This window comes from Felis catus, chromosome C2, assembly GCF_018350175.1.
Source record: "Felis catus isolate Fca126 chromosome C2, F.catus_Fca126_mat1.0, whole genome shotgun sequence".
NCBI classification, from domain to species: Eukaryota; Metazoa; Chordata; class Mammalia; order Carnivora; family Felidae; genus Felis; species Felis catus.
The window spans coordinates 58,626,813-58,882,016 of record NC_058376.1 but is presented as its reverse complement, the minus strand read 5'-3'; the positions used below and the strand labels follow the sequence as shown (position 1 = coordinate 58,882,016).

Genomic DNA, 255,204 nt, shown 5'->3' with positions numbered 1-255,204 from the left:
ATAAATAAATGTTAAAAAAAAAATGGAATGGAGAAAAGTCTTGAATATTTAGTTGGCCAGCCCAGGTCACCATACTTTCACTAAGCACATCTGTATCTTGCTGTTCTTCTTACTCATTTCTAGGGAAGTCAGGGCAAATCATCCAGAGTGAAGTGGTATAGCTTCATAACAATTCATTAAAAATTTTGTAGTTGCAACCACTTGAGTAGAGCAAAAAGAGATGGGTTCAAACTTTCTGAATTTCCAGAGTACTTGAGTCTAATTATGTCAAAAATAACCTACAACTTTATTCAACAGCATGAGTCTATTAGGCTTCTCAGGTGCTGCTACTGAAGAATGCAGTAGACCTCTTACAAAGTGGACAGCAAAGGTTGGGATCCATTTGCACAAATATGTGAGCTGCTGCACAAATGAATGCGGGGTGTGTGTGTGTGTGTGTGTGTGTGTGTGTGTGTAAGGGAGGATAGATGACTTACAGAAGTGGTAAAAAAAGACAAACTGACAAAACTGACATTCCATTTCAGTTTCCTAAAAAGTTTAAAATACTACAGCAAATGGATCATTAAAGAAAATGTATGAAAGTAATGTATGAAGTTGCGGGGACAGGAGTATGACATCCCATACAATTTTTTATGCCATGAAGATAAAACTGGGACTTTGTGGTGGAGCTTTCCTCATGTAACACTGGCATTAAGATTTTGCCCATTAGATTGAGATTGTGAGTCACTGTTACCTAGCCAGTATGATATGGCTATACCCGAAATTTTGAGCAATCAGTTCCAGGTAGGCTCTTTCAGCCAAGCTGCATTTATGGGCAATTACGTACAAACGATATATTAGAATAACTGTTTGTGGTATTCTTAAATATAGAAACAGGAAGTATGGGGAGGATACATTTAGCTGTCCTTATCAGATAAACACACAATGCTGAACAGTTCCTTCATAATTTTTTTAAAATTTAAACAAAATATGTCTGTGTATTATTGAGGATATTCTTAGCATGTCTTATAGTAAAAATAATGTTGGTAAAGATTTCACTTCTATAAATGATTTATTCTTACATTTGTACCATGCTGCCAAAATTCCAAATCATTGATGTTTTTATTCCTTCTTAATAAAAGCTATCAGAGTTATACATGTATTTCCCCCAACAAGTCTACTCAGTATTATTTACATGGTGTATTTAATTAAGGAAATATGAGAAAAAGAATATGTATATAATTTAATGATTTTTTATGAATTTTTTTGACAATTCAGGAGTATTTATTATTAGTAGATAACAAGTGTTTTATTTCTTTTTTTTAATTTCTTATGCAGATTTTCTTTTCTTTTTATTTTTTTTCAATATATGAAATTTATTGTCAAATTGGTTTCCATACAACACCCAGTGCTCATCCCGAAAGGTGCCCTCCTCAATACCCATCACCCACCCTCCCCTCCCTCCCACCCCCCATCAACCCTCAGTTTGTTCTGTTTTTAAGAGTCTCTTATAAGCTTTGGCTCTCTCCTACTCTAACCTCTTTTTTTTTTTCCTTCCCCTCCCCCATGGGTTTCTGTTAAGTTTCTCAGGATCCACATAAGAGTGAAAACAGATTTTTCATGAATTTTAAGCTTGTTGATCGTTACCTATAAGAAAGTAAAGTTATTAAAATTTATTTAGAATCAATTTGGTATTGGCTTTTGTACTAAAAACATGTGTGGACATGAAGTAGAAAGTGATTCTCAAACTTTATGGTACAAAAAACAGCCCGAAAAGCTTGATAAACTGTAAACTACCAACTGCTAGCACTAAGAAGTTCTAGTTCAGGAGATCCAGAATACGGTTCTACAATTTTCACAATGAAAGGCATCCCAGATAATTTAATGCAGGTTTCCCAGGGTAGAGGCTAGTTTGGTATATGTGGTTTATTTGATCAGTTTTGCCTGCCAATGAAGACTTTCTAGGCCCCAGAATTGATTCTCTGGCCAGATTATCTGCCCTCCTCTCCTCTCCCCTCCTTGCCCCTCCTCTCCCCTCCCCTCCTCTTCTCTTCTTTCCCTCCTCTTCTCTCTGTCTCTCAATTTATTTTAGGTTCAGTAAAGTTGAGTGGAAAGGACAGGGAATTCCCATGTATTCCCTGCCCCTGTGCATGCACAGCCTCCTTCATCATCAACATCTTGAACCAGAGTGGTACATGGTACATCCGTTACAATCAGTGAACAAACATTGACACATCATTATCAACCAAAGTCCATTGTCTACATTAGGATTCATTCTTGGTGTTTTAACTCTATTGGTTTTTACAAATGTATGGTGACATGTATCCTTTATTATAGTAATGTACATAATAGTCTCACTTCCCTAAAAATCTTCTGTCCCCTATCTATTTATCCTTCCCTCCCCCAATCTCCTGACAACCACTGATCCTTTTACTATCTCCACAGTTTTGCTCTTTCCAGAATGTCATACAGCTGGAACCATATGTAATCATTGACTTCTTTCACTTAATAATATGCACTTAAGATTCTTCCATGTCTATTTGTGCATTGATACCACATTTATTTCTATTTTTTATTTTTTAATGTTTATTTATTTTGAGAGAGAGAGAGAGAGAGTAAGAGAGAGAGAGAGAGGGAGAGAGAGAGATCGCACAAGTGGGAGAGGGGCAGAGGGAGAGGGAGAGAGAGAATCCCAAGTGGGCTCTACACTGACAGTAGAGCCAGATGCTGGGCTCAGTCTGAGGAATGATGAGATCATGACCTGAACTGAAATCAGTTGATTAACTGACTGAGCCACCCGGGCGCCCCATTGATAGCTCATTTGTTTTTTTTAGCACTGAATAATATTCTATTGTCTGGAGGTAGCACAGTTTATTTATCCAATCACTTACATTTTGGTTGTTTCCAAAAGTTGACAATTATGAATAAAGCTGCTACAGTCATTACTGTGCAGGTTTTTGCATAGATAGACATCAGTTTTTAACTCATTTGAGCAAATACCATATGATTTCAGGATGGTAAGAGTATGTTTAGTTTTGTAAGAAACTGTCAAAATGCCTTCCAAAGTGGCTGTACCATTCTGCATTCCCACTAGCAATGAAGGAGAGTTCCTATTGCTCTACATCGTCACTGGCATCTGGTGTTATCACTGTTCTGGATTTTATCCATTTTAATAGGTGTGTCATAATATCTCTTTGTCCTAATTTGCAATTTCCTATTAACAACATATGATGTTGATCATCTTTTTATAGTCTTATTTGCTATCCGTGTATCTTCTTGGCAAGGTATCTATTCAAATCTTTTACACATGTTTTAAATTGGGTTGCTTGTCTGCTTATTGTTGAGTTTTAAGAGTTATTTGCATAGTTTGGAGAACAATGTTTTAAGAAATACAGCTTTTGCAACTGTTTTCTCCCAGGTTGTGGATTGTCTTCTCATTCTATTAATGGTCATATCATTTATTTGCTTTTTTAAAATATTTTTTAACTTAAAGAGACATAGCAAGTAAGGGAGAGGGACAGGGGGTAAGAGAGAGAATCTTAAACAGGCGCTATACTCTTCACACAGCCCAACTTGGGGGTGGATCCCCTGACCTGAGTCATGACCAGATCATGACCTGAGCTGAAATAAAGGGTCAAACACTCAACAACTGAGCCACCCAGGCACCCCAGAACATTTATTTGTTAAATTTGTTGCCATATTAGACTCTGGGCTTCTTATGGGTGAGATTAGGTTACATTTCTTTTTAGTTTCTTATTAGTTTCTTTTTAGTTTCCCTGTTTTTCTTTTTAGTTTCTTATTAGTTTCTTTTTAGTTTCCCAGTGTTTGGCACACAGTAGAATTAAATAGTGTTTAAGGAATGGATGATATTGTTTGTGAAGTGAGTCGTCTAATTCCTTGCTACTCAAAGGATGGTCTTCAAGTCGGTAGCATGGACATCCTCTGGGAACTGTTAAAAATGTAGAATTTCAGTCTTCACCTACTAAATAAGAATCTGCATTTTTCACAAGATCACTCAGATGATTTGTGAAGCTTAGCCTTTATGAACCCACATGTCCCCACCAGGAGTCAGGTGTGGCAGGAAGCCAAGTCACATTCATGATAGACTCATTTGGAAAGTTCTATTTTAGGCAGGAACAGGAAGGGCCTCACCACCCAGCCCAGAAAGTAAAAATGGCAAGTGAGAAAGAAAACATTACTACTTTATAGAATGTTTGTGCTAAACTTGAGAAGACAGGAACTGAAAATCCTATGTTAGAAATCAAATTACAAGTTCAAAAGCAGGTTCTGGGGATTGATCTTTAAAATCAAACTCTATTCTGAAGTTAGTCAGGGTAAACGTTCCATGGGAATCGCTTTATCTGCAAACAATCTATGATCACAGACTAGGCACCTAGTTTGTTAGGTTCTGAGGTGACTTGGTTGAGAAAGATTCCATTACTGCTCATCACTGTTTATAGCATAGATGAAGAGATAGAAACCAAACAAAAAATATATTCTAATAGTTGAATTGTTCTCAGCCCTCTGTGTCTACAGGTCCTTGACTGCCTGAAACATAAAGAAGTCAGACTGGGGGAAAAGACTAATATTAATAGGTATGGTAAATTGGTGAGCATGGCTTGGGTCCAAAGACAACATAAGTTTCCTACCAATTCTACCCCTAAATCCTGCTTGACTTTGGGACTTATTTATAGGAAAAGTTAGATCTAAAGAGAGATACCCAACCAGCCAAGTGGGAGATGTCAGTCTGCCTCAAACCTCCCTAAATGCAAATGAATGAGAGTCAGGGATGTGATAACAGCCTCCTTTGCCTTTAATGCAAGGGCTTCTTCCCAAGGTTAATGTGGTTAACAGAGCCAGGAGCTCTGCCCATCTCTCCAGTCAGTGAAATCAATCGTCTTTCCGTGCGGGAAGTCTGCAAGAAGGTAGATCGGTGAAACACCGATTTCAGAAGTTGAGTAAGAATGTGAGGAAAGCAAAAGAATGATTTTTTTTTTTTTAATTTTGGTAAGTACTTAGTGGGTGTTAAATTACTAGAGGAAGTGACAAGATACGAGCCAAATTTTGGTTGTAATTGTCATCTAAATAGCATATAGGTAGTTACAAAGTGCTTTCCTGTATATTATACCAAACAGTTTATGCCAAACAGAGAGCTCTATTGCAACTATTTTCTCTTTATGCTTCTTTACACTTCTTGGTATGTAACTAAAATCCTGATATAGCCATACATTTTATTTTGAGTTTAGACAATATCATTATAAACTTATCCAAGTCTTAAAGCTTAACAATTGATAAATAATTTTTATTTGGGGTTTTTTAAAATAAAAGGAGGGTCAGGACTGGCTAGAATTTCATCCGGTTAGAAACTTTCAACTCTCTCCAGCTACCTTACAATGGCTAAAAACGATAATAACTCCACACCGGATAACGACAGATTGAATTGTTTTTCAGACTTCTGGGAATTTGTGTTTTCTTTGAGTGATACTCTATGTAGAGATTGAATAATATGGGATCTCAATCTCAACTTTTATTTGAGTGATATTAATATTTAGTATGTCTCTCAAGTTAAGAAGTGCAAATTAAATAATATAATGAATCTCTTCCAAGGAAGTAATCCAAGTAGAATTGGATCCATAGTGGAGCTATAGCCCATAGGTTGGCTGCTATATTAAATTGAGTCTTGTGCCCTGGGGATTTCTATGGTCCATAACCAAGCATAATAATCACTAGACAATATTTTACCTCTTATGATTTTTTTAAAAAAAGTTTAATGTTTATTTATTTTTGAGGGCGGGCGGCAGAGAGAGAGGGAGATGCAGAATCCAAAGCAGGCTCCAGGTTCTGAGCAGTGAGCACAGAGCCCAATGCAGGGCTGAAAGTCAGGAACCTTGAGATCATGACCTGAGCTGAAGTTGGACACTTAACTGACTGAGCCACGCAGGCGCCCCACCTCTTATTGTTCATCATAACAGATATATACTATTCATTGAGTGCTTGTCTATGTGTAAAGCATTGTTCTAAGCCTTTTAAGTGTATGGCTTGCTCAATTCATACAATCACCTTATGAAGTAGGTAGCTGTTGTGTTCATTCTACTGATCAGGAAACTGAGGCACATAATGATCAGCTAACATGTCCAATTTTACAGAGCTAATAAGTGGTAGAATCTGAATTATAACCTAGTTATCTGATTCCAGAACCCATGTTCTTACTGCAACATCAGCTTAAGGAGCAATGGAGAAGGATTTGAGCTGTTCTGGACTCATTCTATAATGCCTTAGATCTATCTGCTGAAGCTGACCCAAAAATGTTGGACTAATCCCTGCAATCCATGTATAACACTATGTAACCCAGTGATGCTTTTGGTTCCCAGTTCCCAGTTCTGGGCCATTGAGAGAAGAAAGGAATTGTACCAGGCAAGGACCTGAAATTACACTGGAGAGAATAATACATATGCTGATGTCAAGGACAGATCATAAAATGGCCATCAGGGTAAGTACGTATAGGAGGATACAAAAATGGGCAGGGTATAATGAGGATACTGTAATGAGATTAAGCATGGGGTAGGAGATTATCACAGGGCTCAGCAGCATGAATGCAACTGTATCTGAGCCAATTGCACTTGAATGCAGAAGTCTCTAACATTGGTCTTACTCAAGCCTGATGTCACAGTGTGATGCACTTAAAACTGAAGATAAAGACAAGTATGCAGACCGGTGTGAAACTGAGGGATTAGTGAATCTTAAGGATGCTAGCATCAGTGATGGGAGATATGGGGCTTGGGCAGACTTGACATTTCTCATCACTGCTCCATCTCTCCTCCCCGTGAGAAGTATCAATGTGTTGGAAAAACCAATTAGACAAACAGTGATGAAGCCAAGAGAAAAATAAGGCCCAGAGTCTCAGGAGTAAAATCATTGGACCAAAATTTCGGTGAAGGTAAGTCTCACTGCTCCTGAGTTACAAAAGCACCCTAGTGGTCTTGGGGAAAATCAAGTGTCCCATTTGCTAAAACCCACATATCACAAAATGTCCTAGTTTTAACCTCTTTTAACTGGCAACTCTTTTCAAATTATGCTGACCTCGTGGTATATGATTCTCCAAGTGGCCAGAACAATGTTAAGATTCTTTTGTCTGTAAAATGCACTGCCCTATTCTGCATTACAAGTATCCCCAGTGCCTTACCACATCCCAGAAACATCAGAAAAATGGTATGGGTAGTGGATGTAACATATCTACACATATCCTCACACACACATATACATATACCTATACACAGACATATAAATATATATGCATATGTAATTTTACTTAAAAAATTAAAACAAAAATTAATTTTATCATTTATTAATTTAATTTGTATGGCTACCCCTTGGTGGAAGAAAAGAGCAGTGTGGAATAGTCAAGGATGGAAATGAGACTTTCAGTACATGTATCTTGGTATAGAGTTTTAACTTTGGAATCATGAAAATTAGTTGCATAGTTAAATAATAACAATACATAAAGAAAAAAGTAATCCCCCCAAATTGAAAACAAACTCAACTGGGGCACCTGGATGGCTCAGTCGGTTAAGCATCCAACTCTTGATTTCTGCCCAGGTCATGATCTCATGGTCATGGGATTGATCCCTGCTGTCAGCGCAGAGCCTGCTTGGGATTCTCCCTCTCCCTCTCTCTCTCTCTGCCCCTCCTCCACTCATGTGCGCACATGCTCCCTTTTTCAAAAATAAATGAACTTTAAAAAAATCCCAGAAAATTACTTTTAAAAATAAATAAATAAAACAAACTGAATCAAGCTTAACTGTATCTCAGGTCAATAACCATGTATACAGAATAATTATGTTAAATGACTTTAATCAGTGTTTTAACTATACATCCTGTAGAGATTATATTATAGGAACAAAAAAACCCATATATTTTAATCTGCATTTGGCATTTTTCACAGTTACCCTGATGTTATTATTTTAAAAATAAACATTTTAATAATAAACATTTATTTTAAAAATAAAAATTATTTTAAAAATAAACATTATTTTAAAAATAAAAATAAACATAAACATAATATAGGATAAAGCAAATACATAACTATGTTAATATATTTAGAAATAAAACTTTCCTGTACAACAAAATATAACAAAATAGCAAACTTAAAGATGTTCAGAATCCTGAAATCCAAGTTTCCAGTTGAAAGTCTAAGCATACATTCATGATTTTTTTTTCTCTTAAAAACTGTCTCTATATTTGACTATTGAAACGACATAAGAAATAAGTAGTAAATGTAAAACACATTCGAAATCCTATTTTTAATTTCTTTAAAAGATAATTGTTTAAAGAAAAATAATAATGTAATGTAAATTGTATAGAATATGTAGGAGTAAAATATGAGGTAGTAGCAGCCCAAAGAATGGGAAAGTGGTAAATGGAAGTATAATAATACATCATGATAGAGTGTGATAAGTTAAGGATGCAAATTGAAATCCATACAGCAATCACTCTAATTTTTTTAAAAAAAATTCTAGCTGAAGAACCAATTAAGGAGATACAAATATAGTATAAATACTCAATAGAAATCAGGAAAGAAGGGAAATGGACAGAAAACATATGGGGCAGATAAAAACAAATACTAAGGTTACACACTTAAACCTAACTGTATAAATAATTTTATTAAATATAAATGAACTATGGATTCCAATTAATAGAAACTTTCAAATTGAAAAACAAGACTGTACTATATGCTGTTATATCAGATATACTTTAAGTAAAAATACATAAGCTAAAAGTAAAAGGGTAGAAGAAGATATCACACAAACATCAATCATAATAAAGCTGAAAAGGCTGTATGATTGTTGAATGTACAACTGAAGACAAAGAGTTTGTCAGAGATAAAGGACACTTCACAGTGTCAACCTCTCAAGGAAAAGGACAATACTAAATGTGTTTGAACTTATTAGTAGAGCTTCAAAACACATGAAACAAAACCTGACAGATTTAGGGCAGTAGTTGAAAAATCTGCAACCTTAGATATCAGTTGAGAACCCCTGGAAGAGCCCACAGATCAATGGAATAGAAGAGAAAGCACATAGGTAGAAAATAAATGAAGTCCTTATGCATGAAAATAAAGACTAAGATATCATTGGCCTTTGTGTATCCCTAGCACTAGGAAAGGCATTGTGGGTCTGCTAGGTTGTCAGATTTGGAATATATTTAATAGACATCAGGAGAGCCATTGAATGGTTTGTGAACATGACATTTACTTCAATCTTCTGAGAATTGCTATGGTCTGAATATTTCTGTCCCTCCAAAATCATAAGTTAAAACCCTCACTGCAAAGGTAATATTAATAGGTGGGGCTTTGGGAAAGTGATTAGATCATGAGGATGGAGCCTTCATGAATGAGAGTAATGACTTACAAGAGAGACCTCAGAGAAATCTACAGCCTTTCCCACCATATGAGGATACAATGGGTAGTCCGCACCCTGAAAAAAGTCCTCACCTGACTATGCTGGCACCCTGATCTTTCTTCCAGCTTACAGAACTGTGAGAAATAAATGTTCATTGCTTATAAACCACCCAGTTTGTGGGATTTTGTTATAGCAGCTTGACTACACCAAAACAAGGACATTTCATATAAGATAAAACTCCTAGCCCCATTAAAATGTACATATTCAAAAACAGGAAGTGACAGATGACCCTCTGTCTCAGTAAACCATTTAAACAGGGAAGTGAAAATGATCAGTTAAAAGAGTTGTGTTTTGTAAGCCTGAATAGGAAATAAACTCACTCTGATTGATGTATTTGATTTAGGCGCTCTAGGAGCCTCGCCAGAGCCTTCTACTGGGCTTTCACATTAATATCTATCCGAATATTCAGCTGTGGGATGGTAGAAGAAGGTGGCTTCGTGTATATAAACTGCCATCCATCTGTACCTTTAGTGTTCCTGCTGGGCACATGGGGGAAGGGAATGGTTGGTTTCATCTGAATCTGATAGCTAAATATGTCAGAGTGATGTTTAAGTGAAGGATTGGACTTCAGACAAAACTTAATGTCTGAACTCAAAGGAGGAGTCTCAGAAATTGGTCTTGGTTCCGCCTGATGGAAATGTCTTGGGGTTGCTTTATATCCCAAATTGTTTATATATGGTGAGTGGGTAGGGGGATAAGCTGGAGACCTCAGAGAAGTCAGGCAGAAGAGGTTACCAGGAGGGTCTTTGGCCTACTCCTGGCTTAACAGCTCCAACAACAGCAAAGATTCCTTCTCCATCTTTGTAGATTTCGCACCCAGAATGGGCATAATCTCTACAGCTGTATGCCACCGTAGGGCCATTTGGGGGCCTGAGAGGCAGGAAGACTGTTACGTTGTCCCATGGGTAATGTAACCATCTCTGGGTAATTTATAAGCCTATTAAAAGCATTCAATGCTCTTTTAGTAGTAGTTTTCTCTTCTGTACTATGTCTTCCTGGTTTTTGGATGTCCATTTAGATTTGTTTCTCCGGCAGCTGAAATATTTCTTCCAATATTTTTTTCCAGTAAGGTAAATAAATGGTGTAGTTTTTGATTCCATCTACATCTGAGAGTATATTTCTCTTGCCACATATATAGATGGTAACATGGCATTCTTGGATAACTTCCCCACCCACCCCCCAACCCCAGAATGATGCAGGTACTGTTTTATTTGGTTCTGACATTGAATATTATGGAAACAAAGTCTGTTGTAAATATAATTTTTTTCCATGTTAGGTAACTTGCTTGTCTTTCTTTTTTCTGACTAGACAGTTACAGAGATTATTTTTCTATCCTTGAAATTCTGAATATCAAATAGCATATATCCAAATGTGTGTCTTACTTGATTCGTCTCTACTTCTGAAATCTCAACTAAAGTGTATTTTTCTTCTTGGATCTCTCCTCCATTTTCTTTACCTTTTAGCTAATAATGTTCAGTTCTTTTTCTCTTTCTTTGAGTTATGGATAATTAGTTCCACCTTTTTTTTTTTTAAGAGAAAGGAGAGAGAGAAAGAGAAAGGGAGAGAGAGAATGAGTAGGTGAAGGGCAGTGGGAGAGGGAGAGAATCTTAAACAGGCTCCACAGCCAGTGCTGAGCTCAATTCGGGACTTGATAGTGAGATCAAGAGTTGGATGCTTAACCAACTGAACCACCCAGGTACCCCAGTTCCACTTTTTTTTTTTTACTTCATTGATGTGGCTATCCTGGTCACTGTCTTTGCTTTTTATTTTTTTTATTTTTCTTAAATTTTAAGTTGAACTTTTATAGAAGTAAAACATTCATAAAGGGGAGGAAAGCAAAAATTATAAGTACAAAGATTGTTGAATTTGAATTGAATAAGTTTATGCAATCATCACATTTTCAGAGCAAGAGACAGAACATGGCCAGCACAGCAGAAGCTCCACTAATGCTTTCTCCAAGCCATGCCTCTGCTCTCCAATGAAACTATCCTGACTTCTAACACCATATATTAGTTTTAATGCTTTTGAACTTGACATAAATAGAATCACACAGTATATAAATTTAAGTTTAATGGCAAGAACTGTAAAAGGTCTGAGATTTTACCTTACTTGCAAGCTGACAATTTCATGGGTTCTGGGAGAAGACATGAGATCCTTGGACCAGAGAAAAGGATGTTTTCATTCATGGCACAGCAAACAACATGAGCATCAGCCTATTTGTGTCCATTGCCCTTGCCCCTCAAGTCCCACAAGGATGATGCAGATATGCCCAGATGGATGCCTGCACAAACAGTGGGTTGCAGGACAGGAACTCCAAACTTACGTAACCTGATCTTTTAACTGGTTAGTAAGCATGCCTGCCATTTGCTCTGGAGGCAAACATTATCTCTTTCTTCCAAGGCTGTTCGCTATACAAATATCCTGGAATAAAGGACCTTGAGAAAGAATTAGAAAAATCTACTCCTTTTTATCAAAGCTAGATTATCTCCCATGAAAAAAAAAGCTTTAGAAAGTTTCCTTTTGACAGCTCTGTTGACTGAGAAAAAGTTCAATGCACTAAAAAAATGGTCACAACAAACAAAAATGACTGAAGTGAATTTAAATTCTACTTTTTCCTGAGTGGTCTTTTTGGCTCTGCTGTGCTACACAGCCTGAGACACAGGTCCTAGAGCATCAGAGGGCCCACTGGATTTTCAGGCCCCAGAGGAATAGGAGGATTAAGCTGTGAGGTCTCAGGGACCTGAAGTCACATGTGGTCTGGTTCAGCTTTCAAAGCAGTCAAACCCCAAAACCCCAAACCGCAGCAGGACAATTGCAAGTTTAAAAGTTTGATTTTTATTTTGTAAAAATGTAAAAGGCTCAGTTGGTTGAGCATCAGAGTCTTGATTTTGGCTCAGGTCATGATCCCAGGGTCATGGGATCAAACCCCTTGTCAATCTTCACACTGAGCATGGAGCCTGCTTAAGATTCTCTCTCTCCATCTCCCTTTGCCCCTCTCCCCCACTCATTCTCTAAACAGAAACAAAATTTAGCTGTAGTTACTTAATTGATTCTACAGCTGCTCTTATTGAATTGTGACAGAATTTCATTTTATAAAATACTGTTTTTGAATGTAGTTAATTTAAATATAATCCTCATGAATATGTTTCCTTTTCATTGCATCTGCTAGAATTAACTATTTCTATCTATTATGTTTTGATTGGATTAATATATACTTCAACAAATTTTGATCAGCTTTAAAAATAACACACAAAGAATTTATAAAAACACAAATATCACCACTCCCAAACCTATTACTATTTTTTTTAGTTAATTAATTGCATTCATAGATTAATTTAAGAGAGCTGACATTGTTACAATTTCATTTCTTGTTTTATAGTTTTGATTTAATCTTTGTAATTTTGTTTCTGATATTCTTTGCTATTTAAAATGAGTTCTAGGGGCGCCTGGGTGGCTAAGTCAGTTGAGCGTCTGACTTCAGCTCAGGTCATGATCTCGCAGCTTGTGAGTTCGAGCCCCGCGTCCGGCTCTGTGCTGACAGCTTAGAGCCTGGAGCCTGTTTCAGATTCATCTCCCTCTCTCTCTGTCCCAACCCACTCGCATTCTGTCTCTGTCTCTCTCAAAAATAAATAAACATTAAAAAAATTTTTTTAAATAAATAAAATGGTTTCTAAATTCTAGAAGTAAATTGGCTCTGCTGTGCTACACAGCCTGAGACACAGGTCCTAGAGCATCAGAGGGCCCACTGGATTTTCAGGCCCCAGGGGAATAGGAGGATTAAGCTGTGAGGTCTCAGGGACCTGAAGTCACATGTGGTCTGGTTCAGCTTTCAAAGCAGTCATTTTTTAATTACATAGGATTAAACCTTTAATTATACATATCATTATACCATAAAATCCTCACCATTATGCATATTATCTCCAATGGAATTGTTCACTAACTAAGCATCAAGAAACCAGCAACTCCTTGACCCTTCTCCACAATCCTATAACAAAAAGTGGTATCTGGTTTGTCCTTCAGAAACTTCTCATTTAAAGTTTCCTACTTTTTTCTCTTAACTATGACATAATCCTAGACTAATGACAATCAGCATATGATCACATTTAACTGTAATGGCTTTCATTTGATATGTTTAAACTTAGGGTGGGCAATCGCAGCTATGGCTGTCAAAGGCCTTAACAGTTAAACAGCGGTTGCTAGACTTTAATTAAACTTTTGCTATTAGCAGCATTTGCTGTAAGATATTATTTAATGCCTAGTGAACACAAGAATTTTGTGTATAAATTTTATCCAGTAATACACATGCACACATATCATTATTCTGTTCATATATAATACAAACACATGCAAATACACATGTAATAATAATCTTAGATATAATGTTACACTTACATGTACACATTTACACACGTATACACTCACATACACAAGTTAATACACATATACCCTTATAAATATATATACATGCATATGTAATAATAAACAAGTAGATAATTATAAATTTAATTATTAGTATACTTTAAAAATAAATTTATATTTATAAATGTAAGTACCAACCGGATTTTTCCAGGCTGTCAAATCTTTAAGATAGCATTCACAAATTAAAAACGAAAGTCATAATAAGACATGTTTTCCTGACACTTAAATATTACAATTTACATCCCAAATATGACTATTACTTACTAGCACTTGATAATCTTAGGGAGTTATATAAGTAATATAATACTTCTTTTCCATGACAGTTATTCAAATTTCATCATTAAATTTTTTTTTTCTATTTCGATAGCTTGGACTTTTTTTCCAAAACATTTTTGAATGCATATGTGTTAAGTTTTTTATTTTATCAGTGTTGCCATAGCACTCCTGAAAGCCCTCATAAGAAAGACTTTTCACAATTTAAAAAAATGAGTTATATAGTTTAATCTGAATCTAAGTGCTGAAAATGCTGTTTTATACCCATAAACACAGAGCCTGGTCTTGGCCCTTTTATTAGTAACCTTATGACTTTTCAATGCCCATCACCTTTAAAAATACCTTTGGGTTTACAAAAGATCAGATGGAGCTGGCCTCATACCCTCACTGAAGTGGTTTACCACACCTAGCTCAACCACACCCCCACGGCGTACTGTGGTGGTAAATTCTGGGCTAGACTTTGATAAAGTTAAATTAATATATCAGGTTTACTAATAGTAGGAATATCAAGCAATATATTTACAATGTCTGAATAATGAAAAGACATTAATTATTTCCATCGCTCTCCTAGAGGTTTAATGCTGGTACAAATATATGAATACTCAAGACACTATTTCACCTTCCAATAGTGGATATGACTCAACATTTTTTGAGAGATGGAATTTTGTCATTTATATGTAATAGGAACAACATTTCCAGTTATTCCTTAAATAATTAAAAATAATTAAATTCATATACTACAATTAACATTTACGTATATATGTGAATATATCTGTTATACGTACCATTTTAGACTAGAAGTTGCCATTTAATATTGACATTTTGAGGATTTCATTCACATTAATTTATTGGTAAGATTATATTTGTCTTGTTTAGTAGAGCTATGATGTTGTCATGGTTAATTTTATGTGTCAATTTGACTGGGCCACAGGGCTCTTAGATATTTGGTGAAACATTATTCTGGTTGTTTCTGTGAGGGTGGTTTTGAATGAGGTTAACACTTAGACTGAGTAAAGACTTGTAGACTGAGTAAAGCAGTTTGCCCTCCTCGTGAGGGTGGGCCTCATCCAATCAGTTGAAGGCCTGATTCTCCCTTAGGTAGGAGGGAATTCTTTCTGAAGGCCTTCAGACTGAGACATTGGCTTTTGCCCTCCCTTCAGATTCAAACTGAAATACTGACTCTTCCTGGGTCTCGAAGTTGCCACCTTCATACTAGAACTATGGCTTTGGCTCTCCCATTTCTTAGGCCTTCAGACCCAGACTAGAGCTGACCCATGAGGACTCCTGGATCTATAGTTGACTCTGTGACTTACCAGGCTCTGTACTTATGTGAGCTTATTCCTTACGCTAAATAATAAGTAAATAACATAAATAAATATTAAATCTAGATTATATCTAAATAGATATCTTATACAGATATATAGATATATGTAGTATATATATCTTATAAGATAGTATATATTATATATATTATACATATATGTAATATCCTATTGGTTCTGTTGCTCTGGAGAACCCTGACTAATAGCAAGCTTCCAATTAGTTATTTTCAGTTTAATGTGGAAGAATAAACTTACAAATGGCATCACTACTACTCATGAAATATTAACTTTCATATTAATTATTGTTGTATTATGATATGACAATTAAATGCATATACAGAAAAACCAGTCTGAATATAGACTTGTTGAGAATCTACACATTTATTTCCAACAAAATTTTTCCCGGTAGCTATCACCCTCCAGCCCTTTAACCCAGAGACTGCCTCTTTATTATCACTATCTTGAGTATACTGAATATATGATCTACAAATTGTGCTTGCTCTGCCATTTGTTCTTATAATATTAAGAGCTTGTTCCTCAAAAGACTCAAATGAATAGTGTAGCAATATGCAAATAATACTGACTCATTAGATTATGACTCACTCATTCCTTCATGCCAATGCACCCCCCACACCATTTAAATGAACTTCTCACTAGTTTCATTGTGGCTGTACTGTGACTTTTCATTTACCAGTCCCAAATAATATCTTCACTATTAAATTTAGAGTGCATAGCATTATCTCTATATAACTTTGCTTACCCTAAACAAATATTTAACATCATTGGTTTTAATACCACTCATTTTATTAGCATTTGTAGCTTGAGATTCCAATGTAGGTTTGGCATTCTTAGTAATAGTGTCAAATACATACAGTCTCATATGCCCAATATACTATTCTACTTCAATGTTAATTATTTTTATACCCACACTCATATTACTAACAATAAATGATCTGTCAAAAAACTTAAGTTTTATATTAACTATAATTTATATAGCCTCATAGTTAGCTTAAATAGCCTTTATTTAAAAATTATTTGAAAAAAATAAAAATAAAAATTATTTGAAATAAGTCTCTATTTCTCATAGATTTTAAGTTTTATCTTCAATCTCCTTCTCAATAGTTAATCTAGTCTATTAAAAACTTGAAAACAGGGGCGCCTGGGTGGCTCAGTCGGTTGAGTGTCCGACTTCGGCTCAGGTCATGATCTCACAGTCTGTGGGTTCGAGCCCCATCAGGCTCTGTGCTGACAGCTCAGAGCCTGGAGCCTGTTTCCAATCCTGTGTCTCCCTCTCTCTCTGCCCCTCCCCCAGACTCACTTTGTCTCACTCTGTCTCTCAAAAATAAATATTAAAAAAAAAAAACTTGAAAACAAAAACTTTTATCTCAATGCTATTTACATTACAGATATTTTTCATCATAACCAACATAGCCATAAATTCATTTTATATTAAATTCTTCTAGCAATTTAACTTTATTAGGATTAATTATAATAACATCCATAAAACCAGCTGAAGTTGGCCTCCATTCATGATTTCCTTTCTTCATAGATGATCGAATTCCTGTTAGAGCATTATTCTCAGCTAAGCATAATAGTAAGAGCTTTCCTACTAGTTGGATTTTTACCCTACACTGCAAAACAATGCTATTGTCCAAGCCATGACATCATTCTCACTCCCATAGCAATACAATTTCCTGCTGTCTATGCTTTATCATAAATTGGCATAAAAATTATGACTTTCTCAACCTCCAGGCATTTGGGACTAGTGATAGTACAGTAAGAATTAACCACTGACATTAGCGTTTTTATATATCTGCATTAAAGCACTCTTCATGACTGTTACTCGTATATTCAGGATTCGTTATTCACAACTTAAATTATGAACAAGATATCTCATTAAAAAGAAGACTTTCAGGGGCGCCTGGGTGGCTCGGTCGGTTAAGCATTCGACTTCGGCTCAGGTCATGATCTCACAGTTCCTGAGTTTGAGACCCGCGTCGGGCTCTGTGCTGACAGCTCAGAGCCTGGAGCCTGCTTCACATGCTGTGTCTCCCTCTCTCTCTGCCCCTTCCCTGCTTATACTGTGTCTCTCTCTGTATCAAAAATAAATAAAAACATTAAAAAAAAAAAAGAGGGCTTTCAGATGAGTTACTTACCACGGCATTATTAATTGGAAGTTTAGTGTTAATAAGAACACTATTCCTTGCACATTTGTATTCTAAATATTTAACCTGGAAGCCACAAGCACATATTAACATCTGTCCCCAGTTACTCACTTTAATTGCCATATCTGTTTACCGCATTCTGTTTATAGAGTGGACCCACTCTGTGTAAATAGTCTATTTACACTGGACCCAAAATTTTAAAATTTGGAAATTAAGAAAAAAAATTTCAACACTATTTTCTTCCTTGACAAATCATGCAAGTTAGTAAGTTAAAATTTTAGACTAGATAATTGATTCTAGAAATAACACAAATACTTGGCATTGTTGAAAAGTGAACTGTATGTTCTGTTTCTATTAAAGGAGATCTGGGTAAATCAGGCTAACACACTCCTACTGAGAAGAATTAGAAAAAACTTGGCAAACTATTTAAAAATAACCTTTTTGACAGCATTAGACAAACTGTGCAAGTCAGTCACAATTTCCAATGTTACTTTCATTAGAACCACGCATTACTTTATAAACCAAATCATATAGCAGAAGCATTTTTGCAGTGTTCTTATTCAAAATATTATTCTAACATTGGCCAATCCACACCCACAACCATCTGAGATTACTTAAACATCCCCTGCTTTGAACATTCTTGGTTTCACATTCAGAGCTCCAAAATAGATTCTCTTACCTACTTGGATATCTTCCAATGATTATACACCAACTTTCATACTTAGTGCAAAACAGTTAAAAATTGATCACACAAAAAAAATGGTTTAAGGTATTCAAATAAATCTCAGTTTTAATAAGATCCTCTACATACACATTTGCTACTGAAAATTGAACTAGCACATCAGAGAATTGTTATTACAATTCCAATTTTTGAAAACTGAAAAATCTAGGAGAGAGATCCAACATGATAAAGAAGTAGGGGGATCCGAAGTGCCCTCACCCCTCAAACACACTAGTGTTGAGGCCAAAGGACTTTGAACACCAAGAGTCTGGGCGACAAAGTGACAGAGACACCTCCAGGGACCTACCGGGATGACCTGGCAGGCCATAGGTGTGTGATTGTGAACTGGGAGAGATAAAATGGGTGGTGGAGGAATGGAAGGGAAGGATCCCCTCCTGCGGAAAGATAAAGGGAAGAGAAAGAGAGGTTAGGGGAAGTATAGGACTGTATCTGGACAAGAGAGAAATCACAGACCAGGTTAGAGAAAGATACAATCTCTAACTGCAGGGCTTTCTTCGGACTGGGGCTGGCTGCCCTGTTCCCACACCAGGGGAGGAGGGGAGCCAGCCCTGGGCTTGGTGACTAGTTCAGAGGCACAGTCTGCAATAGGAGAAAACAATCCCCTCCCTGGAGTGCTGTGGGAAGAAGGTATATAACCTTTCAAAGGACAAAGACTGACTGCGCCTGCCAGCCAGAGACAATATATCTGGCAGTGCAGAGTGGCACTTCCCTGAAACTGGTAGCACTTCCTCAAAACTGGGGCACATGGGGCGGGACTCTTTAAGACATCAGGGTTTAATTTTTTTTAAATGTTTATTATTTTTGAGTGAGACAGAGACAGAGAGCAAGCAAGAAAACGGGCAGAGCGAGAGGGAGACACAGAAACAGAGGTAGGCTCCAGGCTCTGGGCTGTCAGCACAGAGCCTAACACAGGGCTCACAAGGGCTCAAACTCACAGACTGGGACCTCATGACCTGAGCTGAAGTAGGCCCCTTAACCGACTGAGCCACCCAGGCAAAGAATAAGCCAAACTTTCCCTTTTCGCAGACAACATGATTCTCCTCATGTAAAACCCAAAAGCCTCCATCAAAAGACTGCTGGAACTGATACATGAATTTAGCATAGTCACAGGGTAAAAAATCAACAGAAATCGGTTGCATTTCTATACACAATAATGAAGCAACAGAAAGAGAAATCAAGAAACTGATCCCATTTACAAATGCATCATAACCATAAAATTTCTAGGAATAAACCTAACCAAAGATGTAAAAGATGTGTATACTGAAAATTTATAGAAAGCTTATGAAGGAAATTGAAGAAGACACAAAGAAATGGAAAAACATTCCATGCTCATGGATTGGAAGAATACATATTGTCAAAATGTCAATACTACCCAAAGCAATCTACACATCCAATGCAATCCCAATCAAAATTGCACTGGCATTTTTCTCAAAGCTAGAACAAACAATCCTAAAATTTGTATGGAACCACAATAGACCCCAAATAGCAATCTTGAAAAAGAAAACCAAAGCAGGAAGCATCACAATCCTGGACTTCAAGCTGTACTACAAAGCTATAATCATCAAGACAGTATGGTACTGGCACAAGAACATTTAGATCAATGGAACCAAATAGAGAATCCAGAAAAGGACCTCCAAATGTATGGCCAACTAATCTTTGACAAAGCAGGAAAGAGTATCCAATGGAAAAAAGTCTCTTCAGCAAAGGTGCTGGGAGAACTGGACAGTGATGTGCAGAAGAATGAAACCAGACCACTTTCTTACACCATTCACAAAAATAAACTCGAAATGGATGAAAGACCTAAATGTGAGATAGGAAGCCATCAATACCCTAGAGTAGAAATCAGGAAACAACATCTTTGACCTCAGCTGCAGCAATTTCTTACTCAACACATCTCCAAAGGCAAGAAAATTAAAGCAAAAATGAACTATTGGACCTCACCAAGATAAAAAGCTTTTGCACTGCAAAGGAAACAATCGACAAAACTAAAAGGCAACTGATGAAATGGGAAAAGATATTTGCAAATGACATACCAGAAAAAGGGTTAGTGTCCAAATCTGTAAAGAACTTACCAAACTCCACACCCAAAAAACGAATAATCCAGTGAAGAAATGGACAGAAGACATGAGTAGACACTTTTCCAAAGAAGACATCCAGATGGCCAATAGACACATGAAAAGATGCTCAATGTCACCCATCATTGGGGAAATACACATCAAAACCACACTGAGAGACCACCTCACACTGGTCAGAGTGGCTAAATGAACAAATGAGGAAACTACAGATGTTGACGAGGATGTGGAGAAATGGGAACGCTCTTGCACTGTTGGTGGGAATGCAAACTGGTGCAGCCACTCTGGAAAACAGTGTGGAGTTTCCTCAAAAAATTACAAATAGAACTACTCCATGACACAGTACTAGCACTACTAGGAATTTATCCAAGGGATACAGGAGTGCTGATTCATAGGGGCACATGTACCCCAATGTTTATAGCAGCACTATCAACAATAGCCAAATTATGGAAAGAGCCTAAAAGTTCATCAACTGATGAATGGGTAACGAAGATGTTGTTTGTATATACAATGGAATACTACTTGGCAATAAGAAAGAATGAAATCTTGCCATTTGCAGCAACATGGATGGAACTGGAAGGTATTATGCTGAGTGAAATAAGTCAGTCAGAGAAAGACAAATATCGTATGTTTTCACTCATATGTGGATCTTGAGAAAATTAACAGAAGACCATGGGGGAAGGGAAGGGGAAAAAAGTTACAAACAGAGAGGGAGGGAGGCAAACCATAGGAGACTCTTAAATACAGACAAAAAACTAAGGGTTGTTGGGGACTGGGGGAGAGGGGAAAATGGGTGATGGGCATTGAGGAAGGCACTTGTTGGGATAAGCACTTGGTGTGGTATGTAAGCAATGAGCTAAGGGAATCTACCCCAAAAACCAAGAGCACACTTTACACACACTGCATGTTAGCCAATTTGGGAATAAATTATATTGTAAAAAAAAAAAAAACAAAAAACAAAAAACAAAAAACGGAAAATCTAGCTTATGCACCTTGCCCTAACCAATCCAGTTACGTAATTACAAATGACACTTGAAAGTACTTAATGAATTTTATTCCCGCATTTTCCCAATTCTGGTCTTTTGGATTCTCAGTGATCATAGTAATGTAAAAAAATACCAAACACTGACAAACCACTTGACTTGAAAATACTGGTAATTAATCACCACACCCACGCATTAGAAACCGAACAGCATAATCACCAAATGAAGCAGATTTCTTCACCATCAAAAACTACCCAAGTTTCTAAATCCTCTAAATCATGCTACAATATGGTTTTAATCTCTTATAATGATTGAATTACTTAAATAAGAAATCTCTAAAATTAAACTTAAAAACACAGTTCTCCAAATAGCTCTGCTTCAGCCATAAAGCATTTGGAAACTCTTCAGTAGCCATAAAGGAATATAACTAAGCAATCCAAGCATTGTACATGAGTATACATGCATAGCTCTTAACTTGAAACAAATCCCCAAATTTATTACCATATCTCATCCAAGTTTATCACTCCTAATTAACACAGGATACCATAAAGCAGGAGTTTGAAGAAAAAAAAACCCTAATAACAAGAATAACATTTAATAAAAATATGAGATAGTCTTGGATTTTAACCATAGCCAATAATATGAAAAACTACGGTTGCTCTTCCAGAGATAATAGTGACTAAAATAGTAACTCTAAGAGCTAACAGTGACCAAAATCTTAAGTTGTCCCTATTCTGAATCATTAACTGTTCTTTAATTGACTCCCATGGTCCATATAAAATTTTAGCTTGATGAAACATAGACTCTCTTCCAGGAGTAGACTTAATATAATAAATCTTACAGGATTCTGCTTAGTTAAGTGTTCTTACAAAAACAATAATAGAATTCTGACAGTGATATCAATAAATATGGCAGAATGAGAGGTTCTTGACACTATTTTTCCCTTCACAAAAACAAACAAAAATAAAATAAAATGAAATCCGCTCCCCCCCAGAAAACCAAATAGCAACTATCCACAGACAAGAATACTTTTGTGAAAATCTCAGAACCTGGAAGTGAGGCTTTTTCTTTCTTTCCTTTCTTTCTTTCCTTTCTTTCTTTCCTTTCTTCTTTTCTTTCTTTCTTTCTTTCTTTCTTTCTTTCTTTCTTTCTTTCTTCCTTCTTTTCTTTCTTTTCTACCTTCTTTTCTTTCTTTTCTATCTTATTTTCTTTCTTTTCTATCTTATTTTCTTTCTTTCTTTCTTTCTTTCTTTCTTTCTTTCTTTCTTTCTTTCTTATTTTCTTTCTTTCTTCTTCTTCTTCTTCTTCTTCTTCTTCTTCTTCTTCTTCTTCTTCTTCTTCTTCTTCCTCTTCTTTTTAATGTCTTGATGGAGGGAGTTGGAATTTGTCTGGTGGAAGTTCAGGTTAAGGGGAAGAATAACCAAAGATGTGAAGCAAGAGAGCTCAGAGAATGTTCACAGTTCATTATTTGCGTTGTTTTGGTGGACAGTTTAGTGTAATAGAAATGCTCATTTTCCTAAATCATTTATTTTCTTTATATATTTTAAAAGAACTCCAAACCCTTAAACCAATGCTGCCTGTTAAAAATGAACTCTTGGGATGGGAAAAACATTGAAATTATACACCAAAAAATTTTCTGACTACTTCCCTTGTGTTACCTGTGCTGTGAGCTTTATCTTGTGACTCATGGATTTGCAATGTCAGATGAGTTGATTTTGCTTTTCCTTGCTATGACCTTAACCTCAGCATTCTTAAAACACAACTCCCCAAATAGTTATTGCAGAGGGGGCAAAAGTACAAAACATTCTGGGGCGCCTTAGTGGCTACGTCAATTAAGCATTCAACTCTTGATTTTGGCTCAGGTAATGATCTCATGGCTTTGTGGGTTCGAGCTCTGCATTGGACCCTGTGCTGACAGTGCAGAGCCTGCTTGGGATTTTCTCTCACCCTGTCTCTCTGCCCTTCCCCCCATTCATCTCTCTCAAAATGAATACACTTAAAAAGCTAAATTTAAACTATCTCCATCTCTTTCAAAATAAATAAACTTAAAAAAAGTATAGAACACTATACTTTCCAACTAATTCAGGGGAGGATGTGATTGATGTGTGAAATACATTGAACCAGGAAAATATAAGAATAGAAAATTTAAGAATAGCCTGGTGAATAAATGCACAAGGCTCAGCATAGGAGAAGTTATACTATGAAATATAAGAGAAGAAAAGGAGCTGAATACTCTAGAGGTTTGTGAAGGATTGGGCAATATGATGATTAATTTCATGTGTCAATTTCTCTAGGCCAAAGTACCAAAATATTTGGTCAAATGTTGTTTTAGAAGTTTCCGTGAAGGTATTTTCTAAATGAGATCAATATTTATATTTTTAAATGTTTATTTACTTTTGAGAGTGAGAGAGAAAGAGAGAAAGAATGAGTGGGGGAGGGGCAGAGAAAGAGAGGGAGAAAAAGAATCCCAAGCAGGCTCTGTGCTGTCAGCAAAGAGCCCCATGTGGGACTTTATCTCGCGAAGTGTGAGATCATGACTTGAGCCAAAATCAAGAGTTGGATGCTTAACTGACAAAGCCACCCAGACACCCCAAGATCAATATTTAAATCAGTAGATTTTGAGCTAAGCACATTGTCCTCCATAATTTGAGGGTGGGCCTCATCCAATCAGTTGAAGGCCTTGATAGAAAAAGACTGACCTTCCCAGAAGAAGGATTCCACTTACCAGATGGCCTTTGGACTAGAACTACAACATCAGCTCCTCCCTGGGTCTCCAGCCTGTCAGCTCCCCCTGTAGATTTTGGACTTGCCAGCCTTCATATGTAAGCTAATTCCTTAAAATCAATCTCTCTCTCTCTCTCTCTCTCTCTCTCTCTCTCTCTCTCTCTCCATATATATATATATATATATATATATATATATATATATGCTTATAATATATAACAATAATATATATATATAATATATAACAAATGTATAGATTGAAGATCAGTTTTCTCATCTTTATAAAGAAATAAAGAAATGCTACCCATGAATTTATTCCAAAATCACATCTCGTGGTGAGCATAGTGTAATGTAAAGAGAAATTGAATCACTATGTTGTACACCCGAAACTAATGTAACATTGTGTGACAACCATACTCAAATAAAAAACATTACACAAAAAAATCACCTCTGATTGGGCACAGGTAATGGTTTTCAAAAGGAATGCCTGCTAAAAATTTCAAATTGTATACAATTTTTTAATGACAAATTTCCTGCCATCAAAATTTTGTAAATTCTGCCCTAACTGGTAAGCTCCCATACTTATCAGTATTCTTACCTCTACTGAATCTGTACGTATCCACATGTCTGAAGGGAACCCCAGTGCAGTCTATTTCATTTCACAAAGCATACTATCAACTTCACTAATGTTACATGTACATCTGTCACTTCATCAACAACATTTCTAAACTGTTTTCTGTTTCCTCTTTAGTACATTTTTAGAGTTTTCAAGTCAATTATCTCAAGTCAAATAGGTGGAATAGGGCATGTGTATTGATGGCATTGTTACCTCTTCCCAATTGCATTTACTGGCAGTTATACAAATTCCCAAACTGTTGGAAGTGTGGACTGCCAATGACTCACAGCTACCTATCCACCTACTTCCTTGGATGATGGTTGTCACCTCTCTGGGAGACTGCCAACTCCCTCACCATAGCCTATAAGCAATCAGTGACTAGTTCATACTAGGTATGATAGATCAACCCCTTATCTCAAAGGGGAACAACTCTGTGGTGCAACTTATGCTCCAGTGCACCCCCACCCCCAAGGAACCAACCCAGACTATTTTGTACCTGAAGTCACATCCTGATTACCTTTCTCTACTTCCCTCTTCTGCTTCACATTCTGTCTTAGAGATTCGTTCTGAAGACTACTCCCTCAATAAAACTTGTCTATAAAAATCCATTTCTGAAGCTCCCCTCCTAGAAAATCTAATCTAATCCAACTAATCTCATAAATGGTGGTTATGTACTTCATTTGTCTTAGAGACATGTAAGCTAGGCAGGGGAGCAAGTGATTAATGTGCTTGGGAAGGAAATGATTAAGCAGTGGGTCTGCAACCCATATTGCTTTACTGGTGAACTCCCAAGAAAGAAAGAAAATAGGCAGGGAAAATCCCCTGATAAACCTGGGAGACCAAGAAGGTGTCCCCAAAGGCCTGAAGGTAAAATTGGGAGGACATGCAGATGCCACAGATGAAGAGAACTAAGACAGGGAATGTTGCCCATTGAAAAAATGTGGCTGGAGAGTTATTTGGTCGTCATCACCTTAACCTGAATATGTAAATGGGATGATATTATACTGAATGAAGCCTGATGTCCTCAACCTTTGCCCAATTAAAAAATTTTTTTTTTCAACGTTTATTTATTTTTGGGACAGAGAGAGACAGAGCATGAATGGGGGAGGGGCAGAGAGAGAGGGAGACACAGAATCGGAAACAGGCTCCAGGCTCTGAGCCATCAGCCCAGAGCCCGACGCGGGGCTCGAACTCACAGACCGCGAGATCGTGACCTGGCTGAAGTCGGACGCTTAACCGACTGCGCCACCCAGGCGCCCAACCTTTGCCCAATTTTAATTGGCCATGCCACATGAGAATCTTTGGAATTATCTTATTCTTCCTTTCTAGTAAATATTCATAAATGCAGAATTCCAGGAAGCATCAAAAAATAACTGCTCTGATGGAAATAATTGAAGTGGGAGTTTTGATTCCTACTAGCTCTCTTAAGAGTCCTGTCTGGCCCCAGTACATAAGGCAGATGTCTCCCAGAGGTTAACAGTAGACTGTGGAGGATGAAAATAAACTGATTTCACTGATAGATTTAGCAATATCCGATATGGTAAAGACTATGTAGAAAAGCTAAAGGAGATTAGGATGCCATTTTAGGTCTTCCTGGTGATTTCTTTTCTGAAACAATTTCTGAGTCCAGTTAACTAATTACATTGGTATTCCCATGGAATGAAACCCAGTATGCATTTACTGTTTGGGCACAGCAAATTTGAATGTGATGACATGATGTCACAATCTAATGAGATGAGATTAGGCCTGATCACCATTAAGAACAAGGGAAAGTACCACACTCCAGACATTCCTGAAAGGATGCTCAGGAGGAGGCTTAAGGGCCTTTGGAATATTATGATAAGAAAATGGGGGCCAATAACTGCTGCTAAAATTCAAGGCCCAGCCCAATCTGGGGATCATGTGCACTGGAAAAACTAGAAACATTCCTCAAACTGTGAGAATTTAATTATTTCTTGGAGATCCTGCCAATAAACAAGTATATCAGAGATCAGGAGGACTGGCTACTCAGGTTTGGGAAGAAGTCATACTCCTCACCTAGAAATCTTGCTGGACTTAATTCCTCCAAAGAAATTTGAATTTCAATGAGTTTTTGAGCAGAAACAAGTGTTAAAAAATGTACAAAGGACAGTGGCACAGGCAGCCTTATTCTGTTCTATGAACCAACTCCTCAGATGACATTAGAAATAAGTACAACCACAACATACACAGGATTGGAGCTTTTGGCAGAAATGCAATACATTACTCAATGGACACCTCTCAAGTTTTGTTCTCAAAAACTGCCCATGTGAAAAACAATTGCTAGCTTGTTTCTTGGCCTTGGTCAAAACTACCCTCACCATAGAAAGGCACCAACTGATTTGGGGCCAGTAATGTGAACCATGTCTTGGGTAATGCCAAAGAGACTGTCCAGGAGGGCACTTGCTGGGATGAGCACTGGGTGTTGTATATAAGCAATGAATCATGGGATCTACCCCCAAAACCAAGAACACACTGTATACACTGTATGTTGGTTAAATTAAAAAAAAAAATCACACACATGCACAAAAAGAACAAGAACAGAAGACTCTCCTAAAGCGGAAGTGATACACTCAAGAGCATGCCAAAGGGAGATGTCCAGGGGTGTCCCACACATATAGGAGCAAGCTGATTTATTGCCTGTAGGGAATTTGATAGAGGTCTCTGAGGACTCCCTAGCCCTATTGCTGTCTGAACCTTATGATTTTTATCCCAGCTGAAGAAAGGCCTGGGGTCGCTGGCTTTGTTCACTGATTGGAGTTCTTGGACTGAGGGTCATGTTGCTGTATGGAAATCAGCAGCATGCTAAAGAGGGTTAGTCTTAAAGGAAGAAGACAACACAAATCTGTACAATGGGCAGAGAGCTGAGGGTTGTCTATTTAACACTGAAAGGGGAGTAAAGCTCCTACCCTCTGGTAGTGGTTTGGATGCTTAGAATCTCTGTAGCTACAGCCAGTGGCCCTGCTATATGGTCAGGCGAATGAGGCCTAGGTGACTGAACAAAAGGAATACCCCTGTATGTGGAACTCAGATTTAGAATCCCCTGTGGAAATTTAGACGAAAAATTAAAGTGAGTCATGTAGCTGCTCATCAAAAACCCCAGTTGCTGGCTCAGAAGGGAATTGGGAGAGCAGGCCACTGTGTTTTAGTCATATCCCTACCTTGAAGCTACCTGGGCAAAATGAATAGGCATGGAGGGGCTCAGGTCATGCATTTTTGGGCTTACAGATGGCACATTCCCTTAGTAACTGCTGACTAATGAAAAAAGGTAAAGAAATGAAAGGTAAAGGTAAAGAAATGAAAGGTAAAGGTAAAGAAACTATACCTTTGTCTACAAGGAACAAATCCTTTGAAACCGGTTGGGTAAGATTGCTTGAAGGCAAAAGTCTGTGCGTAGTTGGCTAGTGGATTGCATTCTACCTTTACTGGTAGTCCCATAGTGGGCTACAAATGGTTTTAACTGGGATTGAGACTGTACTATAATGGGTTTGCTTATCCTGTAACCCAGAAGTACCCTCAGAAAATATAATTCAGGCTCGGAAGAGCAAATTATCCATCAATATGGTTCAGTTGAATATATTTTTCCTGGTACATGTTTTTCTTCTACCAATGTACAGAAATGAACAAAGAAAATTAACATTGCATGGCTCTACCACACTTCTTTTCGCTCTTAGAGCAGTGGTTCCATTACAAACCTGTCATGGCGTCCGAAACCCTGTTTCACAAAAGCTGCTGAAAAAAAGATTCTAAGAGCTGGATTGTTATTCAAATGATTGAATATGACAGGAAGTAAAATGAGGACTCAAGTGGATCTATTTCTGGATCTGGAGATGCAAATGATGGATAGAAAGAATGTAAAGCAGTACCTTATACCTTTCCCATCTCACGGAAGTTTTCCATGCATACCAGGCCTGGATTTAAATTTATATGTTCCCAAGAAAGGTGATATAAATGAATAAGACACAATATAACTTTGACAGTACGTATTCCTGAAGATACTCGTGAGTAGATCATAAGTTCAATTTATGTAACCAAATTTTGCCTAACTATTTCCATCTCCAAGCAGCAGAACTAGTCCTATGTTTCTTTACCTTTCAAATATGACATTAGGAATGGAGGTCAAGAAGTTGGTGACTGAAAGAGCAGACCTAGGCCGCCGACTAGTGACTATGTCCCCGACATGGCGGCAGAAAGAAGTTCCTGCTCAAAGCTCAGACCACACCTCCTCCCCTTGAGTAACTTACGTTTTCTAAGAAAGCAGGCTACCGATTGATGCATTCTTCCGAAGTCTAAGGTGGGAGGAAGGGGAGTGTGAGAGGCATGGAAAGTGTGACTACAAGAGGGAGAGCTTCCCTCAGGTAGGGGCCAGAGGCAGCAGCCCTCAACCCTGTCCAGGCTTAGAATGACCTGGGAGCATTTTACCCCTCTCCAAACCAATTAAATCAGAGTCTCTGGGGATGGTGTTTGGTGCTAGGTATTTATATAGCACAGCAAGACTGACAGCCAATGGTTAATAGGTGACCAGTGAGAAACGTTCTGTATACACCAAGGTCAAACATGTTAGAGATCCCCAGGCACAGTGGTTCTTAAACTTCAGGTGCATCAGAATCTCCTGGAAGACTTGTTCAAACACAGATTGCTGAGCCCCACCCCCAGAGTTTCTGATTCAGTGGATCTGTGACCACCAGGCCCAACATTTGCATTTTTAACAAGTTCCAGGTGACACTGATAATTGCTGATCTGGGCAGCCATTGTTCTATCCTTCCCCAGCCAATCGGCTGAGGCCATGACCCTTCCCCAGCCAATCGGCTAAGGCCATGATCCCTATAAAACCTTTCTGCTTTTGAAACCCACTCTCTCTCTCCAGTATCTCACCACTGCATCGGTGCAGGTAGGGGATTGAGCTCAAGCTAGCTCGAATAAAGGCTCTTTGTTTTTGCATCGGACTCGGCTCCCTGGTGGTCTTTGGGGATCACGAATTCTGGGCATAACAGTGACATAAATCATTACAGACTTCAGTCTCTCTCACAAGAAGACTAACAACTATCCATAGTCCAGAAATTCAATTTCCAAGACATTTCCATTGAGGAAATCCCAGAACCCAGGGTGAGGCTGAAGCATCTTCCCCCACCACAGAGACCCTGAAGGACTGCATTAGAAGGGCAAGAGGATTGGCTATACACTGACCACATCTCCCCTCCTCCAGACCAGCTCTGTGCTGCACCAAGAGGGCCCCTTTGGGCCTACATTTTACCCAGTGGATAAAAGAGATCCCGAGGTGGACATAGAGCTCCCTCAGAGTTGTGGGACACTTCTTGGGAGGCCCACTCAGATCTCGCCTCATGGGGATCACTGGGGGAATCTTCAAGACTTGATCACTGAGGATTAGATAGAGAGAGAGAATGTGGGGCAAGGTTTACAGCAACAGCATTCAGATCTTGGAGAATCACGTTCTTCCTCGCAGCAGTGCCCTGGGAAGAGTTCCCAGCCAGCAGCTCTGCCCAGAGTCAAGCCAGTGGCCACATCTGCTCAGGGAGCTTGGTGGACAGTTCTGCATAATTCTGGTCTCCAGTCAACAAACCATGCAAGCAATGAGCCCATTCTATAGTCCCAACCAGTCAGGGGAGCAAATTTGCAGCCCTGCCCGATTGCTGAGTATAGCCTCTAGGCCCACTTGACCCGAAAGGCTGACCAAGGAATCTGAGCAGCTGTAGAGCTCATCCTACAGGTGTGCTTAAGCAGGGAGCCAGGCCGGCAGTACTGTCCGACTGTTAAATGTAACCTCTGGTCCCACATAACCAGGGAGTTCAATATCTAAAATATATAAGCAACTCATACAACTCAATAGCAAAAAAAAAAAAAAAAAAAAAAATCAGATATTTTTAAAACGACAAAAAACCTGAAAAGACGTTTTACAAAGAAAATATATGAATGACCAGCAGTACACAAAAAGTGCGCAGCATCACTAATCATCAGGGAAATGAAAAACAAAACCACAATGAGATATCCCCTCACATCTATCAGAATTGCTATTACCAAAAGAGAAGACATAACAAGTGCTGGTAAGAATGTGGAGAAAAGGCAACCCTCGTGCACTGTTGGTGGGAATGTAAATTGGTGCAGTCATTTTGGAAAATAGCATGAGGTTCCTCAAAAAATTAAAAGTAGAGCTACCATATGATCCAGAAATTCTACTCCTGAGTATATAGCCAAAGGAACTGAAATCACTATCTTAAAGAGATATCTTCACTGCCTTCCTTGTTCACTGCAGCATTATTTGCAATATCCCGGATATGGAAACAACCTAAGTGTCCACTAATAAATAAATGGATAAAGAAGATGTGGTAGATACACACAATGAAATATTATTTGGCCAAAAAGAAGTAAATCCTGCCATTCATAACAACATGGATGAAACTTGAAAGCATTATGTTGAAGGCATTATGTTAAGTGAAATAAGTCTGACGGAGAAAGACAAATACTGTATGGTCTCACACATATGTGGAATCTAAAAAAATCAAACTCATAGAAATAAAGATCAGATTGATGGTTGCCAGGAGTCAGGGGTTTGAGGAGGGTAGGGAAATGGATGAAGGTAGTCAAATGGTACAAACTTCCGGTTACAAGATGAATAAGTTCCAGAGGAATAATGTGGAATAATATAGCATGGTGACTATAGTTAACAATACTGTAGATTTGAAACTTGTAGGAGAGTATCTAAAAGTTCTCATGCACACACAAAAATTGTAACTATGTGAAGGGGTAAACATATTAACTAACCTTATTGTGGTAATCATTTTGCAATATATGCATATATCAAATCATTACGTTGTACACATTTACCTTACACAATGTTATAGGTCAATTATACCTCAATTAAGCTGAAGGAAAAATTTTAAGTACCCATGACCATTACAGCTGTTCTTAACAGCTATATGGATAAATGGCACATCTGTTGAGCCAAATAATTCAACCACGGAGGGCAGTGTGTGTCAGAAAGGTAATGATTGGAATCAGTGAGAGATCATAAAAGAAGGAAAGGGCACTTGCAAAGGAATCACAGTATTAAAGAAGAGTATAATCATACTATTTCTGTTAGAGCATTTCAGAGCAAGAGAATAATATTCTCAGCTCTCTCTCTGAGCTAGCACTGGCTGGTGTTGGGAGGATTTACTGCATAGATGCCCTTTATTAAAATTGTGAAACTTTCCCGGAAGTCATTCAATTGAATTCCCTATAGCTGGTGACATGAATACACACGATGGCTCTTACTAGGTTCAAGGCAGTTGAGAGAACTCAATCACCGCTTGAGCTGGGATTGCGAAGGAAAAGGGGAGTTGAACTGTGTGTAGATTTACCCCATTAACAGCATCTCTCACTAAGAGTGAGGAGAGGTGGTAAACAGATTTATGTATTTGGAAGGTCATTGTTTCTATAGAGTAGAAGATGGGCAAGATGAGGCAGGGTTCTAGAGCCAGGGAAATCCGTGGGTAGGCTGTTGCAGAGTAGGGGGTGAAGGCTGAGACTGAAAATATGGTGGTAGGCATGGAAGGGGAGGTAATAAGTGAGGGAGAGAATGGAGGAAGACTTGTCAAAACTTGGTTAGAGGGATCAGGAAGAAAGAGAGAGGAATCCCAGGCTCTGTGGAGTGATTATCAGTGCTAATGGAAAAGAAGAATATCAAGGATGATAATTCATTTGGTTATTTGTGCCTACATAATTCCACTTAACTATTTTCCAAATATATGTATTTAATTTTAGAGAGAGAGAGAGAGCAAGTGGAGGAGAGGGGCCAAGGGAAAGGAAGAGGGAGAATCTTGAGCAAGCTCCACACTCAACACAGAGCCCAACTTGAGGCTTGATCCCATGACCCTGGGATCATGACCTGAGGGGAAACCAAGAATCAGATGCTCAACTGACTGAGGCACCCAGACACCCCTCATCCTCTCCTTTTAATGCCGCTTTTATTTTTGGACCATATTGTCCTAAATTGAAGTTAAATGGTCCTGAAATATTATGATAAATGTGACATTGGTTATAATCCCAAATCTTAGAACAGTAGTATCATGGGAATCTATGTGTAGACCTTAGAATTGCAGGACTCATAGTTACTTACAGAATTCCTGTTTTGAGCCCCCCAATTCCCAGAAGAACCCTGTAAGAGCCAAATGAGATAATCATGAGAAAGTCAATTGTAAATGACAAAATGTCATAAAATGCACACTATTATAAGAGTTCATTTTGGACAGACGGATATCCAGTGGGGGAACATTATCTCTGATTCTTATATTTACGAAAATGGAGAATTTTTACTCCACTCCAATCAACAGGGAATGTTCTGTACAAAACACTTCGAATTCTCTACATACCTTCCTACAAGAAAAGGAGTGACATATCGACCTAGTGAATTCATGAGATGAAATTGAATTTTGGATCTGCCTGCTGGTGGAGCAGGCCTGGACTCCGTGGGAAAGATTAACCATGTGAGAGGATCAGTTTAAGTCTGTAGTGACGTACTAAGAAACTCATTGTGGCTGCATATTTAAGCTATATACTCCAATCCAACTTTTGGTTCTAATTTATTATATTTTAATATTTATCAGTCTAGCTATGACTCTAATTGTCTAACTGCCCAAATCAATGGAGAAAGGAAGAGGGTAATCTATGGGTAGCTGTGGGGGGCCGGGCCCCGGTGCCAGGCTGAGACCGGGTCGAGCAACGTTCCCTGTTGACTTAGCCAACCCGGTGGTTCCCCCTCCCATTCCCCCACTTTCAAGGGCATACGAAAGCCTTGTCAAGGCTGAGAAAGTTAAGTCCTGAAGCCTGTGGTCTGCAGGTGTTCGTAGTAATGCTACCTCCCTTTTTCTATCCCGAGTCAGATAGAAACAAACATGGGAACTGTGTTTTGCTAGCAATCTATCAACAAGGTCTTGTGACCCATTCACAAAGTTCACAAGGTATACAGAACTAAATGTTTTGGCTGGCAGTGATCATGTGAAACCTGTTTATTCTTAGAATGACCTGATCCATAAGAGTCTTATATTATAAAAGATTGTGTACAGCAACAATAAAGCTGTCACTTGGGCCATCAGCCCAGGGGACCCTCCTGTTCCCAAACTTTCTCTTCTCTCTTTTTTTCTTGCAGTCCCCTACCCTCAGGACCCTGACCTCGGTGTTTGTCGCACCGGTGGCGACAGGTAGCCCCATGTTCTGACACTACCCATTAAATATCTTTCCAGTGGAGATTTTCAAAACCTTATGCAATCACTCGCTTCAAGTACAAGTATTTTCTTCTTTCTAATGTTTCCCTCTTTTCTAGGAACTTCTATTAACAGAATCCATTCAACACTAAATGTAGAGGAACCTGCCATCATAGATGGAAGTGAGAAATGTTTGAGGAAATAATTAACATTCCAATTATATCTGATAGATTAAACACACAGGAAGAATGCCACTCTGGGTGTTGTAAGCTTCCAGAGGTTAGGCATGTCTTCATAGGAACTCAGGAAGTGGATCATATCTAAGCTCCAAAATACATGAATTTCACATTAATGTATCTTAACCATGTGAAGTTGTCTGCATCCCTTGAGACACTTACACCGTGGTGGAGACACAGGATACTCTTGCCCTTATGAGTTTTTATTCTATGAGAGAACAAAATTTATGGGCATAGGAATACCTTCTCTCATGGCTCCCACTTTCCATTTGGAGAGGCTCCCTTTTCTCTGGGTCCTAAAGCAATCACATTTGGAGAATAGGGTCTATTTTCATAGGAAACAATTTTAAAATCCTAGACTGAGGCACAAGTTGGGGTCAGTGTCAAAGTCTCAAGACTGGATGATAACCCTTGGAGCTACTTTCATTCCTCCTTCACTGTGTTTTGCCTCCTTCTGGTTCAGAGCCCTTCACTGGATTCCCATTTCCTGCAGTCTCCTCTTCTGGGCAGTAGAAGGTACATTATTATAGTTAGGTGTCTGTTCTCCCAAGCTACTGGTGCTAGGTGTTTCTTTTTTCCCCTTAATTTAAATCAAGTAAGTTAACATAAAATGTAATAATGATTTTAGGAGTAGATTTTAATGATCCATCACTTACATGCAACACCCAGTGCTCATCCCAAGTGCCCTCCTTAATGCCCATCACCCATTTAGCCCATCCCCCCACTCACTTCCCCTCCAGCAAACCTCAGTTTGTTCTCTGTATTTAAGAGTCTTTTATGGTTTGCCTCCCTCTCTGTTTTTATCTTATTTTTGCTTCCCTTCCCCTATATTCATCTGTTTTATTTCTTAAATTGCACATATGAGTGAAATCATATAATATTTGTCTTTCACTCACTGACTTATTTCACTTAGCATAATACATTCTGTTTCCACTCATGTTGCAAGTAACAAAATTTCTTTCTTTTTAATCACCGAGGAATATTCTATTGTACATATATACCACATCTTCTTTATCCATTCGTCAGTCAACAGACATTTGGTCTCTTTCCATAATTTGACTATTGTCAATAGTGTTGCTATAAATATTGGAGTGTATGTGCCCCTTTGAATCAGCGTTTTGGTATCTTTTGGATAAATATCTAGTGGTGCAATCGCTGGGTCATAGGGTAGTTCTATTTTTAATTTTGAGGAACCTCCATACTATTTTCCAGAGAGGCTGCACCAGTTTGCATTCCCACCAGCAGTGCTACAGGATTCCCCTTTACCCACATCCTCATCAACATCTGTTGTTGTCTGAGTTAATTTTAGCCATTCTGACAGGTGTGAGATGGTATCTCATTCCGTTTTAATTTGTATTTCCCTGATGATGAGTGATGTTGAGCATCTTTTCATGTATCTGTTAGCCATCTGGGTGTCTTCTTTGGAGAAGTATCTACTCGTGTCTTCTGCTCATTTCTTCACTGGATTATTTGTTTTCTGGGTGTTAAATTTGATAAGTTCTTTATAGATTTTGGATATTAATGCTTTGTCTTACATGTCACTTCTCATTCTCTCAGTTGTCTATTAGTTTTTCTGATTGTTTCCTTCACTGTGCAAAAGGTTTTTATCTTGATGAGATTCCAGTAGTTCATTTTTGCTTTTATTTCCCTTGCCTCCCATGTCAAGTAAGAAGTTGCTGTGGCTGAGGTTGAAGAGGTTGTTGCCTGCTTTCTCCTCTAGTATTTTGACTATTTCCTATCATACATTTATGTCTTTCAGCCATTTTCAGTTTATTTTTGTGTATGGTGTAGAAAAGTGATCCAGTTTCATTCTTCTACATGTTGTTGTCCAACTTTCCCAACACCATTTTCTGAAGAAACTTTCTTTATTCCATTGGATATTCTTTCCTGCTTAGTCAAAGATTAGTTGGACATACATTTGTGGGTCCACTTCTGGGTTCTCTATTCTGTTCCATTGATCTGAGTGTCTATTTTAAATGTGCCAATACCATGCTGTCTTGATGATTACAACTTTGTAGTACAATTTGAAGTCCGGAATTGTGATGCCTCCAGCTTTGTTTTTCTTTTCAACATTACTTTGGCTATTCGGGGTCTTTTGTGGTTCCATAAAAATTTTAGAATTGTTTGTTCTAGCTCTGTGAAGAATGCTGGTGTTATTTTGATCGGGATTTCATTGAATATGTAGATTGCTTTGAGTAGTATTGACATTTTAACAATATTTCTTCTTCCAAACCATGAGCATGGAATGTTTTTCCATTTCTTTCTCCTTCAGTTTCTTTCATAACTTTTCTATAGTTTTCAGTGTATAGATATTTTACCTCCTTGGTTAAGTTTATTCCTAGGTATTTTATGGGTTTTGGTGTAATTGTAAATGGAATCAGTTCCTTGATTTCTCTTTCTGCTGCCTCATTATTGGTGTATAGAAATGCATCTGATTTTTGTATGTTAATTTTATATCCTGCAACTTTGCTTAATTCATGTATTAGTTCTAGCAGTTTTTTGGTGGGGTCTTTGGGTTTTGCACTCAGAGTATCATGCCATCTGCAAAGACTAAAAGTTTGACTTCTTCCTTACTGATTTAGATGCCTTTTATTTCTTTTTGTTGTCTGATTGCTGAGGGCTAGGACTCACAGTCCTATGTTGAATGACAGTGGTGACAGTGGATATCCCTGTCGTGTTCCTGATTATAAAGGGAAAGCTCTCAGTTTTTCCCCATTGAGGATAATAATAGCTGTGGGTCTTTCACATATGGCCTTTATGATCTTGAGGTATGTTCTATCTCTATTTTCTTGAGGGTTTTTATCAAGAAAGGATGCTGTATTTTGTCAAATACTTTTTCAACATCTATTCAGAGGATCATGTGGTTCTTATCCTTTCTTTTATTAATGTGATGTATCACATTGATTGATTTGTGAATATTGAACCAGCTCTGCATCCCGGGAATAAATCCCACTTTATCATGGTGAATAACTCTTTTAGTGTATTGTTGGATCCAGTTTGCTAGTATCTTGTTGAGAATTTTTGCATCTATGTCCATCAGAAAAATTGGTTTGTAGTTCTCCTTTTTATTGGGATCTTTGTTTGGTTTTGGAATCAAGGCAATGCTAACTTTATAGAATAAGTATAGAAGTTTTCCTTTCACTTCTGTTTTTTTGGAACAGAAATATAGGTGTTAATAATAGGTGTTAAGTCTTCTTTAAATGTTTCATAGAAATATAGGTGTTAATAATAGGTGTTAAGTCTTCTTTAAATGTTTCATAGAATTCTCCCAGAAAACCATCTGGCCCTGGACTCTTGTTTCTTGGGAGACTTTTGATTACTGATTCAATTTCTTCCTCTTCTTTTTTTTTAATGTTTAATGTTTTTTAATGTTAATTTATTCTTGAAAGAGAGGAGAGAGACAGAGTGTGAGTGGGGTAGGAACAGAGAAAGAGGGAGACACAGAATCTGAAGCAGGCTCCAGGCTCCGAGCTATCAGCACAGAACCTGACACGGGGCTCAAACTCACGAGCTATGAGATCATGACCTGAGCCAAAGTAGGACACTTAGCCAATTGAGCCACCCACGCACCTCTACTGATTCAATTTCTTCACTGGCTGTGGGTGTGCTCAAAATTTCTATTTCTTCCTGTTTCAGTTTTGGTAGTTTATGTTTATAGCAATTTGTCCATTTCTTCCATATTGCTCAATTTGTTGGCGTATAATATTTGTTGGCTCATAATATTCTCTTATTATTATTTGTATTTCTTCAGTGTTGGTTGTGATCTCTCCTCTTTCATTCATGATTTTATTTATTCTTTTTGATCAATCTGGCTAGGGGTTTATCAATTTTGCTAATTGTTTCAAAGAATCAACTCCTGGCTTCCTTGATCTGTGATCTGTTCTACTGTTTGTTTGTTTGTTTTATCATTGATTTCTGTTCTAATCTTTATTATTTCCCTTCTTCTGCTGGTTTTGGGCTTTATTTGCTGTTCTTTTTCCAGCTCCTTTAGATGTAAGGTTAGGTTGTGTATTTGAGACCTTTCTTCCTTCTTTAGGAAGGCCTGGATTGCTATATACTTCCCTCTGAAGACCAGCTCTGTTGCATCCCAGAGATTTTGGACTGTTGTGCTTTCATTTTCATTGACTTCCATGTACTTTTTAAATTCCTCTTTAATTTCTTGGTAAACTCATTCATTTGTTAGTAGGATGTTCTTTTTTATTTTTTAGTTATTTATTTTCTGGGAGAGAGAGGGAACACAGTGGAGGGGTGGAGAGAGGGAGAGAGAAAATCTCAAGCAGTTTTTGGGCTATCAGTGCAGAGCCTGATGTGGGGCTTAAACTCATAAACCATGAGGTCACGACCTGAGTCGAAATCAAGAGTTGGACACTTAATTGACTGAGCCACCCAGGCATCCCTAATAGGATGTTCTTTAATCTCTGAATATTCGTGGCTTTTCCAATTGTTTTCTTGTGGTTGATTTCAAGTTTCATAGTGTTGTGGTCTGAAAATATGCATGACATGATATTGATCTTTTCTGTACTTGTTGAGGTCTGATTTGTGACCAAGTATATGATCTAATCTGGAGAACGTTCCATATGCACTCTAGAAGAATGTATATTCTGCTGCTTTAGGATGAAGTGTTCTGAATATATCTGTTAAGTCTATCCAGTCCAGTGTGTCATTCAAAGCCATTGTTTCCTTGTTCATTTTCTGCTTAGATGATCTGTTTATTGCTGTAAGTGGGTGTTGAAGTCCCCTAATATTATGGTATTATTATCGATGAGTTTCTTTATGTTTGTGATTAATCGATTTATATATTTGGGTGCTGCCACATCAGGGGCATAAATATTTATAATTGTTAGATTTTCTTGGTGGATAGACTCCTTAATTATGATATAATGCCCTTCTTCATACCTTGTTATAGTCTGTTTTAAAATCTGATTTGTCTGATATAAATATGGCTGTTCCAGCTTCCTTTTGATGTCCATTAGCATGATAGATGGTTCTCCATCTCCTTATTTTTAATCTGTAGGTGTCTTTAGGAAAAGGAGCCAAGATGGCAGAACAGCATGGAAGTTTTTTTTGCGTCTGTGTCCATGAAATGCAGCCAGATCAACACTAAACCATCCTGCACACCTATAGGTGTCATTAGGGTCTAAAATGAGTCTCTTGTAGGTAGCATATAGGTGGGTCTTGTTTTCTTATCCATTCTGATACCCTATGTCTTTTGATTGGAGCATTTAGTCCATTTACATTTAGAATGATTGTTGAAAGATATAAATTTAGTGCTATTGTGTTGTCTGTAGAATTGTTATTTCTGGTGATGTTCACTGTTCCTTTCTTATCTTTGTTGTCTTTGGTCTTCTCGTTTTGTCTTTTTTCCACTTCTCCTTAAAATTTCTTGCAAGGCTGATTTATGGTCAGAAACTCCTTTTGTTTTTGTTTGTCTGGGAAACTCTTTATCTCTCCTTCTATTTTGAATGACAGCATTGCTGGATAAAGAATTCTTGGCTACATATTTTTCTGATTCTGTTGACTATCCTGCCGCTCCTTTCTGGCCTGCCAAGTTTTTGTGGATAGGTCTGCTGTGAACTCGATCTGTCTTCCCTTATAGGCTAAGGACCTTTCTTCCCTTGCTGCTTTCATAATTCTTTCCTTGTCTGTGTATTTTGTGAATTTGACTTTGATATGCCTTGGTGATGGTCAGTTTTTATTGAATCTAATGGGATATCTCTGTGCTTCTTGGATTTTGATATCAGTATCCTACCCCAGATTAGGAAAGTTTTCTGTTACAATTTGCCCACATAAACCTTCTGTCCCTTTTTCTCTCTCTTCATCTTCTGGGACTCCTATGATTCAGATGTTATTCCTTTTTAATAAGTCACTGAGTTCTCTAAGTCTTGTGTCATGACCTTTTGCCTTTGTTTCTCTTTTTTTTTGCTTCATTATTCTCCATAATTTTATCTTCTATGTCGCTGATTCACTGCTTTGTTTTGTCCATCATTGCCATCATGGCATCCATTTGAGATTGCATCTCAGTTATAGAATTTTTAACTTTGGCTTGATTAGACTTTAGTTCTTTTATCTCCACAGAAAAGGATTCTCTAGTGTCTTCTATAGTTTTTCAATCCTGGCTAGTATTTTTATAATTGTACTTTTAAATTCTAGTTCAGACATCTTACTGATATCTGTGTTTATTAAATCCCTGGCCATCACTTCTTCCTGTTCTTTATTTTAGGGTGAATTCTTCTGTCTTGTCATTTTGGAAGAAGGAAAAGAATTAATAAGCAAAAAGTTAAAATTAAAAAATCAGAAACAAAACAAAAAATCAAATAAAGGAAGCTAGATCCCAGGTGTATTTAAGTCTGCTTATTGAAAGAAGCTTGATAGAATAGAGAAAAAAAATAGAAAGGAAAGAAAAAAAAGTTAAGAAAATATTTAAAAATTAAAATAATAAAATAGAATAAAATAAGGAAAATAAAAAAGAATAAACAATCTTACAAAAAAATTAAAAAAAAAAGAATTTACTCTTTGTGTATCCAAGGAAGAGAAAGAAAAGAAAGAAAAAAGAGGACAATTTAAGCAAAAACAGAAGCAAAGGAAATGAACAAATAAACAAACCAGAAACAGAATGAAACCTGAATGAAGTTACATCTAGTTTCCCCTAGAACCCAAACTTTGAATCATACTAAGCAGGTTGGAGGGATTTGTGTTGGTCTTCTGTGAGTGATGTGACTAGAGGGTGCAGTTGGGGGAAGCTTGGTGTAATGGCTCCATTCTCCACTAGGCGGCGCTGCTTAGCTTCCTGGCATGGAAATGTGGGTGTGGGCACATGCACGTGTTTGGTAGAGGTGAAATGGTTTCACCCAGCTCCCTAGTCCTTGTTGCAGGAGCTTTGCACTCTCACCGACCTACAATCAAGCACCCCTCCTTTGTCTCAGGCCTCTGTCAACTCCCCACCTCTACTTTGTCCTTCTCCAAGCTGCCCACTTGCCAGGTGGTGCCTTCCTCCAGAGTTTTATGTCAGAGGGGTTGTGTTTCAAAACCCCACACTTCAGAGACCCCTACAGCTAGGACCTGCTCCAACTCTCTGGGGGAGGGTCTCACTGAGCAGTGGCTAGGTGCCAGCTTGCCCAGAAAATGTTCGTGCAATAGCATAGAGCAGAGGTTCAGAGATTATGGCAAATCACAACACACAGGTGGCATCAGGTTTCACTTCACTCGGGTGTCTTCGTCCCAATACCAGGAAACGTGGCTGCCCTCTGGGGTCCTCTGGGCCCTTTGCCCATGGGCTGCCCTCTGGGGTCCTCTGGGATCCTTGCCCATAGGGAAGCAATATGGCCTCTACCAAATGCTCTTCCACCAGGAGAATTGCTTCTCCCCATGTGGCACACAGACTTCTCAGACCACACTGCTTGCTCCTGGGGATTCTCCCTGTTTCCTCACCAGAGCACCACCAGGAACTATCAAACTGAATCTTCAGACTCTGTGCTCCACTGTGGACCATCTTAACTTGCTATGTGCTTCTTTTTTTTTTTTTTTTTTTAATTTTTTTTTTCAACGTTTATTTATTTTTTGCGACAGAGAGAGACAGAGCATGAACGGGGGAGGGGCAGAGAGAGAAGGAGACACAGAATCGGAAACAGGCTCCAGGCTCTGAGCCATCAGCCCAGAGCCTGACGCGGGGCTCGAACTCACGGACCGCGAGATCGTGACCTGGCTGAAGTCGGACGCTTAACCGACTGCGCCACCCAGGCGCCCCGCTATGTGCTTCTTAAAAGCAGTTTGCATGCCATGTTTGTGTGTCTCTTCATGCCTGCCTGTCAAGTGCTTAATAAAGTGAGTTGAGTAAGTCATGGTGTGATCAGATTCAAAGTTTTGTTAAGCAAGAAAGGTCTATTAAAATCCAGACCGTGAAATGGGGAATAATATCAGGAAAGTCAGGCCCATAATTTTTTTCACAACATTTTGCATTTTCAAATATATAGATACATTAAAACGATTTTAAAGTTAGCACCTAGGTACCCATTACCTAGATTCTGCCCTTAGCATCTTAAAAGATTTTATTCATTTTGGTCACTTTGTTGGGATATAACTCACATAACATAAAATTCACCATTTGAAAGTGTATGATTAAGTGGCTTTTAGTGTGTTCTCCAGGCTTCCTGCTAACACCACATCCATTCTGTGGCCCATGGATCAAGGAGTCATTTTGACTTTCAAGTCTTACTATTTAAGAAATACATTTCATAAGGCTGTTGCTGCCATAAGTGATTCTTCTGATGGATCTGGGGAAAGTAAATTGAAAACCTTCTGGAAAGGATTCACTATTCTAGATACCATTAATAACATTTGTGATTCATGGGAAGAGCCCAAAATATCAACATCCTGTCAGCATGGTAGACCTTCCCCAAACTTTCAGTGTGACAGTGTTCTGGCAGGCTGCAGAAACACTTATAACCAGATAATCAAAAATAAAACCTCTGCTACAAAGAAGAACAAACAACCCAGAATAATGAGATATTTGAGAAAACCAATACATCAGAGAGAAAGCAAGCTCAACGAATGGAAGAACCAACAATGGAGAAACAGTTAATAGAACAAGCTAAATAAATCTTTCAAAAAATAATAAAGCTCAGGAGAGATAAAAAAAAAAAGCTATCACAGTCATAAAAATAACCAATTACAGAGCACAAAAATTAAATATTTGGATGTTGAAATGAAAGCTTCAAGAGATAGTCTGTAAAGTAAAGCACACACAGCTGATGAATACATCCAGATTTTAAATAACCACTTCATAGTAGTCCCCAAGAGTAAGAATAGACCAAATGGAGGAGAGATGATATTTAAACAAATGACAGAGAATATTTAATCTAAACTGAGAAACACATGAGTCCCAAGGTCAAAAATCTTACTGAAAGCCAAAAAAAGAAAACGAAAAGACTAGACTACCTATAGTGTAAGTTTCAGAACACTAAAGATTAGGTAGAAAACCCTTAAAGCTTCCACAAGACAAAAACAACAATTATCTACAAATGAATAAAAATTGACATCAGTCTTCTGATAAATAACAGTGGGAGTGATAAGATCATGAACTATTATCTTCAAAGTTTCAAAAGAAGGCAATTTTGAGCCTAAAATTCCAATCTTAGCCAAATTTTGTAGATAAAATAAAAATATTTTATACATGGAAGAACTGAAAATATTTACCAACAAAACTCTTACCACAAGAATTTCTTGAGGATGAGGGACCTGGGTGGCTCTGTCAGTTGAGTGTCCAACTCTTGATCTCTTGATTTTGGCTTGGGACATTACCCCAGGGTCATTCTGAGTGTGAAGCCTGCTTAAGATTCTCTCTCTCTCTCTCTCTCTCTCTCTCTCTCTCTCTCCCTCCCTCTTTTCCTCTGCCCCTCTCCCCCACTTGCTCTCTTTCTCTCTTTCTCAAAAAAAAAAAATGATATATTTCTTGAGGATGTAAATTAGTGAGAAAAACATCATTGAATTCAATGAACCATTGAATCCATGGAATTCAAGGAGCAATGATAACCAAAGAAATTACTAAAGCTTATTGTAAACATGTATTGATTTGTTAAACAGAAACTTGCATGTAATAAAACATGGAATAAGGATATGGAGAGGCTTTGAAAGTGAGCAGAGAAACTCTTAAATGTACCAATTTTCTTGTCCAGTTGAACAATATAGGCACTCATTAAGCCTAGATTGTTAGAAAAATATGTATTAATTACATGGGACAAAAAAAATCAACCTTTATAGAATAGAATGAGAATACCAAACATTCAAATAAGTCGAGGGAAAAGGGGGAGAAAAAAGGCAGGAAAATGGGAAAAAAAACAACTGAAGTAGACTAAATAAAAAATATGAAATATAAGGTAAGGTAAAGAATAGCTCAATCAAATAAATCAACACATCAAAAACAATTAAGTTCTATTACTCCATTTAGATAGAAAATCCTTTTTTAAACCCAGGTATATATTATTTAATAATATCTATGGTGGAAAAATCAAAACAGCAGTTGTATCTAGGACTTGGAGAGGGCATGAGGGATTTTCTGAGGTGATAGTAATGCTCATATTGTGATAGGCATTTGAGTTAGCCAGATGCATGCATTTTTCAAAACTCAGCAAATTTACCTGTGAGCTTTGTACATTTAATTGCATACAAATTTTACATAAAAAGAAAAAACTCTAAATACTGAAATCTAGTTCATTCCATGCAAATTAAAGTATTTAGCTGGAAGTGCCTAAAACATTAACAGGAGTTTGAAGGAAGTTCATTCCAATCCTCATGGATGACTTTAAGGAGTCCAAGACTTGAGTGGAGGCAGTAACTGCAGATGTGGTGGAAATAGCAGGAGAACTGGAATGAGAAGTGGAATCTGAAGATAGGACTGGATTGTGCAATCGCATAAAACTTTAATGAGAGAAGAGTTATTTATTTCAAATAAGCAAAGAAAATGGTTTCTTGAGATGGAAGCTACTCCTGGTGAAGATGCTATGATGATTATTGAAATGACGACATAGGATTTAGTGCTGTCAAACAGTATCATATGCTCGAGAGAAATCATTCATGAAAGAAAGAGTCAATCAAAATGGCAAATTTCATTGCTGTCTTATTTTAAAATGTTGCCACTACCGCCCCAACCTTCAGCAACTGTCACTGTGATCAGCCAGCAGCCATCAACTTTAAGGCAAGACCCTCCACCAGCAAAAAGAGTATGACTTGCTGAAAGCTCAGATAATGGGCAGCATTTCTTCTTCTTTTTTTTTTTTTAAGTGTATTTTTGAGAGAGAGTGCAAATAGGGGAGGGGCAGAGAGAGAGAGACAGAGGATCCAAAGCGGGTTCTGAGCTGACAACAGCAAGCCTGATGTGGGGTTCAAACTCATTAACCATGAGATTATGACCTGAGGTGAAGTCGGGTGAGATCATGACCTGCGCAAGTTGGGCACTCAACCAAATGAGCCACCCAGGCGCCCCAAGGATTTCTAAGCAATAAATAGTTGGTTAGTTAGTTAGTTAGTTAGTTGTTAGTTTGAGAGAGACAGAGAGAGTGTGAGCAGGAGAGGGGCAAAGAGGAAGGGAGACAGAGAATCCCAAGCAGGCTCTGTGTGGACAGTGCAGAGAGACCTACTCAGGGTTCAAACTCATGAAATCAGGAGATCATGATCTGAGCTGAAGCCAAGAGTCGGACGCTTAACCAACTAAGCCACCCAGGTCCCCTGGCAGTAAAATATTTTTTAACCAAGGTATGTACATTGTATTTTTAAACATAACATTATCTCATATTTGATACACTACAGTATAGTGTAAACATAACTTTTATATGGACTGGGTGGGAAACCAAAAAATTTATTTCAGACACTTTATTGCAATATTTCCTTTATTATGGTGGTCTAGAACTGAAAACACAATATCTCAAGATGTGCATGTGTGTGTGCGTGTGTGTGTATTTAATAATCTTTTTATATATGTAGTTGATCTATAAGACTAATTGAAAACAATTGGAGACAAGTACTTGGTGGAATCTAGGCCATCAGTAGTTATTTTTCATAATAGATGAAGAGGCTGAGAGAGAATTTTGTTTTGGTATACACCACAAGATTGTCAAAGATCAAAAGTGCCCTGTTCTTTGTTGTAGTGATAGTACTTAGCACAGGCTCTGTCAACTCAACAAACCCAGCAAACATTTGTTGCAGGAATGAATCAAGTGAATGAGCGAAGTTCCAAGGAAATTCACACAGGGCTCCTTTTGGGCTGGACCCATATCTCTTTTATCTCGGTATTTCTAGTTTCTACCACAGAAGATTCTCAAAAAGTGGTTGTAGATATGGATTAAATATAATCGAGTGGGTCAGTTATTCTTTTTCATGGAATGTCAGGCTATTTACGAGAGAAGTGCTCTTGTGGCAGCTTCCAAGTTGAATCCAAGTAATTTTCTCTTTCCTGTACAGGTGTCTATCTTTTGTCTTCCCCCCACTCAGACCACACTCATAACACATGGAAACCAATATATCTGTAGTGTCTAGCGGAGGTGCTTCAACGCGTATGTTCTCATTGGATTGTTACAACATGGTTACCATGTGAGACAGGAATCCTGGTCTCCATCTTGCAGTGGAGTAAACAGAAACTCAGAAGGGACTGGCCCAAGAGCATATTCTGCAAAGCGGCAGATGGACATAAGTCTTTGGTGACAAATTGAGTGTACCACTTTTTATAAAAACTAGTCCTTAGAATACCAGTCTGTAGCAGATAGTCAGGAGGAATTTGTTAAAAATTAGAAGCCAAATTTCCTCAACTTTAGAATGAGAGTCAGAGAAAAGGGGAGAAATAAGAAAAATGAAAATGAACAAAATCAAGTGATAGACAGAAGCAATTTTAGATTTATTTTGTTTTGTTTTTATGTAGAAATCTGATTTACATGTTGTTCATGGAATAATGTCTCCAAAACGTTCCTTTGATACTGACTGGAAATTTTTTCTTTTTAATTTATAATTTCCTGTGGAAAATGGTTTTATTACTAGTATATTAACTTATTTACGTCCTTGATTACTAGTCCCAGGTGTCAAGGGAAAATATTACTAAAGGAAGTAAAAATTCTTCTCAGTTCAGTTGAGTTTCCATGACCATCTTTTTTTTTTTTTTTAATTTTTTTTTTCAACGTTTATTTATTTTTCAGACAGAGAGAGACAGAGCATGAACGGGGGAGGGGCAGAGAGAGAGGGAGACACAGAATCAGAAACAGGCTCCAGGCTCTGAGCCATCAGCCCAGAGCCCGACGCGGGGCTCGAACTCACGGGCCGCGAGATCGTGACCTGGCTGATGTCGGACGCTTAACCGACTGCGCCACCCAGGCACCCCGACCATCTTACTTAGTATTTTCCCTCTCTTAGAAATGGTGTACTCACTATGTTGGAGCTACTCCTAGTCTTAACATTGTGTCAGAAGTTGAGGGGTTCAGGGGCGCCTGGGTGGCTCAGTCGGTTAATCGTGGGACTTTGGCTCAGGTCACGATCTCTTGGTCTGTGAGTTCGAGCCCCGGGTCGGGCTCTGTGCTGCCAACTCAGAGCCTGGAGCCTGCTTCAGATTCTGTGTCTCTCTCTCTCTCTGCCCGTCCCTTGCTCATGTTCTGTCTCTCTCTGTCTCAAAGATAAATAAAAACATTTAAAAAAATGTAAAAGAAGAGAAGTCGAGGGGTTCAGAAAGGGTTTGAATGAGACATCACAGTAATTCCTCTCAGATTTGTTTAAATACTCAAAATTTGTATGCAGTCATACTGTGACCTGCTCTGCTCTAATCATACACTGTGCTTAGCCTAGTTGAATGATTCATTCAACTTATGAGCTACTAAGGTACAAATAAAATTTGCTAACACTACCTATTTTATAGTTGTTTCATTTATATTTTTGCTTGTTAATTCAGCAAAAATTGAGTATCTACTCTGTGAAGATATTGTGCATGGAGGGTGGACACAGAAGTGAAAATAGAGGCCCTTCCCTTAAGGATCTTGTAGTCTATGTGGAAAGAGAGTAGGGATGCCAGATTTAGTAAATAAAAATGCAGGACATCCAGTTAAATTTGAATTTCAGATAAGCAACTAAATGTTTAGTATGAATGTTCATGGAGTATTTGGAACAGACTAAAAACTGTTGTTGATCTAAAATTCAAATTTAACTGAGAGTTCTATTTTTATCTGACAACCCTAGAAGAGAGACCTGGACAAAGATAATTATGACACACAAGAGTAAGTGTTAGAACGTGGCTAAGTCCAGAGAGCGATAGAAATATGTGGCTCCCTGTAAATTAGAGGATTTATTTTTAGGTTTTCCCTATGTGCTGGGAGTGAATGCGATCCTTTTCTGCAATTTGACCAGGTCAGTAGATGAATGTCCTGGCAAGAGAGTAGACTCTTAAATAAAAATGATACATTTATAATATAAATATGGGGGGGGGGTTCTGCAACCATATTGAGATTGATTGCATTGCAAAACATCAAAAGCATTTCAGAGCCATTTAAGAAGTGATTTCTTAGGATTAAGCTTGTTACAAATGTCCCCTTACTGTGTTTCTACATGGCAACCGTGGAGAACGGGCATATCTACTATTCTCAGAATCTGATGTTTTCCAGGGGGAGCAAATTGCTGTGGCAGAAATCCTGGGCCTTGACCTTTCAGGGATTGTACTCAGAGAAGGTACATTAAAGCTGGAAGACCAACTGGACTTAAATAGTCCATGACTTTCGTGCTATGGACAAGAGAGCTGAGACCAGCCTGGGTTAAGAGGCACAGTGACCATGAAACAGGTACTTCTGTATCATTTCCTTACTACTTTTTCTTTCCCAGCAGACAATGCATTAATATGGGTAAGCATTATAAAGAGACTCTGACTGACTTTTGCAAAGTAGCAGAAGAAATGGAAAAAAGAGAAAATATAAAGGAGGAGAAGGATGAAAAAGTGACAGTAGGGAAATACACCTATTCTCTTTCAAACATATGAACATTTAAGAAACAAAAATTGGGGGGCACCTTGGTGGTTCAGTTGGTTAAGCGTCCACCTTTGGCTCTGGCCATGATCTCGTGGTTCGTGAATTCAAGGCTCGCATTAGGCTCTGTGCTGACAGCTCGGAGCCTGGAGCCTGCTTTGGATTCTGTGTCTCCCTCTCTCTCTGCCCCTCCGCCACTTGCACTTTGTCTCTCTCTTTCTCAAAACTAAATAAACATTAAAAAAGATTTTATTATGAGGGTTTAGTGAAAAAGGTAACCTTAACTTGTTTTTTATACTGGAGGGTTTGTTAGGGGCATAGGAGACCAGCTCAGGAGCATCTGAAAATCTAAGAAAAAGAATTTAAAATAAGTGTGTTATTCATATTTTAGCCTAATATTTAAAAAAATAGGAATTACTGTCATTGACTCCATGGAAATCTCGTATGGCTTATTTCTGTATTTAATTTACTTTTTTTCTTATTTCCCTCAGATGTAACTGCTTATGATCTGAACTCCAGCACTGCCTTATAATTCAAGAATCCTGGAGATCCATAAGAAATCTGATGCCCTCTGATTCTTGTTCATTGGTAGGTAATTTGGTTTTGTTTCTTCCCCTCTCTCTGGTCTTCTGAACCTCCATGGATATATGTGGGTTTTCATTTCATTTATTGTCCTTGCCATTCAGTGGTACCTTTCAGTGTTCCCTTCATGTGTGGGAATTATCTTCTCTTTATATATACTCTTTACAATTCCCTCCTGTGATGATTTCTGTAAACTTACTATTTAAAAAATTCCTTTTAGTCTATTGTTGGACATCCAGAATCGATTCTCTATTTCTTTCATGTTCCTCATCCCATTTTTTAGATGGATTGTTTTTGTTTGCTTGTTATTAGGTTGTATGAGTTATTTATTTATTTTGGCTATTCAACCCTTATGCAATATGTGGTTTGCAAATATTTTTACCCATTCCGTAGATTGCCTTTTCTTTTTGTCAATTGTTTCTTTTGCTGTACAGAAGCTTTTTGGCTTGATGTAGTCCTACTTGTTGATCTTTGCTTTTGGTGTTATATCCAAAAAAGTAATTGCCAAGACACATGTCAAGGATCTTCTTCCATATTTTTATGTTTTATTTTGGGGAGTTTTATTGTATCAGATCTTATGTTTAAGCCTTTAATCTGTTTCAAGTTAATTTTTGTGAGTTGTGTAAGATAAAAGTCCAATTTTATTTTTCTGTATGTGGTTTTCCAGTTTTCCCTACACCATTTGTTGAAGAGACTAACATTTCTCCTTGAATGTTCTTGGCTTCCTTGTCACATATTAGTTGACCATAGGTGTGGGGGTTTATTTCTGGATTCATTATTCTTTCCATATGTATATGTGGTTGTTTTTAATGCCAGTATCATACTACTTTAATTACTGTGGCTTTGTAGTATAGTTTGAAGTCAGAAAGTATGATGCTTCCTATTTGTTCTTCTTTCTCAGGTTTGCTTTGACTATTTGGAGTCTGTTGTGGTTCCATACAAATATTAGAATTGCTTTTCTATTTCTGTCAAACATTTCAGTGGAATTTTGATAGGGATTACATCTAATCTGTAGATGGCTTTGGGTAGTATGGACATCTCAACAATAATTCTTATGACTCATGAACACAGGCTATACTTCCATTTGTTTATGTCTTCTTCAATTTCTTTCATCAAAGTCTTATAGTGTTCATTGTACAGATCTTTCATTTCCTTTGCTAAAATTTATTTCTAAGTATTTTATTGTTTTTGATGCTATTGTGAATATGGGATTGCTTTTTTCTTCACATTTGTGTTGTTAGTGTATAGAAACACAACTAATTTCTGTATGTTGTTTTTATATTCTGCAACTTTACTGAATTCATTGATTAGTTCCAGGAGTATTTTCGTTGTCCTCAAAATTTTCTATATATAAGATTATATCATCTGCAAATAACAGTTTTATTTCTTTCTTTCTGATTTGGATAGCTTTTATTTATTTGTCTTCCTTAGTTGCTCTGACTAGGACTTCCAGTACTATGTTGAATAAAATGAGAGTAGGCACCCTTTTCCTGTTATTGATCTTAGTGGAAAATTTTTTGATTTCCCCGTTGCGTATGTTAGCTATAGGTTTGTGGTACATGGCATTGACTATTTAAAGTATATTCCTTCTGTACCCAATTTCTTATGGGTTTTCACTATGAAACAATGCTGTATTTTGTCAAATGCTTTTCCTGCATCTATTGAGATGATTATAAGAGTTTTATCTTTCATTCTATTAATGTGATGTGTCACATTTATTGATTTACATATGTTGAATCATCCTTGAATTCCAGGGATAAATCCTATTTAGTCATGGTGTATGATTCTTTAAACATGTTGTTGAACTTGGTTCACTAACAATTTGTTGAGAATTTTTGCATCTATATTAATCAGGAATATTGTGCTATAGTTTTCTTTTTCTGTTATGTCTATATTTGGTTTTGATATCAGGATAATACGGACCCTGTAAAGTGAGTCTGACAACTCACGTTTTTTGGAAGGATTGGCATTAATTCTTCTTTACATGTTTGGTAGAATTTACCAGAGAAGCCATCTGGTTCTAGGCTTTTCTGTATTGGGAGGGTTTTAATGACTGCTTCAATCTCCTTAGTCATTATCCATCTGTCCAGATTTTCCATTTCTTCATTATTCATCTTGGTAGATTTTATGTTTTTAGGACTTTATCCATTTCTTCTAGGTTGTCCAATTTGCTGACATATAATTGTCCACAGTAGTTTCTTATGAACCTATGTATTCTCTAGTATCAGTTGTAATGTCTTTGTTTCATTTCTGGTATTGTTTATTTGAGTCTTCACTCTCTCTCTCTCTTTGTCTAGGTGAGCACTTTTAACTAGTTAATTAATTTTAATTTATTATTAATTATAACATTAAGACTTTTTCAATTATATTTACCATTTAAAAAAACCATCTCTTTTTTTTATTAATCATTTCTATTGTGTACTGCAGTCTTTATTTTTCATTTATTTCCACTCTGATCTTTGTTATTTCATTTTTTGGTTAATTGTCTAGTTTCTTAAAGTGTAAAGTTAGGTTGTTTATTTGAGATCATTCTATTTTTTTAATATATGCATTTATTGCTAGAAATCTTCCTCTCAGAATTGCTTTTGCAGCATCCCATAGGTTTGCGTATTGTGTTTCCAGTTTTATATGTTTCAAGAATATATTTGGCATTATTTCAGTCTTATTAGATTTGCTAAGTTATTTTGTGGCATATCATATGATTCATCCTGGAGGATGTTCCGTGTGCACTTCAGAATAATGTGTATTCTTCTGCTATTAAATAAAATGTTCATAAATATCTGTTGAGTTCATTTGGTGTAATGTATGTTTCAAGTCCATATTTTTTATTTTTTTAATGTTTCTTTGTTTTTGAGAGAGAGAGAGAGACAGAGTGCAAGCAGGAAAGGGGCAGAGAGGGAGGGAGACACAGAATCCTAAGCAGACTCCAGGCTCTGAGCTGTCAGCACAGAGCCCGATGAAGGGCTCAAACCCAGGAGCTGCGACATCATGACCTGAGCCAAAGTCGGATGCTTAACTGACTGAGCTACCCAGGTGCCCCAAGTCCAGATTTTCACTCTAGATGATCTACCCATTGCTGAAAGAGGTTTTGAAATCCCCTACTATTATTGGATTCTTGTCTCTTTCTCCCTTCAGATCTGTTATTATGTGCTTAATATATTTAGGAACTCCAGTGTGTCTATATTTATGTTCATTATGTCTTCTTGATGAATTGACCCCTTTATGATTACAAAACGGCCTTCTTCATCTCTTATTACTGTTTTTGGCTTAAAGGCTATTTTGTTTGATATAATTATAGCTACCCTTACTTTCTTTTGCTTTTCACTTGTCTGAAACACCTTTTTTTGTTTCTTCACTTTGGCCCTTTGTGTATCCTTAAATCTAAAATGAGTTCTTATAGACAACATATCATTGGGTATTGTGTCTTTAATCCATTTAGACGCTCTGTGCCTTTTGATTAGTGAATCAAATCCACTTGTATTTAGAGTAATTATTGACATGTAATGATTTACTAATGCCATCTTGTTGCTTTCGGAATGTTTGGTAGTTCCATTGTTTTTTTCCTTTCTTTCTGCCTACCTTTGTAAATAGGTGATTTTCTGTAGTGGTATGCTTTGTTTATCCTTTAAATTTTTTTTTGTTACTCTAATCTAGATTTTTTTTTTTGTAGTTACCATGAGGTTCATATAAAACAAAGATAAAATAGTCCATTTTTAAGCTTATAGCAACTTAGCTTTTATGGTATGTGAGAGTGCCACCCTTTTACTCCCGTCTTGTTTCTATTTTTTATCTCAGAATTTACCTCTATTTATATTGTGTATTTATTAACAAATTATTAACAGAAACCATAGTCATAGTTATTTTAATACTTTTCCTTTAACTTTTATACTATATAAAGTGGTTAACACACCATTCTACAGTTTTCTAATTCTATTTATCTTTACCAGTGTGTCATATACTTTCACATGTTTTCATATCCTTAGTTAGCATCTTTTCATTTTAGCTTAAAGGTCTTCTTTCAGCATTTCCCACAAGGCGGGTATAGTGGAATGAACTCTCTCAGCTTTTCCTTGCCTGGGAAGCCTTTATTTCTCCTTCATATCTGAATGATAACTTTCCTAGATAAATTATTTTTGATTGGCAATTTTATGATTTCAACACTCTGAATATGTAAGTCTTCTCCCTCTACCCAGCAGAGAGTATCTGTTGAGAAATCTGCTTATAGCTTAATGAGAGTTCCTTTGTAGGTTTTTTCCTCTGGCTGCTTTCAGGATTTTCTCTTTGTCTTTGATTTTTGACAATTTCATTATAATGTGTCATAGAGAAGCTCCTTTTGCACTAAGGTAATAGGGTGATCTAATAAGTACATGAACTTGGATGTTCATGACTTTCCCCAGGTTTGGGAAGTTCTGAGCTTTTATTTCTTTAAATAAACTTTCTGCCTCCTTCTCCCTCTCTGAGTCCTTCTGAAACCCCAATTATTCTAATATTTTATAGAGTCTCATAGACCTCATAGATTTTCTTTGCTCCTTTTCATTCTTTTTTCTTTTTCTTCTTTGATTAGGTCATTTCAAAGTTCTTATCCTCTAGATCATTGATTCTATCTTCCACTTGGTCTACTCTGCTATAGATGCTACTGTGTTTTTCATTTCATTCACTGAATTTTTTAACTCCGGAGTTTTTGTTTGGTTCTTTATGATTTCTATTTCTTTGTTAAATTTCTCATTTTATTTGTGTATTGTTTTCCTTATTTCTTTGAATTGTCATTTTGTATTCCTTGTAGCATGTTGAGTTTCCTCAAAAGAGGAAAAGCTATTTTTAATTATCAGCTAACTCACAAATTTCCATGCTTTTGAGTTCAGGTATTGTAGGAATATTGTTATCTTTGGGGAATAAAGTGTTTTCTTGATTCTTCATGTGTTTTTGCAATTTTGCATTGTTGCTTTCACAATTGAAGTAGCAAACTCCTTCTCAAATCTTAACTGGCTGCCTTCATTTGGGATGTACTATGCATTGGTCCTGTTATATCTGGAGTTTTCTGTGACCTGCTCCACACTCCTCGATTTTTCTCATGACAAAATCTTAAGCTTTTATTTCTTCTACGGTTGTTACAACTCACCAGACTGGCTGCTAAAAACCTCTCTTTTGTTTTCCAGCAGGTGGTGCTACAGTTCCAGTTTGTGGTTCCCCTTGTCCAAAGACTAGTTTGATACTCTGTTTAGTAGAGCTCACTTACCACTACACTTGGGAGTTAGACGAGCTGGTCTCAGAGTGGGGAGAGGTATGGATTTGACACCTGGAGTGTTGGGTTGACTGCAATCTGCTGCGAGGATCTTTGGATGAGGTTCTCCCAAAGACTTGTGAGCAGACTTCCTGCAGAAGTCTTGAGAGCAGTCAGCAGGAACCAAGTCTCTGGATTGCCCTTTGAGAGTCTTCTATGTTTCTTTCCCAATTTTCTCCCTCCCACCAGTCACAGAGGTCCTGCCTCAGTACTGTGGGTGCTTCTGGAGAAAAGTAGGTTTCTCCAATGTCCCACACAACTGAGTAGCCAGGCACCTACTCCGCTATCTTTTTCCCTTATGAAGAAGTCACCCTAGATAGTTCAGCACTATCTTGTGTAGTCTCAGTGGGACGGGTCGCACTGGCAAAGTTTCTCCCAGTCTCTCCAATGTGTCCAAAGTCATATTTTTCTTTCTTTCCAATGTTGTGCTGTATGCTTCATTTGGAAGACTCGATTTCTCCAAACTCTCTCATCCATGGAATTCTAGAAATATTTAAAAGGTAGAACTTATGAGATTTGTTAATAGTTTGGAGAGGGGGACTGAATAAGGAGGCATCAATGATTACACCCAGGGTTTGAATGTTTAAAAAGGAATTCTTTTTATTGAAGATTCTGATAGGGAGGAAGTATTTGGGGGACAAGTATCACTTCAGTTTTAGACATGTTGAATAAGTAAGCATAATACTGGAGAAAAATTATAATGCCAGTATTAAGGAGTTTGTTCCGGTATTTATAAGTTTCAATTTTATTTAAACACTTGATCAGAATTCATAAAAAAACAAAAAAACAAAAAATATAGCGGGGTGCCTGGGTGGCTCAGTCGGTTAAGCGTTCAACTTCGGCTCAGGTCATGATCTCCCGTCTCATGGGTTCCAGTCCCACATTGGACTCTGTGCTGACAGCTCAGAGCCTAGAGCCTGCTTCAGATTCTGTGCCTCTCTCTCTGCCCCTCCCTGCTCACACTCTGTCTGTGTCTCTCTCTCAAAAATAAGTAAACATTAAAAAATTAAACACAAATAGCTAAATATATAAGATACTTCAAATGCCACAATTTATATACCTATTACACAGAATCAAGTAAATTGTGAACTTATAAGTGTTCAATATACCGTATCATTCTAATGGAAATTATTAGTTTTGAAAGGTCTTCCACTTCCCTCAAAGTCAATTCCTTTAGCCCCACAGCATCTTCTGATGTTTGCCTCTGACAGAGCTGATTCCCTTGAGTACCAGTAGTATTGTCTCGTGCTTCACTCCTAGAGCTCTTCTTCGCTCTCGTCTTAAATTGCAGGAATTATACTTACCTTTTTTCTGCACTGTCCTGTTCATAATCTAAAACTTCTCTTTTAGGGGAGTGATTCTCCCATATTAGATAACATCTTAGTCCTTACTCAACCTTTTTTCTTTAGTAGGGGTGTGGTAGGGAGAGCAAAAGAAGACGAGAGGAGTGAGTAATTGGATATTGGAACTGTGTACAAGAGGGCCTGGTAGGGCTTGTAGGGATGTTTGAGATGGGGGCAAGAAGAAGGGAATAGAAGATTTATCTGAAGAAAATCCACCCTCTTCTTTTCTTTAGCCTTCTATTAGTTTTCACTGTATGAAGCTTCCGGAACTTGTTTTGTGTCTTTGGATCACAGTTTCTAAATTAATGTTTCTTTTTTCTGCTTCAGGGGAAATCTGAATCCAATGTCAATGGATGTCTTTCAGTAAATGAACAAAAATAGGTTTTGAGAAATCTCTCAGTAAGAATTCTGGGTCAACATGAGAACTAGAGTGAAACAGGAAAAAGTTACCCTTTATCAATATGAATAACATCGTTATTCATTGGGTTATCCATGAGTCTTTGTAAAATTTTTCTCCTGAGAAGTAATTCAGTGAATTAAATGAACTACACAATCAATGAAGACACAAAGATTGCATAATGCTTCTCAGATACAAAGATAACATCTTAATGTGAGATATGAAGGAAGATTCAAGAAATACTGTCCAAACATGGAGAAAGCACAGTTCAGTGAAAGAGAAACAGATAGCAAAAAAGACAGGAAGACAGAGACAGAATATGATCTTACAGTAATCACATGTATTTTCTAGACACCCTACTTGATACCTAGAGATTGCCCTGGCAGAAGAATGGATTGTGTTCCAAATGTTCATTTGTGTTCTTTTGTTTAGATGTTGGAACAATGTTGATTAGGATAGCAGTGACCTCAACCAGTTCCTCCATGGAAACACTCATGGGAAATGTTGTGCACACTTACCACACAGGTCTACTGTTATACCAGAGTTGGCACATCCTTAGTCTTCCACTTAATAAAGCATATTAAAATACAAATTGATGAAAATGACACAGCTTAGAACACTGGTTCTCAGCAAAGGGTAGATTCATCTTCAGGGTACATTTGTCAATACATGAAAACATTTTTAAAATTTTTTAAAATTTTTCTTTTATGTTTATTTAATTTTGAGAGAGAGAGAGCACAAGTTGGGGAAGGGCAGAGAGAGAGAGGGAAACACAGAATCCAAAGCAGGCTCCAGGCTGTCAGCACAGAGCCCGATGCAGGGCTCAAACCCACAAACCACGAGATCATGACCTGAGCCTAAGTCGGTCGCTTAACCAACTGAGCCATCCAGGTGCCCCTCAATGCCTGAAAACATTTTGATCATCACAACTGCAGGGAGTGGGAGCATTACTGACGTTTAGTGGGAAGGGCCCAAAGATTCTGCTAAACATCCTATGATGCTGAGGACAGCCCTCACAACAAAGAATTATCCATCCTGAAAGGTCAATAGTGTGAGGTTGAGAAACTGTGGCATAGAATATTACCTGGGTATTTGTTAGAGGTGCACATCATCCAGACTTAATGAAACAGAAACCAAGAGAGAGCCACAGCATTTGTGGTTTCAGAAGTCTTCCAGATGATTCTTAGTGATCCACAAGTCTGAGAAGTCTTGGTAGAGAGATAACCTTGAATGGACTATAATTTTTAAATATTGTTTGCCAATTTCACTGCTTTATTATATTCAGTGCTACCACATAATTATTTTTGAAATACTTCACAACTTAAAGGGATCATGATTGAGAATAGTTTCTCAGCTTTACTTTGCAGAGAGGAATGATCCAGCTCATAGCCTCAGTAATAGAAATAAACTGAGAAGGGGCACCTGAGTGGCTCAGTCAGTTAAGCATTCGACTCTTGGTTTCAGCTCAGGTCATGATCTCACAGTTCATGGGTTCGAGCCCCACTTTGGGCTCTGTGCTGACAGCAGGGAACCTGTTTGGAATTCTCTCTCCCTCTCTCTCTGTCCCTTCCCCACTTGCATTCTCTCCATTCTCTCTCTCTCCCTCTCAAATAAAGTTTAAAAAAAGAAAGAAAGAAACTGTAAAAATTGGAAATAAAGAGAAATTTTTCTGATGACTGGATAGCCTGTTAATGAAGCTATGTTTATTGCAAAGCAATCAGTCATACTCAGGTGTAATTAAAGCAATTAATTTGGATTTCTCAATAATGAAAAATACCATGGTAATAAGATTGACTAATCACAATATGTCACATCAACAGCCTGACACAGTGACCTAAATATAATCGGTGATACAGGAAGAATAAAGAATCAATCCAAGGATTCGCCTAGAGGATATTACTGACTTTTATGAGTATATATCAATGTTGACATTGTAAGGTTTTGAGTGAAGATAAAGGAAAACATGGAATCCCTTCCAAAAGAAGTTACAAAACACATGCTACTCAACGTGTGACCTACACATCTGCAGCGTTGCCTTTATTTGGGAGCTGTTAGGAAAGCAGAATCTCAGTTCCCAGTTGTGGACTCATTGAATCATAACCTGTAAGCCCCATATTTTGGTAAGTTCACCAGGTGATTTACAGGCACACTACAGATTGAGAAACCCTGCACTCAAATAACTCAAGAAAAAAATTTGTAGGAAGTAGATCATTTCCTTACAGTTTTTGCTTTTGATATACAATAGAAATGTCTTTATGAGTTCCATTGTTAATAACACTTGAATGCACAAGGAAACTATATTCAGTAAACTTTGTTCTTTGACTTCCTTGGAAAAGAAGCATCCCATTTCTGAAAGACCAAAAAATTTCCCAATGAAGTTTCTACTGTTGCCAACGTTGGGTCATATTTTGTTGCCAGCATCCAGGCACACAATAGAAGGAAGGTCATGTCTGTGACAGTTGACTTTTCTTCCTTTCTTTCATTATTCCTCTCAGCCTTCCATCACCAAGGCATAATTCACTCACTCATTCATTCATTCATTCAACAAACATTTATTAAGTATCAAGTGTGTGCCAGGCTCTGTTCTAAGCTCTGGGGATCCCAGAATTTAAAATATAGCTTGTGTTCATATTTGAGAACATAGTTTCTAACATATAAACTATATAGAGATGAGATAAATGACAGGTTTTCAATTACTTTAAGCGTCAAGTAGATTTGACATGAGAGGAGGCATTAAATAGGTGAAGTGAGTGACAGATCTATTGTCTAATGTTGCTTGATCAGTTTGAGCACATGTTATGAAAATAGTTCCCTTTATATACTTCCTATTTTAGCAGTTCCTTTCCTTTTGTCAATCTTTGAAAAGGATGACAAACAAATGAGCAAGGACAAAGCAATAGGAAAAGGCCCAAGATGAAGGACTTTTCTGTTCGGGCTCCCGCATCAGCGTGCTGGCCCTAGATTAAAGTCACTCTCTTTTCTATCAATTCAGCCAGTGAGTCAGGATGTCTCTCCCCACACTAATGTGACAGAAAATGTAATTTAATTTTGTCATCTATCTGATAGTCTCTCAGGCAGGACATACTGGAAAGGGCACCGTCCTGGCTTTGCTACTAACTAGTTTTGAGACACTGAGTCAGTTCAGTGTCATCTGTGACCCTCCGTTTCCTAATGTATAAATTGACAATAAATGTAATCAAATATATGAAAGCGCTTTAATGTTAAGACACCATTAATCATGTAAGAGAACACTATTGCCTTCCCGGGTCTTACATTATTTCAGAATTAATGCTCACTCCGAGTCACCATGAGGTAATGAGGAAGTGAGCTGCAGTAGATGGAATTCTAAATCCGAGTGGTTCCTTCAAAACATGCTGCATTTGCTTACAATAGCACCCCCCCACACACACACCCAAATTTACTAATCCTGTCTATAATTCCCAATGGCCTTTTACCAAGACTTACAGAGTGGTTCCTGTAAAAACACACTTGCTGCATTTGCTTACAATAGCCTCCACCAAGACCCAGATTTACTAATCCTATCTAGAATTTCCAACAGCCTTTTACCAATCTCTTGAAAAGACTTCCTCATCTGACTTTACCATCAGATAGATGCCTCTAACAGGTGACTGTTACTTATATGTCCAGTTTTGAGATATTGTGACACAGAAAAGGCTATTCACATTCAACCTGTTGAGTTCTCTCATGAAAATTTTCTATTAAGGGGCGCCTGGGTGGCGCAGTCGGTTAAGCGTCTGACTTCAGCCAGGTCACGATCTCGCGGTCCGTGAGTTCGAGCCCCGCGTCGGGCTCTGGGCTGATGGCTCAGAGCCTGGAGCCTGTTTCCGATTCTGTGTCTCCCTCTCTCTCTGCCCCTCCCCCGTTCATGCTCTGTCTCTCTCTGTCCCAAAAATAAATAAACGTTGAAAAAAAAATAAAAAAAAAAAAAAGAAAATTTTCTATTAATATACCAGGTGAGTATGGATGACCAGTCAGGGTAAAGGAGCAAAATTTAAAAGTAGACATTCTCCCTTAAGTAAGCAAAATAAAGCTTCTTTATTTACTGATATTTATTGATTAAAACTTAATGCATATATAATTATGCAAAACAAATTATTATTACAGAGATGTTTAGAAAAGCACATATAAAATGAGACATTCTTCTATCTTTATCACTAAAACTCAAGTTTTATTTGTTTGTTTTCCCTCCCTGAATGAGTCCTCTCAATCTTCTGCTAAGATTTGATTGATTGGCCCTTTAGGAGAGATTGTTCTGAGAATTTACCTCCAGGCTTTGCCCAAATTTATTCTTTGTTTTCCATCACAAAAATATTGTCATACATGACACCGTGATTTCTGTCTCCTCAGCTCCTCTTTCTTCATTCCTGGCTGGTCAGAGCTGCTCAGTGACTGATTCTCATCTGTGCCTAGGCCCTCCCCACTCTTTCGAAAATTCTTCCTCTAAAGAAACTCTTACCTTAATCCCATTTATTCCTTCCAAAGTAACAAATGCAAGACAAGTATAATGAGATGCATAGCAATAACATCCATTTCTAATTAACAAACTGGATTTTAAGTATATATATTTTAAACTTATTTGCACATGTTGGGTTTTCCTCTTATTTTTCATAATAAAACCAAAACAATGTAGTTCAGTATTATATTGTTAATTTCAGAATTTAAAAGTTTAGCTTGCGTTGACAAACTTTATAATTTAGTAAGTTGAACAGCTCTGTCAAAACATGGATTAGAACTTATTTCTAATACCCTAGAACTCATTTACTTTTCTACTACAGTTTCTTTAAAGAAACTCAGGCCTTGTAGATTTCCGGAGAAATTTCAAAGACAAGAACTATTTCTTCTGTGGTGCTTGACAAGAAGAAGGAAATTACTAAGTCAAAGTTCAAGAGTAACAAGTTCACTCAAAGTGGAAAGTTCTAAAAACTTTGTATTTATTCATTCATCCAATAAATAGTAATTGAAAACCACTATCTACAATTTACTGGGCTTCAGCAGTTCAAAATGGGGAAAGTCCCAAATCAACTCAAGCTACATTTTGAGTTGCTCAAACAGTGGCCTTAATCAGTATGATAATGATTATTTTTAATGCTTATTTATTTATTTAATATAATTTATTGTCAAATTGGCTTACATACAACACCCAGTGCTCATCCCAACAAGTGCCCTCCTCAATGCCCATCATCCACCTTCCCCTTTCCCCCACCCCCACCAACCTTCAGTTTGTTCTCTGTATTTAAGAGTCTCTTATGGTTTCCTTCCCTTCCTCCCTGTTAGTAACTTCCTCCCTGTTAGTAATTTTTCCCTCTTTTCTTCCCCCATGGTCTTCTGTTAAGTTTCTCAAAATCCACATATGAGTGAAAACATATGATATCTGTCCTTGTCTGATTGACTTATTTCACTCAGCATAATACCTTCCATTTCCATCCATGTTGCTGCAAATGGCATGTTTCCATTCTTTCTTATTGCCAAGTAGTATTCCATTGTATATATAAACCACATCTTCTTTATCCATTCATCAGTTGATGGGCATTTAGGCTCCTTCCATAATTTGGCTATTGTTGACAGTGCTGCTATAAACATTGGGGCACATGTGCTCCTATGAATCAGAACTCTTGTATCCCTTGGGTAAATTCCTAGTAGTGCTATTGCTGGGTCATAGGGTAGTTCTATTTGTAATTTTTTGAGGAACCTCCACACTGTTTTCCAGAGTGGCTGCACCAGTTTGCATTCCCACCAACGGTGCAAGAGCATTCCTGTTTCTCCGCATCCTCGCCAGCATCAAAAATCCCAAATACAAAATCTAACAGCACACATAAAGGAACTAGAAGCAGAACACAAAGAAACCCCAAACGCAGCAGAAGAAGATAGATAATAAAGATCAGAGCAGAAATGAACAATATAGAATCTGAAAAAAACAGTAGAACAGATCAACGAAATGAAGAGTTGGTTTTCTGAAAAAATAAACAAAATTGATAAACCCCTAGCCAGACTTCTCAAAAGGAAAAGAGAGAGGACCCAAATAGATAAAATCATGAATGAAAATGGATTTATCACAACCAATCCCTCAGAAATATAAGCAAGTATCAGAGAATACTATGAAAAATTACATGCCAACAAACTGGACAACCTAGAAGAAATGGGCAAATTCCTGGACACCTATACACTACCAAAACTCAAACAGGAAGAAATAGAAAATTTGAACAGACCCATAATTAATGAAGAAATGGAATCAGTTATCAAAAATCTCCCAACAAATAAGAGTCCAAGACCAGATGGCTTCCCTGGAGAATTTTACCAGACATTTAAAGCAGAGTTAATACCTATCCTTCTTAAGCTTTTCAAAAAAATAGAAATGGAAGGCAAACTTCCAGACTCATTCTATGAAGCCAGCATTACCTTGATTCCCAAACCAGACAGAGACCCCACAAAAAAGTAGAATTACAGGCCAATATCCCTGATGAACATGGATGCAAAAATTCTCAACAAGATACTAGCAAATCAAATTCAACAGTATAGAAAAATAATTATTCACCATGATCAAGTGAGATTCATTCCTGGACTGCAGAGCTGGTTCAATATTCACAAACCAATCAATGGGATACATCACATAAATAAAACAAAGGATAAGAACCATATGATCCTATCAATAGATGCAGAAAAAGAATTGACAAAATACCAGCATCCTTTCTTAATAAAAGCCCTCAAAAAAGTCAGGAAAGAAGGAACATATTTAAACATCATAAAAGCCATATATGAAAATCCCATAGCTAATATCACCCTCAATAGGGAAAAACTGACAGCTTTCCCCCTGAAATGAGGAACACAACAGGGATGTCCACTCTCACCACTGTTGTTTAACAGAGTGTTGGAAGTCCTAGCTTCAGCAATCAGACAACAAAATGAAATAAAACGTATCCAAATCAGCAAGGAAGAAGTCAAACTTTCCCTCTTCACAGATGACATGATACTATACATGGAAAACCTGCAAGACTCCACCCAAAGACTGTTAGAACTGATACATGAATTCAGCAAAGTCGCAGGGTACAAAATCAATGTACAGAAATTGGCTGCATTTTTATACACCCATAATGAAGCCACAGAAACATAATTAAAAAACTGATCCCATTTACGATTGCACCAAGAGCCATAAAATAGCTAGGAATAAACCTAACCAAGATGTAAAAGATCTATAAGCTGAAAATTATAGAAAGCTTATGAAGGAAATTGAAGAAGACACAAAGAAATGGAAAAAAACATTCCATGCTCATTGATTGGGAGAATAAATATTGTTAAAATGTCAATACTACCAAAAGCAATCTACACATCCAATGCAATCCCAATCAAAATTGCACTGGCATTCTTCTCAAAGCTAGAATAAACAATCCGGGAATTTGTATGGAACCACAACAGACCCCAAATAGCCAAAGTAATATTGAAGAAGAAAACCAAAGTGGGAGGCATCACAATCTAGACTCTAGCCTCTACTACAAAGCTGTAAGCATGAAGACAGTATGGTACTGGCACAAATACAGGCACGTAGACCAATGGAATAGAATAGAGAACCCAGAACTGGACCCACAAGTATATGGTCAACTAATCTTTGACAAAGCAGGAAAGGGAATCCAATGGAAAAGACAGTCTCTTTAGCCAATGGTGCTGGGAGAACTGGACAGCAACAGGCAGAAGAATGAAACCAGACCACTTTCTTACACCATACACAAAAATAAACTCAAAATGGATGACAGACCTAAATGGAAGCCATCAAAACTTTAGAGGAGAAAGCAGGCAACAATCTCTTTGGCCTCAGCTGCAGCAATTTCTTGCTCAACACATCTCCAAAGGAAAGGGAACTAAAAGCAAAAATGAACTCTTGGGACTTCCTCAAGATTAAAAGCTTGCAGAGGAAACTGCAAAGGAAATAACAAAACTAAAAGGCAACTGACAGAATTTGAAAAGATATTTGCAAATGACATATCAGAAAAAGGGTTAGTATCAAAAATCTATAAAGAATTTACCAAACTCGGGGCACCCGGGTGGCGCAGTCGGTTAAGCGTCTGACTTCAGCCAGGTCACGATCTCGCGGTCCGTGAGTTCGAGCACCGCGTCGGGCTCTGGGCTGATGGCTCGGAGCCTGGAGCCTGTTTCCTATTCTGTGTCTCCCTCTCTCTCTGCCCCTCCCCCGTTCATGCTCTGTCTCTCTCTGTTCCAAAAATAAATAAACATTGAAAAAAAAATTTTTTTAAAAGAATTTACCAAACTCAACATCTGTAAAATAAATAATCCAGTGAAGAAATGAGCAGAAGACATGAATAGACACTTTTCCAAGGAAGACATTCAGATGGCCAAGAAACACATGAAAAGATGCTGCTGAACATCACTCATCATCAGGGAAATACAAATAAAAGCTGCACTGAGATACAGCCTCACACTGGTCAGAGTGGCTAAAATGTTTATTTTTGAGAGAGAGAGAGTGGGAGGGAGGTGCAGAGAGAGAGGGAGACACAGAATCCGAAGCAGGCTTCAGGCTCTGAGCTGTCAGCACAAAGCCCAACACAGGGCTCAAACTCATGAACCACGAGATCATGACCTGAGCCGAAGTCAATGCTTAACCGAGATACCCAGTATGATTATTTTTAAAAATCAGTAGCCTACCTTGTATGCATTCTTCAATATTATTATTAGGGGCTAATATGTTGAGTGACAAGAGTGACTAGGTGACCCAAGTTCAATTTTCTCTCCAAAGCAGACTTTTTTCCTCTGTGTAACAAAGTAAGTTTTGATTTGGAAACCAGGGACAAAGTAGGACAAGTTGATTTTTCTTAAATAAAAGAAATATGGTATCTTGCACATCTGAGCTAATAGTTTAAGATTCATCTTACTATATTCTTAATCACACCTAGTAGGATAATCCCTTTAACCCACTTCAAAGAAGGGAACAAGTAAGGTCCTATGTTATTCAAATCAAAACCAGATTAAGGCTTCATACTGACCTGCCCTTCGTGATAATAAGCTTCTCTCCTCCCTTGTAGTCATCTTCTTTATGGTAATCCTAATTGCCCAGAGGGCTTACACATATTCATCATATCCTGTAAGGAAGAGCTTCACCTTGAAACTGGAGTTTGTCAAAACTACCTCCATAAATTCGTTCTGCTGGGTCATGCTTTATGGCCAAAAGTGAAGGCTATTTTCTTTTCTTTTCTTTTCTTTTCTTTTCTTTTCTTTTCTTTTCTTTTCTTTTCTTTTCTCTTTTTCTTTTTCTTTTTCTTTTTCTTTTCTTTCTTTTTTTTTTTTAGTGCTTATTTAAAGAGAGAGAAAGAGACAGAGTGAGAGTGGGGAAAGGGCAGAGAGAGAGAGAGGGAGACACAAAACCCGAAACAGGCTCCAGGCTCTGAGCTGTCAGCACAGAACCCAACGTCGGGTTTGAACTCATGAACTGCAAGATCATGACCTGAGTCAAAGTTGGACACTTAAATGACTGAGCTGCCCAGGTGCCCCTAGTGAAGGCTATTTTCAATGAAATTCTCCCCTCATTGATGTTGCCCCAGCTGCTATGCAATAACCCTGGCCATGTACAGAAGATTCTTTGGGTTGATCTTGTTTTCCTCCTGGCACTGATGCTCCTCTGGGAAATCTTTAAACAAAGCATCTATGACTCTGAAGAACACTGGGCTATTGCTATCACTGGGGCCCTTAAAGCACTTTGTTTCCATTCATTTCCAGTTGTCAGCCCTGATGCCAAGAACTTCTTGAGGGAGAAGAGGATCACTCAACCTTACTGCTCCCACAGAGTCAGACAGTTGCATTCATTGTTTCTTGCCAACCTGTTTGTCCTGTAGTAGTTTCTCAAGGTATACACTGAAAGGAAAAAATAATAATAACTTACTCTTTCCTGGTAGAGTTACATCCAATGATAACTTTTACATGGCAAAATAGGCCTGGGTTTCAAGGAATTTGTTCCTTCAACACACGTGTGAATTAGAAACGTACCAGATTCTGCCTTTCCAGACATCCTCCCACTACGTGTGTATAAAAATTTTGTAGTACCCATTTATATTTGCTGGGCAAGTGTGTCATTGCTTTAGTCTCTCAGCCTAACTACTATCATTGATGGAAGCTTAACTATTCATACCACAGACTCATAAATAAGGTACCATAACCATAAATAGGCATAAACAAGACAACCAGTTGACTTAATAATACATTCCTCAAATTGTAGGGCATGAGCTCATGAGGCACATCTTTGTAAGTGTCAGCTCAGGAAAAAACAAACCTTTAAAATCGCAGTGAGTCATGGACACATTGTTTTCCTATGTAGCCCTGCATCCCTCTTTATAATGGCAACTGCATACTGTCAAGTCAATCTTGCATCACCCAAAACTTCTTTAAACTAAGCATTGTGGATTTGTGAGAGTACAAATGATACCCCAGACTGTGGGTGCAGAAGCAGAGTTTAACATTGTCTGCCATACAAGAAAAATTCATTCTCCTCCTGGCTCCATGATATTCCCATGCCAGTATCTCTTGCTTGGATCCACTAAGGTAATTTTCCTTTTTCAGGTTTTAATGAGCTTGGGAAACAGACAAGGCATGTCAAAAAGTAGAAGAAAGGAAAGGAAAGAAAACAAACACGATGCTCTGCTATGCCTTCTCATTTAACCCTGGAAAACAGTGCAAAGAATTATTCACAGATGAGGACATGTGGCATGAAAAGTTGATACCTATGATTATGTAGTCTGTTGCAAATCTTGAATTTGCAGGAATTTGACTCCACAACCCATCATGCTATTATACTACTGCTAGAAGTCTCTTTTAATACTCATACTTTTTTTTGGATTAAAAATCCAAATTTTATTTTTAACCTGCATCATTTAAATCTCAAATACTTGGGGCACCTGTGTAGCTCAGTAGGTTGACAATCCAGCTTCGGCTCAGGCCATGATCTCGCAGTTCATGGGTTCGAGTTCTACGTCGGGCTCTTGCTGACAACTCAGAGCCTGGAGGCTGCTTTGGCTTCTGTGTCTCTCTCTCTCTGCCCCTCCCCTGCTTGTGGGTGCATTTTCTCTCTTTCAAAAATAAACATTAAAAAAATAATAAAAAATAAATCACAAATACTTGGTATGAACACTATTAAGTACTGAAACATGGCAAGTCATAATACAACCTTAAGTTAGTGGGATCCTTTAGTATTTCAAAGTTCTTCTACATACATTACCCCTTACATTTCTCTCAACAGTATAAGATGAATATTCTTACATCATCTCTTTTTAAAAAATGGAGAAGTCAAGATTTAGAGAGGTGACTGACTTGTGGGACATGGCATGGCAGTGCTTTTGTCAGAATGTGAAGCTGGGTCTTCTGGTTCCAAGTCCAGAATAGCTGCATTACTCTGCTCTGTTCAGAGTGCTTTGTTGAGGAAACATCTGTAGCTTCTTCTTCCTGGGGGCAGAGCATCAGGAGAAGGGCAACAAAGAGTATACATGCTTTCTCAGTTATCTTTGACAGTGGTTTCCTTACACTAACAATTTCAAGAGTTGTCCTCCCTCCGTTTCCTTCCTCCTCTCCACTGAGAGTCTACGGAGTGTTTTATATTCACCGTGGTAGGTATTTCGGCTTTCTCATCCTGGAGATATGCTACCCCTCTCCCCTCACTTGTTATGACCATATGTAATGAGAAGTTCAAACACAACCAGACTGTTTGTACTGTGGATGCAGGAACCTTGCTGCTACCTGGAAAGCCTAACAGCAAAAACCAGTCCTGCTGGCTGCCATCTCTGCCAAGGGGAGAAGGCTCTCTGTTCACTTATCCACTCAAATGGAAGCTCTTCCTTGGCTTGGGTAACATTTCCTCTTAATTACCTTAATTTTCTTGAGACATTATTCATGTCCAAATTCCTTTCCTTGGCAGATAGGGACCTGAGGGCTTTGCTCTTGGCCGAGGTTCTGAAAACTTGCACTGAGTTTGATAATAACATGAAACTTCACAGAGGAATAGATTATAGAGCAAAGGGGAAACTGGAGGCCAGAATCTTAGGGAAAGTGAAGTTGGGAGTCAAGTGGCACAAATATAGAAATTTTTCTAAAGGGCAAAGGGATGAGCCATAGGAGAAAATCAACTCTAAGGCCAAGAGACCAGGACCAAGGTGAAGAGAAAGGCAAGGGCTAGCCTAGAAGTGCCTACAAGGAGCATGAGGAATTTTTTAAAGCACCCGAGATACAAAACCCTTTTTTAGGGGGGTGCCTGGGTGGCACAGTCGGTTAAGCGTCCGACTTCAGCCAGGTCACGATCTCGTGGTCCGGGAGTTCGAGCCCCGCGTCAGGCTCTGGGCTGATGGCTCAGAGCCTGGAGCCTGTTTCGGATTCTGTGTCTCCCTCTCTCTCTGCCCCTCCCCCGTTCGTGCTCTGTCTCTCTGTGTCCCAAAAATAAATTAAAAAACGTGGAAAAAAAAAAAAAAACCCTTTTTTTTGGTCCAAGGGCACCAACTTTGTTCTAATCTCTTTATTCTTCACTTAAAAATATCAATTTCAGGGGCACCTAGGTGGCTTAGTTGGCTGGACATCTGACTCTTGATTTCGGCTCAGGTCATGATCCCAGGGTCATGAGATTGAGCCCCACTTTGGGCTCCACGCTGAGCATGGGACCTGCTTAAGATTATTTCTTTCTCTTGAGGCACCTGGGTGGCTCAGGCAGTTAAGCACCCAACTCGGCTCAGGTCATGATCTCACGGTTCATGAGTTCGAGCCCTGCATCGGGCTCTGTACTGATAGCTCAGAGCCTGGAGCCGGCTAAGGATTCTGTGTCTCCCTCTCTCTGCCCCACCCCCACTTGTGCTCTCTCTCTCAAAAATAAATACACATTAAACTAATTTAAAAAAAAGATTGTTTCTCTCTCCCTCCTTCTACCCCTCTTCCTCCACTCTCGCTCTCTTTCTCTCTATATAATAAAATAAATAAATAAAATTTTAAAAACTCAATTCCAAGTGGGATGGAGGGGAATGAGGTCTCAAGAACCTCAAGTCGAGTTGGATACTCCACTGAGAAACAGCAAATTATCCTGGGCTCAGTCAAAGGGAATTCGAAGACATATAAGCAATCCCAGCAAGATTTATACCTAAAAATATTAATTTTCATGAGTCACGAACTAATATTTCAATGTTACAAGAGCAGGTCCCTAGCTTCCTAGCCATTTTATTTCTACCCAGTGCTTGAGTTGATATTTGACACTGAGCCTAAAACTCCCTATTCTTATTAAATCATTTATTTTAATTTACCTCCCCTGACTTGTATAGGCATCTGAGATTGCAGTTTCCACTCTAGAGGCATAAACAAACTTTATCTCCATTCCTTTCCTTTTTTTTTTTTTCTTTTCTTTTCACTCAGGAATCTCAATTCCAGTGCCTCAAAACTTTAACCAGTCCCAAAGTAGTTCCTCTCCTTCCAAGATTTCTGGGGAGCTTAAACAACTCTACAGACATTAATATGATATAGATCATGTCATGAGGCAGTACATGATTAATTTTCAAATGTGCATCAAAAGCTATAACTTAGGAGAATGAGGTTAGAAATGATTTTTTTTTTTTAAGGAAAAATATACGGAGCTCTTTGCCTTTTGTGACTTGAACAAATCTAAACTTACATTGTCTGGGGACATGAAAATCTATTATGTAACACTTTGCTGATGTAAACAATTTAGTTTGTTATATTTAAGATATGATATGTACTTGTATTATTGAAAAAAAATATGGAGAAAAGGAATCTACGTACTCTCATCTCTTATTTTTTTAGAAGTTAGGAAATAATAGGAACCAAAAGCTTAGAAAAAATCATCTGAATTTTTCTCTTTTTATCCCTAGGTCTTTAGATGTCTAGTGACTGGTCAATGGAAGCATAGAGACTGAACCTGGATAAATTTTGTGGAGGAATCACTTTTGAAGGGTGGGAAAGATTTACATAAGCGGAGCAGAAGTGAAGTGGAGGGACAATTCACCCTAGTCAGAAAAGTGTACATATGAGCACAAACACAGCAATATAAAAGGTTGTAACAGAGACTTTTGAGGCAGAGATGGGCAGAAGTACAAGCTTGAGGTGATAAGGATCTTATTTTCTCCTTAAAAGTACTCCAAACTAGGGGTAGTGGGGTGGCTCAGTTAGTTAAGATCTGACTTTTGATTTCAGCTCAGGTCATTGTCTCTGGGTTCATGAGATCCTACCCCTCATCGGGCTATGTGCTAACAGCACGGAGCGTGCTTAGGATTCTCTCTCTCCTTCTGCCCCTCCCCCACTTGTGTCCCCCCCCCCCCCCGTCAATCAATCAAAATGAACAAATAAACATTCTTTTTAAAAAAGGTACACCAATCTAGCTGAAAACTGAGTGTGATACATTTTTTCTTTTAATAAATTCAGCCAATGAAGACATATTTATCAATTTACTCAACAAGTACTTATAGAGTGCCTTCCCTTATATGACAAATATGCATGTTATATTCTCAACAAAGCCAAGAACAAGGAAGTTATTTACATATAACTGTAATTAGCATATTTTACGAGTTAAAAGTTTGAACACTGACGTGCCCCTGAAAATCCGGGGAAGATGGTTAGCAATTATAACGAGTAAATAGGTATAAGCAAGAACAAGGGGGATCCATTTACCTCGGAGAGGGACGAAGATGCAAGAGTGTTGCCCAGAGGTGGAATTGAAAGAACCCCAAGACTGACAGTATGGGACACAGCATGAGCTATGGGAATCGTCTCAATTCAAATTAAGAACACCATCACAGGATGCTAAGTAAAACACAAGCACCTGCCATATAATAGAAGCTCAATAAATGTTTATTGAATGAATGAGTAAATGACTCAAAGTCGTCTGACAAGTGTCCTTGTTTGGCAGTCAACATAGCGCTTGATGGCACAATAAGCAGGCATCTGCTTCCCACATATAATTTTATTACTTTCAAAGACAATTAAGAAAAAACAAAGCTCCAATAATTTAAAAAAAGAAATAAATATTAAGCTTGCCTGCCTTTGAGTTTAAACAATGTTCGTAATTGACAATGATCTATTTCTTCAAATTTGTGGGGTCACATTACATGCTTATTTTATCATCTTTTATTCCTTATAAATCCTTTTTAAATTTTTTATATTTAAAAAAATTTAATGTTTTTTTTTTTTTTTTATTTTTGAGAGAGAGAGAGAAAAAAAGACTGCAAGCAGAAGAGGGGCAGAGGAAAAGGGAGACACAGAATCTGAGGCAGGCTCCAGGCTCTGAGTTTCAGCACAGAGCCCGACATGGGGCTCAAACTCACGAACCATGAGGCATGACCTGAGCCAAAGTCAGATGCTTAACCGACTGAGCCACACAGGAGTTCCCTTATAAATCTTTTCTTAATAAATTAGTTGAAAATAAGTAAAAATAAGATGAATTAAAAAAAAAAAAAACTCATTGCTTTGTCCCCTGCCAATCTCTAGAGTTAGGGAAAGATTATAGCTGAAGCTGAAATTGAAGGAGAATGAGCCCTCCCTATGCAGAAGGTCTAGGAACATTATGGAATCCATTCTGCTGGCATTCCGGAGGGTTTTACTAATCAGTTCATTTGTCTGTTTTTCTATCCATAACGAAATTTTGTAAAAAGTCTGAACATATGATAAAACACATTTTTTTAAAGAATGCCATGTAAAACCCATGACACTAACTTGACTCTACAGAAGATGTTATGGAGCCACTTTAACCTGGTTTACATCTGCCACTGAATTCAGTACTGAGAAGCACAGGGTCTGCACTAAGGAGATGATCCTTTCTCAATGTTTAAACTATCTATTAGTGAACTGGGTCTGAATTTCCATGTCAAAGTTTTCTGTAGTTTGATCAAAATTTGATCAAGTCAGCTATTGTCCATTAATCTACTGGCATCTTCACCAGGGGCACCCCTGAGAAAGTTCAGCATTGTCTTCCAAGGAAGCGAAAACCACTCCAGACCTCAAGTGTTCCTAATCAATGACAGTATTATTAGAATATCAGGGATGCAGGAGTGGGCTTTTTTCCAAGCCCACTTGGAACCTTAATTGTCTGCACTTATTTAAAATTAGGCATGCAAACTTACTTGACTGTTATTTTCTATTCAAATTTATAACAGCTTAAAAAGTACTTTTAAAAATAGATTTCAGGGGCGCCTGGGTGGCGCAGTCGGTTAAGCGTCCGACTTCAGCCAGGTCATGATCTCGTGGTCCGTGGGTTCGAGCCCCGCGTCAGGCTCTGGGCTGATGGCTCAGAGCCTGGAGCCTGTTTCTGATTCTGTGTCTCCCTCTCTCTCTGCCCCTCCCCCATTCATGCTCTGTCTCTCTCTGTCCCAAAAATAAATGTTGAAAAAAAAAATTTAAAAATAGATTTTACCTAACATGATACTTAATGGTGAAAAGCTAGGATTTTTCTGCTAAGATCAGGAAAACAGCAAGAATGTCCCCCTCTCACCACTCCTTTTCAACATTGTACTAGAAGTGCTAGCTAATGCAATGAGACAAGTAAGGAAACAGAAGGTATGTAGATTGAGAAGGAAGAAATAAAACTGTCTTTGCTCACAGATAACATAATTATGTAGAAAATCAGATATAATTACCAAAAAACTTGACTAAAGAAGTGATTATAACAAGATTACAGTATTCAAGATTAATATATGAAAGTCAATCACTTTTTTATATACCAGCAATGAGCAAGTGAAATTTGCAATTCAAAGCAGAATAAGATTTATGTTATTACCCTCCAAAATAAAATTCTTAGGTATAAATATAACAGAATATATATAAGGTCTATATGAGGAAACCTATAAAACTCTTATGAAAGAAATCAAAAAAGAACTAAATGGGGAGATATCCCATGACCATGGATAGGGAAACTCATTGTCAAGATGTTAATTATTCTCAACTCTATCTATAGATGCAATGCAATTCCAATCAAAATTTCAACAATTTATTTTGTGGGTATCAACAAATGGATTCTAAAGTTTATATTAATTGGCGAAAGACTCAAAATAGCCAACACAATATTGAAGGAGAAGAACAAAGTCAGAAGACCATTTATTTATTTTGACAGAGATAGAGAGGGAGAGAGACATAATGCTTGAATGAGTGTGGGAGGGGTAGAGACAGAGAGAGAATACCAGGCAGGCTCTGCATTGTCAGCACAGAGCCAGACTCAGGCAGGGCTCAATCTCATGAATTGTGAGATCATGACCTGAGTGGAAATCAAGAGTCAGATGCTTAATTGACTGAGACACATAGATGCTCCAAACTAAAGTCTATTAAAAAAAAAAAAAAAAACAACAACTATAAAGTAAAAAGTTTATTAAAAAATAGAATTAAACATTTGCAGAACCTGAAGTGCCTGTAAGAAATCTTCAGTTACCTAAAATAGCTTGAAACCCACCAAATGATACTTTCCTTCATTTTATAACTAATAATAACGTAATAAAAAAATCACAATACATTTATTATATTACAATACATATATAATATATACATATGTTAGCAATGCAGTTAACACCTCTTGAGGAACTTTACTAAATCTTTGCAAAAATTATCTTCTTTGTTCCTCACTGCAACCATATGAGCCAAGTATTGTCTTAGCTCATTTTATGCAGATGTACAGAGAAAATTGATGAATTGCTCGAGGTCACAGAGCAAGTAAATAGAAGAGACAGTGTCAACCCAAAACTCTTGCACCTTGTACTTTTTTTGAAACCATGCCCCATAAGGTTAGTAAGATTGAAAGCTTGTTTAAAGCTTGTTACTCAGAGAACTGTTTCTCCCTAATCAGCTATTATGTTTTTTCAGACCCCACTAACAAATCCACTAGCTGTCTCTGCAAAACCAGGACTCAAGGTCAACTGATAAGGGTTCTAACCTATGAACAAGCAAGACCCTGCTTTCCTTACCTGAGGTAATGAGCCTAAGACTCCATCCAGTTTATACTGGCTCTCAGGACATCCTAAAGCAACCTCCTGATGTCAGGGGCTGAATTTTGCCTCATTCTGATGCTAAGTCTGTACCCCAAAGTTAACACAGGATGTATGTTTTACGTGTTTGTTAAATGTATATTCTCCATCTTTCCTCACGAATAGTCCTAAGTTTCCCTGCCCTCTACATCAATATGTTTGTATTCTCAACCCCTATGATTATAAAAAAACTTGTTCTGTCCCCCTTCAGGGAGGCAGATTTGAGGCTTGTCCTCCCATCTCCTCTCCTTGTTTTGCCTGCCTCTCCAATAAACTCTTTCCTTGCTGCAAACCTGACGTCTCAGTGATTGGCTTTGCTACATACACATAGTGCAGATGTACTTGGGTTTGGTTACACTTTATTTGGTCTCTTATTCCCAGGGGCTGAGCAGGACTTAGAACAGCCAGTATGAAAAAAGACTGAGTACACACAGTCCATCTGTGCCCTTAAGACTTTGCTCTGTTAGTTTTCCAAAAGGCTGCCTAAAGGAGAACAGAGAGCAAATCTAGTGCTGCCCAGAGGTGCCCTTTCTGCTCTGAAGGTGAACAGAAACAGAAAATGCTAAAGAGGCCATTGAAAGAGTGTTCTCGTACTTCCTATTCTCCATTCAGGCACCCACACATGTTCTCTGAGAGGCTATTATGTGAAGATGTTGTTCTGGGCACTGGAAGCATAGGAGTAGACAAGACAGAAAAGGTTCACATTCCGGCAGAGGAAACAGCTAATGTGAACGAAGGCCCTGAGTCGGGAATGCACAGATGCGCGGAAGCTGTCAGCTACCTGTGGTTGATCCCCAGCGAATGTAGGAGAAGGCTCTGTAGAAGAGGTCAGCCAGGAGGAAGAGTCTCTGGTAGCCTGGGAGGGCCAACGGCAGGACAGAAGTCTGGTTTACGTTTTATTCCATTCATGTGTTTCCTCCTGATACACTTTCTGCTTCCTTCCATTTACGCCTATGTGCTGACCTCAGTGCAGATGGAGATCATATGGCTACCGGGCAGTGAGGCCTGAGTGGTGCCATTGCCTGTCAGAAAAGTTTATTAGGTTAAAAAGAGAGAGGAGTGGAAGATACAATTGAGCTCTGTTTCCGGAGCCACAGAGCTGGCACCAGGTTCTGCTGAAGGCGGCACAAACCACAGCCTTGTTTTCCAATTGGCATTGCCCACCACGGCCTCTTCACAGCAGAGAGTTCTGGAATAGGCAGTTAGATTCATTATTACCATACCAAGTATGTCGATGGTGCTTTAGAAGTGGGAAGCACTTTGCAGAACTGTTTTTAGCTGCCCCTTGGATAGTTTTCCAAATAAGGAGTTGTGACATCTGCCTCCCTAGGGATTCCTCTTTGATCCTTTATTTCCAGTAAGACTGAAATTCTGTGTTCCCCTACACATTGTTATTCCTCTCTCCTGGCTAACTTTTCCAGATTCCTTATTTCCAGCCTCAGAGTCACTTTCATCAGAAAGATTTCTCAGATCCGTCCCAGGCTGACATCAGTTGGGCTTTTTTTTTTTTTTTAATCTCATAGAGGCTTTTGTGTACAGAAAACAATGCTTACAGTAGCCTGTGTTATCACTGACATTCAATCGCCTACAGTTATAAATTGAAAAACTTATTTTTTCTGAGCTTTTAAACACAATTGCAGAAGTATAGTAAACTAAGAATTTTTAGTTTGAAATTAAATGCAGTTTGTACTTATTGTTAGGTTAGCTTATACTTTAACAAAATTTGCATAATCCTTTAGATACTATATATAAAACTATCTCATACTTTAAATGTATATAATTCAATAAATGAACGTGTGAATCCGATAATTTGAACGTTCTTACATATTTAAACACATTTTACAGACCTGGTTACTTACATTCTTGTGAATTTGCCAGCTGCAGTCATATTTCATATAATGTATTTCCTCAAGAATCTCAAGCACTTAAGAAAACAGACATACAAACCCCATAAACAAACCTCCATAAGCACATACACAACTTTAATAAAGCTAAATATAAAACTTTCATATTTACATATAATTCTCTTAAGTATTTTAGCTTCTTAAAAGCTAAACTCACCAGAGGCACTAAGGAATCTACTCCTGAAATCATTGTTGCACTATATGGTAACTAATTTGGATATAAATTTTTAAAAATTAAAAAAAAAAGCTAAACTCACCAAAGTAATCTTGAGAAAGAAGAACAAAGCTGGAGCTATCAACAATCCCAGATTTCAAGATATACAAAAAGCTTAGTAATCAAAACAGTATGATACTAGCATAAAAATAGACACATAGATCAATAGAACAGAATGGAAAACCCAGAAATAAACCCATGCTTGTATGTTCAATTAATCCATGACAAAGGAGGAAAGAATATACAATGGGGAAAAGACGTCTTTTTAACAAATGATGTTGGGAAAACTAGACAGTTACATGCAAAAGAATAAAACTGGACTACTTTCTTACACCATACACAAAACTAAATTCAAAATGGATTAAACACCTACATGTGAGACCTGAAACCATAAAACCCCTAAAAGAAAACATAGGCAGTGATCTCTTGGATGTCAGCCTTAGCAACATATTTATCGATATGTTGGCAAGAGAAACAAAGCAAATTAAATTATTGGGACTACACAAAATAAAAAAAAAAAAATCTACATAGCAAAGGAAACCATCAACAACAGAAAGGCAACCTAGTGAATATATATATATACACACATATATAAACTAAACAACTCAACACCAAAAAAAATTTTTTGATTCAAAAATTGGCAGAAGACCTGAACAAACATTTTTCCAAAGACAGATGGCCAACAGACACACAAGAAGGTGCTCAACAAGGCTAATCAGGGAAATGAAGACAAAACCACAGTGAGATATTACCTGACATCGATCGGAATGACTAGTGTCAAAAGGACAAGAAACAACAAGTGTTGAGAGGATGTGGAGAAAAAGAAAATCTTGTGCATTGTTGGTAGGAATGTAAACTTGTACAGCCATTGTGGGTTGGAGATTCTTCAAAAATTATTGGGCATTTACCCAAAAAAGGCAAAAATGCTAATCTGAAAAGATATATATGTACCCCTATGTTAATTGCAGCATTAATTTACAACAGCCACGATATAGAAGCAACCTAAGTGCCCATTGATAGATGAATGGACAAGCAAGTTGTGGTATATATATAATATATATAATATTCTATATAGAGTAAAATATTACTCAGCCACTAAAAAATAATGAGATTTTGCCGCTTGCAACAACATGGAGGCCTAGAGGGTATTACGCTAAGTGAAACAAGTCAGAGAAAGACAAATACCGTATGATGTCACTTATCTGTACAATCTAAAAACCAAAGCAAATGAACCACAAAAAGCAAACAGACTCTTAAACACAGAGAATGAACTGGTGGTTGCCAGAGGGAAAGCAGGTTGGGGGATGGATGAAAGAGATAGAAGACATTAGGAGGTACGAACTTCAGTCATAAAATAAATAAGTCACAGAGATGGCAAAGTACAGCATAGGGAATGTAGTCAGTACTATTGTAATAGAATACTGACAGATGGTGACTACACTTATCACGAGCACTAAGTAATGCACAGACTTGCCAAATCAATATGTTGTACACCTGAAACGTAATACAACATGGTGTGTCAATTATACCTCAAAAAAATAAGTTAAAAATATTTTAAACCTCAAACTCATAAATTTAGTAAATAAAATTACATTAAGTATTGAAAATTGACTGGAAATGTGTATAAATGGATAAACACCCCAAGTATTTCAGTTAAAATAATTTGTTTACTATGTTAGTTTCTCTCAAATGTCTTTAACATAACGAATATACAAAGCAGTAAAATTATCTTTAAAATTGTTATATAAAAATAAATTCATATCAAAAACCCATATCTAGTTTTTCATTATATCTGTGTTTATTATTATTGTTTTTTTTTTTTTTTTTTTGGTACAGTCTCAGGTTTGCAAAATCATTTAATCAACAAAGTAAAAGAAAATCACTATTTCAGACCCAGCACAATAGCTGAGATTATACACTTGGAGTTCTTGGCCAGAGATTTGACACCAATGCTGTGGATTTGAGGTTCTTGGTCATTGCTCAAGGAATTAAAACCTGGATTATATGAACCAGTACAAAGCATACCCCAAGAAGAGTCAGCTCAGGTGTACAGGGTAAGGCCCTTTTCAAGAGTTCTGCTAAGTCAATGGAGAACCCACTGGTATATCAATTTAGTGAATCATACAAGTCCTCGACTTCTTTCCAGTTTCATCCTTACCCAAACTTTTTATCATACCTGCCTGCAACATTTTATTACTCAATTTGGATAGATAAATACTGGAACATATACCCAGATTTCAATCTCTTTACTTCCTGATTGAAATAAATATAGTTGTGCAAGATCGTATATTCCATTGCTTTAGCGATCACCATTATTTCAACTGGGCAAGGCAGCAAGTGAGGATATTAATGGAGTACAGTTCAGTGAAAGCTAAGTATTAGCCTCCTAGGACTGCCATAACAAAGTATCACAAACTGGGCTGCTTATTTGTATCACAGTTCTGAAGGCTCAGAGTCCAAAATCAAGGTGTCAGCAGAGTCATGCTGTCTCTGACACCTTTAGGGAAGGATCCTTCCTTGACTCTTCCTAATTTCTGCTGGTTTCCCGGCCATCTTTGGCATTCAATGACTTGTAGGTGTATCATTCCATCCTCACATGGAATTCTCCCTGTGTTTCTGTATCTATCCACACATGGCATTCTCTTTATAAGAATACCAGTCATTAGATTACAGGCCCATCCTGCTCCGGCATGACCCCCTCTTAACTAATTATACCTGCAATGACTTTATCTCCAAACAAGTTCACATTCTGAGGAACCGGAGGTTAGGATTTCAATATGCCCTTTTTACAAAGAAACAATTCAAACCATAAGCCATGGAATAATCAATATATTGAGGATCCTGGTCACGTTACGCAGAGTTTCTCAACCTTGGCACTATTGACAGCGGGGACTGGATAATGTTTGGCTGCGGAGGGCTGTCTTGTGCATTGTAGAACATTTGGCAGAAATCCTAGCTTCTATCTGGTAAATGTTAATAGCATTTAGCATCCAGCTATGACAACCATACATGTCTTCAAACATTTCCATGTGTCTCCTAGGGTTGGGGTTGAGGGTCAAAATTGCCTTCGGTCCAGAACAACAGGTAGAGACTAAAGAAAACCACAGATAAAGGTTAGCTGGCTTTGGAGTACTTGAGGAAATAAACAGGAAAAATAGGGAGGTTGCCTTACAGCAGTGAAAAGTGTGAAATGAGATCATGAATGAGTAGAAGTTTCTGTGAGAACAACAATTAGAACATGGGCATAGAAGTAAGTGTGTGAGGTAGGGTGAGGACTAGGATTAGGTTAGTGGAGGGGAAGAGGCAAAGGAATTGAAACACCATCTATGCACATATCACCAAAAATTATGACAGAAGTAGTTTTGGAGATGATAGCAGTTAGTCAGGACTAACATTGTCAAGAAATAAAGATGACCTGGGAAGCTGGGTGACTGTAAGAAAGAGGAGGGGATAGTAAATTATTTGAAGATTTGAGATTCAAAGAAGGCTTTTCATGGAGTCAGAAAGGAAAATGGCCTAGAAGTGTCATAGAGGGGCAAAAAAGTGCCTCCTCATGGCATAACTAGGTACAGCCAAACCCCTGCAGGGGCTGCAGGACTCTGTCCTCAGGGGGGCATGGGTTCAGTTATCGCAAAAGACGAATGGAAACATTTAGAAAAAATGTTCAAATAGATAAAGGGAATTAAGAGATACAAACCTGCAGTTATAAAATAGGTAAGTCACGGATGAAAAGTACACCATAAAGAATATAGTCATTAACACTGTGATAACATTATATGGCAACCACACTTAACCATGGTGAGCACTGAGTAATGTATAGAATTGTTGAATCGATATGTTGTGCACCTGAAACTAATATAATATTGTATATAAATTATACTCCAAGCAATAAATCAATGTAAAAAAAAAAGATAGAAAGAAAAAGGTGTGAACACAGGGGAGTTTGCTGATGACTGGCCCTGAATTCCAGGGAATAGAGGTGAAGGATTTCAGGACTTAGGGGTTGGTGGGAGACAGTCAGGAAAGGGGACCACAGTGCCTGGAGGAATGAGCGCTTTCCTGGGCTTCTTGTAGTGACTGCCATAAACAGGGATAAAGACAAGTTAGGTAGTGGTGGCAAAGATCGTGTTCTTGAGAAATGTGGGGCGTGAGGTCCTGTGAGGAGTACATAAATGTTTAGGACTTCCTCTTGATCCCTGAGGATGGATATTCAGCATCATTGCTCACAAGGCTCTGACTGGCAGCTCTCAGGAAAGCTCCTGCTTCTGCTTCTGCAGGGAGTCATTTCCATAGCAAGACAGAGAAAAATGAGCTTGGGCTTTGGAGCCTGCTCACCTGGGTTTGTATCCCAGCTCTGCTACTAAGAAAGAGGAGTGACTTTTGTCTCATTGATCTCAGCCGCCATGTGTTTGTCTGTCTTCATTCGCCCCCAGAAGTTGATCGTGTCCATATAATCACCTGGTCACAGGAGGATCTCAACAAGTTATCTGAAATTTCCTAGGGAGAAGGATAGCTGTGTTGGTCAAAAAATGACAGGCACACTTGGATTTTTAACCAAAAAATTACCAAAATATATGCTAAAAAATATCTGCTGAGTTGTGTGGGTATTAATAACTCAGTCATACTTTAATTCAAGTTTTTCACATTTTCAATTAACACACAAGAAGAAATACATCTAACGCCCTGACCCAGAATTCAGACCCATGAGCATTTAGCCTTATCACATGTGATACATTCTAACAATTTCCTTTTTTGCCCCCACTGTTTCAAAGAGAAACAACTTAAGTCCATTTCATGATCCCAAATGTGAAGCAACTTTAATGTGTTTCACAAACATTTACTGAGCACCTTCTATGTGCCTAGTTCTGATGGCCACTGGAGATGAGAAAAATAAGATGTAAATTTTGTTCCACAGGACAGTGAAGAAAAAATATTAATTCGTATACTAAAAGCTAAAATATAAATCTATAAAAGTGCTCTGGGATCTTAGTCTGGGAAATCTGAGAACATTCTTCAAGAGGAGCAGAGCACTTAAACTGTGTCTTGAAGGGGAAGCAGGATTTGTTTAGACAAAGAAAATATACCGTGAAGACTTATATTCTGTTCCAAATGGTTGTTCCAAATTACAGGGTTTGGGATTACATGAACAGCACTTTACCACTTTTCCCAGTCTTGGAATTGTGGGAGAAATATTTTGTTTATGTGGAATTATCTTGTTGTTGGCTACCTAATTGTAGCCCCACTAGCAATCCTCCAACTGGAAACCCAGGAGACAGTAGACTTGGCCAAAGAAATGACAAATTAAAGAGCATTCTGGAAGTATACTGTAGCATATGCCAGGAGAGGCACACTCTAAGAGGGTGAGACCTAATCTGCCCGCAGGCATCATTCATCATTTTGTGCTAGAGCCTACGGGAAAGTCTGTTCCTCTGCAAATGAGGAAAGCATCAGATGAATCCACTTCAGGTTCATGGTTGCACAGTTATGAAGCTCTGCCAGGTGTTCCCAATCTATTTGCCAGGCATGGTCAACATTGGCTTCTTCCTGCCCTGGAAACTAACCTTCCTGTTTGGATCTAACTGTATTATTTTTAACCCAACCAGGGATTTTAGCCAATGATGTGAATAAAATCTGGGGATTTCTGAGAAGTGATTCCAGAAAACTGTAATCAGAAATATGTAAATCTGAGGGAAACAAAGTGTAAAGGAGTCTGAAGCCCTTCCCTCCTGGCCATTCAACCTCGAAACCACTACTCCAATTTCCAGAGGCCCATGATTTCACAACTTAGCCTCTCACAATCTCGAACAATTCCAATAATTAGAAAGTTCTTTTTTTGTTTTGTTTTGTTTTGTTTCGTTTTAAACTTTCAACTTATTCTGGTTCTGCTTTCTGGATCTCTGTATTATCTTCCTAGGGCCATCGTAACAAATTACCACAAATTTTATGGCTTTAAACAACAGAAACATATTCTTTACCAGTTCTGGAAGATAGAAGTCCAAAATCAAGGTTGTTCACATGGCTTACCCCCTCTGAAGGCTCTATGGGCAATTGGTCATTTGCCTTGTCTAGTTTTTGGTGGCTCCAGGCCTTCCTTGGCTTAATGTCACAGCACTCAAATCTTTTCTTCCATGGTCACATTACTTTTCCTCTGAGGTGTGTCTTATAAAGACACTTTTCATTGGACTTAGGGCATCCTGTGGAAATCCAGGATGATTTCATCTCAATGTCATTATTTTAAATTACATCTGCGCAGACTTATTTTCAGAGAAGATAACATTCTGAGGTTATAGGGATTAAGGTTTATACCTCATTACTCTACAAAAGAGTGAAGTGAACTATTTAATAACACCAAAGACTGAAATGCTAAAACAGTACCATTTTGTAGGGTTGTTGTGCCGGGAAACATAGCAAAGAACTCAAATAGTGTTAGCTCGTTTTATTATCATTATTTTATAGTACTTTGGAATTTTCAATGTGTAACCGGTGACTCACTTGATATAATCCTCATAATCCCATAGTAAGCAGGTATTGTATCAGGAGACCCAAACTTGACAATAGTTGCCTCATATTGCCACCATATTAGTTTAAGGGTAAATTTTTGTTGGCACCTCTTCTTCCCCCAAATGGCTTGAAACAGTTTCAACATGCATATACTTAAAAGGTAGGAAATTGAGAAAATCAGAACCAAGTAAAAGGTAAGCACTCATATCAACCCTAATGGTAAATTTAATTCCATTAACTGAGTCTCATATTTGTCTCTTACAAAAAACATTAACAGTGGCTTTTCTGGATGACGGGATCATGGGTTAATTTTTTTATGTCTCTCTTTTCCTTGTTTTTGCTCCTTGGGTATTTTACAACTTTTCTATCATGGGCATGTAATATTTATTATTTTCATAATTGGAAAGTGACTGCTTAATTGGACTTTGCCTTCTTGATAGTCAAGGTAAAAAGGGGAAATCAGTCATTTAGATAATTAGAATCTGAGAGGAGGTAGTAGGTCAATTCCTTCGGGGAAAGTAACAGTTTCTCTAGTACTGGCTTTTACTCAAAACACTAGGTCATACAATGCCCTCATTTCTCACAAATTCCTGAAAATGCTTCTTGCAGCCTTGTTCAAAAACAGCAGAAGCTGTAAGTGATATTGTAATGGCCTAAGATTATGTGGTCTGAGAAGACATGCCCAGTAAACGAACTATGTGTCCTTAGTCAATTACTCCTAAAGATCGCTGTGAAATGAGCCCATGAGCAAGTACAAAGGCATGATTCCTGGATCTGGTTCATCAGCACTGAGTTTGGAAGTGTGCTCCGAGCTGGCTGCAACAGCTCTGACTATCTGAGGATGATAAATAAAATATGTGTTTAAAGTTTTGTAATAATACTGTATTAGGATTATATTTTCGTTGATAAAGGCCTAGAGTAATGGAATTCAAGGTTATTGACTGAAGAAAGATTTTATTTGGAAGACGCATGAAAAGGAGGCAGGAGATGACTAGATTGTGAACATAGAAGAGAGAATGTTCTCACTTATATGAAAGGCCACCCTCAAGCAGCCAGTTAATCGCAAAATTGGAGCTCAGTTCTTTGTTTTAAAGTTTGGATTAAGAGATTTTCAAACAATACACAAAACTAGAGAGAAGAATGTAACGAACCTCAGTTTCAACACTGACCAACACGCGGCCAATCTTGTTCCCTCTCGTCCATATCCAAGACATCCTGCCATTACATATGTAATCAAAATATAAACTGAATTATAATAAGTGCATTTCTAAATTTTATTTCCCCTTCGTGACATTACTTCGTATTTCACAAGTTGCTTTTAATACACACAGATAGGTTCATTTTCCTCTCATTAAGGGTTAAATTCCTCCAGAAAAAGGATTTTATTGGTGCCTCCCTCTGTAACTATCTCTCAGGACCCAGTGCAGCAGAGCAGCTGGAACAGTACTTGATAAATGCTACCTGCTTTGAGATACGTGCTGATCACCAGAAACGCAACTAGCAGAAGGAAGTATGTAAAATAATAAAAAGAAATGCAATGCCACTTCCTAATAATTGTATGGTCAGAAAGTAATCTATACTTGGAGCACCTGGGTGGCTTAGTCAGTTAAGTGTCCGGCTCTTGATTTTAGCTCAGGTCATGATCTCAAGGTTGTGAGATCCAGCCTTGAGGTAGGCTTTACACAGACAGTGCTGAGCCCCCTTGGGATCCTCTTTCTCTCTCTGCCCCTCCCCCACTCGTGCCCACGCGCTTTCTCTCTCTTTCTCAAAATAAACTTAAAAAAGAGAGAAAGTATTCTACACTTAATTGTTCTAAAAACCTATTATCACGAACTTCGTCCAATGACATCATTACCTCCATCCCTTTCTTCAAAATGCCAAGCCAAGCGCTTGAATGTGAAATCATTCGTTTTCTTTCTATTCATCTTTCACCCCTGTTGAAATGTTCTCTCTGAAACATTTACCTTTTGAAACTTGATGAAAGTGAATGTAAATTCAAGTCTGGCTTGTAAGTGTTCACTTCATAAGTGACTCTTGGTTTTCTTTGTTTGTTTTAACGTTTATTCATTTTGGAGAGACAGAGAGAGACAAAGAATGAGCGAGGGAGGGGCAGAGAGAGAGGGAGACACAGAATCCAAAGCAGGCTCCGGGCTCTGAGTTGTCAGCACAGAGCCCAACACGGGGCTCATGGAACTCATGAATTGTGAGATCATGACCTGAGCCGAAGTCGGACGCTTAGCCGACTGAGCCACTCAGGCTCCCCTCTTTGTTTGTTTTTAACCTGATATATATAAACTTTCCTCTCCCTACCCAAGAATGTGCCACCCTCCCACCATTGTCAAGATCCAAGGCAAAAAATATGTTTGCTGAAAGCAATTCAGACTGTGTCAGCCAAGGGAAAGAATTCTCCAGAATTTAAGTGTAAAATCAGAACTGTGTGTAATATCTATCAAGCCAGATGTTTACCTGTTCACTGTGAGAGAAATTGGAAGTACATCAAAAACCAGTGATAGGAACAGCTTTGAACCACATGCAGAAAGAGGCAGTTCAGGAAAATTTTGGGTTCCAGTAAAGCCCTGACCTCCTGAAGCTATATTTAAACTTAGGCAATGTTTTTTCTTGGCTGAGTCAGTGCCCCTAACCAGCTTCTATCAGGCCGCAGAAGAGTCTTGCCTGAGCTATGTTGGGAATTTCTACTCCCTCTTTCTTTCCTCTCTCCTGATAAAGGAATGAGTCTTAAGAAGTTTCAGTGAGCCACTTGAAATCTCCAGGCCTCAGTTTCCCCATCTCTGAAATCACTTCTAATACTGACTTTTTGTGATTCCTACTCAGTCTTTTGTACAGAGACTCACAGGATGCTGTGTCCCTTTGCATACGGCAGGAAGTTTCAACTCACCGGGAAGCATATGCCAATCAACTCCTGAGATGTTAGGTCTCAAACTGTTGTTATTTTTTATACAAGTTGGTGGCTTCTGATGATACTTTGGCGCTAGAACCTGGCCAAGTCAAAAATATTCAAACACAACTTGACAGGCATGGAGTTCCCTTGGGGACTACGTTCTGCCTTTGTAAATTAAAGCTAGCTTTAAGATGAAGCAGAGAGAAGCATCTTCTCTCCCCAGGCGGTTCCTACCATGTCTAGGTCGCTGTGGAACCGGCTTGGCTTCTCAGAAACCCATGGGGACAAATGGAAAGAGAGAATACAATTCTAGGATCTCTTTTAAGCTATGTGAGTTCTCTGGAACCTTGCAAGTGCTGGCAAGGTCCTTCTGTCACGACACAGTAGCAGATCTGGTGAAGGAACATTAAGTCTAGGGGGGCAATTCAGGGATGTCAATCTGGGCATCCTCTGTAAGTGTTTAGGGGGGCTCTTTGCCATCTCTGATGGAGGGTCCTGGCTGTTAATACCCTGGAGCAAGATGGAAAAACTGTAGTCAGAAAGCCAACACCCCTTCCCTCCTCCACCACCGCCACCTCCTTCTGCTGCTCCCCGTCCCGTTTGTGTGCTTATGCAGTGTGAACCTGGTACCTCTTTTGTGCAGTGGCAGCTGAGGAGACTCCAGTGCTCAGCACGGCCAACAAAAAGCCCAGGAAGTAGCCAAGACTGAGAACAAGAATCATATTCGTTTAAAGGTGGTGGGGCAGGATGGTTCTGTGGTGACATTTAAGATTAAGAGGCCCACAGCACTTAGCCAACTAGTGACAGCCTCTTGGGAATGACAGGTTTGTCAGTGAGGCAGAGCAGACACCGTTCAGATATACTCCGTCTATCGGCTCTAAATCCATTATGCTTGTCCCCAGGCTTTATGGCCGCCAATTTCTAAAAGGCCTTTTCCTGCTGTCTTGGCCAATCATGCTTTCCCATAGGGCAGGAGGGATGTTCCAGTGCAAAGTCGTTTGAACTACTCCTCCCTCCCAAAATATATTAGCATAAAGTTAATTTGTCCAAAAACTATTTGTCGACCACCTGTCTGTACTAGGTGCTAGAAAAGAGCAAGCAAGCAAGCAAGCAGATAAAAATCTCCGCTCCCCATCATGAAGCTTACCATGTAATGGGAGAAGACGGATAATAAATGAAATAAATAAAGCCCAGCATGTGCTAGATGGAGGTGTGTGCAATGGAGACAAATAAAAAGGAGCACGAGATAAAGAGCATTTGTTGGGGAAATCTTCAGATTGTGGCAATCTTCGGAAGAACATTCCAGGCAGAAAAAAAGAGTAAGTGCCAGAGTCCTGTGGCAGAAGCATGCCTGAACAGTGGTGAAATAGTAAGGGGGCTAGTGTAGCTGGCAGGGCATTATCAGGAGAAAGAGGCGTAGATGATTTCAGGGAGTTATCAGGGGGGCCAATCATGGACAGCCTTATAGCCCACGTAAAGACCTTGGCTTCTACTCTAAATAACACCGGAAGTATTTGGACATTTTGTGCAGAATGACATGATTTGTATTGACCCCTGTTTTCAAACAGTTCTGAGAATAGACTGAACAGGGGAGAGAGCAGAGCAAGGAGACTAACAAGAAAGCTACAGCAACAGTCTAGGCGACAGTGGTGGTTTGGGGCCAGGTGGTAGGAGTTGGACTCTGAATGTCTGGGTAGAATAAACAGAATATGCTGATAGAGTGTGGGCTGAATCACGGGGTGAGAGGAGGGGAGAGAGGGCACTGGACAAGAAGCCTGGCCTTCTCAGTTGAGTTTCAGTCCATCTCACATTTACAATGTTACCTGAGGAAAGTCACTGAAAAGCTTGGGGCCTCATTTTTCACCTCTAGAACAATGGCTTTAGCTCCTTCTTGACCACAGGAGTCTCAAGTGTATGTGACGTATGTGCAAAAGCTGACTTTCTTAGAAATGAATCACAGTTCTGTGTGACCTTATGCAAGTTCATTAGCCTGAGGAACTGTGGTGGGGAGGCTGTGGTCAAATCTGAAATATCTTGGGAGCAACTACAAAAACCCAAACCCAAGAGATATTACAGTTGTGAGGAATTAATTTAGGGATGTTTACTTTTAAAAAGTTAAATCTCTTTCTTGGTAGGCTAAGGATAGCCAAAGAAGAAAGTCTGTTCAAGGAAACTGTTGTGTTTTTTTTAACTCATAAGGGGTTTTCTGATTTAATTTTTTTTAATGCGTATTCAGTTTTGAGAGAGCACAAGCGGGGCAAGGGCAGAGAGAGAGGGAGACGCAGAATCTGAAGCAGGTTCCAAGCTGTCAGCACAGAACCCGATGCGGGGCTCGAACTCACAAACCGTGAGATCTTGACCCGAGCCAAAGTCGGATGCTTAACCAACTGAGCCACCCAGGCACCCCTCAAGGAAGCTGTTTTAACCAAAGCTTTATGATCCCTAGTTACTGTATGGATTTTGTACTCTTTGAACCTGTATTTATAAATGTTACCTCGTTGGTGATTAATACATTTTTACATCCTCCCCCAAATTCTCATCTTCAGTTTTAGTTTTATTTTAAACCCAAAAGGCTTCTTTTGCTTTCCCCTATCTCTGACCAGGTTTATCACCACCTTGGAATTTTTCTAAATTTTTACCAACAAGAGAACTATGTGACTGAGTTATTCTAAATGACTCAAGTGCTTACAACTTTCTCAGCATTACTTAAGCATACAAAGCCCAAGCTGCCTCTTTCCAATTCACAAATTCAGAAAAAGCACTCCTAATTGAAACTTTGAGGATAAGTATGGGATGTTGGAGAGCTCCTCCCAGGGGTGATGAGGCAGGAATCAGAGGGCAAGACAGGTGTTCCACATGCATCGGCCTTCTCAGCCGCGTGCTCTGGGCTACCCCTTCCTCCTCCTGTCTTCATTGGCTATGACCTTCCCGGGGTTTTTTCCATCACAGCCTACTAGTCTAAGTCCAAGTCCCTCAATATGCTCCAAGGTAACTGATAAGCCACTTTATAAGCCAACTTAATTGAATTACATGGGTACCTTGCTTTATTTCACTTCACAGATACTGTGTTTTTTACAAATTGACAGTTTGGGGCAACCCTTCCTCACGCAAGTCCATGGGTGTCTTTTTTCCAGAAGCATTTTGTCATTCATGTGTCTGTGTCACATTTTGGTAATTCTTGCAATATTTCAAACATTTTCATTATTATTCTATTTGTTAGGTGATCTGTGATCAGTGAGTATGACTCGATGAAAGCTCAGAGGATGGTTAGCACTTTTTAGCAATAAAGTATTCTTTAACTGAGATATGCGCATTGTTTTTCAGACATAACGTTAATGCACACTTAATAGATTACAGTATAGTGTCAACGTAACTTTTATAGGTACTGGGAAAACAAGAAATTCATCTGAGCCCTTTTTTAATGATATTTGCTTTTTTGCAGAGGTCTGAAACCAAGCCACAATATCTCTGAGGTACTCCTGGATTAGTGACAAAGAAGGATTCGTCCTAGGGTTCTCTGCACTAAGTTATGATGAAATGATGAAATGTTTAGGCACTGTGAAGATACCTGTTTAACAAGGAGTTTCCTTGGGAAAGACTCACAAAATCTTCTCATCAGGTGGTCTCCGTCTTTGTGTATACTTTACAGGATCAGTCTTTAATATTGTCCCTGAGACCATTTCAGGGGGCCCACAAGGTCAAAACTATTGTCACCATCATACAAAAACATCATTTGCCTATTTCACTTTCATTCTCTCAAATGTGCTGTGGAATTTTCCAGAAGCTACACGATGTGTAATGTTGATATCATTCTGATGGCTAATAGAATACATGCTTGTATATTTTTTTCGAATATCTAAGTTTTAATTTCAAATGTGGTAAATATTGGCAAACACTTCTTTTTACCAGAAACTTCTTTGGGGTCCTCAATAATGTTTTTAGGGATGTTCTAAACTTTTGAGAACTGCTGCTTTAGCTATCCTGCCTGATCTGGCAGTTGAGATACAAAGATACAGTAACGCAACAAAACGAGAGGCAGGGTGGTGGCTCCTATTCAATTCAAAACTGTGTAAGCTAATCAGTTTGCAAAGGTTGGTGTCAAAAAGCAACCTCAAAAGAGCACATGCAAGGAAGGGCTCCAAAATTGACCATATCACATCAAATGGACACAGTTACCAAACTGACAGAGCTCCCTCTGGCTAGATCAGGGATGTCTGATTTGTGACTTTGTGACTAATCAGAAATGTTAGTGGCATCTTCTAGTGGGTGAGAGATAGATGGGAGGGGAGGGTTTCACACACAGAGGGAAAGTATAAAGATTATCACTAATGTCTACCACATTCCCCAAAAGAGTATCATGAACCAAATATTTAGCCTTGACACTTTTACTTTTAATCATTCAGTATTTTAATACAAATATATGAAATAATACAGAATTAAATAACATATGAAAGGCTTAAATATACAAATATCCAATTCAACAGTGAAAACAAGTTAAGTTTTAGTCATAGAGTAGAGAGAAGAAAGCAGGCAATACTGAAAAAGTCACTAATTTGGTCTTGTGAGTAATAAGAGTTCAAAATTGTTCCACTAGTTCGAAAAATCTATTTAGGGGTCACGTGGGTGGCTCAGTTGGTTTAGTGTCTGACTCTTGATTTCAGCTTGGGTCATGATCCTAGGGTGGTGGGCATGAAGCCTGCTTGAGTTTCTCTCTCTCTCTATCTCTCTGTCTCTCTCTCTGTCCCATCCCCCCTCAAAATAAATAAATAAAAAGGAAAGGAAAGGAAAGGGAAATATATTTAGACCAAAGGGATCTATAAACCCATACATGCCTTCTCTGCTATTATGAGAAGTTAACTCATGAGAAAAGAAGACAGGAGAGAAAAGCATTTGAATTGACTGACTGTTATTTACAAAACTTCCTAAATGCCTATTCTTATCATATGTTTTCATTACACAAGTTTGAATTCACAACGACTAAAATAGGACTGACATCTTATGAGTCAAATGGGACAGGAAATGCAAACTTTTTTAAATATGCGAGCTGTTGGACTAACAATACTTATTCTTCTTTAAAAATAGATAAGTAAAGTTAAGGTTGCCGATGTTATTTTGCAGTAAATTCAGTCCCACATTCATTGTGGTAAACGTCACAAAAGAACATGAAATATAGCAGTGAAACCAAGGACTTTAGAAAGACCAGCTATTAACAATGCAGTGAAGAAACACATGAAAAAACAGACTCATGGACCTAAGAACAATATGGAAGAAGAGAAGGAACATCAACAGAAAGGTTAAAGGTAGTCTCAGAAAAGTTCTTTGGTCCTCAACACCTTTCTGTATTCTCCTTTCTCTTTTTCATTTCATTATTCATTTTCTTTCCTGGAATTACATCAGTTTTTAGAGCAGAATGGCAAATTATCTGGTCCAACTTCTTAATTTTCTGGATGCAGATGTGGAAGCTCATTGAGATAAAGTGATGAACGTGGGGCTGCCATCAGCCGGAGCCAGAGTCAGTCTCTGAGTTGTGGCTACTGATCCAGAGTCCATTCAACAGGACAACACTGCCCTACTTCACAAAATCAAGTCCTACAACAGACTTGAGAGGTGAAATGACTTCCTTTTGGAACACTCACCAGCACTGGGTCGCTTACACGGCAGAAGGAAATCTCGAAATTCTTAGGTCTTTTACCCCTACCTCTTTTGTTCTTGGAGAATGACCCTTTTCCTCCTGCCTTTCTCATGAATCAGATTCAAGTAGACCAGGACATAATATTCAGGGTTCTGTGTGAGTCTTCTAGGGCTCTAGATAAAAGAAAGAACAAGATATTAACTTCAAACATGTATAATTTCTACACATAGTGGTATGTATTTCTATAAATAACAAAAGGGTCACTAAACACAGAATACTCCTGTGCATATTTAATTGGCAAAGATAAGGACATTTCTTGATCCAATGTGACACAAGGACACTGTGACTCTTTAAAAGGACATAGGTAGGGACTCCTGGGAGGCTCAGTCGGTTAAGTGACTGACTTTGGTTCAGGTCATGATCTTACAGTTCATGCATTTGAGCCTCGTATCGGTCTCTCTGCTGTCAGAATAGAGCCAGCTTCAGATCCTCTGTCCATCTCTCTCTCCATGCCCTTCCCCCACTCTCTCTCAAAAATAAACATTAAAAAAAATGTAATTGCTTAAAAATAAAAGGACAGGTAATTCTAGGAAAAAATGTTCTGCAGAATCACTTAAGACTACAAGTGAAAAAAACATTAAAGAATTCCAAATGATCTGGGGCACCTGGATGGCTCAGTCAGTTAGGCGTCTGACTTCAGCTCAGGTCATGATCTCTCAGTTCGTGAGTTCGAGCCCCATGTTGGGCTCTGTGCTGACAGCTCAGAGCCTGGGGCCTGCTTCGGACTCTCGGTCTCCCTCTCTCTCTGCCCTCCCCCACTCAAGCTCTGTCTCTCTCTCTCTCTCTCTCTCTCTCAAAAATAAATAAACATAGAAAAAAACTTTTTTTTAAAAAATTTTAAATGATCTATGTGTATTTTATTTATAAGACCTTGAGCTTTGCTTCCTGTGGATATTAACTTGCTAGACATTGGGTAGCATTCATGTGTCACAAAAAAGACACATGGAGGGCCTTTCAAGGGCTATCAGATTTCTAGCATATAAACTGAAAGGATGTGGGCCTCCCCTCAAGGCGTGTAGTTAGTCAAGTAAAAGGCCTAGGATTTTATCTTGGTGCCACCTCTCATTCTCTATGTAAATCGTTAAGTATCGTAAGTAACTCTTCACCAGAAACTGCAATGTTTTAAACTTGCCAATATGCCCAGTATCCACTATCTGTGGTAAAAGACGTAAAGCAGCTCAGGCAAGAATGCCCGGGCTTAAGATTCTGTTGGCCAATGACTCTGTAATCAGATCATGCCCTGCCATTTTGAGATGATGGATGGCATCTGCACCCATTGGAGTGTAAACTTTTGTAGAAAAATCAGTTGGAAGGCAAGATTTCTCCCGGCGGTATTGACCTAAGCAGTTCAGTAAAGGTTGCTTAACACTTCTCTCATAAAAAGTGCCACATCTCTTCTGTTTGGAGCTCTGAGGAAACTGGGGTAGGGGTAAGGACCACCCCCACCCCCACAACCACTCTGCATTAGGGAGACATTAGGTACAATTATTACGCAAAGCAAAGATTTGCATTTGTTTTTGGAAACAAATATTTTTTGTATTGCCCTTACAACTAATCACTATTTCACCATCAAAATTATTGAGCACTTCTGGTATTTGACATAGTACTAAGCTTAAAATAAGAGAAAGCGACATGATTCCACTGAGGGCACAGTGTTTTATCAACACCTCCATTGTTATCAATGAAAAGACAGCCCATTTAAAGGTCAGGTTATTATGAAGTGAAGTGAAAGAATTCAAGGTAATTATACAGATAATGTTGGTGAAGGAAAAACCACTTTGTTACAAAATAGCTGGATGATTTGAAGAAAAAGTGAAGTTTGGAATAGGCATTTCCTACGGTTGTGTAAATTTTTTACTGTTTTCCACTTATACTTTGACTCAATCAAACAAAAGAAAACTGCTACTCAAACATTTCAAAAAGTGAGATGATTATCTGTTCAGATCTGCCCCCACGTGAGGTTTTTGTTACTGAGAAGCACGTAATCATTGGTGGGTTGACTAACGAGAAATAAGAGGTTATTTTCAATCCCAAATTTAACTTCATTGTAGTATATGTGGAAGGGAAAAATTTATGACCTCAATTGGGTTTTAATAGAATATTATAGAATAGGGGAAATTTTCCCTAGGAAATTTTATTTTTTTTCACTTTCTATTTCAGTAATAAAGCACTACATTCATGAAAGAAAATAAAAGGGATTTTTTTTAAAACCTATCAATCTATTATTATCTGGTTGTTGTAGTCTCATGGGAAGTAACTGTGATCTGATCCTATCAGGAATGCAACAAAGAGAAACTGCCTCTAACTCACCATACCTTCCTCCAGAGGACACCTTTCCTGGTGAAAAGAACAACATTCTCTCTGGTGTTAAACAGGATCACAAGAAAAATAGATCCTAATTTGTACAAAAATAACATCATCATTACAGATTACCCCTCTATCCTGAAACTGTAAGTTTGCTGTGCTTTTGCGAGCAATGAATAAGTGATTTTGGTCTAAAATAAGCTTTTTTGTTGCGTTTGTTATGGACCTAACAAAGAGTCAAATCCTTACTTAACTAGATTTGTCTTACCACCCAGCAGCTTCTCAGAGATGATTTCTTTGCCCACATTCAACTAGTGCAAGAATTAATTCATCCTTTCTCTCCTCTTTCTTTCTCCATGAACTATGAACACACACACACACACACACACACACACACACACACACATTTAGTTCCCCCTCTTCACTTCCTTATTTCTGAACAGTTGCCATTTTTTCCAGTAACCAGGTCCAGAAATTTGGTGTCATTTTTGACTGATCATCATGTTCCCCTGCCCATCCAAAAGTTTTATGTTTTCAGATGATGGAAAGCAAAGAGAAGAGAAAAGGAAAACCCAAAGCAAGGGTAGGGAAAAAGTAGGAAGCAAATGTAGTAGGACTGTTCACTTTCATCACAAACTGATAATCAAAATTTGTTACTTAAAGAAATTTTAAACGTCAGTATCTCCGATGGTTTTCATCCCTTTCTGCCAACTTTTTGTATAACTTAAGTTTTGGTCCTGAGTGTTTAAGTCTCCAGAATAACAAACACTTGGTTTTACTAGCTATTTCAGTGTATGGGACCTACTAACATTTTTGAAACCCACAAAACAATTCAGCCACCCAAAATATGCCACTTCACATTCAGTGTAATTAACTGAGTTGGCCATATGTCATGAAGATATCATCAGTAAATAGCAATTCTAGTGCTTACAAGATCCTAGAGAGGTGCAAGTGTTTATTTCATAAATGAGAAAAGCCTGGGTACAAAGATAAGCTGACTCCCTTTGCTTCAGGAATTGGAAAAGGCCTTGAACAATTCTTTTTCCCAGAAAACCTAAGAGTTAATGAACAAAGGACAATTATTCTTCAAATGCCCCATTCTAGTGGAATTTACCTTGGGCTTGAATAGATTGCATTGTAAGATTCTTGTCCAACAGGGACTTTTTAAAACAAATTTGAACACTTCATACTTTTTTTCTTCGTACTTCCCAAAAGAATACAGCAGTAACAGCAAGCTAAGACTAAAATAAATGCAACCCAATAGTGCCTTTCAAGTCAGAAGTCCAGGGTATCACAGCTGGAAGAACATTCTGGCAGAGGTCAGGAGACCAAGGCCACGGTTCTCGTCCTAAACCTGTTGTTAACTAGCTGTGTGACCTTAGGAAAAAAGTCAATTTCCCTCTCTGGCTTCAGTTCCTAACTGGAAAAACGAAACGTCTGGATAGAGTCAAACAGCCTTCTGCCTTTGACATTCTGCAGAGCACTAATGAATTCTACGGGCTTATGTTTATATGCAATAAAATTATCTGATATGTAATCCCCTCTCCCCACAGAACACATTCTTTTGACTACTTTTGCAAAGGGATCACTGGCACTGAAGATTTGTTGTTTTTTATAAAATGACATTAATCTGGTGTTTATATAAGGTTTATGCAAAATTAAGTGTTTGAAAAACCTAGCACATGAGAGATAGCTCATGAGACATAAAAGAAAAAGGGGGAAAAGTAGCGCTTCAGTGAAGTTTTTAATAGAAATTTAAAATAACACTCTAAACCAACATTTTCTTCCTTCCCTTACAGTTATCTGAGATGGTGAAAACTCCCATATCAGCCTTTCACCCTCGGAAATCCCCATCAACATGCCATAAACTGCAGCTTTGCATTAACTTTAATAAATTATGCACTGTCTTCAGAAAACAAAAAAATTTAATTCTCTCTTTCTAGCTGACTCCTCTTGTTTTACAGCGTCTCATTTTATAATATCTCACAATGCTTTAGACTCAGCATTTATGAGCTACTGAAATTACAATAAGAAAAGGAGAATTGAAAACATCACTTTCAAAGTCTATCCTTCCATCCATCCAGCCAGCCATCCACCCATCCATTCATCCACTGATTCATTCACTATTTCAATGAACAACTATTGAGCACCTAATAATATACATAAGATGTTGTGATCGATGTTGTAGGGGACAGAGAGAAAATGTGCAGTCTATAAGGACAGAATGACATAATGTAGTTAGAAGATTGCCTACATGTTGCCTATAGTGTTTGAGACATAGTAAGAGTATAACAGAGAAAATACTATTTAATTAGTGAGTATATTGGATAATGTCAGAGTCTATTACATGGAGGAGCTGGCCCTGGGGAGCGCTGTAAAAAGAAAAGAGATTGTCCTTCTCAGTAATAAGTGGAAGAACACAGTGTGGACGCTGAGACTTCTCTCCCTGGTTTTGCCATCAGCTGATTCAACAATGGTTGGATCAACATTTTCCACATTTCCTCTCATCAACCCTTACTCTCAAGTTACAAATAATTAGCCACTAAATGATCTTAGGAAACAAAAAGCAGAAGCATCCAGTTTTAACGTCCAATTGCAAGAAAATGACGCTGACGTGTTCTAAAATACCAGAAACATTCAGGTATTTTGGAAACAGCGAACAAAACACATTGTTGCCACCCCTTATTTACGTCTTCACGCGACCCCCCCCAAATTGCTATTAAAAAGTCATTTGTTTCCTCCTGTGTATTTCTCGTGATCACTCACCTCGGTCTTGGTTCCGACGACGTTTCCAGTACAATAAGATTGAGATTAAGACCAGGAGAATGACCAGGGAAACAATACTTAACAATAGTGGAACTGAAAACCAAAAGCCTATAGATGTTGAGGGGGAAAAAGGAGACACAAAGTCATAAGACGCTGTTGAGGCAAAAAAGGATAGAGAAACAGTTGTGATTAGTTTTTCCTAGAACTGAGCTTAAAATGAAAACTACCCTTAAATATATATCTATTGAAGTTTACATTCATGGCTTTATATTATTTCGATAGCATTTAGTTAATAATAATCTAACCACACGGTTTATGTGGTTGCTATCTCTTAAGACCTTTGAATGTGTGGTTTCATTTAGTCCTCAAAACAGCCCAAGAGTTAGGTATTATTATTATTATCTCACATATACAAACAACAATAGAACAAAAAACTGAGGCTGAGAGAAGTTAAGCAAGCCCAGAATCGGAGTAGTAAGCAGCAGAACCAGGGCTTGGTCAGAGCTTGGTTTGCCTCTAAAGTGCATATTCTTTGCCTTACGGTCCGTGAAAGTCATATATTTATTGAGGGCGCTTTGGAAAATACAGAGTAATAGAAAGAAAAAAAAAATCATGCATCTCATGATTCCGACCCCAGGAGTAACTCATCTCAATGCTTTTACTGTATGTCTTCTAATCTGCATCTTTGTTATTAAAGCTCTTTCCACCTGCCAACAAACAAAGTTCCTCAGCATCACTCTGCAATACAAAGACGGGAGGAAGAGCCTCCTGATTTGGGAGTCTCCAGCATCTTCCCCATACCTCCGTAAAGGGATTGGTTACATCATAATTGAATCGGGCACCTTCAGACAGAGATGTGTCTAAGTTCAACAGTTTCTGTGCTTGACACGTGCTCGAAGCGCGGGAGACTTTTAGTAAGCGTTCGCAGAACAAACATTACAGAAATGATGTTCACACATTATACGTGACATAAGTCGATTTTAGCATTCTTGGGAAAGAAGACCTGTTCCTTTTCAGCTTCTTGTTTTTCAGGGAAATTGACCCTTTGCCTTGGCTGAAAATGAGGATCTCTTCACAAGTATCCAGATCTAACACTGCATATCTTTTGACCAAATTTACCTAAATGTCAACTTTTTGATTCGTCTGTTTTTTACAAGGACCCCAAAAATGACTACAGGAAATTTTGCTTAGAGGCCACCACGCCAATAAGGCATACATAGGAAAAAGCTTTTCCAAGCTCTGTTGCTTAAAATCCTCCCTGAAAAAAAAAACAAAAAAAAAAAAACAAAAAAAAAAAACAAAAAAAACAAAACCCATCAATATCTTTTTAGGAGGCTTATTACAGACAGCCTCATCCAGAGTTGGTGCCTCAGAACCACAGAGAGAAAGAAAACCGTGACTATTCGCAAAGTGTCTTGCCTCTAAAACGGCCACTCCCTTTATTCTCCCACCCAGAACCTTTACTTCTTGTATCCATGAGACCCAGAGATAGCAGTTTAGAGAAAAACACAAGAAAGCAAAAGGGGTTTTGAACAGGAGGCAGTTTGTTTCAAAGGGGTGAGGAAAACACCTTCCGATAGGCCTCTTTCTTAAAACCTCTGTTGCCCCTTTTCCACAGTGTAGATTACCAAAGCCTTTATTGGAGAGGTCACTTCTTCCAGGAAATCTCCTTGATCCCTCCAGATTGAGCTCCCCGCCCTCAATCCTCTCAGGGTGCACCGTAGCTTTCTTATTGAAGCATTTAACACACAGTTTTCTAACTGCCCATTCTGTATTCCCAGTAAACCAGAAGCTTTCTGAGCAAAGGGACTGAGCCTTGCTTACTGTCACATTTCAACAGTCCCAAAGCCTGGCACAGAACAGATACTCAGTAAATGTCAGCAGTGTGGAAAAATAAATGAATGGATGGATCTCAGCAAAAACACTTGATATGTGGGCAACATACCACATTTACCAAAGTAAAATTGGCTTTATTGGCTTCCTCAACCCTGTTTTTCTTTCCCCACTTATGCCATTCTCTCTCCTACTAGCTCCTTTGCTAAGAAACCAACAGGCTCGCAAAACATTCACCACCCTCCAGGTGTGTGACACATCTTTGCCCACCTTCTCTTACCTTTGTCCAAAGTTTGCCTGACGCTGGTCATAGTCCCCAGGTGTAGCACCTGGCAGATTACCTCCTTCCCCACCTGGCTCTTGGGGTCTTTGACCTGGAGGACACTCGTGACAGACGTGGTCCCATTGGGGTGTGAGAGAATCTCAGTACTGTTTTCAATCCCTGACCCAGAGACCTTCCAGGAGATCACAGGGGCTGGGCGGGCATTGGCAGAGCAAGTGATATTTACGTGGTCTTCGAAAAATTTATAGTGAAGGAACACTGTGGGCTGTACTGGGACAAAAAAAAAAAAAAATGATGGTCTGCCATCAGTTAAGCACCACATTCTCCTCAGAGGATGAAGGAAGATCTGTACAGAAAGACACTGGGGGCTCAAGACATAAGATGGCACATCCAACCCAAACTGGGGCATCTCAGTTCTTCCTGTGTCTAATTCTCTGGCCGGCAGGATGGAAACTGGCCTAGTACAACCCTGCAACAAGAAAAATCCTCTCTGTCGTTTCTCTGCAGGGGAATTAGCTGAATGGATAAAGGGCATCTTCTTTCCCATACAGTCCAGAGCTTAATTATTCTGTTCTCTTTTTCCACGGGCAATGTAGCACCTCTGCCTTCTTCTGGGTATCCCTCTCATAGTCTGACAATAGTCACCAATCAGCACTTCCATACAGGTAGCTTGCACTTCTCAGAAATACCAGGGCAGTTTCAGAACAGAGAGCCCATAGAGGGGCTGCTGCTTAAGGATGGCCTTTCTCTGCTTGGAGCTGGCCCAGGGAATGAGATGCATGGAGGAGACTTGGAAAGTCCCTGCTTGGAATATCCATAAAAAATGTAAATTAGAAATTCACATGCCCATAACTAGAAAATCACAGAATGACAGTTGGAAAGACCTTGGAGATCAGCTGAATGGAGTTAAAACAAGTAGTTAATGAGAAAAGGATATTATTTTAGTCCAGCTGTAATCCTGTTCCCTTCCAAAAGTCCCTTGACTGATGAATTCATTGCCATCGTATATTTTTCAATGTGCAGTTTATCTCTGCTGAGCAAATGCAGTTTTGCTTTCCTGTGGTTGCTTCAGAGCCCTCAAGATAATTAAAGGGCAGTAACTAAATGAAAGCCTGGTCTGTCCTTAGAGTTTCAAGAGGTGGGAGGGTGACAGTGGGCTGGAGGAAATGGGGCCAAAGGGCTGTGGCTTTTTCCAAAGCGTACCCAGATACTAATGTCAAGGGGCACTGGGGGAAGACAGATAAAAGTGAGGGAAGATGAGTAGGGTTGACATGGTGAGACTGGGTGGCAAGGTGCTCTGGTATATCCAAGGATGACTTAGATGAAGGCTGTAAGATGTGGCTGGAAAGGGTCAGAATGGAAAAGAATGCGGTTCCCCGGAAGACTCAGGGGAGTGTGGTTTTCAGGCAAAAACTGTTACAAAATATTAAGGGTAAAGTATGGGGGGAAGAAGAAGAAGGAGAAGGAGAAGAAGAAGAAGAAGAAGAAGAAGAAGAAGAAGAAGAAGAAGGAAGAGGAGGAGAAGAAGGAAGAAGGAAGAAGAAGGAAGAGGGAAGAAGGAGGAAGAAGGAGGAGGGGGAGGAGGTGAGGAAGAGGAGGAAGAAGTGGCAGGGGGAGGAGAAGGAGGAGGATGGAGAGAGAAGGGGAACAAGAAAAAGTAACAGAAATGAGAATGACACAAGAAGGAAAAAGATGAAAAGTGATGAGGAAGGGGGAAGGAAGGAAGGAAGGAAGGAAGGAAGGAAGGAAGGAAGGAAGGAAAGAAGGAAGGAAGGAAGAAGGGAAGGAGGAGAGAGAAAAAAAGGAAAGGAAAGAAGGAAGAAAGATTGGAGGCAGGGGGAGAGGAAAAAAGGATACAAAGAGACAGAACAGAAGACATAGAATCAAGAAGAAAATCTGACATAAGATTCTGCAGAGAGGATTCACTATAGGCAAAAATAAGTGAAAGAAATATATATATATATATATATATATATATTATTTTTTTTTTTTTTTTTGGTGTTGCCATATGTCCCTTGCACTCTTGTCTACTGAGCATCCTCTTACCCCAGGTCCAATATTCTTAGTGTGTTCAAACTCTCACTTTAACATTCCTGATAACTATGTCTAAATTTGTCTTTTCCCTTCGAAACCTACCACCAACTGTGCTATGCTCCAAAGTTATGCCTCATTCCCACTTAACTCTTGATCTCAGTTAAGTGTCAGTTAAAAGGAGAGGAATCTTGTCAAACTAACCCTACTGGATTGTAAAAGAATGCTTATTATCCAGTTAAATCTCTAGTTGGCCTCAGGTATGAAAGGCCTTTATGGTACATCCCCTTTCAATCCCGAGAGAACTACATTAAACCAAAATGAGAGGTACCACATAACTGGCTTCAGGTTATCCCAATCTGGCTCTTTCCTTAGATCCAAAAATGTTTATGCTGTTAGGGACTTTACAGATAATCTATTTTATACTTATTGTGTAGATAAATAAACTCTGCTTCAGAGAGTGGACGGGACTCTTCCGGGGTCACATGATTGTTAATGGCAAAGCCAGGTCAGAATCATATCACTACTTAGGAGAACCCCATTATCCTCACCATCGTCCTTAATTTACCCTTGCTGACAACACAATTCCTCAGAGCAAAGATAACTCCAGGCAGAGATTCAATGTGGCCCCACGAACTCTTCCAATAACCATAACTACGTTATGGTAGACATGAGAGGCTAAGTTTCTTCTTATAAACCTTTCTGAGGTTAAGATCCTGAAAAACTAGGCACCACCACCATGTTCCAAACATTCTTGAAAACAACATCTCTAGCCAGAGACAATGTATTATCAGAGATTCTCACCAGAGAGGGTGAGGCAGGCTTTTCCTGAGATCTTCCCGGAACCAAAAGTATTGAAGAGGCACTTGTAACACCCTTCATCCTCCAGGGTGGTATTCCAGAACGTAATGGTTGAGTTCTTGAGTTCCAGCTGGGTGATGTTTATCTTGTCCTTATAGGCAGGCTGGACTACAACCCCATGGTTCTTGCTGAAGGTGACCATGTTTTCTGGGCTTACAGCCTTGATTTTCTGCCATGTCACAATCAAGACTTCCTCGGAATTTTGCAGAGAGCATCTTAAGGAAGCAGGTGTGTTCAGCAGCTCTTCTTCATCTTGGGTCACCACTTTTATCATAGAATCATAAAAGAACATTTATATTTTAAAATTTAATACATACAAGTACACATTTTTCTGATTTAAAAATGCATGTTCAAAGTTAAATATAGAAAACATAGGGGAAAATGCTGGAGGAAGGGGGATAGTGGAGAAGAAGGGGGATCTGGATTTTCCTTGTCCTTCAAACATAGCCTTATTGAGGTCAGAATACTTGGGACACCCAGGAAATAGATCTGCGGAGCGACAGAAGGATCTCCACGGTTGGAAGGAGACAGCCTGGCAGGATTGAGATGCATGGGTGTGTGAGTTGTGGGAGATAAAATAGTGCTGTTATGGAGAAGTGGGAACCCCTTCTGTGAAGAGACAAAAGGGAAACAAAGAGGGGCTGTGAAAGCACAGCAGTGAGTTAGCACAAGAGGAAAACCTCTCTGGACCATGGACTAGGGAGCGAAAAGTACTGAGTGTACTAGTTTGTTTGTGCAGTCTTTGGAGCTGAAACTCTCAGGTTCTGGAAGTGCACGAGTTTCTTTGGAGCAGAGCTGTGGCACGCAATCCCGGGGAGGAGGGAGCTGGTCCCAGAGGGCACAGCATGATGTAGTGATCTTTGGGGCACAATGGAAGAGAACAATCCCCTTCCTGGACTACTTTAGAAAGAGAGTTTATTGCCTCCGCAAGGACAAAAGACCCCACAGGTGTGAGCCAAAGGTCTTTCATCAGCGGGGTGGAAAGGCTCTACTCTGGAGCAGGAGAGCAGATCACTGTCACGCCAGTCCTTTAAGACTCTGGGTTTTGAATCCCAACTGAGTGCCAAGGAGAAGGCACAGGAGAACTGTGGCGCAGGGCAAGCTGACCGCCCTCGCTATTCTGTGAGGACTGCCTGAACAGCGTGGGTTGAAATCCCTAGTTGAGATCCCAATCTGAGACCCCTAGATTGGGAGGACGTCCCTTTTTCCCCCCTAACAACAATGCGGTGGGACTTCAGAGAGCAGCACAGCTGCCCCCAGTGGAGGCCGGACACACTTACACCTAACCCCTCCTCTCCATGCCTAGCAACTGCTTATTTACTGAAACAAGACTGACCCAACACAGCCGGCCTTGCGTCCAGACCAGCACAGCCACCCCCCAAACACACACCAACAGACAACTCTGGGTTTCTTTTTTCATTTTTTTCATCCCTCTTCTTTTTTTCTTTTGCAATCAGGCTCAGACTTTCTGATTTGTTTTTTTGTCATTTCTTATTACATATTTTTTATTTGTTTTTTTAAACCCTTTTCTTTTTCTTTCCTTTCTTTTTCCTTCTGCTTTCCTCACCGCCCCCCCCCCCCAATTTCTTTTTCTTTCACTTTCCTTGGAATCAGCCTTACAGTTTTTGATTTTCTATTTGGTTTTCTCTTCTCCCCTTTCTTTTTTCTCTTTTAATGGGATCCGGCTCCCCTCCCCTTCCTTTCTTCCCCCAGGGTTGCTTCAACAAACAAATCAAAGCACATCTAGTTAAAGGTCCAAACACTCCCCAGTACAAGCAAGGAGGAGCTCTGCGGAGGACTGACCAGTGGCATAAAGCAACCAAAATGCAAGAAGAGAGTACACTCAATGGGGCGCCTGGGTGGCGCAGTCGGTTAAGCGTCCGACTTCAGCCAGGTCACGATCTCGCGGTCCGTGGGTTCGAGCCCCGCGTCAGGCTCTGGGCTGATGGCTCGGAGCCTGGAGCCTGTTTCCGATTCTGTGTCTCCCTCTCTCTCTGCCCCTCCCCCGTTCATGCTCTGTCTCTCTCTGTCCCAAAAATAAATAAACGTTGAAAAAAAAATTTTTTTAATAAAAAAAAATAATAATAATAATGGGGCGCCTGGGTGGCGCAGTCGGTTAAGCGTCCGACTTCAGCCAGGTCACGATCTCACGGTCAGGGAGTTCGAGCCCCACATCAGGCTCTGGGCTGATGGCTCAGAGCCTGGAGCCTGTTTCCGTATCTGTGTCTCCCTCTCTCTCTGCCCCTCCCCCGTTCATGCTGTGTCTCTCTCTGTCCCAAAAATAAATAAATGTTGAAAAAAAAATTAAAAAAAAAAAAAAAAGAGAGTACACTCAACAAAACACCAGAAACACTTCCCAGAGTGCCAGGCCCTCAAGAGTGTATGACCCTATTTTAATATAGCATTACTCTTAGGTATAGGACACATAATATGCTTTTAAAATACACAAAAGACAGAAACTTAGCCAAAATGACAAGATGGAAGAATTCTCTCCAAAGGAAAGATCAAGAAGAAATCACAGCCAGAGACTTGCTCCAAACAGATATAAACAATATAAATATATTCAGAATAACAGTCATAAGCCCAATAGCTGGGCTTGAAAAAAGCATAGAAAACACCAGAGAAACCCTTGCTGTAGAGATCAAAGACCTGAGAACTCGCCGAGATGAATTTTAAAGAATGCTATAGATGAGACACAAAATAAACTAGATATAGTGACAGTGAGGACCGAAGAGGCCGAGGAGAGAATAGGTGAAATAGAAGATAAAATGATGGAATATAATGAAGCAGAAAAAGAGGGAAAGGAAATTACTAGACCATGAGGGGAGAATTAGAGAACTAAGCGATTCTATTAAATGAGATAATACCATATCATTGAGTCCCAGAAGACGAAGAGCAAGAAAAGGGGCAAAGGCTTATTTAAATAAATTATAGCTGAGAACTTCCCTAATCTGGGGAAGGAAACAGGCATCCAAGTCCAAGAGGCACAGAGAACTCCCTTCAAAATCAACAAAAACAGGTCAACATCATGATATATCATAAAGTAACTTGCAAAATACAAAGGCAAAGAAAGAATTCTGAAAGCAGCTAGGGACAAAAGGCCCTTAACCTACGAGGGTAGACACATAAAGTTAGAGGCAGACCTGTCCATTGAAACTTGACAGACCAGAAGAGAATGGCAGGAAATATTCAATGTGCTGAATAAGAAAAATATGCAGTCAAAATCCTTATCCAATGAGGCTGTCATTCAGAATAGAAGGAGAGATAAAGTTTCCCAGGCAAACAAAAACTAAGGAAATTGTGACCACTAAACCAGTCCAGCAAAAATTCTAAGGGGGACTCTCTGAGTAGAAAGCAGCAAAGACTACAAAGGACCAGAGAACATTACCAGAAACACAAAATCTACAGGTAACACATTGGCGCTAAGTTTGCATCTTTCAATAAGCACTCCGAATGTAAATGAATTAAATGTCCTACTATAAAGACACAGAGTATCAGAATGGATTAAAAAAAAAAAAAACAAGATACATCTATATGCTGCCTACAACAGACTCATTTTAGACCTGAGGATACCTGCAGATTGAAAGTGAGGGGATGGAGGGGCGCCTGGGTGTCTCAGTTGAGCATCTGACTTTAGCTCAGGTCATAATCTCACAGTTGTGAGTTTGAGCCCCACATCGGACTTCGTGCTGATAGTGCACAGTTTGCTTCAATTCTCTGTCTCCCTCTCTCTCTGCCTCTCCCTTGCTTGCTCTCTCTCTCAAAAATAAACATTAAAAAAATTAAAAAAAAAAAGAAAGTGAAGAGATGGAGAACCATCTATCATGCTAATGGATATCAAAAGAAAGCCAGAGTACCACACTTATAACAGACCAACTAGATTTTAAAACAAAGACTGTAACAAGACATGAAGAAGGTCATTATATTATATTTAAGGGGTATATCCATCAAGAAGAGCTAACAATTGTAGCACCCAACATAAAAGCACCCAAATATATAAATCAATTAATCACAACCTAAGCAAACTCACTGCTAATACCATAATAGTAGGAGACTTTAGTACTCCATTTACAACAATGGACAGATCATTTAAGCAGAAAATCAACAAGGAAACAAAGGTTCTGAATGACACACTGGGCCAGATGGACTTAACAGATAAATTCAGAATATCTCATCCTAAAGCAGCAGAATACACATTCTTCTAGAGTGCACATGGAACATTCTCCAGAATAGATCACATATTGGGTCACAAATCAGTCCTCATCAGGTACCAAAAGACTGAGATAATATCATGCATATTTTCAGATCACAGTATCAAACTTGAAATCAACCATAAAAGAAAAGGTGGAATGCCCTCAAATACATGGAGGGTAGAGAACATCCTACTAAAGAACGAATGGGATGACCAGAAAATTAAAGACAAAGTTAAAAAATACATGGAAGCAAATTAAAATGAAACACAACAGTCCAAACCTTTTGGGATGCACGAAAAGCAGTCCTAAAAGGAAAATACATTGCAATTCAGGGCTATCTTAAGAAGCAAGAAAGGTAGAAAGGTCCCAAATAAACAACCTAAACTTATACCTATAAGAGCTAGAAAAGGAGCACCAAATAAAGCCCAAAGCTAACAAAAGAAGGGAAATAATAAATCCTACAGCAGAAATAAACAATATAGAATTAAAAAATCCAGTAGATGGGCGCCTGGTGGCTCAGTCGATTAAGTGTCCGGCTTTGGCTCAGGTCATGATCTCGAGGTCTGTGAGTTCCAGCCCTGCATCGGGCTCTGAGCTGACAACTTCAGTGCCTGGAGCCTGCTTCAGATTCTGTGTCTTCCTCTCTTTCTGCTCCTTCCCCGCTTGTGCTCTCTCTCTCTTGCTCTCAAAAATAAATAAAACATAAAAAAAAAAAATACAGTAGAACAGATCAATGACACTAAGAGCTGGTCTTTTGAAAGAATAAACAAAATTGATAAACCCCTAGCAAGACCTCTCAAAAAGAAAAGAGAGAGGACCCACAGAGATAAAATCATGAATGAAAGAGGAACGACCACAACCAACACCACAGAAATACAATTATAAGATAATACTATGAAAATCATATGCCATAAAACTGGACAGTCTGGAAGAAATGGACAAATTCCTAGACACACGCTACCAAAACTGAAACAGGAAGAAATAGAAAATTTGAACAGGCCCATAACCAGTAAAGAAATCAAATCTATAATCAAAAAGCTCCCAACAAACAAGAGTTCTGGGCCAGATAACTTCCCAGGGGAATTCTATTAGACATTTAAAGAAGAGTTAATACCTATTCTCCTCAAACTGTTCTAAAAATACAAATGGAAAGAAAGCTTCCAAACTCATTCTTGGAGCCAGCAAAACCTTGATTCCAAAACAAGACAAAGACAGCACTAAAAAGAATTACAGATCAATATCCTTGATGAACCTGGATGCAAAATTTCTCAAGAGATACTGGTAAATCGAATCCAACAGTACATTAAAATAATTATTTACCATGATCAAGTGGGATTCATTCCTGGGTTGCAAGGCTCGTTCAATATTCACAAATCCATCAATGTGATACACCACATTAATAAAAGAGAGGATAAGATCCCTTCAATAGATGCAGAGAAAGCATTTGACAAAATACAGCATCCTTTCTTGATAAAAACCCTCAAGAAAGTAGGGATAGAAGGATCATACCTTAACATCATAAAAGCCATATATGAAAGGCCCACCACTAATATCATCCTGAATGGGAAAGCACTGAGAGATTTCCCCCTAAGACCAGAAACATGACAGGGATGTTCACTGTCACCACTATTGTTCAACATAGCCCTGGAAGTCCTAGCCTCAGCTATCAGAGAACACAAAGAAATAAAAGGCATCCAAACTGACAAGTTAAAAGTCAAACTTTCACTCTTCATAGATGATATATAAGATACTCTACGTGGAAAACCCAAAAGATTCCACCAAAAAAACTGCTAGAACTGATATATGAATTCAGCAAAGTTGTAGGATATAAAGCCAATGTACAGAAATTGGTTGCATTTCTATACATCAATAATGAAAAAGTAGAAAGAGAAATCAAGGAATTGAGCCCATTTACAATTGCACCAAAAATCATAAGATACCTAGGAATAAATCTAACCTAATAGGAAAAGAACTGTATGCTATAGAAAACTATAGAAAGCTTATGAAAGCAATTGAAAACTATAGAAAGCCTACGAAGGAAATTGAAGCAGACACAAAGAAATGGAAAAACATTCCATGCTCATGGATTGGAATAACAAATATTGTTAAAATGTTGATACTACCCAAAGCACTCTACAACATTCAATGGAATCCTTATCAAAATAACAGCAGTACTCTTCACAGAGCTAGAAGAAACAATCCTAAAATTTGTGTGGAACCAGAAAAGAGCTATAAAACTCAAATTAATTTGGAAAAGAAAACCAGAGGTGAAGGCATCACAATTTCGGACTTTAAGCTGTATTACAAAACTGTAATCATCAAGACAGTATAGTATAGGCAGACACATAGATCGATGGAATAGAATAGAGAACTCAAAATTAACCCACAAATATATGGCCAACTATTTTTTGACAAAGTAGGAAAGATTATCCAATGGCAAAAAGACATCTCTTCAGCAAATGTGCTGGGAAAACTGGACAGCGACACACCGAAGAATGAAACTGGACCATTTTCTTACACCATAGACAAAAATAAATTCAAAATGGATGAAAGACCTAAAGGTGAGACAGGAAACCATCAAAATCCTACAGGAGAAAACAGGCAGCAACCTTTTTGACCTCAGCCACAGCAACTTCTTACTAGACATGACTCTGGAGGCAAAGGAAATAAAAGCAAAACTGAACTATTGGGACCTCATCAAGATAAAAATCTTCTGCACAGTGAAGGAAACTGTCAGCAAAACTAAAAGGCAACCGATGGAATGGGAGAAGATATTTTAAGTGGCATATCAGATAAAGGATTCATATCCAAAATCTATAAAGAACTTACCAAACTCAACACCCCCCCAACAGATAATAATCATAATCATAATCATAATCATAATCATAATCCAGTGAAGAAATGAGAAGAAGACATGAATAGACACTTTTCCAAAGAAGGCATCCAGATGGCTGACACATGAAAAGATGCTCAACATCACTCAACATCAGGGAAATGCAAATCAAAACCACAATGAGATACCACTTCATACCTTTCAGAATGGCTAACATTAACCAGTCAGCAAACAACAGATGTTGGTGAGGATGTGGAGAAAGGAGAACCCTTTTGCACTGTTGGCGGGAATGCAAACTGGTGCAGCCACTCTGGAAAACAGTAGGGAGGTTCCTCAAAAAGTTAAAAACAGAACTACCCTATGATCCAGCAATTGCACTACTAGGCATTTATCCACGGGATACAGGTGTGCTATTTCGAAGGGACACATGCACCCCAATATAGCACTATCTACAATAGCCACTATCTACAGCACTATCTACGATAACCAAATTATAGAAAGAGCAAAAATGTCCATCGACTGATGAATAGATACAGAAGATGTTGTATATATATGCAATGGAATATTACTTGGCAATCAAAATAATGAAATCTTGCCATTTGCAACAATGTGGATGGAACTAGAGTGTATTATGCTAAGTGAAATAAGTCAGTCAGAGAAAGATATCATATGATTTCACTCATGTGGAATTTGAGAAACACAACAGATGAACACAGGGGAAGGGAGGGAAAAATAAGATTAAAACAAAGAGGGAGGCAAACCGTGAGAGACTCGTAAATACAGAGAACAAACTGAGGGTTGCTAGAGGGGAGGGCAGTGGGGGGATGGACTAAATGGTTGATGGCATTAAGGAGGGCACTTTTTGGGGCGAGCACCGGGTGTCATATGTAAGAGATGAATCATTGGGTTCTACTCCTGAAGCCAAGACTACACTGTATGTTAACTCTCCTGAATTTAAATTAAATTGAATTAAATAAATAAATAAATAAATAGTAAGTAAAATTCTTTTGCTAGTGAAAAAAAAGAAAAAATAGAGAAAAATGCAAAGAAAACATTTATGTACATGCCTGAAGCTGTTAGAGAAATATACGTTCCAATACGTATATTCAATCTTTAAGGGTAACAGAGTAGAAAAACAAGAAAGCAAACTCCCACTGAACAAATATTGTGTAAAGAATCCTTGGAAACTGAAAGTAGGTAGAATGAGGTTGAAGTTGAACACTGTCAGATAGAATAGAATGTGTTCTTGCCCAGAGAGGCAGAAGCAGGGAAAGGGCCAATGGACAATTGGCACAGTGATGAGTTTAAGTGAAGATACAGCAGCCCCATACATTCCACACACAGACACCCTGCAAAAGAAGGGGCAGCAACAGTGGCGTCTGCCTCCAGAAAGCAGTGCTGAATACGGGAACGTAAGGTAGAGAAATATTCAGGACAGTGCTTCAGGAGGCTGCATCGTAACAGATGGCTTTGGCAGCCAAATAAGAATCTACACACCCCCACATTTTTTATTTTTTAAAAAAAAATTTTTTTTTCAACGTTTATTTATTTTTGGAACAGAGAGAGACAGAGCATGAATGGGGGAGGGGCAGAGAGAGAGGGAGACACAGATTCGGAAATAGGCTCCAGGCTCTGAGCCATCAGTCCAGAGCCTGACGCGGGGCTCGAACTCACGGACCGCGAGATCGTGACCTGGCTGAAGGCGGACGCTTAACCGACTGCGCCACCCAGGCGCCCCCACACCCCCACATTTTTACTTAATGCAATGCAGAGCATAAGGCATGACAATAACTTCTTCCCCCACAATGCTGGCTACTCATGTTGATATGATAGATGATTCCATAGGAAACTGCAATATAAAAACAAACAGGCACAGGTGTGAGAAAGCTGACACAATGAAAGAAGAAAAATGAACTCTACAAAACCTAAGAACTCCTACCAAACAAATAAAGATATCATAAATCAAGAAACACTTTGACGTGAATAAATGTCATATCTTACGTGTAAAAAGAAGCCAGCATTGTAAATAGTAGAAATTAGAGGTGTAGCAAATGACATCTATAAAATCTTAACTTGGCTCACTTAGCAAAATGGACATTGCTGAAGAGTCAATTAGTTAAGTAGGAAGATCAGATTATGAAATTCTTTCAGAATACAGCACAAAGGGATAAAGATACGGGAAAAATTAAAGAAAAATTCAAAGACCTAGAATGTTTCACCGGTAGTCCATCAAAACTTTAAAAAAAGGGGAAAATAAAGAATAGAAGATAAAAACACTGTAAGGGACATTTCAAAATGACAAAAGGAGCAATCTAAAATAAGATATATTAATTATAAACCTTTATATGCCTAACAACATAAGCGACACATACAAAAGCCAATAGAACTGCAAAGAAAAAATTTTAAACCCACAGAGATAATGGGAGAGTTTCACTTCCATATATTAAAATATATATATAAGGCAAAAAAGTCAAATATAAGGATAGAGAAGGGACACCTGGGTGCTCAGTTGGTTAAGCGTCAGACTCTTGGTTTCAGCTCAGGCCATGATGTCACAGTTTCGTGAGTTCGAGCCCCACATTGGACTCTGTGCTGGCAGTGTGGAGCCTGCTTGGGATTCTCTCTCTCCCTCTCTCTCTGCCCCTCCCCCATTTACTCTCTCTGTCTCTCTTGAATAAAGTTTATATATATATATATATGTATATATATATATATATATATATGGATAGAGACGATTTGAAAACTGAATATTTATATATGAATCATTATATATAAATTATATATGTATATGCATATAGGTATGTATTTATAAACTTTTATCCAAATAGAACACATAGGGGCATCTGGGTAGCTCAGTCAGTTGAGCATCCGACTTCGGCTCAGGTCATGATCTCATGGTTCACAAGTTTGAGCCCCACATCAGGCTTGCTGTGGTCAGTGCAGAGCCTACTTAAGATCCTCTGTCCCCCTCTCTCTTTGCCCCTCCCCCACTTGTGTGCGCTCTGTTTCTCTCTCTCTCTCTCAAAAATAAATATTTAAGAAAAAACAAAGAGAACATACAATCTCTACAAACATTGCCCAAAATTGAACTTGAAAAAGGACGCAAAATGGGGCGCCTGGGTGGTCAGTCGGTTGAGCATCCGACTTCAGCTCAGGTCATGATCTCACGGTTTGCGGGTTTGAGCCCTGCGTCCGGCTCTGTGCCGATGGCTCGGGACCTGGAGCCTGCTTCAGATTCTGTGTCTCCCTCTGTCTCTGCTCCTTCCCTGCTCACACTCTGTTTCTCTCTCAAAAATGAATAAAGATTAAAAATTAAAAAAAAAAGGACACAAAAAAAGCTGGTACTTTATGATCCTGAGCACTGTCCACAATGCAATAAAACAGGAAATTTACATGCTTCTTTTAACTCTAATTACACCAGAAACCATAGGAAGAATAATCAATTACTATGAGTGACAAGGAGAATATAATGTATTGATATCCAAAGAAACTGATAAAGCAGTTTTCAGAGGGAAATATTTAATCCTAATTTCATTAGGAAACAAGAGAATGAAAAATGAATACACACATATATCCAGAATCCCACACCGCCTCCCAAAAATAAAAGCAGTGAGTTAATATAGATGTTATACATATATAGTTTTAGGGAGGCATATTCTTGGTAGATGTAAAAAGTTCTAGAAGCAATACCTGCCGTTGGGATTGGGGTTTTCTGAAAGTTCCTTGAGATTTTGCAGAGCAAAGATTTGAAGAAACTGCTGCTTTTAGAATGGAGAGTAGAAAAGGAATCAAAGCTAGAGTTTTAACTTCTTAGGTGATTTTTCTCTTTTGACTATGGAAGAAATAATTTGGTGAGAACGTTTATGATTCTTTGATGCTTCTATAGAATTCCATTTAGATTCCCCCAGTCAGTTGGTGAAGCCTGTGCTGTGGATGGTGTGAAACCTGCCCTGCCCCCAGCTGTAAAGGCTGTCGTAAAGGCACATCACATAGAAGGTGATAACAGGCCAGCAGCAAAGTGAGGTGTGATTTCCTATGAAACAGAGCAGACAGGTCTGGCCCAATCAGGAAATTCAGCAGATAAGTGGACAGCACAAGCATGTGTTACATAACAGACTGTGAACCTACGGAACCTCAATATTTCGTTCTTTTCCATAGTTTTCTATAAAAAGGGGCAACCCCATTTAAAAAGCTTACTGCTAGAATACCTTCTAAAAAGGGTATATTAATTTATACTCCCCAAGCGTTTCCCTATCTTTACAAACAGGGAATTATGTTTAAATGATATTTAGAAGTTACTCGATTTGATAGGTAAAAAACATCTTAAATTAGGAAGAATTTTTTTTTACGTCTGGTATAATCTATGAAAACAGTTTGTAAGTATCCAATGTCTTTTTCCACTTTGAAAACAAAAATGTGGAAAGCAGAAAGAACCACTCCCATTCCTCCAAGCAAATTACACATTTAAATAATTCACGCAGACAAATGAACTAGCACAGGCCAAACAACAGTGGCCAAATGTTTCCATCCCAGAAATTTTGTTTCCTAGACTCCACACAGGGGAATTGCATAACTTTTTACCTTGGGCCGCCCTGCAGAGCCTCACTGCTGCGAAGAACCAAATCAGTCTGTAGGCAGACAGATGACACAAGAGCCCAACGAACACCTGAAGACAGAAAGCAAAGCAGAGAAATGGGCATTTGGATGTGGACAAAAAGCTCAAGAAGCTTCCATCTCATTGCTACCTCCAGAAATGCTGCAGCTGAAGTTTTAACCACCAGAGAACTTTGGTTCTTTGGATGTAGAACCAGGGACTATAAATGGAAGAAATAAAAGACTGTGCTCAGGATACGGGAAGGGAAAAGCAACCGTGTGGCTCATCCATTATGGCAATCCCTAGCGATTGGAGGCCTTGCTCTCAAAGCCACTACTGTGAACAGCAAGGTCTCAAAGATGTAGGATGGTCAGGGGGAAAAAAAAACTGCCATAAATACATACAGAAAACACAGAGACTGCAAACGTTAGAGAGCATTTACATCCCTAATAATCCACATCTGTTAACATTAAAAATGTAACTCAGGGGTAACCATCTTTCAGAAAGATGTGACTGCCTTGAAGTTTGCTGAAGTATTTTTCCCTGCAAATTCTGCAAATTTTACATGAATCGCACCTTTTGAAAAAACAGTAATGTCCTTTTTTTTTTTTCTTCAATGCTTAAAGTGACCGGGCAGAAACCCCTGGCATTTTACACGGTGATATTTAATGAAATGTTATTCTGGGTATGATTTTACTATAAGATGAGAGGATGGGATGTAGACAGATTAACCTCTCTCTACAGTAGCCCCATAGATCCATTCATTTGGTCTACATGTGTGTTGATTGTAAGGGGTTCAGGCCAGAAATGTAACTTTTCCCTACATTTTTCTATAATAGAGATACATAAGAAATGTGGGTTTCTCTGTATTTTTCTTTAACTAAATTTCATTGTTATTTCACGTTGCCATTCCAACTAGAGGTAGAGACTTCATTGCAGTCAATGTCACATAATCTCTGTCAATTCAGCCCCCTGCCACCCCAGCGCTTCACAACTGTTCCAGTCTCTGGCATTGCATTGCATCTCCATTCCTAGAGGCTCACACAATGCCAAGCCACGGGGCAGGGCTGCTAATCCTCGGTTACAACCATCTCTCCACGGTGGCATTCTCTAAGATGGCCGTGTTCCCCTCAAGACATCATGGTCATAGCAATTAAACAATTAAACCTTGTGCTTATAGTGCCTTCTCTTCTTCTCTTTTGTTCTCCTGATTCCGTGCTCCTGGATTCTCCCTGTGTTCAGCAAAGGGACGTTCTGCGTGTTCTCTGCCTATCCATCTCTTGTCTTACTGCTCACTTACCATGATGGGGAGGCCGGTCTCTTTCCACAGTTGCCCCCAAGAAAGCAAGGCACAGGTGTTTTCTGTTCTTGGATTTCAACACCTCCCTGTAAGTTCTATTTATCATCCTCCCTGAACTCCCCACTCATGGGCACCAGGCACAGGGCCACCTTTTCAGAGCACAAATTTGTGTCTGAATATAGACTTCAGACAGACCCTCTTTGCTCTCGTAGCCTAGAAAACATTTACTTCCGCTAGGGTTGGGAAAACTGGTTCCTCCATCACCCTGCGTTTCTCCCATCTGGAATAACATATGTCGTGGGTTTTTCAGCATATTTAGGCTTTTAAAACTCAAATGCTTAGGCTTTTGCTATATCAACACCTTGGCTTCTGAAACCAAAAAGTCTTCTTTGGCATTCTAATTCCATGGTATTTTTTTAAAAAACCATATGCCCCGGATTGGTTCTCGTAGTGAAAATCTGTGTTTTAGGATAACAGAGAAAACAGATGCACACCAAAACGCAGTGTGTAAGCTGGGAGCCGACAATGTTTTTAAGAAGCAAAACACAATGATTGAGACTAGGGAATTCGGGAGGAAAGCCTTGCTATTAAATATATACATAATTATCCTGGGTGATGAGTTGGGTTAGCACAAACACAGGATGCGTGAGCCAGGACAAATGACTCTACCTCTCCAAGATGTGGGCAAAATAACAGCACCCAACTCTTTTATTAAAAAGACGAAACAAAGTAGTACATGTAAGGATCCCCGAATAGTGAGTGACACAGATAAGCGGTGAATGAATATCGTTATTATTTCATCGGGTTGCTGTAACAACTCAGCATTTAAAATACTTAATACAGCGCCCAAGATACAGTAAATACCAAGACATGTTAGGTAACTAAAAAAATCCACGAATCACATCATATACAGGGAGTACAAATATTAAATGGAGAAATCCAGGAGCTCTTTGCCGACAAGGCCAAGGTTCACAGAGACCTGTGCCTCTGGCAACCAACTGCTCAGAGCCTCTTCCCCTGAGTGTCTGGGTCCAAATCCTGATCCCATCACATGCAGTCACATGGACATGTAAAAATTAACCTCTCTGCTTGTTTCCTTATTTGTAAAATTCCTTCTCTGAAGGCTGTGAAGATCAGAAGCGTCCAGCGCCAGGAAACACTAGCTCGCAGGCCACCATACTCCTTTGTTAAGATGCCGAATGACTGGCTGTGTGGTGTCGCCAGTAAACTACATCTGAAAAAAATTACCTTGAGGTATTACTTGTATTTGGATTTTAACTGTTTTATTCATTGTTATTATTTCTTTTCATTATAGCAGCGTAAATAAAAAGGCTGCCATTCAGTTAGTAAACAGGTCCTGAATAAACAAAGGTCTGTCTCTCTTGGATATCCTGGGGTTTAACCCGGATTTATAGGCTCTCAAGGCAAATCCTTTATGGCTCTCAAGACAAAGGGACCGGAGGATGGAAAAAGAGGCCGGTGTATCCCAGGAGGGAGCGAGCTCCCCCGGAGAGAGCGAGCCCTGAATCCTGCAGCCCCACCCCGGCTTTGGGTGCCACCACGGAGCCAGAACAGCACCGCCATCCCCTCCTTGGGACAGGGTACAACAGAACGTGCTCTGCCGCCCTCGGGCCCCGGCCAGTAAGCCAGGCCGCCGGACTGCCCAGAGGGCCCGCCGGCCGCCAGCGCGCCTCCCCGCCCAGCTCCCCTCCGAAAGAGCCCGGGAGAAGCGTCTCCCGGCAGCATCCTTTTTCCAGGACACTGGGACAGGGACCCGGGCCGCCAGGAACGGCCTGAAGACCTCCTTCCGGAGGCAAAATCCGCTCCTCCCCAGGTGAAGCGTCGCGGGGCCAGCGCCGACAGACACCGAAGCCACAGACAGCTCTGCCCGCCGCCAGCCCGGGGCCACGCGCGCCGCATCGCCCACCCCGCGCCCGCCGTCCCGCGTCCCGCCCGGCCCGGCTCACCAGCCTCTCCATCGTCGCTCCCTGCCGCGCGGGATGGCCGGCCTCAGCTGCAAAGCCCGAGGGTTCTCGCTAAAGGAGCTAGAAGCCTAGAAGGCGCGGCCGGTCCCCGCCCCGCGGAGCTGCTGCAGTGGCTCTCCTCGCCGCCCCCGCCTCCCCCGCTGGAGTCCTCACCGCTACACCCACTCGCGGGAGCCAGCGGTTGGGGTTTCCAGTCTCGTGGGTAAATTCCCCATCTGAAACACGGTGCATTTGTTAGCGGTGGCCGTTTTGGAAACACTTTGAGAAAGTGTTGGGAAAAACATACACTCTTTCCATTTCCACTCTACAAGGACCCAGAGAAAAAGGAAATGGGGGGAGGTGGGGAGACCTCAATCGTTTGAGCTCTCGCTCAGAGGTATGGCTGTCTGCATTGCTCAGCAGGTGTTAATCCACAGAAGGAGGCGAAACTGAAAAAGAACAAAGGTTTGTTATTTGGGGTCTCGGAATTGCAATTCGGGGGAGCACAGGTTTCAGGAAACCAAAAAAGTGTTGCTCTGGTAGGGAAAGCAAAGGGGGGTGGGTATGAGAAAGAAGAATAACAAAGAAGATAAGGGGAAAAGATGCTAATCTGGTGCTGACCCGTTGAGCCACTTCTGATAACTATCTTATTATTTTCTTGCTGCCCTCAGATTAAACTGCCCCTACTATGTGTTTATTAACTTCACTGTCCTCATATGACCTGAACGCCAGTTGCTCTGTTGAAATTTAACTGCGTGCAAAACTATTGTCGCTGAATTTCACCAATAGACACTAAAAAACAAATGTATGTGGGGTGCTTGGGTGGCTCAGTTGGTTAAGCATCTGACTTCAGCTCAGGTCACGGTCTTCCGCCTCATGGGTTCAAGCCTCGCATCTGGCTCTGTGCTGACAGCTCAGAGCCTGGAGCCTGATTCGGATTTTGTGTCTCCCTCCCTCTGCCCGACTCTATCTCTAAAAAATAAATAAACACTAAAAAAATAAAAAATAAAAAATAAAAAACAATTGTACATTTATTTTTTATCCAGAATCAAATTATGTATTCAAGCAATCAATGTATCTAGTATCAAATTATATATTCAAGCAACCAATTCTGTAATGATCTCTTCTTTCATGATGTGATTTTTTTTTCCACTTGAGTTAATCATGAGGAGTCTTCTTATTTTAACACATTCCAGAGTTCTTGGCTCTTAGGGAGAGAGAGAGAGAGAAAGAGAAATCAATGAACTGTTCATCTTCTGAAGCCTTTATGTTTTCCTAGGACCACCCTTTGACAAGGTGCTGGGAAAAAGCTTTTACTTAAGCATCCATGTGGCTGTAAATCTGAGTGCTGTAAATAATAACATAATGACTGGATTTTTCCAGACAAACAGAAAGATATATAGAAAGGATAAATAATTCATAAAAATTGATGAATTGCCCCCATAAAGCAAATTCCCCCAACTTGTATCCCTATATAAAATAATTGAATAATTCAAACCTACATGGAAGGAGGAAAGGAGATCATGGGAGGTAGGTGAGAATTATGGCAAGTTGTATATGTTTAAGAAATTGACATTATAAAATAAATACAAGTATTGTCCTTAGTAAGTTAGGAAAGAACATCAGAAGACTAAGCATGAAATATAACTCAAAGTAACAAAAGAATATTTAACCCAATGACAGACAGTATGGGAGAAAAAAAGACTATCACTAAAGTAAAATATAAATTTAAAAATAAAATGGAGGGGCGCCTGGGTGGCTCAGTCGGTTAAGCGGCCGACTTCGGCTCAGGTCATGATCTCGCGGTCCATGAGTTCGAGCCCCAGGTCGGGCTCTGTGCTGACAGCTCAGAGCCCGGAGCCTGTTTCAGATTCTGTGTCTCCCTCTCTCTGACCCTCCCCCGTTCATGCTCTGCCTCTCTCTGTCTCAAAAATAAATAAACATTAAAAAAAATTAAAAAAATAATAATAATAAAATAAAATAAAATGGAAAAAATGTTCTATTATATATATCAGTAACTGCAACATATACAAGTAGGTTAAAAACACAAAAGATAGAAACTTAGGACACAGAAGAGTGAATGAGGGGGAAAAAAATCCCTGCCATTATGAAGCATAACTATTGCCTTAAAAGTTCTTTGGAAAAGAAGAAATGTGCTTACATAAAATTAACATTTTGCAAAAAAAGGGAAATATGACATTTAAAAGTCTTGGACAGGGGTGCCTGGGTGACTCAGTGTCAGTTGAGCATCTGACTCTTGATTTCAGCTTAGGTCATGATCCCAAGGTCATGGATTGAGTTCTGTGTTGGGCTCTGCTCTGACAGTGGAGCCTGCTGATAAAACTAAAGACAAAAATCAATTAGAAGGAACAAAATTGAATGAACAAAAAAAGGGCTTTTGTCTAGAAATTAACTGAACAAATCTGTGGCAAAAATTGCTAAGAAAATTAAAAATAAAAAGAAACAATATAGAATGAAAAATGAGAACTAGCATTGATATAACAAATAGAAAAAAATAAGACAATATTATGAACATTTATATCAATTCGAAAACACAAAATGGACAAAATTCTGAAAGTGCCAAATTGGTCACAAAAATTTAATAACTGACACTTTAACAATATTAAGGCTTCCAGTACATGAATTTGGGATATTGTCCCATTTGCTGTGTCTTGTCTAATTTTGTTAATTAATGTTTTTTTAATTAATTTATTTTTAGTAATCGCTACACCCAACGTGGGTCTCGAACTCATGATGAGATCAAGAGTCGCATGGTCTTCTGAGTGAGCCAGCCAGACACCCCTCATTAATGTTTTATAGTTATCAGTATACAAGTCTTTTACCTCCTTTGTTAGTTTTATTCCTAAGTATTTTCTTTCTTTTGGTGTTACTGTAAATGGAATTGCTTTCCCTAATTTCCTTTTTAGACAGTTCATTGTTAGTGTAGAAACACAATTGATTTTTGTATGTTGGCTTTTTAAATTGTAACTTTCCTGAATTCATTTATTTATTCTAAGTTTTTTATGGCGTCTGTGGGATTTTGTATGTATAAGATCATGGCATCTGCAAACAAGGACAGTTTTACCTCTTCCTTACTGATTTCTAACCTTTTTGTTTTTTTCTTCCTGATTAATTGCTCTGGCTAAGACTTCCAGTACTATGTTAGATACAAGTGTTAAGAGTGTGCACTCATGCTTTGTTCCTGATCATAGAGGTCAAGCTTTCAGTGTTTCACTGTTGAGGGTGTTGTTAGCTATGGTTTTTTCAAATATGACATTTATTATGTTGAGATACTTTCCTTCTATTCCTACTTTGTTCAAAATTTTCATCGTGAAAGTACCTTGAAGTTTTTCAAATGCTTTTTCTACATGTATTGAGATGATCATGTGACTTTTATCCTTTATTGCGTTAATATGGTGTATCACATTAATTAATTTGCAGATGTGGAATTATCCTTGCATCCCAGAGATAAATCCCACTTGGTCATGGTGTGTGTGCCTTTTAATATGCTGCTGGATTCAGTTTGCTAGTATTTTGTTAAAGATTTTTGCATCTATATTTGTAGGAATATTGGCTGGGAGTTTTGTTTTTGTTTTTGTTTTGTTTTTGTTTTCTTGTGATGTCTTTGGCTTTGGTATCAAGGTACCCTTGGCTTCAACAAATGAGTTGGGAAGTGTTCCCTCCCCTTCAATTGTTTAAAGGAGTTTGAGAAGCATTGGCATTAACTCTTGTTTAAAATTTTGTTTTAATATTGTCTTTATTTTTGAGAGAGAGAGACAGAGCACGAGCAGGGGAGGGGCCGAGAGAGAGGGAGACACAGAATCTGAAACAGGCTGCAGGCTCTGAGGAGTTAGCACAGAGCCTGAAGCGGGAACAGTGAGATTGTGACCAAGCTGAAGTGGGATGCATAACTGACTGAGCCACCCAGGCGCCCCAACTCTTTAAGTGTTGGTTGAATTCACTAGTGAAGCCAAACAGTCCTGGCCTTTTCTCTGTTGAAAGTTTTTGATTTCTGATTTACTCTCCATACTAGATATAGGTCTGTTCAGACTTTTCTACTTCTTCAAGATTTCATCATGGTGGTTATTGTGTTTCTAGGAATGTATCCATTTCTCAATTTCAGTCACATCATCTGGCCTAATGAGTTGCTAAAATGAGTTTTCATTTTATTTAGGGCATGCTTCCAGGTGTGCTTTTAAATTAATCAGTGCTAGTGATAAAAGACAACCTGACCTCTGGAAAAAAAATAGTTTCAAACCATGTGACTGATAAGAGGTTAATCTCCAAAGCACATAAAGAACTGCAACTCAATAGCAAAAAAACCCCAATAACCCAGCTGAAAAAAAAATAGACTAAGGATTTGAAATCTGCACAGATAGGGGCGCCTGGGTGGCGCAGTCGGTTAAGCGTCCGACTTCAGCCAGGTCACGATCTCGCGGTCCGTGAGTTCGAGCCCCGCGTCGGGCTCTGGGCTGATGGCTCGGAGCCTGGAGCCTGTTTCTGATTCTGTGTCTCCCTCTCTCTCTGCCCCTCCCCTGTTCATGCTCTGTCTCTCTCTGTCCCAAAAATAAAATAAAAAAAAAAACGTTGAAAAAAGAAAAAAAAAAGAAATCTGCACAGATATTTCTCAAAGATATCAATGGCCAACAGGCATGTGAAGAAGTGCTCGATGTCGTTAATTGTCAGGGAAATGCAAATCAGTACCTCAGTGAGATATTATTTGACACATGCCAGGATGGCTGCTATCAAGATAATGAGACAGGAAAGTGGGGAAAATGGAAGCATAGAAGGATTTTGAGTTCACCTCCTCCCATGAGCTCACCAAGGCAACAAGTACATGTAATACAGCTCTCTCTGAAAAAAACTTGGGCCTGGTGAACGGATTTTTCACAGCTGAAGACATAAATAGAAGTCCCAGTGAGAAGGGTAGGAAGGGCAGAGATGCAGCCAGGAACCAAACCTCCAACATGGTGACCTACAGGCAGAAGGGATATCACAGGTGCGGAGGTCCTCCCTGAGGAGCAAGGGGACCAAGACCCACATCAGGCACCACTGGCTCTGGGGACCTGAACAGGAAAGGGAACATAAAGCCCCACAACATCTGGCCTTGAAAGTCATCAGGGCTTAACTCCAGGAGCTTTTGAAAACCAGAGGGGCTTAATTTGGGGAGGGCCAGAGAGCCATAAGAAATTGAGACTCTCAAAGGGCCAGCACAGTATATCACTCCGTCTGAGACCCAGCACAGAAGCAGCCTCTTGGAAGGCACCTGGGCTGTCGATGAGGGAGATTTACTGACCAAATTTAGGATATTTGTGAATTAATATTGTTAACATGTCATCTTCCACCTGTCAGAATGGCTAGTATCAAAAAATAAAACGAGTGTCAGAGAGGATATGGAGAAAAGAGAAACCATGTGCACTGTTGGTAGGAATGTAAACTGATGCAGCCACTGTGGAAAACAGTATGGAGGTTCCTCAAAAAATTAAAAATTAGAAATACTGTATGATTAAGTAATTCCACTTCTGGGTATTTACCCAAAGAAAATGGAAACACTAATTCAAAAAGATATATGCACCCCTGTGTTTATTGCTCACTATTTACAATAACCAAGATATGGAATCAACTGAAGTATCTACTACTAAATGAATGGATAAAGAAGATGTGAGATATATATATTTTTCAGCCACAGGAAAGAATGAAATCTTGCCATTCACAACAACATGAATAGACCTAGAGGGTATTATGCCACGTGAAATAAGTCAGACAGAGAAAGATAAATACCATATGATTGCCGTTATATGTGGAATCTAAAAAACAAATCAACAAACCAACAAACCAATGAGCCAACAAAAAGCAGAAAGACTCACAAATACTGAGAACAAACTAATGGTTACCGGAGGGGAAGAAGGTGGGGAAATGGACAACATAGATGAAGGGAATTACGAAGTACAAACTTCCAGTTATAAAATAATTAAGTCACAGGGATGAAAAGTACAGCATAGGGAATAGGGCAAATAATATGATAATAACTTTGTATCATGCTGGATAGTAACTACATTTATTGTGGTGAGCATATGTAACATATATAATTATCAAATCACTATGTTGTACACTTGAAACTAATATATAATATTGTATGTTAACTTACTTCAATTAAAACAACTTGCTAATAACTAGAAAGAAATAAAAAAAACCAAAACTAATAAAACAAGAAACAAAAGACAGCATAGGTTGATGAGGATGTGTAGAAATTGAAACCCTTGCTTGCTATTGGTGGAGTTGCAAAATGGTACAGCCAATGTGGAAAACAGTATGGAGATTTCTTTAAAAATTAAAAATAGGGGCACTTGAGTGGCTCAGTCGGTTAAGCAACCAACTCTTGATTTCAGCTCAGGTCATGATCTCATGGTTGTAAGATCGAGCCCCGTGTTGGGCTCCACACCCAGAGAGGGAAGAAGATTTTTTCTCTCTCCCCCTCTTCCTCAACCCCTCCCCACCTCTCAAAAAAAATAAATAAATAAATAAAAGTACATATGATGCAATCCCACTTTTGGGTGTTTATGGAAAAGAAGTGAAATCAGAATCTCAAAGAGATATTAGTACTTCCATGTTCCTTGTGGCACTATGCACAACAGCCAAGATGCAGAAACAACCTAAATGTTGATCAACAGATGAATGGATAAAGAAAATGTGGTACACACAAACAACAGAATACTACTCAACTTTAAAAAAAAAGGAAATTCTGTGGATAAAGAAGATGTGATATATATACACAATGGAGTATTACTCGGCAATCAAAAAGAATGAAATCTTGCCATTTGCAACTACGTGGATGGAACTGGAGGGTATTATGCTAAGTGAAATTAGTCAGTCAGAGAAAGACAAAAATCACACGACTTCACTCATATGAGGACTTTAAGAGACAAAACAGATGAACATAAGGGAAGGGAAACAAAAATAATATAAAAACAGGGGGGGACAAAACAGAAGAGACATAAATACGGAGAACAAACTGAGGGTTACTGGAGGGGTTGTGGGAGGGGGGATGAGCTAAATGGGTAAGGGACACTAAGGAATCTACTCCTTAAATCATTGTTGCACTATATGCTAACTAATTTGGATGTAAATTAAAAAAAAATAAAATTAAAAAAATAAAATTAAATAAAAAGAAGGAAATTCTGGGTGCCTGGGTGGCTCAGGTCACGATCTCATAGTTTGTGAGTTTTAACTCTGATAACAGTGCAGAGTCTTGCTTCAGATCCTCTGTCTCCCTCTCTCTCTGCCCCTCCCCACTTTGTGTGTGTGCATGCTCTTTCTCTTAAAATAAATAAACATTTAAAAAAATAAGTAGATAAATAAAAATCTAAACATAAAATAGAAAAATATGAAGCCAATAAATATGATCATATTTTTGTGAATTTAGGTGGATAATGACTTCTTAAATAATTCCCCAAACTCAAACTGTTAGGTGAAAATTGATGAATTTAACAACATTAAAGCATTAAATATTTCTGTTCTTTTAATGATGTAACTGAGATACAGTGGTGCCAAATAGGGAGAAGTAATCAATGTCTAGTATGCAAAGAATCTAAAATATAAAGAATTTCTGCAAATATAGACAAACAACCAGGAATTACATGAAGATGTAGACAAGAACCTCACAGAAGGGGCAACCTGAATGTCTAACAAATACATGAAGACATGCTCATACTTACTAATAATCAGAAAACACACACACACACACACACACACACACACACACACAATCACACAAATCAAAGAAACCATTCAATTGGTATTGATTGGAGGGATCCTGAATCAGGAGATGAATAGGAACATTCAAAGTCATTAACATTAATACAATTTCACTTGAACCCACTAGTTCATGCAACTGGATTATATAAACAAATCTTTGTTTCCATTTATTTTTTAAATGATAATTGTTGCTACCAAATGGATGATTTAATATGGAAGGTTAAGTCTTAAATCTGAAGTATACACCGTGACAGCAAAAATCACACACCTGCCAATTTAATTACCTGTGAGCAGGAAAACATCGGGTTACTAAGGACTCCCCCTCAGGATGTCTCAGCTGGGCTGTGGTTTCAGGCACATTCTCTGACCTACAGGTATGATGACATTGATATATTCATTAGAAGAATACAGTCCAAACACTCCCCCTAATGGCAGTATATTGTGAGAGTACACTATGAATTAAAAAAAAAAAAAAAAAAAAGGGAGATTCATATCTCTTTAGAGATTGATCAAAATATCTTTTCAGTGCTGAGTTCAGCATAAATATACTGCATTAACAGAACTTGCAGGTTATTTCCACTCTATTGTAGTGGAGTCATAACTTAGGATCTGTCCTGTTAAAAAGCATACCTTCTACTCTCCCAAATTTGTACCTCTGATCCTTATCTGCTCTGTAAATTCCAGATTCATATATAGAGATAACTGACATTCTCTTGGTTGTCAAATAAACATGTGAAAACAAATATGTTCAAAATAGAACTCTTGATCCTCCCTCCAAATTTGTTCTTCCTCTAATAATTCCCCATTTGTAAAAGGCTTCTTCACTCCATGGCAAAACATTTAGAATCATCAAGATAATTTCCCCCTTTTACCCTTTAGCCACACCTTCTCCAGCAGCAAATCTTGTCATCCTAAACCTATCCCTAATTCCCTCAACTCCCACTGCTACCACCCTAGTCCAGACCACTGGTGATTCCCATTTTGACTATGGCAATCACCTCTTTTAAAAACCTCCTTTCGTTCATTCTTGAATCCTAAAAACTGTTCACATTCAGCCTTTTTCACCACTCAGTGGATCCCCTCCCACCAGTCACCTGAAGTCCATATGCTCTTTCCTGTCAAAATCTGTCCTCAAGAAAGAATCTTAAACTCAATTTACCATGGCATAAATTACTAACAGCCTACCTTTGTAACAATCCCAAGTAGGGTATCATTTTAATAAGAATAAACCCTTGACTGCAAGAATTATTAAATATAGGGAAAAGAGTTTTCCATCATCATTCTTTCCATGATGAGTTTTTCCATGAAAAAAAAAATTTTTTTAGATTTAAAACTAGGCCTATTTTACCCACCTTCCCTATCATAGACAGGGAGTAATATAACTTACTTTTTCTTTCTCTGGACAAGATGGAAAATGATAAATACAATACATAGAAAAATTATGAATGAACCAAATGCATACAACAAAATATAAGGAGAACCAGAAGTACCTGAAAGACACAAGCAGAAACATATTCTTTGTGACTATATGTCATTTCTATACGCGGTACTTTTAATCTTCAATGCTCTTTTGACTTACCATTGCTTTGTTGATAATCAAATTGATACTTTAATATTATTTACCATATTCAATTTTGTAAAAGAATATACTAACGCATTTTCAAATTGAAGACAGATAATACTTAATACCATTTTACCACACTCAAGAATAAGAAAAAAAGATATAACCACCAAAAGAACAATCACAAGAAAATGTTTAAGAAAAACATAATGTAGTCACAATGAAATATTATTCAATTATTAAAATGTATCTGCAAAAGCCCCAGAAAATAAATTTATAATGATAATTAGTACTTAAGATTAATGTATTAAGCAATGTGATAAGCATCTTATAAGGATTATTTACATTAACCAGGGGAGTACATTATTAGATACAGATGGGAAAATAGAGGCTCTGAGATGTTAAGAAAATTGGCCAAAGATACATAGTGATTAAGTGGCAAAATTGGGAAGCAAGTTCAGTATTGTCTGATTCCAGAGCCTGCAGTCTTATGAAAAAGAATATTGTAAAACTTTGAGTATCAACACCTTTTTTTAATTTTCTTCCAAGATTTTATTTAAATTCAAGTTAGCTAACATATAGTATAGTATTGGTTTCAGGAATAGAATATGGTGATTCATCACTTATATATAGCACCCAGTGCTCATCACAAGTGCCCTCCTTAATGCCCATCAGCCATTCAGCTCATCACCCCACTAACTGCCCCTCTAGGAACCTTCAGCTTGTTCTCTTTTTAACACTCTCTTGTGGTTTGCCGCCCTCTCTGTTTTTATCTTATTTTATTTTTCCTTTCCTTCCCCTATGTTCATCTGTTTTGTTTCTTAAATACCACATACATGTGAAATCATATGGTATCTGTCTTTCTCTGATCGACTTTTTTCATTTAGCATAACACACTCTAGTTCCATCCGCATTGATACAAATGGCAAGATTTCATTCTGTTTGATGGCTGAGTAATATTCCTTTGTGTATATATTTATCACATCTTCTTTATCCATTCATCTCTTGATGGATACTTGGACTCTTTCCATAATTTGGCTATTGTTGATAGCGCTGCTGTAATCAATGGGGCATGTGCCCCTTCAAATCAGCATTTTGGTTTCCTTTGGATAAAGACCTAGCAGTGCAATTGCTGGGTCACAGGGTAGATCTATTTTTAATTTTTTGAGGAACTTCCCCACTGTTTTCCAGAGTGGCTGCACCAGTTTGCAGTCCTACCAACAGTGTAAGAGAGTTTCCCTTTCTCTGCATCTTTGCCAACATCTGTTGATTCCTGAGTTGTTAATGTTAGCCATTCTGACAGGTGTGAGGTGGTATCTCATTGTGGTTTTGATTTGTATTTACCTGATGATGAGTGATGTTGAGCATTTTTTTATGTGTCTGTTAGGCATTTGTATCCCTTCTTTGGAGAAATGTCTGTTCATGCATGTCTTCTGACCATTTCTTAACTGGATTAGCTGTTTTTTGAGTGTTGAGTTGGATAAGTTCTTTTTTTTTAAGTTTTTTTAAATGCATTTTTAGAGAAAAAGAGCACAAGTAGGGGAGGGGCAGATAGAAAGGGAGTGAGAGAATCCAGTCTCACAAACCATGAGACCATGACCTGAGCCAAAATCAAGAGTCTGATACCTAACCAACTGAGCCACCCAGGCGCCCTATCAACACTCTTTATAGTAACTATTTTGGCCACAGTATTCCTAAATTGTATTACAAATCCACTTCTTTTTTTTTTTTAACGTTTATTTACTTTTGAGACAGAGAGAAACAGAGCATGAATGGGGGAGGGTCAGAGAGAGAGGGAGACACAGAATCCAAAAAAAGCTCCAGGCTCTGAGCGGTCAGCACAGAGCCTGACACGGGGCTCAAACTCATGGACCGCAAGATCATGACCTGAGCCGAAGTCGGACGCTTAACTGACTGAGCCACCCAGGCGCCCCTTACAAATCCACTTCTATCTGTGTAGAGATATGTATATTCTATCTTCTGAATATAATTACATTTTTCATTACAACTTAAATTTAACCGAAGATCATCATGATTATCAATGCTAGTTCTTAGATATAATATAAAAATGAACCAATACACTTTGTGGATGGACCTTGTGAGGAAATTGTGCTTACAGTAAATGGCATGAATTATTGTGCATTTTGCATTCTTAGGGCTGCTTGTGGTAGAATTTTTGAGTCCTTTTTTCGAGAAATTTTTGTTAGTGATTACTTCTTCGTTGATACTGTTAGGAAAATCCATGTGAGAAACTCTGTGCTATTTATTTTTGACTGTTCAGATGTCACTTGGTCTCAGGTTCTAGTTTTAACTATATTCTTTTTCAATGAGATACTACATAGCTCATTCAAACTGGGCAAAGAAGGCTGAATGGGCATAAAATGTGAATACAGCCCTGAAATTGACACTAAAATGTGAACACAGCACTAAAGTCAGCAATAATAAAGCATGGGGGAAAAAGGCTTTCTATGAGATTTCAGTAAAACCAGAAATTTATAGGGGGCACCTGGGTGGCTTAGTCGGTTGCAGGTCCGACTCTTGATTTCGGCTCAGGTCATGATCCCAGGATTGTGGGATCGAGCCCCCACATCATGCTCAGTGCAGAGCTTGCTTGAGATTCTCTCCCTCTTTCCCTCTGCCCCTCTCCTGCTGACATGCTTTCTCTCTCTCAAAAAAAAAAAAAAATCAGGAATTTATATCCCTACTATTTGTTGCACAGCTAAGCAAGGAAGAATTATCTTCTGAATTGACAAGTTACTTCTTTACAGACATTTGCATTTTAGTGAGAGGTGAAATTAACCATAATAATCCAGTCAATAGATTGATGAGAGATATATACATATGCTATTCAATGGGCATGTTCCAATCTCATGATTTAAGGAATTTTTACAGAAAGAGGACCTGATTAACTTCAGCTTCAAGAAACACATGTAACATAGTAACAAAAATAAACTGATTCAGCGAAAAACAGCAGACAGAAGAATGATCTTCATTGGCAAGAGATTTAAACAAATTTACAACAGATGTGAAGTGGACAGAGGAATGGCCTCTGAAGGTGCAGGGTGAGAGAAGCTGCAGGCTCATGTATGCACAGAACAGACTACACCTGCAGAGAGAGCCCCACAGAAACTGGACAGCATTAGAACTCAGATGACAAAAGAAGGAGGGATTAATCACAGGATGAAACTTACACTCAAAAGCACCCATTTCCATATCTGAAAGTTCAGTTCTGGACAGCCAGGTGCTCTGATCCTTCAGGAAGAAGGAGAAGAAGAAGAAGAAGAAGAAGGAGAAGAAGAAGAAGAAGAAGAAGAAGAAGAAGAAGAAGAAGAAGAAGAAGAAGAAGGAAGAGGAGGAGGAGGAGGAGGAGGAGGAGGAGGAGGAGGAGGAGGAGGGAAAGAGGAAGAAGGAATAGTTAAGTAATTCATTGAATATAATGAATATATACTAGGAATACTTAGGGTAGGGGGTCAGACACCTTGAGTATAGGCCCCTCCATTCTGGCTTTTAGAGTCTTCTGCTGCCTCCTTTCTACAAACAAAAGTCTGTCTCGTTACAAGATGTAAAAAAACACACAAAAAATCTGTCAAGCTGCAGTCAGGGCTCATCAGACTTTGAATAAAACCTGTAATCAAAGTGAGAAAGATTGAGTAAAGGAAGCATAAATAAAATTAAAATGGTGGTAGTATCCCAAGGGTGGGCAGTGGAGGAGATAATTAAAGAAACAGAAGATAATTACAAGATTTGACAAGATATTACTTTCTTAAAGCAGGGAGAGAAGGGTATGAAAAAATTAAATCAACTTTAATTTATAAAATTAATCTTAAATTATAAAAGCAATTCAAAATTATAAGCCTGATTGCCAAAAAAAGAAAAACTTGAATGAAAAAGTTTAAAGATATTTTTTTAAGTCTCCCAGATACTATGAAGGGAAGAAAAGACATATTTTTTAAAAGATGAAAATAAGATTCAATGTAAATGTTTTCATGCCCAATTAATTGAGGTTTATAAAAAGAGAATAAATTAAGTGAACAGGTGGAAATTTTTCAAAGAAAGGAGAGAATATTCAGAGTTTAAAGATATGAGTCTCCAAATTGAATGAACTCACCAAATGCCAATTACATTAAAGAACTATAAATAAAATACTCTAAAAATAGTAGTAGAAAGTTTCAGAGCTCTAAGGATAATGAGAAGGTTACCATTACCAAAGAGAAGATACAGTAATATTTACTATTACAATTTTCTGATTGACATTTGACTTTTCATCAATCACAATGGACGATCAAAGACAATGGAGGACTACTTTGCAAATTCTGAGGGCAAAAGGGTTGTTAAACTAAAGTTGTGTAACAAGCAAACTATCAATCGCATGAAACAGCATTGTAAGACCATAGGAGAAACCCTGTGGCCTGTTAGCATGACTATCAGAATCACTAGGGAAATTTCCCACTGTTCTAATTCCACAGCACTGAGGTGACTTTGCTTTAACCAGGTTGTGTTAACCTGGGGGAGGGAGGCATGAAAATGATGGAAGGATAATTTATGTTGGCCTGAGTGTGTTATATTTTGTAGTAGTTTCATTTTGTGCTGGTTATTACCTTGTACTTTATTTAGGTTAGTCCACAGATTGTTTAATTCAAATATTAATGAGACATCCTAGGTTCAAATGAGGTTATGTTTAGCCCATCTGTACTATGTAGTAGGCTACTTATTCCAATAGTCCAGTAGCTGGTTATGTACCCCAAATTGTTAAACTTCCAAAAAATGTGATGTGTCCTTCACTCATTCAAACTTTATGAACCAATATCATTGATGGCGAGTGATGCTTTTTGTTCTTGAATGAATGTGACAAATTATGGAGAAATTTTATCCTCCCCACTTCCTGAGTTTACATTTTTTCCAAAAGTGATGAAGGACATTAACTAAACACTCAAGAACCTTAGGAAAACACAAGCAAGACAAATACAAAGGATGCGACACCAAAGCACTAATAATAAAACTGACATAAAACAAATACAAGGAGAAAATCTTAAAAGCCGCCAGGATGAAAGGGAGATACATTTCAAAGGACCAGCAATAAAATTGATATATATCTTTTCAGCAAAAGTAATGAAAGTCTGAAGCCAATAAAATACCATTGTCAAGGTGATGAAAAATACGAAATAACTATCAAACTGGAATCAGAAATCCTGTAAAAATGTTCTTCAAAAGTTAAAACATTTTATGACCAAAAATATTAAAATAATTGGCCATCTATAATTTTTCACTATGAAAAAAACAAAAAAGAATTCTTTAGACAGAAGGAAAAGTGTGAACATGGACAAAGAAATAAAAAACAATGGAAAGGATAAATATAAAGAATATTATTATAAATAACAGGAACAAAAACAATAACATATTTCGGCATTTAAACATATATAAAGAATTAAAATGTACAAAATATGCGCCCAAAACTAATATAGCATTGTGTGTCAACTATACTCAAATAAATAAATAAATAAATAAAATGCACAAACCAATAGCACAAGGAGTGGGCATTCATATAAGCCCATTGCATTATCTGAAAAGTAGTAAAAATAATAAATTATATTAGACTTTAATAAGTCAAGAGATGTATGTTGCAGTCTCCAAGACAACCCTTAAAGAAGGGTGCAGGAATGTATAGTTAACAAACTAATAGAAGAGGTAAATGAAACAAAAATAAATAATCCAAAAGAATTCAGGGAGAGAAAGGATTATAAAACAGGTCAGAAAATAGAAAACAAATAATAAGGCGGTAAATGAAAACCTAAATATATCAGATTTACACTTAATGTATAGAGACAAAATGGTTTCATGTTGAAAGATTATGCAGGTGAAATATAAAAACAATTATTTAAATTTTGTAGGCAATTATATTATACAAATACAGAACATAAATATATTGAAATTATTATTTAAAGTTTTAAGAAAAATCATACCTTGTTTAATTACGGCTTTGAAACAGAGGGTACAATTGACAGAGCTTGGGTGGAAGACAGGCAAGGAGAAATGGGCAGCTGAGAGAGACTTTCTATGGTGGATGAAACAAAAAATAGGTTTTACCATGCTGCTGACGGCTGCAGAGGTAAGCAGTAAGAGAACTATATTGGGAAGAAAGGAACCATATTGGGAGGAGGAACGGTGGAAGGAGGTATGAGTGAACCTAGTCTTCACTGCCTGTGGCAGAAATTCAGTGGAAAGCAGTTAAGGGAGATCAATGAAAACTTTGCCCTTTAAGAACAGTTACCATTGGAGACAGAACTGGGGTAGAGAACATTTGCATTGCCTGATTCTTTTAACCATGCAGGAGTACCACAAAGACTTAACATTTCTAAAAATAGATGAGTACACAAACATTTCTGGTATGAATTTTTAAAACATTTTCCCTTGTTGATTATTATTTCTACTTACATTCTTGTTTGACTGACAGAGGAACAATCTTCTCTTCATTCCTTAGAGGATGATCCATGTGCACAATCAGGTGTTGGAGACTTAGGGATCTCACAGTCTCCAAGGAGACGTTGTACATTTTCGTGATAGTCACTGTGCCATTTGGGTTCTGAGCAAGGTATTCCTCTGGTGGATTAATCAAGACTTTTGATGGGAAAAGAGATATTTGAGGAACAGGTTTTCCCACAGCTGAGTAAATAAAACTAAGAAAATCTTCAGAGTCAAAGTTGGACTGGAGCTCAGTTTTTATTTCAGATACAGCTGAGACAAAAAAGGAGACACAAAATTAAATATAAAAATATGTCACACAAGATTTCTGAAGTGTTAAAGATGGACTTCCCCAAATTTGTATATGACAGTGAAATGTTGTAAACATGTCCCTCTCAGATACCTCTCCTCACATTTTGCAAAACTTCACAATTTCGTCTCTTATACCCACTATTCCAGTTTAAGAGGAACAGTTGGTATCTTCACTTTCATTCAACCTTAAAATTACATTCTATAAATCTCCAACACTTTAAAGTTATAGCAAAATAATGGGGGGACACTATGTCACTATCACTATTCCTTAGACATTTTGTTAATTTGTTAGTAAATTTTTATTCTCTAAGTCTTCTTTCCTCTTTTTTTTTTCTCTCTACTCTCTCTTTTTCTTTTCCTCTCTTTCCCAGTGAAAATTCTGATGTCATTTATGACTTTTATCTACTGGATTAAAATCAATGCAGTGTAAAATTTAGATGAGAGGTCAGAAGACCTAAATGTTATGCCTGGTCAGGAACCATGTGGAAATCAGAAAGTCACGTAGCCATCATTGGCTTCCACTTTTTTTCTTCTGTATAACAAAAGACTGGTTATGGATGGCCTCTATAATAGTCTTTCCTTCTCTAATATTCTTTCTCTGGACCTTAAACTTCAAAGCTCACATCCCCTTGATTTTGACTCTACATAAAACACTTACATACCTATAATGTTAAGGCAAATTTGTCCACTATGGCTGCCTTGCGGGAACACATTAAATAGACATTTGTAGCAGGCTTCATCTTCAAATGTTACTTCACGGATAGTTATGAATGAGGAATTGGGTTCGATGACCTCACAGTGCAGCCGATCTCTGTATGGTGGAAGAATCTTTTCTCCATATATATTGCTATATGTGCCAATATTTTGTCGCAAAGAACCTTGGATCTTCTGCCAGGTAATTTGCACAACATCTGCTGGAGTTGTCAAATTGCAGAAAATCGTCACATTTTCTCCAAATACAGCTGTCTCATTATTTTTGTATTTTATTCTATGTGGAGAATCTGAAAATAAAGCCCAATATAAATTAAGAGAAATGTACTTTCATACTACCTTGGATACTATCCCTATCATAGCACTCCCTTATCTCTCTGTTTTATAATTATCTTTTTATTTGTGTCTTTCCCCACTAGAAAATGAGCTTTCTTATCTTCTTCACCATTGATAGGTAGTTTCTAAAAGTGTTTCTGACATATACTACCTATTGACAAATATTTATTGGCGGCAAAACTTGAAACATAAATTACCAACACAAGTAACGGTAATTTTGATGAATCTCTGGAGGTTGAGGGTGACAAACTCCTCAGGGCTCCAGTATTAGGGAGGACCTAAAATTCATAGTTTCCACCAGCATGAACCTAGCCAGTTTCTCGCAGTGAAGAGCCAGGAAAACTCACCTCATATCTTTGGCAAAGGAAGGAGAAAGTAATCATGTTGAAATAAGCCCGGTGCATTTTCCATAAAAATGTCCCCTTCTCCAGGGGAAAAGACTTTATCAGACCTTATCTCACATGGGTGGAAGGACAATGACCCAGATCTGGTTCCCTTTAGCTTTCCTATCTTATCTAAGGTGGGGAAGGCAGGGGGAAAAGGTACAAAAACTTGTGAAGTCACAGCCAAGGGTCATAGGCCTACCAAGAGTGAAATTTAAACATAAGATTTTAAAATACTTACTTCCTTAAGTCTTCCCCACCACAGCAGTAGGGTTCCAATATAATGATAGTGGATTACAGTTGAAATGGTTGTAACGCTCAGACTTCAATCATCAATAGGAGAGACAAAAACAAAGAAACTACAAGAATTTGAAACCCTTGATACCTTAACCTATAGTAAACAGTCAACACAACCCAACTCCCTGTCAGAATAACATAAAACCCAAGTTAAAGCTCTATTTACCTTAGTTCTTATCTGACATGTCATGTCTGGATTAAAAAAAAAAAAGTTGTAAGGCATGCTAAAAGCCCAGAATAAAAGTAATTGGAAAAGACAAAGCAAGTGTCCAAGCCAGACTCAAATACAGTACAGATTTTGTAATTATCAGACAGAGAATTAAAGTCAACTATGATTAATATAATAAAGACTCATGAAAAAGTTTGACACGTGCAAAAACATATGGATAATGTAAGCATAGATACGGAAATGCTAAAAAGAATAAAGAGAAAATGCCAAAGACATTACAAGAAATAAAACTACAGACCAATATCTCTTATAAACATATATGCAAAAATTCTAAACAAGTTGAATCTAAAAAAGTATTAAAAAAATAAACTCCATGATCAAGCGAGATTTATCCCATGTATACAAAGCTGGTTCAACACTTGAAAATCAACTAATGTAATTTATAACCTCAACAGACTAAAATAGAAAAGTCACAAGATCCTATCAACAGATTTAGAAAAAGTATTTGATAAAATCCATCACCAATTCATTAATAAAACCTCACAGTAAACTAGGAATAGAGGGTAACTTCCTTCACCTGAGAAAGAACATCTTCAAAAAAAAAAAAAAAAAAAAGAATATCTACAAAAACCCTACAGCTAGTATCACACTTTAATAGCGTAAAACTCAAAGCTTTCCCATTAAGATCAGGTACAAGGCAGGGATGCCCCCTCTCACCACTCGTTTCCAACACATACTGAAAGCTCTTCCTAATGCAATAAGGCAAGAAAAATAAATAAAAGGTATGCAGATTGGGAAGGAATACATAAAACTGTCTTTGTTCATAAATGACATGATCATCTATGTAGAAAAGCAAAAAGAATCAACAAAGAAACTCCTGGAACTAATAAGCAATTATAGCAAAGTTGTAGGATCACACAATTAATATACAAAAGTCAATCGCTTTCCTGTATATCAACAATGAGCAAGTGGAACTTGAAATTAAAAACATAATACCACTTACATAAGCAGCTCCCAAATGAAATACTTAGTTATAAATCTAACAAAATAAGTACAAGATCTATATGAGGGAAATTATAAAACTCCAATGAGCAAATCAGGGAAGAACTAAATAAATGAGAAATATTCCATGTTCGTGAATAGGCAGACTCAATATTGTCAAGATATCAGTTCATCCCAACCTGATCTGTAGATTCAATGCAATCCCAATTAAAATCTTAACAAGTTATTTACAGACATTGACAAACTGATTCTAAAGTTTATAAAGAGAAGTAGAAGACCCAGAATAGCCAACACAATATGGAAGGACAACAAAGTTTGAGGGCTAACACTATTCAACCTAAAAACTTACTATAACTAGAGTAATCAATACTCTGTGGAATTGGCAAAAAAAAAAAAAAAAAAAATAGATCAATGGAACAGAATAGAGAGTCCAGATATGGACTCACACACAGAGTCAACTGATCTTTGGTAAAGGTGCAAAGAAATTCAACAGAGAAAGGATAGCCCTTTTCTTAATTTTTTTATTACTTTTTTAATTAAACATTTTTAATGTTTAGTTTTGAAAGTAGAGCTTGTGCAAGCGGGGGAGGGGCAGAGAGAGAGAGGGAGACACAAAATCTGATGCAGGCTCCAGGCTCTGAGCTGTCAGCACAGAGCCTGACACAGGACTCAAACTCATGAACCTCGAGATCATGACCTGAGCTGAAGTCGGACACTCAACCTACTGAGCCACCCAGGTACCCCAAGGATGGCCTTTTTGACAAATGATGCTGCTGGGACAGTTGGGTGTCCGATTAGTTTCCTAGGGCTGCCATAACAAAGTACCACAAACTTCATGACTTGAAACAATAGAAATTTATTTTTCACAGATCTAGAGGTCTGAAGTCCTAAGTCAAGGTGTTTGGGATTCAGGGTTCACCCTAACCCAACGTGATTTCTTCCTGAAATCACCTTAATTGTATCTGCAAAGACCTTATTTCCAAATAAGATCATATTCTACGTTGCAGATAGACAAGAATGGGGGTGGGAGCACTATTCAACCCACTACAACAGGCATGTGCTAAAAAAAATGAAGATAGACACCTAACAAAAATTAACTCAATATGGATTATAGACCTAAATGAAAATTACAAAACTATAAAACTTAGAAGAAAACACAGGAGAAAATCTAGGTGACCCTGTGTTTGGTGATAAGTTATTAGATATAATACCAGAAGTATGATTCATGAATGAAAAAAAAAATTGATGTTATACTTTATTATAATTAAAGACCTTTGCTTTGTGAAAGACAAAGTAAAGACAATATGACAACAAGCCACAGACTGCAAGAAAGTATTTGTAAAACACATACTTTGTCATAGTTCATTCAAGCTGTTAAAATTAAATACTACAGATTGGGTAGTTTATAAACAACAGAAATTTGTTTCTCACAGTTCTGGAGGTTGGAAATCCAAGATCAAGGGGGCAGCATGGTTGAGAAAGGGCTCTCTTCTGGGTCATAGAATTCTTGTTGTGTCCTCACATGGTGGAAGGAACTAGGAAATTCTGTGGATTTTTATAATCTAATCCCATTTATGAGGGCTCCACACTCATGAGCTAATCACTTCCCAAAGGCCCCACCTACTCATACCATAACCATTGAGTGTTAAAATTTTAACGTATGAATTTTGAGGGGTCATAAAGATTCAGGCCATAGCAGACTTGTATCCAAATATACAAAAAAAAAAAAAAAAAAAAAAAAAAAAAAAAAAAAAAAAAATGAAAGCAAACAATACAATGTAAAAATAGGCAAAAAATCCAAATGGACACCTCACCAAAAAAAGATATATAATTGGCAAATAAGCACATGAAAGGATGCACAAAATCTCTTGTTGTTAGAAAATTGCCAATTAAAATAATAATGAGCTTCCACGACACACCTATTAGAATGGCTAATATTTAAAATATGTATATACAATACTAAACGTCAGTGAGGGTATGGAGCAGCAGGAATTCTCATTCATTGTTGATTGGAATGCAAAATGATAGAGCCACTTTGGAAGAGAGTTGGCAGTTTCTTAACAAACCTACACATATTCTTACCATGGGATCCAGCGCTTGTGCTCTTAGGTATTCACCCAGCTGATTTGAAAACTTATATCTACATAAAAATCTACAGGTAAATGTTTAGAGCAGCATATTCATCATCACCAAAAACTGAAAGCACCAATATGACTTCAATAGGTAAATGAGTAAACTGTAGTATCTATACAACAGAATATGATCCAGCAATAAAAAGAAACGAACTATCAAATCGTGCACACACATACAAACCATGGATAAATATGGAATACATATTGCTAAGTGAAAGAATCCAAACTAAGAAGGCTACACACTGTGTGATTCCAAGTATATACCATTTTGGAAAAGGTAAAACCATAGAGACAGTAGAAATATCAGTGGTGTCCAGGGGTTCAGGAGTAGCCAGGAGAGTTGAACAGGTGAGACACAGGGGATTTTTAGGGCAATGAAACTATTCTGTATGATACTGTAATGGTTGCTAAGTGACCTTACACATTTGTCAAAATGTATAGAGATTTATAGCACATAAAGTGAATCTTCAAGTACACAATTTAAGAAATTATTGGGGCACCTGGGTAGCTCGCTCTGTTGGTTAATCATCCAACCCTTGATATTGGCTCAGGTCAATATCTCATGGTTTGTGAGACCAAGCCCTTTGGGCTCTGCGCTGACAGGACAGTGCAGAGCCTGCTTGGGATTCTCTCTCTGCCCCTCTCTTACTTGCACATGTGCTGTCTCTCAAAATAAATAAACATTTAAGAAAAAAAATTATTTAGGAGACAGAGGTTGCCAAGGAGTGCAGTCTGAAACCTGAAAATCTAACTGTATTACAAATGTATCCCATGTAGACATAAGAGTTCATAGTATGTACACTTGATATGACATAATTAAAATAGCATTTTACCTCTGTGGCCTTCCTCCCCTAAACCTGTAAGGCACTCTAGTCATGAGAAAAATATCAGACAAATTCTGATGGAGGGTAATTCTACAACATACTTGCGCAGTCCCCTCAAAACAGTCAATGTCATAAAAAATATGGAAATTCTGAGATAACGGTCAGTTAAGAGAAGCTTAAGGAGACAACACAAAGAAATGTAATGGGATAACCGGGGTGGGATCCTTAAAAAAAAAAAAAAAAAGTTAAAAATCAAGAAATGTGAATAAACTGTGGACTTTAGTTATGAAAAATACATAAAATGTAATTTGTTAATTAGAACAAATGTACCATACTGACATAAGATGTTAATAGTAGGGAAAGCCGGGTAAGGGATATATGGGAACATTGTACTATTTTCTCAGTTTTTCTGTAAGCCTAAAACTGTTCTAAAAAATAAAGTCTTTTTAAGGAATCAATTATATTTCTATATATCTTCAATAAGTAAATGGAAAAAAAATAAAAATACCATATAAAATAGCTTCCCAAGTAAAAAAGAAAGAAATATATGGTAATAAAAACCTATTGGACGATATATAAGACCTCTTTACTGAAATATGCAAAATAACATCTAAAAAAAATAAAGAAGACTTAAATAAATGGAAAGATACATCATACTGTAAATAAGGAAAAAAACATAATGATGTTAATTCTTTTCAAGCTAATTTTTAGACTCAATGCAACTCTAATAAAATTTAAAGCAGTTTTTAAAAAAGATTTTTTAATGTTTAGTTATTTTTGAGAAAGAGAGAGAGAGAGAGAGAGAGAGAGAGAGAGAGACAAGTGTGAGCAGGGGAGGGACAGAGAGAGGGAGACATAGAATCTGAAGCAGACTCCAGGCTCGGAGCTGTCAGCAAAGGCTCTGAGCACGTGGGGCTTGAACCCAAAAACTGCGAGATCATGTCCTGAGCTGAAGTTGGACACTTAACTGACTGAGCCACCCAGGTGCCCCCAAGCAGTTTTTTTTTTTTTAATTCTGCATTTGACAAGCTGAGTCTAAAAAAGCCAAGGGCATAAACAAGACCTACTATCTGAATGTAAAGCTAAAGTAATATAATGTTATTTTTATTCAAGGATAAGGAAATGGATGAAACACAATGAAGTAGAGCCAGAAGCAGTCCCACACATATATGTGCATCTGATATATATCACAAATGGAACAGACAGTGCATAGATTTGGGAAAAAGATTATCTTCCCAATAAATGATGATGTGTAAATTAGATATCCATATGGAAAAATTATATATTGGCTCTCATCTAAGACTAAAGACAAAAATCTATTTCAAATGCACTGACTCCCATCTAAAAGTAGAAACAAAAATCCATTTCAAATGCATTAAAAATGTAAATGTGAAAATAAAACACTGCTTTACAAATAAAGTATTATAGAACATCTACTTGGCTGGAGTAGCCGATTTCTTAAGTAGGGCATACATCAACAGTTATATGATGCTTTATTCCTTTTTTAGAAATATGAAATTATAAAAAATTAGAAGTGAGTGATTGATCTATTTTAATATTAATTAACTGCAGTCTATCAAAAGATACATATTCAGCAGTAAAAAGACAACCATAAAGTAAGAGAAGATACTTGCTATATGTATATATATATATGCATAAGGATTTGTATTCTACAAAGCAATAAGACAAAGACAGGCAACTCTATAGAAAATGGAGCAAAATATATGACTATGCACGTCATAAAAGAGAATGTTTAAATGGCCAATAGACAAGATGCTCAACTTCTTTAGTCATCAAGGAAATGCAAATTAAAACCTGGACTATACATGACTAGAATGACTAGCTTGAAAGACAGACAATACCAAATTTAGTGAAAATATGTAAAAAACCTAATTCATACTTTGATGGGAGTGGAAACTGGAAAACCTTTTGGCTTCATGGTCGATGGTACTGTAACAATGTTGTATGGACAAATAGTAGCTACACTTGTGGTGAGCATAGCATAATATCTAGACTTATCACATTGCCATGTTGTACCCCTGAAATTAATGTAGCATTGTGTATCAACTATATTTTAGTTAAAAAAATGTGGAACATAGGCATATCCTGTGATCAGAAAATCTACTCCTAGGTATATATCTAATAGAAATGCCTACTTATATTCTTCAAAACACACGTACATAAATGTTCATAGAGGCATGATTTGTAAAAGTCAAAACAGAAATTACCCAAATGCAAATCAACAGTAGAATTGATAAATAAGTTATGGTATTTACACAGTGGGATTTAATAAACTGCAATGAGATTTAATAAATTACATCTACTCTCAACAATACGGATAAAACTCACCAATGTATTGTTGAGCCAAAGAAATTAAACACAAATGAACAAATGCTAAATGATTATGTTTCTATATATATTATATAACATATATATTTATAACATATATATTAACATACATAATCAATATATATAATCAATATATGTATTATATATCAACAACAGATAAAATGAATCTATGGTGTAAGAAATTTGGATAGTGGCATTTGTAGGAAAGAAAGGAAGGGGGCATGAATAAAGCTTTGGGATGCTGTTAATGTTCTGTTCTTGATCTTTGCTAGATATGTTGGTCTATCATTAAAAAAATTAATCAAACTGCATACTTATGTTTATACACATTCCTGTATGTCTGCCTTACTTAAATACAAAGGTTAAAAAAAACCCTCATGTACCTTACTCCACTTACCTCAGACTATATCTGGTTTTCGTTCACTTCTCTTGGCTTTTATATTCAAATTATAAGCAAATTTTTTGCAAATATTTTTCAAAAATTCATTGGTCTGCAACTATGCTTAGCATTGGAGAATATTTAAATACATAGAACATGTTTGTTTTATAAAGAGTATTTCATTTGTGAACAAGAGAGCTGTAATGATGTCTTACCTGTGCTAATTTCAAGAAGTAAGGTTTTAGAGCAATCATTTACTTTGCCGAGCCTCAGTTTTTTCATTTGAAAAATGAGCTTAAGATACCTGATTTACAGCATATTGTGAGTATCCGAAAAGAATATGTAAATATAACGACAGTTCTAAATCACCAAGATATTTCAGGTATCATGGGTGATGTAGTCCCCGTCCCCAAACAAAGACCCCTAACAGATTTCCCTCACTATCTGAAACTAGTGTGTTCCTATAAGACCTTTCATAAACCCGAAATGGCTTAAAGTGAAGAGTGGTTCCCTGCTTTCTGAAAGTTGCAGTTCCACCATTTTGCTTTTAGGAAGAACCTACATTAGCACAGGAGGGCTTTTTTGTAAAAGCAAAGTCCTCTTCAAATTTTTTTTTTAGCTAGCGACAACAGGTACTAATGCAGATCCTTCAGAAAAGCAAAGTGATGTGATATGAACCTTCAGAAAGCAGGGGACACCTATAATACCTAATGAAAGTCTAAAGGTAACAAATAAGCTATCACTATTACTGTAACAATTTCTCTAATTGTGCTTGCCACATCTCTTTATCATTATTTGCCCACAGGCTGTCTGCCCTACTGGATTTTGAGTTATCTGATTTCAGAACCAGTGTTCTCCATTTTGTAGTTTAGATGATTAAGTTAAGAAGTAACATGGAACATACTGGTTTCCTCTTCTGTCATATTTTGTTCTCAGCATATGTCACTCCTCATTCAACTTTTGATTGGATTATCTAATTGAATTCAAATGATACTTCTTGAGGAAAAAAACTCCCTAACTGGAAGTAATCATGATTTATTTTCTCAACTGAATTCCTACAGAACATTAGTTATTGCCCTTATCATGAACCCAAGAGATTTAAGATGGAATTGAGTTAAATATCTTTAACCAAATAATTTTAATGACTAGAAAATATTAGTACCTGAATATTTAGTAAATCCCTAACATCTCAGGAGTACTTCAGTTTGTAATGATAAGCAAACCCATGAAGGAAACAATGAACAAATTTGACAATATAAAAATGATAAACCTTTTAGTGACCAAGGAGAGCGTCAAAACAAGTCAGATTCAGACTTAAAAGGCAAATGGGCTGCAGGAAATACTGCATAACTAGCTAACTAACTAACTGACAGACTAACTAACTTGCAGAGAGCCCATTTGCTTCCAGCAGGTTTGTGGCCTCTAATCTGAACTACTCGGGTTTACTTCAGAAGCAAGTCTTCCTTAATACCTTTCTTTCATTCTCTGCTTACTAAGTCACTGTTTCAATATGCTCATCTTAAAACTGCTAGTTGCCAACCACCTGGATAGCTACATGGTTAACACGCAGACCCAAACATAATGCTCTGCTCCCCTAACTTTATAAAAGTGAAAAGACTCCATCCTGGTATTTATTTACCATTCATTTCCAGCCACAAAACAATTGCGAGAAAAGGTGAAGAGTTACCTGATCCTTGTGCCCAGATGGAAAGCAAGAGGGGCTGGAGAATGAGGTAGAGTGGAAAGCCCATGAAATTTGATGATAAAACCATCACTAACATGTGGAGTGTTTTATTCTCTAACAACTTTCACGTGAAAATGGCAATATCTTCCGATATATCCGCCAAAATCTGTTACTCATTAACCACTTGCTCAGAAAGTTCGTTAAGACTTTCCTAATCTTGTGGCATTTTCGACTTCCTTCTCTGCCTAGGCTCTAAATCTGTTAGAATCTCAGGTCTATATAATTTTTGTCACCGTATGTGCCTGCTATTCTGCAGCTGTCGCAGGATTCATGCACAGGTTCTGAAAACCTACCTGCTAACTTGCAAGAAAGTTTCGTGAGTCCTTCTTTGGGGCCTGCTACTAACTTTTCCCAGTCTTTCATGTCCTGTTATTTATGTACAAAATAAAATTCAAACTAGTTTCTCCACAAGGAGTGAGGTCAAGTGAAAAGACCTCTCTCCACAGAAGTATGGTAGGTTTCTAAAAATCATTCCTCTTGGCATCTACATCCCCACGATCACCTCCTCAAATTGGAACAGGAAATTTAAAAAAAAAATAAGTTTTAAGTAAAATCATCAAATAGTTTCAAATTATACACACTGTATTAAAATTAAAAAAAAAAAATACAGACACAGATCACTTTCATCTTTCTATAAACTCCTCCTCTACGTAGTATTTTAAATAGAGGGAAAGGGGCACCTGGGTGGCTCAGTCAGTTAAGCATCAGAGTCTTGGTTTTGGCTCAGGTCATGATCTCATGGTTCATGGGTTCGAGCCCCACATCGGGCTCCACGTTGGCAGCTTGGGGTTCTCTGTCTCCCTCTCTGTCCCTCCCCTGCTTGAGCTTTCTCTCACTCTCTCAAAATAAATAAATAAACATTTTTTAAACAAATAAATAAGTAAATAAGTAAACAAAGGGAAAGCCCTCCCTGCCTGATGCTTTGGGTTTGTGATTTCCTCCTTTAAATTCCAACCCAGCCACTTACTTGTCCCTTGGCATTTTATGTTCACAAACTCATACAAGATTCCCTAGAATGTCTTTCTCCTGCTAGGATTGTGGAAAAGTAGTGCTCACTCACTACCACCTCCCAGCATACTTTAATAATGAACATTTGAAAGTAAGAATTTTTTTTTCCCTCCTGTAATTCTGTCATTGATGGCTTCATTTGGTTCAATGTAATTTTTGATTTCCCTTGATTTCCTTTTTGACTCAAGGATAATTAAAGTGTTTTTTTCTTAATGTTTTCTGTGTTTCTTAATGTTTTCTGTTATTTTTCTATTATTGATTTGTGTCTCATTCTATGTGATCAGGGAATATATCCTCTTTTTATGAGGTTTGTTTTATGCCAGGATATGGTTGATCTTGGTATATATTCCATAGGCGCTTGAAAAAAAAAAACATTTTTTTTTTTTGTATTTTGCTGTTATGAGGTGGCATGTCCTATACATATTAATTGGATCTTGTTGTTGGATAGTGTTGTTGAATTCTTCTATACTTGCTGATTTTCTGTTTCGTTGTTGACTTAGGCTTTTTTTGTTTATTTGTTTTTGTTGTCCTATCAATTTTTGAGACAGAGGGAGTTAAAGTCCTCAACTATAATTGTGGATGTGCCTATTTCTCCTTTCAGTTCTATCAGTTTTACTCAACATATTTTGCAGTGCTGTTGTTTTGTGAATACACATTTAGGAATGTTATATCTTCTTAGTATATTGACCAATTCACCTTCATGTGTTTTTTCTTTCTGTCTCTGGTAAGTTATTTTGTTGTTGTTCTGAAGCATATTTAACACAGCTGATCCTGCTTCCTCTTAATTACTTTGCAGAGTATATCTTTTTCCCTAAGTTTATTCCAACCTACCTATATTTCTATAATTGAAGTGAGTCTCTTGTAGGTAGCATATATCTGGGTCATTTTTTTTTTTAACCCGTTCTACCAATCTCAATCCTTTGGTATCTATAGATCATCTACATATCATTTTTATATTTTTTAAAACTTAAGTTTGCCATTTTATTTTTTAATATTCTGTTTGTTCTGTTTCCCCCTCTATTTTGCTTTTCTGCCTTTTTGTAGGATACTTGAACACTTTTTATAATTTCATCTTATCTATGGTGTTTTGAGTATACCTTCTTTATAGCTTTATTAATAGTTATTCTAAATATTACATTATATATATGTATGCGTATATATGTATAATGTAATGCATGAGATGTATTTGGGTTTATGTGTGTGTGTGTGTGTGTGCGCGCGTGTGTGTGTACAGTTTATCACTGTTTACAGGTGTCAACACTTTACCAATTCTAGTGAGGTGTAGAAAGCTTACCTCTCTTTGCATTCCTTTATCCTCCTCTATTAACGATGTGGTTTTTTTTCCCATTGCCTCTACATACATTGAGATCCACATTTGACAGTGTCACAGTTTTGCTTCAATCATCAAATGTAATTCATAAAACTCTAAAGGAGAAAGAAAGTCTTTTGTATTTACCCATAAGTTTGCTTACATATTCTTTCTTACTTGCTGATGTTCCAAGATTTCTTATTTTATTATATTTTTTCTGCTTAGAGAACTTCCTGTAGTCATTCGTTTAGGGGTCGTTTAGGGTGACAAATTGTCGGTTTTCCTTCATCTGCTAGTCTTGATTTCTCTTTCATTTGTGGAGAATATTTTCCCCTGGAGATAGCTATAGGAGTCATAAGTTCATTATTTTTTAGCACTTGAAAATGATATGCAACTTCTTTCTGGCCTCCAAGGTTTATAATAAAAATTCTGCTATTATTTGACTAGTCTCCCCTCCCCCCCCAAGTAATACATCACTTCTCTACAACAGCTTTCAAGACTTTTTTCTTCATCTTTAGCTTTCTGAAGTTTAACTTGTGTCTTGGCATGGATTTATTTGGATTTATCCTGTTTGGAGTTAACTCTTCTTCTTGATCCTGTAGGTCTGTCTTTTTCCAATTTGGGAAACTTTCAATCATTATTTCTTTGAATATTTTTTCTGTACCACCCTCTTTATCCTCTCCTTATGGAATTCTAAAGACCCAAATGTTAGTTAGATCTTTTGTTTTAGTCTGACATGTTCCTGAAGGTGTGTTCATTTTTTTTTCAGTGAATTTTTTCTGTGTTTTTCAGAATTGGTCATTTCTATTGTTCTCTCCTCAAGTTCAATGACTCTTTCCCTTGTCTTCTCCATTCTGCTAGAGCCCATTTGTTGCTTTTTAATTTTTTTCATTTGCTATATCTTATTTTTGAAATTCCCATTTAATTTTTCTTTATATCACCTTTTTGTTTTTCTGCAACTTTTTATTTCTTTGCCCAGAGTTCATATTTTTTTCATTAGTCTTAATTGTACTTATAACCACTCACTGAAGTATTTTTATAATGGTTATGTTAAATTCTATACGGGTAATACTAAAATTTGTGTCATGTTGGATTTGGCAACTGTTTATTGTCTAAGTTTGAATCCATCTTGAGTCTTGGAGCACAGTGGATTTTTTAAAAAATATAATTTATTGTCAAATTGGTTTCCATACAACACCCAGCGCTCATCCCAACAGGTCCCCTCCTCATTGCCCATCATCTACTTTCCCCTCTTCCCCACCCCCATCAACCCTCAGTTTGTTCTCAGTATCCAAGAGTCTTTTATAGTTTGCCTCCCTTCCTCTCCGTAACTTTTTTTCCCCTTCCCCTCCCCATGGTCTTCTGTTAAGTTTCTCAGGATCCACATATGAGTGAAAACAGATGGTATCTTTCTCTGACTGACTTATTTCACTTAGCATAATACCCTCCACGTTGCTGCAAATGGCCAGATTTCATTCTTTCTTGTTGCCAAGTAGTATTCCATTGTGTACATAAACGACATCTTCTTTATCCATTTGTCAGTTGATAGACATTTAAGCTCTTTCCATAATTTGGCTATTGTTAAGAGTGCTGCTACAAACATTGGGGTACATGTGCCCCTGTGCATCAGCACTCCTGTATCCCTTGGGTAAATTCCTAGCAGTGCTATTGCTGGGTCATAGGGTAGTTCTATTTTTAATTTTTTGAGGCACCTTCACACTGTTTTCCAGGGCAGCTGCACCAGTTTGCATTCCCACCAACAGTGCAAGAGCGTTCTTGTTTCTCCACATCCTCGCCAGCATCTATAGTCTCCTGATTTGTTCATTTTAACCACTCTGACCAGCATGAGGTGGTTGCTCAGTGTGGTTTTGATTTGTCACAATGGATACTTTTTAACTGACAACTGAACATTGTGAATATTATAAGACTGGACCATATTTAAATCCCATGTTTTAGCAGGCCTTCGCTAACACTGCTCTAGCAAAAGTGAGGATACTATCTTGTTACTGGCAGGGTAGAATGGAAGCTCAAGTTCTATACTCAGTCTTCATTAACACAGAGCTAGGGAAAATTGTCTCTTTATTGCTAAGAAGTAGTAATGGCACCCTTCTTCTTGATGTTCCTCCACTTATACCATGAGAAGTAACCTTTTTATAGCTGAATGGTGATGAATGTCCAAACTTTCTATTTGTCCTCCTCTGACATCACCCCAGTAAGGAGGACAAGGGGTACCTGATTTGACTGGTTGGGAGTGGAAGTCCAGGCTCCAATATGGTCTCCATGGAGTCATGGGGGCCCAAGGCACCTCTTTACTGCAAGGTGGGTATACAATTCCTAGCTCCCACTAGACCTTTTCTGATGCTACCCTCTTCTGTAGGGATGGGAGTGGGGGCAGATTTCTGGCACCATGTGAGGTCTGGCATGGGTCAGGTCTAGGCTTTCCACTCAGCTCTTGCTGGTGTGTGTATTTGTTTGTGTGTGAGGGAGGGGATGGCTCAAGTTTCCCTGTGGAGTTTGGCTGGAGTAAAGCAGTTATTGGTAAACATTTTCTGTCTTGTTAGATTATCTGTTCCTGGCCACATGGCTAGAAAGAACAGGCTTTTTTTTTTTTTTTTTTTTTTGAAGTCTTTAAAAATCTGTACTTACTGGCATTTCCATTTTTCCAGCTTCTGTAGTACCCAGTCTGAGATAAAATGAGGCAAAAAGAAAACCCAAGGAACTCATCTCAGTGCAGCTATTCAAATCTCAAGGTCCCTATCTGGCCTTCCTTCCCTTCATCTTTAAGATTCTTTCTCATGTTTGTTTTATATATAATGCCCAGGGCTTTTAGCTGTACTTACTGGGAGGGATAGGAAAAAGTACACAGACTCTATCTTTGGGATATGGAAGTCCCACATAATTCACCTTTTAACAATAGGCAAGAGACTTAAACAGGCACTTCATAAACAAGAACATTCAAGTGGTCAAAAAACACATGAAAAGATAAGTGCTCAACGTTGTCATTCATCAGTTAAATGGAAATGAAATATACAAATACAATAATACCAAACATCCAAAAGAATAACATTTTTTTTAGAAGATTGTCAATCCCAAGTGTTGGCGTTGGCAAGACTGGTGAGAGTTTAGGGGCTTGGGTGGTTCAGTTGGTTGAGCGTCTTGACTTCAGCTTGGGTCATGATGTCACAGTTTGGTTCGTAAATTCAAGCCCAGCATCAGGCTCATTTCTGTCAGTGCAGAGCCCACTTCAGATCCTCTGTGCCCCCATCCATCCCTCTCCTGCTCAGTCTCTCTCTCTCTCTCTCTCTCTCACTCTTTAAATAAATAAATAAATAAATAAATAAATAAATAATTAAAAAAAAAAAGAGTGGTGAGAGTTTAAATTGGCACCATCATCTTGGCAGTTATCTGCCACAGTTGTATCTTGCATGCCCTTTGACTTGGGTGTATATACTTAGGAGTTAATATATATTAGATACATACACCCAAGGTGTATATACCTAGGTATATACACCCAAGAGAAATAAATTAATATGACCACCAAAAGACATACGCAAAAATGTGATAGAAGCCTTATTTGTGGCAGCCAAAACTCAAAACAATTCAAATGGTATCAATTCTAAAAAGATAAGTAAATTATAGTACTCTTCATAAGATTAGATACCATGCAGCAATAAAACAGAAAGAAGAAAACTATGTCATGGATGAATCTCACAAAATAATAATGAATGGAGGCAATCAGGGGCAAAAGAATACATATTATGTTTATAGAAAATGTAAGAATAGGCAAAATATTAAAGGGTAATACAAATCCAATAAAGGTAATTCGGGAAAGGGATACTGGCTGGGAAGAAGTACAGGAAATATTCTAGGTTGTTGAAAATACTCTGCATCTTTCTATGGGCTGTAGTTTCACGGGTTGATATATATGTGAAAATTAAAAGTTGTGAAACGAATATATGTTCATGTGTGTGTATGTGTACCTGCTAAAACTTAACCAAAAAAATATTTTAAAGATTTTCTTCCATTTCACTTTTTAATACATTCTAATGGCCATCCATTGAACATCCGTGGAATCCAGAATCATTGATCTCTTGAGATTTCTTTTTTTAACTACATTCCTCAGCTTCCTGGTCTATCCTTATCCCCATTGTATTTACTATTTAGCTTCCTCAAGAAAAAGACAATCTTCTACCTGTCTATCAAGACCAATGATATTATTCCACTGCCCACTACAGTAAACTATGGAGAGTGTCCCAAACACATCATAGTATTTCACAAAAGTCCATGTATATGTAACCTTAGTTTATCTATCAAAATCTGCTAAGACATTACCTTGTTTGTGCCAACCTCTAATTCTAAACAACAAAACAAAACAAAAAAAGTTCATTATTTCCTTGCATGAATAATTGCTGGTCTGCAAACTGGGGAGCTTCCAGAGTGAACTCTGAAACGGGCCCCTGTATTTGGAGAGCAAGGAGAGATTGAAAATAGAGGCAGCCAGTCCAGATTCGTAGGCAGCAGGTTTAATAAGCAGACAACTTACTTACAAGGCTTTCTTAGGCAGTTGCAAGATACATAGATCTCTGTACCCACCTGCCAGAGTCCTAAAAGTTTACACAGAGGGCTCACCTGGGTTCTGTCACACCTACTTGTTCAGGTAGTCTTAACACACATTACTCTCTTCAGGCTGCATCCTTACAAATGGCTCCTACTGTGGGAACAGCGGGCAGAATGTATATTCCAAGGACAGGGGAGGGAGTGAGGAGCCTGGGTCCAGCTTAAGGGTTAACCAGTGGCCATATCCTCTCAATGACCTCCTTCAACAATGATTAACATAACTGCTTTTATGTTATACATACTGACAGGAGAAAAAGAACAAAGGTTGGGCTTTGCTGCAGCTCCAGGTCTCCAGGCAGGAGTCCCGAGCCTGAGGCATACAGATTACAATACTCCTACAGGTCTCTCAAGGACTTCTTTAAAGCTACAGCTTTGCTCTTGTTAGTGTTACTTCCCTCTAAGAACCATAAACACTGCCCCCCCCCCCCAAGATATATATTAGCAATCAACTTTCAAACATATGACCCAGTAATACACATTTGATGAGTCTCATGACTAATGTTTTACTAGACAACAATAAAAGCAACCTTATCTTAACTATAGCTAGCCCTCCAAGCTCCTGGAGACCTTGCTTTTAACGTGCACAAATTCCTTAGAGACTTGTGCCATCTCTAACCCCCACTAACTAGAAAAGTACATAATCAGTCACTCCTCCAACCTCAGTGCAGCTCTTTCTGCCTACGGGTCCTGTCCCCAGGCTATCATAAAAGCAGCTTTTGCACCAAAAAGTGTCAAGAATTCTTTCTTGACCACTCATTAGTGGCCCCACATCACATTCTACACTATTGACAACTGTCTAGATCACTTATCTCTGTATTCTTGAAGGCACCCATGTATATACAAATAATGCAGATAAGGTGATTTTATTTTGCCAGAGACCCACATTTCTTCACTAAACTCATCCATTCAACCAGTTCCTGCCTGTCTTAATAAGGCTCAAATTCTGTCTCCTTTGGAGAACCTTCACTGACTATCTCAGTCAAAAGCGATCATGACTTTGCTTCTACTGAATGATTATAGTACACAGCCTAGGCCACTCTTGTGGCATTTACTAATGCACCAAAATAACTCTGAAGGGACATGTGTTAAACAAACACAAGTCATCAAGAATTAGAAGTAAACAGGTTTTAATACTGTCAAGGAAGAAGAATTCTCTCTGCCCTCCAAGGCCCTTCTAGCTGGAAAAAAATCAAATTGACATGAGACAGATTAAGGAGAAAATCAAACCTAATTTCATATGCATAAGGAATCCATGCAGACATAGACATTCAAAGACAGGCAAAATGAGATATCCTGTCATCTTGAACTAAGGAGAGGGGGGTAGTGGGACTTCACAGTGTAGGAATGCCGGCACCTGGGTAGTTTAGTCGGTTAAGTACGCCTGACTTTGGCCCAGGTCATGATCTCAGGGCTTGTGAGTTCAAGCCCCTCGCCCCCCCCCCCCCCACCCCCATCGGTCTCTATGCTGACAGCTCAGAGCCTGGAGCCTGCTTCAGATTCTGTATCTCCCTCTTTAATCCAGCAATCTGCCTCCTCTTACTTCAAAATCTCTACCACCCTATTTTATCCAAGAAACCCACTTCTTCCAGAATTCTAGGAAAGCAGTGTCCATCGGCTCTTTGCCAGAAATCCATTGTTCCAAAACATTACATTAATATAGCAATAAAATCCTTGGGGTTCCTTTTCACCTTTATTTATCTATTTATTATTATTTTAAAATAAACTTGGCCTTAAAACTTCAAAGTTTGCCTTGGTGGTGCAGGGGAAAGGGTGCCGAGGAGCATCAGCTAGTGCGGGTCATCAGCCAATCAGGTCAGGAGCTACGACCTTGAAGCCAATGGGTGCAGACCAGGGGCGGGGCTTGGAACAAGTTAACTGCCATCGAGGTTGCGGTTGATTTTGGCTGTTCTGGAGTGAACGGAATATAGCTTGTCTCCACTTCTCATTTATCCCTCTGGGATACTCTTCCTGAGGCTCAGCACGGTGAGCTTCCCCTAATTTCCCTTTCAGGAAGCTGCCCTTTCCCTCTGGCGTTTCCCGCCTCAGCCTTACCTTAGGGGAGGAGCCAATGCTCCCACGGTATTCCAGCTACCGGTTTCAGCCAGCCATTCCCTCCTCAAGTTTCCACCTTTCCCGTTTTCCCACGGCAGCGAAATCAAGGCCAACAAGCTTCTCAGTTGGAATGGTTGCCCCTTGGCCCCTGCCCATATCATCCTCCATTGCCCATCACTCCTCCCGTATCATCCCTCCAGACTATTTACCTGGCTTGTGCTCGTTCCCTTTGCCTTGCTGGGGCACTGAGCGGAAAGCACCCTGATGCCATCCGCGGTAGCTCTCCTCGGGTGCGTGGAGCTGAGCTGAGAGGGAGGAAGGACTCCCTGGGAGTGGGGAGGCATTAGGAGGGCGACAGAACACCCCCCCCCCCCAGAGTCCGTGAGTAAGAGGGCTGCTGTGTGGTGTGGCAGGACAGTTTACTGGAGCCAACCCCAGCGGTGCATCGCCTCGTCGTGAACCATGGGGCCGGAGCTTGGCAGGTGTGAAGATAACTGGGATGCCACAGCGCCCTCTTCAGGATGCTCTTGTCAGCCAAGTCCTGGAAAGGGCGACTAAGAAGGAAGAAAGACTTCCCATGTTGGGGGGGGGGGGGGGGAGGGGGGTGGAGTCTGACTTACACTTTTCCATGACAAAGGGAATCTCTTAAGGCTGACTGTTGAGGACAAAGCTACAGGCCAGTTTTGAGAGAGCCTTCGTTAATGACCTCCACACACAAAGGTTTTTGTCGAATCCGTTGAAAAATTAATGTAGGAGACCTAGCTGGTAATTTCAAGACAAACCAGTATTTCTTCCGTGATGAGACACGGACTCATAAACTTCTCCAAAGCTGTCAAAAGTCGGTTTCATTAAGCTGAAGAAGAGTTTTAATTACATGCAAAATCTGTCTAGTCTCACTGCTACTTCTTTACCGGTGTCTTTTAAAATATTAAAAACTACAGGCATATTAACATTCACATGTTAACATAAAATGAGATCTCCCCTTCGGTGAGAGGTTTGTTAGGAAAATTTGGAGTATAGGTTGAAAAAGCCCAACTGAGTATTCGCCACATATTTACAGCCAGATAGTGAAATTATGTTGAACTCGATCCCTGAATTTCAAGGATAATTAAGATTTGGAGTAATTTTATTCTTTCCTGAAAGGAATTGATTAAGGTTAAATGTGTAAGCGCTTACTAAAGTTTTCAAATAAACAATTTTAAAAATGAGAAAAATGCTTATGGGAACATGTATCCCTACTTTTAGTTTGAAAAATAGACTTCTTAACTGTTTTAAATTCTGCAAGCATGTAAGAATGTTTATGTTGCGAAAAATACTTTTCCTTTTTTGGTGAAGTTTGTTTGCTCCAAGATGTTTGGTTCTGGAGTAACAGTGGGCAAGTTAGTGGGTGACATTGATAACATTTCCTAAACAGTTTGATATTAACTAAGAGCAAATATGATCCATCTATCACAGTGTTGTTCCCTAATGGCACGGACTTCTCCTAGGACAGTGCTTCTGAATAATGGCCACTCGTCAGAATCACTGGAAAGATTTTAAAGTTGCTAATACCTAGGCAAGACCTCATACCGATTAGATTAACCTCTGGGGGTACCACCCATGCATCTGTATTTTTTTTTTTTTAGAGAATTTATTCTTAAGTAATCTCTACACCCAATGTGGGACTCAAATTTATAACCCTGAGATCGAAAGTCTCATGCCTTACCAACTGAGCCAGCCGGGGACCCCTGCATCTGTATTTATAAAACTCTCTAAGTGATTCCAATGTGGAGCCAAGGTTAAGAATCTTTGTCTTAGAGGAACGGCTAACCTTGCTCTGCTCTAGCACTTATATGGTTATCAATATCCCCTGGTCTAAACTTCAGCTCTTGACATGTTAGTGTAATGTTAGGGAATTTAGAAATTCTTTGAAGAAAAGCAAAAAATAGACAAACAAAAAAGAAGTCCCTGACATCAGGGAACTAGTCTGATTTCAAAGCTAAGTGTCACTCAGTGTTACTACAAGCTGGCCTGTTGCTTTTACCCAGTCCATATTATTTGCCTGTTGGACACAAACAATCTCACAGAACATTAACATGATATGAGGTCATTCAAAACCATAATAAAGTGAAACAAAAAGTCACTGGGCAACCCATAGAATACCAAACATCCCCTCCCTTGGCTAAAATGAGTGCTGCTTCTTTACTTGTGACAGCTTTATCCTCATTCTATTCTGCCCTCCCCATAGAGATTTGTTAAGATACCCAGTCACGGAATTATCCTTGCTTTCTGACCCAATCAACCCCAAATCTATATAACACCCAATCCATAGTAAACTCTCACTTGCCTCCAGAATTACTCAACCACAGCCTAGATCCACAGTAATTTTAACATCCTTTTTTTGAAACACCCCACATTTCCCCAAGCTGAATGTTATCCCAATTTGTCAATAATGAACCCAATTTGTCAATCCCACATGTGTTTCTGGTGGTCTTTGCCTGAAGGGCATTGATATTCTTTCTCACAAAACCCGACTCAAGAATATTAAAAAGAGAAGAGAGAGGAGACCTAGATGGTGGGATAGCATGGAAATTCTCTGCTTTTTTCATCCCTGAAATTCAGCTAGATCAGCACCAAGCCATTTTTCACACCTAGAAAATTGATCTGAGGACTAACACAACAATCTGCATAACTTGAGTCACAGAACTTGGCTGGTACGTGGTGCAGAGAGGTGAACTGTAGGAGAGAGAAGCCATGGAGGGTATGGAGTTGTTTTTTTTTTTTTTTTTTTTTTTTTTTTGCAGAGAGAAGACAGATACAGCGGGGAGAATACAGGAAAAGCACTATCCCAAAAGCATCTGCAGAGAAAGACAAAGGGTGGAAACACCTACAAGAAACTGAACAAGAAAGGGAGAAAGGAGAAGGGAGAGGGTTTCAATACCATTAGGACTCTAGAAACAGGGGAGCACAGAGTCAGAAACTCTGTAGTTCAATATGTAGTGGTGCTGTGATGGGAAAGGTGAATCCCCAAAAGCAGACAGCAAGGTCCAAGGGGTCCAAGAGCCACACAGGGAGAGAGAGTTCCCCTGCCAGGAGGACATTTGGTAGAAGCCATGCAGCCTCCCCACAGGCAAAGAAGATCCCAGCAGAACCTGGATTACAGCCACATTTGCAGTGTTGGAACAAGGACCCTAGAGTGCAGTGAAGCCTGGCACCAGATGTGTGTTATGATTTACCATAGTCCTAGAACTGTTACTGCCACACAATCATGAAAATTTTTTCTGGGGCAGGCTGGAACCCGGCCACAGTCTCTGAGTCTCTGCAGCAGTGAAGTCGCATGAGCATTTGGGGGGCAGGCCAGCATCCAGCCATTGCTCGGTGAGACCCTCCCCTGGAGGTCAGAGTGGGTTCAAGCCACCAGGCTGTCATATGTGAGATATAACATAAAGTGAGATAAAATTTGGGAGGGAGGTGCCACTTGGCAGGCTGATGTCTTGGTCATGAACAGTGTAGAAGCAGGGACTGGACAGAAGCTGGGGACAAAGGAGGGATGCTTGATTGCTGGTTGGCAAAAGCACAGAGTTCTGATGCTGCAGACTGGGAAGCTGGGTGATGCCATTTTCACCTGTCCTGCACATACACATATACATGTACACATGCCATACTGATCCACCCCAATAAGCTAAGCAGCACCACCTAGTGAAGAATGGAGCTGTTACACCAAGCCCCATCCAACTGAGCCAACCCAGCCCCAGAGGATGACCACAAGTCTCTCCCCCTGGTTAGTGTATGGATTATAAAGTGCTTCATAGTTTGACTTCCGGGGGAAACTGGATGTAATTTCATCTGGAACTCATTCTGTTCGCTGGTCCAACTATTCTTTTTTTTTTTCTTATTTTTGGATACAGAAACATAATGGCAATAAGTTCATATCTTTCAGTACTCTGTCTAAATATCAATGGACTAAATTCTCCAATCAAAAGACACAGAGTAACAGAATGGATAAGAAAACCAGATCCATCTATATGCTATTTACAGGAGACCCATTTTAGACTGAAAGACACCTTCAGATTGAAAGTTAGGGGATGGAGAACCATCTGTCATGTTAATGGTTGCCAAAAGAAAGCCTGAGTAGCCATACTATATCAGACAATCTATATTTTAAAATAAGGACTATAACAAGAGAGGATGAAGGGCATTATAGCATAATTAAGGAACCTATCCACAAAGATCTAACAATTTTAAACACTTATGCCCCCAACATGGAGAACCCAAGTATATAAATCAATAATCACAAACATAAACTCATTAATAATAATATCATAATAGTAGGTGATTTCAACACCCCACTTATATCAATGGACAGACAATCTAAACAGAAAATCAACAAGGAAACAATGGCTTTGAATGACTCACTGGACCAGATGGAATTAACAGATATATTCAGAACATTTCATCCTAAAGCAGCAGAGTATACATTCTTCTCCAGTGCACATGGAATTTTCTCTAGAATAGCTCACATACTGGGTCACAAATCAGCCCTCAACAAGTACAAAAAAATCAAGATCATGCCATGCATATTTTCATACCACAACACTATGAAATTCTAAATCAATCATAAGGAAAAAAATTGGAAAGACAACAAATACTTGGAAACTAAAGAACATCCTACTAAAGAATCAATGGGTTAACCAAGAAGTTAAAGAGGAAATTAAGAAGTACGTGGAAGCCAATGAAAATGATAACACCACAGCGCAAAAACTCTGGGATCCAGAAAAGGGAGTCATAAGAGGGAAGTATATAGCAATCCAAGCCTTCCTACAGAAGGAAGAGAGGTCTCAGATACACAACCTAATCTTAAACCTTACAGGCTGAAAAAGAAAGGGAAATAAAGTGCAAAACCAACAGAAGACAGGAAATAATAAAGATTAGAGCAGAAATCAATGCTATTGAAATGAAAAAAACAGTAAAACAGATCAATGAAACTAAGAGCTGGTTCTCTGAAAGAATTAATAAAATTGATAACCCCCAGCCAGTTTGATCAAAAAGAAAAAGGAAAAGGACCCAAATAATTAGAATCAAGAATGAAAAAGCAGAGATCACAGTCAACCCTGAAGAAATACAAACAATAATAAGAGAATATTATGAGCAATTATATGCCAATAAAAAGGGCAATCTGGATGAAATGGACAAATTCCTAGAAACATATAAACTACCAAAACTGAAACAGAAAATTTGAACAGGCCCATAACCAGTAAAGAAATTGGATCAGTAATCAAAAGTCTCCCAAGAAACAAAAGTCTAGGGCCAGATGACTTTCCAGGGGAATTCTATGAAACACTTAAAGAAGACTTAACACCTATTCTTTTGAAGCTGTTCCAAAAAATAGAAGTGGAAGGAAAACATCTAAACTCATTCTACAAAGTTAGCATTACCTTGATTCCAAAACCAGACAAAGACCCCACTAAAAAGGAGAACTACAGACCAGTTTTCCTGATAAACATGGATGCAAAAATTCTCAAAAAGAATGGAACCAGAAAAGACCTCAAATAGCCAAAGCCATCCTGAAACAGAAAACCAAAGCTAGAGGCATCACAATCCCGGACTTCAAGCTATATTACAAAGCTGTAATCATGAAGACAGTACCGGCTGTCTTGGGACTGGCACAAGTACCAAGCACAAAACAGTACTGGCACAAAAACAGACACTCAGACCAATGGAACAGAATAGAGAACCCAGAAATGGACCCACAAACATATGGCCAACCAATCTTTGACAAAGCAGGAAAGAATATCCAATGGAATAAAGACAGTCTCTTCAGTAAGTGGTTCTGGGAAAACTGGACATGCAGAAGAATGAACTTGGACCACTTTCTTACACCATACACAAAAATAAATTGAAAATGGATGAAAGACCTACATGTGAGTCAGAAAGCCATCAAAATCCTAGAGGAGAAAGCAGGGAAAAACCTCTTCGACCTTGGCCACAGCAACTTCTTACTCAACACGTCTCCAAAGGCGAGGGAAATAAAAGCAAAAATTAACTATTGGGACCTCATCAAGATAAAAGGCTTCTGCACAGTGAAGGAAACAGTCAGCCAAACTAAAGGCAACCATCAGAATGGGAGAAGATATTTGCAAATGACATATCAGATAAAGGGTTAGTATCCAAAATCTATAAAGACCTTATCAAACTCAACACTCAAAAAACAAATAATCCAGAGAAGCAATGGGCAAAAGACATGAATAGACACTTTTCCAAAGAAGATATCCAGATGGCTAACAGATTCGTGAAAAAATGCTCAACATCACTCATCATCAGGGAAATACAAATCAAAACCATGAGAAACCACCTCACCCAAGTCAGAATGGCTAACATTAACAACTCAGGCAAAAACAGATGTTGGTGAGGATGCAGAGAAAGGGGAAGAGTCTTGCACTGCTGGTGAGAATGCAAACTAGTGCAGCTACTCTGGAAAACAGTATGGAGATTCCTCAAAAGGTTAAAAGTAGAACTACCCTATGACCCAGCAATTATACTACTAGGTATTTATCCAAAGGATACCAAAATGCTGATTCAAAGAGACACATACACCAATGTTTATAGCAGCACTATCAACAATAGCCAAATTACAGACAGAGCCCAAATGTCCATCGACAGATGGATAGATAAAGAAGATGTGGTATATACACAATGGAGTGCCACTTGGCAATCAAAAAGAATAAATCTTGCCATTTGCAACAACATGGATGGAACTGGAGGCTGTTATTCTAAGCAAAATTAGTCAGAGAAAGACAAATATCATATGACTTCACTCATGTAAAATTTAAGATACAAAACAAATGGACATAAAAGAAGAGAAACAAAAATAATATAAAAAAAGGAAGGGAACAAAACATAAGAGACTTTTAAATAGAGAACAAACTGAGGGTTGCTGGAGAGGTTCCGGGTGGGGGGATGGCTAAATGGGCAAGGGGCATTAAGGAAGATACTTGTTGGGATGAACACTGTGTGTTATACGTAGGGGATGAATCACTGGATTCTGCACCTGAAATCATTATTGCACTATATGCTAACTTGACGTAAATATATATATATATATATATATATATATATATATAGTATGCACACACTTTGATAATAAAAAAATGAAAAGGAAAAAGAACTTTAAATGAAAGAATATTAAAAAGAAACTGGCTTTGAGAAAAAAAGTTGAGAAATGTTGCCTTGGAATTGGGTGAATCACAGTGGTTGCTAACCTTCACCACACATTAAAATGGAAGAACCCAGGCTGCAATTTAGACTGACTTAAATAGAAATCTCTGAGGAGAGTATCCAAGCCCCGGTATCATTATAACTCTGCAGGTGATGTCACATAAGAATAATAAATACGGAGAGTAGTTACACAGACTAGGGACCTATACGGATTGGAAAACTGAGGCCAACAGCGTTGGAGTAAGCTGCCGCGTCTTTCACCCTGCCAGCTGCAGCCCATCAGGTCTTTGCTTGCGGGCAGTCTGACTACAGCCAGCACTTTTACATTGGTGCTAATACGATATAACCTTTGAGAATGATGTTTACAAGGCTCTTTGATGCTAGTGATACAATACCAAGTGGAAAACAGCATAATAAATAAGAATGAACCCAACTGTGTAAATAAAACATGCAAGAATCACTGGATCGCATGACTGTGGTTGATTTTTTGCTGATTTCTGAAATGTTTGTTTCCATATTTATTTCAAAAGCATTCATGATAAGCATGTATTCATTTATTTAGTTCCCCCCCAATATTGTTTTTAGAATCATAAAAGGGATATAATAAAAATCAGAAAAGGGCGTATAATAAACATAACATAAAAATAAGAAAAGGGCAATTCTATTACAAGATAGAATTGGAAGAATTCCCTGCATGAACTTTAAGATGCCCACCTAAAACTTTCCTTAGCATGGGAAGCAGATGAGATTAGCAGACCTGTAGCTATTATCTATTTCTTCAAAACAACACACATTTCAAGACACATCATGGCCCTTATGGGTCCTCTTCCATGAAGTAACAATGAGATAGAACATGTAACAACTTCCCTGTTTTAAATCCTTTTGGTTTCAACATTTTTCTTATGTACTTGTTGCTATATAAATATATAAAAGCAAGAGAAACCTGGCTTATCACTCCCAAATGAGATAAAAGAAGGCTATAATGGAATATTATATGGTCTATTAATTTCTGTCTTGCTAGAACAACAAAAGAGATCAGAATATTCTATTTTTAAAAGTTATTTTTTTAATGTTTATTTATTTTTGAGACTGAGGGAGACAGATTGTGAGTGGGGGAGGGGCAGAGAGAGAGGGAGACACAGAATCTGAAGCAAGCTCCAGGCTCTGAGCTGTCAGCACAGAGCCCGATGCGAGGCTCTAGCCCAGGAACCGTGAGATAATGACCTGAGCCGAAGTTGGACTCTTAACCGACTGAGCTACCCAGGCGCCCCTAAAAGTTATTTATTTAAACTCAAGTTAGTTAACATACAGTGTAGTGGAGACTCTGGATCTAGAGTTCTTTCTTGTTTAGCAAGAAAGCGGGACACAGGAATAAAATGCGAGAGATTGCTAATGTCGGGAAGAAGACAAGAGCCCCGGTTAAAGGTCCTTGCTCCGTTTTTATTAGGATCAGAAGGCTTACAAACATGGTGATGGACATACACAAAAAGACAATGAATCTGTGAACGTTAACTCATGGATGTGAGGAAAAGGGGGGTTTGAAGATATTCGGTGTTAGGGGTTTGGGTCAATATAAAACAAAATCCTGGTGCAGGGCAGATGGTTGTTAACAGATGTGAGGTGCCATGTCTGTTTATCTTAGCCAGACTAGGGGATAAGACAGATAGAGCATGTGACCTCAAGGTCAACAAGGCACCTTTCTTTTGTTAATTAGCTCCTCTCTGGGCAACTTCACCCTGCAGCGGCCTATAGCCCTACTTTTTTACCTGCTTATGTAATCTGGTCCTTCCTTCCGGTGAAAGCAGCTTTCTGCTATAATACTAAATTGGGGGCCGATTTCCACCCTGAATACCTAATCTTGTTTACCTCATATACCTTTGTTCTATATTGGGTATATTGGGGGCTTTGCCCCACCCTTTCTATACCTATTTACCTAATCTTGTTTACCCAGACTTGGGTGTGAGCATCCTGTGGCTTTGTAATTCTTTATGCCTTGTTCACCCATCAGTGTAGGCCCAGGGAATTCCTAAACTTATTCCCCACAGTGTAGTACTGGGTTCAAGAGTAGAATCCAGTGATACATCCTTTATATATAACACACAGTGCTCATCCCAACACGTGCCCTCAATGCCCATCTCCCAGTTAGCTCATCCCCCTGCCAACGTCCCATCTAGCAAACCTCAGCTTCTCGGTATTTAAGAGTCTCTTATGGTTTGCCTCCCTCTCTGTTTTTATCTTAGTTTTCCTTCCCTTCCCCCATGTTCATCTCATTTGTTTCTTAAATTCCACATATGAGTGAAGTCATATATTTGTCTTTCTCTGACTGATTTCACTTAGCATAACACCCTCTGGTTCCATCCACATAGTTGCAAATGGCAAGATTTCATTCCCTTTGATTGCCAAGTAATATTCCATTGCACATATATACCACATCTTCTTTATCCATTCATCCATCGATGGACATTTGGGCTCTTTCCATACTTTGGCTATGGTTGATAGTGCTGCTATAAACATGGGGGTGCATGTGTCTTTTCGAAATAGCATACCTGTATCCCTTGGATAAATACCTAGTAGTGCAATTGCTGGGTTGTAGAGTAGCTCTATTTTTAACTTTTTGAGGAAACTTCATACTGTTTTCCAGAGTGGCTGCACCAGTTTGCATTCCCACCAACAGTGCAAAAGTGTTCCCCTTTCTCCACATCCTTGCCAACATCTTTGTTTCCTGTGTTGTTAATTTTATCCATTCAGACTGGTGTGAGGTGGTATCTTGTGGTTTTGATTTGTATTTCCCTGATGATGAGTGATGTTGAACATGTTTTCATCTGTATGTTAGCCATTTGGATGTCTTCTTTTGAAAAATGTCTATTCATGTCTTCTACACATTTCACTTGATTTTTATTTTTGGGTGTTGAGCTTGATAAGTTCTTTATAGATTTTGGGTACTAACCCTTTATCTGATATGTCATTTGCAAATATCTTCTCCCATTCTGCTGGTTGCCTTTTAGTTTTGCTGACTGTTTCCTTCACTGTGCAGAAGCTTTTTATCTTGATGAGGTCCCAATAGTTTATTTTTGCTTTTATTTCCTTTGCCTCCAGAGTCATGTCTAGTAAAAAGTTGCTGCAGCTAAGGTCAAAGAGGTTGCTGCCTGTTTTCTTCTATAGGATTTTGATTGTGTTTTGTCTCACATTTAGGTCTTTCATCTATTTTGAATTTATTTTTGTGTATGGTGTATGAAAGTGGTCCCAGTTCATTCTTCTACATGTCACTGTCCAGTTTTCCCAATGCAATTTGCTAAAGAGACTATCTTTTTTCCATTGGATACTGTATCCTGCTTTGTCAAAGATTAGTTGGCTATATAATTGTGGGTCTATCTCTGCATTCTCAGTTCTGTTGCATTGATCTGAGTGTCTGTTTTTGTGCCAGTATCATACTGTCTTGATGATTACAGCTTTGTAAAAGAGCTTGAAGTCTGGAATTGTGATGCCTCTAGCTTTGGTTTTCTTTTTCAAGATTGCTTTGCCTATTTGGGGTCTTTCCTGCTTCCATACAAATTTTAGAATTGTTTGCTCTAGCTCTGTAAAGAATGCTGGTGTTATTTTGATAGGAATTGTATTGAATATGTAGATTGCTTTGGATAGTATCGATATTTTAACAATATTTTTTCTTCCAATCCATGAGCATGGAATGTTTTTCCATTTGTGTGTGTGTCCTCTTCAATTTCTTTCATGCATGTTCTATAGTTTTCAGTGTACAGATATTTTACCTCTTTGGTTAGGTTTATTCCTTGATATCTTACAGTTTTTGGTGTAATTGTAAATGAGATTGATTCCTTGATTTCTCTTTCTGATTCTTCATTGTTGGTGTATAGAAATGCAATTGGTTTCTGTACATTGATTTTATATCCTGTGATTTTTGCCAAATTCACATATCAGTTGTAGCCATTTTTTGATGGAATCTTTTGGGTTTTCCAAGTATACTATCATGTCATCTGTGAAGAGTGAAAGTTTGACTTCTCCATTGCTAATTTGGATGTTTTATTTCTTTTTGTCTGATCACTGAGGCTAGGACTTCTAGTACTATGTTGAACAACAGTGGTGAGAGTGAACATCCCTGTCGTGCTCCTGACCTTAGTAGGAAAGCTCTCAGGTTTTCCTTATTGACGATGAGATTAGCTGTGGGTATTTCATACATGGCCTTTATGATGTTGAGGTATGTTCCTTCTATCCCTACTTTCTTTAAGGTTTTTATAAAGAAAGGATGCTGTATTTTGTCAAATGCTCCTTTCTTTTATTAATGTGGTGTATCATGTTCATTGGTTTGTATATACTGAACAAGCCCTGCAGCCCAGGAATAAATCCCACTTGATCATGGTGAATAATTATTTTAGTGTACTATTGAATTCGATTTGCTAGTATCTTGTTGAGAATTTTTGCATCCAGGTTCATCAGGGATATTGACCTGTAATTCTTCTTTTTAGTGGGGTCTCTGTCTGGTTTTGAAATCTAGGTATTGCTGGCTTCATAAAACGTGTTTGGAAGCTTTCCTTACATTTCTACCTTTTGGAACAGTTTGAGAAGAATAGGTATTAATTCTTCTTTAAGTGTCTGGTAGAATTCCCCCATGGAAACCATCTGGCCCAGGGCTCTTATTTGTTGGGAGATTTTTTGATAACTGATTCAATTTCTTTGTTGGTTATGGGTCTGTTCAAATTTTCTATTTCTTCCTGTTTCAGTTTCGGTAGTGTGTGAGTTTCTAGGAATTTGTCCATTTCTTGCAGATTATCCAGTTTGTTGGCATATAATTTTTCATAGTACAGTAAAACCTTGGATTGAAAGTAACTTGTTCTGTGAGTGTTCCACAAGATGAGCAAATATTTATAATAAATTTTAACTTGTTAAAAAAGCAATGTCTTGCAATCTAAATAGTATGTGATGCTGAACATCACATGATAACAGCTGAACCAATGTTTCTTTTCTCTCTTTCTCTGTGGGATTGTGGATCGTCTCCTATGCTCAGAAGCTTGGTATCAGGCCGTGGTGTTTGGCAGCAGTCAGTGTTTTCTCAGAATATTGGAAGGTGCCCACAACTGGCACTGGTGTATTTTTTGTTACTTCAAAGCACCTATGGACAGTCCTTTGCTTTTCCATACAAGTTAAGCTTAGGAATGCTTTGCCTCATTTTAGGTCAGGTTGCCCGCAGTATACCTTTTTGTCTGCTGCCTTATTGCCAACTACATTAAATACAGTATATAACAAGAATTTGTTAATACTGTACTGTAGTCAACGTTTGTGCGAGCATATACAATGGCCCCCATGCAGAAAAATGTTGACAAGAAAGGCAGTAAGAAGGAGATGATTACAGTGGAAGTTAAGGAGGGAATTGTTGAGAAGTATGAATGAAGTATGCAAGTGGCCATAATTGCAAGATTTTATAAGAAGTCTACGTCTGCATCTTGCCTACAGAGGAGAAGGAGAAAAAGGCAGAGGAATCCCCTCACTTCAAATGAGATTAGGAAGATGTATAAAATATGGGAGACAGTGCAAAATTTTGGAGAAAAGCATCACCCAGATAAGGCTGTAGCAGTGTGAGCAATGAATCTGTTTAACAACAATGCAGTATCACATTTCCACGAAATTGTTAAAAGAAGGCAAAAACAAGTGTTATTGGATAGGTTTCTTGTTAAAGTTGCACAAAAAGAAAAAGATTCCATTGAGCCAATAGATAGCAGTGATTCCTTTAGTGATAGTGAAAGTCGTTCTATACACCATCCCTCCTCTCTCTTGTCTCTCACACCAGCCACGAAGGTTTTCAAAGGTAAGTGCAGGTTAATTTATTTGTCTTTCTATTTTTATTTTTTTATTATTTTGTATTACAGTATTTTAACCATTTTTATATGAATATTTTTGGATTGTGGAATGAAATCTGAGTTTCCATAATTTATTATGGGGAAATTCGCTTTGATATACAAGTGCTTTGGATTACAAACATGTTTCCAGAATGCATTCTGCTCGCAAACCAAGGTTTTACAATATTCTGTTATAATTGTATTTCTGTGGTGTTGGTTGTGATTTCTCCTCTTTCATTCGTGATTTTATCTATTTGAGTCCTCTCTCTCTCTCTCTCTCTCTCTTTTTTTTTTTTTTTTTTTTTTTGAGAAGTCTGGCTAGGAGGTTATCAATTTTGTTTATTCTTTCAAGAAACAGTTTATAGTTTCATTGATCTGTTCTACTGTTTTTTTTAATTATTATTCTATATCGTTTATTTCTGCTCTAATTTTTATTATTTCCCTTCTGCTGGTTTTGGGCTTTATTTGCTGTTCATTTTCTAGCTCCTTTAGGTATAAGATTAGGTTGTGTATTTGGGACCTTTCTATCTTTCTTGCTCTTGAGATAGGCCTGAATTGCAATGTATTTTCCTCTCAGGACTGCTTTTTCTGCCTCCCAAAGGGTTCAGACTGTCGTGTTTTCATTTTCATTTGCTTCCATGTATTTTTAAATTTCTTCTACAGTTTCCTGGTTAACCTATTCATTCTTTAGTAGGATGTTCTTTAATCTCCATGTATTGGAGGGTTTTCCACATTTTTTCTCCTGGTTCATTTCAAGTTTCATAGCATTGTGATCTGAAAATATACATGGTATGATCGTGATTTTTTTGTACTTGTTTGGGGATGATCTGTGAACCGGTATGTGATCTATTCTGGAGAATGTTCCATGTGTACTCGAGAAGAATGTGTATTCCACTGCTTTAGGATGAAATGTTCTGAATAGATATGTTAAGTCCATCTGGTCCAGTGTGTCATTCAAAGCCATTGTTTCCTTGTTGACTTTCTGCTTACATGATCTTTCCATTGCTGTAAGTGGAGCATTTAAATCTCCTACCAGAGGCACCTGGTGGCCCAGTCAGTTGTGTCCAATTCGTGGTTTCAGCTCAGGTCATGATCTCACAGTTTATGACTTTGAGCCCGGTGTTGGGCTCCGAGCTGACAGTGCAGAGCCTGCTTGAGATTCTCTCTGTCTCCCTCTCTCCCTGCCCCTGCTTGTGCTCTCTCTCTCTCAAAATAAATCAATAAACTTTTTTAAAAAGTAAAATAAAGTCTCTTACTATTATGGTATTATCACTGAGTTTCTTTATGTTTGTTATTAATTAATTGATTCATATATTTGGGTTCTTCAAGTTAGGGCCATAAATATTTACAATTGTTAGATCTTTTTAATGGATAGGCTCTCTAATTATGACATAATGCCCTTCCTCATCTCTTATTAAAGTCTTTCTTTTAAAATCTAGTTTGTCTGATATGCATATGGCTACTCCAGCTTTCTTTTGACCTCCAAGAGCATGATAGTTTGCCCTCCATCCCCTCATTTTCAACCTACAGTTGTCTTTAGGTCTAAAATGAGTCTCTTGTAGACAGAACATAAATAGATCTTGTTTTTTTTATCCACTCTGATACCCTATGTCTTTTGATTGGAGCATTTAATTCATTTACATTCAGAGTGGGAACAATATGAATTTATTGCCATTGTGTTACCTGTAGAGTTGATGTTTCTGGTGATGTTGTCTGATTCTTTGTAGTTTTTGTTGCCTTGGTCTTTGTTTTTTGGGTTTTTTTTTTCCTTTACACTCAGAGTCTCCCAGAAAATTTCTTATTTTAGTGGCTTAGTGGTTATGAACTCCTCCAGTTTTTGTTTGTCTGGGAAACTCTTTATTTCTCCTTCTATTCTGAATGACTGCATTGCTAGCTAAAGAATTTTTGGCTGCACATTTTTCCCATTCAACACATTGAAAATTTCCTGCAACTCCTCTCTGGTCTGCCAAGTTTCAGTGGACAGGTTTGCTGCTAACCTTATGTGTCTACTCTTGAAAGGTTAAGAACCTTTTGTCCCTAGCAGCTTTCAGAATTCTCTTTATCTTTGTATTTTGCAAGTTTCACTGTAATATGTTATGGTATTGAGCTGTTTTTGTTGGTTTTGGGGAGAGTTCTCTGTGCTTCTTGGACTTGTATGTCTGTTTCCTTCCCCAGATTAGGGAAGTTCTCAGCTATAATTGGTTCAAATAAACCTTCTGCTCCTTTTTCTTGTTCTTCTTCTTCTGGGACTCCTATGATACAGATATTGTTTTATTTCATGGAATCACTTAGTTCTCTGATATAATAATTTCCTTTCCCTCTTTTTTTTCAGCTTAATATTTTCCATAATTTTATCTCCTCTTTTACCTATTCTCTCCTCTGCTTTTTCAATCCTTGTTGCCCCGTATCCAGGTTGTTTTGCATCTCAGTAATAGTATTTTTTATTTCATCTTGATGAGTTTGTAAGTCTTTGATCTCTGCAATAAGTGTTTCTCTGGTGTCTTCTATGCTTTTTTCAAGTCCAGCTAGTAGTCTTATGAATGTTGTTCTAAATTATTTTAAGATAAATTGCTTATATCTGTTTTGATCAAGTCCCTGTCTGTGATTTCTTCTTGACCTTTCTTTCTTTTTTATTTTTACTTTTTGCAGAGAGAGACAGAGACAGAGAGAGAGAGTGAACACTAGTGGGGGAGGAGCAGAGAGAGAGGGAGACAGATAATCCCAAGCAGGCTCTATGCTGTCATCAGGGTAGATCCCAATGCAGGGCTCCAAGTCATAAACCATGAGATCATGACCTGAGCCAAAGTCAAGAGTCAGACACCCAACTGGCTGAGTCACACAGGCACCCCACTTCTTGACCTTTCTTTTGGGGAGAATTCTTCTGTCTTATCATTTTGGCTAAGTTTCTGTCTTTTCCATGTTTTAAAAGCTCATTGTGTCCTACACCTGAGAATACTGCTATATTAAAAAGGGCTTATACGCTGTCCAAGGCCTGACACTTCAGGAAGTGTTTCTGGTGTATGCTGTGGGCATTGTGCTATTGTGTTTTGGCTGTTTTTTCCCTCTTGTCAGTCCTCTGCAGAACTCCTCCTTGCTTGAAATGGTTGTGTGTTTGGACCTTTAATTAGGTGTGCTTTGATTTGTTTGTTGAAGTAACCCTGGAAAAAGTGGAGGGGAGGGGAACCTGATCCAAAAAAAAAAAAAAAAAGAGTAAAGAAAAGGAAACAAAAACCAAACAGAGAATAAAAAGACTATAAGGCTGTTTCCAAAGAAAAACAAAGGAGGGAAAAAATAAGAAAATAAAAAAAATAAGGAAAAAGAAAAGAAAAGAAAAAAGCCTGATCCAAAAAAAGAGAAAAGGAAATGAAACAAAACAAAACAAACAGAAAGGAACTATGAGCCTGATTCCAAAAGAAAAAAGAAGAAGAAAGAAACAAAAAAAGCCTGTAGGTGTTATTTTGATGCCCTGGATTTCCAGTGCACTTGGTGCATTGGGGATGTTGGCTGTGCTGGTCTTCTGGAGGAGAGGTCCACTGCTTTGGCTTAGAGTCAGTCTTGCCCCAGTAAATAAGCAGTTGCCAGGAACGTAGGGTAGGGTTTGGTGTCAGCGGTCCTGCCTCCACTGGACACTGCTGTTGCTCTCTGAAGTCCCATTGTGTTGGTGTTGGGGGAGGAATGGTGCCACCCCAATCTCTCAGCCCCAGACCAGGAAGCTCACACACCCACCATTCAGGCAGCTCTCACAGAATAATGAGGACAGTCAACTCGCCCTGCACCACAGCTCTCCTGAGTTTTATCTTTGGTGCGTGGCTGGGATTCAAAACCCAAGTTCCTAAAGGACCTGGTACCACATGGATCTGCTCCTCTCCTCCAGAGTAGAGCCTCTCCACACTTAGTGAAGTCCTCTGTCCCTGAGAAACAGTCCCACACCTGCAGTGTATGGCATCTATGGTGTAACACCACTAAAAGCAGAAAAGGCTATATTCCCTCTGGGTGCACCTCTGTCCCCCAGCAATGAAAGGCCTTTGGCTGGCACCTGTAGGGCCTTTTGTCCTTAGGTGGCAATAAATCCTCTTCCAAAAGTATTCCCAGTGTGCTCCATAGATCACTGCACCACAGTATGCACCCCGAGGCCAGCTCCCTCCTCCCCAGGAGTGAGAGCCACAGCTCCAGTCTGGAGAAAGTTGCACAACTCCAAAATCTTAGAGTTTGAGCTCCAAACATTGTTTGAAAAAAAAAAAAAAAAACAAACTGGGACAGTCAGTACTTCTCACTCCCCCAGTCCATGGTCCAGAGAGGTTTTCATTCTGTATGAACTCAGTGCAGCACTTTCTTAACCCCTCTCTCTTTCTCTCCCTTTTGTCTTTCCATAGAAAGGGTTTCATCCCCTCCCAGGCACCATCGTTTTTCTCTCCCCCAATTCACTTTCATGCACCTCACACCTGCCAAGCTGTCTCCCTCTCAACTGAAGACATCCTTCTGTCACTCTGAAGATCTATTTCCTTGGTTTTCAAAGTGATCTGATCTCAATACAGCTGTGTTTGAGAAAAAAAGGAAAGCCTGGGGTCCCCCCTACTTCTCTGCCATCTTAAGTTCTCCAGAGATCAGAATATTCTGACCCCATCCCACTTCCCACTTTGGAATAGCTGCCAGGACATGCTTCCAGAGGCTCAGATAAGTTGAGGGTAAACCCCTCAGTTGTCCATCCTCAGAACTAAGTAACCTGCACCATTTGGTAGTCCCATTGACTGATTAGATGAAAACCGCTTTTAGTCAGTTGGGTAGATTCAGGGTGAATAACAGCTGAATAGTGCTTTGCATTTGGAGTGAACATAGGATGACACTGGCTAGTCTCTATCACTTGGAGTTGTACCTTTTCTATCATCTTTAAAATGAAAGCATCATAGAAAGGGAAAGCTTTCTTAAATTTGGTGAACCCTAAGATATCACTAGAAATAATTAAGGAGAAATCTGAGCTTCTTTCTTCTTCTTCTTCTTCCTCTTTTTTTTTCCTAAGAAAAACCAAGAAGACCAATTGTACAATCCTATGATCCTGTGAAGGCTTTGCCAAGTCATAAGAGCTGAAATCAGATGGTTTGTGAGAAACAACAAAATGGATTTGAATTCCAGTGTGTCTAATATCACTTTTCTTACCAAAACGGTTTCCAGCACATGGGTGGGTTTTCTCGGAATTACATTTATGACTAGTTCTGAAGATCTCCCTGAAATAATTCTAATACTGTCTTTGATCTGCACAGTTGGAGGTAGGTGTAACTATTTCTTTGAGTTTGTTCTATGGATATATCTTGTAAATGTCGCCATATAGAATTGAGGACAGTAGCAGTAATAGAATATTAGAATTTTGTTCCTAAATTTATACTTTTAACCCAAGATTACCAACCAAATGAATCCAATGATAATCTGTCCCTGAGAAGAGACATGCAGAGTCTGATTCATTGTCTTCATCCTCTTTGGGTTCAAAGTATTCATGTCTTTTTACTTGGTAGGTCATGGTTAGATTTAAATGATTGAAAGAATTAAAGCAGATAATCAAAAACTCAAGGGTTGGTGTATTTTTCTTGTTATCTGCTTTATCATAAACTATTCACATATTAAAGCTAGTCATGTACTGCTTTGTTCACTTGAACAAAGAATTTTTGGGTCTTCTGAATGTGTCAGTTACTTTTTAAGCACTTGGTAGGGTGTCCCATAGGTTTTGTTCAAATGATAAATTATGTCTAGCCTTTATGAGAAGAAAAGAATACTATAGAAATCAAAAGATTTCTTTTTTTTTTGCATTCTTTGATTAGAAATTATATTACAAAAAAGTGGAAAAAAGAAAACATTAAACTGAAGGAAATGCGATGATATTGCTTATTGTACTTTGATAGAAATTCATTATAGGCTGCCTAATGCATAGTAGATAACCAGTAATAGGAAGCTAGTTTTTCTCATTGGGCAAATTATTATACCTAGTTCTTCATTGTTATTTTGAAAATCATCCAGGAGATTTCATTAAACTTTAATTATTTATTAACCTCTTGCTGCAGGATTGCTGAAGAAACTAATATCTGATTTATAACATGTAAAAAAATTCCTATAAGTGTTTAGTAATAACCCAAGAGCCAGTGATTGCTAGCAATATTTACTAAAGATTCTAAGGAAATGAGATATTTCATACAAGACGTAAATACAGAATCCAGCAGATTAGCAATTACACTGATTCAGTGTGCTTAAGTATGAGAGAGGGTTTTAATTACTGGAATTAAATAAGTAAAAAGTGGGACAATATTTCATTGTCCTCAGCATTAAGAAAGTATATCAAATTAAAGTTCTGTAAGTGTCATATTTCATTGCCTTTCAGTAAAAATGTATTTTTCTGCAGCATTTTTGAACCTGCACTTAAAAGACTTTCCAATTCCTCTCCCTGTGATATTATTTTTAATTGGATGCAGTTTTGAAATATTAAGTTTTACATCTGACAAGGTGTGTATAGTAAATATTTTGTGTTATGCCTCAGATTCATGCAAATTCAAAGATGGAATTTTAAGGAAATTTGTAAAAAATACTTGCCAATTCACTGTTCTGCCAGTTGATAGATGCTTGTGATATGGATACTATCAGATCAGATATGTGAAAAAAGGAACCAGGCATGGAAGAGCTGAGATCCAGCTAAACACAGTCAAAACAGAGCCACTGTCTGGAAGGGGGTGGGCAGCTCAGAGAATGAGTACACATACAGCTACTGAGAGTGTGAGCAGCTAATGAGAGTTTAAGCAGAATTCAAAAGTTTAGACAAGAATTGGTACATAAGATAGAAGCGCAGAGAGGGGGTGCCTGGGTGGCTCAGTTGGTTAAGTGTCCGACTTTGGCTCAGGTTACAAATCTTGTGACTTGTGGGTTCGAGCTCTGTGTTGGGCTCTGTGCTGACAGCTCAGAGCCTGGAGCCTGCTTTCGATTCTGTCTCCCTCTCTCTCTGCCCCTCCCCTGCTCATGCCCTGTCTCTGTCTCTGTCTCTCTCTCTCTCAAAAATAAATAAAAACATTAAAAAATTTTTTTAAAAAGAAGAAGAAGAGGAAGAAGGAGAAGAAGTCCAGAGAGATTAAGCTGCTAGTACAGGCCTCTTGTAGCAAGATAATTCTGACATTGAACCAATCTATTGCTTCAGTTAGGAATATTTTACAAGATTCCTATTACAATAGAGGCTACTCTTTAAGTGTGTATGGCTTACAAGATTTCAAGAAACAGATGTTGGACCACTTACCTGGAGTTGGAAGTAAGGAGGAAGGCAAACTGTAGATACAGTCATGGCAGCTGCAGTGTTACAAAAAGTTGAGAACTGGAATCAGGTAGAGGAGAGAGACTATCTTACAATAAGGGACGTAGAATGCATTATTGACACATTAAATAGTTCTCTAGCCTCGGGGTTGGCAGCAAACTTTTTCTATAGAAGACCATCTAGTAAATATTTTAGATTATGCAGGCCATATGAGCTCTGTCACAATTACTCAACTCTGCCATTATAATTCGAAAGCAACCGTAGACAATATGTAAGAAGTGGCATGGCTGTGCTCCAGTAAGACTTTACAAAAACAGGCATTGAGTCGGATTTGGCCCAGGGCCATAATTTTCCATCACCTGCTCTAGTCAATCAGAACATGAATGAGAACAAACAAACAGGAGATGTGATATTAACAAACATTATGGAAAACATGTATTCATATAAGAGCCAGAAGTATTCTTACTTCATTTGTTATGAGCACATTATTGCTATGAACATGTTATGTAACCATACGATTTTGACTTATATGCAATATTAAGTACTTCTATAAACTTTTGTATTTGTCAGTAACCTTTTAGAAGAAGAGAACATAAGAACTGTGAAGGGCCTAAGATTTTACTCTGCCTGCAAGTAATAAGTTAGCCTGTCACAGTTTCATGGTCCTGGCAAAAGACAAGGGACTTCTGGGCCCGAGACAAAGGACTTTAGTACTGACAGTAATAGCAGAAACCAGACTATCAGCATCTTCTTGTGCCTGTTCCATGAGCCCCAGGAGCTGCAGGGAGAAGCCAAGAGGGTCCAGTGAAACCCACATACACAATGGATTGCATTATAAAAGAAGAAACCTGGGGCGCCTGGGTGGCGCAGTCGGTTAAGCGTCCGACTTCAGCCAGGTCACGATCTCCCGGTCCGTGAGTTCGAGCCCCGCGTCTGGCTCTGGGCTGATGGCTCAGAGCCTGGAGCCTGTTTCCGATTCTGTGTCTCCCTCTCTCTCTGCCCCTCGCCCATTCATGCTCTGTCTCTCTCTGTCCCAAAAATAAATAAACGTTGAAAAAAAAATTTAAGAGAAGAAACCTTAGTTTAAAGAACTTGAATATTTTGTGATGGGCAGTAAGCTCATCCCACCTCTTGCCCTAGCGAGAGACACTATCTTTATTGCACTGTACAGTATAGTAAACCAATTCTTTTCTCTAGAAGAAGACACTTGGCTCTCTCTTCCAAAGCTGTTAGCCATACAAATATTTTTGAAAGATAGTCTGGAAGAAAAGCAATCAATGCCTCCACTCATAAGATATGGGGAAACAAGAGAGACCCAGGCAGAATCATCTCCCAAAGGCAAAGATATCACCTCACACAGCAAGTAACCAGTGTTTCCTTAATAAACAAATGTTGAGTGGATGCCCATAAGAGGATTTATCAACTAAATATTTTATGACAAACACCATTAATTAATCATTTCATTAACAGCATAACTTCTGAGTTTTTATTCCTACTATTCTTCCATGCACATTTTCCATATAAGCCATGGTTAATTGTTTGTAGTTTCTGAAATGCGATATGATTGTTTATTCATTTGTACACATCGTGCATGATAATCCATCTACCTGAAACCTGTCTTCCTCTTGTATGCCTGAAAATCTCCTACACATTCTTTTGTACCCATATCAATGTACTTTCTATAGCCACTATTTAAAAAATAAAATGGGCATGGAGATGTGCATTAACGTTCTTCTGTTACTGGTAATAATCTGATGGAAAATTATGAAAATGCAGTAGAGTTAAGACTTTAGCACCTATTACATTGTGATATATCTTTTTCTCTTTTGCTAGAGAGAGGGGTGTCTGGCATGTGTTGTATGCTAATAGGAGGATGGATAAGTGAGAAATGATGTATTTTTATATTATTAGGTGCAAAGATACACAGATGCCATACAATGGATGAGTCCAAAATTATTTTTTAATATATTTACACCAATAATTATCTTTAACGTTGCATTCGACATGGATGTTTACATGCTCCAAAAGTTATTTTGGCAGGTAAGAAGTGATATTTTCCAATAATATCATTCACTCATGAACTACTATATGTTATCTATGCTCCGGATTTTTAAAATTTTGCTCTAAATTATAAAACAAAGAAGACAAGGAAAAAGTACGAAGTGTGGGAGAAGTAAATTTAGCTTTATATTTTAGTGAATAAACCATATCTTAGCGACTGACCAGCATATTGAGGGCTCAGGAAAAAAAAAATTACAGAGGAAAAAAAAGTAATTCTGAGAATCTGATTTGCAGAGCTTAATGCCAGTTATAATTTTAACTCTGAGATGCTATTAGAGAGCTATTATGAAAACATTTGGTCCAGTTTTTTAATTATTTTTGATAAAAGTCTTTTTTAAAATACCCACCTTCTAAAACTTCTCTTACTCACATGAACAAAAACAGAGAATACTCATAGAAACAGCTATAACTTTAAATCACAAACCATTATGTTATCTTAATCATGTGATATTTGAACCCCATCAAGGAAAAAGCTTGAAGAAAAAATACTCCAAATCTTAAGCAGGGTATACATTTCTTCCAAAGTAATTAAAACAGCTTTGTAAATATAAAGCCATTACCTAAATTACATTAGAAGCAAAACTATTAAAATAAGCTACACTTTCTATACATATACATATATATTGCTTTTTTATTTAATATTGGTAGTAAGAGCATTTTTCCACATCGTTACAAATTTTTTATAATTTTTTAAAATTTTTTAGTTGAGATATAATTGACATACAACATTATATTAGTTTCAGGTATACAACATAATGATTTGATACTTGTATTTTGAAATGATCACCGGGGTGCTTGGGTGGCTCAGTCAGTTAAGTGTCTGACTTCAGCTTAGGTCATGATCTCACGGTTCTTGAGTTCAAGCCCCACATCGGGCTCTGTGCTGACAGCTCAGAGCCTGGAGTCTGCTTCAGATTCTGTGTCTCCCTCTCTCTCTGGCCCTTCCCCTCTTGAGCTCTCTCTCTCTGTCTCTCAAAAATAAATAAACATTAAAAAAAATTTTGAAATGATCACCAAAATAAATCTAGTTAACATCCATCACCACAGTATTATAAAAATTTTTTATCATAATTTTAAGATCTACTCTCTTAACATCTTTTAAATATACAGTACAGTATTATTCACTACAGTCACCATGCTGTACATTGAATCCCATGACTTATTTATTTTACAGTTGGAAGATTGTACCTTTTGACCCCCTTCATCTCTTTTCCCAACCTCCTGAGTCCTCACTTCTGGCTATTGACAATCTGTTCTTTGTATCAATGAGCTCAGGGTTTGTTGTTGTTGTTGTTGTTGTTGTTGTTGTTGTTGTTTTAAGATTCCACATATAAGTTAGGTCATATGACATTTGTCTTTTTCTATCTGACTTATCTCATGTAGCGTAATGCCTTCAGGTTTCATCTATGCTGTCCCAAATAGCAAGATTTCCTTCTATTTTATGATTAAGTAATATTCCATTGCATATATAATACATTTTCTTTATCCACTCATCTATAGATAGACACTTAGGTTGCTTCCATGTCTTATTATTGCAAATAAGTATTGTAAATAGTGTAAATTCACATTATTGTAAATAATGTTACAATGAACACAGAGGTGCAGTTCTGAATTCTTATAGGTAGCTTCAGGCACAGTCACATTTTTCCAAGACCATCTGGCAATGAAATCTTACTACATAGCTGCCACTGATAGAATAAAAGAAAGTAGAAGGCAATGGTGGGAAGGCAGAAGGCCAGGTTCCAGTTCTAGAATAATAGAATTTTTCTTCCCATCTTTTCTATAGTCCTCTGCCAATTCTCTACATTCTTTCTATTTTATTTTCTCCTCCTTTTCCTCTTTTGTAACTTCTTTGTAAACTTGTGTTCTTTTTCTCTCTGTTAATAGGCTAGGTTTCAGTTTTATGCATAGTTAAATGTGTATATATAAGTGTGAGTATATATGGTGTGTATGCATATACCTTTACACATACATATTTATATTCAATGACCTTATCCAGAAATTTAAAAGTTCCCTTTTATTATATGCTATTTCTTATATATGCTATTTATTATATGCTATTTATTATATGCTATTTCTTACAAGTGCTGTGTCATAGGTCCTAAGAATCTCATTGCAATATTTGCCTCTTATTTCCAGACTTGCAAGCACATATTTGTTAAATAAGATAATTTAAAATTTCCCTTTGATGGATTCAGTGTGATTCTGTATCTCTAATAATCCTGATAATCTGCTTTTCAAAATAGGATAAAAAGGCAATCTGATTTTTCTATACATAAAATTTCTTTGCAGATAATTTTAATTACAATTCCTGGCTTTTTTATGAATTATACATTAATTCTTTGGTATCTGGCATCTGTGAATAAATTACTTTTGAAAACCACTCCATGGTTATTATTTGCAACTATCCTCATGAGTTCAGACCCCATGCTGACTGCAGCTGCTATAAGAGACCTTGGTAAGTATATGTTTTCCTCTTTTTCTACACTTAAAATATCATATTCTGCATTTAATGTGTCTAGTGTTAAGATCTTTTGCTCACTGTAGCTTCTCACTATATGAAATGAGGTTCTGGGCATTGGGAATTAAGCATAGAGATTCAGGTTGCTGATGCTTAGAACAAAATGAAATGCTAGTGATGGGCTTACCTAGTATATATATTTTTAAAATCTTTCATCCCCTTGTGGAATAAGACAGGGGATTATTTGGAATCCTTGACCTTATACATGCTTCTACCTTAAACCAAAGTTCTGAGGGTGAACAATTTGCATATACATTGTGATGACATTTCTATTGTCAAATACTGTTTTTCCTTTGAAAATACTTTAATTAGGATAATGCCATCTGTAAAAAAACAAAAAACAAAAAAATTTGGAGTCATCACCATTAAGACCAAAAAATGCAGAAAGTCAAAAACAGTAAAGTCACTAATCTTACAGTGTTTTCAGAGTGTAGTATTTTAGGAGAAATAAATCTATATTTAAAATTAAGTACCAAGTCAGGGTGCCTGGGAGGCTCAGCCAGTTAATCCTTGGACTGTGGCCTCAGTCATGATCTCGCTGTTCCCAAGTTCCAGCCCCATGTCAGGCTCTGTGCTGACAGCTCAGAGCCTGGAACCCTGTATCTCAGACTCTTTATCTACCTTTTTGCCCGTCCCCCACTCACACTCTGTCTCTCTCTCTCAAAAATAAATAAACATTAAAAATTTTTTAAATAAATAAAGTACCAAGTTGATGTAACACACACACACACACACACACACACACACACACACACACACTTCTCATTTTATGACCATTACAGGGGGAGAAGCTACTGGAGGGAAGTAGAAATAGAATAGAGGAAACACATCAATCTACCTAAATGAATAAAGGAAAGCCAATTCTCAAATCAAAGAGATTAAGATTGTGAGGTAAGAGTTTTGGTGCCTGGGTGGTTTAGTCGGTTAAGCGTCAGACTTCGGCTCAGGTCATAATCTCAAAGTTGGCCAGGCTCTGTGCTGACAGTTCAGAGCCTGGAGCCTGCCTCGGATTCTGTGTCTCCCTCTTTTTCTCCCCCTCCCCCACTCATGCTCTGTTTCTGTCTCTCTCTCAAGAATAAATAAACATTAAACAAAATGGTTTAATTAAAAAAGAAAAACAGAAAGGAGAGGAGGCCCCAGCGTCTATCCCCCAGCCCTGCCTCTATGGGACTCTGTCAGTGCCCGCCCCTTTTCCACTCACAGGACTTAGTGAAGTTTTGTGCTACCTGACAGCATTACATACTTCTTTCAACTTTATAATCTTATAATCTGGTTAGTAATCCAGTGATTGCCTGGCCTATCATTGTTGAATGTAAATTATTGGGTTATCTTCCAAAGTTACGCTCATACGTTTTGGCCATCTTGCCGTGACTTTTGGAATATTGTTTTTCTCCTCACTTTGTAGTTTTTAAAAAAATAAAAATAAAGTACTTTTCTCTTGGCAACATTTTTGCCTGAGTTGACAAAGCAAGATTTTTATATTTGTTTTCTTTTACTCCCACACACCTACAAAATCTGCCTATGCTTATGAGTGCATGAGTACCTTCACACCGTCTTGAGCTTTCCATGGTCTGTTGACTCTTATGCCCCCATGTCAGTTGTGTATTTTCACATATTTACAATTTGTTATAGTTCTATTTTCCAAGTTGGAATAATTATATAACAGTACCAGTTAGTTTTTTCTCAGTTAAGAACAACTCTGAGTTTCAACAACTGAGTAAGAAAAAACACAGTGGCTTCAAACAACAGTTATTTGTTATTTTTCGTGAGTCTGGCAGTTGTGATGATACGGCCTGGGCTCACTAATGAATCTACAGTCAGATGGAAGATAATCCAGGGGCTAAGTGATCTAGGATGGACCCTTGGAGAAATCTACCTTTCTTCCACATATTTTCACAATCGTCCAGTAGCACAGCCAAGGGACATTATAGTGGTGGTGGCAGAGGTACCCAAGATAGGAAGCAAAAATCCTTCCCAAGCCTCTGCTTGCATCAAGTCTCATAACAGAACAGACTGGATCTCTTAGAGGAGAGAAACTGTAGTTTTACAGGAAAGGGCATGGATGCATAATGAGGTGAAGAATTAGACCATCAGTGCACTTCCCCTCCACAAGAACACACTGCCTTGACTTGACTTGTCTTGCAACAGCATACTTAGTGTGTTAGGTTGTGATCATAGAATGGTTGGGTCATGAAATAACATTTCCTTCCTACAGACATCTAGAAAGTCATTAAAGATGCTCAAAGTTACAGTTTTGCCGCTACAGGCATATTTAATAGAGAAAAATGATCATTGATCGCTAAACTTAGAGTATCACCACAAGTGGAGGGAAATTAGGATGGGAGTACATAATATGAGGGTGCTTTCCATTTCATAGAGCTTAATCTCTAGAACCTTTGACAGGAATGTATGGAAAAGTCAGAGAATTTCTAATCATAGTGAGATTATCTTGACAATTGCATGAATACTTTGCTTAGGCACCATGTTATAAAGCTTGGCTTATGAATTTCCTTTATCCCTCTGTCATTGTTCCTTATCTTGCCTTAAATATATAATGTGTATTTATATTGACTAAATCACCAAATTAAAAAAATAATGAACTTCATGTTTTCATCTGGGCTTTAAAACAAGCAATAACAGCTCTAGCTTATTATCTTAGTTAAATAAACCATACTCAACCACAATAAATTTGGTTCCTAATTATGGAAGTCTAGACTTAACTTAAAGTTGATATATAATTAAATTTCCTTGAAGGGAGTTTTCAAATATGACTAAAGTCTATTTAAGTATATGGGAAAAGTATGTGATATAAATCTATAGATAAGAATATACTTCTACTTGCTAATAAAAGTTTAATCTTTAATATTGATGATTTTCTTTAGTGAAACAAAATATTTTCTTTTCCATAGGTCTTTCTAGAAGCCTCACCAATTTAATTAATGGAGAAAGTCTGATGACCTCTATAATGTCTTTGATTATGTTTAACAGTATTGAAGATATTAATGGCAACCTACAAAAGGGGAACAATTCATTAGGTAAGGACCTATTTTTTCCCTAAATTTCTTAAAATTAGAATCTTGTATTTTCTAAAAGCTGATATGGATATTGTAATCTTTTACCATAATTATGCTTGTACAAATATAATCGTGAGCATTAGTATAATGATTTACCCTTTACAAAGCACTACCACATATCTCTTATTTAATATTTGTTGTGGTTTTATTGTGAGACTCGGTTGAGACTTTTCATGAGGACGCTTATAGGGGAAGCATTCTACAGACCTAGGCTGTAGTCCAAATGCTCAACAACAAGAACATGAGAGATGTTGTTTTCTATGAGTTGAAGATGAACTCGGAAGACAAGCTAGGCAGTGCACCTGCTGGTGGTGAGAGGGATACAGCCGTTGCCCTTGGCTTCACTGGGGCAACATGGAAAGCTGTCAGCTTAAAGAGCAAGTATGAGTGACAGGGCTTTAAGCAGAGAGATTGCAAGGCCTTCATGAGTTCATTTACCACATTCAGAAAACCCTGAACCTAAGTATCGTTGATTACTTTATCATATGTCTGTGTATTTTATATATATAGTGAATGATACATGCACACTATGATGAATGATTATAAAACACATAGATGTGTAATTATCACTCAGGACAAGAAATATAGTGTCACCAGCAATCCCAGAACCATCTTATACGCCCCTCCCTGATCAAAACCCCATACCCTCTTCCTGCAACAGTGGTTCTCAGAGGATAGTCACTACCTTGGGCAGGGCAGCGGGAGAGGGTGTCCACAGGACCCTTTAAGGATGTCTATGAAGTCAAATATTTTCAAAGTAATATTAAGAAGTTATTTACTTTTTTTAGTGTGCTGCTATTTGCACTGATTTTGGAAAAGTGATGATTAGAGGCTCCTGGAGAAAATTCTTGACGTATACTATTCCACTCACTGGATGTCTTTTGTGCCCTAAGGCCTTCTGTGGCATTATCTCATTTCACCTTTCTATCGTCCTGAAAAAAGAACATTTAAGGGGTGCTTCCAGACTACATTCTAGTGCATCAAAGGGGTCTTTAAGATGACAAATAATACGTTATATTGGAGCCAGATCCTTCTACTACCCCCTTTCCCCAGCAATTAAGTATATCTCAAATTACTTTTCTAATCACTCAGGAAGAGGAAGTTTTAGCTATATGTAGTGACTTTCATGGTCCCTGGAAACTACCTCGCTGTTGGGCAGCCAATGTTCCTGTTTACCTCTCTTCTGACCCATCTTTGCCTTATATCTTTATAATCAATGCCTAAAACTAAGAATTAAAGATTATTTTTTCTGAAGAACACACATTCTAGGGATCATCACCCCTCTCATGTCTTCCTCAAGGGAGCTCGTCCACATGGTGGACAGTTACCCTACTTGGGCATCAGGAGAACCCACCTTAAGCCTTGCTCTACATCCAGTTAGCTTACCCAGGCCATGGCAACTTGGAACATCTGTGGTGAACCTGGAAACCCAATTTAGCACAGGAAGGTACATCTTCTTTAAGTGCTTCATATATTCCATCTGTGCTATGTGAGAAAGTCTAACCACCATAGACACTCAACCTCTTCCAAAATCCAGACCACACAAGCAAGTGATACAATATGTCACTCAGAGAGTTTTTACCATAAGACCTCCTGCACATAGGGCTTTCCTGAAGAAGACCAGAGTGAGCAACACAGAGAGGTCTATGTTCAGAAACATCTTAAAAACTCAAGGACCACTCTTGGGGGAAACTGAAAAATGCAGAGAGGTATCATCATACGCGCTGGTTGGAAGGATCCATGCCCAGGCCCAAACTTGGTCCAATATTCTACTAAGCTCCATTTAAGATAGTAAATATTGACTACAGAATGTCAGAGAACCTTATCAGAGTTGACATCTACAGTCTAATCGAGAGAACATTTTTTATATTCACTGGCAAGTCAAAAGAATATAGGGGGGTACTGATATGGAAATTCATTCATTAACCCATTCATTCATTCATTAATACAATTATTTATTGATATGTACTATGTGACAGTTACTATTCTAGGCCTTAGTGCTTCAACCATGAACATAATAGTCCCTGCTTTCACAGAGTTTGCTTCATAATTTTGATAATAATTAATGGAATAGAATTTTGTGTTTAGGTTTCAGAGGAGTAAATACTATAAGTAGTCACTCTACAATAATAAAAACTCTGCTGAAGGAGGAAGAGAACAGTGAACTTATCCCCTCAGCCCTTAGGAGTTTCTCTGAATTTTTAACAGCTTTGAAAGAAAACTTTCCTTTAAGAAAAAAGATGTATGACAAGATTTGCTGATATTTCATTTATACCAATTGACACAATAGCGAATCAATAATTTTTGGATAACTCAGATAATAATTATTACCTTTAAAAACTCATGCAATTATTTAAACAGTGTTGCTCTGTCTTTTGAAGTTAGTGCATATTTCATAAAGAGAAAAATTAAGAAGAGTTACTGTACTTAGAGGTCTGTCTTTTCCAATTTGCATGTTAGGAGTTTAAAAAAGTTGTAAGAAATATTGGATTTGCTTTGAGGTTTTTCCCAGTCTAATAATTCCATTCAGTAAATATTTTCCTGATTAGAAACTATTTTCCTTTCTTAAAAAAGAAACTGGGGTGCTTGGGTGGCTCAGTCAGTTAGTCATCTGACTTCAGCTCAGGTCATGATCTCACAGGTAGGTTCCTGAGTTCAAGCCATGCTTCAGGCTCTGTGCTGACAGCTCAGAGCCTAGAGCCTGCTTCAGATTCTGTGTCTCCATCGCTCTCTTCCCCTCCCCCACTCACACTCTGTCTGTCTCTCTCTCTCTCTCTCAGAAATAAACATTAAAAAGAGAAGAAGAAAGCCACTTTCTTCTTTTTTGTTTATTTATTTTATTTTGAGAGAGAGTGCGAGCATGTACCTGCATGCCTGTGGGTGCAAGTGGGGGAGGGGCAGAGAGAGAGGGAAACAAATAATCCCAAGCAGGATCCAAGCTGTCAGCGCAGAACCTGACATGGGGCTCGAACTCTTGAACCATGAGATCATGACCTGAGCCCAAATCAAAAGTCGGACACTTAACTGACCGAATCACCCAGGCACCTCAAAAAAGAAAGCAACCTTCAAATTGGGTCTTCTAACTCCCATTCCCTGCATCCTTCTGAAACCAGAGTCAACCTCCATTCTTTGTTTCAGTTGCAGGAGGTACTAGACTCCCCAGATTGCCATTATGGGTAACCCCATGCCTTGAACAGGTATGACCTAGAAGGCCACTCCTGAAACTCCCCTTCCATGTTCATACTATCCCTACAGATGCTACATCTTTCCACTTAGCAGACCTAGAAACATGGGCACAGGACTAGGTAAGAAGGAATCTAAATTGTCTCAGCACTCTGAGCAGTGTCCTCTCCCACAGTGGACGTTTATAAATGGGACTCATAAAAGATTTTTTTCTCTTTCATTTTGCCACCTCAGAACACAGTTCAAGATTTACTTATTCTCAAATTTAGTCTCGCTTTTTGTTGTGGTTGCTCTGACTATTTTCTGTTGGCCATTCTTTGTTTTCATTTCGTTCTTGCTCTCCACCTATTCTGTTGCAGTTGACCCTTCTGCTTTCCTGACCCCAGAACCTGCTTTTATCTGTGATTCAAATTCTATTCCTCTGTTCCTCACCCTGTAAAAGTGGGGGGATTTCCTCACCCACCGGCATGCCTGATTCCAGCAACCAAGGCCATCAAGGTCTTAGGCTTCCTGTTTTCCTGGGAAGGACGTCATAACGATTGTGGAAAGAAATTTGGCAAACTATGACAATATCAGTAAAGGAGCAACTATTCTTTAGTGCAAATTCCACTTCTGGAGCCTAAGGAAGTAATCAGAGAAGTACAAAAAAACATGTGCAGAAATATACACACTATACGATGCAGCATTTTATCAGGGAAAAAACTGGAAGCAAATGAAATACTCAACAATAAGGAACCAATCAGTTGCTTTGACAAGCCACAACAATACAGGAGATTCACTAAGCTGGGACCCAGAGGCATTCCTTTTCTGTATTTCCTGTGTGTATCATGTTAGATATAGAATATAAGTTCCAAGAGTTTGGGGACTTTCTACTTCTTATTCATTACTGTATCTCCAAAATTTATTACACTGTTTGGCACTGAATAAATGTATATTTCTTACTGGGGATCGAAAGAAGCTCTTTAATGAAATTGACTGAATTTTGCCAACTTGTATGGCTCTCAGCGTTTGAATAGAAACTCTTTCAATGTAGGAATAAGAAAATGCCATACATCTGCCCCAATGGCTAGTTTTAAAGATAGGAACAAAAAGAAAAGTTGACCCAGATTATCACTTAAAATTAAGATCAAGTAAGCTCTATTAACTATTTTCTGTTTGTTCCCCTTTTTTTCAGTTTTTGACATCCTATTTGGACTTTGGTCTTATTTTCTAGCAAGTTTCTTGTTTGGAATTCTGAGTTCAAAACTGATCCAATTGTGGATGGCTACTGTTTTTGGTGATGATGTCAATCACATAAGTCTCAGCTTGTCAATTCTGTACCTCATCTTTTTTATTTGTAAGTCTGGGGCCTATGCCTAAAATTAAATGACACAAAAAAACTCAATACAAAGATACGGGAAGATACATACCAGGCAAAGTTGGTAAAATAAACCATTCAATTTATCTGGAGGAATGTTTTTTTAAAATAACCTATCAGAAGAGATAAAAATATTAGTATCTATACAACAGAAATCAATGTGTCAAGATATATAAAGTAAATGCCATTATAAAAGACAAAGGAATTTGACAAAATCACAATTTCAATGAGATATTTTATCATGCCTTTCCCAGATAATTTCATAACCAATTGAACAAAAAATAATTATGGCTATAAAAAGATATAAATAAACACTTAAGTGTTTGGTTTATAAGATATACAGTCTTATCTCCCCAAACCAAATACATATCCTTTACATACATACCTGTAGACCATTTACGGAAATGAACTAGACTCAAAGAGCATTTTAATAAAATCCCAAATATTGTTCAATCACAATGCAATTATAATTTACTAATTACAAAAGGAGGGTCTTTAAAAATAGTCATTCTAACAGCCTGAAATTAAATATACTTTTCTGGACAGCTTTTAGATCAAAAAGGAAATCAAAATAGAAGTTTCATATCAAGTAAGTCTAAATATTAGAAAATCTATCAATATTATTAATCCCTTTGCCACCATTTCTTCCTCACAGGAGTATGGTAGTTATTAATCATTCATCATATTATTGTTTTCTGATGCAGCCTCAGAATCTCATTCAACCCTGCTCTTCAAGACAGCCCTGCAAAGGACTTGGAGTTAGCATGTGCAGTAAATATAGTAAAACCTTGGTTTGTGAACATAATTCTTTCCAGAAACGTGCTTGTAATCCACAGCACTTTGTTTATCAAAGTGAATTTCAAGAACCATTCGCCCAGTTGTAATCACATGGTGTTTGGTGTCACATACTACTTGTATGGAAAGACATCACTTGTTTATCAAGTTAAAATTTCTTAGAAATGTTTGCTCATTTTGTGGAACACTCACAGAACAAGTTATTCGCAATCCAAGGTTTTACTCTAATACCTAGTTATCTAGTTACCAACTTATACTGTGCACTTTCATTTACATTTAGGAGTAAAAGTTGCCTATTCTCATATTGATGATTTAAAGTAGCTCTGGAAGCTTTAGCTAATGCAATAAGAAAAAAAAAAGACATTTATCCATAATTTTAAAAGAGAAAATGATTTCATTAGTGACAACATTTTAAATTACATAGAAAACTCAAAAGAATTAATTAGTAAACTAAGCCCAAAAGGCTTTTTAATAGCTTGATATAAGATAAATATACAAAAAAATCGTGTTCTTATAAGCCAGCAGTAGTTAGTTAGAAAATATAATGAAAATTTGATACTCGTTACATTGGCAAAAAGTTATAAAATATAAAGGAATAAACTTAAGAAGTTTGAGTCTAAACATGGAAAATTATAAGAGTTTACTGAGAAATATAAAATTGGAATAAACTGAAACAGAGAAAATCTTTTTAGAATTGCTAGACTAACAAGAGTCATTATTTTCATGTCTGAGGAAGGAAAGGTAGAATATAGGATCTTGAGGCTTCCTAACTAATCAGGAGATTAAAGCCAATTATAACCAAGTGAGTTTATAGAATCAAGTTAATGAATTAATAGACATCTAAGGAACAGCCAGTACAGATACATTCATCACGTACTACTTTAATTGTGGATACCTAAATTTCTACAAAAATATATTCCAGAAAATATAATTTTTCTCTAACATTAATTAGTAAGTGAGCATAGCCTCAAGGTTAAGGGTTATACCCCCCAAAATAATTATAAACTTTTAGAGTTAAAATGTCTCTATAAATATTTTAGAAAGAAAACTTCTAGGACAGAATTTCCTGAAAACAAGGTACAGAGGAAATATAAATCTAATGTAAAAGGACTTTCACTCCGACCTGGCTTAATGTTCATATTATTAGTATCTTCAAGATATTCCCTATAAATATTTTCCAGGTGTCACTGTTACCTAATAAATTACAATGACTAGTCCAGGACTTGATCTCCTCAAAGTGCCTATGTCCACATTTTCCTCTTCTTTTATAATTCAAAACTGACTAACCAAAGTGTTAGTTCCTGGCTTAAGGTACCATTTCTAGCCAGGACTAAACTAAAGAATATAAAACTTGTAATTTTCCATCTCTGGAAGGGAAAGACTCGGTAGTGTGATAATGATACCAATTTCATAAAATTAAAATGTATTACAGTCCGAATTAAATAATAGAAATTTGAGGGGGGGGGGTTGAAATTTTACAAAACAATTTGAAATATCATCTGGAAATACTAAATGTGAGAATAGACAAGATAGCTTAAAAAAAAAGTGGAGAACTTTCTCTACTAGGTAGGTATTAAATATTTAACAAGCCACCAGTAATTAAAATACAACTGTTGTAACAAAGCAATGTAAAGTAAGCCAAAGAGATGGAAGGGAAAATAACTGATCCAAATACACCTGGCAATTGACAAGTAATGACAATATGATAAAGGTGGAATATCCACAATACTCTTTACTATTAAAACAAATTTTAATTTTAATTTTAATTTTTATTTATTAACTAGAACAGAGTCTGCTAAACAGTAAGTGGAAAAAAGAAACTAGTTACAGAACTCTATTACTGTACAATCTCATTATAGCTTTTTTTTCTGTGTGACTTTGTGTGCATGTATGCTTGATGTATGCCATGGTGAGTGTTCACTGGGAACTCACTCCCCTGCTCTCAAAGATCTTGATCCAATTATCTTAAATTCCCAGTTCTTTAGCCTCTGAGCACCCAAAGATCTATCTCCTCATGATTTCTGAAAAATTTTGTAGGTTAGCTCCTCATGATCTCTGCTACCTCCCTTTAAATATATAGATGTTTTTGGTTCTTAGTAAATTTTACTGAAGATGGGGACAAGGAAGCTCATAAGGGAAGTTACATTATGTAATTCATGATTTCATAAAACCTGATAGCTACCTTTAATCTCACTTTTCCATGTTTCCTGCTTAATTTTTACCACTTGTGTCCAGTATTGTAATTCAGCAAGTATCCTTTAATACTTGAAGCTCCTTTTTGAATCTCATTCTCTATTCTCAACTAGCTTATCAAATTATTTCTTCTGAGAAAATGTAGTCCTCTCCATTATAGAAATTCCAATAATTTTTTTGTTAAAATTATACCTATCCTGCTTGACTTAGAGTGGGCCTATGTGTTAATAAACCCATCGTAAGTTGAAAATTTCTTAAGTCAAAAATGCATTTAGTATATCTAACCTACTGAACATCATAGCTTAGCCCAGTCTACCTTAAACCTGCTCAGAACATTTACATTAGTCTACAGTTGGGCAAATCATCTCACACAAAGTCTATTTTATGATAAAGTAGATCTCATGTAATTTATTGAGTGCTGACTCAAAGAGAAAACCAGAATGGTTGTAAGTGTATTGGTTGTTCACCCTCATGATCACCTGGCTGATTGGGAGCTGCGGCTCACTGCCACTGCCCAGCATCACAAGAGGTTATGTTCCCGCATATTGCTAGACTGAGAAAAAAAAAATCAACATTCAAAATTTGAAGTACCATTTCTACTGGATGCATACTGCTTTCACACCATTGTAAAGTCAAAAAATTAGAAGTCAAACTTGCATAAGTTGGGGATGATCTGGACCTGAAGCCTGGGTCGTTGAATTATGGGTCCTCTTTAAAAAAATAAAAATTACGAAAACCAATTTGTCAATAAATTTCATATATATAAAAATAAATTAAAAAAATAAAAATTAAAAAATTTATACACACACACACATATATAAAATCTCTATACTGTACCATATTATTTGGATTTTTTACATTGATAATATACTACTTTCATATTGCAAGAGGGAATAGAACTCTACTACAGCTACTTTTAAGAATATTCCAGTTTTTCATGCTTTTCGTTCTCACACAGTAAATGCACCCAAACAAAATTAAACTGGGGAAGTATATCCTTATTGGGTTTCTACCAGTTTGACTCCCTTAGTCCTGCCACAAAGTCAAACCATTTCTATCTCCTACTGTCTCCCAAGAAAGAAAGCATATGAAGTGGGCTAGTCCAAAGAACTCATTTGCTCACTTCCATTTTATCCCTCCAGAGCCCCTCTAAAAACATGACTCCTGTAGAGGGTGCTTTGGCTGCACGAGAACACAGTAAAAGAGTTTTATGAGCTTCGAATTGTTGGCAATGATCTGAAGCCAAAACTGTGCAAGAATGTTAGACGCCACCATACAGTTGGGTGTGAATCTGAGGAGGAAGAAGGACAATAGGTGGTGGTAATAACCTGCAGTATAATCCAGTTGAAACCAAGTAGGGTAGCCTCTCTATAAAGTTACTATACTATCAAGATATCTGATATTTTCATCTTGAGCAAAATTTGTACCACTGTTGATCTTAAATTAATACTTTATATTTATTTCTTTTTAAAATAGGTGAACTAGTTGGAATGTCTGGAATATTTACCCTGGCCATTATGGGACTTTTTTTAAATTCTACCAGTTTTAAACCAGGAGTTGAAGCACTTCTTCTAGAGTGAGTAGCTAGCATATTTTCATATTTTTTCATGCATTGGCCGCAATAATATTGTAATAATAGCTATATCTACATATCTATCAAAGTAAGATACTGACTTGAAAACTACTCAATAAAAACCTTTCCTAGAAACTCTATTGCTTGTGTCTTCTAATCCTCTAATTTTAGGCAAAATTTGTAACCTTACCTGAGTTCATGTTGGCTCTATTTTCCCCCTAATACTCTCAAGTCTCTGACCATCTACTCGGTAATTCCCAGTATAATCCCACTAGACAAGGCGAGGACTAAGGTAAGGCAAGCGAGACACTCATCACAGGCACAAAACTTAAGAAGGTGCCAAAAGACTCAGTAATCAAAATAATCTTTTAATGCAATACTTTTTGGGGGCGCCTGGGTGGCTCAGTCAGCTAAGCGTCTTTCTTTAGCTCAAGTCATGATCTCAAAGTTCATGGGTCCGAGCCCTGTGTCTGATCTGTGCTGACAGCTCAGAGCCTGGAGCCTGCTTCAGATTCTGTGTCCCCCTCTCTCTCTGCCCCTCCCCTGCTCACAATCTGTCTCTCTTTCTCAAAAATAAATAAACATTTTTAAAATTTTTAATTAAATTTTAATGCATTATTTTTGAAAAAAAAAGAAATTAATGCAAAAAACCCCTGGTGAAAATGTAAACATTTTAAAGAAATATTAGAACAAGACTACTGATAGTTCCTTTTGCTTCAAGCTCCAATATGGCTCAGCCTGGCGCTGCTGCTAGAAGACCAATATTTTAAGGACAATGAAGAGATGGCATGCAAAACAAATTAAAAGATAAAGCTAGGGCATTTGAAGAGGATTGGCAGTGTTATAAAAGAAAATATGGCCATATGTACAAATTTACAAATTGTGCCCTTCTCAAGGGCATCCAGCTTAGGGGAGAGTGGAATTTGTGCCAGCCTGCTAGAAGGGTGCTTTCTGTAATGATACAACACACAGGCTGAGAACTTGACTTAACTCGCACAATGACAACATAGAGTAACAGAGGCCCTGAAAATAATCAATGATTTTTGGAGTTTTGCAGAATGTTATAGAAGATAGAATAAACTCAGAAGTCAGAAATTTGAAAGTATAGAATCTTAATAGAATTTTGGAACTCTTTACTAAAATTTCATGTCAATTACAAGGGAAGCCAATTGTACCAACACCTAAGCAGAATTACTTGGGCCACAATTAATTATTGTAGGAAGAAATAAAAATGTTACATGTTTTAAATCTGATTTTGGGAAGTGATTCTGAAGTCTCCCTTCACCTTTTTGCTCTAACTAAATGCTGGATCTCCCCTGAAGGCATTTACTCCCTTGCTTTCTTTAGAAGTTGTTTTTCTCACCCACATCCTGGGTACTACTGAGCCTAGAGTTGAGGCTGGTGATCTTTCTATACCTTGAAGTCATTTCTAGATCATACTTTCTCATTCTTCCCGAGAAGAACCCAGTTTTGAAGCTCATGCCATCAGATTTTACTATCTGCCACTCTCTTGACTGTAGTTATGTCTAGATCCCTGAATCACACTCTCCATTTCGTGAAGATATTGACCGTCCTCTCACTGTGATTCTCCAGCACCATTACCCTATCACCATTCTCAGTGATTTTGGTTAATACCCACACAGTTGATCCTTCTATTCCACCTTTCAGTTCCTGGACCTCCTCTCTTCCTATGAGCCTGTTCAGCCCCCCTGCTTCAGCCACCCACATACATGGTCATATAAATGAGCACATCATAATCTCAATGTTAAGTATCTTACTGTCAAAAATATGACATGTGTCAGGTCCTACTCTCCAAGACAGTAAAAACCTAAGATGACAATAGCAAATCCTCCAATATTCTACAACAATCTGCTGCAGGGCCTTGTGACTCTCCAAGACAAGAGGATCATCATCTCCCATGTTTTCAGCTTACAGCCTCTAGGACACAGATTTGAACAGTTCTGCGAATATGCTGACACTACACTGTGTCAATCTTATGACCTTTTACTGATCTTCATCCACCTCACTTCCTTCTTACCCAAATCATTTCTTTTGTTTAAAACCACCCAATAACTTCTCATCTCTTTTGGTAACAGGTAAAATCTTTTAAAAATTTTTTTTATTTGTTTTTTTTACCTTTTTTAAATTAATTTTCAAAATTTAAATCCCAGTTAGTTAACATGTAGTGTAATAATGGTTTCAGGAGTAGAATTTAGTGATTCATCACTTACATATAACACCCAGTGCTCATCCCAACAAGTGCCCTTCTTAGTATCCATCACCCATTTAGCCCATTCCCCTACCCAACACTTGAGAGCAACCCTCAGTTTGTTCTCTGTACTTAAGAGTCTTTAATGGTTTGTCTCTCTCTCTGCTTTAATCCTATTTTTGCTTTTCTTCCCCTATGTTCATCTATTTTGTTTCTTAAATTCCCCATATGAATAAAATCATATTTTTATTTGTCTTTCTCTGACTGACTCCTTTCACTTAACATTATACACTCTAGTTCCATCCATATTGTTGCAAGTGGCAAGATTTCATTATTTTTGATGGCTGAGTAATATTCCATTGGACATATATACCACTATTTCTTTGTCCGTTCATCAGTAGATGGACATTTGGGCTCTTTCTACAATTTGACTATTGTTGATAGTACTGCTGTAAACATTGGGGTGCATGTGCCCCTTTGAATAAGCATTTTTATATCCTTTGGATAAATACCTAGTAGTACACTTGTTGGTTTGTTGGATAGTTCTACTTTTAATTTTTGAGGAATCTCCATACTGTTTTCCAGGGTGGCTACACCAGTTCGCATTCCATGAACAGTGTTAGAATAGGTGGATAAAGGTGTCCTCTTTATCCACATCCTTGCCAACATCTGTTGCTGCCTGAGTTAATTTTAGCCATTCTGACAGGTGTGAGGTAGTATCTCATCGTGGTTTTGATTTCTATTTGTCTGCTGATGAAGGATGAGCATTTTTTCATGTGTCTTTTAGCCATCTGGATATCTTCTTTGGAAAAGTGTCTATTCATATCTTATGCCCATTTCTTCACTGGGTTATTTGGCTTTTTGGGTGTTGAGTTTGATAAGTTCTTTATAGATTTTGGATACTAACCCTTTATCTGATATGTCATTTGAAAATATCTTCTCTCATTCTCTTGGTTGCCTCTTAGTTTTGCTGATTGTTTCCTTCACTGTGCAAAAGCTTTTTATCTTGATGAGGTTCCAATAATTCATTTTTGCTTTTGTTTCCCTTGCCTCCAGAGACATGTCAAGTAAGAAGTTGCTGCAGCTAAGGTCAAAGGTTCTTATCTGCTTTCTCCTCTAAGATTTTGATGGCTTCTTGTCCTATGTTTAGGTCTTTCATCCATTTTGAGTTTATTTTTGTGTCTGGTGTAAGAAAGTACTCCAGGTTCATTCTTCTGCATGGAGCTGTCCAGTTTTCACAACACTTTTTGCTGAAGAGATTGTCTTTTATCCATTGGATATTATTTCCAACTTTGTCAAAGATTAGTTGGCAATACATCTGTGACTCTATTTCTGGGTCCTCTATTCTGTTCCATTGATCTGAGTGTCTGTTTTTTAGCCAGTGCCATACTGTCTTGATGATTACAGTTTTGTAATACAGCTTGAGTCCAGAATTGTGATGCCTCCAGCTTTGGCTTTCTTTTTCAACATTACTTTGGCTATCTGGGGTCTTTTCTGGTTCCATACAAATTTTAGAATTGTTTGTTCTAGCTCTGTGAAGAATGCTGGTGTTATTTTGATAGGGATTGCTTTGAACACATAAGTTGCTTTGGATAGTATCGATATTTTAACAATATTTGTTCTTCCAATCCATGAGCATTGAATATTTTTCCATTTCTTTGTGTCTTCTTCAATTTCTTTCATAAGCTTTCTATAGTTTCAGTGTATAGATTTTTTACCTCTTTGGTTGGATTTATTCCTAGGTATTTTATGGCTTTTGTAAATGGGATTAATACCTGGTTTCTCTTTCTGCTGTTTCATTAATTGGTGTATAGAAATGCAACCGATTTCTGTATGTTAATTTTATATCCTGTGACTTTGCTGAATTCAGGTATCAGTTCTAGCAGTTTCTTGATGGAGTCTTTTGGGTTTTCCACGTAAAGTATCATGTCATCTGCAAAGAGTGAAAATTTGACTTCCTCCTTGGTGATTTGAATGCAGGTCACAGCCTAGAGTAATTAGCCTAAATTCAGTCATAAAGAAAGTATTTTGAATGTTTTGACTTAACATTTCCTAATATAGGATGTTTTATATTGAATTTTTCTCTAATAATGCCTAGGTATTTGTGGTTCTTAAATATAGTTCAAAACTGAAAATTCTTATTTTTTTTAAGTTTATTTATTTATTTTGAGAGAGAAAGAGAGAGTAGAAGGGGCAGAGAGAGAGGGGGAGAGAGACAGAAAATCCCAAGCAGGCTTTGCACCATCAGTGCAAAGCCCAGTGTGGGGCTTGAATTCACAAACCATGAGATCATGATCTGAGCTGAAGTCAGATGCTTAACTGACTGAGCCACCCAGGCACCCCTGAAAATTCTTATTAATGTAACAGGGAAAGATTTAATTTTTATACTGAATTTGTTTTTTGGCCAATCAGGAGTCCTGGAGAAAAAATAATCATTATCTTTAAAGGGTAACATATGGTTAAACCAAGCTACCTTCATCTCATAAAATGGTATTCATGTACCCTTCTAATCTTTTCAATTTATTTTTTTATGAATATAATATTTTGACATTGAATACATAAAATTCATAGAATGTACACATGCTCACAAATCCCCAGTGGAAAATCTACAAAGGGCACTCATTAGAATAAAGGATTAATTTACATCTTCTAAGGACTAGCTAGATTTTAGGACAAGCCTTCATCCTATCATTGTGTAAAGCAGACTGGCAGTTTAGTATTCCTTTTAAAGACAAATGATTTTAGCTCTTTCCAATGATACAAGGAGTTCACAATCAGTATTCTCAAGCTACATGAACCATAATGCCCGAATAAATTCTGTCAAATAGTACAACTACAACCAAAACATGTTTTCAAAATCAATCCAAAAGAAAGACACTAATTTACCTGTAGTGTAAACTGATTAAAGTTGCTTTAGAATTATTTATTTACTTGTCTGAGTGCTCCTCTCTTCCCAGCTAAATTATAAGCCCCTTGAGTGTGTAGGTAAATGCATTAATTACCTTTATTTTCTTCTTCTTTTTCTTTTTCTTCTTCTTCTTCTTCTTCTTCTTCTTCTTCTTCTTCTTCTTCTCATTATTATTATTATTATTATTTTAATGTTTCATTTATTTTTGAGGGGGTGCAGACAGAGGGGAGGGAGGATCTGAATCGGGCTCTGCACTGACAGCAGTGAGCCCAATAGAGGGCTCAAGCTCACAAGCCATGAGATCATGACTTGAACCAAAATTGGACGTTCAACTGACTGAGCCACCCAGGTGTCCTGTCTTTATGTTTTTGACTAGGCCTAGCACAATGCCTCACATAGATAAGGCTTGTGATAAATGTGTTAGATTAGTTAACTGTAATTAACTACATTTTTTTTCTGAAAATGCAGATTCTGGAATTGTCTATCATTTGTTGCTTTTCTTATGGTGTTTACCTTCACTGGACTTCTAATTCCTGCACATACATATTTATATATATCATTTTCTGATATATATTATTCATTAAATATCTATTTCACACTTATTGTTTTAAGGTAAGAATTTCATTTGAATTTTTCTATTTATAAGGCATTGACTAAACCCAAAGAGATTTTTTAAATAGAAATGTTTCATTCCTTAGCATGAATATGAAGAATTGCCTTTTAAACTTGCCAAGGAATCACTAGCAAATTAGTGTTTTAGTGTTTTTTGTAACTGTATTAATTCCGGTTTTAACTGAATTTCAAAGCAATCTAAGTACTTTATAAAATTTTTGATAATTAGAAGGAAAAAAAACCTTTCATAATTTCACTACCTAGAGACAACTGCTATTAACATTTGGTATATTTCATCCAATGTTATCTTTCCGATGAGGTTTCATAAAGTTCAACACTGATTTTAAATAAAAATTCTATGTTGCTTTAGTTTGCCTCATATTATATAACAAATAATTTCCTGTTGTGATTAAATTATAGTTAGAAATAGCTTTTTAACAATCATAAGAATATCTTCTTTGTAAATGTCCTTTTTGCCTAAATAATTTTTGTAGCTCTCTTTCAATGATAAGAGGTGGGAAAGAGTCTGCCCTTGCCCTTGGAAGGGAAAAGGAGGTGACACAGGGGAGGAACAACCACCATCACTGCAGTCTCAGGATTCTTCAATCTCCATCACTAGTGTTGTTAACATGCTGCTTCCATCTAGGAAAATTAATAGGGAGTTGACATCAGTTGACTAGTGCCAAATAAATAGAAATGAGTCCGAAATTATGAGATACAACTAGTGTAAAATGTAGGAGATGTGCGATTAAAAGAAAAAAATAAAAATGAATTGGCCAATATTAGATAGATTCAGCAAGATTAAAATCTACAAAGGAAAAAAAAAGGAGGGCACTTTTTCCCTTCACTTCTCACTCATTAGATTTGCTTTTATTTCTTTTTGGGATCCAGAATAAAATATATCAACAAAGCATCTCTAACTTTTTCTTTTCTACCTCAAGAAACGCCACTCCAGGGTGATGTGGAATTAACCTTCTACAAACCTAACAGAAATAAATGAAGAGAATAATGCCATACCCTTGTATCTCTCCATGAAATGCCCTTCTGCCCTTTTTTTTTTTTTTTTTTGGTGCCATGCTAACCGTGTGTGAAATATGGCTCATTTGTTTGAGAGTTGGTATTCCACAGGGAATATATTGGAGTAGAATAGAATGAAATGGGGGTAGTGGTGAAAATATCTATGGCAACAATAACTTTTAAAAATCTCTTTTGTCTTCTAGACTTCTGGTTTTTCTATTAATGAGCCCTCTTTTGTCTCGACTTGGTCATGGGTTCAACTGGCGTTGGGCGTTCATAATGATCTGGAGTGAAATGAAAGGAACACCTAATATAAACATGGCTCTTCTCCTTGCCTACTCTGACCTTTCTCTTGGAACTGAGAGGGAAAAATCTCAAGTAAAGATAAATGATTTGTTTTTTTTGAACATATTATGAATACTGTTGCTGTGTACTTAAAATATATTTTAGTAGTGAGGTAGCTCATGCCACTTGGACTGTGGGAGTGATTTAGCCATGATGCCAAGATTGGATAGAGGAAGAACACCTGGCAACATTCCTCTTCCTGGGGAACATTCTGGCTTAGGAATTCCTAAATCTTTTCATTACACTCTTAAAATAGGTTTATTACAAAGGTTAAAGGAATTAAAACTTATAAATAATTTAAGGCACGCCTGGGGGCTCAGTTGATAAAGCATCTAACACTTAATTTTGGTTCAGGTCATGATCTCATGGTCATGGGATCAAGCCCTGTGTACGGCTCTGTACTCACAGCATGGAGCTTGCTTGGGATTCTCTCTTCCCCTCTCTCTGCCCCTTCCCCATGTGCACAAGCACACACACTCTCTCTCGGTGTCTCTCCAATAAATAAATGAACCTAAAAAATACTTATAAATAATTTAAAATAGTACCTGAAACAGAGTATGTACTTAATAAGTGTTTTTATTTTTACTTACTTCTAATACCCATTTGAGAAAAGCAGAAACCTGCTTATTATTGGCTCTATTGCTTTCTGTAACTTTGTGAAGCCACATTTAGTAATGCTAGGAATCAGAACATTTTCATTGTCAAGTGAAGTTACCTTTTCACTTACAGTTACCCCAAACTCTACCTAACAGAACATAATGGGATTGACTCTCCCTCTACCTTATTTCAAGGTAAGATCATTACAAGGAGCTCTGTAAGAAATTTCCTGTGCGCATATCACAAGCATCTAATACTTCCATTGTGGTGTTTTTTGTTTGTGTTTTTTTTTGCACATAAATTCCAAATATAAAGGAAAGAGCATCCAGGGAATATTTGTGTGTCTAATTAGATAATAGTCCAAACATTAAAAAATTAAGCATTCAAACACTTCTTTTGAAACCAAAACTATCTACTATCCCATGACCTTCTCCTCCTTTTTAACCTATATACACATGCCTAAAGAATCAAGGTTAGTTCCTTACCATACATATTGACCAGTTCAATGGTAGACATCATGCACAGATCTGGGTTCTGAAATTTCTAGTTGACTGCTATTTGCTGTGTCACCATCACCAAGTTATTTAATTCCTACCTCATTGCACATGTCCGTTTCATCATTCTAAAAGGGACTTAATACCAATGGTTGAGGCACGTGGGTGGCTCAGTCAGTTGGGTGTCCAACTTTGGCTCAGGTCACGATCTCACAGCTTTGTGAGTTCAAGCCCCGTGTCGGGCTCTGTGCTGACAGCTCAGAGCCTGGAGCCTGCTTCGGTTTCGATGTCCCTCTGTCACACTGCCCCCACCCCCCTCAAGAATAAATAAACATTAAAAAAATTAAAAGATAATAATACCAATGGTTGTTTTAGCAAATGTTTACAAATAACTTTTTTAGGGGTCAGAGGGAGTCCTAATTTGTAGTATTTGCCAATTTCCATAGTGTAATCACTCTCACTAAGAGAACATCAATCAGCTCAATAACTTCCTGAAAATTTAATGATCAGCTCTCATGAACTGGGAAAAACCATCTCTAGCACACCACTATCTCAAAGGGTTAGAATGAGAAATAGAAAATGTACATAAAATGCTTAATACATTGTTTAGCATATAGTAAATGTACAATAAATATGAGCTATGTTGATGATTATAATGCTTTGAGATAAAACCTTAAATAAAATGCTTTGAGACCTTAAATAAAATGCCTAAATAAAATGCTTTGAAACCTTAAATATAATGCTTTGAGATAAAACCTTAAATAAAATCATTTAGTGAGATGCCCTCACTAGAGTAGTAACTAGTTGAAAAGAAAGTAACACTTCATTTAATTTGGCTGAACCCTATAGCTAACCTTTTAATACTTTTTAATACTCACAAAGCAGCACTAGAGTAAAGGTTAAAAATAACTTAATCTTGTGTCTACTACTCACAAGTTTATTGACCTTGGCTAAGTGACAGTGCCTAATTTTCCCATCTGTGCAATTGGACAATATTGGTATTCACTTCACAGAACTGTTTTGAGGATTAAATAAGCCTGATATATCGTGCTCTATGCTTACTATATAGAAGTTAACTTTTATTACTATTAAATTAACAAACTTAGTGATCCTCAATTTTGGACGCACTTTAGAGTGCTTCAGGAACTTTTAGAAAATTATCAGTGTGTGTGGAATTCTGGCCATGGCCATGATGAATAGTGGATATCAGACTTATTTCCTATAGTAAACAACTATAAAACTGGTTAAAATATATGAAACGATCGAACAGTTTTCAAATTTTCTACAATTTTATAATAAACGAAAAACAGGCTAATTTTTTAAAACAGGCAAAAGAGATAAACAGATACTTCACAAAGAAAGCTATATCTACCACTAAGCACATTAAAAATGCTCAACATCACTTCTTTAGGGAAGTGCAAATTAAAACTACAATGAGAAACATAATGTTCAATTTACATGAAGGTTTTAGAACTGGTAGTTCTTATCTATAGAAGTAGAAATCAGACCTCCTGTGGAGTAGGGGATTGATTGGCAAGGAGAACTAGAGATATTTGGGGGGGGGGGCAGGATATAAGAATATTTTACATCTTGATAGGATTGAGGGTTATGTGGGTGTATACAATGTCAAAATTTATCAAATGGTAAACAAGTACATTTCAATGTATGTACATTATACCTCAGTTTTTCTAATTACTAATGTGTGGGCTCCACCCTCGTATAAATCAGAATATTCAGTGGGAGCATCTTGGGCACCAGTATTTTAAAGTTTCCCCATGATTCTAATATGCCACCTGGAGAGTCTCTGGTGTGGTTTCACGCTCTGTCTCTAACCTCCATCTGTAGCCACAAAAAAAGGAAAGGCTGGGGGTATGACATAAGTTCTGGAAATTAGAGTTATGTAAGTCAACAGAAGTGTGCGGTCTTAGATTGAAAAGTATTGTTCCAACTGGGAGTATAAGCAGAGAAAAAAAATCAAGTGGCACCAGAGATATTAATTGCCCCTCCCTCCTGACAATGAAGGGATGGCAGAGAGGCAAAACATGAGGTAAGCAAACATAGCAAGACCCCTGAGCTCTTCTGTTACCCCAGATGAGGAGAATTATTTGATACAGAGGTGCCTGGTAGTGTTGAACACAGAACTTCATGGTTATGCCCATGGTGGCGTGTGTAGTGAATAAGAACCGATAAAGTACAAGCATATTCCCAAGGCCCAAGAAGTGCAGCAGTGAAATTTAAGGACAAGCTTTTTATGTTCCCAATGTCTCCATAAGTATTTGTTTACTTGTCAGATCATGTGTCCTGAGTATTGATTTGGTTCCAAAAGCATGAATAAAATCTATGCAGGGAGATAGAGAATACCCAGAGTACTTTCATCATGCCTGACATTCATATTCTTCTCTACTATGAGCATTTATTGACTTAATACAGCCTGGTTTAACTTACATTAGCAAATATAGAATATAGTGCATGAAATTGTCATGATTACTTACTTTGTATTTTTCTTTCTACTCTAGGTATTATTTCATGGAGTGTCAGTTTGCTTAGTTACCTTGATTGTCAATAGATTTATTTTGCCAATGGCAGTTAGTAAACTAGGTAAGCCCTACTAATTACTATTCTGAGTGAAGAGAAACATTTTCTAATAACATTTTTAAAAATGTTTATTTGTTTTGAAAGAGAGTTCAAGTAGGGGAAGGGAAGTCAGAGAGAGAGAGAGAGAGAGAGAGAGGGAGAGAGAAAGAAGGGGAGGGAGAGGGAGGGAGAGCGAATCCAAGCAGGCTCCACACTGTCAGCAAAAGGAATTTCTTGGCTGGTTTTAAGCAAGTAAGTGTAATTATATGGTTAACTCTACTTCTGTGGATAACTGATTGTGGGATGAAGAGCATTAAAGCAGAAATAGCAATTTTAGGAAGCAACTGCATTATGCAATATGTCCGTTTTCATCTCTTTTTAACAATTGAAAAGTCGAGATCTAGAGTTAAAAATTCACGTGGCAGTTGAAAACCTAGAAAAAAAAATGGCCCTGATGTTTTAATCCATTATATTCTCAACTGCTCTATCACCCTTCCCATTGCACACAGCGTTTTCACTCTAATGGCAATTCATTTTTTAATTTAAGAGAGAGAGAGGAAGGAAGAGAGGGAGAGGGAGAGGGAGAGGGAGAGGGAGAAGGAGAGGGACAGAGAGAATGAGTGAGGGACGGGCAGACAGAGAGGGAGAGAGAGAATCCCAAGATGGTTCTGTGCTATCAGCACAGAGCCGGACACAGGACTCCAACTCATGAAACTGTGAGATCATGACCTAAGCCAAGGCTTAACTGACTGAGCCACCCAAGTGCCCCTCTAATGGCATTTTTAATCAATCTGAGAGTCCATCTTTATGAATGGTATTTCATTACCCAATCTGCATTCCTTCCTTGTATTTGTAACAAAATCTTTTCTCTTTACTTTTTTAAATTCTCTGAGCCTTAACATAGTAAATTGGGAAGAAAAGATTAAAGAGGGAAAGTTTTGCAAAGAGCATCATATGTTCTACTTAGTAGCTAAATAAACTTAAAATTCTTATTGTGGAGTATGTTTACTTGCACTAAGAGCAGTGAACATTTGCTTACAGAACATCATTGCTTTCCAAGGAAACGTCTATGGCTCATAAAAAGGAATTTGTGCTTAATATTGAGAGTCCTTCAAACCTTAATGAGGTCTGGAGACAAATACATATCAAACACTTATATAAATATATACAATATTATATTTAGTAGGGTAGATGTGTATATGTATATATACTCTGTATATATATGTATATATCTATATCAATACCTCCTACATGTGTATCTCTTGCATATATGTATATTTACATATATTCTGTATATTTGTACATATGTACATATATATGAGATGTATATGTCAGGATGTATATGTCAGAAGTACAGATATATGAATGGGTAGATATATATCTCCTATATCTCACATATATATGTATATGTTATCTATTCTGTATATGATATTATATGTATATATCATATATTTATAAAGAGATTTACAATAAGAAGTAGGCTTACATGATTATGGAAGCTGAGAAGCCCCAAGATCTACAGTCCAAAGGTCTGAGAACCAGGAAAACCAATAGTGTAAGTTCCTGTCCAAATTGTGAAGGCAGGAAAGGACTGAGTCCCAACTCAAAGACTATGAGGCAGAGAGAATGAATTTTCTTTTGTTCTGTTCAGGCCTCCAATGTTTTTGATGAGGCCTGCCTGCACTGAAGAGGTCAATTGGCTTTGCTCAAGTCTACCAAGTTAAATATTATTCTTATCCAGAAACACCTTCACAGACACACCAAATATCTGGTTATCTTGTAACCCAGTCAAGTTGACACATAAAATTAATCATCACACCTCTTTTCTTCTGTCTCCTCATCTATCAAACTGGGAACAGGGACTTACCTTAAAAGGTGGGTAAGGTAATCAGAGACAATACATTCAAGGTGCTGAGATGTGTTTTTCAGCATATGTTAAGCACTCGATAATTATTAACTATTACTGTTACCATTATGTACCTCAGTGTTTTTGAGGAGTATGAAAGTAGAAAAGCTTAAAATTGTCAGGGTTCCCATTATTAAACAATATATGCTGAGTCTTTAACTTAAATCAAAAATACAAAGGGAAACTTATAATCCATATTCAAAATGGTGGCATCTTTATTATTGATAAAACATGTTCTTTGTATCAAAGGTCTTCATGACGTCACATCAACAAAATATAAATCTCTTTATTGTACATTTCAACACTTTCAAGAGCTAACCAAATCTGCAGCTTCTGCACTCAAATTTGATAAAGATCTTGCTAATGCAGATTGGAATATGGTTGAGAAAGCAATTGTCCTTCAAAACCCATATGCAGTAAGCAAATAGTATCTTTTGTTGATTCTTTCAAAGCACATATAACTAATTATCTTAAGTATAAATGTTGTAAATATTAATTCACAATTTTTAATACTTGTAATACAGAAGTTGTACTGGGGGCTCACTGTCATAATAGTAAGAAGGGGATCTTAGGGAATTTTGTGATCATTGTGGGGCAGCATAGAAGTGACAACCTCTTTGAGTAGGTAGAAAATAAGTGGTGTAAAATTCAAAAGAAGGAGTGATGAATTGGAGCTCCCTTTAAAAGTTACCATAAGAAGAGGAGAGTGAGTCTTAGAAAATGGCTAGTTTTTTGCTAGATTGACGGTGGACAGCTGCCTTTGTTCAGCATTTATTTACACTACTGTATTTGCCAAGCACTTGCTAGCCCCTAACTTATGATTAATATTATTTTTTGATATAAAACAGAATTCAAAGCCAGTGTCATAAGTTTAGGTGTGAGTGAGATGTCACCTCCTGCTTCTGAGATATGCTTTAGAATATCTGTGGTTGAGGCATATGTAACTCACCAATCAGTAATGGTTGCCATAAGAAGAAATAATAAAAGTTGTTCTGGAATCTTCTCAATGTTACTGCTGTTTTGCTATCTCCTATGTCATGTCCAGTTCTCAATGCAGTGTTTTAATGCATATTGTATGATGCAGTTTTTGCAGTGTTTTTCTGCATCATACAATTTGAGGAGCCAAATTCTAGGAGTATAGCCATAAGATAATTGGTTTCTATAAAGTAGGATTCCTCAAAATCCATTTCATATCCACTAACCAGTACTTGACGCTCTAGATGGGGATCCAGAACCAAGCCCCCCATCTATAGGAATACTGCCAGGAATTTCCGGATAAGACAAGTACCAAATCAAATTCAATTATTTTCTATAATAGCTCCCAATTTCTGATTGTGGCCTTTTGCTAACCTGGCTGCATCAGAATCTTCTAGAAAGTTTATTAAAATATGGCTTTATTTCCCAGCCCCTCCCCCGGAAATTCTGATGCGAATGGCCTGAAGAGGGTCCTAAGAATATGTATTTTTATTCCATTTACCCAGCTGATTCTACTTCAGAGTCAACGTTGAGGCCCCCACTCTGATACCTTATCTGTTTCAGATAGCAGGTGACCAAACAACTGCTTTCTCCTCTTTACAGTGCAGACAAGGGGGACTATAACAGTATAACAGATAGAGCACTGGCCTTGGACTCAGAAAATCTGGGTTCGTATCCTAGCTTTGTCACTTTAATAAATAGCTTTGTGATCTTGAGCAAATGTTTTATTTTCTCTAAGCTTCAGCTTTTCTCATATGTAAAACGAAATTATCCATAACTCCCATCTCTCAAGGCCAAGTTCATTTTCTATTCTACCTTAATCGATAAGGTTAAAGCAGTGATTGTCAAACTCTAACTCCAGCAAGAATCATGGGATGGGTTTGTAAAATCACAGATTTCTGCCCTGTTCCCCCAGACGTGAATTTGCATTTCTAACAATTTTCAGGTGATTCTGAGGCTGCTGGGGGACCACACTTTCAGAACCATTGGCTTAAAGTGGGATTATATACATGGTAGCTTTATAAACTCTCAATAATGCCATGTAAAGGTAAAACTATGATATAACTCCTTTTCCCAAAAACTGGCAATTATTTTACCTTCTAGATAACTGTGAAATGATGAGGAAACTCATCTGAACATTTTTTCTGTATCTAGCAGATTTTCTATAATTTTCAAACCAAATTGTTATGTGAATTGCTTGAGGGTTATGCTAAACAATATATTAATATTCATGTATTACTTTTTTGTTATTTCTTTCTACTTAGTTGAGCCAAGGAGAAACAACAGAACATCAAAAGGTGAAATGTCTAGCCTGTAACAAGGAAATAGATGAGACCCTTAACATTGAAGCAATGGAGTTGGCCAACAGGCGTCTCTTGTCAGCACAAATAGTTAGTACTTGATTATACACTTTTAAAATGATATTTGTGGGGGCTTCTGGGTGGCTGAGTTGGCTGAGCGTCCAACTCTTGATTTTGACTCTGGTCTTGATCCTAGGGTCCTGAGATTGAGCCCTACATCAGGCTCTGCACTGACAGCATGGGGCGTGCTTGGGATTCTCTCTCTCTCTCTCTCTCTCTCTCTCTCTCTCTCTCTCTCTCTCTGCCTCTCTCCCCCTCTGCCTCTCTCTCCCACTTCAGCTCTATCTCTCTCTAAAATAAAAAAAATAAAATTATATTTTGGCCTAAAATTATACTGAAAGCTTTCTCCCTTGCTAAAGACATCTAGATTTTGCTTACCTGCTGAACTGAATAGATTGTTATAAAGGCAAAGGGAAGTTTGGCATTGTCTTAGGAATCTGCTTGATTGCCAAAAGAGAGAAAAGAAAAATGGATCCATCCAAATTGGCCTAAGTAAAAGGTGTTTTATTAAGAGGATTTGGGAATCTCACAGATCCCAATGGCAGGAATTACAGTTGAATTCAACCTTCACACGTGTTATGCGGTCATTTCGATGATACCATCCACCTCCAGTTCCACGCCAGGTTTTCATGAAAGAGACCATCAAGTCTGCTAATAACTGCAAATAGAGAGTAGTAGCTTCCAGAGCAAATCTTGAATAAAAATTAGAGAAATTCTGTGACACAGCCACAGAGCAGACTCTGTGGGAAATTGCTAATAGCTTATTTACTATTGTTCATGTTGGGCCTTCCTCATTGCATATGGAACTGTCGTGCATGTCTCATCTATTCTAGCCATAGAGGATTCCAAGCATTCTATATGTTCAATCTAACTTGGGAAATGGAAGGTTTGTAGGGTATAATTGTTCTCTCTTCAGCAGTAGTCCTGGCAGACAGGTTGAATCTCAAAGGCAGCTTTTCCAAGGACCTGAATAAATTTCATTAAGCAATTGAGGCAGTGCCATTAAAGATGAACTTATGCCCATATGGTACTTTGCTCCACCAGCAGATTTTATGACATCGTGTCTTTGAGTCACTTCCAGATTTTTAATTTATTTCAGGAAAATATGTATTCAAGATCTCTCAAAATCAATACAGGACATTCCATTTTGGATCTTGCTTTTCATTAATAATATGATGGATGTCTTAGGATTTATTCTTTTTCAGTCTTTATTCTCTCCATTCATAAAATAGGAAAATGCTAACTACAGGAACTCTTAGATTCTTTCCATATATGATATTCTACATTTTCTGCAACATATCCACCATGAATCTTTTTGGTTTCTTTCCCTAAATGTTTGTTTTCTACCATTATATCTTTGTTGATTTTTGTGCTACGTGTTGGGTCTGAATCAGGAAATACTTTTGTTTGTTTGTTTTTGTTGTTGTTTATTTTTGAGAAAGAGCATGGGAGCACAAGTGAGGGGGGCAGAGACTGTGAGAGAGAGGAAGAGAGAAGCTCTATGCTAGCAGTGCAGAGCTCAGTGCAGGTCTCAATTCCAAGAACCATGGGATCACAACCTGAAACAAAATCAAGAGTCAGACGCTCAGCCTACTGAGCCACCCAGGTCCCCCAGGAAATCCTTATTTTTTAAAGTAAGTTGGATCTTTCTGCTCTGTTCTCCAGCTCTTTATCTCGCCTCACATCTTTTTAGCCCTTCTTTGTTCTAGACATATTTTCACGCTTACCTTGGTTAGTTGATTTGGTTTCTACAATGTCAATTCTAATGCTCACTGCTCCAACCATAATATTAATTGGTCTATTACAGTTTTTAAAGCTTTGATAGTTTTTATTTAAATCTCAGTCACTGTGCTGACAGCACAACGCCTGCTTGGGATTCTCTCTCTCTCCTGCTCCCACTTGCACTCTCTCTCTCTATTATAAATAAATAAACATTAAAAAAAAATAAATCTCAGCCATTTACTGTTTTTTTGTTTTGTTTTGTTTTAAGATTTTATTTATTTATTTGAGGGGGGGCGCAGAGAGAGACCGGGGTGGGGGAGGGGGAGAGGAGAGAATCCCAAGCAGGCTATGGGCTCGACATTGGTCTCCATCCCACGAACTGTGATATCATGACCTGAACCAAAATCAAGAGCTGGACACGTAACTGACTGGGCCACCCAGGAGCTCCTCAGTCAGTTATTGTTCACTGGGACAATATCTTCTCTACTATTGTACATTAGAAGAGGAAGCACAGCATGGTGAGACAGTGGTATAGAAGAAGCAACATCCCCCAACCATAATGGGGGGAAGAGGAGACAGGTTTTAAATTCAGAGAGAACTGGGTTTCTAATATGATCTTGGGAAAATGACTTAATTCTCTGAGCCTCAGCTTTCTCATCTATGAAATACAGATTAAAATATCTTCCCCATAAGTTTCCTGCAAGAATTAAATAATTCTGCATAAAACATGTCAGTTAATGTAATAGTATGGTAGGGAGATCAATAAATGGTGGTTATTTTAAGGAATCAACCATTCTCTAAATTCTTCTTACATTTTGGTGTGAATGATCACTTAAGAATTAACATATTTCTAGTATCTTAACTGCGTTGTCATTTGTGTTGCTAAGCTTTCATGAGTTCCATATTACTTTCAGTTTCCTTAGTTTTCTACATACTATGGTGTTTACTTTTGAGGATATTGAAAATATGTTCATCTCACATTATTTTATAAATATTTTAATGAAGCTTAAGTAGACTGTTGAATTCCTGTATCATGGACAAACAACCTTTTGTTCCCTCATTCTTTAAATTAGTTCTATCCCTTTCTGGCATCCCCCAAGAACAAAAATGCATTTTAATATCCATATCCTGTACAGACAGGACATGTTCTATGAAAGCAGAAGTCTTTAGCTACATCATGCATTCCAATTTAGAAAGTTGGTTCATACAGAGATTTTTAACAGTGTCAGCACTCTGAGGCCAGGGCAGTGTCGGACAATGGTTTCTTCAGCATCAAAAGTAGTGCCTGAAGCAAAGTGGTCTCTCAGTACACAGACTGAATAAACAAATGAATATTTCCTGTACACAGTGGCAATTCACTTAATACTTATAATAGATTGGAGAAAACAAGAGTTCTTTTGTCAAAATATTTGGAAAAATTAAAGATATAAACCAGGATCCTCTACTACAGGATTTCTCAGAGTCTTTAAATTTCTAAGATGCATTATAAGCTTTTAAGATAGGGATATACTCGCACATTTATTGGGCCCCAGAACTCCACTTATTCTTGAAAGTCTAGTTCACATCTAGCAGGAACCTAGTTTCCCATAGAACCAGTTTGATTCCACCCAAAGCACAGACAGACCTCCTACACTGATCTCAAGATCTGGACTTTACAGAAACATTCTTTTTATAACGATACTAGATTATTTAGGGATTTTGACTTTTTTTCTCACAGACTGTTTTTCCATAAAGGGAATACTAATTTGTTATCATTAACCATGCTACATAACAATTGGACTGCACGTTTCTTTTAGGCAAGCTACCAGAGACAATACACGAATGAGACTCTGTCCCAGAGTGCGGCCCAGGTGCTGGTGGGTGCAGTGGGAAGCTTCGGTGAAAAGAAGGGAGAGTAAGTATATTGGCAAGAGAACACCGCCATCCTCAGCCACTGCATTTAGGGAATCGGGCAAATGAGTTTTCTCGCTCTTTCTGAGACTTTGGGATCATCCCATATTATGTGTGAAAGCCACTAACTGCTCTACACCCCCAAATCAGGCCAGATGACCCACTTTTAATTTCCCAACTTGCTCTACTTTTTCACACTTCTGTAAATTTGAACAAGGCGCTTCTTCTGACTGAGATTCTCTTCCCTTTCTCCTTTTGCCTCCAAAGCTGAGCTGTGGTAAAAGACTCTTGTAGACTACTTGAATGCCTCAGTAAGGTCAAAGACTTCCTTAATTCCTCCAGGCACATCTTTTAATGAGTATTCTCTCTTTTTTTAATTTTAATTTTTGTTTTTAAAGTAGGCTCCATGCCTTACTGTGGAGCCCAATGCAGGGCTTGAACTCATGACCCTGAGATCAAGACCTGAGCTGAAACCAAGAGTCGGATGCTCAACTGACTGACCCATCCAGGTGCCCCTATATGTTCTCTCTTAATCCTCAGCATGTTCTTATAATAGTTACTTCTGCTGTAAGCCTCTGTAGTACATAGCAAGTTCCTTAAAGTCAGCACATTAAGAATAGCCTCAGATCTCCTTGGAAGGATGCAAGATATTTGAGTGGGCAAAGGGACGAGTTAAACTGTCATGCAGGTACATGATGGCCACCCAAAGCTCGGACATACCTTCTTATTCTAGACCACACCCCTGGTGCTAAGGACCGCAATAATCTGCTCAGATGGTCCTCAGCTCATTTGTAAGGCCCTCTTGGGACTTTTCCTCTGGGCCATTATCTCACAAGCAAACTGGGCCTTTGGTGTGCACACCCTGAGAGCCAAGAGAAGTGCCAGCATGGTGTCCACTCACATGTACTGGCCTGTGGCAGAGAGGGATAAAGCCGTGTGTTGGAAGAGAAGCAGCCGGACTGGAGTCTCCCTGCAGCAGTCTCATTGCAGTTCAAGTACAGATGTTGAAGAGTATAAGAGATTCCATTTCAAGCCTAGCCATACAAATAATTATAACATTATATTGTCAAGGTAGGAAGATAAAATATATCTTACTTAAAATTTTGTTTTCTTGATTAATGAGCATAAGTACAAGGGCCTCCATTCCCTGCCCCGCCAGCTCGAGGCCGTTCAAATGCTTATGGGACCTCAGTGGTGTTAGGGGACTGGGGAAGAGGGCTGGGCAAATGTGATCACTTTAAAACAATATGATGAACACTTTTTTTTTAGTTTTTTAAAAACAGTTTTATTGGTGCATAATTGATATACAAAGAACTGCGCATATTTAGTGAATACAATTTGATGAGTTTCCCCATATGCAAACACCCATGATGCCATTACCACAGTCAAGGTAATAGGCATATCCAACACATCCCAAACTTCCTTATGTCCTCCCCCGCCCCTCCTTTTTCATGATAAGAACCCTTAACATGAGATCTACCCTCTTTATTTTTATTTTTTTATTTGTAAAAGTGATATTCTTTATTCAGCTTTTTTTTTATCAGACTGACATACTGCCTGCTGAGCTAAGACGGCACCTATTCAGTTTTTTTTTAATTTTATATTCTTTTTGCTTCCCTTCCCTTATGTTCATCTGTTTTGTATCTTAAAGTCCTCATATGAGTGAAGTCATATGATATTTGTCTTTCTCTGACTGACTGATTTCACTTACCATAATACCCTCCGGTTCCATCCATGTAGTTGCAAATGGCAAGATTTCATTCTTTCTGATTGCCGATTAATACTCCATTGTATATATATACCACATCTTCTTTATCCATTCATAGTGCTGCTATAAACATGGGGGTGCATGTGCCCCTTTGAAACAGCACTCCTGTATCCTTTGGATAAATACCTAGTGGTGCAATTGCTGGGTCGTAGGGTAGTTCTATTTTTAATTTTTTAAGGAAACTCCATACTGTTTTCCAGAGTGGCTGCACCAGTTTGCATTCCCACCAGCATTGCAAAAGAGATCCTCTTTTTCCACATCCTTGCCAACATCTGTTGTTGCCTGAGTTGTTAATGTTAGCCATTCTGACAGATATGAGGTGGTATCTCATTGTGGTTTTGATTTGTATTTCCTTGATGATGAGTGATGTTGAGCATTTTTTCATGTGTCGGTTGGCCATCTGGATGTCTTCTTTGGAGAAGTGTCTCTTCATGTCTTTTGCCCATTTCTTCACTGGATTATTTGTTTTTTGGGTGTTGAGTTTGATAAATTTGTTATAGATTTTGGATACTAACCCTTTATCTGATATGTCATTTGCCAATATCTTCTCCCATTCCATCGGTTGCCTTTAGTGTTGCTGATTGTTTCCTTCGCTGTGCAGATGCTTTTTATTTTGATGAGGTCCCAGTAGTTCATTTTTGCTTTTTTTTATTCCTTTGCCTCCAGAGACGTGTTGAGTAAGAAGTTGCTGCAGCCAAGGTTAAAGAGGTTTTTGCCTGCTTTCTCCTTGAGGATTTTGATGGCTTTCTGTCTTACCTTGAGGTCTTTCATCCATTTTGAGTTTATTTTTGTGTATGGTGTAAGAAAGTGGTTGAGGTTCATTTTTCTGCATGTCACTGTCCAGTTTTCCCAGCACCACTTGCTGAAGAGACTGTCTTTATTCCATTGGATATTCTTCCCTGCTTTGTCAAAGATTAGTTGGCTATACATTTGTGGGTCCATTTCTGGGTTCTCTATTCTGTTCCATTGATCTGAGTGTCTGTCTTTGTGCCAGTACCATACTGTCTTGATGATTACACCTTTGTAATACAACTCAAAGTCTGGGATTGTGATACCTCCTACTTAAGTTTTCTTTTTCAATATTGCTTTGGCCATTTGGGGTCTTTTCTGGTTCCATACAAATTTTAGGATTGTTTGTTCTCACTGTGTGAAGAATGCTGATGTTATTTTGATAGGTATTGCATTGAATATGTAGATCGCTTTGGGTAGTATTGACATTTTAACAATATTTGTTCTTCCTATCCAGGAGCATGGAATATTTTTCCATTTTGTGTGTGTGTGTATCTTCTTCAATTTCTTTCATAAGCTTTCTATAGTTTTCAGTGTACAGATGTTTCACTTCTTTGGTTAGATTTATTCCTAGCTGTTTTATGGGTTTTGGTGCAATTGGAAATGGGATCTATTCCTTGATATCTCTTTCTGGTGCTTTATTATTGGTGTACACGAATGCAACCGATTTCAGTGCATTGATTTCATGTCCTATAACTTTGCTGAAATCATGGATCAGTTCTAGCAGGTTTTTGGTGGAACCTTTTGGATTTTCCATATAGAGTATCCAATATGATGAACACTGAAAGAAGACAGATGTACAGTGGAAGTTTATAAAAGAATGAATATAACATGCTGAAAAGCATTATTGTTGCATTGTTCAGGCAAGGTTAATATAAAAAAAAAAAAAGCAACATTGAGCAATTCAACCCAATGCCTGGATTTTTCCTCTTTAAATCCTCCAGGAAGGCAGAAGCAATATATGCCTATGATGACCCAAAACCAGGAGGCCAACAGTGGGAGAAGGGGATCAAAGTGTTGAACGGACTCATAGTGGACAACAAAGGCAAATTTTAGAATATATAATTTTTTAGTCACACATGAAGGAGATAAATATGAAATACTAATATGTGCAAAGGTGTATGCCAAGTACTGTGGGGAATAGCAAGATAAGTGGAATGGTGTTCCAATCCCCAGAGAGTTTCCTGTTAATTACACTTATATTCAGTACTTGCTTCTTTGCTGGGCTGCCTTGGCATTTACTTTGCCATTTGCTGGTCATTCCTACCAGTAGCCTGTGTGTTGGTGTGTCCTGTGGCAAGAAAACAAGTCTAAGGAGATAAAGAGTTGGGGATTTAAACAGGTCCTTTGCTAACTGCCTGTGTCATTGCCTAAGAAAGAATTCTTTGAATAGAGAGCTTCTATTTATTAAGTGCTGTGCCAAGCATAGTTTTAAACATGTTACATGTACTACCAATTTAATGTTCTAAGAGTCCTGTGAGGTAAGTGCCATTATCTTCATTTTGCAGATGAGAAACGAAGAGGCACTAAGAGATTATAAACAATTTACCCCCATCACTTGAATAATAGATTACAGAGTTCCCATTCAAAGTTTAAGCTGCCTCACTATCCAACCAAGGAGATATAACTGTTTTCCTAAATCAGGTCTAAGCAGTGAATGTGTTGGTAAAAAATAAGAATTCAGGAGCTTGAATTACTTAGTTGTTTGGGCTGTAAAATACCACAGAATTACTGGTATCACAGAATTCTAGGATTGGTAGGAACTAATCAAATGACCAGATCTTAGTTGAGTCATTAATTCCTTCAGGAAGGTTTCCTGATTCCCCAAGACTGTATTAAATGCCCCCCATTTGATGGATCCAAAGTGCCCTACTGTTTATCATCTCCCCAGCAACACTTACTGCCCTTCACTACAATTGTTATTTTCATGTTTTACTCCACTTATCTGCTGGATCCTTAAGGGCAGAGATCCGTATTCGTTTATGGTTTCTCCCCAGCTTTTAGCAAACATAATACATTCAATAAATATTTTTAAGATTAGGAACAAATCAAGTCCTATATATGTTGGTGATTTTCCATGTAATTGCTACATTATTTTATTGAATCACAAAGAATTCAGTGACTTTCTTCTTTTCAATTATGTCTGTATCCTTGCAGCAGAGAAATTGCTCAAATTTCAGAGTAAGAACAGTATAATCAAGAGGAAGGAGAAGGTACACCTTTGAATGCAAGTCACCAATGCCCTTCTATTTAAGGCATATTTTAAAGTGGGGCTTCAGACCCAAAGACAAAACCCTATCCTCTTTCTGATGAAGATAATGAAAACCAAGGGACTTGCCTAAGCAAGACCAAATCACAGCATATAGATCTGAGCTGCCTCAATAAAAAGCCAGAAGAAGCCTAGAGACAATGGGATACATGCTATCAAATTGTCTTTTGGGGTTTTATGACCACTGATTTTCCTAAGTACCCATAACTCTTTACCCACCACATGTATATTCCCCCTAAGTTTCCCAACTACCTGCCCAGAAGGTAAAATCAAAGGAAGAAGAGGATGTGTGAGACAGGCTGGATGTTTCATATCTACTTTCTCATTTAATTATCCCCAACTGGCATGAATATTTTTACATCTATTTTATAGAGCAAACAGGTTAGTGAGGTAATTTGTTTATTGCTTCACTAGGTAATGGGGGATCCAACATGAAAGCCTGGATGTATTTGAATTCCAAATATTTAAATCGTGTTATTCTTTCCTTCCCCGAACCTTGACCTCTCCATTATAAACCATGTTTCTCTGGGTTTTTTATACTCTAATGAGTGAGCCCCACAATCTAAATTCATAATTATATATCTACTTGTATCTACAACTTTGTGACTTGGACCTATGCTCATGAGAGTGCCCTAATCCCAGTTATCGATTGACAAAATTGTCTTGCTACTTTCTGATAATACTACATTATATCTATCCCCCAAATTTTAAAGCATATTTAATGATTGTTTCCCCCCCCCAGATATATGAGTCCTGAGACAATAAAGACTTATTCTGAAAGCAAGAAACTTCTTGCCTTTATTAGAAAAGTATTGCTCAATTGGGTGTACAATACTAAAAAGGAAAAAGGGATCCCATCAAGGTAAGTGATTTTAAATCTTACTAGAAGTGCTATTATATTGATTTTAAATTCCCTTTTAATTTTTTAAATTTATATCCTGGGAGCGCCTGGCTGACTCAGTCCATAGAGCATGTGACTCTTGATCTCAGGGTTGTAAGTTCAAGACCCACATTGGGTATGGAGATTACTTAAAAATAAAATATTTTACAAACTTTTTTAAATTATATCCTGAATAAATTGGAAAGTATTTGGGGGTAGTTTATAGATAAATTACTTATATACATACAAAAAATTACTTGAAGAAAAAAAGAAACAGTATAACAACTTTTTTTATTATGGAAGTAAACTTCACATAACAAGATTAACCATTTTTAAGTGTATCATTCAGTGTTACTTAGTACATTCACAATGTTTGGCAACCATCATCTCTATCAAATTCCATGACATTTTTATTGCATCCAGTGTAAATTCAGCACTCATTAGTTACTCCCCAATCTCCCTGCTCCCCAGCTCCTGCATAGCACAAGTCTGCTTTGTCTCTATGAATTTACCTGTTCTGAATGTTTCATATAATTATAATCATACAATACATAGATTTTTGTTTCTGGCTTCTTTCACTCAGCACAATGTTTTCATCCACATGGTAGAATGTATCAGTAACATGAGTTTCATCCACTTTGTAGCATGTATCAAGACTTTATTCCTTCCTATGGCTTAATTGTACAGATATATCATTTTCTTTACTCATCATTGATGAACATTTGGGTTGTTTTCACCTTTCGGTTATTGTGAACAGTGCTGCTACGAACATTTATGTACAAGTATTTGAATACCTGCTTTCCGTCTTTTGGGTGTGCACCTAGGAATGAAATTGCTGGAGCATATCATAATTTTATGTTTAATTTATTGAGGAACTACCAAATTGCTCCATAGCTGTTATACAATTTCAAGATCAGGAAATATAAATCTATCAAATTTACTCTCTTTTTCAAGATTGGCGTAATGATGTAGGTAGTTCCATATAAATTTTACGATGTGCTTAGTTCTGCAAAAAACAAAACCAAATGGCATTGAGACTTTCATAGGGATTTTGCACTGAATCTGCAGTATTGCCATCTTAACAATATGAAGGTTTCCAAATCATGAACTTGAGGTGACTTTTCATTTATTTAGGTCTTTAATTTATTTCAGGAATATCCTGTAGTTTTTGGCAAATAAATCTTTGGTTAAAATTAATTCCTACATATTTTTTTCTTTTTGATGCTATTATAAATGAAACTTTTCTCTATTTTTAATTTTAAGTTATTTATTTACTTTATTTATTTATTTTGAGAGAGAGAAAGAGGGCATGAGCAGGGGAGGAGCAGAGAGAGGGAGAGAGAGAGAATACCAAGCACATTCCACACTGTCAGCGCAGAGCCCTATGTGGGGCTCAGACTCACAAACTGCATTATAATGACCTGAGCCAAAGCCAGGAGCTGGATGCTTAACTGACTAAGCCACCCAGGTGCCCTGAAACTGTTAATTTCATTTTTGGATTGTCCATTCCTAGTATATGATTTTTGTATATTAACTTTGCATCCTGAGGCTTTGCTGAATGCATTGATTAGCTCTTCTGCTTTTTTGTGAATTTGCTAGGATTTTCTATATAGGAGACTATGTCATCTATGAATAGAGATCATTTTGCTTCCTCTTTTCCAATTTGGATGCCTTTTATTTCTTTTCTTAGATGTAACTGGAAGAAATATAGACCTCTCTTCTCAATAAGAGTATCAAAGGTTATATGGCTCTCTTTAATCTACCATACTCAATAAATACTAGAAAGATATTTTCATATTATAGTTTTTTAAGCCTTCAATAGTGACTAAAGCTACAACTTTCTGAGTAATTATTTTTGATGATGAAACTTGAAAGAGAGATTTTAAAAACTATAATTGATAGTGTACCCTGTAGGCTGTCTCTAAATATCATTCATCTCAAAGAAGTACAGATTCTGGAGTCCCAATGGCTTGATTTACAATCTCAGTCTCTGCCATTTATTATCTGAATGAGCTTTTCAGTTCTCAACATCTGTGTCATATTCTAGAGGCTGATATGTAAGGCCTCTGACAAGGTAACTGACCCACAATGGGTACCAAAGTATGCCAGTTGGGTTCTCCTCTGTTCCTCCTGGGACTGTGGGAAAGAATATATAGTGTGTTTATAAGCACCTAGTCCAGGGACTAGCACTGGGTAAGTACTTACCAGATAGGAGCATTTATTACTAAGTGCTGAATAACATTCCAATAATGTAAATATGTAAAAAATATGTGATGGAATCACAAACGTGAACAAGTCCAATCACCGAAAGAAACTGGATACAAGAACACACATAATTCTTAAAATTAAAAATTCAACTTAAATGATTCTGAATCGAACAAAAAGTGGGTATAGTGTATCTGTTTTAAGGGGATGCAACTAGAGCTGCACGAAGAAAAAGAAATGCCTAGAGCAATGACAAGGCTTCTGTGTCAGTATGAGGGCTCTGAGAGAAAAAGGTCAGGACACTGAGATCTAAAGTGGTAACACTTGGATGGATAGAGCTGAGGATCTTGAACCCCCACATGCTTGTGTATACGCTAACCTGGCAGAGGAGCCATCTTTTTTCCTGCTAGAGAATAGTAACCTTCTGTCACCTTCAGTGCCCACAAATATATCACAAGGTAAAGCTTTTCTTTGTTTCCAGGTTATTCTCTACCACCTTTCATTGCTTCTAAGGTAATTTCCCGGGTCAGATCTCAACACGGTCAGAGGGGAAAATATAGTGCCTTCTTTAGGAGACTACAACTCATCTACTGAAGGAATTACAGGGCCTGACTAATACTACCAAATACTAGTAGAACATATAAGAGAATGGGTCTTGAGGGTATTGGACCACAAGGTTACAACATAAGGCCAGATTGGGGAGAATTTATTGGCATAGTGGTCTTATCCGTGATGATTCAGGGTTCAACATTCTGCCAAGGACACTTGGAGCTGGTACTATTATACTCTTGGGATGGTTCTTTGAAGCTTGACCAGACCAATAAATTACAGTAAATGAAGTGCAGATGATAAAAATTGGAATATTTAACTAGATCATTATATGAGAATGAAGGACCCACCACATGACTTTGCTCCCTGGAAAGGACCAGAGGACATTTAGTTTCACGAGGCAACACTGAGAAACTCAATGATAGATGTCTTCTGCAAGGCACGGTTGACAGTAGTGGGGGCTGCCATGGAATTCATCTTACCAGTATCGAAAGGATTTGGGAATAGCAGAAGACAGATGGCAGCACTTAAGTGTCAGAAGCAAGGTGAGCATACTTTCTTTTGTGGACAGCAAACCTGGAGTAGCGGTCAGAGTACCTTGACCTGGGAATGGTTAACAAATAATGTGTGTCAAAGGGCAATATAGACAAATAGTTAACTACATTTTACTTGACTTTTCTAAAGATAGAGAACTGGTGAGCAAAGGGATCAGATCAACTACTACAAAGGAAGATCATGATTCCCCACCCTTTTCTTCTGAGTCAGTTCTCAGAACCAGAGCCCTTGAGAACGATCTACAGCAATACCACAAATACATGGGATAAATACTGCCTCAATCTTTTCTCAGATTGACCTTTAAGTCACTTTACCAGAGTTACTTTGCACTGAGAAAAAGAAAATACCCTGGGGAGCCTGAGTGGCTCAGTCGATTAAGTGTTCAACTTCGGCTCAGGTCATGATCTCTCGGTCCATGAGTTCGAGCCCTGCATCAGGCTCTGTGCTGACAGCTCAGAGCCTGGAGCCTGTTTCAGATTCTGTGTCTCCCTCTCTGTCTGACCCTCCCCCGTTCATGCTCTGTCTCTCTCTGTCTCGAAAATAAATAAACGTTAAAAAAAAAAGAATACCCAGACTTTTTTAAAGACCATGGGATATGGCATTAGAAATGGTACTGATACCAAAGGCTTGAAATGTTGTTATAGCTCTCAAGTTAGACAGGAAGCTTTTAGGCCAATAATATATGGGAGTCTCTGACCTAGTCTGTTTCATAATAATCCAGCAAGTCCACTGTGTGGTTATTTCCCTGAATCCCCGAGTGTATAGATGGGATGAGTATATCAATGATATACAATGAGGGGATTACAGTCTTTTCAGTAAATGACATTGGGAAAACTGGACAGCTGCATGCAAAATAATGAAACTAGACCACTATCTGACACCATACACAAAAATAATCTTGAAATGGACTAAAGTCTTGAATGTAAGACATGAAACCATAAAACTCCCAGAGGAAAACATGGGAGATACACTCCATGCTAGCAGTCTTGGCAATGACTTTTTGGATTTGACACCAAAAACAAAGTCAACAAAAGCAAAAGTAAACAAGTGGTACTACATCAAACTAAAAAGTTTCTGCACATGGTCTCCTGGGTGGCTCAGTTGGGTAAGCATCTGACTCTTGATTTTGGTTCAGGCCACAATGATCTCACAGTCAGGGGATAGGCGTGGAGTCTGCTTAAGATTTTCCCTCTCTCTCCCTCTCTCTCTACCCCTCTCCCACTCATGTGTGTGCATGTGCTCTCTCTCTCTCTCTCTCTCTCTCTCTCTCTCTCTCTCTCTCAAAAATAAATAGGGACACCTGGGTAGCTCAGTCAGTTGAGCATCCGACTATGGCTTAGGTCATGATCTCATGGCTTGTGGATTTGAGCCCCATGTCAGGCTCTGTGCTGACAGCTTAGAGCCTGGAGTCCACTTTGGATTCTGTGTCTCCCTCTCTCTCTACTCCCTTGCCCCCGCTCATACTCTGTCTCTCCTTCAAAAATAAATAAACATTAAAAAAATATTTTTTAATTACAAAATAAATAAAACAAGTGATCTTAAAATTAAAATATATAAAAAATAAAAACCTTCTGCACAGAAAAAAACAAAATTAAAAGCTATGGAGTAGGAGAAAATATTTGCAAATCATATATCTGATAAGGGGTTAGTAACTGATAGGTGTAAAGAACTCATACAATTCAATAACAACAACAATAAAAAAGCAAAACAACACCCTATTAAATAATGCTCAGAGGAAATAAACAGATACTTTTCCAAAGAAGACATACAAATGGTAAAAAAAAAATACCTGAAAATGTGCTTAATATCACTACTCCTCAGGGGAATGCAAATCAAAATGCAATGAAATATCACCTCACACCTGTTAGAATGCCTATCATCAAAAAGACAAGAGATAGTACATGTTGGCAAAGATGTGGAAAAAAGGAACCCTTGTACACTGTTGATAAGTATGTAAACTGATGCAGCCACTATGGAAAGCAGCCTGGAGATTCCTCAAAATAATCAAAATAGAACTACCATATGATCTAGCAATCCAGTGAAAACTCCTTTCATATCCAAGGTAAATAAAAACAAGATATCAAAGAGATCTGCACTCCCACGTTCAATGCAACATTATTCACAGTAGCCAAGATATGAAAATAACCTAATTGTCCATCAGTGTATGATTGATTGAAGAAAATAAGGTATATGAGAATATTATTTGCCATGAGAAAGAAGGATATCCTTCCTTTTGCAACAATACAGATGGACGTCAAGGGCATTATGGTAAGTGAAAATAAGCCCGAAAAAGACAAATACTGCATGATATCACTAATGTGTTGAGTATACAAAAGAAAAAAACGAAAAAATCAACTCATAGAAATAGAGAATAGCAAAGTGGTTACCTGGTTACCAGCTGAGGGGTTGAAGAAATAAAGAAAGGATGGTAAAAGGTTACAACCTTTCAGCTAGAAGATGACTCGGGTCTGAGAATCTGATATAAGACACGGTGACTCTAGCTGAAAACCCTCAATAGTATAGTTGAAATTTGTTAAAGGAGTAGAACCTGAAAGGTCTCATCCCCCACAGAAGGTAATCATAGGACATGATGGATATGTTAATTCATTAGTGTGGGGACTCTTTTCACAATGTATACATTAAATCACCACGATGTACACTTTAAATATCTACAATTTTATATCTAATTATACCTCAATACAGCCGAAAGTTTAAAAAAGGTAAAAATAGCATTCTGGAGATAGAACTGAGATGGGCAGAATTTGACAAGGCTTCGCTTATACTCTGGTTTCTCTTCAAATCATATAAATAGTGCGCCTTTTAACAAGGCTTCACTCTATGGCTCCTTCCTCACACAGTCACTGCCAAAGGCTTTAGAGGTCCTTGAGAATGTGAAGACAGGATCATAATTTATTCCTAATGTCATCTTCAGGATCCCAAATTGTAAGAGTTTCAGGTCCTGAGTAATACAGATCCACCTCTGAGAGGAGGGAGATCCACTACTTACCTAATCTGAATTCAGCAGCTGATTAATCACGTCACTTGAGTTTTAACAATATAATGCATTATTATATTACTTGAAAAATGAAAAAATAAAAATACATAAGTAAATCCTTGTATCCACAGTTCCACTCCCTGGCATACTTGGTACAGAAACTATTTTTCAAAACATATGCATGAATTTACATTTTTTGGTGAAGTGTGGATGTATACTATTCCACTACCACACCTCCTGGGATTTTTTTCCCTCAGATTTTATGCTTTGACAAAGAAAGATGCTCATGACACATTGTTAAGAGAAAAGAAAAAAAATTACAGAACAAAACGTATAATATAATTTCTTTTGTGTTTATAGATAATGATTACATTTAGAACAGTATTCAAACTATTAATCATAGTCATCTCCGGAAGGTGGAAGGGATTGACTTTGTTTTATGATTTTTTTTAATGTTTGTTTATTTATTTGTCTGTTTATTTTTAATGTTTATTTCTTTTTAAGAGAAAGAGACAGAGCACGAGTGGGGGAGGGGCAGAGACAGAAGGCGACAATCCAAGCAGGCTCCAGATTCCAAGCTGTCAGCACAGAGCCCTATGCAGGGCTGGAACCCACACACCATGAGATCATGACCTGAGCCGAAGTCGGGGGCTTAACTGACTGAGCCCCCCAGGCACCCCAATGTTTATTTTTGACAGAGAGACAGGGGCCGCAGGGGCGGGAGGGGAGGGCACTGAGAGAGGGAGACACAGAATCTGGAGCAGGGTCCAGGCTCTGAGCTGTCAGCACAGAGCCCAATGCAGGACTCAATTCACAAACTATGAGATCATGACCCGATCTGAAGTCGGAGGCTTGACTGACTGAGCCACCCAGGTGCCCCTGTTTTATGATTTTTTTAAATACTTTCAGTTTGCATTATTCCCATCTGTGACCAAAAGTATTTCTATTAAAAGTAAAAGTGAATGAAAGTTGACGAAGGTGGGGGAAAAAGAAAGGAAATCAGCCTGAAGACATTTAGCAGAGGAGGAAATTAAAAGGACAGCATCTGAAGTGGGATGCCAGAAAGTGTTAGGGAGTGACTGTTCCTACCCAGAACTAAGCTGGCTTCTGTGCTATAGATGATTAGAACATAGCTGAGCATATAATGAAAATAATTCCGTATAATTATTTTATCAGATAAAACTTATTTTTTTTTTTGCAGACATTGCTTTCTTCAGTCATGCCATAAAATCGTATTTACTAATGAATTTGAGTATGTTGGATATCTTGTGATAATGATGAATATGTTTCCGGTTACAATTTCTTGGATACCTGAATTAAATGATATCTATGAGTATGAATTAGAACATTCTAACTACCTTTTTCTTACGTTTTATATCATGGAGGCCCTACTTAAGGTAATCCAAATTGTGTGTGTATGTGTGTGTGTATGTGCATGAACATGCTATATGTCTCACAGAGAGATTCCCTAACTTCATTTTTCAGCATTAGCTACACACAATTTTCTAAAGGAGTATGTGAAATTCTCTTTCACTTCTCAAACAAATAAACTTTAATTTTTAAAGGTAAATTTTTGGGGCGCCTGGGTGGTTCAGTTGGTTTAGCATCCGACTTCAGCTCAGGTCACGATCTCACCGTCCATGGGTGTGAGTCCCGCATCAGGCTCTGTGCTGACAGCTCAGAGCCTGGAGCTTGCTTCAGATTCTGTGTCTCCCTCTCTCTCTGCCCCTCCCCTGCTCGCGCTCTATCTCTCAAAAATAAATAAAACGTTAAAGGTAAGTAAATTTTTAAGGCAACTCAATAGCCAACATCCATACTTTAAGAACTGATTTTGTATTTGCAAAAATAAATTTCAAAATGGTGTGTGTTGAAGGGAGTTTCAAAGGTGTTGGCAGTGGTCTTAAACTTAGCAGGGTAGTAGTGTTCATTTTATTTTTTTAATACTAGATAGATAAACAGATAGATAGGTAGAGTGATACATATCCCTGTAAACTTGAAAAACATTTCATGATTTGATTTTTAAATCAAATATAAAGGTAGTTTTGTAAAATGAGGAAATAAACCCCCACAAATTGATTATAGTATTGTGTCATATGGATCGAAAAGTGGAGGTTGAGTATGTGAGTACATAGCTTGATGAACAAAAATAAGGGAAAAGTCAGAAGCAACACTAGGATGCCCACAAGAAACATCACTCCCAGTGACTGGAGCTTAGGGATGGGTTGGTCAGCATGGAGATTGGAAAGGTGTTAGATTTGCATGAAGGATATGGAATATGAGATAGGAGATGTGGACGTAAAGAATAAAGAGCTTCACACACCATGCCTATCTCATTCACTTCCCTGGCATCAACTACCATTTATAGTCTAATGACTTTCCAATTCAGTTCCCTGCTCAGATTTTATCAAGAACCTCAGATCATATAGACAACTGATGACTGGATCTCCCCAACAAAATACTGTGCAAACATCTCAAACAGCATATTCTTAACAAACTTATCTTCTGTAAGCCTACTCTCCCTTCAAAATTCCACTGGAAATCCAATTTCCCAGGCTTGAATCCAGTCATTTTTAATACTTCCCATTCTTTTAGCTATAGTAGGTTTTCTGAAACAAAGAAGGAATGAAAGAATGAACTGTCATAAAATAGTAGGGAATTTTGAATATTTTCCCCCTTGGAATGGGTGCTTCAATATTCCAACCATTTTAATTTCAAGTTAATATGATTATTTACTAGTATTTCAGACGAGTAGTCTTAAGGTAGATCAGAGAAAAAAACCTAATGAGTGATATTTCAGTTATTGTAGAAAATGTTGCAGTAAAAGCAAAAACAAACAAGATAATGTGTTGTTGTTTTTTTTAAAATCAACAGATGGCTGCAATGAGGAAGGAATATTTTTCACATACCTGGAATCTATTTGAGTTGACAATTACATTAGTTGGCATCATAGATGTAATTCTTATTGAGACAAATTACATTACTTATACTTTTGAATTTATTCAAACTGTAATCTTTTTTAAAATTGTTCGATTTTTTCGCATACTACGTATTTTAAAGGTAAAGAACCATAAAATCATTCGTTTTCAAATTCTAATGACTGCTTCATGAAATATGGACTAAAGTTTACTAGTTTTATGGCTTCCACTTTCTATTGGAATGATGTTTATATTTCAAATGTTATATCCCTTTCACAAATTAAATTTTGTAACAGTGTTTTATGAGTATCCAAATTATATTTGTAGTTTACTTAGCATATGAAAGTATAGAAATGTTCATCACAGCTTTTCCTTGAATAGAGAGTACATGACAAATTCCGTATTAATGTAAATATAAACTAACCCCAAAATTATGTATATTTTTATAGATACCTGGTATAGATACCTGGTATAAAATCAACAAAACAACCATGCAAACCATTCACAGTGACAAAACAAATAGTATAAATTCATACACATCACAAAACCAAAAAATGCACATTTCATGTTATATAAATTCATAGTAATATAAAATCACAGCATCACAATGACCTTTGATTGTCTAATACACCTTTCTATGACAAATATGATATTTTTTCTATACAGTTATTTCAATGACATGAAACTCACTCATCACAAAGCATATGAAGTGTGTATATGGATACAGATATACTCTCCCTCTCTCTCACCACCTCTCTCTCTCTTCATCCACAAATAAGGTACATACACATACAAGCACTGTGAGAGATACAAGGCTAAGTAAAACATAGTTCATCTAGAAATAAAACTAATAGGTTAGAATCTTTACATTTAAAGTTTTCTTACATATGCTTAAAAAATAATTATGCTACCAAGAGAAATAACTAGGTCTAAAAGTATGCAACTCGTAGCTTTTCCAGTTTTACTACTAAATGAGACCGTAAGTAATGCTAGTGTGCAATTTGACCTAAGGAAGGCAAGTAAAGTGTATTCAGTGACTACTTAATTCTTTCTGATGGGAAGATACGCAGAGTCTACCAAATATTTTAAATGAAAAAAACTGGTAAACAACTTAAGAAAAGTTTGTATATGTATTCAGGAAACTCTGAACTCTTATCTTATGTCAGACGATAGTCCTTGGAACATAAAGACAAATTATCTGTACTCTCTACCCCCAGAGAACTCATCGTAGAAGGGAAATGATATGTCATCTAGATGTTCCAATGTTATATTGTAGAATATACAAGTGCAAAACAGAGTCTGTACACAACGCTGAGATTTAAAAAAAAAAAAAAGACTTCCTTTATTAGGTGATACTTGTGATACTTGAACTGAATCTTGAAAGATGAACATAAACTAGCTCTTCTAGGATTAATGGCAGGTGGTTGGAAGGCAGACTATGGAGGTTATGGAGCATAGACAGGACACCAGAAATAGCCAACTCTACTGAAGTGAGGGGATTGCTCAGTGGTAAGAGATAATCTGGAAATGTAAACCTCAGCAAAGAAACAACGAGAAGTTAATGGTGGGGTCACACAAGAAGCATAATTGTGGTGGGTTCTAACCCCCAAATAAACCTTCTAGCAAGAAGATTAGTAGGAGATTTTGCAGGTAAAATAGCAATACTTTATAGACATTTTTTGACTTAAGCCCAAAAGATTAATTGCTTTGTTTTCCAAGAAGTTAAGCCAGTTGAAAATAACATCCAGTTCTCTATAAGGGACATAAGTAAAGAGTAAAGTCATCACTTCACATAGGTGCCCAACATTATTAGTTACTAGGAAATAGCTGTAGTCATGAAGTTATAAAGTTATCATGAATAAAATAACTAAGAACCTCGACAGGTTACTATAGTTACCATTGAAAGAATGTTATTTCTTAGCATTATCTACTTTAGGTAAACTAATAGACATATAATTAACTAAATGTATACAATTTATGTTAAATAGTAGTTCTGCTTTTTTCAGCTCATAACCCCCAAGTTGCTGCAAATAATAGATAAAAAGATGAGTCATCAGCTATCCTTTAAATATGCTATACTAAAAGGTTATATCCAAGGTGAAGCAGACATAATGACTATAATTGATCAAATTTCAAGTTCTAAGCAAGTTAAACAGGTGAGAAAAACTTTAAATACTAAGGAGAGGGTTTATTCCTCCAGTCCCTCTGTTGCCCCACCCATTATGTTCTCGGTCTCTATGTGTAGGTGTGGTCCCTGACTCCTGATTCCCTGAGTGATTTCTGTAAAAACTTAAACTAGTCTACACCTGTATTACTCAAATGCCTCCTTACTGAAATGTCTGTGCCACAGTAGCAAGTCATGAGGCTTTTGCAACCCACCTTTTCATTCTTGTGGAAGCTCTTGTGAAGCCTGTGTGCAGTGGGTAGTTCCCTCCTGATCCAAGTTGCAGGATCTTTCAGCTATAGCTGTGCTCAACAGGAAACACTGGAGGATGAGACGTGATGGCAGTGTTGATCAACCAGAACTTCCTCATAGTTCCCAAAGGCTCCCCTCCTGTCTATATGCCTCATTTCCCCACGGTAAATAGTAATAGAAGCAAAGGATGGGGATCTGGAAACTGGGAAGAGTAATAATAACTCATCTGGAAGGAAACCTTGTCTAATTCTTTCATTACACAGTTAAGGGGGGGGGGGGAGAGCCAAGAGAGGTTGAATGATTATGCTCAAAGTCACATAGGTAGTAAATAGCAAAGAGAATTCTAGGGCCTAAGTTCTAGATTTTAGTTTTCTTTTCTCTTTCTTTTCTTTTTTCTTTCCTTTGTTATTTATTTTTTTTTTAGTGAGCTTTACACCCGATGTGTGGCTCCAACAGTTGCATGCTCTACTGACTGAGCCAGCCAGACACCTCCTAGATTTTGTTTTTTACTGTTTTGACTGAGGCAGACTAACACTATGTTCTCACAAGTTTGTCAACTATGTGAAACATTTACCTTTCAAGGCAACTTAGAACATCTAAATTCTGTGTAATGTACCCAAATCTTGATAGTCAGGAAAATTGAACTGATGATACGTAGTAGAACACAAAAGTATCTTTCCTTTCTTTATCACCTGGAACTTTAAAACTGTTTTCTTGGCGGTGCCTGGGTGGTTCAGTCGGTTGAACATCCGACTCTTGGTTTCTACTCAGGTCATGATCTCATGGTTCATGGCTTCAAGACCCACATCAGGCTCTGAGCTGACAATGAGGAGCTTGCTTGGGATTCTCTCTCTCCCTCTCTCTCTGACCCTCCCCTGCTCATGCTGTCTCTGTCTCTCTCAAAATAAATAAACATAAAAAAATAAATAAATCAAACTGTTTTCCTGAATTTTGTTACCTTTTCTAACCTGGAAAAAGGATATTTAGCCCTGGAATTTGAGAATACACAGTAGGAAATATAAAAGGACCTGAATCTCTAAGATGTTGTCTGGTTTTAGTCCCTACTGCTCTCACACAGCTTGGCCAAACATTTTACCTCACTTAAGATTGAAAGCTTCCCCTGTATCCCCAATTTAGAGGCTTTAATAACATTGAAGAGGAAAATATCTACCATGTGTGTGTTTTTCAGAATCAATAGTAACCTAAAGCAAGTTACTTTTAGAGAAAAAAAATATGACTTGCCTTCAGGCTTCTCAAAATCAACCTGTTATGCCACTTTTTACTCTCTCTACCACTCTTCCTGGAGCAAATTAAGGTTATTGCACAAAACTCAGTTCTAATCCCTAAAAAGCTCCCCATCATATTTTTCTTTCAAGTTATTAGGTTAAAAATCCATCAGCTGCAAATGTAAAGACATTTTATAACAGCTTGTTTTCCAATGGGGATAATGCTTCTTTTATTTCGTAGATATTATTAAGGAGGATAATGAAGAATACAGGACATGCTCTGAAAGAGCTAGGTAGGTAACCCTCATTCTAAAGATTAAGCACAACCATCTCTTATTATCATTACTTCTGAAAGGCAGTTGTTTTGACAACTAAACCGATTGTTAAGGCAACCTATTTATTACTACTAATAAAGTGAGTAACTTCAACAATCAACATGATCATATCTTTGGCTGCATGGGTTTAGTGTAATATTACCTCTCCACGTTTGTTCTTTCTGCCCTATACCCCAATGAAGACCTTTTAATTCCTCTTTAAAGGAAACACATTAGCACTGCATGTTTATACACACTATTATCACCTTATAAATTCTATTTTCTTCCAAACCAAAAGTACATATACCTCCCTGAGCAATACAGGGGAAAAAGTTACTTTTTCTCTCCACTTGCCATAGAGTTGTCATGTGAAGATTTAGTTTTATAAGTTGAAATCACAACCGAGCTTCACAGATCTCTGATATGTCTCCTGGAAGGCCCTATGCCTAAACATGGCACCAGCTTATTCCCTGAGTCATGCCACTCATGCTCCTAGTAGAGGATTAATACTGGAAGTGGGACAGACACACTCCTATAGTATAGTGTTCATGTGTGAGGAGAAGGAGGGGGGTTGATACCAGATGGTGGGCAGTAAAAGGGTACAGCAAGCATGAGAATGGAACTGGACTTGAGAGATCTTGCACGGCAGATAGTCATCAAGCCAGACAAGAAGTCATCACCAAGGAAAAGCCCAAATGTAGAATCTAAGTGAATGAAACTCTGTGGGCATTTAGGAATCCAGATAAGACAGGCAGAAGAGCATAGACGGATGAGTCATCTAGACGCACAGGCATGCTGGGTGGGCAATGAGCCAGGATGAATGAGAGGACTTAATCAGAAGCCATATCTAAGTGCACAGTTTGTAGTCAAAGATCCTAATTCAACAGAATGGAAAAGCGGGACATAAACCCCAGACCTAGAAACCAGAAGAGCCTCTCAGTGTTCCATGCAAGTGGATCAGTGTAATTGCTAATCCTACGACTAGGGCTGTCTGTCCTTCCTCGTGGGCATAGGTGTAAGTACAAGCCGACAAGAAAATGGTAAACAGAACTATGCTGCTGCTGGTGAATTATGATTGATTGCAGAGGACTCATCAGGGAGAGATATATTTCTCTGTGTTGAGGGCTGTACTCCATGGATTTAGAGCAAAAATATTGAGCTTATTGTCCACATGAAATATTTAAATAATGTTCTTATTTTTTCTGAAAATATTGTGTTATTTTTCAGGCTACTTAGAGTATGATCACCCGGAAATTGCTATTACTATGAAAACAAAGGAGGAGATTAATGTCATGCTCAATTTGGCTAGAGAAATTGTTAAGGTTTTTAGGTCAAAAGGGATTATTCATAAAATCGAAGGTTCTGAAATTAATAAGGTAAGGTGGCATATTTTAAAAACAAATATACTTTCTTGATATATAGTCATCCATGATCTTCAAACCTACTTTTGATTTTCCATTACAGACCATCTCTGGTATATGAATATCCACATTAAAATAATTGTCTAAAGAAAAGCACATACCATAAAGCATTTCCTTCTTGAATTCCAGTGGTCAGCTTTTCTTTCCATTTCTTGCCAAAGTGAGGGACCATCTCTTTCTATGCTTTGCTCCCAAATCAGGGGTATGATAAAACTACTCCTCACTAGGCTAGAGTGGGTATCAATATTTTCCTGGGAATTATCTGTGCCACCGAAACAGCTTTTCCTATAGAATTCCATGACTTATAAGAACACCCAACTATAGGGTGAAAAATAACTACATTTCCTTTCTCTAAGTTATTTATTAGTACCATGACATATAAAAATATAGAGGGTCCCACTAATTCCATAAGTAGAAAATTTATTCCCCAAATTGGGAACCGTATAAAAAAAAATCCAAAAGCTATTATGCTTGTGAATACATATACAAAACTTTTAAACATAATAGTAGCTAATTGAATCTTGTAACATATTAAAAGTTTAGTAAGTATATATTATTAGTAAGTAATATATTAGTAAGTAATATATATCATATATTAAATATATATTAGTAAGTAATATACTATGACTAAGAAGGTTTTAGCTCATAAAATAGCTATAGAACTTATTCAAAGATTTAAAAAGAAGAAAAAACATTTGACAAAATTCATTGTTCAAAATATTTTTAAAAATTCTTGCAAGACTAATAAATAGCATCTTTAATCCAATAAAGAGTTTCTACTAAAAATTTAAAACGAACATAGTATTAGATGTCAAAACACTTATAAGTATACCATTTAAAGTCAGGAAAAAGAAGTCTTAGCCAGGTCAAGAAAAAAAAAAGGAAATTGAGAGATAAAATTTTTGGGAAAAGGAAAAGACAGTTATTATATGTTGATGGTTTAATTTAAAATCCTAGAGAATTGGGGCGCCTGGGTGGTGCAGTCGGTTAAGCGTCCGACTTCAGCCAGGTCACGATCTTGCGGTCCGTGAGTTTGAGCCCCGCGTCAGGCTCTGGGCTGATGGCTCAGAGCCTGGAGCCTGTTTCCGATTCTGTGTCTCCCTCTCTCTCTGCCCCTCCCCTGTTCATGCTCTGTCTCTCTCTGTCCCAAAAATAAACGTTGAAAAAAAAATTTTTTTTAAAAAATAAAATCCTAGAGAATTAATAGGCTTAATAATATAGGATTAATAAGATAAATTATAGAATATTCAGAAATACTATCAACATTCAAAATTCTTCCCCAACTAAAGAAAATATAGAAAAATATTCTATTCACAGTATTAATTAAAAACTAAATCTTAGGGGCGCCTGGGTGGTGCAGTCGGTTAGGCGTCCGACTTCAGCCAGGTCACGATCTCGCGGTCTGTGAGTTCGAGCCCCGCGTCAGGCTCTGGGCTGATGGCTCGGAGCCTGGAGCCTGTTTCCGATTCTGTGTCTCCCTCTCTCTCTGCCCCTCCCCCGTTCATGCTCTGTCTCTCTCTGTCCCAAAAATAAATAAACGTTGAAAAAAAAATTAAAAAAAAAAAGAAAATAGAAATAATAACCCAAACCAATGTTATTGATTGATTGATTGACTGATTGAGCAAAAAATCATACCAGTTTATTAGGGGATTTTAACATTAAGGGTTTTCTCTCTCTCTCTTTAAAATTTTTTTTAAAAAATTTTTTAACGTATTTATTTTCGAGAGAGAGAGAGCATGTGTGCGAGAGCATGAGTGGGGGAGGAGCAAAGAGATGGAAACAGAATCTGAAGCAGGCTCCAGCCTCTGAGCTGTCAGCACAGAGCCTGATGCAGGACTTGAACCCAAGAACTGTAAGATCATGACCTGAGCCAAAGTTGGATGCTTAACAAACTGAGCCACCCAGACACCCCTCAAATTTTTATTTAAATTCTAGTTCGTTAACCTATCATGTAACATTGGTTTCAGGAGTAGAATTTAGTGATTCATCACTTACATATAACACCAGTGCTCAACACAAGTGCCCTCCTTAATACCTATCACCCATTTAGCCCATCACCCCACCCACATCCCTCCATCAACCCTCAGTTTGTTCTCTACTGTTAAGGGTCTCTAGAATGCCTTACATAACAATGCTAGGTTAAAATTAACATTTTTTTCCAGGGCGCCTGGGTGGCTCAGTTGGTTGAGCGTCCAACTTCAGCTCAGGTCATGATCTCACGGTTCGTGAGTTCAAGCCCCATGTCAGGCTCTGTGCTGACAGCTCAGAGCCTGGAGCCTGCTTCTGATTCTGTGTCTCCCTCTCTCTCTAGCCCTCCCCCACTCACACTCCTCTCTTTCTCTTAAAAAAATAATTAACATTTTGTTCCTATATGGATAATCAATTGACTCAACCTCATTTATAGAAATGATTATCATACCCTATTAAACTTCAGTGGAGTATTTCATGAATTAAATGACTGTATGCGTTGATGAGTTTCTGGATTCTTGTTTCATCGTTTTATTTATCTGCCATTGAATCTTTCTCAATGTATATCACACCATCTTACACTGGAACTTAATAATAAGTCTTCATATCTGATTTTATGTATTTTCCAGCTTTTGCTCTTTTCTTCAAGATTATTTTGACTTGTTTTGGCATTTTGTATTTTCAAATAAACATTAGAATCAACTTGTCAATTTCCATTAAATAATCTGATGAACTTTCCATTGGGATTCCAAGAAGCCTGTATGTCAATTTAGAGACAACTGACATCTTAGTAATATTTACAATCTATTAACATATCTCTCCACTTTAGTTTTAACTTTGGCTCAGTAGTTCTTGTATTTTTCTGTTCTTCAACCTATTTCATTCATGAACCTGAACTCTTATCTCACACCACACATGAAAAAATCAATTTTAGATGGATTGTACATAACTGTAAGAGGTAAAACAATAAACTTCTAGAAGATAAGATAATTTTTATGATATTGGCATAGGCAAAGATTTCTTAAACAGGATAGAAAATTGGATTTCAATAACATAAAAATTGAGAACTTCTCTTTATTAAGAAAACAAGAGAATTAAAAGACAAGCCACAAAAAGGTAGGGGATATTTTCAAAACAAATATATCCAACAAAGGGCTTATGTCCAGAATACCTGATGGTTTTTAACTGACAATACCAACTGTAGGCCATCATGTGGAACAACTGGAACGTCAGAGTGAGAGTGTAAAGTAACACAAACACTTTGGAAAATTGGTAGGCAGAAGCTTCTAAATTTTTTTTTAATTTTTTTTAACGTTTTTATTTACTTTTTGAGACAGAGACAGAGCATGAACGGGGGAGGGTCAGAGAGAGAGAGGGAGACACAGAATCTGAAACAGGCTCCAGGCTCTGAGCTGTCAGCAGAGAGCCCGACGCAGGGCTCGAACTCACGAACTGTGAGATCATGACCTGAGCCGAAGTCGGGCGCTTAACCGACTGTAGAAGCTTCTAAATTTGAACATATATATATGACACAGCAATTGGATTACAGAACCATATAGTCACAGAAATGTGCACATATGTACAGCAAGCAAATACAGCAGCATTACAAAAGCCCAGAACTGGAGCACCCCAAATGTTGATGAATAGTAGATTAATAGTAGACAAACCAGGCACAAACAAGTACATACTCATTGATTTCATGCAGATAAAGCTCAAAACCAAACAAAGCTAAACTCTGGTGATAGAAGAGTGGTTGTTTTTGGATACAAGAAATGACTGGAAGAGAATATAAGAGAGGATTTTAGGGTGCAGTAAATGTTTTATTTCTTAATCTGGGTGCTGGTTACCCAGATCTTTTCATATTGTAAATCTTCTTTCTGTGGACATTTATAATTTGTGCACTTTTGAGGTCAACACTAAACCATCCTGCACACCTAGAAAACTGATTTGAGGATTAACACAACAATGTGCACAACCTGAACCACAGAACTCAGCAGGTACACAGTGCAGAGAGGTGAACTGGGGGAGAGAGAAACCACGGAGGGCAGGGAGCTGTTTTTGCTTGCAGAGAGAGGACAGAGAATGGGGTTGGAGGGAGTACGGGAAAAGCAGCCCTCCCCAAAAGCAGCTGGAGAGAAAGTGGAAAAGTGGAAGCAGCCGCAGGGACTGAACAAAAAAGGGAGAAAGGAGAAAGGAGAGGGTTTAAGTCCCATTTAAACTCCATTAGATTCTATAATTTGTGTGTTTTTTGTTTATCTGCTATAGTTCAGTAAAAAGGTTTAGTTTTAAGTGTTTAATCTATGATTTCAGAATAATGATACCAGAAAAAGGATATCAGGGGGGAGAGGTTGAAGGGTTCCATAGAAGAACAAAATCTCAGAAGAGCAAGAAAAGGAAATAGTACAAAGTCATATTTTTTAAACATTCTGTGAACACAATTTTATTCATCCTTTTTCTTAAATTTTATGGTTTTAGTTAATAATGGCCAAAAAAAGAGAGATACTTGATTTTCAACCTGTTATCAAACCACTTACTGTTGAAGAAGCACTCTACAATATTCCATGGCTAGATAAAGAAAAAGATCATATAAGCTTCATTCAGGTAATATTTTTATTTCCTGGTAATATCATTTTTAATCTACCAAGAAATGATTTTCTAAAAAGAGACTATGATACTCTCCAGCTTAAAAGTCTTTAAATGTCATTGATCGCCTGTAGGATAAAATTCCAAAAATCCCTTTAAATGACATGCAAAGTCTATCCACAGTCTGTCTCTTGCCTCCCTTTCCATTTTAATCTTCTGTTGCCTATTCATCATATACCTCATACTGAACCTTGCATGGTGCCCCAAGCCCTTTAACACTATTTTCTAATTCCATTCTTCTGGGGGTGCTAATTTTCTTGAAATGCCTTTTGTTTTTACTTTTTTTTTTTTTTCTTCAAATCTTGCTTCTCTGGAAACATCCTTACAAAATGCTCAGAAAAGTGGGCTTTGGAGGCAAATATCCCACCAATAGAAGATCAACCCGTGATCCTTTCTGAGTTTGGAGGACCAAAGGTGTCAGCGTTGTGTACATTATATACTTTCATTATAGCATTAAGTACATTGCATTACAATTACCTTTACATCTCTCTTCTGTACTATACTCTTTTTTTAATGTTTATTCAGAGAGAGAGAGAGACAGAGTGTGAGTAGGGAGGGGGAGGGGGGCAAAGAGAGAGGGAGACACAGAATCTGAAGCAGGCTCCAGGCTCTGAGCTGTCAGCACAGAGCCCTACGCAGGGCTCGAACTCATGAACCATGAGATCATGACCTGAGCCAAAGTCGGATGCTTAACCAACTGAGCCACCCAGGCGCCCCTGTACTATACTCTTTAGCTCATCCATATTTTGTATACCCAAACCCTAGCACTCTGCATATTACACAGAGAGTGCTCAAAGAGTGTTTGTTGAATACGGAAATAAATAGGTCTAACTTGGTCTAATAACATTCTCTTTTTGTATCTACTTGGTGCCAAAGGACCAATTATATTTATCCACCTGCTTAATATATTTTGAATGAATGAATTTTTTTATTTACTTTATCTGTTGTTTACAGTATAACTATGTATATAGTTAACTATATATGACATTAGCCTGCATCTGTTCTCATTATTGTCCATCCAGATTAAATATTTTTTATCTTTCCCTTACATTCTTATTCTTACATTCAATTATTTCTGTTCTAATCCATGTATAAATACCCCATTTATGAAGTTATATAGATCTATGAATATCCACTTTCTTTCTTTGATATTCATAATTCCTATCTTCTCTTATAAATTTACTAACACAACATGTCAGATCTTATTGAGTGGTATTTTAAAATGCAAAAAATTTATTAAAATATAAATTTCAACATCACCAACTACTGCTAAAATAGTATTTATATCTTGTGTATTTGGTGATATTTTTAAGGAAAGAGCCAGAGTGGTAACATTTGATTGCGGAAATGATATATTTGAAGAAGGTGATGAGCCCAAAGGAATTTATATAATAATATCAGGTATGGTGAAGGTAAGTCAGAGTTATTCATAAATGCATTTGTGAACATTAGTTAAAAACTCTATAAAATTGAGAATTCATAGTTTTCCATGTTAAGAACTGCATTATTCCTTTATTTAGGACAATAGCTTCCATTCAATTTTCTTATTCAAACATAATGGTTAGCATTATGTATCACCTTTTAAGTGATACTTTCCCATAGATAGTAAGAAACCATCCAAAGGATCATCTTTATGATGGAATATTATCGTATAAGTTGTTTTCTTCTTATGTTTATCTGAATCAGGTATTTAGCCATCCTAAAGCAGGTATAGGTTAGTTGAGTAGAAGAAATCAGAAAGACTGCAGTATCTAAGAATTCTTTTCTTTCTAAGTTATTGCTAATTTAATAAATTTGATTTAAAAGGTACAAGTAATAAATACCCTCAAAATAATATGTACATATTAAATTGTTAAAACCAAAAGAAAAAAGTCAAAATTTAGATAGTTTGGGTAATTGACATATTTTTTTTTTTTTATCTTTCTTTGTTCTGAACAGCTTCAAAGATCAAAGCCTGGCTTGGGAATTGACCAAATGCTCTGGGAGTCAGAGGAGAATGATGATCAGATAACTTACACAGACTTTGTGATCAGTGGGGAAATAATAGGAGAGTTAAACTGCTTAACGAATAAACCCATGATATGTTCTGCTACCTGCAAAACTGTAGTGGAGGTCAGAAAACATCACATTGTGTCTTACTGTTGTATCTCATTCAATATCTAGTATCAAATTTAAGGTTGTTTCTGTACCTAGCATATGTTTGCTGTCTGATGACAATTTTAAAAAATATAGGAATAGTAAGGGAGCAAGACTTGTTACCAAATTACACTTACCCAGTATAATGCCCTGGCAAAATGGCTTATAAATATTGCTCTGCCATGTTGAAAAAAAGATTTTAACCAGAAAAACTGATTAAATGAGGTCTCTCATGGGGAAATTAGAGGAGATATTTTAACTGTAAACACCATAATTTGGGGGACTAAGTAAGGGAAAAAGTCAGAGAACTAATAGCTATTAATAAAAAAGTTAAACAAAGTAGATGGAAGTTTCCCTAGACACAATGAGGACAAAATTCTCAAAACAACAGGAGCTCTCACTGGCCTAATTTGAACTCTAAAAGGACAATGACTGCAAACAATTGAACCCCACAATATATAAAAATCCATAAGTTGATAATGATACCAAAATTCATTTAATTTCCAATAAGGTTTTTGGAATATCAACTTACTACTGTAAACATGGATTGTTCTTTTAAAAAATAGAAAGAATTAAACATTTATCCTGCCTTTCCTCTATGAACTTTTTCAAGGTAACAACAACAAAAAATGAAGTAATATTCTTCTATACAGAATTTCAGCTAACAAATATAGAAGCAGAGACCTAGCATATTTCATTTTGCCATCTGAAATGAAATAATGTAAATAGGCAACAACTATCAATTGATGCTGAAACTACTAAGTGTAATGTTAATGGGAAACATAATGAAAGGACCTGGCTTGCACCACCTAAAAACAATTGTAGCATCACTAAAAGTTGGACAATTGGGCATCACGTACCTCATGATATGATGCAGCAGAAGTACTGGCACCACGATGAAGTCTTCTTGAATGAGAAAAAACTAAAAGACTGTATATATAGATATATGTGTGTGTGTATGCGTGTATACACACACATATATATACATATATATGTATATATATACATATATATATATATACATATATATGTATATATATATATATTTGTGGGTTGTTTTTTTTTGAGAGAGAGAGAGAGAGCATGCCTGTGGGAGTCAAGGAGAGTCAGAGAGAGGGAGAGAGATAATCCCAAACAGACTCCATGATGTCAGCACGGAGTCTGACACAGGGCTCAAACTCATGAACCATGAGATCATCACCTGAACCAAAACCAAGAGATGGATGTTAACCAACTGAGTCACCCAGGTGCCCCCTTTCTTTAATTAAAAAAAAAAATTGAGAGAGTAAAAAACATATAGATATAACCAGTTTATAGAAAATTTAGGAAGGAGAGAAACAAGTTAATTGACATCAGAAGGAGTAACTAGCTAAATCCAAAGATGTGGGAGGTCCACAGAATGAATGATCCATTTTTTTTTTCTCAACACACCAATGACATATAAAGAGGAATGAGAGAAGGAAGAGGGTAAGGGAAAACTTTATGTGTCTATTATTCAGTGATGGATATTAGAATATTTACAAGTAAAATTATATGATACCTGAGATTTTCATAAACATATTATAGCCTTCTGTTTCTGGTTACAGAATAACAATAATGAATTACTAAACAAACAAACATGATAATGTGGTCTATAGTGTGAAAAAAGTGCACAATGGATAGAAAACAACATTGAAATTGTCCAAAATATGGATTAGGCACTAAATAATTATTAATAATAGATTTGAAGAACTATGTTCTTTGAAATATGTTCAAAAAATTAAAGGAAAATATATCCTTAATGAGAAACGAGATAGAAAATATCAGGATATTGTGGAAATATAGAAAAGAGTCAAATGGAAATTTTAGAGCTAAAAACACCTAATTGGAGATAGCAGTAAAAAAGAGTCAAGGGTGCCTGGGTGGCTCAGTTGGTTAAGTATCAGACAGCTTGGGGCTTGTGAGTTCAAGCTCCAAGTGGGGCTCTGTGCTGACAGCTCAGAGCCTGGAGCCTGCTTCGGATTCTGTGTCCCTCTCTCACTCTGCCCCTCCCTCACTCATGCTCTGTCTTTCTCTCTCTCAAGAATAAATAAAACATTACAGAAAACATTTTAAGAGTCAAAGAACTAGAAGACAAATAATAGAAATAATAAGGAAAGAATAGGTGAAATAGAAGATAAAATAATTGGGGCACCTGGGTGACTCAGTCAGTTGAGCATCCGACTTCGGCTCAGGTCATGATCTCACAGCTCATGGGTTCGAGCCCCCGTGTCGGACTCTGTGCTGACAGCTCAGAGCCTGGAGCCTGCTTTGAATTCTGTGCCTCCCTCTCTCTCTGCCCCAACCCACTTGCATTCTGTCTCTGTCTCTCTCAAAAATAAATAAACATTAAAAAAAATTAGAAGATAAAATTATTGAAAATGATGAAACTGAAAAAAGGAGGGAACAGAAATTACTAGATCACCGGGGAGAATTAGAGAGCTAAGTGATTCCATAAAACGAAACAATATCTGGGAGCATCTGGGTGGCCCAGTCAGGGAGGCATCCAACTTCTGCCACTTAGGTCATGATCTCACAGTTCATGTGTTCGGGCCTTGCCCTGGGTCTAGCTCCCCTCCCTGCCAGGTGCACACAATGGCCAGCTCTGGTCTGGAGAAAGTTGTGTGTTTTTGAAACCTCCAAGTTTCAAAAGGCGTGTTGCAAAATAGAAACTGGTTCTCTCCATATTTCTCATTTGCTAGTCCATGGTCTGGAGAGGTTTTCCTCTTGTGCTAACTCAATACCGCAATTTCACAGCCCCTCTTTTCTTTTTCTCCTTTTGTCTCTCCACAGAAGGGGTTCCATACCCTCTGTGCCTATGCCATTTTATCTCCCCAATTCACATACATGCACCTCAATCCCACCAAGCTGTCTCCCTCCACCTGTGTAGATCCTTCTGCCACTCCACAGATTGATTTTCTGGGTGTTCCAAGTGATGTGACTTCAATTCAGATGTGTTTGAGGGACAAGGGAAATCCTGGTCCCCCTACTTTTCTGCCGTCTTAACTCCTCTCCCCTCCTCCCAACCTAATCTGATGAAAGAAATTAAGATGTTCCATGCTCTTGGCTTGGAGCAACAAATATTGTTGCAGTGTCTGTACTACCCAAAGTAATCTACAGATTTAATGTAACCCCTATCAAAATACCAACAGCATTTTTTCATGGAACTAGAACAAACAATCCTAAAATATGAATGAAACCACAAAAGAATCCAAACAGTGAAAGCAATCTTGAAAAACAAAGCTGTAGGTATTGCAATTCCAGATTTCACATTACAATACAAAGTTGTAGTAATCAAAACAGTATAGTACTGGCACAAAAAGAAACACATAGATCAATGGGATAGAATAAAAAATCCAGAAATAAACCCACAATTATATGGTCATTTGACAAAGGAGACAAGAATAATAAATGGGGGGGAAACAACAGTATCTTCAAAAAATGGTGTTGGGAACACAAGACAGCTACATGCAAAAAAGTAAAGTAGACCACTTTTTTATACCATACACAAAAGTAAACTCAAAATGGATTAAGGACCTAAATGTGAGACCTGAAACTATAAAAATCCTAGAATAGAGGTGCCTGACTGTCTCAGTCAGTAGAGCATGTGACTCTTGATCTCACGGTCATGAGTTTAAACCCCATGTTGGGCATAGAGTTGACTTAAATAAATAAATAAATAAATAAATAAATAAATAAATAATAAAAATTTAGACCAGAGAACAGGTGGTAATTTCTCTGACATTGGCTGTAACAGTATCTTTCTAATTATGTCTCCTGAAGCAAGGGAAATAAAAACAAAAATTAACTAGTTGAGACTACATGACAATAAAAACCTTCTGCACAGCGAAGGAAACAACCAACAAAACTAAAAGATAACCAGGTTTCTGGGTGGCTCAGTCGGTTAAACATCTAAATTTGGCTCAGGTTATGATCTCATAGTTCATGAGTTCAAGTCCCACTTTGGGTGAGCTCAAACCCCACTTTGGGTCCACATGAGCCCCACTTCAGGTGAGCCCCACTTTTCTCTCTCTTTCCCTCTCTCTCTCTCTCTCTCTCTGCCCCTCATGGAATTCTCTCTCCCTCTCCCTCCCTCTCACTTTCTGCCCTTCCCTCACTTGTACCCTTTCTCTCTACCTCTCTCTCAAAACAAAACAAAACAAAACAAAACAAAACAAAACAAAACACTAAAAGATAACCTACTGAATGGGAGAAGATATTTGCAAATGACATATTTGATAGTTAGTATCCAAAATATAAATATATAATAATCCAATTTTATAATGGGCAAAACATATAAATAGACATTTCTTAAGAAAACATACAGATGGCCAACAGACACATCACTCATTATAAGGGAAATGAAAATCAAAACTACAATGAGATATCTCCTAATACCTGTCAGAATGGCTAAAGTCAAAAACTCAAGGAAAAAAAAGTGTTCACAAAGATGTGGAGAAAAAGGACCTCTTGTGCACTATTGGTGGGAATGCAAATTAACGCAGCCACGGTGGAAACAGTATGGAGTTTCCTCAAAGAAATTAAGAATAGAACTACCCTAAGATACACTAATTGCACTGGGTATTTGCCCAAAGAATTTGAAAACACTAATTTGAAGGGATATATAGTCAATACTCAAATTGCAATAGTCAATTTATGGAAGCAGCCTAAGCATCCATCAATAGATGCATGGATAAACAGAATGGGTAAACAAGATCTAGTATATATGTATATACAATGGAATATTATACAATGGAATATTATTCAGCCATTAAAAAAGAATGAAATCTTGCCATCTGCATCAACATGGATGGATCTAGAGAGCATAATGCTAAATGAAATAAGTCAGTCAGAGAAAGACAAATGCCATATGATTTCATTGGAATTTAACAAACAAACAAACAAACAAACAAACAAAGGGGGGAAAGAGAGAGAGAGAGAAAAAAACTGAAAAACAGACTCTTAACTTTAGAGAATAAACGAGTGGTCACCAGAGGGGAGGAAGATGGGGGGATGGGTGAAATAGGTGAAGAGAATTTAGAGTACACTTACCTTTTTTTTTTAAATGTGTTTATTTTTGAGAGAGAGACAGAGACAGAGAGCAAGCAGGAGAGGAGCAAAAGGAAAGGAAGACACAGAATCTGAAGCAGCTCCAGGCTCCAAGCTGTTAGCACAGAGCCCGATGAGGGGCTCAAACTTATGGACCATGAGATCATGACCTGAGCTAAAGTTGGATGCTTAACCAACTGAGCCACCCAGGAGCCCCAAGAGTACACTTATCTTGATGAGCACTGACTAATATATGGAATTGTTGAGTTACTATATTACACACCTGAAATTAATATAACACTGTATATTACATACACGTGAATTAAAACTTATAAAAGAATAATGTTAGACAAACTATACTATCTAACTTAAAGCCTTATTATAGATCCTTATAATCAAAACCATGTGGAATTAGCTTAAGATTAAGACAATATAGATCAGTGGAATAAGGAAGAAAATCCAGAAACAGATTCATATATACACAGTCAATCGATCTTTAACAATAATATCATTTTCAACAAACGATCCTGAAAATTCCAAGTATCCACATGGAAGCTACGAGCCTTGGCCCCACACACTATGCACAAAAATTGATTTGGAATGATTGTAGACTTAAACATAAAAATTAGAGCTATAAAAATTCTAAAGGGACACAAAGATCTTGATGTAGGCAAAGATTTCTTAGCCAGGACACAAAAAAACACTAACCATAAAAGGAAATACTGATACATGGAATGTCACTAGTATTAAAATCTTCTTCTGTTTTAAAGGACACCATAAAGAATATGGAACACAGACGGTGGGGAATTTTTCACAATATCTATCTGAAAAATTACTTGACAATGGAACTTATAAAGAATTCTTACAACTCAAAAATGAGAAGACAAATCACTAAATTAAAAATTGGGCAAAATGGGGTGCCTATGTGGCTCAGTTGGCTAAGTGCCCTCCAACTCTTGGTTTCAGCTCAGGTCACGATCTTGAGTTCGAGCCCTGCATCAGTCTCTGCGCTGGCAGTACAAAACCGGCTTTGGATTCTCTCTCTCCGTCTTTCTCTCTGCCCTTCCCTTACTCAAGCTGTCTCTGTCTCTCTCAAAATAAATAAATAAACTTAAAAAAATTGTTTTTAATTACACAAAGGATTTGAACAAAAATTTCACAGAAGAAGAAGCACATAGAGAAGATGCTTGATATCATTATCCTTCAGAGACATTCAGATTAAAAGTCGTGAAGAGGTATCACTACATACCCACTACTTTGGCTAAAAATAAAGATAATGAGTACCACATATTGGCAAGGACGTAAAGCAACTAAAATTCCCACCCATGGCTGATGAGACTGTAAAATGTCTCAACCCTTTCTTATAAAGTTAAACACACAATTACCATATTACCCAGCAATACCACTCATACATACTTACCCATGAGAAATAAAAAGCAACATACACAGTGTCTTGTATATTCTTAATAGCTTATTCCTGATAGCCAATATTCTGATCATTGCTAGCATTGGCATTTTACTGTTAGTTAAAAAGTTTACTTCTCTAAAATAATGTATTTTTAGAAATATTCATATCTTTAGTTAAAGTTTAAATAATTTTTTATACTTTATTTTCTTTTTTTTTCCAGAATCTATAACAATAATAAAGAAAGCTCATTGGAGCATGTAGCCTTTTAATATTTAATTTATGACAAGATCACACCAATATTTACTACTGTACACATCTTATCAGATTTCCAGGCAACAACATGAATGTTACATCATTTAAATTCTTAGTTTTAATGTTATACGTGAATGAGAAAACCTTATATTCTTAAACTACAGGTGTACAGAATGAAATATTAAATTTGTATCCTCCTTTTTTCAGACATGTTTTATTCCCAAAAGTCACTTGTATGAAGCTTTTGAGCAATGTTGTCCTCACATTGAATATAAAATGTGGCTAAAACTCGGTCTTTCTATTACTGCCAAAAAAATCAGGGAACGTTTATCTTATAAGGTAAGAAGTGTTTGTATAAACTCACTCTTCTCTCTGAATGGAGTTTTATTAAAGTACTGCTATTAATTAACTATTTAGGAATTTGTATTAAACCTTATAAACCATAGGTTATGAAACTGTGTTTTCCTTGTAGGATTGGAACTACAAGATGCAATTAAAACTCTGTAACGTCTGCATAAAAGACATACCAAAGAACACCAAAACTGATATCTATGATGAAACTGTAATCTATGTCATCCTCATACATGGAGCTGTAGAAGATTGTCAGTTACGGAAAGCGTATAAGGCACCTTCTTTAATTCCTATAACATGCTATCAGGTAGGGAAATGTTGATTCATGTCTTCGGGTCAATATGCCATATGTCCAACAATGTGTTAACATTACAAAAATTGCCACTTCTCCACCTTTCCATCCTCTCCCTTTCCCTTACCACTCCAGAAGCACACATACACAGCACACACACCCCAAGTTCGCTGATACCTTTGGCAATGGGTAACCCAAACACCAAGATATCCCTGTTCAATGTTAATGAGGCTGGCCAAGTTGTACCTCTTGGCTATAGTTAGATTTTGGTGCTGTTGTAAATAACAAAAGAGGGTCTATTAAGTTCATTTACACAATGCAGAAGGACCACTTTCTCTGGACTGCATCAACAGTACTCTAGAAAGGCTCTGCCAGGCCCATGCTGAACTGAGTATCAGTGGTATTTCCTCAGCTAATTTTCAAGTGAATATAGAAGTGAAAGACTCCTCATATTTAAGCTGTGTGTGTGTGTGTGTGTGTGTGTGTTGGGTAGCATAAGAGAGGCACATGTCAGGAGGAATCAGGGGACATACAAAATATAGCTACAGAAAGTAAATTGAAAGAGGTACCTAGAGTCAATTAAATTAGGCATATATTTTTAAGCAATTAATATATGACAGAAACAGTGCTAGACGCTAAAATGATCAAGACAAATGAGATCTGCAGCTTGCCCTCAAAAAATCTGCCAACTAAGTGAAAAGAAAAACATATAAATATATTAAGAAAACATGTGCAGCTATGATAGAAGTACTTACAGGGCAGATTTGAGACACAAGAAAAACATGAGGTGGGGATAAGAGGAATCCCAAGGTGAGAAAGGGTCACAAGAAAAAATTTTCTGAGTGGACGCCACCAGCACCAACGTGATAGCCACATGAGAGGAAGTAAGACATTACTTTTAACTGTGGTGCTCCCTATCTCTATGCTTGAATACATAATAACAGAGCTTGGGTGTGGGTGCTGGTTGGGAATTTAGATGGCCAACTAAGAGATTCTCAAGGCAGCCTAAAACCTACCCAAGTCTGTCTACTGTCCTAGACAGAAAGCCCCACTTACTGTAGATTTGAGGACCAATGTGATTCAAAAAATACCGAAACCACCCACAGGTTGAAGGATTTCTTGAAATCCACTATTTAAAAAAAAATTGTTTAATGTTTATTTAGTTTTGAAAGAAAGAGAGACAAAGCGTGTGCAGGGAGGGGCAGAGAGAGAGGGAGACACAGAATCAGAAGCAGGCTCCAGGCTCTGAACTGCAGCACAGAGCTGTGAGATCATGACCTGAGCCCAATTAGGACACTTAAGTAGGACACGACTAAGCCACACAGGCACCCTGAAATCCACTATTTTTTAAACTTTCTTTTCGCCACATAGAAAATCTCTCTGGGTGATGTTTTAAAGGATCGTTAATGATTAACTCTTAATCATTTTTCTCATTTGTAAGAGAAATGAGCGAAACTTTAAAAATCAGTGAAAGTATATGGAATATTGAGTTTCAAAAAGCCAACACATCCAGGTATTTTAAGGTAGCTGTCTCATATTTATGTTTACTTTTCAGCCCAGATATTTAGAGAGGTCTTGAGATAGTTAGGAGCTTACCAGAGAAACATTTAATTGTATGATATATACTCATTTATTACCTTATATTCTGTCAAACTTCAGGTGCAAGGCACTGAAGATTTCACAAAGGTAATGATTGTTCAAACTTTCGTTGATGTGAAAAAATTCAGATGGAACACTAGAAAGTATGTACCTTCACATAAAGCATCTCTTCCAACAACACCAACATGTGAGTTAGATTTCTTTGAGTAACTGAGAACTTACTTTCCATTTATAAAATACCCATAGATGTATTTGGGAACTATTGTATGAATTCTATCTAGAGCATTGAGAAATAATTTTAATTGCCATATTTGATATCCAATGGGTGAATTCAGACTGAGAATATCCATGTTATGGTAGAAATTATTCTATATTTCAACTATAAGAATAAACATGTATAATCATGTAATCAAAATAATATGGGGAAAAAGTTTAATGAGAGAATTTTAGCTCTTCCCCCAAATTAAAAATTTTATATAGTAGTATAATGACAGTAGTGTTGCACTGTGTGACTGTTCCAATTACCAGTGGGCCCGGCATTCATTCTCAACACACATTAACATAAATGTGTTTGAGACGATAGAACAACAGGTAATTTTTTCTCTTTCCAAACTGTTACATAATCTTTTTTAAAATGTGTTTATTTATCTATTTTCAGAGAAAGAGAGAAAGAGCAAGCAGGGGAGGGACAGGGAGAGGGAGAGAGAGAGCAATCTCAAGCAAGCTCTGTGCTATCAGCACAGAGCCAGATGCAGGGCTTGAACTCATGAACCGTGAGAGCATGACCTGAGCCAAAATCAAGAGTGGGACACTTAACCAACTGACTCACCCAGGTGTCACTACATAATGTTTATAATAAAAGACTTTTAAGCCTTTTTTGAAAAAAGTGACCCTTCTTCCCACCAATTGAGTTTACCACCAATTTCAAATCACAGGCCCTGAGTGTGAATGATTAAACCTGGTCTAATGTGATAGTTGGATTAATTGAAATAGTCCTTTGTTTCAGTGCTTGAACTAACACATTTTTTTTTGAACCAGCTACAAGCAGACTATATAAAGATCTTCAATGTGAAACAAAGAGTGAGGTAAGTTAAAACAGTACTTTTAAAAGCTTTATTTTGGGGGAAAAGAGTGTCTGGAATTTAAACTCTTAATTGGGAGGAGTTTACCTGCTAATCATTTTACAGATTTCGATATGAGCACTGTCTCTTAGACTAGGGTACAGTGGAAATTGTATTTATATTTTTAGCTAAATATTAAATGACAAAGAGAAAGAAAGTTCAGAAGATACCAGAATGTTCCTTTTGAATCACATTAGCAACCATGTACTACTGGGGTGGCAAGGGTTGTCATGTACACGAGCTCCTCCCATGTTTCCACCTGGGGCTGAAATTTTGACTGGTCTGAAGCCTTCATTGCTACCTTGGCTTTGCATCCAGGAGCTCCCAACCTGAAGACAGTTTGCCCGATTATCCACAAGGCCTGTCACAAAGCAGGAGCTCAGTAATAAATGCACTAATTTAATCTACCCCAGGCTAACCCAAGTTCTTCAGAAAATCCCCTAAATATTAATTTTACACTCTGCTATGAACTTGGATAGGTCATTTGGGGATCTTGGGATCTTCAAAATCCTGGGCCAACTTTACAGCAAGATCCCAAGTTATGAAACACTGTAGGGCCCTGGAAATGAAACTGGGGCAGAGGAATAAAATGGAAGTACCTCACTACATCTACACCAGCATGCCTGTAGACTGAATCTTTGAGAGTTCCAGATAGGGTAGAGAATTTATTTTTAAATCTAGTTTGTGCCAAGCTGTTTGTATTACTCCAGGAGATGCTGATTATAATACCCAGAATCTGAGAGATGTCTGCTAAAAATATACAAGCCAGAAAATTGTGTATTTGGTTATTAGAAATAGGTTTTACATCAAGTCCATTTTGCCCATTAGCACTGCATATGTAACTCTGAGAACGCATGCTCCTTCTCCCCTGAATCTCTACTCACAAATGTATGTTGAATGAAAGGTGATTATAGGTTCTGTGGGGGAGGCTGAAGGTGTTTCTCTTGTGTCTCTCTGATCTTCTAGAGGCCAACACTTCTCTTAAATACTCATTGCCCATCCCCTGCATAAAAGCAGGAAGTTCACTCCGTCCCTTAATATTTTGGGGTCTTTCTGGGGCACCTGGGTGGGTCAGTCAGATAAGCATCTGACTTTGGCTCAGGTCATGATCTCGTGGTTGAGAGTTTGAGCCCCGCGTGGGGCTCTGTGCTGACAGCTCAGAGCCTGGAGCCTGCTTCAGATTCTTTGTCTCCCTCTGTCTCTGACCCTAGCCCGTTCAATGCTCTGTCTCACTCTGTCTCGAAAATAAATATATCATCTAATCAAAAATCAACAAGGAAACAATGGCTTTGAATGACACATTGGACCAGATGGACTTAACAGATATATTCAGAACATTCCATCCGAAAGCAGCATAATATACAGTCTTCTCCAGTGTAAATGGAACATTCTCCAGAATAGACCATATACTGTCACACAAATCAGCCCTAAGTAAGTACAAAAAGACCGAGATCATACCATGCATATTTTCACACCACAACGTTATGAAACTCGAAATCAACCACAAGAAAAAATTTGGAAAGGTAACAAATACTTGGAAACTGAAGAACATCCTACTACAGAATTAATGGGCTAACCAAGCACTTAAAAAGGAAATTAAAAAGTATATGGAAGTCAATCAAAATGATAACACCAAAACCGAAAACCTCTGGGATGCAGCAAAGGCAGTCATAAGAGGAAAGTATATAACAATCCAGGCCATCCTAAAGAAGGAAGAAAGATCTCAGATACACAACCTAACTTACACCTTAAGAAGTTGGGGAAAGAACAGCAAATAAAATCCAAAACCAGCAGAAGACAGGAAATAATAAAGACTAGAGCAGAAATTAATGCTATTGAAACCAAAACAAACAAACAAGCAAACAAAAAACAGTAGAAAAGATCAATGAAACCAGAAGCTGGTTCTCTAAAAGAATTAAAAAAGTTGATAAACCACTAGCCAGTTTGATCAAAAAGAAACAGGAAAGGATCCAAATAAATAAAATCAAGAATGAAAGAGGAGAGATCACAACCAACACAACAGAAATAAAGACAATAATAAGAGAATATTATGAGCAACTATATGCCAATAAAATGGGCAATCTGGAAGAAATGGACAAATTCATAGAAACATATACACTAGCAAAACTGAAACAGGAAGAAATAGAAAATTTGAACAGACCCATAACCAGTAAGGAAATGGAAGTAGTAATCAAAACTCTCCCAAAAAACAAGAGTCCAGGGCCAGATGACATTCCAGGGGAATTCTACCAAACATTTAAGGAAGATTTAACACCTATTCTCTTGAAACTATTCCAAAAAATAGAAATGGAAGGAAGACTTCCAAACTATTTCTATGAAGCTGGCATTACCTTCATTCTAAAACCAGAGACCCCACTAAAAAGGAAAACTATGGACCAGTTTCCCTGATGAACATGAAGGCAAAAATCCTCAACAAGATATTAGCCACCCAATCCAACAAACCATTGAAAAAATTATTCACCACGACCAAGTGGGATTTGTACCTGGGATGCAGGGCTTGTTCAATATCCACAAAACAATTAACATGATTCATCACATCAATAAAGGAAAGGACAAGAACCATATGATCCTCTCAACAGATGCAGAGAAAGCATTTGACAAAATACAGCATCCTTTCTGGATAAAAACTCTCAAGAAAGTAGGGATAGAAGGAGCGTACCTTGAGATCATTAAAACCATATACGAATGACCCAACGCTAATATCATCCTCAGTGGGGAAAAACTGAGAGCTTTCCCTTTAAGGTCAGGAACAAGACAGGGATGTCCACTCTCACCACTGTTATTCAACATAGTACTGGAAGTCTTAGCCTCTGCAATCAGGCAACACAAAGAAATAAAAGGCATCCAAATCAGCCAGGAGGAGGTCAAACTTTCACTCTTCTCAGATGACATGATACTTTATATGGAAAACCCAAAAGGTTCCACCAAAAAACTGCTAGAACTGAATCATCAATTCAGCAAAGTTGCAGGATATAAAAGCAATGCACAGAAGTCGGTTGCATTCCTATACACCAACAATGAAGTGACAGAAAGAGAAATCAAGGAATCGATCCCATTTACAGTTGCACCAAAAACCATAAAATACCTAGGAATAAATCTAACCAAAGAGGTGAAAAATCTATACACTGAAAACTGTAGAAAGCTTATGAAAGAAATTGAAGAAGACACAAAAAAATAGAAAAAGATTCCATGCTCCTGGATAGGAAGAACAAATATTGTTAAAATGTCAATACTACCCAAAGCAATCTACATATTCAGTGCAATCCCTATCACCGTAACACCAGCATTCTTCACAGAGTTAAAGCAAACAATTCTAAAATTTGTATGGAACCAGAAAAGATCCCAAATAGCCAAAACAATCTTGAAAAAGAAAACCAAAGCAGGAGGCATCATAATCTCAGACTTCAAACTCAACTACAAAGCTGTAATTATCAAGGCAGTATGGTCCTGGCACAAGAACAGACATTCAGATCAATGGAACAAAATAGAGAACCCAGAAATGGACCCACAAACGTATGGCCAACTAATCTTTGACAAAGCAGGAAAGAATATCCAATGGAATAAAGACACTCTCTTCAGCAAGTGGTGCTGAGAAAACTGGACAGCAACATGCAGAAGAATGAACCTGGACCACTTTCTTACACCATACACAAAAATAAACTCAAAATGGATGAAAGACCTAAATGTAGGACAGGAACCCATCAAAATCCTCGAGGAGAAAGCAGGCAAAAATCTCTTTGATCTTGGCTGCAGCAACTTCTTATTCAACACATCTCCAGAGGCAAGGGAAACAAAAGCAAAAATGAACTACTGGGATCTCATCAAAATAAAAATCTTCTGCACAGAGAAGGAAAAAATCAGCAAAACTCAAAGGCAACCAAAAGAATGGGAGAAGATATTTGCAAATGACATATCAGATAAAGGGTTAGTATCCAAAACCTACAAAGAACTTATCAAACTCAACAGCCAAAAAAACAAAGAATCCAGTGAAGAAATGGGCAAAAGACATGAACAGACACTTCTTCAAAGAAGACATCCAGATGGCCAACTGACACATGAAAAAATGCTCAACATCACTCATCATCAGGGAAATACAAATCAAAACCACCTCACACCTGTCAGAATGGCTAACATTAACAACTCAGGCAACAACAGATGTTGGCCAGGATGCAGAGAAAGAGGATCTCTTTGGCATTGTTGGTGGAGATGAAAGCTGGTGCAGCCACTCTGGAAAACAGTATGGAGGTTCCTCAAAAAACTAAAAATAGAACTACCCTACCACTCAGCAATTGCACTACTAGGCATTTATCCAAGGGATACCGGTGTGCTGTTTCGAAGGGACACATGCACCCCCATGTTTATAGCAGCATTATCAACAATAGCCAAAGTATGGAAAGAGCCCAAATGTCCATCGATGGATGAATGGAAAAAACGGATAAAGTATAACTTGGCAATCAAAAAGAATGAAATCTTGCCATTTGCAACTATGTGGATGGAACTGGAGGGTATTATGCTAAGTGAAATCAGTCAGAGAAAGACAAAAATCTTATGACTTCACTCATATGAGGACTTTAAGAGACAAAACAGATGAACATAAGGGAAGGGAAACAAAAAGAATATAAAAACGGGAGGGGGACAAAACAGAAGAGACTCATAAATATGGAGAACAAACAGGGTTACTGGAAGGGTTGTGAGAGGGGGGATGGGCTAAATGGGTAAGGGGCACTAAGGAATTCACTCCTGAAATCATTGTAGCACTATATGCTAACTAATTTGGATGTAAATTTAAAAAAATAAAAAGTAAAATTAAAAAAAAAAATTTAATAAAAAAATAAATACAAACATTAATTTTTTTTTTTATATTTTGGGGTCTTTCTGGGGAATCTTTTCCTCAAACATTTCCTGGTTGTTGCTCAGTGCCTGGAACTGTAGACCGAATAACATAGGAGCTGAGAATATAGGCTTTGGCATGAGATTCCTGGTTTGCTTCCTGGTTCCATCACTTATTAGCCACGTGACCTCGGACAGTTTTCTTAACCTGTTTAAGCATCACTTCCTGCATCTATACAACAGGAATGATAACCATACGTATCTCGTGTAGTGCTGCCATGCAGATTAAAGAAACGGAAAGTACACTGCATAGCGTTTGGCACATAACAAGCAATCTGTACCCATTAATTTCTGTTACTCTCTGCTAACCCCTTCTTAACATGGTAGACTACTCCAAACTTCTTGTGCCCTCCAGGTACTAAATTTCTAAAACAACAGGGATACAGTCATCTCCTCTAATTCTCCCAAACATGGCTTCTGCTGAAGACTAGGAAATAACAAAGGGAAATTACAATTTCAAAAATGAAGAAGATGAGGAGAACACTTAAGACAAAATGTTAGATTGCCGGAGTCCAACTCCAGCAGGTCCAGGGGCTCCCGAAGGATGAATGACATCGGTGAAAAAGTGAAAAAAATAAAATAAAATAAAAATAAAAATGGACTGGCTGCTTTATTGTGTTGAACTGGCTGCTTTATTGTGGCAAACGTGGCATTATATATTTGTTAGCAATTTCCTTGTAGCATGCGTCATCTATGTTTTCTAGCATTACCTAATTCTAAAAATGTTCCTATGGGTAATCAGCCTTTAAGGAATAACATGGTTATTTTCTCATAACGTTCCTTCCTGCCCTTTGCTTATTGATTAATTTCTTACGTTATTTTCATTATGTATCTACATTTATCTATAATCTATAGAGCATTTGCTTTGCTGTTTTCATGAAAGGTCATCTATCTCTCAACACCTGAAGTGGAACAGTTACAGGGACATGACCTCTTAGTTGTTTCCCTGAACCATTTGTGGCTTGAGGAACAAAAATGTTCCCCTTGGTGTGAGATGCCAGGAGGGGGCCAGGAGGGCCTTAGGAACCACACCTCATACATTCTCAGAGAGGCAATGCACCTAGGAACTAATGGACCATTCTGTACTTTAACCGACTAGGTTCAGTCATCATCTGGAATGCCCCCTGGGGGCCAAGTGGGCCTAGGAGTTGGAGTAACTTGTGCCCATAGATACACTCCTCTGTTGCCGGTGTGGAGCTTTCAAATCCATTTGCCCCTCCTTGGCTGGGAAATATATGGGGCTATCCTTCCTTCAGGTAGAGGAGTCTTTATAGGGGGTGGCAAGGGCTAAACGTAGGGCCGCACAATTTCCTTGCAGAACCTTATTTCTTTCCCCAATAGTTCTTTTCCCAGGGGGCCTGTCTAGGGCAATTCCCCAACAGACAATTCCCCAGGTACTTTTATTAAGGCCAAATTACACAAAAGCGGGAGTACAAGAAGCTTCACTGTCTATGGGCCGCCCTGCAGTCCCGATCCATCCACTGCCTGGGGCCCTGCCATCAGGCTGGTTGGATAGCTCGGCTTCCAGCATTAGATGGTACCTGGAGGCCACTGGTTAGCCTTTCTTTCTCCTTAGCCTGGGCAGGCTGCCTCACTCGTAGGAGTCGGCTTAATAGTAGATATTGAAGAACTGAGTGAGAAGCCAGGGAAGCTAATGATCTCCCTGTACAGATTCCCCCAAAGTGCTCCATTTTCATAATTAAAAAAAAAAAAAATGATTGCGTGAGGCGGTTAATATAGAGAAAATAGTGTGGAAGTGAGAGACAGTTTATTAAATGGTAAAAACATCACCGAGTGAGTCTTATGGAGACAATTGTCAACTTGTGTTATTTAGTAAATGCTTTTTATCCCTGATGTTAGATCCTGGTTATGGGTGTTTCTGGGCCAGTTCCCTTACTCCTCCCCCAACCCCTCCTCCCACCACACCCTAGAACTGTGGCTATACCTTTACATAATAAAAAGTCCCATGCCCCAAATCCAGCAGCTCCTTACAAAGTGTTCTGGCGTCCAGGATGGAGCACACAGCGCTGCCAATGCCAGAAGTTCTAATTCTCAGTCCCCTGCTCTGTAGACCAGATTTGACATCTGTCCTGCTTTATAAATCTGACTCTTATTAATAGTCTCAGAATTTGACTCCTATCTCCTATCTCCATTTCTAGATTCAAGAATCTACAGGGCTATTGGATAGTATCAAGGAGGAAATGGACGTCTATGAGGTCATCTAGAATAAAACTAAATGAAAATCTGGTAAGCTGCCTCAGTTTCCTCAATGTGATCCAGATAATGCCTGTCTCTGGAGATACAGGCTAAAGCCATGTTCGTGTGGCTCTTTTGTGACAGTGTGAATTATATCACTTTCCACTAGCCATTATTTGCAATATGGTCACTTTCCAATAGCCAGTTCATTCTTCTAATGACACTATTTCCAAATTCTAACTTGGAAAATTAACTTTAAAATAAGATTCCTTGATCTAGATTTCTGAAAACTTTAGAGACTCATGGCCTCCTCTCTATATTCTACTACTTAATTGTACATGCAAAACTGGCTGCCCCCCAATCCAGGAGGTCATTTTTCAGGCTGCCATGTATGATGGAAGATATAAACAGGTAATTCATGATGACTTTAATTTTCAAGTTTCTGTTCTAGTTAAGGAAGCAAAACTGATTAGAAGGCAGTTATATAACAACACAAGATACACTGTGGAGAGTGGCAGCTTAAACTCAAAGGAATCCAAAGACAAACAACTCCTGTTTTACATAAACACAGCCTTTGTTGAGAAGGGAAGAGGATGTTTAGAAAAGGGACACAAGACAGCAAGACGTTTAGGGAGTAGACCAGTCTGGCTGTTGGTTGTTCAAAATGCAGCACCAATGGGGAAATATATATATATATATATGTATATATACACACACACACATATGTATATATGTGTGTATATATACATATGTATGTATATGTATATATGTATACACATATGTATATATGTATATATGTATATATATGTATATATGTATATGTATACATATATACATATATATACATATAGTGTGTGTGTGTGTGTGTGCGTGCGTGTGCATGCTTTATATGATTCTAATCTACATAAAGCATATCTCTGGGTTAAAAAATGACCTTCAGATAAATCTTTGTATCTCCATTTAAAAACTTCTAATTCTTAGATGCTACTTCCTGTGACAAAAGACCGTTTTAAAAATAGATTAAGGGCACCTGGGTGACTCAGTTGGTTGAGTGTCTGACTCTTGATTTTGACTCAGGTCATGATCCCATAGTTGTGGGATCAAACTCCATGTCTGGCTCTGAGCTGAGCCTAGAGCCTATTTGGGATTCTCTCTCTCTTGCACTCTCTACCCCTCCCCCACTAGCAGTTTGCTCCCTCACTCTCTCTCAAAAATAAATATGTGGTTTATATATACAATAAAATACTACTTAGCAATGAGAAAGAATGAAATCATGCCATTCACAGCAACGTGGACCTGGAAGGTATTATGCTGAGTGAAATAAGGTAGCCAGAGAAAGACACATACCATGTTTTCACTCATATGTGGATCTTGAGAAACTGAACGGAAGACCATGGGGGAAGGGAAGGGGAAAAAATAGTTACAAATAGAGAGGGAGGGAGGCAAACCACAAGAGACTCTTAAATACGGAGAACAATCTGAGGGTGGATGTGGGAGGTGGGGGACAGGGGAAAATGGGTGATGGGCATTGAGGACGGCACTTGTTGGGATGAGCACTGCGTGTTGTACGTCAACCAATTTGACAATAAATTATATTCGTGAAAAACTATTTGCAAGAATTATTTGTATTATCAATATCTTTACCTGGGAAAAGTATATGCAAAATTATCAGGAAAACACCATGACTCCAATAGGCAAATTTAAGGAAATTTGCCTTCAGGAACTTTTTCTTCAGGAAAAAGACAATACCCAGACTATAGAGAAAATAAGAAGTATGAAATAAAATAACGAAGTATCAACATTTGCTTTTTCAAATTAACAAATTTTATTCCATGGTAACATCTGTTTCCTTGAAATAGAGTTGATGAAACAGAAATGAAAATACTTGTTTTCTTATATTTTGCTGGTAGATGAGTAAAAGGAATTTGAAACAAAAGTCATAAAAATGTTCATATACTTTGACTCCATGAATTTGCTTTTGGGAACCAATCCAAAGAGAATAATCCAAAGTAGTGAAGTAGACATATGTACAAACTGTCCAGTGCACCAGTATTTCTAATGCCAAAAAATTAAAAAGAGTCCCAAGTGTCCAATAGTAAGAAAGTATTTAATTTCGCTACAGAACATCCATTAGAGGAAATATCATCCAACCATTAAAAAGATTAGTTGTCTACAGTACAATGTAAAATATGAAAAGGAAGACAAACCCATACATACAGCTTTTTTAACATGAAAATAATCCAGAAGAGATAAACCCAAATGTTTCAATTAGGTGTTAGAAAGGTAAGAGTAGGGATGGGTATGCTCACTTCTCTTATTTTACATAGTTTTATCGGCCTTGTAATGAACAACATGATTGTAAAACTACTAAGCATTATTCCAATATACATGATCTGAAAGTTGTCACCCTTTACACTTGGCACTGGGAGCGATCCCAGTGCTGTGAGAAGGAGTGGTAAGAGCCAGAGCTAAGACTCAGTGTTTCCCACAATGACACATCATGCTCCTGACAGTCCATAAACTGTCCCTGTCCAGTTCCGCAAGCCCCAGTGGCTTCCTGGACTCTGACTCCCAGTTTATACCACACTACCACCACTTTGTGAATCAGGAGTAACTCACATTTCACCCAACGTCCTTCCTCATGTTTAGCAATAATGACCAGGAGGTATTTCCTGTGGGAGTGAAACTGACCCTCTAGTATATCCTGTTTGGGGTTGTAAGTCAATGTTGAAAGACTGAAAGTTCTTTTACATGTGTTTTTTTTTTTTTTTTCCCTTCCTACCTCTGTTAGGAATGGTTGACAATACTATTTTGAAAACTGACGCATGTAACGGCGCTGTTGTCACAAGATGCCTCCTGTTTTGAATGTGTTTTGAAACACATTTCCCTGCATCAGAAGGGAGTAAGTTCAAGCTGGATCCTGTGTGGATGATCCTGGTGCCACATGGAAAGATGTATGCACCTTGCAACCGTTCCATCTAAAACATATTTCTTGGAAAATTTTCTTCATTTAAAATATCTATTAATTTATGTATCTAGAACATCTCAGAAAATCATAGAACAAGTTTTAGTTTTAGAGCCAGAAAATAAGCTTAGGCCACCTAGATAGTTTGCATAATGCTCTTAGAGTAAAAATGGTTTGACTCACTTTGTGAAAAACAGAACACTATTAAAATGCAGTTTAAATGTTGATCTTAAACCAAGTATTGATTTCTGTCATTCATTGTACTTCACTTATTTGGGGAGCACTCAGTGAATTAAAATAGTAAAGAATGGAAACTGATTTAGACTTACACAATGTAACTCAGTCCTAAATGAAACTTGCAGTGTCCATTTTGTTCATCGTTTCGCTACAACAACGAGCCCGATGCCTGGCATCCTTTTAAAAAATAATCCCAACCAGTTAAGA

General features: G+C 37.8%; 3 protein-coding genes and 2 long non-coding RNA genes across 15 annotated transcripts; 2 read left to right on the top strand and 3 right to left on the bottom strand.

Moving 5' to 3' along the window:
• Window positions 1–46,167: 46,167 nt before the first annotated feature.
• LOC123379952 lies at window positions 46,168–67,173 on the top strand. Of its 3 annotated transcripts, none has more exons than XR_006585057.1 (5): window positions 46,168–46,395; window positions 48,334–48,507; window positions 49,179–49,275; window positions 58,111–58,410; window positions 61,087–61,278. It is a non-coding gene; the product is annotated as an uncharacterized LOC123379952 (long non-coding RNA). The 3 variants fall into 3 exon arrangements; XR_006585058.1 differs by lacking the exon at window positions 46,168–46,395 and adding an exon at window positions 47,350–48,079; XR_006585059.1 differs by lacking the exons at window positions 58,111–58,410; window positions 61,087–61,278 and adding an exon at window positions 66,032–67,173 and having other exon boundaries at window positions 46,175–46,395.
• Window positions 67,174–67,318: 145 nt separating this feature from the next.
• Window positions 67,319–85,061, bottom strand: LOC109503440. The gene is made up of 5 exons (XR_002162411.2): window positions 82,435–85,061; window positions 80,746–80,907; window positions 75,074–75,314; window positions 67,616–67,747; window positions 67,319–67,374 (listed from the first exon to the last, which is right to left on the bottom strand). It is a non-coding gene; the product is annotated as an uncharacterized LOC109503440 (long non-coding RNA).
• A 5,132-nt stretch (window positions 85,062–90,193) lies between these two features.
• Window positions 90,194–117,328, bottom strand: CD200 (CD200 molecule). 3 transcript variants are annotated; one of them, XM_023260130.2, is made up of 6 exons: window positions 116,468–117,327; window positions 113,188–113,272; window positions 101,524–101,844; window positions 98,686–98,958; window positions 96,573–96,680; window positions 90,194–91,615 (listed from the first exon to the last, which is right to left on the bottom strand). In XM_023260130.2, the coding sequence occupies exons 1-6, from the start codon at window positions 116,477–116,479 to the stop codon at window positions 91,608–91,610; spliced, it is 807 nt and encodes a 268-aa protein (XP_023115898.1). In that variant the 5' UTR covers window positions 116,480–117,327; the 3' UTR covers window positions 90,194–91,607. The 3 variants fall into 3 exon arrangements, with proteins under 3 accessions (XP_023115898.1, XP_023115899.1, XP_019695271.1); XM_023260131.2 differs by lacking the exon at window positions 113,188–113,272 and having other exon boundaries at window positions 116,468–117,328; XM_019839712.2 differs by lacking the exons at window positions 113,188–113,272; window positions 116,468–117,327 and having other exon boundaries at window positions 98,686–98,953; window positions 101,524–101,742.
• A 149-nt stretch (window positions 117,329–117,477) lies between these two features.
• Window positions 117,478–163,249, bottom strand: LOC109491644. The gene is made up of 7 exons (XM_045037319.1): window positions 163,185–163,249; window positions 152,073–152,377; window positions 133,214–133,552; window positions 132,213–132,512; window positions 125,607–125,709; window positions 124,504–124,587; window positions 117,478–117,671 (listed from the first exon to the last, which is right to left on the bottom strand). Exons 1-7 carry the CDS (start codon window positions 163,247–163,249, stop codon window positions 117,647–117,649), a joined length of 1,221 nt encoding a protein of 406 aa, XP_044893254.1. The 3' UTR covers window positions 117,478–117,646.
• SLC9C1 (solute carrier family 9 member C1) lies at window positions 151,672–254,994 on the top strand. 7 transcript variants are annotated; one of them, XM_011285957.4, is made up of 29 exons: window positions 151,672–151,794; window positions 169,921–170,167; window positions 171,289–171,389; window positions 174,094–174,222; window positions 176,536–176,701; window positions 179,674–179,799; window positions 184,196–184,357; window positions 188,843–188,942; window positions 194,525–194,668; window positions 195,889–196,063; window positions 199,638–199,719; window positions 201,851–202,017; window positions 203,842–203,967; window positions 207,456–207,553; window positions 213,118–213,237; window positions 220,761–220,956; window positions 222,431–222,616; window positions 224,481–224,630; window positions 226,358–226,409; window positions 227,658–227,806; window positions 232,295–232,420; window positions 233,776–233,874; window positions 234,401–234,574; window positions 241,533–241,664; window positions 241,798–241,983; window positions 243,628–243,754; window positions 244,606–244,652; window positions 251,759–251,846; window positions 254,587–254,994. In XM_011285957.4, exons 2-28 carry the CDS (start codon window positions 170,017–170,019, stop codon window positions 251,822–251,824), a joined length of 3,537 nt encoding a protein of 1,178 aa, XP_011284259.1. In that variant the 5' UTR covers window positions 151,672–151,794; window positions 169,921–170,016; the 3' UTR covers window positions 251,825–251,846; window positions 254,587–254,994. The 7 variants fall into 7 exon arrangements, with proteins under 7 accessions (XP_011284259.1, XP_044892881.1, XP_044892878.1 ...); XM_045036943.1 differs by lacking the exon at window positions 151,672–151,794 and adding an exon at window positions 154,697–155,062; XM_019839709.3 differs by lacking the exon at window positions 151,672–151,794 and adding an exon at window positions 154,697–155,220.
• Window positions 254,995–255,204: the final 210 nt, after the last annotated feature.

Bases quoted from the DNA above. Each gene is read 5' to 3' on its own strand.
- SLC9C1 (XM_011285957.4), top strand. From the start codon at position 170,017: ATGGATTTGAATTCCAGTGTGTCTAATATCACTTTTCTTACCAAAACG. The intron at 171,390-174,093 runs GTGTGTATAGTA...TTATATTATTAG, and splicing joins TAAGTTTTACATCTGACAAG to GTGCAAAGATACACAGATGC. The intron at 213,238-220,760 runs GTAAGTGATTTT...TTTTTTTTGCAG, and splicing joins GAAAAAGGGATCCCATCAAG to ACATTGCTTTCTTCAGTCAT.
- CD200 (XM_023260130.2), bottom strand. The intron at 101,845-113,187 runs GTAAAAAGTTAT...CTATGATAAAAG, and splicing joins GCTCTGCAGGGCGGCCCAAG to TGGTGACCCAAGATGAAGAA. The intron at 98,959-101,523 runs GTGAGAATCTCT...TTTTTGTCCCAG, and splicing joins AGCCTGCCTCACCCTCTCTG to TACAGCCCACAGTGTTCCTT.
- LOC109491644 (XM_045037319.1), bottom strand. From the start codon at position 163,249: ATGTATGAAATACCCACAGCTAATCTCATCGTCAATAAGGAAAACCTG. The intron at 152,378-163,184 runs GTCAGGAGCACG...AGCATCCTGAAG, and splicing joins CTGAGAGCTTTCCTACTAAG to AGGGCGCTGTGGCATCCCAG. The intron at 132,513-133,213 runs GTATGTAAGTGT...TTTTTGTCTCAG, and splicing joins AATTTGCCTTAACATTATAG to CTGTATCTGAAATAAAAACT.